Raw genomic sequence first — 255698 nt, 5'->3', positions numbered from 1 at the left:
GCGCTTCCCCGCTCCCCGAGCCTTCCTTCCGAGCCGATTGTTGATCCCGCAGTCTTGGCCGCGCTGGAAAAAAAAGGAGATTTCCTGCAATTGTTTCGCAGGGCTTTGCAAAAGTCCTTTCGCAGCACGATGCAAAATTTGCTGCCTATCAGCCCCCATCCCCAGCGCCGGGGCAAGGCTTGAGCCCCTTGGTTTCCCCTGTCAGAGCACAGGGCAATCAAGGCTCTGTGATTAATTACTGCCTGGCCAGAGGTGCCTCTCTGGCGACATCCATCCGCCATGGGGCAGAGTGTTCACCTTTCAGCCCTTTCCCACTGAAAAAACCCCCCTGAGCTTGATAGTAAAAGGTTTTAAAATCATAAAATTGGGGGAATTAGAAAGAAGTTAGACTTAGTGGGGCGCTGGAAAAATGGTAAAAATAGACTCTGAAATTATTAGGCCAGATCATGTGAAATTGCACCCGTGTAAGCAGTATATGATAAATGATATAATTGTTAGATGTGATGATTGTTTAGTAATTAAATATAATTATTGTTTAATTGTAGGAAGAATCATGAGAAACTATGTTAGAAGTTTGAGGGGGGCCACGAGGAGCCCAAGCTTGGATGAAATCTATGTATACAATAGAGCAATATAAGTTTAATAATTAACATGAAAGTTATAGAACGATAGAATGTAAAAACATGTTCATCCCGAAGCCATGTCGGGGTCAGATTTGTGTTTGTACCCCTGACACCCAGAGCTCTCTTTTCCAAATCTAAAGCACACTCTGGGCACTCCTGCATCCTCCCAACACCACGCTTGTGTCCCTGAGGTGCCTCCAGCTCTTCAATTAAAGCCCCTGCATAGAATCATTCTGTGATTTTGTGTTTCTGAACGCTGACAAGCTCACCCTGATACCGAGGTGGCATCAAGGGCAGCTTTGGTGTTTTTGTTATAACCCAACCCCTCCAAGCTGTGGGATGGATTTTCCCCATCCAGGCAGGATCCAACCTCTTATCCCGGTGGGGTGAGAGTGGAGGGGACACTCAGGAAGCCTCGGGGACCCCCATCCATCCCCGGCAAGGGGGGCTATTTACAGACCACAAATGGGATGGGGCTGCTGTGGAACGCGCCTCGAGCTGTTTTATTTTCCAGCATCACTCTCATTACATGGTTATGACAATGGGAAGATGCCACCAGCTCACATCTCAGGCAGCAGACTCAGAATTTAATGTTACAACTCACTTTATAAGTTTTTTGACCAATCACACAAAGCAAAAGCACATTGACAGTGGTTCTATACAACCACTATAAGCACAGGTACCTTTGGTTAAAACAATGCTGCTTATTTCCAATACAATACCTGCTTGTGAGCCTTAAAACACAACACACAGAGCTCCATTATTAAGCTTTAACCTTCCTAATATCTTGCTAGATAAACTTTCTGCAGCTTAGAGAGTTATTCTAGACAAGCGTTAATACACAGACCATTGTTCTATTTGTCTTTGCTTTTCTACAGTTTAAATAATTTTTCTGCTGACCTATCTCATGGCTGCTGCTTAGCTCTAATCACAGTTCTGCTGTCTCTAAGGCCTGCCTGCCTTTTGCAGCTTTCCCAAAATTCTCCAATTTTGTTGATTCCCACACCATCCATCCCCAGGCACCTGCGGCTCCCACACCGGCACCTCCCCGGAGCTCCCATCCCCACCGTGCGGTGAAATCAAAGCGGAGCGGAGTCCCGGCGCTGGAAATGCCGTGAAATGTCCCCGAGCCGGGCTCAGGATGTTGAACCACGCCGCTCATTTCCTGCCCAGCGAGCGGCCCCCGAGCCCACCCCAGCTCCGTGCCCAGAGGAGCCCGAGCGGCCGAGCCGAGAGGATCCCCCCGCTCCAGGCAGCCCCGCTCAGCCGCAGGTGAGGCAGCAGCGTCCCTGCTCCCTCGTGTCCCTTCTGTCCGTCTGTCCTCTCTCCTGTCCGTCTGTCCTCTCTCCCATCCCTCCGTCACTTCTCCTGTTTATCTGTCCCTCCTCTTGTCTGTCTGTCCCCTTTAACATCCATCTGTCCTCTCTCCCATCCGTCTGTCCCTTCTGTCGTTTGTCTGTCCCTGGTTCTGTCTGCCTGTCCTCCTGTCTGTCACCTCTCCTGTCCATCTGTCCCCTCTCCCATCCTTTCATCTCTTCTTCCCGTTTGTCTGTTCCTTCTGTCCGTTTGTCCCCTCCACCATCCGTCTGTCCCCTTTACCGTCCATTTGTCCCTTCTCCTGTCTGTCTGTCCCTGGTCCTGTCCGTCTGTCCCCTCTCCCGTCCATCTGTCCTGTCTCTCCTCACCCCCAGCAGCCTCTCAGGACCTGCAGGACAGAGAGAGGACGGGATGTCCAGAATCCCTTGGGACGGCATCTCCATCCTCCCCTGGCTTTGGGGCCGGTGGGTGCCAGCCTGGCTGGGTGCCACAGGGGTGACACTCATGGGTGACACCAGCTGTGGCTCATCTTGGCTTGCTAGGCTCCAAATGAAGCGGGAAGACCCCGCTGGGAGGGCGGAATCCCGCAGGATTCCCAAGGGAACGGCGGCTCCTGGGAACATTCGCAGCCTCTTTGCTGTGCTGGGATCGGGGCTCTCACTTGGGGCATTGGGAGGATGTTCAGGTCTGCATTTTCCCAGAAATGTGTAATTTTGTCACCTATTTGGATGTCCCAATGGCTCCTGGCAGGGTGAGGGTGGCTGATTAATGATCACGCCCCGAGAGCTGGGGTGGGAGCGGTGGCTTTCCTGCTGGAGCTGCCTCTGTGACAGTCACCAACACCTCTCTGTGTCCCAGGCCAGCCTCTGGGACAGGGGACAGCCACCACATGTGGTGACTGTCATTTGTGGCTGGAATTTATGTGAGGGAATCACCTGGGTGGACACAGCATCTTTTGAGGGTTGATGTAGGGAGTCACCGTGGGAGTAAAAATTGGGTTAGAAGCTCCCAGAAGGGTCTTTTTGAGCCCCACACAAGGGCTCTCAGCTCAGTGCTCTCCCTTTCCCTGCAGCCACCAGGATGGCCGAGGAGGTGACCACTGTCCCCATGGAGACACACACTGTGCCGAGTGAGTACAGCGACTACCACAACCTGTCCGAGCTGTTCTACCTCCTGAACCACACCTACACCTTCTGCGAGTTCAGCCTGGACGAGAACATCAAACGAGTCGTCCTCTTCATCCTCTACCTGGTCATCTTCGTGGTGGGCTTGGTGGAGAACCTCCTCGTCATCTGGGTCAACTGGCAGACACGGGGCACCAAGAACTTGGTCAACCTGTACATCATCAACATGGCCATCGCCGACCTGGGCGTGCTGCTGTCGCTGCCCATCTGGATGCTGGAGGTGATGCTGGATTACACCTGGCTCTGGGGCAGCTTCCTCTGCCGCTTCACCCACTACTTCTACTTCGCCAACATGTACGCCAGCATCTTCTTCCTCACCTGCCTGAGCGTGGATCGCTACGTGACCCTGACCAGCTCCTCTGTTTTCTGGCAGCGGCACCAGCACCGCGCGCGCCGCGCCGTCTGCGCCTGCTGCTGGCTCCTGGCCGCCGCCATCCCCGTGCTGGAGGTGGCCCACATGCAGCTGGTCAACACTGGGGAGCCCATCTGCATCTTCATGGCTCCTTTTGAGACGTACGACGAGTGGGCGCTGGCGGTCAGCTTGGCCACCACCACCGTCGGCTTCCTCATCCCCTTCCCCGTCATCGCGGCGTTCAACGTGCTGACGGCGCGCTTCATCCGGCGCGCCAAGCCCGAGAGCCGCAAGCACTGCCTGCTCATCTACGCCTACATCGGGGTTTTCCTGCTCAGCTGGCTGCCCTTCCACGTGGTGCTGACCCTGCTCACCCTCGAGGGCAACCACATCATCCTGCACTGCACCTTCGCCCACCTCCTCTACTTCTTCTACGACATCATCGACTGCTTCACGCTGCTGCACTGCGTCGTCAACCCCATCCTCTACAACTTCCTCAGCAAGAACTTCCGCAGCAAACTCATCTCCGCCGTGGTCAAGTACATCCCCAAGGACCACGGTGGCCAGAAGGGAGCTGGGAATTCCTCCTCCAGCACGCAGCACTCCATAGTCATCGCGAAGGACAACAGCCCTCCCAACTAATGAGGGTCAGACTCTCCATCCTGGTGGCTCCCTGGGGACAGTGGGATTTGTTTTCCTGCTGCTGAGGACATGATTTGCTTGGGCACCTCCCGTGCCAGGTTTGAGGAGAGCTGGGAGCTATGGACATCTTGCCCTGGAGCGCTGTTTTGTCCAACCTAAAGGAAGGATAAGAGAAAATTATATTCCCTGTTTGATAAGAACATTATATTCCCTTGCAATAATAAAGTTTGTTACTCCACTCAGTGTCTGACACAGCCCCGAGATCAGAGCCCCATCCTGTGCCCCCAAGCTGTGAGGTTGGGGTGCAGCATCTGCCCCACCAAGGGTGTTCCTGCACTCCCAAACTGCCCCTGACCCCCAGCCCTGGGCATGGCACTGCCTGGTTTGTGCCATCCTGAGTGGGAGAGGAGGAATTTGGAACTCAAACCTCCCCCCTTCGTGCCCAGCAACACCCAGAGCCTGATTTTTGAGAGATGAAGGCCAAGCAGCCCAAGGGGCTGAGCAGGGCACAGACCTGAAGGAGGAGAGGAACAATTTGGATTTGAGATCAGCCGCTCCTTCAGAGCAGTTTTGCAAACCCAGCTGTAAATTTTTTTACAAATTTTAAATTAGTGATGGCTAAACTGGGTTTTACTGGGAAAGGCTGCTCAGACTAACTTTGGGTCCCCCATCCCATTAACTCCTCTGGAGCATCCCCTGGAGGGTTTTTATGGCCACTGGGTAAATTCCTCAACCCCAACAAGCCCCAAAATCCCTTCCCCTCCCACCAAAGCCGCTGTGGGAGCACAGGGATGTGCAGAAATCCTCAGAGCTGGGTTTGTGCCGTGCAAGGAACTGGAGAATGCGGAGAAAGTTCATCCTTGTGTGGATGCTGATCTCAGTCACGTGCTGGGGTCAGGCCTTTGCTGGGGGAAGGTGACAGAGGGACCATAAATCTCCCAAAGGCCTTGAGCTGCTGGAGGAACTCTTGGTGGAAAAAAAAGCGAAGCATCAGCAGTTCTGGGGACAGAATGCTGGCTCAGGGCTGGGAGCAGGATGTCCCAGGAGAAGCCCATGACCAGGATGTGGGGTTATCACAAAGCTCTGCCACTTCCAGGGGTCCCTGATGGGGGAAAAAACCCGAAATTCCTCAGAATTCCTTCTGCAGGGATGTTCCTTTTTATCCCACTGGGAATAATCCAAATCCAGGCTCCAGCAGGGTCAGAATTCCCTGCTCAGGAATTCCCTGCTCTGTTCCTGTGACACCCCCAGGCTGAGATCTGCACCCACAGCTCCCCACCACCTTCATTCCCTCATCCCAAATCCCCCCCCTTGATCTTCCCTTTGTTAATTCCCTCCCATTCCCAATGAAGAAATGAATGATAAACCCAAAACCAGCCACTCACCAGGGCAAAAATACATTCAAGATATTTCAACGTGTAATATTTGGTATTTCACCTAATAAAGTTAATTTTAACTGTCTTAATTTCTCTGCACTTTTGTCCATAAACTTAAGGGTCAGAGTGGCCACCAATAAATTATTCCCACCTCCATGGGAAATTCTTCCTTGTGTCAAGGTGGAATTTCTTGTGGTTTCATTTATGGAACTGCTGCTCCTTGTCCTGTCACACCACAGAAAGTTTGGCACCATCCTCTTGGCACCCACTTGGAGATATTTTTATGGATTGATGAGATTCCCTTAAAAATGAGATATTTGTATGGATTGATGAGATATTTTTATGGATTGTTGAGATCCCCTCTCAAATGAGAAATCAGAGATATTTTTATGAATTTAAGAGATCCCCTCTGAGATATCTGAGGTATTTTTGTGGATTGATGAGATCCCCTCTCAAATGAGAAATTTCAGATATTTTTAGGGAATTGTTGAGATCCCCTCTGAGATATTTGAGATATTTTTATGGATTTACAAGATCCCCTCTCAAATGAGATATTTATATGGATACCTGAGATATTTTATGGATTGAGATCCCCTCTCAAATGAGAAATCTGAGATAGTTTTATAAATTGTTGAGATCCCCTCTGAGATATTTGAGATATTTTTATGGATTTACAAGATCGCCTCTCAAATGAGATATTTATATGGATATCTGAGACATTTTATGGATTGAGATCCCCTCTCAAATGAGAAATCTGAGATATTTTTATGGACAAGATCCCCCCTCAAATGAGATATTTATATGGATACCTGCTCCCCAGGCATTCCTGTGAGGAAAACACTTTATAAAAAAACCAGCTACAAGGGATCAATGTTTTCCATTTTATTATTCTAAATAAAAACCACACTTTGTGCTGAACAATGGAGTAGAAAAGAACCCGATGTACAACGATTTTAGACATCTACGATTCGGGGGAGGGCAGGGGGGGAAAAGTTTACAAAATATACAAAACTTTACAGCAAATAGATAGTAAACACTTAAATAGCAGGAGGTCAGTACCTACGATTAACTTAACAAAAAAAGGTTAGACAGCAAATTCAACTCTTGTTCTTTATTTATTTCTTTTCTTTCTTCTGCTCAATTTCTCTGCTGACAGACCTGGATCCACTGAGAACAGGGGGAAAAAAGTGAATTTTGTGTTTGGGGGTGGGAGTGATCACTGGAGATTTGGAGATTCTCCGTTTGAGGAAGGCTCCATGACCTGGATGCTGCTGCCAGAATTTCCCCCTCTCCTACCCCAGGGATCTGGTTTTAACCCAAAAAATTCCCTGGATTTGGGGTGTTCCAGGTGGGAATGATCTGGTTTTAACTCAAAAAATTCCCTGGATTTGGGGTGTTCCAGGTGGGAATGATCTGGTTTTAACCCAAAAAATTCCCTGGATTTGGGGTGTTCCAGGTGGGAATGATCTGGTTTTAACTCAAAAAATTCCCTGGATTTGGGGTGTTCCAGGTGGGAATGATCTGGTTTTAACCCAAAAACCCAGAAATTCCCTGGATCAGAACCAGCAGCAATGGGGGATTCCTGCTTTTCCCCACCAAAACCAGAATGAACTGGCTTTAACCCAAAAAATTCCCTGGATTTGGGGTGTTCCAGGTGGGAATGATCTGGTTTTAACCCAAAAAATTCCCTGGATTTGGGGTGTTCCAGGTGGGAATGATCTGGTTTTAACCCAAGAAATTCCCTGGATTTGGGGTGTTCCAGGTGGGAATGATCTGGTTTTAACCCAAAAACCCAGAAATTCCCTGGATCAGAACCAGCAGCAATGGGGGATTCCTGCTTTTCCCCCCCAAAAACAGAATGAACTGGTTTTAACCCAAAAAATTCCCTGGATTTGGGGTGTTCCAGGTGGGAATGATCTGTTTTTAACCCAAAAAATTCCCTGGATTTGGGGTGTTCCAGGTGGGAATGATCTGGTTTTAACCCAAAACCCCAGAAATTCCCTGCATCAGAACCAGCAGCAATGGGGGATTCCTGCTTTTCCCCCCCAAAAACAGAATGATCTGGTTTTAACCCAAAAAATTCCCTGGATTTGGGGTGTTCCAGGTGGGAATGATCAGGTTTTAACTCAAAACCCCAGAAATTCCCTGGATCAGAACCAGCAGCAATGGGGGATTCCTGCTTTTCCCCACCAAAAACAGAATGAACTGGTTTTAACCCAAAAAATTCCCTGGATTTGGGGTGTTCCAGGTGGGAATGATCTGTTTTTAACCCAAAAAATTCCCTGGATTTGGGGTGTTCCAGGTGGGAATGATCTGGTTTTAACCCAAAAACCCAGAAATTCCCTGGATCAGAACCAGCAGCAATGGGGGATTCCTGCTTTCCCCCTCCAGGCAGGAGCAAGGGCTGGCTGTGCCTGTTTGGGTGTAAAATCTTCACTTTTCGGTTCATGTGCACAAAAAGGCTTTTGCTTTTTCAGCAGGCCCTCCCTGAAGCTCAGCACGGCTTCTGGAACGTTCCAGGAGGGTCTCAAGGCTCTCCCAGCCTTCACAGCCACCTCCAGAGCAGCGCAGGTCGTGTCCACCCCCGTCCCTGTCCCCAGTTTGTCCCCAGCCGTGAGGGGGTGACTGGGTGACCCCCAATTGTCCCCCCCAGCCTCACCCACCCCACAATCCCACGACAGGAACCCAGAGAGCAGCTCAGAGGAGCCCACAGCAAAGCCCCACCACTGCCCCACAGCACCCCCCAAAATTCCCATTTCTCTTGTAAAACCTCAACACAGCTCCACAGTGACGCCAGGACCACGAGGCTGGAGTTCAAAACTCAAGAGCTGCAGCAACCCAGAGCTGAATTTGGCTCTGGTGCCTCCTTCCCACACTCCAAATCCAGGCTCCAGGCACCCTCCCCTGCTCCTGGAGGTAGCTCAGTACCACGGGAGGTACCACCCTCATTTTACAGATGAGGAAACTGAGGCAAAAGAGGTGAAGTGACTTGCCCAAGGCCATGGTGGAGCTGGGAGAGAGAAACCCTGGTGTGCTCTGAGCTCTCTGAGATGGCCCTTCCTGGGTGTCTGTCCCTTCCCTGTGTCCCTTCACAGCAGGGTGAGTTTCCAGGGTTTGTAAATCACTAGTTTAGTTTAGTTTTTTAGTTCTTTAGTTTTAGTTTTGTAACAGCAAAACTCGACAGAAGCGCAGGAGCTGATCCAGGCTGGAAAAAGCCCCGAGCACTTCTTTGTTTGTGAGGTAGAATTGAGGTACCCGAGGGCAATCCCAGCTTGGAAAGATCTGTTTGTTCCTTCCCCACCTCTGCCTCCCACAAAAAAAGCTGGATGACAACAGGGAGAAGCCAAGCCATGCCTTTCCCTGTGTTAACACTGTTGGCACCTCGCTGGGGTGGCCAGGAGAGACGCCAGGAGCGACCCCAGGAACGGGCAGGAGAGACCCCCAGGAATGGCCAGGAAACACCAAGGAATGGGCAGGAGAGACCCCAGGAATGGGCAGGAGAGACCCCCATGCTGAGGTGGACCTGACACAGGGCCAAGAGAGCCCCCCATGCCCAGGAGAGCCCCTCCATGTCCACGAGAGCCCCTCCATGTCCAGGGGAGCCCCTCCATGCCCAAGAGAGACCTCCAAACCCAGGAGAGCCCCTCCATGCCCACTCCATGCCCAGAGAAGCCTCTCCACACCCAGGGGAGCCTCTCCATGCCCAGGAGAGCTCCTCAAACCCAGGAGAGCCCCCCTATACCCAGGAAAGCCCCTCCATGCCCAGCAGAGCCCCCCACAGCCAGGGGAGCCCCTTCATACCCAGGGGAGCATCTCCACAGCCAGGAGAGCCTCCCACGCCCAGGAGAGCCCCTCCATGGCCCCCAACACCCAGGGGAGCCCCTCCACACCTAGGAGAGCTCCTCACACCCAGAAGAGCCCCTCCATGCCCACTCCATGCCCAGGGGAGCCCCCCAAACCCAGGGAAGCCCCCCCAGCAGTGCCCAGCCATCGCTGTGGCTCCCACTCCACGAACAAACAAACTCACACCACTCCAAGCACACGGGTTTGCCACAGGAACGCGTCCAGGGTGTGGGAGGAGAAGGGTCCTCCCTCCTCCTCCTCCTCCTCCTCCTCCTTCCAGGGAGTTAAGGCAACAGCTTCATCCTGACTCACCTGCCCAGGGCACTGCCAGGACAGTCCCGGCTCTCTGTGGCCACCACAAATCAGCCCAAAAGGAGCAGGGAGCTTCCTCCCCTCCCTCTCCGATCCTGCAGGAGATCTCCGTGCTCGCACAGCCACCTCTCCCTCTGCAGGGAGGTCCTGGGGCTCCTTCAGCTCCTCCTCTCCAAGGTCTCAGGGCACGGCAGAGCAAACAGGGCCTGGGGATGTGTGAATTCCCTGCTCCTGATCCCTCCTCGTTTGTGAATCTCCTGCTCCTTGATCCCTGCTGGGACCCCTCCTTGTTTACACACTCAGGTGCTTCCTGCTCCTCTCCCCAGAGCACACTTTGCTCCTCTCCTGGCAGTAGCAGCAGAGCACCAGGGATGCCCTGAATGTCTTTTTTTCTTTCCTTTTTTTTTTCTCTTTTTCTTTCTCTTTTGTTCCTTTCCTTTCGAGTCCAGCGCCTGCTGTGGCTCTTGTCCCTCTCCACTGAGGTCAGGTGTGAAAATCTTAGCAGCATCAGTTTGTGGACAAGCTTAGCCTGGTCAAGTGGGCTAAAAGGTTTAAAAAAAAAATTGAATCTAGGCTTAAAAACTAGTGAGAAATGCTAATAGCACAGATGGCCTCTAACAGGACCAGAGGTAAGTAAACACGACAGACTCCTTGAAACAGTGATGTACCTCACGTGCTGTTAATTTGTACAACTCCACCAATCTAAAAAGCCCTAGGAAGGCCCAAAAATAATAATTAAAAAAAAAAAAAATCAAACAAAAAGCAAAATTCCATCCATGATGCCTGACCATTAAATAAAACAAAACAACTTGCTTTTTTTTTTCCTTTCCTTTCCTTTTTCCTCCTCCATCTCTTCTTCCCCATCAGCTATCCGTGTTTTTCTCAGCCTCTTTGGAATGGATGATGTACATGAAAGTCTGCTCGATGGTGAAGTCGGGCGGGAGGCTGCCCTTGTGCACCCCTATGTGCTTGCTCATCAGGTTGAGCGTGGAGCTGTAGTGGCCACACACCGTGCAGCGATACATCAGGGCCCCCGAGTGCGTCCTCAGGTGACACTTGATGGTGGAACGCCCTCGGAAGAACTTGTGGCACACCTTGCACTGGTAGGGCTTCTCCCCGGTGTGGATGCGCCGGTGGTAGTTGAACTCGCTGGTGTGGGCAAACCTCTTGCCACAAACCTTGCAGCTGTACTTGCTGTTCCCCGGCTGGTTCTGCAGAGCCAGATCCTCGCTCAAAAACTCCTCAGGCAGCTTCCTCTTGGGCAGCCCCTGCGGCTGCAGGCGCTCCCCAAACCCTGCCCTGATGTCCAGGCTGCCCCCACACTTGTGCTGGCTGACGTGGTAGCGGTAAGCGGCTTCCAGCTTGAAGCTCTGGCTGCAGAAGTGGCACTGGAAAAGAGCCTCCTCCACGTGCTGGTGCACGGCCAGGTGCTTCTCCAGGAGCTGCCTGTCCACAAAGCTGCTGGCACACACAGAGCAGGAGAAGACAGAGATGCCCAGGTGGGACAGGGCGTGCCACAGCAGGCTGCAGAGGCTCAGGTGCCGCTGGTCGCACACGCCGCACGTTTGGCTCTTCAGGTTCACGTGCTCCAGCAGGTGGTTCCGCACCGTGTGGAAATCTTTGGCCAAGGGCTTCCCACAGGCAGCACAGGCCAGCTCAGGGCCGGGCCCTCCCCCAAAAACAGCCACCTTCCCCGGGAGGGGGTCACTGGGGTGGACGATGACGTTGTTGTCGAAGACCCCGTCCCGCCGGTGCAGCGTCAGCTGCCACTGCGTGAAGAACTTGGTCTCGCACATGTCGCAGGAGAAGAGGAAGATGCCAATGTGGGACAGCACGTGGGTCACCCTGGAGTTACGGTCCTGGAAATGGGTCTCACACACCTTGCAGTTCCCTGTGAGCAGGTCCACGTGGTCCCTGGCGTGCTGGCGGATCAGCTGGATGTTGGGTTCCAGAACCTTCTTGCACACCTGGCAGGGCATGGCCTTGCTGTCCCGGTTGTCGCTCTCAAAGGCCAGCTCCTCCTCGCTGTCATCACTGAGCTCAATCACCTCCTCAGACGGGACCAGCTCTTCTCCAGCATCCTCAAAATGCAGCTCGGCCTCCCCCAAATCCTCCAGCTGGAGCTCATCCATCTGCTCGAATCCCTGCTCTTTGGAGTGGTCGCTGTTGCTGGGGCAGGAATTGCTCCCCGTGGAGACATCCAGGGAGGGGTCAGTGGGGAAGAAGCCACCCTTGCTGTAGTCACCATTGCTCTGGGCCTTGAACTGAGGGCAGGAGCTGCCAGTGGTTTGTGCCACGACATTCCCGCCAGGCTGAGCCCCCAGACCCGTGACTGGAGTGAATTGTCCTGCATCACACTCCTGCTCTGTCTTGGGAGGCTGCTGTGGGTGCATCAGGGGAAGAGCCTGGCTGGCCTCACCCACAGCACTCCTCTCATCCTCTTTGTAGCTTCCCACCACGTCCCCGTGCAGGAGATAATTCCTCTCAGGGCCGAAATGCTCCACACCACCCCGGATGTCCCCCAAAGGGTGGCTCTGCTCCGAGGAGGTGCTGCTCAGCACCCCAGCCCTGCCTTCCCCCACTGACAGAGCAGGCTGCTTGGTGACGGCCGAGCTCTCCAGGTCAGGGAAGGTGGAGTGACAAGCCTGCAGCAGATCCTCCATGCCCAACCTCTCCGCCACCTCATAAATCACCCCCACGTTGATGAGGTCGGTGAAGAGCTCCGAGGTGTACACAAAGCTCAGGATCTTCTCAAAGTTGGCTGGCGTGATGAAATCCACCACGTAGGTCCTGGCAGCGTCCAGCCCAGTGTTGAGGAAGAGGTTCTGGAAGTAGCCAGCAGCACAGGCCAGCACGGCCTTGTGGGCAGCGAAGGAGCGGGAGCCCACCAGGATGGTGACGTCGCACATGGTCTCGGAGAGGCGGCACTTGTTGAGTTCCTTCAGCAGGTTGTTGGGGTGGTTGGTGCTGTGCAGCTTGATCCTCATGCCCATCTTAGCAGCTGCTTCAAGAGCCCTTTCTGCTGGTCAGCTCGGCCTTCACGCTTTCATCCGCGGCGGGAGCAGGAATTGGCAGGGCAAGGGGCTCTGCAGAGGGGAAATGTTAAAAAAATGTTATTTAACAATCAAAGCAATGTCATTCTGGTAATTTTGCACCCTTCTGAGGAGCCACAGAGCAGCTGCTGAGCTGGAGATGGACTAACCCTGTCCTGTCACCTCAGTTTGGGGAAGTAAAAGGCTGAATGTGCAAAGCAGCAAAGTCAAAATTAAAAGACTCTCAGAGGCAGCCTGAAGGTCCCACTGCTACAGGGGCAGGGACAGAGATCCTGCTGACCCTGAGACCAAACCAGAGCCTGTTCCTGACATCTCCCTCCTCCTGAGCTGGGGATGAGGCTCCTTTCCAAGGAGATGTCACTAAGGCTGGACCAGATTCAACTCCAGGTCTCCTCCAGCTGCAGCCACTTCATTCATTCACTTCAGATTCCACCTGGACCCACAAGGAGACTTCAGGCTCCCAGGTGGGACTCTCTGCATTCCAGCCTCTGGATTCCCCTGGGATGGATTCCCCAGGATGGATTCCCCTGGATGGATTCCCCTGGGATGGATTCCCCTGGGATGGATTCCCCAGGATGGATTCCCCTGGGATGGATTCCCCTGGATGGATTCCCCAGGATGGATTCCCCTGGATGGAATCCCCTGGATGGATTTCCCTGGGATGGATTCCCCTGGCTGGATTCCCCTGGATGGATTCCCCAGGATGGATTCCCCTGGATGGATTTCCCTGGGATGAATTCCCTTGGGATGGATTCCCCTGGGATGGATTCCCCTGGATGGATTTCCCTGGGATGAATTCCCTTGGGATGGATTCCCCTGGGATGGATTCCCCTGGGATGGATTCCCCTGGATGGATTCCCCTGGGATGGATTCCCCTGGGGTGGATTCCTCTGGATGGATTCCCCTGGGATGGATTCCCCAGGATGGATTCCCCTGGATGGATTTCCCTGGGATGGATTCTCCTGGGATGGATTCCCCTGGGATGGATTCCCCTGGATGGATTTCCCTGGGATGGATTCTCCTGGGATGGATTCCCCTGGGATTTCTTGGCAGCACCTCTCAGATTCCTCAGCTGCCACCACCACACCTGTCCCACAGCACCAACCATTCCTCCCAGCTTGTCCCGCTGCCTTTGTCCCTCTGTCCTGCTCACGGACACCCCACCAGCTCTTGGGATTTCACGAACTTACCCAGGCAACTCTATCCTTAATTCCCCTATTCCTAATTCCCTGCATTTTCCCCGTCCTGAGACAGGGAACAGCGAGCCCAGAAGGCAGCAAAGAGAGGGAGTTTGGAGGGGTTGGAGCTGCCTCTGCCCCAGCTCCGGGAAAACCCAAAACCCATCCCCGGGGATGGGAGGGATGCAGGAAACACCACCGGCAGCTGAGGAAGAGGATGAAGATGGAGAAGAAGGCTCTGGAAACGCTGCCCAGCCCCAAAAGCACCTGGGCAATTGGGGATCCCTGTGGAGGGGATGGGGCAGGAGGGGAAAGAACCGGAGGGAAGGGGGGAGCGGGAAGGGGGAATCCCGGAGCTGCTCCGGGAGAAACGGGAGGAGATGGAGGGGAGGGACAGCGGCGTCCCCGGTGGGCCCGGGGAGCGGGGCACGAAGGGACCCCGGAGGGAGCCACGAAAGGCGGCGGGAGGCCCCGGGGAGGGTCGGAGAGGGTCGGAGCGGGGCTGGCGCGGCTCGGGGGACCTGCGGGGGCCGGGGGTGGCGGGCGAGGGTCGCTCCTTACCCGCCCGGCGCCCCGCACCATCCCGGCCCGGCTCACACAAAGGCGCCGACCCGCCCCGCGCCCGCCCCGGCCCGCGCCGCCTTCCGGGAGCCGCCGCCGACAGCGCCCCCGTGCGGAGAGGAGGAACCGGAGCGGGGGCACCGGACGGACACACGGACACATGGACACGGGGAGGGACACACGGACACGGGGAGGGACACATAGACACGGGGAGGGACACATGGACATGAGGCGGGACACGCGGACACCGGACGGACACACGGACACGCACACGGACACACGGACACATGGACACATGGACACGGGGAGGGACACACGGACACGGGGAGGAGCACATGGACACGGGGAGGAACACTAGGACATGGACACGGGCACATGGACACGGGGAAGGACACACGGACATGGACACGGACACATGGACAGGGGGAAGGACACACGGACACGGGGCGGGACACAAGGGGACACACGGACACGGAGCGGGACACACGGACACGGGGAGGGACACATGGACACGGGGAGAGACACACGGACACACGGACAGGGGGAAGAACACACGGACACCGGTGTGGGACACACGGACACGGACGCAGGGTGGGACACATTGACAAGGACACGGGGCGGGACACACGGACACGGACACTGGTGTGGTATTTACACACTGGCACGGACAAGAAGGGACATGGAGACGGGCACGGGAAGGAACACGGACAGCGGCACGGACACACGGACACGGGAAGGGACACGGGCACGGGCACTTCTCCAGTTACGGGGGCTGCCGTGGGGAAGGGACAGGGCGCTGTAGCCCAAGAGCCCACGAACCCCGGCCCCGGTGGTCCCGTGGGCTCATCCCCGTGGGCTCATCCCCGTATCCCCATCCCCGCATCCCCATCCCGGCGGGTTCATTCCCGCATCCCCGTCCCCGCATCCCCGTCCCCCGGTCTGTCCCGAGCGGGTCCCGGAGGCGCAGCCAAGACACGGAGCCACATTTTGCGCGTGTCCCGCGCAGACACGGGTGGGTGTATAACGGGACACGTCCAGGTGTACACAGGTGCACGGACACGCGCGCGTGGGGCGGCACGGCCGCGCTCCCCACGGCTCCGTGGGCGCCGGGACGCTCCAGTCCCACCATCCCCGGGACACCGGGCACGGCCCCGTGCGGGGCTCGTTCCGCTTCTCACGCCGCCCGCAGCGGGGCCTCTCCGGGAGCGGGGGGTCCCGGGGAGCACCGAGGGGCCGGGCTGCCGTTCCCCCGCCCCGCCGCTCGTTTCCCCATGAGCCCCACGAAGAAATCGTGCATGTCTCCTGCGGAGAGACCGGCCGTCAGCGGCACCGGTACCGGCGCCGGCACCGACACCGGCACCGGGCGGGACTTACTCTTCTGCGGCGCCGCGGGGGGACCTGGAAAAGACCGAAATGGGTGAGTGAGCACCGGGCGGACCGACCCCCTCCCATCCGAGCCCTCCCGCCCCTCACCGGCGCCTTCCTCCCGCAGCAGCTCCAGAGCGGCGGCGGCGGCGGCGGCCCCGGGGCTGCCGCGGGGGCTCCACGGCAGCGGCTCTGGGCCGGGCATCCCCTGCGGGAATGAAGCAGGTGGGAAGGGGTCTGGGGGGTCCCGGGCATCCGGGATCCGCCCGTTGCTTCCCCCACCGACGGCCGTACCGGAGCGGGGCCCGGCGGGGCGGCGGGGGCGCGGCGGGCGAGGGCGAGCGGCAGCGCCAGGAGCAGCAGCACGGCCAGCACCGGTCGGTTCTTCATCCTCGGGGGGACACGGGGGCGGCGATCAGGGACGGAGCTTCCCGGGGCTGTCCCGAGCCGGTGACCCCTCGATGGGGAGGCCCGGGATGGGTCTGGAAGCGAAGCGGTCTCTGGGGAGGGAAAGAGACGGGAGACGGGGGGACCGGGGGCGGCGGGACCCCCTCTCCGGTGTGTGGAGGAGGGATCGCGCCGCTTCCCGGGATGCCGATGTCCCTTGGACCCCCGGGGGTGCGTTACAGGGTTTGGGGGGGTCGTTACGGGACGTGCGGGGGGACACGGCCCTGCTGTGGCCGCTCGTGTCCCCCCGCTCGTGGCCGTGGTGCCACCGTTGTGCGCTCGCACACGAGCCGTGCAACCGCGAGGGTGGGGCACGGACACGGCTCGGGCTCCGTCCTGCACGTTCACCCGGTCCCCTGACACGCTCCCTGGCACGCTGGCATCCCCTGGCACACTCCCTGATACGCTGGCATCCCCCGGCATGCTCCCTGGCACGCTGGCATCCCCTGACACGCATATGCTTGCCCACCGCTCGATTTGCTTCCAGAACCCCCCACCAAACCCTCACCAAATTCAAACAATACCCTCACCCCATCTCTCCCCCTTCCTGTGCCCACCCCAGCGCTCTCCCAACCTCCTCTTCCTCCTCCTGCCTTCCCCGAACCCCAGCGGGGTGAGCACAGGGCACAGGGACCCTCGGGAAGCCCCCAGGGTTGTGGGGGACACAGGGACACCGACCTGCCGGTGGAGTCGAGGGATGAGGGACCCTCGGAGAAGGGACCTCTCGAGGCGTGGTGATGGATGGCAGCGATGGTGGTGGGCAGCGATGGTGGGCTGCTCCCCCGGCCCGGGCTCAGCCGGGAGATGAAATACCGGGGCAGCAGCTGCTGCACGGCGCTAAATAAGGGGCTCTGCCCATGGCACGGCGTGGGTGGGCGAGAGGAGAGCTGCCAATGGGGGCCGGGGGGAGGTGGTACCCCCACCCTCCAGCTTCACGCCCACGCAGCACTCATGGCACACACAGAGTCACACAGCGGCACACGCGTGCCCACGCAGTGGTGGGGGTCAGCACACGGGCACCGTGCCCATGCAGGCACCCCAGAGTGAGGGGTCAGCACATGGGCACTGTGCCCATGTAGGAACCCCAAAATCAGGGGTCAGCACACGGGCACTGTGCCCACCCCAGATTGGGGGATCAGCACACGGGCACCGTGCCCACGCAGGGGTGGGGATCAGCACATGGGCACCGTGCCCACGCAGGGACCCCAAAATGGGGAGTCAGCACATGGGCACTGTACCCATGCAGGTACCCCAGAATAGGGGGTCAGCACACGGGCACCGTGCCCACCCTGGGGTGGGGGGTCAGCACATGGGCATCGTGCCCACCCCAGAGTGGGGGATCAGCACACGGGCACCGTGCCCACGCAGGCACCCCAGAATGGGGGGGTCAGCACACGAGCACCATGCTCACCCTGGGGTGGGGATCAGCACACGGGCACCATGCCCACCCCAGGATGGGTGTCAGCACACGGGCACCGTGCCCATACAGGTACCCCGAGGTGGGGGTCAGCACATGGGCACTGTGCCCATACAGGTACCCCAGAATTGGGGGTCAGCACACGGGCACCGTGCCCATACAGGTACCCCGAGGTGGGGGTCAGCACACGGGCACCGTGCCCATGCTGGGGTGGTGTTGGGATCGGCAGGAGAAACGCAGCACGCAATATGATTGATCAGGAAATCTCCAACTTTATTGATAGGTCCACATCTCTATATCCGTGTTAATGAGGCTCATACATATTGCAAAGGCGAGCTCACTATTGGTTAGTTATTTATCAGCCAACTACGCCTACTTCTGCATTCTTGCGGATGTTTTATTGAAACTTTTCTTCTTATTTCTGCCAAAGATGTTCTCCCCTATCCTGTTGTTGCACCAAGGGCACAACGTCCTTGCCTGTCATTGGACACTGACTGCTGACTCCTAAACTTGTCCCCTTCTAGCTTAAGACGTGACCTTTCTCAGCAAACCAACTGTCCACAAAGATCTCCACAGGGTGGAGGGCCAGCACATGGGCACCATGCCCATGCGGGCACCCCAGGGTGAGGGGTCAGCACATGGACACCGTGCCCACGCAGGAAACCCAAAATGGGGGGTCAGCACACGGGCACTGTGCCCACGCAGGAACCCCAGCCCCTCGTTGTGGGGGTCAGCAGATGGGACCATGGCCACCCTGGGGTGGGGAGTCAGCACATGGGCACCGTGCCCACCATGAGCATGCCCACGCAGCCCCCAGCCCCTCATTGTGGGGATGTCACCATGTGTCTGTTGGCACGTGTGGGGACACGCATGGAGGAGTGGTCTCGGTCAGATTCTGGGTGGTGCAGACAGGACTTGGGGGTCTCGGGTGTGAAAGGGGATTGGCCAGGCTCCCACACACGTGTTCATCTGCACACACGAGCACAGGTGTGCCCTCACACTCACACCCTGCCCCATTGCAGCACGCCCGGCCTGCCCACTCTCATGCCACGACGTGCCAAGCTGGAAGATGGGGAGGAAAATTTGGGGAAAAGCTGGAAAGAGGGAAGGACTGGGCCAAAAATGACATCCAAGGACTCCATCCTGAGCAACAGGCAGCGGTGACTGCTCCGGTAGCTGCGGCAGACCCTCGGGAAAACAACTCACGTGGCAACACAGCCCGGGGCAGGGCAGCATCTGCAGCGCCGGCAACGTTAATTAAATCGGAGCCTGGCCAGAGACGGCCTAATTAATTAATAACACCTACTTGTGAGATGCCAAGTGCGAAGCAGCTGTGAAGAGCCGCGCTGCCCCGGGCTTGTTTACGGCGAGGGGGAAGGTCCCTGGTGCTGGGACGTGACAGAGCGGGGGAGCCCTCGGTGCTGGGACACGGCCAGGCCACCAAAAGTGCCACCGCCGTGCACACGCACGTGCCCCGCCAACGTGCGGGAGCTGCTCCAGGGCCCACCTGGGAGCTGGTGCTGATGGTGACGTGACGGGGAGTTGGCAGCTCCCCGAGGTAACGCGGGTGATGTGTGGGGACAGGATAAAAACCCTCGTCAAGAGCTTGATGAGTGCAGGGGGGGAAAGGCAGAAAAGGGGGGGGAGACCCTGTCGTGAAGGATGTGGTGTTCTGCGGGCTGCAGGAGTGGTGGGAGACCTGAGGGTTCAGGGGGCTGGGGGGGGGGGTCCCATGGATCCTGGGGGGTTGAAGGACTGATGGAGGTCCTGAAGGACCTGGGGGCTGCAGGGCTGATGGGGTCCTGACGGTTCTGGGGGCTGGAGGACTGGAAGGGGGTCTGCAGGTCCTGGGACCTGTGAGGGTCCCATGGGTCCTGGGGGGTTGAAGGACTGATAGAGCTCCTGAAGGACCTGGGGCTTGCAGGGCTGATGGGGTCCTGAGCATTCTTGGGGCTGGGGGACTGGCAGGGGTTCTGCAGGTCCTGGGGCCTGTAGGGGCCTGCAGGTCCTGGGGTGTTGTAGGGCTGATGGAGCTCCTGAAGGATGTGGGGGCTGCAGGGCTGATGGGGTCCTGAGGGTTCTGGGGGCTGGAAGGGTCTCACAGATCCTGAGAGCTGCAGGATTGGTGGGGGTTCAGAGAGTCCTGGGGTCTTGATGGGGGTCCTAGGGAGTGCAGGATTGATGGAGAGCCCATGGATCCTGGGCTGCAGCATCGCTGGGGCTGTGCCATGATTTCCCTCTGTCCCATTCTCCATGTTCCTGGTCCCTAAATGCAGCTCCAGCACCAGCCCAGGCAAGGAGCCCCTGCATGGGTGTCCTGCAGCAGGGTGGGGGGACCCTGGGCAGGGGCACAGGGACATCCAGAGCAGGCAGGAGTATGACAGGGACCTCACATGCAGCCACCCACGGCTGCCAAGAAATTGCCTCTGAGGCAGCGCGAGCCTGTGAGCCACTTGATGGGAAAAGTGGCCACAATTTGGAGCCTCTCCAATCACCACAAGCTGAGCGCTGGCTGCAATCAGGAATCAGGAAAAGTCAAGAAAGCGGGAGGCCAGGATGAGGGGCTGCATCACCATGCAGGGCTGTGCCCCCCACAGCTTGGGCACTGTCCCCTGAGGTCCCACCCCAAAATGAGGTGACACCACCCTGGTACCGACACCTCAGCATCCTTTTAATGGGGTTGGAGCTGTGCCCGGGTGCTGCCAGCACTCACAGGGGTGGGGGATGACACAAGGGGGGTGTCAGGGGTGTCAGTGTGAGGGTGGGGGTCCTGTGAGGGTCCCTTCAGTACACCAGGACCTCCATCTTGTTGCTGCCCTTTTTCTTGCAGACAGGGCCGTTGGTGCTGGCCTTGGGGGACTCCACCACGGTGATGGACACGTCGCCCTTTGGGAAGCGGGTGGAGAACCTGGGAGGGGAGGAGTCAGGATGGAGAGGTGGGGGGGACACGCCCACACCCATCCCATCATTGCCCAATGAGCTGCCTTGGTTACACCCACTTCCTGCTGCAGCCAATCAGGTCACTCAACTGGTGCCCCACCCTTAGAGGCTCCACCCACCTCAATCCTACCCTGGGCACCGCCCTGTCCCACCCACAATAACCCCACCCATTGTAGCCCCACCCTCCAGTGCCCACACCCACATCAACCCCACCCTTCTGGTCCCACCCAAGTTAGCTCCACCCACCGAAGCCACGCCCTCTGTGCTCCCAGCCCTGTCCCACCCATTGTAGTCCTGCCCTTCAGACTTCACCCATTGTGACCACACCCACTGTAACCACGCCCACCAAAGCCCCGCCCACACCTGTCAGTGATGTGCAGGGGCAGCGCCTGCCCCGTGGTGGCCTCGACGGTCTGGTACAGGCGAGTCACCAGCTCGATGAGGTGGTCACTGACCAGCAGGAAGTCACCCTTGGCCCCCACTGTGGAGACCTGTGGGGCAAACGGGGTCAGCCCTGCTGGGGACCCCCTGAGCCCCCAGGACCCCCCTCCCCAGGTACCTCCTTGAGGTGCAGGGCCAGGAAGCCGTCGGAGAAGCGGGTGACGGAGACGCCGCGGATGTCACTGAGGCTGAGCACGGTCTTGGGCTGGGCGGCCTTGGGGTCAGCCAGGACCAGATGCTCGGTGGTGAGGAGCAGCAGGCGTGGGACTGTCTGTGGGTGGAGGTCAGTGTGGGCAGGTGGTCAGCATGGGCAGGGGGGTCAGCATGGGCAGGGGGTGAGTGTGGGCACGTGGTCAGTGTGGGCAGAGGGGTCAGCATGGGCAGGGGGTCAGAGTGGGCAGGGGGTGAACGTGGGCAGGGGGTCACCAAGAGCAGGGGCTGAACATGGGCAGGGGCTCAGCGTGGGCAGGGGTCAGCATGGGCAGGGGGGTCAGCATGGGCAGGGGGTCAGAGTAGGCAGGGGGGTCACCAAGAGCAGGTGGTCATTGTGGGCAGGGGGGTCAGCGTGGACAGGGGGTCAATGTGGGAAGGGGGTCACCAAGAGCAGGAGGTCAGCATGAGCAGGGGGTCACCAAGAGCAGGGGGTCAGCATGGGCAGGTGGTGGTCAGCATGGGTAGGTGGTCACCAAGAGCAGGTGGTCAGAGCTGGGGGTCAGTGTGGGCAGGGGATCATTGTGGACAGAGGGTCACCATGATCAGGGGGTCACCATGTTCAGGGGGTCAGCATGAGCAGATGGACAGCATGGGCAGGGTGTCAGGGTGGGCAGTGGGTCAGAGCAGGGGGTCACGGTGTCCCTGTGTGCCCTCCCACTGCTCAGAGCACGAACCCAAAGCAGCTCTCACCTTCCCACTGGCCCTGTTCACCTTCCTCACGCTGTCAGCCATCACCAGCTTGTCCTTGGCCACCGCGTGCAGCTTCTGGTACTTGGGGTTCTGCTTCAGCCCCAGGTACTCCCCGCGGAATGGCTGCTGCAGGCTGGGGACGAGGCCATCAGCACCGCTGCCCCGAGCCCCCCTGCACCCCCAGCCCCCTGCCCTGGCACCTTTTGGGGTAGAGAGTCTTCTTGTCCTTGAAGAGCTCGCTGGCGCAGAGCCTGGCCTGCAGCTGCGCCCGCCGCGACGCCGACAGCTGGTCCCGGTACTTCTTGCACTGCCGAGGGAAGGGGATGATTTGATGCCACCAAAAACCTCTCTCAGGTGAGCTGGCACACCCAAACCCCGCCTGGAATTCTCCCCATCTCCCACCTTCCAGTGGTAGAAGATGTTCTTCAGCTCCTGGTTGGTGTTATCCAGGAACCTGTAGGGCGCCGGGGGCCAGGTCCGGTCGGTGACCGACAGCGGTGGGAGGTTCTTTGCCAGCCCCACCAGGTACTTCTGCACCTGGGAGTGACAACGTGCCAGGGGTCAGGGCAGGGCAGGGGCATCCAGCAGGGCAGGGGGCTGGGTTGGCAGCGTGGTCCCCTCTGCCCCAGCCCCACTCACCAGGCGCCGGTAGATGAAGTTGGCCAGGCAGGTGCTGGCGCTGGAACGGAAATATTTCCTGTAGGTCTTGCGTGCCTGTGGGGACAGCGCCAGCGGTGAGGACACCAGGACATCACCACCAGCCCCACAAAGGGTGCCCCATGTCCCCCCTGTCGCCCACATTGCTCACATCTCCTATATCCCCCATGTCCCCCATGTCCTCCACACCCCCCATCCCTGTTTGGCCCCAGTGGAGAGGACAGAGTCTCCAGCCCGACAGGGTGGGCAGACAGACAGACGGCACGGACAGCAGGAGAGAGCGGCCTGAGGGCGCGTGGCCCTGTTACCTGGTACCCTCTCCAGTGAGCAGCGATGGTGGTGGCGGCCGCGTGGCGTCGGCACTGGGACTTCAGCTCCCGGAGGAGCCGGCGAGACTGCGGGGGTGAGAGCCCAGGGAGCCCCAGGGGGAGACACCAACACAGACATGGAGAGTGAGGGGGAGGCAGGAGAGAGGCAGGAGAGAAGGAGGAAAGACGGGGAGAGGAGATGAGGGTGAATCTGGTCCCACCGTGGGACGCACGGAGCTCCTGGTGCCACCGTGGGGCACGCAGAGCCCCTGTGCCCACCCACCCTGCTCCCCCACACCAGGCCAGCCCCGTGGTGGCCCTGGGGCTGCCCAGCTCTCACCTTCCAGCCCCGTGCATAAGCCTGGAGGATCAGTGCTGAACGTTTCATCTGCTTGTATCTGTTCTTTTGCTGTGGGGAAACAAGGGGGTGAGTGGGGTGAGCTTGGAGAGCCAGGAGGAGAGGGATGGGCAGGGGAAGCACGGCCAGAACCTGCCCTCTCCTCACCCTGTGGCCACGGAACCAGGCAGAGATGAGGATCTGGCTCTTGCGCATCAGCTGGTACTGGGTCCGGCACCGCCAGCCCCGGAACATCTTCTGGATGAGGGTGGCGAGCTCGGCCACGCGCTCCTGGCGCCTCCGCTCCAGGTCGAAGAGCTGGGCACAACCATGGGAAGCAGTGAGCAGCCCCAGGACCTCCCAGGATGAGTTTAGATCCCTCTGGACTCCCCCATTCCAAAACTCACAGTGCGTGGCGAGCGGATGAAGATTTTGGTGTGACCAAACGCCAGCTCCTCGGCGGGGAACTCCAGACCTGCCAGCAGCACCTCGGTCCCCTCCCTGCATCAGGGCATAGTTGGGGTTGGTGTTTTGTGGAGATAATCAAAACTCCACAACTTTTGTGGAAGTTGTAAAGCCGGCATGTTTATTACAGCGCTGGATGCGTGTGAGAATCATTCTCTTAAAATGACATGTCTACTTCTGGGAACTTCAGGCGTCCCTTTTTATCCCCCTCTCAAATACATATGCATACAATTTCACAATAGGTTCACGTCACAGACATCTTTTATGAAAAATCCTTTCCTTAGGATTTTTCCTCCTGAGAAGCTGAGAGGCCTCAGGAACAAAATGTAAACAATGGTTATCTGCTGCTGTGGAATGCAACAGGTGCATCTGTGATTGGTCTCATGTGGTTGTTTCTAATTAATGGCCAATCACAGCCCAGCTGGCTCGGACAGAGAGCCTGAGCCACAAACCTTTGTTATCATTCTTTGCTATTCTATCCTTAGCTAGCCTTCTGATGAAACCTTTCTTCTATTCTTCTAGTATAGCTTTAATGTAATATATATCATAAAATAATAAATCAAGCCTTCTGAAACATGGAGTCAGATCTTCGTCTCTTCCCTCATCTTAAGACCCCAGTGAACACCGTCACAGGTTCATACTTATTCATTTTTATGAATTTTGAAATTTTTTACAAATTTCACGTGACATTTGCTGCTAGTTCTTCTTTAGCAGAAAGAATTCTTAGGTCAGGTTGACCTGCTCTCAGAGCAGTCTCTGTCTCTCTCTGTCACCTTCTGCCTCCCTCCCCTCATCTCTGTCTTTCACTGAAGCAGTTTCTCTGAGCCTAGGTTTTTCCTGGCAGGCTCAATAGCTATGTTTTCCAACCACAGACTCAACTCAAAAATGTATATTTCACCTAAACCAAAATGGATTTCTACCCTGGAAAACTTCAACTCTGCCTCTCCTTGGCAGCCCCCAGACCCTCCCAGGGTGTGCCAGCCCCCTTACCTGTCCCCACGGTCCCAACGGGGCCACGTTTGGGCGTTGAGCATCTTGTAGCGCTGCAGGAAGGGCCCGTAGAGCTGGCGGAAGGCGTAGCCCGCGCGCCGCACCCGCACGTTCTCCAGCAGCCCCAGGTAGCGCACCTGGGCCAGCACCAGCTCCGGCGTGAACACCATGGCTGACTTGGTGTCGTTGGGTTTGATGCACCTGCAGAGCACAGTTGGTGGTTTGGGGGTGCCAGAGTCATCCCCAGGGGTCTCTTTGCCATTGTTGTATTTTCTGAAAAATCCCTTCGCCAGGATTTCTTCTGCTGGGAAGCTGAGAAGCCTCAGAGAAAAATGAAAACTGTAATTATCTGATTTGCTTCTCCTGCGTTTTGCTGCTCTGGAATTCCTTTGCCAGGGTTTCTTCTGCTGGGAAGCTGAGAAGCCTCAGAGAAAAATGAAAACAGTAATTATCTGATTTGCTTCTCCTGCGTTTTGCTGCTCTGAAATGTGGGTTGGAGATTGTTTACCAACTGGTCATTGTTTGATTAATTTCATGTAAGTTGTTTTTACTTAATGACCAATCACCATCAGCTGTGTCAGGACTCTGGAGAGTTATTTTCTGAAAAATCATATTTTCTGAAAAATCCCTTCACCAGGGTTTCTTCTCCTGGGAAGCTGAGAAGCCTCAGAGAAAAATTAAAACTGTAATTATCTGATTTGCTTCTCCTGTGTTTTGCTGCTCTGGAATGTGGTTTGGAGATTGTTTACCAACTGGTGATTGTCTGATTAATTTAATGTAAATTGTTTTTACTTAAGGACCAATCACAGCCAGCTGTGTTGGGACTCTGGAAGGAGTCATGAGTCAAGGAGTTTTTCATTAGTATCTTGTTAAACCTTCTGTCTGTATCCTTTCTCTATTCTTACAACTCAGAATTCTCAATGTCTGTGTCATATTCTCTCATTTTCTTTTAAAAATTACTCAAATATGAAGATTCAAAGTCAATGCAACCCTGACACTGACAGAGATACATTGATCAGCAGACAGAACATCAACCAGTGAGGACCCACTCCAAAATCTTAATAAAAATCTCATAAATATCTTTGCCTTCACAAATAGGGTCTAGGAAATTGTTGTACTGGTTGTCTTTGACTGTAGTGAATCAAGGATGATAAATACTACTAGTAGTACAATATAGTTTTAGCATAGCATAATATAATATAGTATAATATGATATAGTATGATATGATATGATATGATATGATATATAATATAATATAATATAATATAATATAATATAATATAATATAATATAATATAATATTCAGTGTATTCAGAAAATTTCACTGCCTCACTGGTCAGAGACCCCCCTGGCATATATATTATATATTATATATTATATATTATATATTATATATTATATATTATATATTATATATTACATTAATATAAAATAATAAATTAGCCTCCTAAGAACATGGAATCAAGTTCAACCACTCCTCCTCAATCTGGGAAACTCTGAAAACACCACAGGGGCTGGTACCTGATGTAGTTGGGGTTTTTGGAGTAGAGGTTCTTCATCAGCATCGCCACGGATGACTTGAACTGGAAGCCTGCAGTGGGGGGCAGCTTGAGGGAGACTTTTTGGGGGTCCCCCTCGGGGAAGAGCGAGCGCAGCAGAGCGTGCTGGGCTGCCCACATGGCCTGAGAGAGGTCACGGAAGAGGAGGTCGTTGTTCTTCTCGATGAAGCCTGTCACGTTGTAGGTCACCTGGGGAGGGCGGTGGGGTCAGCACCTGGGCAGGGAGGGGGGCATCTCCACCTGCTCCCAGTCCAGTGCACATCCTCCCACAGCTCCTGTGTGAGGCTGGGAAGGGGAACTGAGACACTGGGAAGAGGAGCAAGGTGCTGGGAAGAGAATTGGGGTGCTGAGAAGAGGATTGGGGTGCCTGGAAGAAGATTGGGGCACTGAGAAAAGGTCTGGGCTGCTGGGAAGAGAACCAGGGCACTGGGAAAAGATTTCGGGTGCTGGGAAGAGGATTGGAGCACTGAGAAAAGGTCTGGGATGCTGGGTAGAGGACCAGGGTCCTGGAAGGAGAACTGGAGCATTGTGAAGAGGACCAAGGTGCTGGGATGAGAATTGGGGTGCTGGGAAGAGGACTGGAGCACTGGGAAGAGCATCAGGGTTCTGGGATGAGGATCAGGGCACTGAGAAGAGGATCAGGATTCTGGGAAAAGCACCAGGGCTCTGGGATGAGGAGTGTGGCACTGGGAAGAGGATCAGGGTTCTGGAAGAGAATCAAGGTACAGGGAAGAGGATTGCGGTGCTGGGAAGAGGATCAGAGTTCTGGGAAGAGGATTGTCACACTGGGAAAAGAATCAGGGTCCTGAGAAGAGGATTGGAGTACTGGGAAGAGGATCAGGGCTCTGTGAAGAGGATAATGGTGCTGTGAAGAGGATCAGGGCTCTGGGAAGAGGAGTGTGGCACCAGGAAGAGGATCAGGCACAGCCAGACCTTGCCGGCGTAGTGGTGGATGCGGAAGCAGCGCGGCGGCAGGCTGGCGTCGGTGACACGCCGGGCGTTCTGCGTCTCCTTGCTCTCGTAGTGCTTGTGTGTGGCCAGAAGCTGGTTGAGTTTGGTGAGGAACGTGTCCTCGTTGACCACGCCGGGCCTCAGGCACTCCTCATCCAGCATGGCCAGGATCCCCGTGGTGTTCTGTGCGATGGGTGGTGTCACCATGATGGATGGTGTCACCCCAAACCAGCCCCAGTGAATCCCAGTTTGGGCTGTGGGAGGAGCTGGGGCCCCAAGATCCCAGCACTGGGTGGGCAACTCACATTCTCAATCAAGGTGTCACCCCAAACCCCACTGAATCCCAGTTTGGGCTGTGGGGGGATCAAGAACCCCAAAATCCCAGTACTGGGTGGGCAACTCACGTTCTCAATCAAGGTGTCACCCCAAACTAGCCCAAATTAATCCCAGTTTGGGGGATTAATTAAAATTTAATTAAATGTAATTAAATTTAATTATTTAAATTAAGCCAGCCCCAGTGGATCCCAGTTTGGGCTGTGGGAGGAGCTGGAACCCCAAGATCCCAGCACTGAGTGGACAACTTACATTTTCAATCAAGAATCCCAGTTTGGGCTGTGGTGGGAGCTGGAACCCCAAGATCTCAGCACTGGGTGGGCAACTCACGTTCTCAATCAAGGTGTCACCCCAAACCAGCCCAAATTAATCCCAGTTTGGGGGATTAATTTAAATTTAATTAAATTTAATAATTTTAATTAAACCAGCCCCAGAGGATCCCAGTTTGGGCTGTGGGAGGAGCTGGAACCTCAAGATCCCAGCACTGAGTGGACAACTCACGTTCTCAATCAAGTTGCAGATGATGCTGTTGTCAAAAAACTCCACTGGGGTCCACTGGATGCCCTGAGAGGAGATGTGGGTCAGACACAGGAATAACCAGACCCTGCCCCACGGATACCACAGCTGGTGTGGGGCAGGAACCGGATGTCCGGCCACGGGATTGAGGATCCCAAATCCCTTCCTGCCATTGAATGCGCTCTCAGCAGGGAGCAGGGAGAGGCAGGGAAGTGCAGCAGAGCCGTCTCCAGCACTTCCCCAACCCAGAGAGGCTGAATCTCCTTGGGGCCATGCTCTGGGAAGGGCTGGAGGTACCTCTCGCACATATTCCTCCTGCTCCTCCTTCAGCGTCATCAGGATGAAGATCTGCTGCAGCTTCTCGTTGCAGTAGTTGATGATGAACTGCTCAAAGCCGTTGTCCTGAGAGAGAAGGATCCTTTATGGCAGCTGCTTTCTGAGCTCCCATTCCTGCCCTGTGTCTCAAATGCTGTTCCCAAACCCCTGAATGGGGTTTGGTGCGTCCTTCACTCACCTGGAAGATCTCAAAGCCGTAAATGTCCAGGACGCCCATCACCTTCCTCTGCTTGTCCGACTTCACCTGGGGACACAATGAGGTGCTGAGCCCTGTGTGGGGAGGGTGTCCAAGCTCCTTCTGGGGCTCCAGGATCCTCTGGATCTCACCTGGATGCTGGCATTGATCCTCTTCACCAGCCAGTCAAAGAGGCGGCTGTAGATGTTCTTGGCCAGCGCATCCCGGCCGTAGTAACCCTGGGGAGAGGGGAGAGAGGTTGGTCCTGGCTCATGGTGGGCTGCCAGGCATCAGCCTGTTCTAAATGTATCATCCAATTTAATAATTAAGGGCATCTATTAAATTGTCAAAGTATAAATTTGGAAAAAGCCACAAGCAATCTCGACGCTGAGCCAGGCGATCAGGGTCTGAAAATGTAGAATTTTGGGGATTTAGAATGGGGGTTCAAGAGGCAAGATGGAGGAATCTGGGCATGTCCTGTCCTCCTTCTCCTTCTTCTTCTTGGCCTCCATCTTCTGCTGTGACGGTGGCACTTTTGGATCGGTTTAGAATAGAGAGAAACTGACATAGGCGATAGGTATTGGAAAATTATTGTAAATAAAGTACAGGTAGTTTTTAGGATAAAAAACTAACACCACCCCAAGGGCTGGAAACAATGACCAGCTTTGTGTGAGGAGTTACAAGCCACAAGAGTTTGAGTAGAATGACAGTGAATTAATCACGGGGTGAAAATGTAGAATTTTGGGGATTTAGAATGGGGGTTCAGGAGGCAAGATGGAGGAATCTGGGCTTCTCCTTCTTCTTCTTGGCCTCCATCTTCTGCTGTGATGTTGGCACTTTTAGATTGGTTTAGAGTAGAAGCTCAGTGTCTAAAATAGGTGATAGGTATTGGGAAGTAATTGTAAATATTGTACACGTAGTTTTTAGTATAAAAAGGTGGGCAGAGTGCCTCTCACTGTCTTGCTAAGCAAACCTCAGCTGGACAAAAGAAAGAATTTTATAAATGAGATATAATAAACAACCTTGAGACCAAGAAATGAAGAGCTCTGACTCCTTTGAGCACCGAGCTGGGAAAAGAGACTCTCTAACGTATTTTGGGGTAACCCCGACCAGCTAAAGCCCTGAGATATCACAAGCCCTACAACTGGGGGTGCTCCTGCTCACCTGGGGGACAGTGAGGGTGGTGAGCACCGTCTCATCCCGCGCCTTCACCGTGCGGGAGCACAACGCCCTCTCCAGCATGCCGGGCTCCAGCCCGATCAGCTCGCAGATCTCATGCAGCTCTGTGTGAGGACACGGCATTTCCCAGAGCTGAGGAGGGGCTGAGGGGGTCTCCCCGCCCCAATATTCCAATCCCTACCCCCCATCCCTACCCTGGGGCTCGCTGATGCTGCAGGCCTCCATCCCGCTGGCCTGGAAGCTGCTGCTCAGCTGCACGTTGCCCAGTTTGAGCACCACGGCCGTCACCTGCAGCAGCTCTGTCACCTCGGCGGGCGAGAAGCCGATGATCCTCATGGCATCCTGGGGATGGACACAAAGATCAGGGGATGGCGAGGTGTCCTAGGGTGATAGGATGCTTGTATCCCCATTTGTGTGTTCTGTTCATGGTGGATTTTATGTTCTGTGCCTTCACTCTTCAGAGTGAATGTTTTGGTTTTGGTTTTGTTATCAGCCTGCTGCCCACGGACAGGTGTCCTAGGGTAATGTTATGGTGCTTGTATCCCCATTCCTGTGTTCTGTTTATGCTGGATTTCATGTTTTGTGCCTTCAAGACTGGCTCTGAAGGGTGAATGTTTTGATTTGGTTTTGGTTTTGTTATCAGCCTGCTCCCCCACGGCTGGTGGGACACACACACAGGTGTCCTAGGGTGATGTTATGATGTCTGTATCCCCATCCCTGTGTTCTGTTTATGCTGGATTTTATGTTCTGTGCCTTCACTCTTCAGAGTGAATGTTTTGGTTTCGTTTTGCTATCACCTGCTCCCCCACGGCTGGTGGGACACAGAGACAGGGCAGTGCATGGTGCTGCTTTTGCTTTTTGCTTTGCTTTTCACTTTGCTCTTGCTTTTTGCTTCTGCTCATTCATTAGTTTAGCTAAGCAGTCCAAATTTATCCCTGGACTGTTTCTCCTTTCGCTTTTTTGGACCTACTCAAACCTGCTCTGGACTGGCACATTGGAAACACCGAGAGTTTGCACCTTGTGGCTGCAGCAGCTGCCCCAGCACTCGAGGGACTGATAACAGCGCAATCACCCCCAAGAGAGACTTTCTGAATTTGTCATCTTTTTCAGAGTGGTGTCATCTGGTGTCGTTCATTTTTGTGTGCTGGGGTGTGTTTTGCCTGTTAGATAAACAGGTTCTTTCCACTTCTCTCTAAGGAATCTTCTCCAAACTGGTTGGGCAGAGGGGACACGTGGGTTTGCTTTCTGGAGGGGCCCTTTTTGAAGGTTTTCTCCCAAATTTGCCCCAAACCAGCACAGATGGGCTCCAGGATTTTTTTGGGGGAGGTTCTATCTTCCCGTGGGTACCTGCATAGCGTGGAAGTTGGCTGCATCATCCATGCCAGGCAGGCTGGAGCCCTCCCGGTCCAGGTATCCGTAGTGCCCACAGTCCTGGCGCAGCTTCAGCTGCTCTGGTGGAGGGCAGAGGAGGTGGAAGTTCAGCCCTGGTCCTCCCCAGCCCCTGTTCCACCTCCAAATCCCCCACACTGTGGGTCTGGACCTACGGAGCAGCTGTGGTGAAGCCCCAGCCAGGAGCTGGTAGAAGATGTGGAAGTTCCTCTCGCCCTTCACGTGCCGGACGATGCGGGATTTCTCCAGCAGGTCTGCAGGGAGGGGTCAGGGTGGGTTAAATCATGTTGTGGCTTGGATAATGAGTAGACTAAACACTTGAATAGCTTAATAATTTATTATATAAATAATGTATTCCAAATATAAATAATTATAAATAAATAAAATTATATAATTATATAAATACATTACTTATTATCAATATATATCTATTATTATATAAATAATGTATTCCAAATATAAACAATTATAAACAATATATTATATAAATAATTGTATAAATTTATTCTTTATTATTTATTATATATTCATTATTATAGAAATAATGTATTCCAAATATAAATAATTATACCTTCAATTATAAATAATGTGTTCCACAAATTGTCTGAATTTTGCAAAGCTTCATACAGCCTTTTTTTGCAAGTCTACCTTTTGAAATTTGGTTTTAGTTCTACTCCTCTCTCAACAACATCTGTCTTATTCTATGGTATGCCTAAATCAGTATTTTTTATCTCAAGGTTTGTATAGAGATGACAGAACTTTCTGTCAGGTGTGGAGAATTTTCTGCAAAACAATTTCCCATGGGGTCAGTGTCACTGGGGTGTGTGGAGTGGAACCCCTTGGGATGGTTGGTGGGTACTCACAGTTGCTGATGACCCCTCCCAGGGGCTCTCCTTTGAAGTCGAACTCGATGTCCATGTACTTGCCCTGGGGGAAGGGGCTGGGTCAGGGAGGGGGGTGGTCCTGGTGGGACTGGAAGCTCCACTCCCCAGGTCCCCACATCCCCTCATTCCCACATTTGCATCCCCACATCCCTACATCCCCACATCTCCATCACCCCATCCCCATATCCCGACATCCCCTCATCCCCACATTCCCATCCCCATATCCCCCATCTCCATCCCCACATTCTGATCCCCACATTCTCCACACCCCCATCCCCATATCCCTCATATCCCCCCATCTCCACATTCCCATCCCCACACCCCCACATCCCCCACATCTCCACATCCCCATCCCCACATGTTCCCATCCTCCCATCCCCACATCCCCATCCCCACATCCCCCCATTCCCATTCCCATCCCCTCTGTTCTCCCAGCCCCACCAGAACCCACACAGCCCCAGCAGGGTCCAATCCCCCTCCCCAGCTCACTCACAAATCGGGAGGAGTTGTCATTCCGGACAGTTTTGGCGTTCCCAAAGGCTGCAGGAGAGCAGGGAGGTTACCATGTGCTCCAGTGGGACACCCCCAAGCCCTGGGACGCCCGAGGAGGAGCTCAGGATGTGCTGCACTCACCCTCCAGCACAGGGTTGGACTGCAGCAGCTGCTCCTTCACCTTGTTCACCTCCTCCCCTTTGCTGCTCACGGCCGCCACGTAGGACATCACCAGCTTGCTGGCCTCTGCCAGAGAGGGGTGGGGTGTGACAGCGGTCACAGGGGTTTGCAGGTGAGGGAAGAGACGAGAATGTTGGCTCCATGTTCAGAAGGCTTGATTTGTTATTTTATGATATATATATATATTACATGAAAACTATGCTAAAAAGAATAGAAGGAAAAGGTTCATCTCAGAATGCTAGCTAAGCTAAGAACAGAAAGGAATGAAAATAAAGGTCTGTGGCTCTGACAGAGAGAGAGAAGCAGCTCTGCTGTGACTGGTCACTAATTCCAAACATCCACACGAGACCAATCACAGATCCACCTGTTGCATCCCACAGCAGCAAATAATCAATGTTTACATTTTGCTTCTGAGGCCTCTCAGCAGGAAAAATCCTAAGAAATGATCTCCCCATATCCCCACACCCCCCATATCTCCATCCCCATCCCCTCTGTGCTCTACCCCCCACATCCCCCCCTCCTAAGGAAGGATTTTTCATAAAAAGATGTCTGCGACAGTGGGGGATATTGGGGTGGGCTGGTGGGTGCTGCTGTGCCTCTCTCAGTGCCCTGAGCCCCCTCTGCAGCCCTGGCTGTACCTGTCTTGCCAGCGCCGCTCTCGCCGGTGATGAGGATGCACTGATCCCTGTCCCGGTCCCGCAGCGAGCGATAGGCATCGTCAGCGATGGCGTAGCTGCGGACAAGAGGGGTTGGAAGGGGTTGGAACCACCTGGAAACGCCCCTGTTGTGGCTGTGGTGTTGCCCCAAATGGATTCTTTTGGGATTGCCCCGGAGTGATGCCCTTGGCACAGTGCAGGGGGCTGAGGGCACCACCAGCCGGCCCAGGCTCGCTCACATGTGGGGTTTCACGGCGAAGAAGCTGCAGTTGCGATATTCCTCCACCTTCTCCGGGGTGTAGATGGGCAGGGACTGGTACGGGTTCACTGAGATCACCACATTCCCAATGTAGGTCTGTGGGACAGCAGGGATGAAGGGCTGGGAGATCCTGGTGTTCCCCATCCCCATGTCAGATCCTTGTCTTCATCCCAGATCCTGCTCCCCATACCAGAACGTGCAGCCCTTCCACTCCCCATCCCAGACCCCACATCCTCTTCCCATCCCATATCCCATTCCCTACCCTAGATGCTGCAGCCCTGTCAATCCCCATCTCACACCCTATATTCCCTTCCCATCCCATACTCCATATTCCAATCCCCATCTCAGACCCCGCATCCTCTTCCCATCTCATACGTATATCCCATTCTCCATCCCCGACCCTGCACCCCCGCCAATCCCCATCCCAGACCCCATATCCTCTTCCCATCCCATATCCCACATCCCATTCCCCATCCCAGACCCTGCAGCCCTCCCAGTCTCCATCCCATTCCCCATATCCCACATCCCATTCCTCATCCCACATCCCATTCCCCATCCCAATCCCCATATCCCATACCTCATTCCCTATCCCAATCCCCATATCCCACTCCCCACCCCAGACCCTGCAGCCCTGCCAGTCCCCATCTCAGATCCCCATATCCTCTTCCCATCCCATACCCCAACCCCCGTCCCATAACCCATATCCCATTCCCCATCCCAGACCGTGCAGCTTTCCCAATCCCAATCCCCATCCCATATCCCATACCTCATCCCATATCCCATCCCAGACCCTGCACCCCTGCCAATCCCCATCCCAGACCCCATATCCTCTCCCCATCCCATATCCCATTCCCCATTCCAGACCCTTGCAGCCCTCCCAATCTCCACCCCACACCCCATACCCCATCCCATATCCCATTCCCCATCCCATACCCCAAACCCCATCCCCTATCCCATTCCCCATCTCACACCCTGCAGCCCTGCGAATCCCCATCCCATTCCCCACATCCCATATCCCATTCCCATCCCGTACCCCATATGTCATATCCCATCCCCCATACTCCAATCCCCATATCCCACACCCCACACCCCACTCCCACCCCAGCAGCCCCTGTCCCCCCCGGTCCCGCTGCCCACGTAGATGTCGCGCCGCCGGAATCGCTCCTGCAGCGTCTGGACCAGCGACTCCTCTGTCAGCGGGTCCAGCAGCACCAGATCCGCCACAGCCTCGGCGTCCAGCATCGAGGAGGAGCCTTCCATGGCCGGGCAGCTCCGGGGCAGCTGGGACACAGCACGGGGGATCGGGGGTTTGTACCCACAGACACGCAGCCCCTTCCCCAAAACGCTCCGCCAGCTCCTCAGCAGTGTCCGGGATCTTATCTGCTCCCCCCAGCCCCGGGGATGGGGGACAAGGCAGCCACACACCCACAAAAGGCTTGGGGGGCACCTTGCTGGGGTGTCCTGGTGCCCAGCAGCCCGTGGTGGGGCTGGGGGCAGCTGGGACACAGCACGGGGGATGGAGGATCTGCACCCACAGACACGCAGCCCCTTCCCCAAAACACCCCACCAGCTCCTCAGCTGGTCTCCCCAGCCCTGGGGATGGGGAACAAGGCAGCCACACACCCATGGGGGGCACCTTGCTGGGGTGTCCTGGTGCCCAGGAGCCCCCGAGGCAGCTGGGACACAGCACGGGGGATGGAGGATCTGCACCCACAGACACGCAGCCCCTTCCCCAAAATGTCCCGCAAGCTCCTCAGCTGGTCTCCCCAACCCCGGGGATGGGGGACAAGGCAGCCACACACCCACAAAAAGCATGGGGGGCACCTGGTGGGGTATCCCGGTGCCCAGGAGCCCGTGGTGGGGCTGGGGGCAGCCGGATGCTGGGGGGAAGCGGGACCCGGGCAGGAAACGCGGCCACCTGGCTCCTATTCTTGGGGCAGGATTATTAATTCAGCCTCCACTTCCGCCCTCCTTCCTGGCAGGGGGAAGCCGGCGTGGGGAGAGGAGCCCAAGCCCCCCGAGAGGCGACCCCCAGGAGCTGCTTCTCCCCATCTCTCACCTGTCTGTGACAGCGCAATCACGTTCCTGGGGTGACCTTCACCCCCAGTTTACAGCTGGGACGCAGGGCTGTAAACCCAGCCCCGCTTATCAATGCCCTGGGGAAAGTTCACAAATGAGGAGAAGGTGGGGAAAGATGAGGCAAAAAAAGGTGATGGAGGTGATCCCAACACCCTCTAGAGATGGCAAAACCCTTCAAGGGTCTCTGCTGGGTGAGACCCCAAAGTCAGCAGGGTGGGAACCAAAGAGGCCCTCCAAGCTCTAGGGCAGTGCTGGGCTCACCCTGAGGGTCCCAATGCCACCAGGTCCCCACTCCCCATGGGATGGGGGTTATGGGGTCAGGGTACCCCCATCCCGCTGAGGATTGGGGGGTTTGGGGGCCTCATCTGATGCCTGGGTCCCCAACTCACCTCCCGGTCGCAGAGCAGGAGCTGCTGGAGCGGCTTCAGCTGGGGCTGCCCCGGAACCGGCGGGGCTCAGCCCAGCCCAGCGCCCGGTGCTGGCCCCGGTCCGGCCCACGGAGGGGAGGGGGAGACCGCAGGGCCCTCCCCCAGAGCTCCCAGGTGGGGAAACTGAGGCACGAAGTGAGGATCAGCCTCAGGAGTGCTGCCGGCAGTCCCGGCTCGACCTTCCCCACCCGGCAGCTGAGAGCAGGAACAAGAAGGGAAAATCCTGGAGCCGAGCAAACAAAGGGAGCTTCCTCTGCTGGACTGAGGGAAACAGGGGCAAGGTACAGGGCAGGAGAAGCAGGAGCAGCTGGGGATGGAGAACCGGGAATGCTCAGGGCTGCTCCAAGGAGGACACCTGGCCCCAAGGAGGACACCTGGTCCCAACCAGGGAATGTGTCACCCAGCGGTTGTTGTGTCCCCACACACCATGCCCAGCAGAATGACCTCCCACAGGTCACAGCAGGACGAATAAATGAGGCTCAGGACATAAAAAATACATCTTTATGAAAAATATAATCAGTCATCCACCGCGCTGAGGCCGGGGGGATGAAGTAACAGAGTCCGCTCACACTTGAACAGGGAGGAAAGCACAGCAAGGGCTGGGGGAGCACACCTGGGACAGGGACAGACCTGGGACAGGGACAGACCCGGGACAGGGACAAACTGATGGCAGAAGCTCCAGGTGAGGTAGAAGCTGGAGCTGTGAGCAGGTGGGGGCAGCATTATTGCTTAGGAAGTTGCATAGACTGGGGTGTCCCCTCAAGCTTTGGGCTTTAGAGCTCCCCAGAGCTCTGGAACATCAGTGGGGTCACCCCAAGTCCCTGCCCACACCCATTTGGGAGAGGAGTAACAGAAGGGCAGTGAGGCAGGGAGGAAGCACATCCACACTCATCCTCAGCTCTGGCATGGAGAGAGGGGGCTGAGCACAGCTTCTACCCCAACACCACATCCAGGGGCACCAGCAGACCCTGAGGCTCCACAGCTCCATGGAGGAGTTTTTGGTTTCCACACGGGATTGAAGCCAAGGCAGAGAGGTGTGGCCCGACCAGCTGGAGCCCTCTGACACCTCTGAACCAGGAGGAGGAGGAGGACACTCCTCACCACGGCTCCAGGCAGGTGCTGAGCACGCAGGTACCAACAGGACAGGTCCAAAGTTCCTCTCGTGTGTGTCACCCTCAGGTACCTGCAGAGGAGATGGAGGGGAAGGTCCATCCCCACCCCAGAGAGGGGAAAGGGGCTCCTGCCCGCAGCTGTGGCACTGGGGGATGCAGCCAGATGAGCGCCCAGGTTTGGGAGGGGGTCCCTGCCCTGGGGGTGCCACCCTGGGGGCTCACAAACATCCAATGCCAAAGCTGGGCTGGGTCCAGGTGGCATCTTGGTGACTGGGGGGGCTTCCCATGTGTGTCACCTCCCTCCCAACACCCAGAGCTGTGCTGAGAGCAGCGTTCACACCTCAGGCAGGAGCTGCAGAGAGGTGAGACCCCTTTTATCCCTGTCAGAGGGGGGCTAGATCCCCACAAGGACCATTCCCATGGGGTCCAACCCCACAAGGACCATCCCACAGGGACCATCCCCACGGGGTCCAACCCCACGGGGTCCAATCCCACAAGAGTCATATCACCACAGGGTCCAACCCCACAAGGACCATCCCAAGGACCATCACCACAGGGACCATCGCCACAGGGTTCAACCCCACAAGGACCATCCCCACAAGGACAATTCTCATAAGGACCAGCCCCACCAGGACCATCCCCACAAGGACCAAACCCACCACGACCCAACCCCACAAGGACCATTCCTACAGGGTCCAACTCTACACCAACCAACCCCACAAGGACCATCCCCACAGGGATCATCCCCACAGGGTTGAACCGCACAGGGACCATCCCCACGGGGTCCCAGTCCACAGGGTCAAACCCCACAAGAACCATTCCCACAAGGTCCAAACCCACAAGAATCATTCCCACAGGGTCCATCCCCACAGGGACCACCCCCACAAGGACCATCTCCAAAGGGACCATCCCCACCAGATCCAACCCCATAAGGACCATCCCCACCATGCCTGGAGCAGCCCAAGTTCTGCTCCTCGGCCAGCTCAGTGCAGCTGACCTCACTGGACATCCACATGGTTGTGGAACAGGGAATCACTCTTGTGATTCCCACCAGAGGAGTCACTGATCTTTTCTTCCTCTTCATCCTCCTCATCATCATCATCCTCCTCAAAGAGCTCCTCGTCAATGGAGAGACTCTCCAGGCCGAACTCCCTCTCATGGGCCGACACCTCGTTGGGGGTGACGTGGGAAGCACCACCCACAAAGTCAGCAAACCTGGGAGAAACCATGGAGCAGCACGTTGGGCAGGTGTGTCCAGTGCCTCTGGAGAGGCCCTGACACAGGCAGGTGAAGCATTTTGCTGCTGGGACCCGATGTTATCCATCATTTCTTGTTTTCCACCTCCTGGTGTTATCCATCCTTTCCCCCTTTCCTGGTGTTATTCATCCTTTCCATCCCTGGTGTTATCCATCTTTTCCCCTTTTCCACCCCTGGTGTTATTTATCCATCCTTTCCCCCTTTTCCTGGTGTTATCCATCCTTTTTCCCTTTCTCCCTTTCCTGGTGTTATCCATCCTGGTATCATCCATCCTTTCCCCCTTCTCCTGGTATCATCCATCCTTTCCCCCTTCTCCTGGTATCATCCATCCTTCCCCCCCTCCAAAACCACAGATCTGTGTCCCTAAGGACAGAGGTGACAGCCCAGAGGGACACAGGGTGGCCACCCCAAGCTCACTCTCAGGGATGTCACCTTTTAGGGGACTGGATGCGGGACACCGTGGTCCAGGCAGAGAATTCAGGGCTCTTGCAGAAGCTCCTCAGCTCTGCCAGGGCCTTTCGGGTCTCCACCTCGCCCTGGAGCTGAAATTCCTCCTCTGTCAGCAGCCGAGGGGAGGTCGGGCCCAGCTTGGGGCTCTGCACCCTCCTGCCAGGGGGGAAACAGCAGTTAATGCCTGCTTGGGGGGGGTGGGAGCAGCTCCTGGGGCAGGATCCTGGGACAGAAAACCTGGGACAGGAAACCTGAGGCAGAAACTCTCAGGACAGAACATCTCAGGACAGAACTCCTGGGGCAGGAACTTTCAGGTCAAAACCTCTGGGGCAGGACCCCAGGACAGAACCCCTGGGGCAGAAACTCTCAGGACAGAACTTCTGGGCTGGGGCAGGAAACCTGGGGCAGAAACTCTCAGGTCAGAACCCCTGGGTTAGGACCACCTTCCAGGACATGATCTCTGGGACAGGAATTCTCAGGGCAGAATCCCAGGACAGAACCTTTGGGGCAGGAATTCTCAGGACAGAACCTCTGGGACAGGAACTCTGGGGCAGGAATTCTCAGGTCAAAACCTCTGGGGTAGGAACTCTCAGGTCAAAACCCTTGGGACAGGAATTCTCAGGACAAAACATCTGGGGCAGGACCCCAGGACAGAATCCCTGAGACAGGAACTCTCAAGTCAGAACCCCTGGGACAGGAATTCTCAGGAGAGAACCCTTGGGACAGGAACTCTCAGGACAGAACCCCTGAAACAGAAACCCTAGGGCAGAAATTCTCAGGTCAAAACCCTTGGGACAGGAATTCTCAGGACAAAACCTCTGGGGCAGGACCCCAGGACAGAATCCCTGGGACAGGAACTCTCAGGACAGAACCTCTGGGGCAGGACCACCCTCCCAGAGAAGGATTCCTGGAGCAGGAACTCAAAGGCAAGACCAGCAGCTGAGGCAGGACCAGCTCCCAGGGCAAGAACCTCTGGGTTGAGCCAGCTCCTGGTGCAGAACCAGCTCCTGGAACATGAATTCCTGGGGCAGAACCAGCTCCCAGGACAGGAATTCCTGGGACAGAACCAGCTCCTGGGGCAGAAACCCTGCGATAAAACCAGCTCCTGAGGCTGGACCAGCTCCTGGCACACAAATCCCTGGGGCAGAGCTAGCTCCCAGGACAGAAACAGCTCCTGGAACATGAATCCCTGGGACAGAATCAGCTCCTGAGGCTGGACTAGTTTCAGGAACATGAATCCTTGGGGCATCCCAAGATCTCAGCTCCTGGTACACAAATCCCTGGGGCAGGACCAGCTCCTAAGACAGGAATTCCTGGGACAGAACCAGCTCCTGGGGCAGGAACCCTGGGGCAGAACCAGCTCTTGGGGCAGAACCAGCTCCCAGGACAGAACCAGCTCCCCCTGAACACTGGGACAGAAGCAGCTCCTGAGGCTACACCACCTTCAGGAACACAAATCCCTGGGGCATCCCAAGCTCCCAGCTCCTCACCTGTAGGCAGCAAACGCCCACTGCAAGGGGTAATCCAGGTTCTTGGTGCAGACAGCCACCAGCACGAGGCCCAGGGCGATGGGGTGGATCTGGATGCCTGAGTAGATGAGCAGCAGCCCCAGGAGCTGCAGGGCCCAGGACAGGAGGTTGATGCTGCGCTCGTTCTCCAAGGGGCCGTACCTGTAGCACACGGCGAAGCTCAGGAGGCCGACAGAGAGCAGGTAACCTGTGGGGGAGCACAGGGATGGGGCTCTGTGAGGATGAGGAGGAAGCTGACACCACCAGCAGGGACAGGAAGGCTCAGCTTTGCTCCATGGTTCCACCAGGGGAAGTTCACCAGGTGAATCTCAGAGCTCCCACCTACCTAACAGGTACTGCCAGTAGGACTTGCAGATCTCCTGCAGGTTCTTGAAGATCAGCTGAAGCAGGTACAGGGAAAAGGACCAACCTCCAACCAGCAGGAAGTACACAGGGCTTTTCTGGAGGGAGCACAGGCAGGTTGTGGATACCTCCCTCAGGTGCTCTGTACCAAACCCAGTCCATCCCAGTACAGGTATGGAAAGGGCTATGAGGTCTCTGAGCCCCTCAAAACGTGACACCTACCTTGGGCATGACTTTGGACATCATGTAGACAAGGACAAGCAGAGAGGCCAACAAGCCAACACTAATCCCAGCTGAGTAGTAAAAGATTTGGCTCCTGCAATGATCACACAGGGAATCGATCTCAGCAGGTGTTTTATGGATATCTGTGCACAAACACCCCCAACCAGGAGCCACCAGGGAAAGGAGAGATCTCACCTGCTCAGTGTGTCCCCACAAAAAAACAACAGCAGGCCCAGGAAGAAAACAAGGAACAGCTTAGGATCAAAACCTGGAAAAAAATGAATGAAAAATATTAATCCCAGTGAAGAGGGGCACGGTGAGAAGCTCCCACCTACCACAGGGTGACAGGACAGGGATGGGACCTCCAAGTGCCCCAAATTCCTTCTGCACACCAAAATCCCTTTCTGAGGAAGGAACAGGTCTGTGGATCATCAATTGTTTGCAATTAATCTTGGTTGATTTGGGAGCATTGGAATTAAAGCATTAAGGACGTTGCTCTTTGCTTGTAGCTAAGGCTTAAAGAGTTCTGCAATAACCTTGTGAAATATAATTTTAGAATATTGATTGTATCCTTAAAACTATACATATATTTATATTTATTTTATATATAAACTGTATATATTTACGGAAAATATATTTATTTATTTATTTTATATATATATATATTTGGAATATATATAAAGGAAACATGCTTATCTCACACCTTAACAAAACAGAGAAAAACAGCTTGAGAAAGGAAGATGAACATCAATCAAGGATTTATAGTTTTGACCAAGGGAAGCTGGACATCACTGTTATGAGATTTATAGTCCTTGTAATTAAAAGTTGGACCCACATCTGGGGAGCTGGACCTCATCAGATGGGATTTGTCTTTATTCTTTTGGAAACCAGACCACCACCACCTGGGATACTCCTTTTGGGATACATCCTGAGAAAAACTAAATCACAACAGTGTGTAGAATTGCGATGTAAAAATTAGAATAGAAATTGCTGATGAGTAAAAATTGGAATAAAACTGCTGAGAAAGCTGATGAGTACCCCTATAAAGACCTGTAAGCCCCAACCATGGGTGTGCAGTTGGAGGGAAAACTTCTCCTACTGTACCCAGTGAGTATTGCTCATAATTTACCATATTAATTAATAAATTGATTGCTGCTCGAATATTGGCCCAATCAAGCTTCTCATTTCTAACAGAGGGGACGTACGTCGCGAGAGGGAGACGTTGTAGCTGGTGCCAGGCTCCAGCAGCTCGACCTTGAGGCAGGTTTTGTTGCTGTAGAGGTCCACATCGATGCTGGTGTCGTTGAGTTTGCCCCTCAGGAAGGAGAAGACCACGTTCCACAGGCTGAACTTCTCCAGCTCCTCCTCGCTGTCCACCTGGGTGACGCGGAGCATGCGGTCGCTGGTGACGCGGATCTGGGGGAGAGAGAGGGGAATGGGGGGGGTTGGACTGGAGAAATCAGAGTGGGTTCCTGCCCCAGGGGCTGGTTCTGGCCTGGGAGCTTGGGATGCCACAGGGATTCATGTTCCTGAAGGTGGTGCAGCCTCAAGAGGTGGTTCTGTCCCAGAGTTCCTGCCCCAGGAGCTGGTTCTGCCCTGGGAATTTGTGTGCCAGGAGATTGGTGCAGGCTCAGGAGCTGGTTTTGCTCCAGGAATTAATGTTCCTGAATCTAGTTCTGTCCTGGCAGCTTGGTCTGTCCCAGGGATTTATGTTCCAGAAGCTGGTCCAGCCTCAGGAGCTGGTTCTGCCCTGGGAGCTTGGTCTATTCTAGGAATTCCTGTCTCAGGAGCTGGTTCTGTCCAGGGTTCCTGTCCTGGGAACAGGTACTGCACCAGAGATTTCTGTACCAGGAGTTGGTCCAGCCTCAGGAACTGGTCCTGCCCCTGGGTTCCTGCTCCAGGAGCTGTTTCTGTCCTGGGAGCTGGTTCTGCCCCAGGGATTCATGTTTCAGAAGCTGGTTCTGTCCTGGGAGCTTGGTCTGCCTCAAGGATTCCTATCTTAGAAGTTGGTTCTGCCCCAAAGATTTATGTTCAGAGGTGAACTTATCACTCTCTACACTCCCTGAAAGGTGCCTGTGCTCAGGTGGGGTTGGACTCTCTCTCCAGGAACTGACAAAACCAGAGGACACAGTCTCAATCTGTGCAAAGGGAAATTCAGGTTGGATATCAGGAAAAAGTTTTTCATGGAAAGAGTGATAAATTCTGGAATGTTCTGCCTGGGGAGGTGGTGGAGTCACCATCCCTGGGTGTGTTTAACAAAGCCTGGATGTGGCACTGGGTGCCAGGGTGGAGTTGAGGTGTTTGGGCTGGGTTGGACTCAATGATCTTAAAGTTCTCTTCCAACCCAGTGATTCTGTGAAGGGATGGATGGATGGATGGATGGGGATGGATGGATGGGGATGGATGGATGGATGGATGGATGGATGGATGGATGGGCTGCAGCAAGGAGGACCTGCTGCCTCCTCCTCCTCCTGCTGCTGTCACCTGTGTCCTGGTCCAGACGTCGTTCCATCGCGGGGTGCGGGTGTTGGTGTAGCAGAAGCGCTGGGATTCCCAGTACCGGGAGTTGTGCCCGTCCTGGAGTGGGATCACGGCATCCTTGGGGCCTGGGGAGCACACACGGAGGGCTTCAGACCACAGGGAGGGGTTCAGACCCTGCCTCACCCACCCAACCCTTCCCCTCCCCGGGGATGCTCCCATTTCCCACATCCCCCACGGTTTTCCCGCTGTTTTCCTTAGAATTCACCCTCCGGTTCTTTTCCTGGATAATCCCATCTGGCTCGACTCCAAGCCCCAAAATTCGACCTCAGCGACCCAAACCCGACGGTGCCTCCGGTCCCTGAGGTGAGGCAGCTCCTGAACGGCACCGAATGCCCGATGGTACCGGGGGATCGGCACAGCCGGACGGGAAATCCCAGTCCCACCGGGCCGCACCGACCCCCTCAGCGCGGAGACGCCCAGAGAGTTCCCTGAGGGCACCGGGCCGCTCCCTTTGTCCCGCCATGCTGCCCCGGGAGCTGCCGCCGCCCCGCTCCCCACCATGACCCCCCGGTCCCCGCTCACCGGCGGCTCCCAGGGGCAGCAAGGGCAGGAACAGCAGCAGCAGCACGGGCAGTACCGGGAGCCGCCGCCGCCGTCCCGGAGCCGGTTTCATCCCTCCCGCCGCGGCTGCGCCGGACGCTTCCGCTTCCGCCGCCGTCCCGGGCCGGCCGCCGAGGAACGGCCACAGCCAATAGGAAGGGGGCTCGCCGGGCTTTGTTGTCGATTGACAGCTGATTTAATCTATCAAAATTCAGCGCTGATCTCGCTCCCGCCCCTCTGCTCCTACCGCGTTGATTGACAGTATTTTTAGCCTATCAGCAGTGCGCGTGCAGGAAGCAGCCATGTTCCCGCCCTTGGTTGCCACGGTGACCAACATGCCCGCCATTCACTCAACAGCCACGCCCCTCCCTAGTAACGGCTCTGACAGACACGCCCTTCAACCAATCAGAACTTCGGTACGCCAGGCCGCGCCCCATTAATTATATATCCCGTGTGATTGACAGCAGCCTCCGCCTATCAGGGCACGGCCTCGGGTTGTTTGTGTGAATGGGTCACGCGTGGGGGGCACGCAGGTCCCGCCCCTCGCTCCCCTCCCCATCCCCGGCAGCCGAATCTGCGGTCCCGGGTCCTGCCGGTCCCACCGGGATCGGGTCCCATTGACCCCACCGGTACCGGGTCCCACCGGGATCCCACTGACCCCACCGGCCCCGGGACCCCACGGCCCGCACGGGGCTCTGCCAGCGCGGGCGTGGCACGGTGGTCAACGGTGACCCGCATCCCACGGACCGGCTCGAGGTCTCCGGTTCGCCGCTCTGCCCGCACCGTCCGTGCCCCCCAGCCCTGGGGGGGGGGTGCCGCTCTCCGCGTGGGTCCGTCCCCTCCCCTCCACCGTGGGGCGGCGGCCGCCCGTGGGCGGGCAGCGGGGAGCGGGCTCGGGCGGCCCCCCCGCTCCCCCTCCGCGGGCCGTGGGCGGCGGAGCCGGGAAGCGGCGGGGCCGTGGGCGGAGGATGTGCGTCAGCCGGGGGCAGCGCCGGGGCTGGGAACGGCCCCGCCGCGCCGGACGCTTGCTCGTGGAAAAGGGAAAAATGGAGGAGGGGGGGCGTAATAGGGGGGGCGGTGGGGAGGGGGGTGAACCGGGAGGGTTGGGGCAGGACCCCCGCCATGGGCACCGTGCCCGTGCGGGATGCCCCGGCTGCTCCCCCGGTAGCTCCGGGGATGCGCCCCGGGCACCGGCACGGCCCCCCCAGGCCGGGCAGGATCGCGCGGGGGCGGCTCTGGCCCCACGCCAGGCGCCGGCCTCGGTATAAATAGCACTGAGCCACGCAGGGCCGGAGCGGGTGCGGGCCGTGGCATCCCCCCCCGTGCTCCCTCCCGCGGGAGGGACCCCGGTGCTGCGGGCGGGGGGCTCCAGCATCCCCCGAGCCCACCCGAGAATCTCCGTCCGCTCCCGTTATCGCTGCTCCCCCCGGAGCCCATCGGTGGCAGCGTGTGCGTGCCGGTGACACCGAGTGCCAGCCCTCCGGCACCGGGGGGCACTGCCGGGACAGCGGTGCCGGTACCCGGAGCATCCCCGCGCCCGCTCTCGTTGTCACCGACACCGGCGATGCTGCGAGCGGGGATTCGGGGCGTCCACGCCAACACCGAGCACCGCGCGTCCTTTCGGGGGCTTCTGCCTCTGCCACGGACCCCCCGTGCCACGCGTGTCCTGCCCGCTCCCTGCCGGGGCTGCGGGACCCCCGGTGCCGCCGTGCGGGGCGCCGCTCCCCTCCCGCTGCTCCGGTAACGGGGAGAGGGAAGAAGGGGGCCCGGAGCTGCCGCCCCCGCCGCTGCCCCCCCCCCCCGTTCCCCGCGCTCGGCGGGGGCGGCAGCCGCGGGATCCGCCCCCGGGGCCTCCCACGCGCGGCGCAGCCGGGGCCGCTGCTATTTCACGGTCCCGCCCGTGTGGGCGGCGCGCAGAGCGGCGCGGCGCGGCGGAGGGAGCGCGCCCGGCCCGGCCGCGGGACCCCCCGAGCAGCGGCACCCCCCGGACCCCCCGGTTAGAGCCGGCCCCGGAGCCCCCCCGCCCCTCCCCGGCCGCCCGGCGGGGCGGGCGGAGCGGACGGAGGCGGTTCCAGGCGGCGGTGAGCGAACGGGGGGGACGGCGGGGAGGGGATGGGGCGCAGGGGGGCACCGGGCAGGGCGGGAGTCCCGGTGGGACTGGGGGGAGCGGAGGGGGACGGGGCGGCGGGGGACACCGGGCAGGGCGGGGGGCAGCAGGGGTGGTAGCCACGGGGATCCGGGAGGGTCCGGGATGCACGGGGAGAGGATGGCACCCACCGGGGGCACCGGAGGGTACCGGGGGGGGTCGGGAGGCTCGGCAGCGGTAGCAGCACAGAGGGACGGGGGGATGGACAGTGGGGGTCACCGGGCAGAGCGGAGAGCCCGGGGAAGGGGTGACCACGGTGGGGCTGGGAGGAATGGGGGGGGATAAGGCACAGGGTGGGCTCGGGGCACCGGGCAGGTGCGGGGATGCTGTGAGAGGATGGCCCTGGTGGGACTGGGGCGGGGTCACCAGGGAAGGGTGGCCCTGGTGGGATCCAGGGGACCCACAGGGGAACAGGGCACGGCAGGGCAGGGGGATATTGGCCATGGAGGGATTGGTTCTGGCACTGGCACTGGAACATCACCCCTGGGTATGGGGGGCTGGGGGAAGCCCCCAGATGCGTGTCCTGCCCTGTGTGAGGACCCGGCATGGAGGGGATGCTGGCTGGGGTGGGCACAGACTGGGCACAGCCCAGGGTAGGGGTTGGGGTGAGGGTGACCCCACTCGTGTCTGTGCCACGTCCAGGGGCTGTGGCTGCAGGGACCATCCCAGTTTGGAGCACATGGGTGGGACTGGATGCCCTGTGGGGTTTAGGGACACTGGAACACACGGGAATGCTCCCTCTGCCCTGTACCAGGCCTAAGGGTGGGGAAGGGCTTTCTCCTGCATGTCCATCTGTCCGGTGGTGAGTCCGTCTGTTCTCTGTCCACCTCCACAGGCTCGTCATGGCCCTGCCCCGCACGCTGGGGGAGCTGCAGCTCTACCGGGTGCTGCAACGTGCCAACCTGCTGGGCTACTACGAGACCTTCATCCAGCAAGGGGGGGACGACGTGCAGCAGCTCTGCGAGGCGGGCGAGGAGGAGTTCCTGGAGATCATGGCGCTGGTGGGCATGGCCACCAAACCCCTCCACGTCCGCCGCCTCCAGAAGGCCCTGCGGGAGTGGGCCTCCAACCCAGGGCTCTTCAGCCAGCCCGTGTCGGCCGTCCCGGTCAGCAGCATCCCACTCTTCAAGCTCTCCGAGGCCGGTGGGCGCAAGGCACTCAGCAACGGGCACGCCAGCCCTGGAGAGGCAGCGGGCAAAGGGGGTGGCAGCGCCGGGACGCCCCCAGCCCGCAGCCCCACGGAGCCAGGGGAGAAGCTGTCGCCATCAGCAGCTCCACCGTGGCCGGGAAGGAGCACCCCCGAGTCGGAGGGTGGAGGGGATGAGGAGCCCGGGGGTCCCCCCTTCTCTCCGAGCGGGAGCAGCGGGGAGCAGGCGGTGGGCACGGAGCTGGAGCCGGAGTTGGCACGGACGGTGGTGGAGAGCGTGGAGAGGCTGCTGCAGAGCTGCCCTCGGGGTGGCGAGGCCGAGCTGAGGGCGCTGATGAAGCTCAACAAGAAGCTGGCCAAATCTGTGGGGCACATCTTCCAGCTGGAGGACGGGGACCGGCAGAAGGAGGAGGAGATCCGGCGGCACAGCGCGATCTACGGGCGCGGCGAGGCCCGGCGCCGTGAGGGCAAGCAGCTCACCCTGCACGAGGTGAGTGAGCTCCGTGCTTGGAGTTCTGCGATGCGCTGGCTTGGGACATGGGACAAGGAATGGGGTGGCTCTGGGGGTGTGGTGAGTGGGTGGGATTTGAGCTCTCCTCCCACGCCAGGCTGGAGCTGGCGCTGCCTTAGCCGAGGGTTGTGTGGGTGGTGCTGTCCCGTGGGTGCTGCCGTGTCCCTGTCCCCGCTCACGCATCGTTTCTGCCCCCAGCTCATCATCAATGAGGCGGCCGCCCAGTTCTGCCTGCGGGACAACTCGCTGCTGCTGCGGCGCGTCGAGCTCTTCTCGCTCTCACGGCAGGTGGCACGGGAGAGCACCTACCTGTCCTCGCTCAAGGTGGCCAGGTGAGCCCCAAACCCCACCCTTGTAGGCCTATGGGGGTCTGGTTGTCACCCCATTGCCCCCAGCACTTCTGGATGGGGCAGGACCCTGTGGCCCCCAGTTCCCCTTTGCCAGCGTGGGAGGTTTCTGCCTGACCTCGGAGCGTGGGACGTGGGGAGGATGGGAATGACGGGGATGCCAGGCGTGGGAAGGGATGCCAGGCAGCAAAGGGATGCCGCTGGGGATGCCCTATCTCCTGCCTCCATCCCCAAAGTCCCCTGCCCACCGTGCCAGCGCTGCCTTTTCCCTTTGCTCTCCAGCTGCTTCCCTCTTCTTCCCACCCCCAATTCCATCCGTGCCAGAACCCCACCTGCCTGGTGGCTCTGCTCACAGCCTTGCTGTGGCCACCCCCACGCCTGACACAGCCCCTTTCCACCCCCAGGGCCCATCCCGAGGACAGCGGCGCCGTGGTGGCCAAGCGGCTCAAGCAGGAGGTGGGTACAGGTGCAGGGGGAAGCAGCGTGTGCAGGTGTGCACACCTGTGACCGTGGGCGTGACGCTGCAACGTGCCCGGGGCTGCCCATGCCAGCGCCGTGGGTGTTGTGGGGTGGGTGGTGCAGGGGATCTCTGCTCACCTGTGTGCTCCTGGCAGGCTGGAGAGCAGAGCCGCCCTGAGCTCCTGGCACTGCCGGTGGGGCTGGAGCCGCCCGGCGCCGGGTACCGAGCCAGCTTGGAGGAGGACGCGGGCAGCATCTCCGGGGAGAGCCTCGATGGCCATTTACAGGGTGAGTCTGCGGTTTCTCCCTTTCTCTGGTGGTGCTCGGCCCCCTCTCCCCGCGCTGATTGTCGCCCCTCTCTCGGCAGCGGCGGGCGCTTGTCCCCGGCTGACCCCTCCGCCCGGCGCGGCCCCGGACGTGCCCCTCGGCCTCGCTCCCCACGGGCTCTGGAGCCGCCACATCCTCCAGCAGACGCTGATGGACGAGGGGCTGCGCCTGGCCCGCTTGGTCTCTCACGACCGCGTGGGGCGGCTCAGCCCCTGCCTGCCGGGGAAGCCCCCGGGACCAGGTGAGCCCCCCGAGGGGCCGGGGGGGCTTTGCCGCGGGCAGGGGTCAGGAGGGCACCGCTGCCTTGTGCTGTAGAATCGTGTCCTGACTTCATCTCCCGTGTTCTCCCCGCAGAGTTCGAGGACGGGTTGGCGGAACGGGGTCCTCCGGCCCCCCCAGACCCCCCTCGGGGCACCATCAAGGTGGAGCAGGAGACCAGCAGGCAGTGAGGCCCCCGTAGTCCCCCCGCCACCATTAACGAAGCAATAACGTGCTGGGGGACGGGTGCGGCGGCGCTCCGGGCCCCGGGGAGCTTGGGGACGGGAGGGGGGATCTCATCCACAACCCTCCCTGGCCCCCCTCCCGTCCCACAGCGACGCTCTGGTTACCTCAGCCGCGGCGGGATGCGAACTCCCCGCAGCAGCAATACCCTCATCCCGCCCGGCTCCGCTCTCCCAGGGCTGGGGAGCCCTCGATGGACTGGAGCCCACCCTGTAGAGCCCCGTGCTGACCGTTCCCCCCTCCCCATCACAGCTCGGGGACAGACGCGTCGCACTGTGCGCTCCCCCACGTCAGCGCTGCCGCCCACGCCGGGCACACGGTCCCCCCACACACACACCCGCACCCGCAGCGCCCACGCAGCAGCCGCCAGCCCCCTCCCCGCAGCACGTGCCAGCTCACTGTGCACCCCCCCAAGCCCTGCGACCCCTCCCCAGCACCGAATCGGCTGTAAATACCCCCCACACACCCACACCCCCGCACGCATCCCCCCCCCCCCCGCGCCCCGATACCTGCGTGTGCTTCCAGCATGGTCCCTGTTGTGCCGGGGGGTGCCACACGTGCCAGGGGGGTGGCACCCCCTCCCAGCACGATGCAGGCGGCTTTGATGGGCACTGGGGAGGTGCTGTTCCCCCCACCCCAAAACCCCTCCTTATCCCCCCTCCCATCCCTACAAACCCAGCCCCGGGGTTCCCATTCACACCCCCACCCCCCCGTTAGGACTGTGTGGTGTCTTTTTAGAGCATTAGCGACTCTTCCTTTGTACCGTGTACAGTAGATTATTTATTTTGTTATTTTGGAATAAAACTTTATTTTATGGCTTATCTTCCTACCCCCCTTGCTCCAGCCTGGAGGTGGGGAGGGGGAGTGACGAACAAAAAACCCCAAAGCAAGCGCTGACTGCGGGGGTGCGGGGAGGGTCGTGTCCCCCCCTTTCCATGGGGGTCCCGGTGTGTCCCCCCTCCTTTGCCGGGGGCACCGGGCTGGCACCTCCGCCCCGGCGCCGTTCGCGCTGCCGCCTCCCGCCCCCGCGGTGACTCATCCCGGCGGGCGTGGGCCGGGGGCACCGCGTGCGGCTACTGCCGGTGCCCCCCACGCAGGACGGGGCCCCCCTAAACCCGCAGCCCCTCACCCGCGGACCCCCGGGAGGGCGGCAGCAATGCACGGAGGTTGGGGGGGGGGACAGGGGTTACCCCAAATCCTCCCAACCCCGCCTTTCCCAGCTGGAGTTTTCACTCCTGCGGGAGTCGTAGCAAGTCCATGAACCCAGCAAGGCTGGGAGGGAGTTGAGGGGAGGGGGTCGCAGTCCGATGTCCCCCTCCCCTCACCAGGAGCCCCCTCACGCGTGTCCTGGCCGGATGCTGTCATCCCACCGTGCGTCCCCCAGCCCCCAGGAGGACAGGCTGGAATTGGGGTACACGCTGTGCTGCTGGAGGGGGGCAAAGGGGGGCAACGGGGACACCTCCAGGAGCTGCTCCAACTCTGAGGCTGATGGCTGATCCATGTTGGGCGACATCCTGGGGACAGAAGCAGCAGGGTGACGGGGTGGGGACTGGGAGGGGCTTCCCCCTGCTGCCCCCTCCCCGTGCTTACCACCGCGGAGGGCTCTGCAGCGACGCGTCCTCCATGAGCGGGAACGGGGGCAGCTCGGGCATGTCCACGTCCTGCGGCTCCGCTGAGGGACCCGCGGGCAGCAGCTGCGGGACCTCCCCGGGCAGGAACTGGTTGGGCATGAAGGGTCTGGGGTGGCAAAGAATGGGCTAGAAACTGTCCCCCAGGGCACTCACCAGCCCCAAGGTATTGGGGGGCACTGCTTGGTTTATGGGGGGCTGGTATGGGGCTCTGCCAGCTTGGCATTGGGTGGGGAGGGGGTAAAGGGGTGCACAGGGCATGGTGCCCCCCTTCCACCTGTGTGCCAGCTCTTACCCAGGGGTCCTGAAGGCAGGGTCCTGGCAGTGGGACAGCGAGGGAGGCGACAGCATCTGTGATGGGCTGTGGGGAGCAGGAGCACTCAGAGAGAGGGGAACACCCCTGAAATGTGCTGGGGGTGGTGGGGTGTCCCCCGTGCCCCCCACCCTGCCCTGCCCTGCTCCTACCTGTGGAAGGGGGGGGTCAGCCTGTCGGGCACCGTCATGATGCTGCTCTCAACCGAGGGGTAGCCCCCGGGCATGGGCTGGGGGCAGAATGGAGTGGGGGAGCTGCAGTGCACACACACAGAGGTTCAGATTGAGAGGGGGGCACTGCCACAGCCCCCACCCCACGCCCCGCAGCAGGGCACTCACCACATGGGGCCCAGCAGTGGCTGCAGATTCTCAGGGTGCAGCTCGTGCTGCAGCATGGGCAGGTTGAACATCTGGGCCTGGGGGGCCTCGGGGGGGGCCCCCATGGTGTTTGGAGGGTGCTGGTCCCTGCAAAAACACGTGGAGCCCATCAGCACTGCCAGGTCCAGGCTCAGGGGGGGCTCTGAAGGGGGGCATGTGCCAATGGGTGCTCAGGGGGGCTCTGAAGGGGACATGTGCCAGTGGGTGTGCAGGGGGGCTCTGAAGGGGGACATGTGCCAATGGGTGTTCAGGGGGGCTCTGAGGGGGGACATGTGCCAATGGGTGTTCAGGGGGGCTCTGAAGGGGGACATGTGCCACTGGGTGCTCAGGGGAGCTCTGAAGGGGGACATGTGCCAGTGGATGCTCAAAGGGGGCTCTGAAGGGGGACATGTGCCACTGGGTGCTCAAGGGGGGCTCTGAGGGGGGACATGTGCCAGGGGGGCTCTGAAGGGGACATGTGCCAGTGGGTGCTCGAGGGGAGGGTGGGAGGTGCACAGACATGCCCAGCACATCCTGAGGGCCCACAAGGGGCTCTTTGCCACCAGCACAGCTCTGTTTTCCCCAGTCAGGCATTTCCCCCTGCTGGCCGGGGGGGTCTGTGCAAACCCTGGCCCATATGCACACACCTCCAGCACAGAGATGGCCTCACACCCACCTTTCACTCTCCACAGTCATCTTGATGGCAGTGGAGACGTAGCCCCGGCCGTCCTTGCCTGTCTGCTCTTCTGCTCAGGGAGGAGAATCATCCATGAACCACCAACCCCACCATGCCCTGCCAACCATCTCTGCCAGCCCCAGCTGCCCCTGCGAGCCCTGGGGCCACCTGGGTGACACCCATAACCCTCCTCAGAGCATTGCTGGGGTGCAGAGTGTGTGTGACACCCTGAAGTTCATGGCAGAGGTGCAGACCACCAAGGGCTCCTCAAGGAGCACTACTTCTTCCTGGCCCAGAAGATGTTCAATGAAGAATAGCAGGTAGGTGAACAATTTTGTAATGTAGGGGTCTGAGACCATATACCTTGTAGGATAGATCATGATACGACCAGTGCAATGGGGAAGAAGGTAAGGGAGTAGAAGTCTTATTTTTAGGCTGATGGAGACTTTGAAGTTTATAATGAATTTTCATTCTCAGAAGGAGGTGAGAGGATGGGCCCCTGCAGCCCAGGGCCCATCCAGGCCCTCCTCACTCACGGTTGCAGTGACTCCCAAATGCCTGGTCCATAACCCCCTCAGAGCATTGCTGGGGTGCAGAGGGACACCCCAGGACTCACCCAAGCCCTCCCCACTCACTGTTGTCAAAGGCCTGGTCCATAACCTCCCTCACAGCATTACAGAGGGGCACCCCAGGGCCCATGCAGGCCCTCCTCACTCACTGTTGTACACCTGGTCCATAACTCCCCCTTCACAGCATTTCTGGGGTGCAGAGGGGGAGCCCAGGACCCATCCAGGCTCTCCCCACTCACTGTTGTAGTGACTCCCAAAGGCCTGGTCCATAACCCCCCCTCACAGCATTGCAGAGGAGCACCCCGGGCCCCATCCAGGCCCTCCCCACTCACTGTTGTAGTGACTCCCAAAGGCCTGGTCCTTGGGGATGTTGGGGTACAGGTTCCGGAGCTGCGCCAGGTCCCGGATGCGGTCGCCCAGGGAGCGGATGGACAGATCCTTGGCAGAGAAGGGCTGGATGTTTTCCACCTGGCTGGAGCCTGAGCGAGGGGAGACACGTCACTGCATTCCAGTGCTGGTTCCTGGAGCTGCCCACACCCCCTGGCAGTGAGGACCCCTCCCCTGCACAGCACCTGACCCCGGCTCACCGTCCTTGCCCCGCATGACGTAAGCGATGGTGACGCCCCCGATCTCGGAGTCGCTGAAGCGGAGCAGGAAGGTCCCATCTGGCTGCAGGCTCAGCAGCTTGCACACATACTGCTTGCTGATGAAGCCCATGATGAGCCTGGATGGGTGGGGAACAGGGATCAGGACCACCCATGGCAGTGGGGTGGGATCAGGACCCCCCCAAAGCTCAGCCCTGGGGCACCCACCTGTCCGACCAGTAACTTTTGAGGCATCTCTTGGTGAGGTCCAGGACTCCATCAAACCACTGCCAGAAGGTGAATCCTCGGCCAGGGAGGATCTCCTGAGGCAGAAAGAAGCCATGAGGCTCCCCATGGCCATGCTGGCCCCTGCCCACCTTGGCCATCCCTCCCAGTCACCTTGTTGAACTGGGCCCAGGAGACGTGGCGGCTCTGGAAGTCCTCAGGGCTGGCACTGTGGTCATTGAAGATCTTCTGGGCCAGGAAGAAGTAGTGCTCCTTGAGGAGCCCCTTGGTGGTCTGCACCTCTGCCATGAACTTCAGGTTCAGGGTGTCACACATCTTGTCCCAGGGCACCCGCTCGGCCACCACAAAGGGCACCCGGTCCTGCGGCCGGGCAGGGGGACATCAGGACAGGATGCCCACCATGTCCCACCCTGGGCTCCTGCTCCCACATGCACTGGTGGGAGTGCAAAGCCCAGTCAGCCCCAGGTTCCAGCTCCTTCCCTGCAGCTGGTGGCACTCACAATGTCAGAGAAGGCGTTGTCCCACAGCACGGTGGCTTTGGCGTTGTTGTCCTGGTTCCCGTGGACGATGACCACAATGGGCAGAGACAGGACCTGGGGGCACACAGTGACCCTGAGCCAGGCGTGGTGGCTGCCCTGGGATTGAACCAGCGTCCCACAGGGAAGGCTCAGCACATCCAACCCCATCCCATGGTACCTGGAGGTGGATGGAGATGTTGCTGGGGGTCAAGGTGACGTTGGTGCTGAAGAGGACGGCGCATTTCTCCTCCGTCACCGACTCTGAGCCTTTCCTCTCACAGCGCTTGATCTTCTTCAGCAGCTGGGGAGGGAGAGCTGAGCATCCCCAGCCTCAGGACCCCCAAAAACCCAATGCAGCCCCCAGTCCAGCCCCTAGCTGGTGGCACTTACCACGTTTTTGAAGTTGGCACAGCAGTTCCCGCTGGTGGGGTTGGTCTCCAGTGCCACCGTGTTGTGCAAGATCTCCCCCGTGCTCTCACTGGGTAGAGAAGGGGATTAGGGGGGGAATGGTGGTTGGGAAACCCTCTTTCCCCACACCCGCTGCTCACCTGAGGATGTTGCTGTAGTTGCTGAGCTCCAGCTCCCGTGCCTGCTTCTCTGTCACCATGTCAGCCCTCACCACGTAGGGCTTGGGCAGCGCCTTCAGCAGCCGCGGGCCCAGCAGGAACCGCACGCTCGCCTGGAACTTGGTCTGGGTCTTCAGCACCTGTGGGGGCTGCTTCTCCACCAGGAAGGAGCTGAGGGACAAAGGGACACCGTGGCACTTGGCACAGCCACCAGACCCACCTCAATCCCTGGCCACCACAGCCCCCAGGTGTTACCTCTTGACCAGGCTGGACAAGACCTCGTTGAAGCGCTCCAGGAGCCGGGGCAGCAGCTCAGGGCCCAGCTCTGTGCTCGCTGCCATCACCTGCTGCTGCAGCTGGAAGTAAACCTCGACCAGGTTCTCACACCTGGGGAAAGGGAGACACTCAGCACTTCATCCTCACTCACCTGGTGGTGGGAGCAGGTTGCTCAGGATCCCCCAGCTTTGCCCTGTTCCCCCTCACCTCTTCTGCAGCGGTGCCAGATTCTCCTCAAAGATGGCCCCATTCCCTGCCAGCTGCTGCTGTCTCTTCCAAATCTGGATCCTCTTCAGGACCTGCTGTTTGGCCGCCTCCAGCTCCTTCACAGCCTCCAGGATGAGGGTGGGCAGCTCCCTGGGAGCCATGGGGCTCTGCACAGCCCCATCCCGCCCTGGCCCCTCCTCCTGGAGCGCCTGGATCTCCCGGACTCGGTGCTGCAGCCGCTGCAGCCCCAGGCTGAACTTCAGCTCCTCCTGCCGCCGGTGGAAGCTGAGAGGCAGATGATGGTCCTGGGGCAGAGCAGAGACGGGTCAGGGGGGGTTGTGGGTGGCTCTGCACCTCGGGGTGCCCGGGAGGAGGGCAGGGGGCACCCACCCGTTTGAGCACGGCTGCCTTCTCGCCCTCCAGGACGGCTCTCACGACGGCCACCAGCCGCAGAGGGTCCCGGCAGAAGGTGCTCTGGGGAGGGGGACATAAATTGGGGGTGTCAGAGGGGACACAACACATGGCCCCTGCTCCTTGCCCCTTCCCACCCCACCCACAACACCTCAGCAAGGTAATTCAGGGGTTCTGTTACAACCACAGAGGTGATTTCCAGCTTTAAAACCACTTTAAATGGTGCACAGAATCATGGGATATCTGGAGTTGGAGGGAACATCAGGATCATCGGCTCCAACTCTATTTTTTTTTTTTTGGTATAAAAAGTAGAAGAATCAACTTCAAATAGAACAAAAAAAAAAAAAAAAATCCAAACTGAAAGGATTCCTGTGAGCATTTCCTCCAGCCTCCAGCCTGACACCTGGGGGAGACTCTCCCAGCTGCCCTGGGTGGATCAATGCTTTCCACTGACAAAAAACCAGGGAGAGGAATTCCCCTGCTGGCTCTGCCTCCCGTGTCCCCGTGCCAGCTCCTGCGGCCTTCACGCATTTCCCAAATTAGCAACTTCCCAAAACAGCAGCAGAAACACTATGGGGGAATGGCTGATGACGTGCTTGGTGGGTTCCTGTGCCGGTGGGAGCTCCAGTGTGGGGGTCTGGATGCAGCCCCGTGGGCTTTTCCAGGGAAAATCTGGAATTCAGGGGATGAGAAGCCCAAGTGTGGCACCCTGTGGTTGCCCATCCTGGGGGTCACCTGGTCACAGCAGCACCAAGAGCAGGGAACAGCCTGGTTGGGCATGGAGGAGTGAGGATTTGGTGTTCTGGGATGAGGGATGGAGGGAGGAGTGAACACAGGAGGGCTGCTCTGCGTCAGCCTTTTAAATAATAAAAAATCCCTAAGCTGAAACATCTGCTTGTTTCCTACAGCAAAAAAGCAACAAAGCAACAAAGCAACAAAATCTTGTTTTGAAAAGTCACCCTGTTCCCCAGAAGTTGTGACTAAAGCTGATCCCTTCCCAAATGTTGAATATTAAAAAGGTCTGTTACCAAAAAAAGAATTTTCAACCAGAATGGGGCTCTGGGAGTGAGCCCTGCTCAGCTGTGGTGCTCTGAGCTCCACTGGCCAGAGGAGATAAATCAGAGGGTTGTGAAAGAGACAGAGCAATTCCAACAGCCTTGATAAGAGAAAGAGCACCAAAAATGAAACCCAGAGCTCACGGCAGGAGGAAATGCAGACCCACAAAGCCTGGAGGAAGGAGAAATCAAACACTCGAGCAGAAAATGGGGAACATCTGCAGAGACAGCCCTCAGGTGCCAACAACTGGGGGCTGAGGGGCTCAAGGGGTCCCCACAGGACCATTTCAGGGAAGATGTGGCTGCAGAACCTCAGACAGCAAAAAAAATCCCAAAAACCCAATTGCTGAGTCTGTTCACTGCTCACAAGCCTGGAAAATTTTGTCACACAGGGACCATCCTTAGGCATTGAGCCCTTCCAGCATAAAATAACCAAGTTTTCCTGGGAGCTGGCTGCAATCCCAGCGTGGCCCAGCCCCAGGGTCCCTGCACACCTCAATGTTGCTGACTTGCTGCAGGATCTGGCACTGCTGCCCGTCGCTGCCAGCAGCGCTGCGGAGTTTGTCCAGCATGTCTGAGAGCATCCTGCTGGCCATGCTGGTACAGAAAGCATCTGAGCCATTGATGAACTCCCTGGAGAGGGGAAAAGTTGGGAGAATGGGCATGGATCCCACTTCTACACCTGTGTGATCCTCAAGTTCCAGGCAGGAAGGGTCCAGGGGGACTCACCAGGGTTGGTTCTCCAGCCACTCAGCCAGGAGACAGCGCAGGCTCCGGGGAAACTCCGTGGAGAAGCTGCTGAACTCCTCTGGTGGCATGTGGGACACGAGGTTCCACAGGGACATCGTGGAACAGTCACCTGCAGGCAGGAGAGGGGATGGGGACCACTTGAGCAGCCCCCAGCCAGCCCTTGAGGGTCAAGAGCTGCTGCTTGTCCCTCCACGTCTGAACCTGCTGCTCCACTGGGCTGGGGCTGCTGGGGAGGAGGAGGAGAAGGAGGAGGAGTGGGAAAGTTAATCCAAGATCAGCTGCTTGGGCAATGCTGGGCGGGCTGGCAGCCCACTTGTGCCTCAGTTTCCCGAATCTCTGGGGATTCCCTGCTCCTTTTGCCACAAGGATTTTCAAAGGGATGGGCAAGTGCTGTTGGATTTGGCATGGGAGAGCTGGAAGAGTGTGGAACTCCTGGGGAGTTGGAGAAGTGTGAATTTCCCCAAACTTGGTGAGGCTGTTCCACTGGGGTGACCCCAGTGAGGTGGCTTGGCTGTGCCCCAGAATTTCCTCAGGTGTCCCTCACAAGGAGGGCCCCTCACACTTGGTGGGCTCCAGAGATCAGGAAAAGCAAGAACAGAACTGGAATGAGGTGCTAGATTGGGAATTCCACTTGGAATGCCCAGGCTGGAGGCCCTCACACTCAGTGGGTCGCAGAGATCAAGAAAGCAAGAACAGAACTGGAATGAGGGAATTCCACCTGGAATGGCTGAGTTGGAGGCCCTCACACTCGGTGGGCTCCAGAGACCAGGAAAAACAAGAACACAACTGGAATGAGGGGTTTCATAGGGAATTCCACATGGAATGCCCGGGCTGGAGGCCCTCAGACTTGGTGGGCTCGAGAGATCAGGAAAAACAAGAACAGAACTGGAATGAGGGAATTCCACCCCAAGTGGCTGAGTTGGAGGCCCTCACACTCGGTGGGCTCCAGAGACCAGGAAAAGCAAGAGCAGAACTGGAATGAGGCATTACACAGGGAATTCCACCTGGAATGCCCGGGCTGGAGGCTCACGGCCCCACCGCACCCCAAGGTGGGCGTCGGAACCCCAACACTCCCAGCCCGTCCCCTCAGCACTGCCCGCGCCTCTTCCCGGCAGCTCCCGCCCTCGCTCCCGCCCCGCTCGCCCCCTCAGGCTCCGCCGCAGCGCCGCGGGCCCGCCCGGCCAGGGGGGTCTCCAGGCGCACACACACAAACACACACACACACCTCGCTGCCGGTTCCGCCGGCCCCGCCCGGGGCCAAGGCCCGATCCCGCGGCGGATCCCGCAGCGCCGGCGGCGTCTCACAGCCCAGCCGAGGGGCCGGGCAGCGGCGGGACCCCCGGGGCGGCGCGGGCCGGGCCCGCCGTGCCCTCAGGCGAAGGGGCGAGCGCGGAGCTGCGGGCACGGCTCGAGTCCCCCCGCGGGCAGCGCGTTGTTCCCCACGGGCCTGGGCCGCGCGGAGCCGCCGAAGGCGTAGGGCGGAGGTGGAGCTGAGAGACTCCGAGAAGCCTGCGAGGGGAAGGAAGCCGGCGTCACTGGGCAACGTCGCGGCCGGAGCAAACAAACGCCTGCGGCCTGCCCGGAGCCCTGAGGAGGGAGCAGCCCGGGGCTCGCCAGCCCTCACGGTGCCACCCCAGGAAGGCACCGGTCATGGTGGCTGCAGGTTGACGCCTTCCAGAAATGCTTTTGCTTTCGACTTCACGCTGCCCGGAGTAAACAGATTCCAAGGATTCACTGCAGGGCATGAGGTGACTCCCAGGGGTCAATGCCCGGTGGGAAACGCACACAGCAGTTCTGGGAATGCTGCTGGGCTTTTCCCCACAGTCCCAATGGGATTCTTGGCAGGAGGGGGAAAAACAGCCTCTCCTTTGCCACCCTCGAGGTTAATCCCCATGCTCCTTCCCCATTAAACCTGTATTTCTGCTCAGCCCTGGGAGGCAGCTGCTGGCTGGAAGCGCCAACCTGGAGCGTAAGCCTTAAGCCAGGCATGCCTGGATCTGCTGGGAGCCTGCAGGAGAAGCTGCTCTGCTCCCTCCTCCGCCCACAGCCCAGGAGGAGCTTGAGGCGGGGGATCTGCCTTGTCCCCTCCTGGCATCAATCACAGCAGCTCTTTCAGCCCAGGCGTGCTCTGAATCCTTCCAATCCCAATTTCCAGCTTTCCCTCTTCTGGTTTTCCCAATTCCCTCCTGGGGGCAACATCCCATGGGGACCCTCCTCCAAGGGAAACCGAGGTCGCAGCTGTGTTATAGCCGGGAAAACCGGCTCGACACGGGGCAGGACACAACACAACACCTGGGGAGAGGGAGACGCCGGCCCCCACCCTCTCCCCCTCCCCAAACCCTCTCCACGCAGCCACTTTCGCTTCCTCCTCCACCCAAGGGCTTTGCCTACCCGTGAGGCTGGGCGAGAAGGTGGCTCAGGAGGAGCCCAGGCTCGAAGGGGGTGCTCAGGGACCCCCAGAGTCTCAGAACGAGCTTTGTGCTGTCACTGCAACAGGAAACCTTGTTCCCAAGCTGGAAGTGCCGTAACACTCCCCGTCCTCTTCCCGGTCCCCGGGTGCTGCCGTACATCCCACGGATGTTACTCATTAACCACCAGCCCTTGCTGGCAGCCAACCTCAGCCCCCAATCCTCGGGCAGGCTGTGTTGGGGGGACAGGGATGGATCCCACCCCTGGCCATGTCCCCTCTGCGATGTCCCAGCCTGGATCTGTGATCTCCCAGCCCTCTGCACCCTCCTCACCCTGCGGGGGCACCTCAGAGCACCTTCCCTATCCTGCCCGCAAATTCCTCGAGGCTTTCTCGGATATTCCAAGGTTTTCCAAATGCTGTGAACACCCGGACTTCTCTCTGACTCTGTCCTCACCGGGAAGAACCCGAGGAACATTTCTGCCCCTCAGCGTGCCTCAGTTTCCCCAGAGTGCTGAGGACGCCACTGCTGCCAGCCGAGGCTGAGGCCAGAACACAGGACACGGTGGGACACTGGTGACAGTGCCACGAGGAGGACACCCACGTGTTGGGGGCATGAAATTTCCTCTGGTACTTAGGAAAAGGAGCGGGGCCTTCCCAGCCGACCCAGCCCAGGATGACTCACAGCTCCAGGAGCCCGGCCTGGATTTGGTGCCGCTCCCGTCCCAGGAACTCGCTGTCGAGGTCCATAAGTGGGAGAGGGGAAAGAAGGGATCTTCCTTTGCCCCATGCATGCCCTGTCCCCAAACAGTGCCCAGCCAGGAGAGTGGGGTGCCAGCAGAGCTGGGTGCCAGCAGAGCTGCATGCCATCCTCAGTAGGTGCTCCAGACTTCGGGTCGAGCTGGGCTGTGTTTCCACCTCGGTGGCCGATGCAGCCTCGGTGCCACCAGTCCCAGAGCCCCTTCCCCATCCCCATCCCATCCCCAAACACCCCAGTGAGGGCTGACAAGGGGGACCTCCCCCTTGTCACCTGTCGCACTGCCCACCCCCGGAGCAGGGAGGTGTCCTTGGACAGCCCCCCCAGCCCCGGGTATCCCCCACCCCTGGGATATCCCGTCCCACCCCAGCTCGGTGCCCCGAACCGGGAGGTGCCAAGCAGCGGCAGAGCTCCCGGTCCCGCCCGCCGTTACCTGGCGAGAGCAGCCGCGGGCGGGGGGCGGCCGCTCCGGCCGCTCCCCGCGGTCTCTCGTTCACTCCATAGCGGCGGCGGGCGCGGCCGGTCCCCGCTCCGCCGGGAAGCGCCGAGCGCAGGAAGAGGGAGGAGACGCGTGAGCGGATCGATGGGAGGGCACCGGGACCGGGACGAGTCCCGGCAGGACCTGGGATCCCCGCACGTCGCCACCGAGGGGCTGCGGCACCCACCGGCTCCGCGTCCGTCCCATATCAGCCCCCACCCACTCGTGACACCACTCTTGCCCCGTATCTCCCCATTCCTGTCCTCCTTATCAAGACCACGCTCTTACCCCAAATCCCACTCGTGACCCCCATGCAGCCCCCACACACCCACTGCTCGTACCCACGCGTGTCCCCCCGCCCCATCTGTGACACCCACTCCTGACCCTACTCCTGCTCTAATCAGGTCCCTCTTTGCCGCCCTTCCAAGCCCCCCGCCCACCCCCGTGGGTGCCCCCGGCCCATTCCCGCGGGTGTCCTGGTTCCGTGGCACCGCTGTTCCCGTGCGCACCGGGCCGTTGATCCCGGGGTGCACCTTCCCCGCACGGTTTGAACCCCGGTCCCCGTCTTGGGGTCCGTGCCCGTGGCTGGTCCCGCCTCTGCTGCGCCCTCCGGTACCGAACCGAACACGGGAGCGGGGACACTGAAAGGGGTGCTCGTTGCTTGGGGGGGATTTGGTTCTTCACGGGGGTACCTGGCCCGTCCCGGGGCGCTCTTCGGCCGCTCCGACCCCCGCGCCCACTGGAGCGGCGGGGGCAGCACGGGGCACGGCCGCCTCGGGGCCGCTAGGGGGCGCTGCCGCACCGCGGTGCTACCGGGGCGAACCGAGGGCGGCGGGGCCGGTGTTGCCGGGGCTGGGGATGCGGGACAGGGACTGGGGATGTGGGACCGTGGCTGGAGATGCGTTACCGGGACTGGGGATGCAGGACCGGGGCTGGGGATGTGAGACGGGGGGCGGGGATGCGGTACCGGGGCTGGGGATGCAGGACCGGGGGTAGAGATGCGGTACCGGGACCGGGGATGCGGTACCGGGGCTGGGGATGAAGTACCGGGGCTGGGGATGCGGTACCGTGGGTGGAGATGCGGTACCGGGGCTGGGGATGCGGTACCGGGACTGGGGATGCGGTACCAGGACTGGGGATGCTGTATCGGGGGTGGGGATGCGGGACCGGGGGTGGGGATGCGGTACCGGGGCTGGGGATGCGGTACCGGGGCTGGGGATGAAGTACCGGGGGTGGGGATGTGGTATCGGGACTGGGGATGCGATACCGGGGTTGGGACAGGGCTGTTCCTCCCGGCTCTTCCCGCCGTGGCGCCAGTGAACTCTCGGTGCTGCCATTCCCAGCATCAAACGCGCCCGGGAGTCCCGCGAGCGCGGCTTATCCACGGTGTACCGGAACATCCCGGGAGAGTGGAAACCCGTTCGGGACTGGGAAAGGGCTTCCCGGCCTCCCCACGCCCCCGTCCAGGACGGTCTCGAGTGGGGAGGGGGCTGTGGGAGAAATCAGAATCGCACCCGCTCCCCGGGTCCTGTGCGACGTTTGGGGGCTCTGGGGGGATGGGGGGCACAGAACCGGCCCCCAAAACCCCTCCAGCCCGCCGGGTTACACCGCGATTTTTGCCACCCCGACACTTCTGCCGGGGCGGCGTCCGGGGAACATCTGGACCTTCTCCCGAACATCTGGCGCCGCAGCAGCCTGAATCACCCTCTCCCCCCGCAGCTGCCTGAGCGGGGTGGGGCGGAGCGGGCGTGTGACATAATTAAAAAAACATATGACATCACGCGGAGGGGTCGCATGGTGCCCGATGACGGCGCCGGCACCGCTGCCCATCTCCCTCCCCGGCCCCGGGCCCTGGCAGGCAGCGGGGTATCCAGTGGATGACGTCACGGCTCTGCCTCTGACGTCACGGCTCTCAGTCAAAGCCGGAGTTGGGTGAGTGATGGCGGGACTTCCATGATGGGGGTCTGCTGTTCTGGACTCCCGATCCTGAGCCCTGCTCTTGTAGCCCCTGCAGGGGTGGCTGGGGGGACAGCGAGGGTCCTGTGCCCTGGGGGTTCGCCCCTGCCTTGGAGGGACAGTGAGGGTCCCACTGCTCTGGGGGGTGACAGGGGACCCCTGCTTTGGGGGGACAGCGAGGGTCCTGTGCCCTGGGGGTTCGCCCCTGCCTTGGAGGGACAGTGGGGGTCCCACTGCTCTGGGGGGTGACAGGGGACCCCTGCTTTGGGGGGACAGTGAGGGTCCTGTGCCCTGGGGGGTGATGGGGGACACTCCTGCCTTGGGGGGACAGTGAGGGTCCCCCCACTGCCCTTGGACATGGCAAGGATCCTGTGCCCTGGGGGGTGACAGGGACCCCCTGCCTTGCGGGGGACAGTGAGGGTCCCACTACTCTTGGACATGGCAAGGGTCCTGTGCCCTGGAGGGTGACAGCTCTGGGGGGTGACAGGGGACAGTGAGGGTCCCACTGCCTTTGGACATGGCGAGGGTCCTGCTGCCCTTGGGGGGACAGTGAGGGTCCCAAGGCCCTTGGGGTGCTGATGGTGTTGCTGTGCTGGGAGAATGGCGATGCTCCTGATGCCGTCGGGGATGGTGAAGGGCCCGGGACAGCGAAGGTCCTGCAGCCCTGAGAGGGTCCCGCTGCCCCTGAGGATGATGAGGGTCCTGCTGCCTCGTTCGTTTCTGACCCGCAGTCGGTACCGTGTGCCGGTAGAGGGGAGCTGGGCCTGCCCCGCACCTGGGGGCCACCACAGCAGGGCCGGGCCGGGCTCTGGAGCGGCATCGCGGGCCGGTACCGCGTGTGAACGGGACCCGCAGCGCTGTACCTGTACCTGTGTCACACCGGCCCCGGCCCCGGTGCCCTGCTCGTACCATACCGACACCGGCACCGGCACCGGCACCGGACCCCTTCCGGACCATACTGACACCGACAGTCCCACCGGATCTCTGCCCGTACCATACTGACACGGACACTCCTACCGGATCTCTGAACTTACCATACTGACATTGATACCGGCACCGGACCCCTGACACCGATACCGACACCTCTGCCTGTAAATATATTATTGACACCGGACCCTTGCCCGGACCGTACCGATACCAATACCGGTACCGGCACCGGACCGCTGCCCAGACCGATACCGGTACCGACACTGGACCCCTGGCCGGACCATACCGATACCAATACCGGTACCGACACCGGACCGCTGCCCGGATCATACCGATAGCAATACCGGTACCGACAGCGGACCCTGTCCCTGCCCACACCCACCGGGGGGCGCAGCCCCGGCCCCGCATGCGCATGCGCTTAGGACCCCCCCCCCCCCCAACGCCACGCGCGTGTCCCCCCCCCCCACCCCGTTCCCGTCCGCGGCGGCGGCGGCTCGAGCCCGGTGACGTCAGGCGGGCGGCGGCGCGCTCTCCATCTCCCCCCCCTCCCCAAAATCACCGTCCGTCCCTCCCTCCGCCGCGGCGGCGGCGCGCGCAGACCCCCCCGCCCCCCCATCCCCATCCCCCGCCGCCGCCGCCCCCCTGCCCCGCCGCCACCGCCACCGCCGCCACCGCCGCCGCCCAGCCCGGAGGGTCCGCCCGCCCCCCGGCCCGGCCCGGCCGCCGGCCCGCCCCCGCCCGCCCCCCGCGGATGTCGGTGCGCGGGCCCGGGACGCGCCGCCCCACGGGCAGCACGGCGTGAGGAGCCGCCGCTGCCGCCGCCGCCGCCGAGCCGCCGGCATGGGGCCGCTACTGGCCCTCGCCGGGAGCCTCCTGGCCCTGCTGGCCGCGCCCGCCGCCCGCGCCCTCGAAGGTGAGTCGGGGGGCGATACCGGCGGGGAGGGAGGGGGAGGCGCCGCCGCCGCTGTCGGGGGCGCGGGGAGGGGGCGGGGGGCGCCGCCGTGACAAAGCAGAGCGGGCGCAGCCCGGCCCCACCGCACCGTGGGGACACCGGAGGGACCGGGGGGCAGCGGGGAGCTGCGGGCCGGGCTGGGGAGGCGCGTCCTCCCCGCTCCCCTCCGCAGCGCACCGTGCGCCCCCCGCTCCGTTCCCCCCGCAGCCGCGGGGGCCGCTCGCTGGCGCTCCCCGTTTTCTCCTCTTTACCCGTTCCCCTGGCTCCCACCCGCCCTCCATCCCATTTTCCTCTGGAATCCAAAGTTTTCCCCGCAGCCAAGCGGGAAAGTTGGAGCTCAGCACCGCTGCGGGAGCCGGGACTGGGGGTCCCGGTGTCCCGGGGGATGACCGGGTCCCGAGTCCCAGCGGTCCCGGGGGTGCCCGTGACAGCCCGGCCTCGCCCCACGCTCCCCCTCTTGCATAACCGGGGCTGCTTCTCGCCGAGCCGCGACGCCCGGCTGCGGAGTTCGGCTGTGACCGGGCCTGGTGGCATTGGGAATGTGTTTATCCAGCCAACCGGGGCTGTCCGTCCCCCCATCCGTGTGTCCGTTTGTCCAGCCTCCCCCCCCCCCCCCATCCGTCCATCCAGCTCCTTGCCAAACCGCTCGTTCCCAAGCCATGCACGTCGCGTTCCCGGCCCTTATTGATCTATTCAGTAAATACTTGAGCTCGTCAGCTCCATGGCCGGGCTGGGAATGTGCGAGGGGCCGCTCTTGGCAGCGCCCGTGCTCCGTGCTGGCAGCGGCTCCAGCCGGGAACCGGCGGCCGTGGCGAAGTTCTCGCAACGCTTGGGCGCTCCGGGGCTGTTTTTCCCTTCAAAAGCGGCGAAATTGGGGCAGTTTTCGCTTTCCTGTGACGGATTCCCCCCTGTCCTCACGGGAATGGCCTGGTGAAATGAGAGGCCGGGATGATGGATGAACGAGAGGGGGTTGTTTTTTGGTTTAGGGGGAGGTTTTTCTGTCCCGTTCCTTTGCCCACCTCGGAGCAAAGCTGGAGAAGGGATTTGGTGTCGTGGCAGTGGCAGCATCTGACCCGTTGTGTCCGAGGGATGGAGAAGGAAGAGGAGGAGGAGGAGGAGGTTTGGGCAAATGCCAGATCCCTGCCCCAGATTCATGTCTGGGGCTGCAGGAGGCCGGAGCCTGTGGTTTCCATCCTCCAGCCCTTCCTCACCCTATTGAGGAGTGTTGGACACTTGATCTGTGTCCCTTGCAGGGAGGTGACAACAGCAGAGCAGCTCAGGGCACCCTTCACCCCCCCTCGGTGGCACCTGCGGGGCTGATTGAGCCCGACGATCCGGGCAGTGCAGGTGGCCAAGAGCCGAGCCCTCTGGGGTCAGCTCTCCGGGGACACGAGGTGTCGGTGGCCCTCGGAGGTGGCTCGGAGCAGCCGGCGGATCCAGAAGTTGGTGGGGGCGGAAGGGAGGCAGCGCTCATTGCATAAGCTGCGTTGCCTTTGGAAACCAGGCTGCGGGAAGATGATGAGCTGGAAGGGAAGTTCTTCCATCCTCTCCTCCAAAACCAGGAGCTGGAGTGGGGCAGAGGACGCTCCATCCTCCCTGGTGCATGTCCCCCCTCCTCCTCAGGGGCTCCTTTTTGGGGATCTGATAGGGTCAGGGTGCTGTCCCACCACCTTGGGGTGCTGGGAGCTCTGTGAGGCTGTGGGTGGGGAGGAGGTGGAGGCGTGTGGTGGATGTGGAGGCACCACAAGCACGTGGTTGGGTCGGTTAGGAGCCAGAATGTGCCACCAAGGTGCCACCTGAGCTGGTGCCTCGACCCTGGTGGTCCTGGCTGGGCTCTGGCTTCCCACAGTGGGGCCCTGGGAGAGGCCAGGAGGTCATTTGGAGCAGGGTGCAGGTCCTCATCCTTGTCTGGAGAATGAATTCCTCACACTCAAAACCTCTGTTTGCAGCTCTGGGAGCTCTTTGCTTTTTGCTGGAGGAGAAGAGGACAAAGTCCAGCCGTGGGGCGGGAGGAAGCTTTTCCATGGGGAACAAAGGGCACTGGTGTGCAACTGCCAGTCTTGCCCAGTCCTCTGCCATTTACTGGGGTGCTGTGGGGCACCCCAGAGCCCCAGGAGTGGAGTGAGGGCAGGCAGGGATCACCCTGTTCCTGTTTTGGAAATACCTGTGGTTGAGGATGGCTGGGGTGTTTTGGTGCAGCACTTCCCTCTTGCCACCTTGGTGGTCTGGCACGTCCCCCTGTGCGTCCCTGCGTGCCCATGTGTGTTCCCGGGTGTCCCCACCTGTGTTCCCAGGTGTTTTCCCGTGTGTTTTTCCATGTGTGTGTGTGTGTGCACACGTGTGGGTGTGCACACGCTGCTTCCCTCAGCGTGCAGGGACACGCCCGGAGCTGCTTTGGGTTCAGTGGAGGTGAACAGTGGAGGTTTGAGGTGCTGGGAGGAGAAGGAGCTGCTGGAGGGGGGTTCCTCCATGCAGTGTCCAGAGGGGTGTCCATCATTCCTGTGTAGAACATTGTAGCATCCCATTTTTATTTTTTAGAGCATCCCAGCAGGACAATTGTGCTTCCAGCAGCCCTGTGGGGCTCTGTCCTCGTGTGAAAGGTGTCCAATGAGAGGTCTGACCACTGACCTCTGGCTCCAAGTGCTCCTTGTCCCTGCTGGGGCATCTCTGGAGCATCCCTGGCAGCGGTGCTCCAGGGATGAAGCTTTGAGGTGCTTTGGGGTGAAGCCCAGGTGTTGCCTCCTCGCTGTTTCTGAAGCTCCTGAGGCTCAGTGGGTGCTGTGGGAGTGTCCATCATTCCTGTACGGAGCATTGTAGCATCCCATATTTATTTTTTAGAGCATTCCAGTAGGACAGTTGTGCTTCCAGCAGCTCTGTGGGGCTCTATCCTCGTGTGGAAGGTGTCCAGTGAAAGGTCTGACCACTGACCTGTGGCTCCAAGTGCTCCCTGTCCCTGATGGTGGAGCATCCCTGGCAGTGGTGCCAGCTTTGGGGTGAAACCCAGGAATTTCTGAAGCTCCTGAGGCTCAGTGGGGGCTGTGGAGGTGTCCATCCTTCCTGTGTGGAGCATTGTAGCATCCCATTTTTATGTTTTAGCGCATCCCAGCAGGACAATTGTGCTTCCAGCAGCTCTGTGGGGCTCTATCCTTGTGTGAAAGGTGTTGGGGAGTCACATTTTGGGAGTCCAGTAAGCGAACTGACCACTGACCTCTGGTTCCAAGTGCTCCCTGTCCCTGATGGTGGAGCATCCCTGGCAGTGGTGCCAGCTTTGGGGTGAAACCCAGGGATTTCTGAAGCTCCTGAGGCTCAGTGGGCGCTGTGGGGGTGGGAGCAGCTGTGGCAGCCCCCTCTCCTTCGGTGTCTCAGCCCCACCACTCTCTCCTCGTGTTCTCTCCCTGCTGCTTCCATGTGCTCCGGGGGAGCCTGAGAACCGGCAAGGAGCGGGGGCTGCTCCAGCTGGTGATGAAAACTGGGTAAAAACTGGGTTTTAACCAGTGGTAAAAACTGGGGAGAAAAACCATGCAGGTCCTCACTGTGCCTTCAAGGCCCTGGTTTCTGGAGCATCTTCCTCAGATGTTGTTCTATGGTTCTTCTTTGCCCCCAGCCCATGCTTGACCTATGGTCAAGCTTTTCCTCCAGTGCTAAAAACTGGTTAAAAACTGTGTTTTAACCAGTGTTATAAACCAGTTTGGGATGATGGGGAGCAAAACCATCCAGGTCCTCCCTGTGCCTTCGAGGCCCTGGTTTCTGGAGGAGCTGCCTCCAGATGTTCTGTGGTTCTTCTCTTTGCCCCAAGCCCATTCTTGACCCGTGGTCAAGCTTTTCCTCCAGTGTTAAAAACTGGGTAAAAACTGGGTTTTAAACCAGTGTTAAAAACTGGGGAGCAAAACCATCCAGGTCCTCCCTGTGCCTTCAAGGCCCTGGTTTCTGGAGCATCCTCCTCAGGTGATGTTCTGTGGTTCCTCTTTGCCCCCAGCCCGTGGTTGTCCAGTGGGGCTGTCCAGACTCTGCTCTGCTGCATTTCCCTCTCCTCTCCTCTCAGGAACAGCAGGATTGGAGTGGAAAATCAGAGCCAAATGAAGGGAAAAGCTGTGTAAAGCAGCTGCTGGGTGGGGTCCTGAAAACAGCCCTGGAGTCAGCTGAGGGGACGGGGTGGTGGCAGGAGAAGCTTTGAGGAGAGAGGCTTGGCTCCCAAAATCCATCCTCCCACTGCTTGGGATGAGGGTGTTTGGGCAAGGACCATCACTCCTTCCCCCTCCAGGAGGGCATGGGGGGACCTGGCTGTCCCTCAAGGCTGTGACAACATCCAGGTCACCTCCCAGTCCTCACTGAGGTGGGGAGGGTGGTGGAGGGTGGCCAGGAACCCTTTGGGGAGAAACTGGGAGCACTGGTGGCATATATAGAGTGGCAGGGTGAGAATAATGGGCACTGGGGTCTGTGCCAGCACTCTGCTGCCCCGTGGCTGCCCAGTGAGGCTCATCCTGGTCCAGCAGCACTGATGAGGAGGGGTCTGCTCTGGCTGTCAGGTGGATCCTGCTGCTGAGGCTTTTCCATTATCTCAGGAGCACCGGGATGGTGTCCACAGTGGGGTTTGTGTGCCTTGGGAGCTGTGCCTGTGTCTGCGACCTCTCCAGAGCACCCCAGGGATTTTGGCCCATCTGTCCTGTGAGGCTCATCCTGGTGCAGCAGCACTGATGAGGAGGGATCTGCTCTGGCTGTCAGGTGGATCCTGAGGACTTCCCACCATCTCAGGAGCACTGGGATGCTCCAAAAGGAATGGGACAGCTCATGGGGATGGTGTCCCCAGCAGGGTTTGGCAGCCCAGTGTGTCGCTTGAGGCTCATCCTGGCCCAGCATCCCTGGTGAGGAGGGATCTGCTCTGGCTTTCAGGTGGATGCTGCTCCTGAGGACTTCCCACCGTCTCAGGAGCACTGGGAATGGGACAGGTCATGGGGATGGTGTCCCCAGCGGGATTTGGCTGCCCTGGGAGCTGTGCCTGTGTCTGTGACCCCCAGAGCACCGCAGGGATTTTGGCTGTGCCTTCAGGAGCTGTCCCAAGCCCTTGGATGGAGTTTTGCAGGCAGTACGTGGTTCTCCAGCGTCCTTTGACCAGCCGGGGTTTGCATGGGAGGCGCTTCCCGAAATCACAGCCAGGGCCGGGCCCTGGGGGCCCCGGAGTGCCCGGGAGAGGGGAGGACACACAGGATGTGCCACATCCTGCTGACTCAGCAGGGCCATCAGCCCGCGGCTTTGTCATGGGGCGGGAGGTTCCTCTTCCAGGCTGGGGATGATTTCAGTTCCCAGATCCACTCCAAGCACTTTCCTAGAGCAGATAAATCCTTTTTTGTGCCCTCCCCGACCTCCTAGACCTGAACTTCTCTCTGTGAGAGTTCCTGGCAAGCCCTGAGTCCTCTCCCAGCTCACCCCAACCACCCATGGGGCTCCACTGGGGTGAATCCAGTGGTTCCAGAGTTGGGAAGGGGCTCCTTGGGGTGAGTGCTGACCCCAGGAGTGGCACCTGAGAGCAGCAGATGCATCAGCCTCTGTCCTTCCCACAGTCCTGCCTTTGCCACTGAAATCATCCTCACTCCTCTTCCAGGCCTGGGGATAATTTCAGTTCCCAGATCCACTCCAAGGACTTTCCTGGAGCTGATAAATCCTTTCTTGTGCCTCCCAGAATCCTCTCCCAGCTCACCCCAACCAGCCATGGGGCTCCACTGGGGTGAATGCAATGGTTCCAGATTTGGGAAGGGGCTCCTTGGAGTGGGTGCTCACCCCAGGAGTGACACCTGAGAGCAGCAGATGCATCAGCCTGTGTCCTTTTCACAGTCCTGCCTTTGCCACTGAATGATTTCAGTTCCCAGATCCACTCCAAGCATTTTCCTGGAGCAGATAAATCCTTTCTTGTGCCCCCGGACCTCCCAGCCCTGATGGGATCTGAAGCAAGAGCTGCTTGCCAAGCCCTGAGTCCTCTCCCAGCTCACCCCAAACACCCATGGGGCTCCACTGGGATGAATCCAATGGTCCCAGATTTGGGAAGGGGCTCCTTGGAGTGGGTGCTCACCCCAGGAGTGACACCTGAGAGCAGCAGATGCATCAGCCTGTGTCCTTTTCACAGTCCTGCCTTTGCCACTGAATGATTTCAGTTCCCAGATCCACTCCAAGCATTTTCCTGGAGCAGATAAATCCTTTCTTGTGCCCTCCAGACCTCCCAGCCCTGATGGGATCTGAACCTCTCTCTGTGAGAGTTCCTGCCAAGCCCAGAGTCCTCTCCCAGCTCACCCATGGGATGAATCCAGTGGTCCCAGATTTGGGAAGGGGCTCCTTGGGGTGGGTGCTGAGCCCAGGAGTGGCAGCTGAGAACAGCAGATGCATCAGCCTCTTTCCTTTTCACAGTCCTGCCTTTGTCACTGAATGATTTCAGTTCCCAGATCCACTACAAGCACTTTCCTAGAGCAGATAAATCCTTTCTTGTGCCTCCCAGAGTCCTCTCCCAGCTCACCCCAACCACCCATGGGGCTCCACTGGGGTGAATGCAGTGGTCCCAGATTTGGGAAGGGGCTCCTTGGGGTGGGTGCTGACCCCAGGAGAGGCACCTGAGAGCAGCAGGTACATCAACCTCTTTCCTTCTCACAATCCTGCCTTTGCCAGGCTGACAGGACCCTCCTTGTGCTTGGCATGAATTTTATCTCCATCACCTCCCAGAGAGCTTGTCCAGCTGTGTTCCCTCTCCAGGAACTTGGCCTTGGTGCCTTTCAGAGTGCCCAGGGACTTTTTCATCCATCCCTGCCATCCTCAGGCTCTCCCATCTCCCCCAGCTGCAGTTTGGATGCTTCCCCCCCCTCTCCTTGAGGTTTTGCAATCCACCTCGAGCTATTTACAGCCCAGGTTTTGCTGCTGACTGAACTTTCCAGCCCTTTTTTCCTGGCCAGCCTGACCTGCCGGCTGCGGCCGCACCAAATATTTTCAGCATTTTCTAACTCGGCTCAAACTCGTTGTTTTCTTTATTTTTGAAGGAAAAACACAGGCTGGGCCGTCAGGGTTGGCCTGGATGTTGTTCCATCGTGAGAGGTTGAGTTCCTCAACGTGGTCTGGCCGTTTTTAGGGCTAAATTTAGACTCCAGTGTCCTTCCTGAGGCAGGGAAGGGAGAGCTGCAGTCATGCAGATGCTGTGCAGGATCACAGACAGTCCCAGCACCTCTCCTGGGCTTGGCAGCAGAATTCTTGGATAAATGACCTTGCTGGCAGCTCTGAGCTCCTCCAGTGGGACTGTGCTTGCGTTGCCACCGAGGGGAGGGATGGGAAGAGCATCCCTGGCTCCAGGAAGGTGAGAGCAGCTCTGTGGTGTCCAAAACGTGTGGATTGGGGCAGCAGTGGGAATTGTGGATGTCTGGGAGGGAGGCTAATTGAGTTGGAAGTTGCATCTTTAATTGAGTGGACTAATTAGGCTTTTGCCAGATGGTGTTGCTGCAAATGAGAGCACGGTGAGGATGGGCAGGTGTTGGGGGTCACATCCTGGGGACAGGAAAATATGGGGGGGGTCTCATCCTGAGGATGGGCAGGTGTTGGGGGTCTCATTCTGAGGATGGGCAGATATTGGGGGTCACATCCTAGAGACAGGCAGAGATTGGGGGGGAGTCTCATCCTAAGGATGGGCAGGTGTTGGGAGGCACATCCTGGGGACAGGCAGATATTGGGGGTCTCATCCTGAGGATGGGCAGGTGTTGAGGGTCTCATGCTAAGGATGGGCAGGTGTTGGGGGTCACATCCTAAGGATGGGCAGATACTGGGGGAACTCATCCTGAGGATGGGCAGGTAATGGGGGTCTCATCCTGGGGACAAGAAGGTATTGGGGGGGATCTCATCCTGGGGGCAGGCAGATATCGGGAGGGGTCTCATCCTGAGGATGGGGAGATATTGGAGGGTCTCATCCTGAGGATGAGCAGGTGCTGGGGGTCACCTCCTAAGGATGGGCAGATATTGAGGGGTCTCATCCTGAGGATGGGCAGGTGCTGGGGGTCTCATCCTGAGGATGTGCAGGTAATGGGGGTCTCATCCTGAGGATGTGCAGGTAATGGGGGTCTCATCCTGAGGATGGGCAGGTGTTGGGGGTCTCATCCTGAGGATGGGCAGGTGCTGGGGGTCCCCTCCCTCTGCTTCCCTGTGCCCTGCATGCTGGTGATTTTCTCAAAACTGGAATGTTGTGGCCTAAAGGGTGGCACAGGGACACAAATCCTCAGCCCTGGGGAGCACCAGGATGCCCCTGTGCCCACCCTGCCCCTCTGGTGTGCCAGTGTGTGCCCACCCAATCCAGCTCCTACTGATGCCACTCATCTTTCCTGTCCCCTGCTGCCAGTGTCACCACCCCTGGGCTCTCCCTGGCTCTGTCCATGCCAGGAGAGCAGCTCCAGATGATTTGTGTCACTTGAGGGGGGCACAGACACCCCAAACCATGATCCAGCTGATCCTCTCTAATATCATCCTAATCATTAAGAAGCTATGAACCATCTTTAGCATTTTAAACTAAAGAAAAAGGGCTTCCCTCGTCCTTAATGCCTCAACTAAACCCTAGCCCTGATTTTTTATCATGCTCACTTCATGACTTTAATTATCCAACCCAAACTTCTGTATCAATTTTTATTTTTATTTTTATTTTTAATTTTAATTTTTATTTTTACTTTTATTTTTATTTTCATTTTTTATTTTTATTTTAAATTTTAATTTTAATTTTAATTTTTATTCTATTTTATTTTTATTCTATTTTAATTTTAATTTTAATTTTAATTTTATTTTTATTTTTATTTTATTTTATAATTATATATTATTATTATATCAATTATTATATATAATAATAATAATAATAATAATAATAATAATAATAATTATTATTATTCCTATCAATAAATGTGAATGGTCCCATCGGTGGTCCCATCCTCTCCAGGCACCGGGAGCTGCTCCCAACCCAAGGAAAAAGCTGTGAAACATTTCCTCCCGGCGGGTATCGTGGTGCTTTTTTATTGTTTGCAAAAGGAAGCACTTGGCTTTAATACTTCCCGCTCCAGCCGCCTTCCCCGCGCTCTGGGCGGCTGCTCCGGGGCACCGGGCGTGGAACGGGGGCGGTGCCGCCTCCGCCCCGCTCCGCTCCGGTCCGGCCGCGCATCCTTGGGTCGGTGCCCGCGGCCGCGGCTCCGCTTCCTGCCGCAGCCCCGGCCCTTCCAGATGGGTTCGCTCAGCCTCCCCTCTGCCGGCCTGCAGCGCGTTTCCCCCCGGGAAAAGTGAATTTGGAGATGGTTTAGTCACCGGTGCTGTGCTCTCCTCCCCATCCCTATGCTCTTCCAGCTGTATAAAATCCTAAATTTTCTTTCCCTGTAACTTACAGAGGTGAAGCCTTTCCTTCTCCTCTGCAGGCCTGCAGCGCGTTTTCCCCCGGGAAAAGTGAATTTGGAGCTTGGTTTGGTCACCAGTGCTGTGCTCTCCTCCCCGGCTGCTCTGATGCCCGTCTCTACTGTATAAAATCTTAAATTTTCTTTCCTTGCAACTTTCAGAGGTTAAAGCCAGTGAAGCCTCTCCTCTGCTGGCCTGCAGAGTGTTTTCCCCAGGGAAAAGTGAATTTGGAGCTTGGTTTAGTCACCAGTGCTGTGCTCTCCTCCCCAGCTGCTCTGGTGCCCATCCCTACGTTCTTTCAGCTGTTTAAAATCCTAAATTTTCTTTCTCTGCAACTTACAGGGGTTAAAACCAGTGAAACCTCTCCTCTGCTGGCCTGCAGGGTGTTTTCCTCTGGGAAAAGTGAATTTGGAGCCTGGTTTAGTCACTAGTGCTGTGCTCTCCTCCCTGCCTTCTCTGATGCCCATCCATACACCCTTTCAGCTGTTTAAAATCCTAAATTTTCTTTCCATGATCCAGCTGAACCTCTTTGAGCATCTTCTGAGGGGTGACAGTGCTCTGGCTGGGGTGGGACCCCCATGTGCACTGCAATGGGAGATGCTGAGGTCCCAAAGTGGACCCAGGTCATCAGGGGACATCAGGAGGTTTGGAACAGGTCTGGATCTCCATCTCCTCATGCCTTGATGTTCTCCAGCCTCTCAGAGCATCTCCTGAGGGGTGACCTTGCCCTGCTTGGGATGGATCTTTCCCACTGGTCCTGTTCCACACATTCCCCCATTATTGCCCACCTGGACACTCCCCGTGGCGAGGGACACCCATGGATTGGGAGCCACAGTGAGGAGCCACAGGTGTGACCACCCCAAGGATCCCAAATCCACCCCAAGGATCTCAAATCCACCCCGAGGATCTCAAATCCACCCCAAGGATCCCAAATCCACCCCAAGGATCCCAAATCCCATGGATTGGGAGCCACAGTGAGAAACCACAGGTGTGGCCACCCCAAGGATCTCAAATTCATCCCAAGGATCCCAAATCCACCCCAAGGATCCCAAATCCACCCCGAGGATCCCAAATCCCATGGATTGAGAGCCACAGTGAGGAGCCACAGGTGTGGCCACCCCAAGGATGCCAAATCCACCCCGAGGATCCCAAATCCACCCCAAGGATCCCAAATCCACCCCGAGGATCCCAAATCCCATGGATTGAGAGCCACAGTGAGGAGCCACAGGTGTGGCCACCCCAAGGATGCCAAATCCACCCCGAGGATCCCAAATCTACCCTGAGGATCCCAAATCCACCCCAAGGATCCCAAATCCCAGCTGGATCATCCCTGGCTCCATTCACACGGAGCAGGTGGAGCCGAATCCAGAGCAGCTCCCCGTTCTGCTTGGGAATAAAAGTCCCTTTATGCCGGAATAATTAGTGTACTCAGAGCATGCTAATTATTCTGGGATAAAAGTGACTTTTATTCCAGCAGAGTGTCCTCTCAAAGGGCCCTTTCTGCCCGCTCCCAGGGCACAATAGCTGCTCTGCTCCGTTTCCCCATCCCAGACAAAGTCCTTATTTGCGGAGGCAGCGAAATTGAGTTGACTAATGAATTAAGGCCAATGGTTCTGGCCGTGCTCCAAGCCTTTGAAAGCCTTGGCGAGCTGATGCCCGGCCTGCTGGGAGGAAGCACAGACCCTCCTGCCCCACCAAGCCCCTGGCAGCCTCCTCTCCTCTCCCCATCCTCCCTCCCTTCCAGCTGCTGGGATGAAATGCCTATTAATCTATGCTGTGGAATTGCTTTATTCCAGGGCTCTGGAGGGAGCCTTATCAGCTCCAGCCACAGGCCATAAATAACCACGGCGGATCCTGTTTGGGTTCCCAACTCTGCCCAGGGTATAAACATCCCTCTGCTATTGCTGGGATTAAGGCTCCCAGGTAGGGGAGGTGGGGTCCCCTTTTTTCCTTCCTCCCCATCCATCCTCTGAGGAAGGAAAAAAGGGCACACAGGGCACCCTGGCAGGGATTGAACCCCATCCAACTGCACTCAGGGGATTTAGGCACCTTTTTCCTGGCTGTAAATGGTTTTTTCTTCCCCTTTTTTTCTCCCCCACCTCGCATTTTTTTCCCATTTAAATGGCAGATAAGCTGCAAAAAGAATAATACTCAAAAAATGGGATTCTCCCTTGAATCCCCTTTGGCTGTGGGGTTGAAGCTGCCCCTCCCCGCCAGAGTCTGGATGATCCAGCTCTTTTTTTCTTTCTTTTTTTCTTTCTTTTTTTCTTTCTTTTTTTCTTTCTTTTTTTCTTTCTTTTTTTCTTTCTTTTTTTCCTTTTTTTCCTTTTTTTTTCTTTTTTCTTGTTTTCTTTTTTTTCCCCTTTTTTCTCTCTTTTTCTTTTTTCTTTCTTTTCTTTTTTATCTTTTATCTTTTTTCTTTTTTCCTTTTTTCCTTTTTTCTTTTTTCTTTTTTTCTTCTTTATCTTTTTTCTTTTTTCTTTTTTTCTCTTTTTTCCTTTTTTTCTTTTTTCTTATTTTCTTCTTTCCTTTTTTCTTTTTTCTTTTTTCTTTTTCCTTTTTCCTTTTTTCTTTTTCCTTTTTTCTTTTTTCCTTTTTCCTTTTTTCTTTTTTCCTTTTTTCCTTTTTTTTTTCTTTTTCCTTTTTCCTTTTTCCTTTTTCCTTTTTTCTTTTTACTTTTTTCTTTTTTCCTTTTATATTTATTTCTTATTTTTTTATTTTTTTAATCTTATCTTTATTTCTCATTTATTTCTTTTATTTTTTCTTTTTATTTCTTTTATTATTATCCCCATTTCTGGCAATGCCAGAGCTTTCCTTTCATCCAGCTCCATCTCCTTCCATTTTTCAGCTCGTTCTGCTGCGGACTGGGGCTGGAGGCGGGGATCGCTCCAGCACGGCTCCTGAATTTGGTTTAAAATGCAAATCTTTCCTTTATTCCTTTTTTTTTTCTTTTTAATGGATTTCATCTGAAGGCGGCGGAGCTGCTGGAGCCCGGGGAGCGGGGAGGGGAAGGGGCTGGGCGGGATGGGGAGGGGGCAGCGCATTCCTCGCACATTTCCTGATGGAAATCGCCTCCCCCCGGATGCGTTTGAAGTCAGGTGATGCAGGACGCAGCCCTGCGAGCCGCAATGTGCTTTTTATATCATTTTGATATCATTTTGATATCATTTTGATATGATTTTTAATCCCCCTTCCCCCTCCTCGGGGATGCTGTGGGCAGCTCCTGCCTCCATCTCCTGCCTCCCTCGGGATGCGCTCGCCCGTCCTTCCTCCTCCTCCTCCTCCTCCTCCTCCTCCTCCTCCTCCTCCTCCTCCCTGTCCCCCCCCCCACATCCTCGCTCTGTTTCTTTGTCTGGGTGTGGAGGCAGGTCCTGGATGATGGGAATTCCATCCCAGTGCCCGCGCTGGGGACCCTGGAGCTGTCACCTCTTGCTTGTCCCCAAGGGGGGACATTGGGATGGCATGTCCCCATCCCAGTGCAGGGATCCAGTGACTCCCAATCCGTGATTGTCCCTTGGGTGTCCCTTGCCATGGAAATGTCCACGTGGGCAAAATGGGAGGATTTGTGAAACAGGATGAGTGGGAAAGGGACAGGGATGTGCTGGTGGGATGTGGGGATGAGCAGAGGGTGCTGGGCTCATCCTGCCTGTCCCTCTGGAGTGTGACCAGGGGGATGACAGCCCTGCCTGTCCCTCTGGGGTGTGACAGGGGGTGACAGCCCTGCCTGTCCCTCTGGGGTGTGACCAGGGGGATGACAGCCCTGCCTGTCCCTCTGGGGTGTGACAGGGGAGCTGGGGACCCTGGAGTTGTTACCTCTTGCTTGTCCCCAAAGAGGAACATTGGGATGGCATCTCCATGGGGTACCCAGTGCAGGGATCCCGTGGCTCCCAATCCATGTCCCATGGGTGTCAATCCATGGGTGTCCCTTGCCGTGGGGAATATCCAGGTGGGCAAAAATGGGAGAATCTGGAATGGGACCAGTGGGAAAGAGCCAGGGATGTGCTGGTGGGATGTGGGGATGAGCAGAGGGTGGTGAGCTCATCCTGCCTGTCCCTCTGGGGTGTGAAAGAGGAGCTGGAGACCCTGGAGTTGTCACCTCTTGCTTGACCCCAAAGGGGGACATTGGGATGGCATCTCCCCATCCCAGTGCAAGGATCCAGTGGCTCCTAATCCATGTCCCATGGGTGTCAATCCATGGGTGTCCCTTGCCATAGGGAGTGTCCAGGTGGGCAAAAATGGGAGAATTTGTGGAACAGGATGAGTGGGAAAGAGCCAGGGATGTGCTGGTGGGATTTAGGGATGAGCAGAGGGTGCTGGGCTCATCCTGCCTGTCCCTCTGGGATATGACAGGGGGATGACAGCCCTGCCTGTCCCTCTGGGGTGTGACAGGGCTGCTGGGGACCCTGGAGCTGTCACCTCTTGCTTGACCCCAAAGAGGGACATTGGGATGGCATCTCCCCATCCCAGTGCAGGGATCCAGTGGCTCCCAGTCCATGGGTGTCCCTTGCCATGGGGAGTGTCCAGGTGGGCAAAAATGGGAGAATGTATGGAACAGGATGAGTGGGAAAGAATGATGGTGGGGTTTGGTTCTGCTTGGATTTGTTGTTGCCTCCTTGGGGGTTCCAGAAAGGGGCAGAATCAGAGTGAACCCTGTCCAGGGCCCATCAGAGCCCCCACATCCAGAGCCTGTCCCATCCCAACACCTCTGGCACAGCAGAGCCAGGTTTTCCTTCTCCAAATAATTTTTTTTTTGTTTGTTTGAGGAAGGTGAATGCCTCGTGATTCCATAGTCCGACTGGAAGGGGAAAAAGGAGGGGAAAAACCGTATTTTAAAGTCAATATTTACTCAGCAATGGGCTGTCCCCATCCCCCAGCTCCACCACATACCTGTGGGAATGGCCAGGAGCCCTGAGGTCCTGGAAGCTCCAGAGCAGGGATCTGGTTTGAATCTTCCCCTTTCCGAGGGGGGCCGGATGGAAGAATGGCAAAAATGCATTTGAACTGTTTTGGGATGGTGTGCTTAAATGCAAAACAAACAGCTGAGCCTTTCCTTTTCCCTTTCCCCCCTGGAAAAATGTGCCTCAAACCTGAGGGTTTGGTATTTTAAATGTCTCTATTACTTAGTTCAGCTTTTGGGAGGCGGAAAATTTGCTGGGTTTGGGGATTGAGGATCAGCCTGGAGCTCCAGCAGCCCAGGGAACTCCAGGACCCTGGAAGTTCTGAAAACACAAAAAAAAAGGAAACAAATCCTGTTTTTCTCTGTAGTTTGGGGACAAAGGTTGGATGATGTGGGGGAGAGAAATGAAGCCTCAAGTGGTTTTGGTGGGTTTTGTGATTGACTTTGTGTCTTGGGTGACTCCAAGACACCCTGGAAAAATGTGCCTCAAACCTGAGGGTTTGGTATTTTAAATGTCTCTATTACTTAGTTCAGCTTTTGGGAGGTGGAAAATTTGCTGGGTTTGGGGTTTGAGGATCAGCCTGGAGCTCCAGCAGCCCAGGGAACTCCAGGACCCTGGAAGTTCTGAAAACACAAAAAAAACAGCACAAATCCTGGTTTAAAACACAAAAAAAGGGAACAAATCCTGGTTTTTTTCTGTAGTCTGGGGACAAAGGTTGGACGATGTGGGGGAGAGAAATGAAGCCTCAAGTGTCTGATGTGGTTTTGGTGGATTTTGTGGTTGACTTTGTGTCTTGGGTGACTCCAAGGTTTTTTGTGTCACAAATTCCAAGCTGGGAAGGTCCCACGGGGGCTCAGCTCTGATTGGGAAGAGTGGCCATGAATTGAGACCCTTTAATTTCTCCACTTTTCCTTTTTTGCAACTTTCTTTGGGTGTATTTATTTCCCCACTGTCCCCTCATCTTTTGGCCCTTTTTTTGGGGGTAGGCTCTTTTTTGAAATCCTTTTATTTCTCCTTTTTTCCTCTCCCTTTTTTGACCACATTTTAGTTCAATTTTTTCTCCTTTCGGACCTTCCTTTGGGTATTTATTTTCCCCTCATCTTTTGACCCTTTTTTTGGGGGACCTCTTTTATTTTGTACCTCTTTGGGGGCCCTTTTCTTACCTGCCGTTTTTGAGACCCTTTGATTTCTCCACTTTTCCTATCCCTTTTTTTTCATGGCCACATTTTAGTGCCATTTTTTCTGCTTTTGGACCCCACCGTCCCCCTCATCTTTTTGGGGTAGGGGCTTTTTTGAGACCCTTTTATTTCTCCATATTCCATGTCCCTTTTTTGGCCACATTTTAGTATAATTCCTTCTACTTTCAGACCCTCCTTTGGGTGCATTTATTTTCCCATCATATTTTGGCCCTTTTTTTGGGGTAGGGCCTTTTTTGAGACCCTTTTATTTCTCCACTTTTCCTATCCATTTTTATTTTTTTGGCCACGTTTTAATGCCATTTTTTCTGCTTTCAGACCCTCCTTTGGGTGTGTTTATTTCCCCTTCATCTCTCACCTATTTTGACGAACTTCTGCCGTGCTTTTAGCGCAGTTTTGTCCCTTTCAAGTCCCCTTTTGAGCCGGGGTCTCTCTCCTCTGGCTGCCAAGGCAGGGACGTGTCCCTGCAGCTGCCCCAGCCCCGCTCTGAGCCGCCCATTGTGTGTGATGAAGGCTCCTTTATTCCCCATCCCCGCTGCTGAAGGGAGTTTTGGCTCTGGGAGAGGGATGCATGAACACAGACACCTTCTCTGATTGTCCACCTGGCACTGAGGGTGTTGTACCCGCTGGGAACACGCTGTGCCAGGGCAGGGAGTGAGCAGGGAATGCTGAGGAGCCTCGGGAGTGATCGCCTTCCATCTTTTCCTTGCTCTGAGCTGTGGTTCCTGTGGCTCTTCCCATGGTGGGAATGGTGGAGGGGATGAGTTTGGGTGGGAATGGTGGAAGAGATGGGTTTGGGTGCCCTGTGGTGGTGAGGAGCTCTCTGGGGTCATTCTGCATGGATCAGCTCCTGTCTGGAAGGGCAGGTGTCCTCAGGATGACCTTCTGCTCCAGGAATGGTGTGGCCAGCAGGACCAGGAGGTCATTGTGCCCCTGAACTCAACACTGGTCAGGCTGCACCTGAGTCGTGGTGGCCGTGCCAGAGCCATGGTGCTTCTGGCTCTTCCCATTGTTTGGAATAGGTTTGGGTGGGTTTGGATGGATTTGGGTGGCCCTGTGGTGGTGAGGAGCTCTCTGGGGTCATCCTGCATGGACGGAAGGGCAGGTGTCCTCAGGATGGTGTCAGTGCTTGGAAGGAATCTCAGGTGTTCCTACTCTGGTCCTGGAGCTGGGGATGCTCAGCATGGAGGTGCTGGTGCTGAGTGGTGGCTCCTTCCAGCATCTCTGCTCCAGGAATGGTGGAAGGAATCATCCAGCAAGACCAGGGAGGTCATCCTGCTGCTGAACTCAACACTGGTGAGGGCTGGACTTGATGATCTTAAAATTCTCTTCCAACCTGGTCATTCTGTGAATTCTGGGAATTTTGGGTATTCCCAGGACAGACAGAGGTGGTGGAGTCACCGTCCCTGGGTGTGTTTAACAAAGCCTGGATGTGGCACTGGGTGCCAGGGTTTGGTTGGGTTGGATTGGACTGGGGTTGTACTCAATGATCTTAAAGTTCTCTTCCAACCCAGTGATTCTGTGATTCTGTGAATTCTGTGATTGCTGTCCCCAGTACAAAACAAGCTCCTGTTTTCCCATCCCACAAACAACCACTTGGCAATGGGTTCCCGTGGATTTGCCCTCCTTTAGCTCTGCCTGCTCCTTTGGGAAGTGAAACCTGTGGGTTGCAGTGGCTGCCACAGCCACAGGTCACGCTGTGGCTGCTGCAGACCTGGGAGGATGAGGAGGAGCAGGAAATCCAAGAGAGTCTCAGCTCTTTGCTGTGGTTCTTTTAATGAATCCTGTGGCTGGGAGATGGAGGTGTCAGATGAGCTCTGTGTGAAGGGAGGGTGGAAGGGCTGGATTTGGAGCAGAGGATTTTGTCCTTGAGCTTGGTGGGAGGATGAGGAAAGGGGACGGGGAAGGTGGAGGAGAAGGCCAAGTTTTCTTAATGAATCCTGCCCTGGATGTGCCTGTGGCTGGGAGATGGAGGCACAGATGAGCTCGGTGTGAAGAGAGGGTGGAAGGGCTGGATTTGGAGCAGGGGATCCTGTCCCTGAGCTTGGTGGGAGGATAGGAAAAGGTGGACAGGGAAGGTGGAGGGGAAGGCCAAGATTTCTTAATGAATAATGAATGATGAGACTCTTGGATGAGTCTGTGGCTGGGAGATGGAGGCATCAGATGAGCTCTGTGTGAAGAGGGGGTGGAAGGGCTGGATTTGGAGAAGAGAATCCTGTCCCTGAGCCTGGTGGGAGGATGAGGAAAGGTGGACAGGCTCAGGCTGGGCCTAGGGAAGGTGGAGGGGAAGGCCAAGTTTTCTTAATGAATCCTGCCTTGGATGTTCCTGTGCTGGGTGATGGAGGTGTCAGATGAGCTCTGTGCGAAGAGAGGGTGGAAGGGCTGGATTTGGAGCCAAGATGGATCCTCTGATCCTGTCCCTGAGCCTGGTGGGAGGAAAGGGAAAGGTGGACGGGCTCAGGCTGGGCCTAGGGAAGGTGGAGGAGAAGGCCAAGTTTTCTTAATGAATCCTGCCCTGGTTGTGCCTGTGGCTGCGAGATTGAGGTGTCAGATGAGCTCTGTGTGAAGATGGGGTGGAAGGGCTGGATTTGGAGCAGAGGATCCTTTCCCTGAGCTTGGTGGGAGGAAAAGGAAAGGTGGCAGGACAGGCTTGGGAAGGTGGAGGGGAAGGCCAGGGATGCTCCATCCATTTTAATCTGTCCAGTCTCCATCTTGGCAGAGCCGAGCAGCAGCTCCCACGCCGCCGGTGAGGAAGGGAGGAAAGGAGGCAGGAGAAGCAGGTTGGCAGGAGGAGCCACGCTCCCAGCACAGCAAACAGCATCACGCAAAGCCCTGAGGGTCGTGACAGGGTGGGAAGTGTCCTCCCACCCTTCAGGGATGGGGTTGGGATTAGGGACAGCATCATCCTCATCCTCTCCCCTCTCAGTCTCCTGTGCTCCACAGGAGCAGCCCCGTGGCAGGAGGAGGATGCAGGCACAGATCACAGATCACAGATCCCCCCCTTTCCCGGGCTGAGCAGGAAGTGAAGTGGATCCTGGGAGAGGGGAATTTGGCAGGAGAGCGGGGATGCCACGAGATGAATGTTTCGGGAATTGCGTGCGTGGCTGCCTTTGCTTGAACAAGGGCTCACAGTTGTGTTGGGTTTGCAAGAGCTCCGGCCACCCCCAGGGCTGGGGCTGGACAGTGATGGCACCCCCCCATTGCTGTCTGTGACCCCCATTTCAGTGACCCCCCCCCCCCCGGGCTGTGACCCCCCCACCATGGCTGTGACCCCCTCCAATGGCAGTGACCCTCCCGTGGTTCAGTGACTCCCACTTCAGTGACCGACCCCATTATGGCCTCTCCTTTTGGGAGGGTGCAATGTCCCCCCTCATGGCAGTGATCCCCATGGCTGTGACTCCCATGGCAGTGACCCCCCCCCCCCCCATTTCAGTGACCCCTATTTCAGTGCCCCCCCCCATTTCAGTGACCCCTATTTCAGTGCCCCCCATTTCAGTGACTCCCCATTACAGCCTCTCCTTTTGAGAGGGTGCCATGTCCCCTCCTATTTCAGTGACCCCCATTTCAGCCCATGTTTGGGGGGTGCAATGACCGCTCCCATTTCAGTGACCCCCCCCCCATGGCTGTGACCCCCATTTTAGCCCATATTTGGGGGATGCAATGATCCCCCCATGTCATTGCCCCCCATTTCAATGACCCCTGATTGCAGCCGATGTTTGGGGGTTGCAATGACCCCCCCCAAGGTACGGGCAGGAGCCTCTTCCCAGCCTTTTCCCCTCCCCAAACTCTGGATTTTGGCTTTTCCTGCTGTTTTTCCCTCTGTCCCTTTTCCCTGTCCCATGAAGGATGTGGGGTCAGCCTTCCCTGGGGTCCATCCATGGGATGGATGGATCCCCATCCCGCTGCTGTCCTCATGATTTAAAAAACCATTACTTTTTAATTTGTTCTCATTTGGCTTCTCTTGTTTTTTGCCCTGCTTTTTCTCTTGCCTAGCACAGAAAACGAAGCGCCTCTGGCTCCCAGGAGCTAATTCATCCAAGTTAAATGATCTTTAAAATCTGCGAGTGCATCACAGCGCTCGACTCCTGTTTTCTCCCGGTGTAATTAATGCTCCAGCTTAAATTTCCTCCTTTCCTTAGGGGCAAGCTTGATGGATCCGGTGCCGGGCTCAAACTTCTGCCAAGCCATAGGAAAGAAATCATCCCCTCAAAATAAAAAAACCCCAAACCAATCTTGGCCTTTAATTGAAATTTGATTTTTTTTTTTGAAACAACTTGTCCTTGGGAAGAAAACTGATGTTGTTTATTATCCTTATTTCTTTTTTTTTCATCCAGCACCGAAGACTTGTAGCCCCAAACAGTTTGCATGCAAAGATCAGATCACGTGCATATCTAAGGGCTGGCGCTGTGACGGGGAGAAGGATTGTCCCGATGGCTCGGATGAATCTCCCGAGATATGTATGTATGCCTTCCTCTTCCTCTTCCTCTTCCTCTTCCTCTTCCTCTTCCTCTTCCTCTGGGTTTGTTCCATCTCTCCATGGGTGTTACAGGACTCCAGGCAGATGTTGCGCAATGTTCTACCTCAGCTTGCCTTGCAGCCCCTTGGGTGGGAGGTGTCCATTCCGTCCATCCGTCCGTCCATCCACCCATCACTCATCCATCCATCCATCCATGATCCATCCATGATCCATCCATCCATGATCCATCTATGATCCATCCATCATCCCTCCATCCATCCATCCATCCATCCATCCATCCCTCCATCCATCCATCCATCCATCCCTCCCTCCCTCTCTCCCTCCATCCCTCCATCATCCATCCATCCCTCCATCCATCCCTCCATCCATCCATCCATCCATCCATCCATGCATCCATCCATCCATCCATCCATCCATCCATCCATCCATCCGTCCATCCCTCCATCATCCATCCATCCATCCATCCATCCATCCATCCATCTGTCCGTCCATCCATCCATCCATCCATCCATCCATCCATTCCTCCATCCATCCGTCCATCTGTCCGTCCATGGCTCCATCCCAGCCGCCTGGGAACAGGGGATCACTCATTATTTTTATTTCCATCAAAATGAATGTGCACCAGGAAGGAAGAGTCAGCAGCAGTGTCACCCTCATCCTCAGCACTTTGGCATTCCTGGGCACGGGGAATGAGGGAAGGAGATCCCTGGAAGTCCCAGGGATCAGCTGGCCAGGGGACATCGCTGTCCCAGATGGGGTTTGGGATTGGGATGCTGGGTTGGGCTCACTGGTGGGCTCAGCTCTGGAGATGCTCCCTCAGATGGGGTGGTGGAGTCACTCTGGGAGGAAACCCAGAACTGGGATGGGTTAGGTGAGGTGTGGGGTGGGAATTGAGGGGTGTCTGTAGAGGGGTCACAGCTGTGGTGACACCAGGGATGGTGGCTGTGCCAGTCCTGCTGTGCCTGGAGCTCTGCTGTGGCCAGGCTGGAGCAAAGAACCACCCATCCCCATGTCCCACGTGGACACAGCCACCACGGGGCCCAGCAGAATCTCCTTGTCCCCCATCCCAGCTCTCCCACCCAGATTCCCACTTCACGCTCTGGATGGGGTCATGGAATCTCTCTGGGAGGAAACAGAGAACTTGGATGGTTTATGTGAGGTTTTGGGGTGGGAATTGGGGGGTGTCTGCAGAGGGGTCTCAGCTGTGGTGACACCAAGGATGGCAGCTGCACCAGTCCCTCTGTGTTGGGATCTCTGCTGTGGCCAGGCTGGAGCAAAGAACCACCCGTCCCCATGTCCCACATGGACACAGCCACCACAGAACCCAGCAGAATCTCCTTGTCCCCCATCCCAGATTCCCCCTTCACTATTTGCTTGGCGGAACCATCTCCTCCAGAGCAGCTCCTGGTTCGGCTCCGCGTTTGTTTATTCCTTAAGGCAAAAATGATGCAACGGCCCCTCCGTGGGAGGGATGGGGGGCTGGGATGGGCTGCCTGCCTCCAGTCAATCAGCAGCCCTGGAAAATTACAGCAGGAGGACTCAGAGGCTGGAAGAAATCCGTCCTGATTGTCGTGTTCTGCTCGCTGCGTGCGTCTGTGCTCCATCCACGGGGACAGGTGACGGCAGCACGGACCCCTTGGATGCTCTTCCCTCTCCATCTTCTTCCTCTCTTCCCTGGGAGCAGCCTCTGGTGCTGTGGATGAACCCTCTGTGAGGGGGTCATGGATGTTGGAGGACTCTTGGGTTTGGTTCAAGCCCCCTGAGGGTTCATCCCTGGAGGACACAGGACCCCTGATGCCCCTGTGCCCTCCTGGCACTTCCAGCATGGGGAATTTGGAGCCTCTGTGAGGCACAGACCAAAGCCTGGCATCTCCTCTGTCCTTACCACCATGTATGGGACTGGGTTTTGGGTTTGGTTCAAGCCCCCTGAGGGCTCATCCTTGGAGGACATGGGACCCCTGATGCCCCTGTGCCCCTTGGAACATCCTTGGCACTTCCAGGATGGGGAATTTGGAGCCTCTGAGACACAGACCACAGCCTGGCATCTCTTCTTTCTGAGTCTTGGGTTTGGTCCAAGCCCCCTGAGGGCTCATCCTTGGAGGACACAGGACCCCTGATGCCCCTGTGCCCCTTGGAACATCTTTGGCACTTCCAGGACAGGGAATTTGGAGCCTCTGTGAGACACAGACCACAGCTGGCATCTCCTCTCTCCTCACCACGTGTGGGACTGGCTCTGTGTATTTTATCACCACCACAGACCCCAAACTCTGGAATCTTTCAGTTCTTCAGGAGCAGTTCCATGCCCAGCTGATCTCTGGAGGGGCTGTACTTTCCTCAGTGGCTCTGCCCACCTCCCCCAGTTCCCACTTCTAGACACTGTGAGAGTGTCAGGGTGATGCTGTGTCCCCCAGGACATGGAGATTGGGGTGCCAGGGCACATCTGTGTGCCCAGGGCGTGAGTGGAGCCTCCCTGCTCCTGCCCAGGCTCATTCCCAACCTGTCAGCCCCTTTTATCTCCAGGATTGCCAGGCCAGCTTTTCTCACACCACTTCCAGCAGCCTCTCATCTCCCTTATCTCCCTGGCAAGGGAGAAAAATGACTTTTATTACTCTCATTTTTTACTTTTATTACTCATTTAATCTGTGTTTGAGCCGGGCTGCGAGCGCTGCTCCTGCTCAGGCTCCGGAGCCCAGCGTTGTTCGCGTTCTCCTGTTGGAGTTCTTGAAATTCTGTCAGGCACGTGCCAGCTTTTTCTCCCTGGGGAATCCTTCAGGTATTCCCTGGCTTTGCTCAGGTCCCTTTTCCTTTGAAGTATTCCCTGGTTTTGCTCAGGTCCCTTGCTTGTTTGGTGTGAGTGGCTCTCACACTGTTCTTGCACCATCAGATTTTTGCTCCACAGAGCTTTCCTGAGACTTGGACAGGAGCCTCCATCCTGTTGGAGATCAAAGATGAGGGGCTCTGAGGGAGGAATTTGTTGTGCCTGCTTGGTCCATCCATTGATCTGAGGGTTCAGGATGCCTTGGATCCCTGCTGGATCTGCTCTTGGCATGGTCCTGATGAGCTCTGAAGTGACCCAGAGGCACCACCAGGACCCTCAGTGCTTCCATCCCTGTCCATCCTGATGGCACAAGTGTGACCATCCCACCCCTGCTCCTCCAGCTCTTCCCTCATTGTATTTTCCACCCCATCTGCATCACCCTGGGCTGTTGCCAAATCAACTGCAGCAGGAGGAAGAATTGCTTTTTTTTCTATCCTTTTTTATTTTTTCCTGAGTGGTTTTTTGAGGTTAAACATTCCTATCTAATTCAGCTCCTTGGGGTGTACCACAAGCTTGTCACATGGAATAAATTGGCTCATTTATTAGCACCAACACGGTGAAAAGCAAACAAAGTGGCTTGTGGATTAATCCTGGCCCTGTTTGGGATAAGTGCTTTGATCCAGGCTCTTTGCAGGGAATAATGGACACGGCAGAGCAGTTCTGACTGATGAATTGGGCTCTTCACTCCAGCCCCTCCATTCTTCTGGTCCATATATTGATGTTACTTAATTAACCCATAATTTGCAATTACTGTGGGCCTAACCCTCTAAATTTTATTTATTAAAAAATAAATCTGTGCAGTAAGAAATTCTCCCAGGAATCATCTGCTGGATGCTCTGGGACTGGAAAACAGGGAAAGATCAAATCCCTGCTGGCTGTGACAGAGCCTGAACATCCTGAGGATCCCATCACCCCAGGGCCAGGCCAGTTTGCTCACTGGGATCATACTGGGATGTGTTTGAGACTCAGAGGAGAGATTTGGCATCTAGAACCTGTTAAATTGTTAAATTCCCATTATCCAGGCACCCCTTGAGCTGGAATGGGGGTCACTGCCCAGGATGGACAGAGGGAAGTTTTGGCTGGGATGGATTGAGGATCCTGCTCAGTTTGGGGGGGAAGGTGTCACAAACTCTGGATTTTGTGGTTCCCTCCCCACAGCCCCCTGTGCTCCCAAGGGCTTTTATCCCCTCTTTAGCCCAGAGATCATGGTGGGATTACACCCAGTGTCCCTCAGAGGTGTGGGTTGAGGTTGTACCCTGGGATGTGTTTGAGTCTCAGGGCAGAGATCTGGCTTCTAGAACCTGTTAAATTGTTAAATTCCCATTTTCCAGGCACCCGTTGAGCTGAAATTGGTGTCACTGCCCAGGATGGACAGAGGGAAGTTTTGGCTGGGATGGATTGGGGATCCTGCTCAATGTGAGGGGAAAGGGATCACAAATCCTGGGCACTGTGATCCCCAGCCCCCTGTGCTTCCAAGGGCTTTTATCCCCTCCTTTAGCCCAAGGATAGATGGATGATGGTGGGATCACACCCAGTGTCCCTCAGAGGTGTGGGATGAGGATGTACCCTGGAGGATCACCCCAGTGCCAGGCCAGTCTGCTAATTGGGAGCATACTGGGATGTGTTAGAGACTCAGTGCATGTAGAACCTGTTAAATTGTTAAATTCCCATTTTCCAGGCACCCCTTGAGCTGAAATTGGTGTCACTGCCCAGGATGGACACAGGGAAGTTTTGGCTGGGATGGATTGAGGATCCTACTCAGTTTGGGGGGAAAGTGTCACAAACTTTGGGCTTTCCCACAGCCCCCTGTGTTTCCAAGGGCTTTTCTCCCCTCCTTTAGCCCAGGAATCACCCCCAGTGTCCCTCAGAGATGTGATGTGAGGATGAACCAGCACACAGAGCTCTGTGTGTGGTGTCACATTCCTCTCCAAGGAGAGCTGGAGCTTATTTAGGGCAAACTCTGCTCTTGGAGCTCCTGGTGAAGGTGACTGGGCTAAAATGGGACCGTGCCTGGACACTTTGTGTGCTGTGGAAATAGCACCAAAATAACTCTGTGGATCTCCTCTTCTCACTGCTTTTGGGGGCCCGGGGGGATCCTCAGAGCTATTTCTGCCAGCCCTGCTGAGGGGAGGGTGAGGAGGCACAAGCAGCCCCTGGAAAATGGGATTTCAGTGTTTTGGCTGGGCAGAGATGTGTTGGTAGTTCAGCCCTGAAATGTGGATTTGGGGCAGGGAGAGGGGTCAGGATTTGCAGGGCTCATTGTCACCCCTGCAGCCACCTCCAGCTTGGACATTGCAGGAGCTTTTCCTGGGGTTTCAGGCCGTTCATGGATTTATGGTGTGTTTGTTGTTTGTCTCCATGCCTTGCTTCTTTTCAGAGTAGCTTAAAAATAAAACCTGCCCTCCTTTGTAATTTTTCCAGTTAATAATGAAGATTAAATCTCCTTGTGCTGGGCTCAGAGGGGCCCCCACATGCCACAGTCTTGGAACAAGGAGAGAGTTGGCACCCAGAGAGCCACAATCCCTGTGCTGACCCCTGTGCCCTTTGGTGCCCTGCAGGTCCCCAGAGCAAAGTGTCACGGTGCCAACCCAACGAGCACAACTGCCTGGGCACAGAGCTGTGCATCCACATGAGCAAACTCTGCAACGGCCTCCACGACTGCTTCGACGGCTCCGACGAGGGCCCGCACTGCAGGGGTAGGTTTGGGGGGCCCAGGAAAGGGGGGTTCCCCAATGGGGTACCCCATAACAGGGGAGGAGTTTTGGGATGGGGTTCCTGTTTTGGGATGAGGTTCCTGTTTTTTCCTCTTGAATATGAGCCCCACCACACTCGGCTGTCATGGTTTGATGCTGGCTCAATAGCAATGCATCCATAAAAATATATTTTTCTCAAATGAGGGCTGTGAGATGTGACCAGGTTTGGGGGGCACACAATCCCAGGAAAAGGGGGGCTGCCACATGGGGTACTCCCCAACAGGGTAGGAGTTCCTGTTTTAGGATGAGGTTCCTGTTTTCTCCTTTGGAGTGTGAGCCCCACCACACTCAGCTCAGCACAGTCTGTCATGGTTTGATGCTGGCTCAATACCAATGCAGCCATAAAAATATATTTTTTCTAAATGAGTGCTCTGAGATGTGACCAGAAACAGAGGTTTGAGGGTCCCAGGAAAAGGGGGGCTGTCCCAATGAGGGAGGATTGATGAGGTTCCTGTTTTCTCCTCTTAAATGTGAGCCCCACCACATTCAGCTGTCACGGTTTGATGCTGTCTCAGTACCAGTGCACCCATGAAAATCTATTTTCTCAAATGACTGCTGTGAGATGTGACCAGGTTTGGGGGTCCCACAATCCCAGGAAAAGGGGGGCTGCCCCTTGGGGTACTCCCCAACAGGGTAGGAGTTCCTGTTTTAGGATGAGGTTCCTGTTTTCTCCTCTTAAATGTGAGCCCCACCACACTCAGGTTTGATGCTGGCTCAATAGCAATGCAGCCATAAAAATCTATTTTTCTCAAATGAGTGCTGTGAGATAACCCTAAATCTAACCCTAACCCTAACCTTAACCCTAGTCCTAAATTTAACCCTAATCCTAACCCAACCAGAAACAGAGGTTTGGGGGTCCCACAGTCCCAGGAAAGGGGGGCTGACCACTGGGATACTCCCCAACAGGGCTGGAGTTCCTGTTTTGGGATGAGGTTCCTGTTTTCTCCTCTTGAATGTGAGCCCCACCACACTCAGCACAGCACAGTCTGTCATGGTTTCATGCTGGCTCAATACCAATGCAGCCATAAAAATATATTTTTTCTCAAATGAGTGCTGCGAGATAACCCTAACCCTAACCCTAAATCTAAGCCTAAGCCTAATCCTCACCCTAAACCTAACCCAACCAGAAACAGAGATTTGGGGGTCCCACAGGCCCAGGAAAGGGGGCTGCCCCAATGGGTAGAAGTGATGAGGTTCCTGTTTTCTCCTCTTAAATGTGAGCCCCGCCACACTCAGCACAGCACAGTCCATCATGGTTTGATGCTGACTCAATACCAATACAGCCATGAAAATATATTTTTTCTCAAATGAGTGCTGTGAGAGAACCCTAAATCTAACCCTAATCCTAACCCTAACCTTAACCTTAACCCTAACCCAACCAGAAGCAGAGGTTTGGGGGTCCCAGGAATGGGGGGCTGCCCCAATAGAATAGGAATGATGAGGTTCCTGTTTTCTCCTGTTGAATTTCAACCCCACCACACTCAGCTCAGCACAGCCACAGATCCAGAGATTATCCAGAGCCGCTTGGAAGTGAATGCCCATCATTCCTGAGCCTGCAGCCATGAAATAGCTGCATTGTCTCCTGGGCTTAAAAGCTCCAGCCCTGGGGTTCTGGTCCAGATAAGAGATACCACTGTGGGGTTTTTTTCCCTAATTTCCAGGAGCTTTGTCCCCTGCTCCTGGCCTGTCCCTGTGGCTAATCCTGCTGGAAAACTCCCTAAACCAGCGTGCTGCTGTGCAGATTAATCGCTCAGCAATGTGTGTCCTGGCCTGACCTTGTGTTCCAGAGCCTCTCTGCTCCCCAGCCCTTCTGTTCCTGCTGGGGGGCTCCTGTGCTGCTCCACCAAGACCCCTGACCCCAAAGGGCTGCTCCCTGTTGGGACCCAGCTCCTTTCCACTGCCTGGATCCCATGGGAGCAGCTCCTGCAGCTGTGCTTGAGCTGAGAATGAATATTTCAGTGAGAGCTCTTGTTGCTGAAGTGGGATCTGATTTTCCTGAGCCACGTGAGCCATGCTGGGGCAGCTGCTCAGGGCTTTGGGCACCTGGTGCTCGCAGGTTTGGGCACGCTGGGGCTGCCAGCCCTCGGTGGGGCTTGAGCTGGGTGCTGAGTGCCCCCTGCCCGCAGCTGGTGCCACCCCAGGGAGGCATTTCCTGCATTTCCTGCATTTCCTGCATTTCCTGCATTTCCTGGCAGCTGCTTGCGAGTCCCAGCCTGCCACTGCCCCACGTGTGGGCAGGTGAGCTGTCACCTCGAGCTGTGACCCCAAGTGATCACCTTGAGCTGTCACCCCAAAACATGACCTCAAGCCATCACCCCAAGCTGTCACCGCGAGCTGTCACTTTGACCTGTCACCCTAAGTGATCACCTTGAGCTGTCACCTTGAGCTGTCACCTTGAGCTGTCACCTCAAGCTGTCAGTCACCCTGAGTTGTCACCCCAAGCCATCACCCCAAGCCATCACCCCAAGTGTCACCTCAAGCTGTCACCCCAAGCCATCACCCCAAGCTGTCACCCCAATCATCTGGAGCTGTCACCCAAAGCTGTCACCTCGAGCTGTCACCTCGAGCTGTCACCCTGAAACATGACCCCAAGCCATCACCCCAAGCTGTCACCCCAAGTGATCACCTTGAGCTGTCACCTCGAGCTGTCACCCCAAACAATCACCCTGAGCTGTCACCCCAAGACATGACCTCAAGCCATCACTCCGAGCCATCACCCCAAGCTGTCACCTTGAGCTGTCACCCCAAGCCATCACCCCAAGCTGTGACCCTGAGCCATGACCCCAAATTGTCACCCCAACCCCTGCTCCCTGTTAGGTGTTCCTGGTTGGGTTAGGTAATCCTGATGGGGTTAGGTGATCCTCATGGGGTTGGGTGTTCCTGATGGGGTTGGGGTGTTCCTGATGGAGTCTGGTGATCCTGATGGAGTCTGGTGATCCTGCTCACCCAACCCTTGATCCTGGTGTCCATCCTGGGTGAAATCCTCTCTCTTCCATCCCTGTAGAGCAACTGGCCAACTGCTCAGCTCTGAGCTGCCAGCACCACTGTGCCCCAACGTTGTTGGGTGGGAGAAATGTGAAATTTCTCAGCAAATCCTGATGGGGTTGGGTGTTCCTGATGGGGTCTGGTGATCCTGATGGGGTTAGGTGTTCCTGATGGAGTCTGGTGATCCTAATGGGGTCTGATGATCCTGCTCACCCAACCCTTGATCTTTGGTGTCCATTCCGGGTGAAATCCTCTCTCCTCCATCCCTGTAGAACAACTGGCCAACTGCTCAGCCCTGGGCTGCCAGCACCACTGTGCCCCAACGCTGTCCGGCCCCGTGTGCTACTGCAACCACTCCTTCCAGCTGGCTGAGGACAGGAGGAGCTGCAGAGGTGGGGCTGGGCTGGGTGGGAAAGGGGATGGGGAGAGCTGGGGGCAGCATGGAGCAGGTGGGATGCGATTGATGGGATGGGATAGGATTTATGGGATGGATGGGATTTGTGGGATGGGATAGGATTTATGGGATAGATGGGATTTATGGGATGGGATAGGATTTATGGGATTGATGGGATTGATGGGGGGATGGATGGGGTGGATGGGATGGGATGGAATGGGATGGGATGGGATGAGATGGGATTTATGGAATGGGATTGATGGGATTGATGGGATGGGATAGGATTTAGGGGATTTATAGTATTGATGGGATTTATGGGATGGAGGGGATGGGATGGATTGGATGGGATAGGATTTATGGGATGGGATTGATGGGATTGATGGGATGGGATAGGATTTAGGGGATTTATGGGATTGATGGGATTTATGGGATTGATGAGATAGAATTTATGGGATGGGGTGGGATTTATGGGACTGATGGAATGGGATAGGATTTATGAGATGGGATTTGTGGGATTGGATTTATGGGATGGGATCTATGGGATGGGATGGGATCCATGGAATGGGATTTATGGGATGGGATCCATGGGATGGGATGGGATTGATGGGATGGGATCCATGAGATAGGATGGGATGGGGTGGGATTTATGGGATTTATGGAATGGGATCCATGGGATGGGATTCCCTGGCAGGCTGCTGTGAGGGTCCCTTTGGCTCAGGCATCACTCCCTCCTCTCCAGCTCCACCTTGGGCAAACTGTGAGGCTTCATTTCCTCTTCAAGCAGCAAAAGAAGGTTTTTCCTGGTCCAAACCTTGTTTTTTTTTCCTGTCTCTCCCAGACTTTGATGAATGCACTGTGTATGGGACCTGCAGCCAGACATGCACCAACACAGAGGGCTCCTACACCTGCAGCTGTGTCGAGGGCTATCTCCTGCAGCCAGACAACAGATCCTGCAAGGCCAAGAACGGTGAGAACCTCAGCAGGGAGAACTTCAGGTGGTGCTTCAGGGCAGCTCTGCACACCACGACCCCCTGAATTCTCCACATTGGGCTCTTCCCTGGGCTTACATCCACAGGATTGAGCTGTGCCCTGACCCTGCTGTCCCCTCCTTGTCCCCAGAGCCCGTGGATCGCCCTCCTGTGCTGCTCATTGCCAACTCCCAGAACATCCTGGCCACGTACCTGAGCGGGGCCCCCGTGCCCAACATCACCCCCACCAGCGCCAAGCAGACCACGGCCATGGACTTCAACTACGTGGAGGACACGGTCTGCTGGGTCCACGTGGGTGACAGCGCCTCCCAGACCATCCTCAAGTGTGCCAAGATCCCCAACCTGAAGGGCTTTGTGGAGGAAAGGTCCATCAACATCTCCCTGAGCCTGCACCGTGAGTGTCTGTTCCTTGTTCTGCTCCCCCATCCCCAATTCCCAGGCCATGGTGGGTGGAACTGGGAAGGAACTTCCCACAGGTCATTCCCTTTCCTTTTTTTATTATTTCTATCAAATTTAGTAATTTCTTGGTGTGCAGATATGAGGAGAAATGATACAGAAAGGAGTGGAGCAAGTTTTGGGATGGCAGCTCTTGCTTCCTTTGGTCCCACCCCATAAAAACGACCAAATCCCGCCCCAAAAAGTGACCAAGAGCAAACTCTCAACCCAGAGGTGCCTCTGTGGGTGCCGCTGAGTCGTGGTGTGAGTGGCTGGCGGCATTTCCTTCTGCTGGTGGCTCTGTGGCCAGAACAAATATGGTGACAGCTCCGTGTCTAGTTTGGGTTTGCTGCTCCCAGCTCTGCAGTCAGGATGGGAGGGAGAGTTACTGGTTGGGATTTTGGTGCTCTCTGAGGGGTCCCAGTGGGCTTCCAGCACCTTCCATGGATGCACAGAGCAGTGAGTGCCACAGCTGGGATGTGGGACACCATTGCTGTCACTGCTTTTATCCTTTGCCCAAATAATTTGGGGTGGAATTGGGGGATCTGGAGCTTGCAGTGGGTGTCTGTCAGGTTTTTGCTTCTCCTGGGGGTGTCCTTTGCCTCCTGAAAATGGGGAGGCTTCCAGGGGGAAGAGGGATCCCCTTACCTCACCCACTGGGCCGTTGGGTGGGCAAATTGGGATGGAACAGATTTCTGCAAAGGAGTGAAGGTCCTGGGTGGATCTCAGAGCTGAGAGGGATTCTCTGCTGAGGGCAGTGGGATTTGAGCTGGGGTCCTGGGGATCCTGGGGGTCCTGGGAGTTCTGGGGGTCCTGGGGATCCTGAGGGTCCCAGGGGAAACTGGGGGTTCTGGGGGTCCTGAGGGTCCTGGGGGTTTTGGGGATCCTGGGGGATCCTGAGGGTTCTGAGAGTCCCAGGGGTCCTTGAGGTTCTGGAGGTCCCAGGAGTTCTGGGGGTCCTGGGAGGTCCTGGAGGTCCTGAGGGTCCTGAGGACCCTGGGAGTCCTGGGGATTCTGGGGGTCCTGGAGATTCTGGGGGTCTTGGGACTCCTGAGGATCCTGGGAAACCTGGGGGTCCTGAGGATCCTGGGGGTTCTGGGGGTCCTGGGGATCTTTTGGATCCTGGGAGTCCTGGGGATCTTGAGGGTCCTGGGGATCTTGGGGGTTCTGGGGGTCCTGGAGGTCCCAGGAGTCGTGGGGGTCATGAGGGTCTTGGGATCCTGGGGGTCCCTGGGGTCCTGTGAGTTCTGGGGGTCCTGGGAGACTGGGGGTGCTGAGGATCCTGGATGTCCTGGGGGTTCTCAGGGTCCTGAGGATCCTGGGGGTTCTGGAGATCCTGGAAGTCCTGAAGATCCTGGGGGTCCTGGGCATCCAGGAGGTTCTGGGGATCCTGAGGGTCCTGAGGACCTTTTGGATCCTGGGTGTCCTGGGGGTTCTGGGGATCCTGAGGGTCCCAGGAGTCCCGAGGGTCCTGGGGATCCTGGAGGTCCTGAGGGACCTGGGGGTCCTGAGTGTTCTGATGATCCTGTGGGCCCTGGGGTTCTCAGGGTCCTGGAGGTCCCAGGAGTCCTGGGGGTCCTGAGGGTCTTGGGGGTCCTGAGGATCCTGGGGGTTCTGGGGATTCTGGGGTTTCTAGGAGTCCTGGGGTCCTGAAGATCCTGAGGGTCCTGGGGGTTCTGGGGCTTCTAGGAATCCTGGGGGTCCTGGGGGTCCCGACTCTGTGTGTGGCAGGGCAGGGCAGGCTGTGGCCGCTGCTCAGGGTGTGTGTGCACAGTTAATTTCAGCTCACCCTGTGTATTTTTAGGGCTGGGTGTATTTTTAGGGTGAGGCCTCGCCCTTTGCTCTCCCCAGGCCGTAGATAACGTGGAGTTGAGCAGGACAGGGCTCAGCTTCCTGCTTCCCTTCTGGGATTTTGGGGTTTCCCTGGGATTTTTGGGGTTTCCTTGGGATTTTTGGGGTTTCCTTGGGATTTTTGGGGTGTCCCTGGGATTTTGGGGTGTCCCTGGAATTTAGGGGGGGGTCTCTTTAGGCGCCTCTGGTTCATCACAAAGGAAGTGAGGAGTGAATTCCCCCAATGCCGCTGGTGTGGGGATGAGGAGATAATGTCACTCTCCTGCAGGACACTGCGAATCCAATTAGTGCTTTCCCTCTTTATTTCCTTCTTTATGGCATTATCTGCTCCCAGCAGGAACGGGGACCTCCCTGGCGCCTGCTGCTAATGGGGTTTGAGCTGCAAACCCCTCTGATGGGGGGAGATTGATGCTGAGGGGCTGCAGAGCAGCAGGGGGAGACCCTGGGATGAGGCTCCCCTGCCTCCCTGTCCTGCAGCGATTTCTGTCACTTGTGCCACGGGAGATGTGTTAAATGAGGGCTGTTAACAGCCCTTGGCACGACCCGGTGTCCTCAGAGCTTTATTGTTCCCCTCGGTCTTTACGCTCCCGAAGCTTTTTGCTCTCCTCAGGGCTTCCTGCAGCGCCTCCCCCTCGGCTCCCACCTCGCTGCCCCTGGATATTTGTCACAGGCACTGATTTTTTCACTTGATCTGAGCTGGCTGCTTCCCTGCCCCCAGGTCTTTTTTCTGGGATGCACTAAAAAATCAGAGGCTGGTGAATCCTTCCATCCATTTATCTTACAAAAAAATTCCTGGTTTGTGTTGGAATTTTCTGTTACAAAAATTCCCATTTTGAGTTGGAATTGGATAATTTTGCTCCACTGTCAGTTGGGCTGGGGGGTCTGGCCACTCCCAGGTCTTTTTTCAGGGACACACTAAAAAATCAGGGCCTGATGAAGCTTTCCATCCATTTCTCCTACAAAAATTTCTGGTTTTTGCTGGAATTGGATCATTTTTCTCCACCATCAGTTGGGGTGGAGGGTCTCAGGGCTTGGTACCAATGGCCAGCACAGGTGGGATGATGTGGGGAGGGGTCCAGCCTGTCCCTGCCTCCACAGGGACCATCCTGGGTGCTCAGTGTCCCTCAGTGCTCACCCCCATGATGAGAATGAAGCATGGGAAGGGCTTGTCCTTCCTGCCAGCACTGAATTGCAACAAGAGGAACTTGTCTTATCCTTCCTCCCATCCTGCTGTCCCTCTCCTCCTCTCCCTGTGGCAATCCTGCAGTGTTCCATGCCTGGCAGAATCAAGGGCAGAGGCTCAGGCTGCACCAGGATGGCACAGGGGCGTTCATCTGAGCCCCTAAACCCCTCTGGGATGGGGCAAGGGGACACTTGGGGACCTGTCACAGCTCCCCTCGGACCCTCAGTGCTCCGTGGCAGCTCCTTGACCTCCGGGGACTTTGTGATCCCGTGGGATTTCTCAAGCAGATTCCAACCTCCACGTGTTCCCCCCAGACAATGTCCTTGTTTGTTTGCACTTGGGCTTCCAAGGAATTTCTGAGCCAAACAGAGCACTAAAAAATAATAATTAAAATCTGTTGCTGCTGCTTCTCATGTCATGGCCAGAACTCTCTGCTCTCCCCCAGCTCTCCAAGCTTATCCTGCTGGCCTTGTCCTCCAATCCTGGGGTTGTTTTACAGGGATCGCATCCTTGAGCAATCCTGGCAGGGAAGCAGCTGTGCTGGGGGATTTGTGCCTCCTTCCATGAGATTCATGTCCCCAGAGGTGACACCAGGAGGTGGGGACACCTCTTAGGGCTGTCCTTGTGATGCCACCTTTAGCTGGCAGGGGGCCGGGGCTGTGCTGGTCACCTCTGGGTCCCCAAGCTGGTATTGATGACAGAGGTGTTAAATCTCTGAGGGATTTGTGCTTCCTTCCATCAGATTCGTGTCCCTGTTCCCCCAGAGGTGACACCAGGAGGTGGAAACACCTCTCTAGACTGTCCTTAGGGTGCCACCTTTGGCTGGCAGCAGGCCAGGGCTGTGCTGGTCACCTCTGGGTCCCCGTGGTGGCATTGACAGAGGGATTTGTGCCTCCTTCCATCAGATTCATGTCCTTGTCCCCCTAGAGGTGACACCAGGAGGTGGGGACACCTGTCTGCATTGTCCTTGTGATGCCACCTTTGGCTGGCAGCAGGCCAGGGCTGTGCTGTCACCTCTGGGTCCCCATGGCAGTGGTGACAGAGGTGTTAAATCCTCGTCTCCGGTGCTCTGTGATCGGGTGACACTCAGGGCAAGGCAGGAGCCCTTTGCTTGCACTGTGGAAAAATACTGGGGAACACGTGCCAGGAGTGAGAGCTCTGGGCTTGTCCCTGGCTCTTGGGGTGGCTGCCCTGTCCCTGCCCTTCCCCTCCCCTTATCCTGCTCTTTCAGTTTCTTTTCCCCCTTTTTCTTTTTCCCCTTTTCTGTGGATTTTTTGCGTGGTCAGAACTGGGAGGGTCTGATCAGCAGCTGAGCTTGGTGATGCCAGGGAATGCAGTGATTGTGGCTGGAGCTGGCACTGCCCCATCCCAGCGCTGGTGCTGCTCCTTCCCAGTCCCAGTGCCACCCTCCCAGTCCCAGTGCCACCCTCCCAGTCCCAGTGCCACCCTCCCAGTCCCATCTCTGCCCTCCCAGTCCCAGTGCCACCCTCTCAGTCGAGCTCTGCTCCTTCCCAGTCCCAAACTGCTGTCCTGTCCCAAAACTGCTCCTTCCCAGTCCCAGTGCCACTCTCCCAGTCTCAGCATAGTTCTCCCAGTCCAGCTCTGCTCCTTCCCAGTCCCATCTCTGTTCTCCCAGTCTCCTTCCCAGTCCCATCCCTGCTCCTTTCCAGTCCCAGCACTGTTCTACCAGTCCAGCTCTGCTCCTTCCCAATCCAGCATTGCTTTCCCAGTTCCAGCACTGCTCTCCCAGTCCCAGCACTGTTCTACCAGTCCAGCTCTGCTCCTTCCCAATCCAGCATTGCTTTCCCAGTCCCAGCACTGCTTTCCCAGTCCCGTCTCTGTTCTCCCAGTTCATCACTGGTTTCCCAATCCAGCACTGCTCTCCCACTCCCAGCTCTGTTCCTCTCCCAGTCCCAGCTTTGCTCCTTCCCAGTCCCAGTGCCACCCTCCCAGTCCCAGCATTGCTCCTTCCCAGTCCAGCACTGCTCTCCCAGTCCCATCTCTGTTCTCCCAGTCCCAGCTCTGCTCCTTTCCAGTCTCAGCATCGTTCTGTCACTCCAACACTGCTCCTTCCCAGTCCCAGCACTGGTTTCCCAGTCCAGCACTGGTTTCCCAGTCCCATCTCTGCTCTCCCAGTCCAGCACTGTTCTCTCACTCCAGCACTGCTCCTTCCCAGTCCAACACTCCTCTCCCAGTCCAGCGCTGCTCCTTCCCAGTCCCAGCACTGGTTTCTCAGTCCAGCACTGGTTTCCCAGTCCCAGCTCTGTTCTCCCAGTCCAGCTCTGCTCCTCCCCAGCAGGAGCAGTCACCAATTCTGCAGGAATTTCCCTCAGCAGGCTCCTTGCAGGGCTGCTGGGGAAAGGCTACAGAGGTGCCACGATTTATTATTTCTCAATTTAAGCTTTGTTGTTTTCCTTTCTAAAACAAACCCTCGGGAAGGAGTTTGAAATATCAGGACATTTGATCCTGAGTGCATTCTAAACCCCAAACACCAACAATCTGGCCAGCATTAAAATCCCTTCCTGGGCAGCATCAATCCCAAGCTGCCCAGCTCTGGGGGTGTTTTCATTGACTCCATTTCAGTGTCACTGGGAATGGGCTGTCCCCGTGCCAGCAGGCAGGGAGAGGAGCTGGGACAGATTGATTTCAGGGCCTGCAGAGGAATCCAAGTACATTTCTTCCCCCACTTTGCATGGAAAGCTATTTTTCTTCCTTGCTGCCTCATCCTGGCCAAGAAAGAGGCTCCGACGTGAACTCACTTGGCAGGAGAGGGGGATGATTGGTAACTTCATCTCGTGGTTCCTTTCTGTTGGTTTCTTTTCTTCTTTTTTAACTGTTTGTGGCTGTTCTTGGTGCAGTGAGGAAGGAAAGTGGGAGATGGGGGAGAGAAGGGGATGGGAGAGAAGGGGATAAATGGGGCAGGGGATAAATGTGAGCAGGACATGGAGGGGAGAAGGGATAGCGGAGCAGGGGTTAGGGGAGAGAAGGGGATAAATGGGAGCAGGGGATAAATGGGACCAGGGGATAGATAGGAACAGGATATGGTGGGGAGAAGGGATAGGGGAGAGCAGGGGATGGGGCAAATCAGGGGATAAATGGGAGCAAGGGATGAATGGAATCAGGAGATAAATGGGAAAGGGGATAAATGGGATGGGGCATAAATGGAGCAGGGGAGAGCAGGAGAAAAATGGGAACAGGACATCGAAGGGAGAAGGGATAGGGGAGAGCAGGGCATAAATGGGAGCAGGGGATAAATGGGACCAGGATATGGAGGAGAGCAGGGGATAAATTGGGAGCAGAGGATAAATGGGAGCAAGGGAAAAATGGGAGCAGGATATGGAGGGAAGAAGGGAATGGGGGAAATCAGGAGATAGGGGAGATCAGGGGATGGGGGAAATCAGGGAATAGGGGAGAGCAGAGGATAAATGGGACCAGAGGATAAATGGGACCAGGGGATAGATGGGAGCAGGGGATAAATGGGACCAGGACATGAAGGGAAGCAGGGGATAAATGGGAGCAGAACATGGAGGGGAGAAGGAATAGGGGAGAGCAAGGACCAGGATGGATGGGAGCAGGGAATGGGATGGGTGGGAGAAGGGGATAGAGGGGAGCAGGGACCACATGGGAAAGCAGGGATTGGGTGGGAGCAGGAGATGAAGGCAAGCAGGAGCTGGAGGGAGCAGAGGATGAGGAGAACAGGGGATGAAGGACACAGGGACTGTCTGGAGCCGTGCACTCACACCAGCTCATTGTGTGGCATGATGGTGATTTTAATCAGTCTCTTAACAAAGATCTGACACTCAGGACCCCACTGTGCTCTTCCCAGCATCTCTGACTCCCCTTTTCTGCTGTTTCCCCTTGTAGGGAACAGAAATAAATCCCCCAAAGGGGCTGAGAGCCCCTGAAACCCCCCCCGGCTGTGGTGGCAGGGCTGAGCTGCCTTCCCACATTGCTGGGGACAAAAGGGTGACACGAATGTCCTGAGTCATCAGTGCCCAGGTTTGATTTCCCATGGACAGGAGCGTGTCTGTCCCAGCACACATCTGTCTGTGTGTCCCAGCACATCTGTCTATGTGTCCCAGCACATCTGTCTGTGTGTCCCAGCACACGTCTGCGTGTCCATCCGCACTGCAGGAGCCCCTTGGGACCCTTCCTGGCCCCATTTCTGCTTTCTCCTCCCCCCCACAGATCCCCCCAGTGCCGGGTTCCCATCGAGCCTGTGTCTCTCTCCTCTCACCCAGAAGGAAGCCAAGTGCCCCCCGTGCCGCCCCCTCAGCCTCTGTGGAACATTTGTGCCCACGGAATGGGCTCATTAAGGCAGAGTAATTAGCAGTCCCTTGGCTGCCCTCCACAGCTCATTCCATTCCCTGTTCCTGCTCTTCCCCACCTCCTGTGCCTCAGCCAGGCTCTGCGGGGATGCTGTGGGGTTGAGCCAGGACATGGGGAGGAGGGGAAGTTTGGGGTGTCCCCATTTTGGGGGAGCAGAGATGGTGTCAGTGAGGAGCTGGAGAGGTTTCTGGTGATCCCTTGGACATGGGAGATGCAGTCATGGTGCTGTACCAGAGCAGAACATGGCCTGAAGAGGAGGCAAATTTGGGGTGTCCTCACCCTGTGGAGCAGAGATGGTGTCAGTGGCTGCTTGGACATGGTTCCCGTACAGATACAGCCATGGTGCTGCACCAGAATGGAGAAGAGGAGGCAATTCTGGGGTGTCCCCACTCTGGGGAGCAGAGAGGGTGTCAGTGAGGAGCTGGAGAGGTTCTGGTGATCCCTTGGACATGGGAGATGCAGCCATGGAGCAGAACATGGCCTGAAGAGGAAGGAAGTTTGGGGTGTCCCCAATATGGGGAGCAGAGATGGTGTCAGAGAGGGACTGGAGAGGTTTCTGGTGATCCCGTGGACATGGTTCCCCTGCAGATACAGCCATGGTGCTGCATGGAGCAGAGCACAGCCTGAAGAGGAGGCAATTTTGGGGTGTTCCCACTTAGGAGATGGTGTCAGAGGGGCTGGAGATGTTCTGGTGATCTCTTGGACATGGGAGATGCAGCCATGGTGCTGCACCAGAGCAGAACATGGCCTGAAGAGGAGGGAACGTCTGGGGTGTCCCCATTTTGGGGAGCAGAGATGGTGTCAGTGAGGGGTTTGGGAGGTTCTGGTGATCCCTTGGATGTGGTTCCCCTTCAGATGCAGCCATGGTGCTGCACCAGAATGGAGAAGAGGAGGCAGTTTTGGGGTGTCCCCACTCTGGGGAGCAGAGATGGTGTCAGAGAGGGACTGGAGAGGTTCTGGTGATGCCTTGGTTCCCCTTCAGTGGTGCTGCACTGGGGTTCCAAGGCACAGACAGCCCATGGACTGGGTGTCCCAGTGCTCCCTGGAGCAGGGCATTGCTCCATCCTGTCCCCAAGGCTGGGATGTCCCTCTGAGGGGGCTGTGTCACCACCCTGGGGAGCAGAGATGGTGTCAGAGAGGTGCTGGAGATGTTCTGGTGATCCCTTGGTTCCCCTTCAGTGGGGAACAGACAGCCCATGGACCTATGGAGCAGGGCAGTGCTCCGGCCTGTCCCCAAGGCTGGGATGTCCCTCTGAGGGGGCTCTGTCACCCCCTGAGGCACATTTGGCTGGCTCAGGTCGGGCGTGAGCTCTCGCACAGCCCCAGGGCTCCATCCCGGCACCGACTCAGACATCCTGGCCCAGGTCCACCAGCTTCCACCCAGCGGTTCCTCCTCGCACAGAAACATCTCAGCAGAAAGGGAGGGGGGTGAATTTATTTATTTTTGAGCCTGCTTTGCTGAGGCAACCAGGCTGACGTGACGGCTGTGGTGGTGCTGGTGGCAGCCTCTCCTCCTTCCTGCCCTGCTCGGACACACAAGGACTTGGCTGTTCCTGGGAGCAAAGGGGGGACCCTCAGAGTGTCTGTCCGTCCCTCCGTCCGGCGCCCTCGGGGGCGGGAGTTTGTCTTTGTGCTCGTCCTGTTAACATACTTCTAATTAAGGAAAATTGTCCCCAGGAGCGGTGTTTATCCAGGCCGGTCACAGAGACGGGTTTGTTCTCCAAGCGAGAGGATGTCTGTGGAGGGGGGAAAAAGAGAGACAGAAATTCCTCCAGATTATGGCATTATGTAAATGTATCAAACGGATCATTCCCTATAAAAAAAAAAAAAAAAGGAAAGTAGGAAACCGATGGATTTCAGCAGCCCTGGGGATTGCATTCCTGACGAGCCTCCGCCGGCGTTTCAGAGCCGAAATATTCGGCGACTTTTCCAAGATGTTTTTCCTTCCAGGCCGTGTGCCCTGAGCGCCTGGGGGGGCTCTTGGGGCCACCCCCCAGCCCTCCCAGGCTTCTTTTCTTGCTGGGTGGCAATTTGGCCACAGTTCCTGCTTGCCCTTTGTGCCCAGAGCAGGGGACGTGGTGTTTGCTGCTCTCCGTGGGATGTGGTGTGGATGGGAACCATGGATTCCATGGTTTGTGTCAAGGCTGGTTGACCCTGGGGAAGCAAGAACCAGCTGTTTATAGGACTTGAATATTCTTTATTTATTCGTTATTTCTTTATTATTCTTTGTTTTTTTATTATTCCTTATTTATTCTTTATTGTTCGTTATTTCTTTATATTCGTTATTTAAATATTATTCGTTTGTGTCAAGGCTGGTTGACCCTGGGGAAGCAAGAACCAGCTGTTTATAGGACTTAAATATTCTTTATTTATTCTTTATTTCTTTATTATTCTTTATTTCTTTATTATTCATCATTTATTCTTTATTATTCGTTATTTCAATATTATTCATTTGTGTCAAGTCTGCTTGACCCTGGGGAAGCAAGAACCAGCTGTTTATAGGACTTAAATATTCTTTCTTTATTTTTTATTTCTTTATTATTCTTTTTTTATTATTTGTTATTTATTCTTTATTATTCATTATTTATTCTTTATTATTCATTATTTCTTTATTATTCATTATTATTCGTTATTATTCATTATTTATTATTCATTATTCTTATTCGTTATTTAAATATTATTTTTTTGTGTCAAGGCTGGTTGACCCTGGGGAAGCAAGAACCAGCTGTTTATAGGACTTTGATATTCTTTATTTATTTTTTATTTCTTTATTATTCTTTATTTTTTTATTATTCGTTATTTATTCTTTATTGTTCGTTATTTCTTTATTATTCATTATTATTCTTTATTATTCATTATTTATTCTTCGTTACTCTTATTCGTTATTTAAATTTTATTCATTTGTGTCAAGGCTGGTTGACCCTGGGGAAGCAAGAACCAGCTGTTTATAGGACTTTGATATTCTTTATTTATTTATTTATTTATTTATTTATTTATTATTCGTTATTTATTCTTTATTATTAATTATTTATTATTCATTATTTAAATATTCTTTATTATTCGTTATTTTTTTATTCATTATTTCTTTATTATTCCTTATTTATTATTCGTTATTTAAATATTTTCCGTTTGTGTCAAGGCTGGTTGACCCTGGGGAAGCAAGAACCAGCTGTTTATAGGACTTTAATATTCTTCATTTATTCTTTATTTCTTTATTTATTCTTTATTTCTCTTTATTTCTCTTTATTTCTTTATTATTCTTTATTTAAAGTCAGATGTTGGCTTTAAACACTCCATCTCTGTTCTCTGTCCCTTGTGCTGGGCCAAGGGGGAAAATGCTCCTGAGCAGAATGGGAACAAGGATTTGGTGTCAGAGCTCCGTGCCCAGGGATGTTTTTGGCTGCTTCAAGCAGAGCTGGGACCTCTCCTGCCCCACATCCCTGTCCTGCACTCCTGGAAATGCTCCCTTGAGGAATAGCATGGAAGTGGAATTTCTCCCAGGCTTGGAATCATGGGATTACTAAAGTTGGAAAATCCCCTAAGATCCTTGAGTCCAACCATTAACCCAGAGCTGCCAGGTCATTGCTGAACTGTGTCCCCAAGTGCCACATCCACGATGTTTCTGGCTGCTTCAAGTTTCTCCCAGACTTAGATTCATGGAATTATTGAGGCTGGAAAAGCCCTTTAAGACCCATCAACCCAGGCCTGCCAGGTCATCACCAAAATGTGTCCCCAAGTGCCACATCCACACATTTCAGGAGTAATTTCTTCATGGAAAGAGTTGGAATTTCTTCATGGAAAGGGTTGTCAGGCATTGGAAGGGGTTTTTAGGGAGGGTGCCCATCCCTGGAGGTGTCTGAGGAACATCTGGATGTGGCACTCAGGGATGGACTCTATGGTCCTGGAGGGTTTTTCCAACCTCAGGGATTCTGGATTTCAGAATTTTTTGCTGTTTTGATTTTTCCTGAGCTTGTTGAACCTCTATGGGTACAGAGAGGTTTCTCCTTTTCCTTGCTCAGCCTGGAGGAGCTGCTGGGTGGCTTCATCCCCCTCGCAGCTCTTGGTGTCCCTGGTGGTCCTGGAGGGTTTTTCCAACCTCAGGGACTCTGGAATTCAGAGATTGAGAAGTTGGAAAAGCCCTCTGAGACCCTCAAGTCCAACCATTAACCCAGAGCTGCCAGATTGTCACTAAAATGTGTCCCCAAGTGCCACATCCACACATTTCAGGAGGAATTTCTTCATGGAAAGGCATTGAGAGGGAGGTGGTGGAGTGCCCATCCCTGGAGATGTCTGAGGAACATCTGCATGTGGCACTCAGGGATCGGTCACAGCTTGGACCCGATGGTCCTGGAGGGTTTTTCCACCTCAGGGATTCCAAAATTCAGGGAAATTTTGCTGTTTTGATTTTTTCCTGAGCTTTTTGAACCTCTGTGGACACAGAGGGGTTTCTCCTTTTCCTTGCTCGGCCTGGAGGAGCTGCTGGGTGGCTTCATCCCCCTCGCAGCTGTTTGAGGACTGTCGAAATCCCTGCGTTTAATCCGAGGGAAGATTTTGTGTGTGTTTCCTTCCTCCTCCTGTCAGGCCACAATTGATGTGTTTGCAGACTGCACAGCAACTGATTCATGCAGAGCAAAGTTATTTGCTGGCTCAGCAAAGCTCCTTCCCCAAAAAAACAAAAAAACCAAACCCACAGCCCTGCAGTGCCTCGCTGGGAGTGGGGTAAATCCAGTTGAGGGAGGGAGAATTTGGGGCTGCAGCTCCAGTGGGAAATGTGGGAATTGTTTCAAGGAGATCTTTGGGTGGGATTGTCCCACCTGGAGCTCTGGGATCCCAGAAGGAGGAGGAGGTCAGGGTTGGAGGGTTGGAACCAGGCTGGGAGAGATGGGGGTGAGAAGGGTCCAGGGAAGGCTCAGAGCCTCTTCCAGTAGCTGAAGAGGCTCCAGAAGATCTGGAGCTTAAAAGGGTCCAGGGAGAGCTCAAAGCTTCTTCCAGTGCTTGAAGAGGTTCCAGGAGAGCTGGAGAGGGAGGCTCCAGAAGAGCTGGAGCTTAGAAGGGTCCAGGGAAAGTTCAGGGCTTCTTCCAGTGCCTAAAGAGGCTCCAGAAGAGCTGGAGAGGGAGGATCCAGAAGATCTGGAGCTTAAAAGGGTCCCGGGAAAACTCGGAGCTTCTTCCAGTGCCTAAAGAGGCTCCAGAAAAGCTGGAGAGGGAGGCTCCAGAAGATCTGGAGCTGAGAAGGGTCCAGGGAAAGTTCAGGGCTGCTTCCAGTGCCTGAAGAGGCTCCAGGAGAGCTGGAGAGAGAGGATACAGAAGATCTGGAGCTGAGAAGGCTCCAGGGAAGGTTCAGGGCTTCTTCTTGTACCTGAAGAGGCTCCAGAAAAGCTGGAGCTGATAAGGGTCCAGGGACAGCTCAGAGCTTCTTCCAGCACCTGAAAAGGCTCCAGAAGAGCTGGAGAGAGAAGATACAGAAGAGCTGGAGCTGAGAAGGCTCCAGGGAGAGCTCAGAGCTTTTTCCGGTGCCTGAAGAGGCTCCAGGAGAGCTGGAGACAAGGGTTTGGAGTGACAGGACACAGAGAATGGTTCCCCACTGACACAGAGTGTGGTTAGGTGGGATTTTAGGAAGAAATTCCTCCCCTGGATCCCTGGAAGTGCCCAAGGCCAGGTTGGATGGAGCATGGAACACCTGGAGACAGTGGAAGGTGTCTCAAGTGGGACTGAGATGATCTTTTGACCCAAACCAGTCTGGGATTCTCAGAAAAGGGAAAATCCAAGCTCAGTGTGACCGGGTTTTGTGGCAGGGACCTCAGGAACAGCTTGGTGGGGATCAGGGAGAGCTCAGAGCCTCTTCCAGTGCCTGAAGAGGCTCCAGGAGAGCTGGGGACAAGGGCTTGGAGTGACAGGACACAGGGAATGGCTTCCCACTGACACAGAGTGGGTTTAGGTGAAATTTTGCAGATTTTGGGAAGAAATTTTGGAGATTTGGGGAAGAAATTCCTCTCTGTGAGGGTGGGGATGCCCCTGGAAGTGTCCAAGGCCAGGTTGGATGGAGCTTGGAGCAACCTGGAAGGTGTCTCAAGTGAGACTGAGATGATCTTTTGACCCAAACCAGTCTGAGATTCTGTGAAAAGGGGAAAATCCCAGCCCAGTGTGACAGGGTTTTGTGGCAGGGACCTCAGGAACAGCTCAGTGGGGCTCACTCAGGCCCTGGAGGGTGTGAAACCAGGAAACATCTGTGAGCGTGGCTTTTGGGGTTTCCTGAAGCCGCCAACCCGCCCGTGTTGAGCAATTTTAATGAAGTTCCCTCATCCTCCATCCTCCCCCCCTCTAAATGGGGCTGCTGGCCTGGACCCCATCCCTGTCCCCGTCCCTGTGAGGGTTTTTTGGCTGCCTGTCCCAGGAAGAGCCTTGGAAAGCTGAAAAAGCTGAAATTTCCCTGCTCTCTGCCCCCACCAGCTCCTTTCCAAAGGCTCCCAAATAAATAAATCTTGGGAAATGAGCTCGGCTCGTGTCGCAATCGCCGGGGTTGAGCAAGGAGAGGGATTTGTTCCAAATTGGGAATTTTTTTTTGGGGGGGAGAGAGGCACCCAAAGGGGGTTTTGGGAGGGAAGGGGGTGGTGGGATTCTCTGGAAATCATCTATGACCCCTCCAGGGGACAGGGTCAGCCCTGCTGGTCCCCTCAGATGGGTTCAAAGGTGTTTTTATGGCCATGGGTGGTTGTGGCACCATCCCTGGGCATCCATTTTGGAAGGGGGACACAGAGGGAGAGTCCCCCCCTCTCCAAAAATTGAGAAGGAGGGAGGTTAAAGTGTCTGCAAGCCAATGCCAGGGGTTAAAAATAGCTGTTTTCTAAATTAGCTCCCAGCAGAAGTTCGAGAGGAAATCCAGGTTTAGCTGAGGCTACAAGAAAGAGGCTGAAAATAATAATAATAATAATAATAATAATTGTAATAATAATGAAAATAACAACAGTGGTATAATTAAAAATAAAAAGTGATTCCTGCGAAGGAGAGGGGAGGATGGGGAGCAGGGAGAGATGGAAAACAAAAGCCTTTGAGGAGGGTAATGCTTTCCAGCTGCAAAAATAAAGCCTGGGAGAGGAGCAAGTGCTTGCATCACCCTCAGCCCTGAGCTGCCCTGCTTGGAGCTGGGGCTCATCTGGAGCCCCCCAGCTGGACCAGGACCTGGGTTGGGGCAGGATGGGTGTGAGAGAAATGTGGGGCTGGAATTCTGTGCCTTGTTTTGGGTGTTTGAGTGTTGGGCTGGGGCTCATCTGGAGCCCCCCAGCTGGACCAGGACCCTCTTTTCCCCCGGATGGGTGTGAGGGGAACATGGGGTTGGAATTCTGTGCCTTGTTTTGGCTTTTTTCCTCTTTGAGCATTGGGATTGGGCTCATCTGGATGCCCCCAGCTGGACCAGGACCCTCTTTTCCCCTGGCTTGGGGCAGGGAATTCTGTGATGGAAAACGTGGAATTCTGTGCCTTGTTTTGGGTGTTTTTCCTCTTTAAGTGTTTGACTGGGGTTCATCTGGAGCCCCCCAGCTGGACCAGGACCCTCTTTTCCCCTGGATTGGGACAGGGAATTCTGTGAGGGGAACATGGGGCTGCAATTCTGTGCCTTGTTTTGCCTTTTTTCCTTTTTGAGTGTTGGGATTGGGCTGATCTGGAGACCCCCAGCTGGACCAGGACCCTCCTTTCCCCTGCATGAATATGAGGGGGGTGTGGGGCTGCAATTCTGTGCCTTGTTTTGGGTGTTTCCCTCTTTGAGTGTCGGGCTGGACTCAGCCCCACCTCGGAGGGAGAGGTGGCAAAGGGGCTCTGGGATGGGTTGGACCCCTCAAAGAGCAGAATTTAGGGGTCAGAGCCATGCTGGGGGCCCCCTGAGCCGTTCTGCCAACGCTCCCCATCCGCCCCTGCTTGGATCTCTCCTCTGGTCCTGTGACTCTGACTCAGCCACGCAGGCGCCAGCCAAGCTCTGCTTTTTTTGGGGAATTCTTGCACATCCCTTTTGCTCGAGCGTTCCTCGCCCCAGCAGGGCCCTGCCACCCCCTCCCCACGTCACAGGGGGGTTTGGGGGTGCTGCTGGTGACAGCAGAGCTCTGTCTCAGGGGCACAGTGCGGCCTTTGGTACCCCAATGTGCATTTTTAGGTGGTTTTCATCCCAAACCCCTCTTGCCCCAGGACCTGGGGGGTCCTGGTTGGAGCAGGAGCCCCCCCAAACCGTGTGCCAGCCCTGGCACGTTGGGAGCCCTGCACCAGGCTTGGTTTGGGGTTGATTGTCATTCCTTGTTTTGGGCTGTTTCCGCTTGATTTTACATCCCTTTGCTGAAGTGTTTCTCGCCCCAGCACTGCTCTGCCACCCCCTCCCCATCCCCAGTGTTCCTGTAGGGTGACCCCCCCATGTCACAGCGGGGTTTGGGGAGCAGGGAAAGGCTGTGGCTGCTCCTGGTGACATCAGGACTCTGTCTTGGGGGCAGAACTTGTCACCCCAGTGCGCATTTTTAGGTGGTTTTCATCCCAAACCCCTCTTGCCCCAGGACCTGGGGGGTCCTGCTTGGAGCAGGAGCCCCCCCAAACCCTGTGCCAGCCCTGGCACGCTGTGAGCCCTGTTTGGGGTTGATTCCTTGTTTTTGGCTGTTCCCACTTGATTTTACATCCCTTTGCTCGAGTGTTCCTCGCCAGAACAGCCCCCCATCCTCAGGACCCTGCCACCCCAAGTTTTCACCCCAAATCCCTCTTGCCCCAGGAGCAGGAGCCCCCTGAGCCCTGTGCCAGCCCTGGCACGTTGGGCAGCACTTTGGGAGCCCTGTTTGGGGTTGATTCTCATTCCTTGGCTCGGGCTGTCCCCACTTGTTTTTACGAGCTGCCTCTCGCAGCCTCGCCCTTCCTGAGGAGGGTGAGGTCAACGTCCCCATCCCTGTCCCCATCCCTGTCCCCATCCCTGTCCCCTGGGCCTCAAAATGAGCTGGCTGAGCTGGCCTGGCTCGCTCAGGGATGGGGATTGGGGTTTGTGCACCCCAAACTCTCTCTGTGTGCTCAATCCCAGCCCGGCTGTGTGGATGGAGAGCCCCGGGATCGAGGGTGGGGTGGGGGCATTGCAAAATCTCCTGGCTTGGTTCGTGTTTTCCCTGCTGTGTTGGTTAATAATTCAGTGCTGTCTGGCCCTGCTCCACCAGGGCTGTCTGGGTCTCACTGACCTTGGGGTCCTGAGGATGAGGGGCTGTTCTGACCCATCCTTGATCCTTTGGGGCTGTCTGGGTCCTGCTGACCTTGGGGTCCTGAGGATGGGGGGCTGTTCTGGATTATCTTTGCTCATCTGGGGCTGCCCAGGTCCTGCTGGCCTTGGGGTGCTGAGGATGGGAGATCATTGTGCCCTATCCCTGCTCTTCCAGGGCTCTCTGAGTCCTCCTGATCTTGGTGTCCTGAGGATGGGGAGCTGTTCTGGCCCATTCTTGCTCATCTGGGGCTGTCCAGGTCCTGCTGACCTTGGGATATTGGGATTTGGGGGTCATTGTGCCCCATTCTTACTCCTCTGCGGTGTCCAGGTCCTGCTGGCCTTGGGGTACTGGGACTGGGGGGTTTCTGTGCCCCATCTCTGCTCTCCCAGGGCTCTCTGAGTCCTCCTGATCTTGGGGTTCTGAGGATGGGGGGGCTGTTCTGGCCCATCCCTGCTCTTCTTTGGCTGTCCAGGTCCTGCTGCCCTTGAGATGCTGGGACTGGGGGGTCATTGTGCCCCATCTCTGCTCTTTCACGGCTGTTTGGGTCTTGCTGACCTTGGGGTGCTGGGGCTGGGGGGCTGTTCTACCCCATCCCTGCTCCTTCCTCCAGGCCTCTGAGTCCCTCTGACCTCTGGGTCCTTCTGCCCAGGGCTGCTGTGCCCCATCCCTGCTGTGCTCCATCCCTGCTGTGCCCCATCCCTGCTCCTCCAGGGCTCTCCAGATCCTCTTAGCCTCAGGATGCTGGGACTGGGGGGTCGCTGTTCCCCATCCCTGCTCTTCCAGGGCTCTCTGAGTCCTCCTGATCTTGGGGTCCTGGAGCTGGGGGGTCGTCGTGCCCCATCCCTGCTGTGCCCCATCGCTGCTGTGCCCCATCCCTTCTCTGCCCTGTCCATTCTCACTGTGGTGCTGCATTGATGGAGGTGCAGGGTCTGGGGGTGCACCAAACCAAAGGACAGCTCTCCAAACCCCTTGGCATCTCTGGGAGCAGCAGCCCCTCAGCCTGGCCTCTGTCCTGGCAGGCTCAGGAGGGGCTGAGCAGCTGAGCCCTGGCCAGGCAGGAATTCAGGCGCGTTGGGCTGATCGGATTTAACTGGTTTAATTAAACACTCGCTGGCTTTCACTGGTTTAATTAAATGCTCACATGCTGCCTGCCAGGTGCTGCCTCTCACCTGCCCCAGCCCCCAGGGTGTCCCTGCAGCTCTGGATTAGCTCTGCTCCCGCCTTGCCCAGCGGGTTCTGCCCTCGGTGCCACCTGTGCCACCCGTGGGGCTGCTGGAGCCCCTTCCCTGCTGCCCACTCCCTTCTGCAGCAGGGACTGGCAGAGCTTCCCCTGCCCCACTGGGATTCTTGAGGGATGGATTCCCAATGTTTTTCTGCAGGGTGAATTCCCAGTATTCCTACAGGGTGAATTCCCAGTGTTTCTGAGGGATGAATTCCTAGGGTTTCTGCAGGATGAATTCCCAGGATTTCTGCAGGGTGAATTTCCGGGGTTTCTGAGAGATGAATTCCCAGTGTTGCTGCAGGGTGAATTCCCAGGGTTTCTGCAGGGATGATTTCCCAATATTCCTGCAGGATGAATTCCCAGTATTTCTACAGGGTAAAGTCCCAGTGTTCCTACAGGGTGAATTCCCAATATTCCTTCAGGATGAATTCACAGTTTTCCTGCAGGATGAATTCCCAAGATTTCAGCAGGAGAAATTCCAGTGTTTCTGAGGGATGACTTCCCCGTGTTGCTGCAGGAAAAATTCCCAATGTTTCTGCAGGAAAAATTCCCAATATTCCTTCAGGGTGAATTCCCAGTGTTCCTGCAGGATGAATTCCTAGGGTTTCTGCAGGAAAAATTCCCAATATTCCTGTGGGATGAATTCCCAGTGTTGCTGCAGGGTGAATTCCTAATATTCCTTCAGGGTGAATTCCCAGTGTTTCTGAGGGATGATTTCCCAGTGTTCCTGCAGGAAAAATTCCCAATTTTCCTGAGTGATGAATTCCCAGTGTTTCTGTAGGATGAATTCCCAGTGTTCCTGAGGCATGAATTCCCAGTGTTTCTGCAGGGTGAATTCCCAATATTCCTGTGGGATGAATTCCCAGTGTTTCTATGGGATGAATTCCCAGTGTTTCTGTAGGATGAATTCCCAGTGTTCCTGAGGCATGAATTCCCAATATTTCTTCAGGATAAATTCCCAGTGTTCCTACAGGGTGAATTCCCAGTGTTGCTGCAGGAAAAATTCCCAATATTCCTGTGGGATGAATTCCCAGTGTTGCTGCAGGATGAATTCCCAGTATTCCTGTGCGATGAATTCCTAGGGTTTCTGTGGGATGAATTCTTAGGGTTTCTTCAGGATGAATTCCCAGTGTTGCTGCATGGTGAATTCCCAATGTTTCTGAGGGATGATTTCCCAGTATTTCTGCAGGATGAATTCCCAATATTCCTGCAGGGTGAATTTCCAGTGTTCCTGCTATGTGAATTCCCATTATTCCTGTGGGATGAATTCCCAGTGTTTCTGCAGGGTGAATTCCCATTATTCCTGTGGGATGAATTCCCAGTGTTGCTGCAGGGTGAATTCCTAATATTCCTTCAGGGTGAATTCCCAGTGTTTCTGCTGGGATGATTTCCCAATGTTCCTGCAGGATAAATTCCCAATATTTCTGTGGGATGAAATCCCTATATTCCTGTGGGATGAATTCCCAGTGTTTCTGCAGCATGCTCTCCTGGTTGTGTGTGATGTTTCTGGCTTGTCTGGGGGCAACATTTCTCCCTTGGGAGCAGAAGATGGGCTACCATGGGTGCCATGGGTGCCCTGTGGGTGCTCTGGGTGCCCTGTGGGTGCCATGGGTGCTGTGGGTGCCCTGTGGCTCCACACAGGGTGACCAGGGCAGATCCTTGCTGTGGGTGCAGCTCCCAGTGCATTCATGGCTCCCATGGGTTCATTCCTTGGCCATGCTGGGGTTTGTGACCCTGGGGGGCTCCTGGCTCTGTCCCTCCCTGCCTCACCCCCCTTTCTCTCCCTGTCCTGGCCCAGATGTGGAGCAGATGGCCATCGACTGGCTCACGGGCAACTTCTACTTCGTGGATGACATCGACGACCGGATCTTCGTGTGCAACAAGAACGGGGACACCTGTGTCACCCTGCTGGACCTGGAGCTCTACAACCCCAAGGGAATCGCGCTGGACCCGGCCATGGGGTGAGTCCTGGCAGTTCACCACCCTTGGGGACAGCTGGGGACCCTCTGGGGTTGGGGGAATTTCCTGTGCTTTGTTGAGTCCTCCCTGCAGGGACATTTGCCACCCAGCCTGCCCTGGCAGCAGCTGAATCCTGTGGGACACACCTGGCCCAGCTCAGGAGAAGCTTCTGCTTCCAGCTTTGCCCCAGAATGTAGGAGCTGGAGTGGTTTTTGGGAGCTGGAGTGGTTTTTAGGAGCTCAGACCTGTGGGACACACCTGGCCCAGCTCAGGAGAAGCTGCTGTTTCCAGCTTTGCTCCAGATTTTGGGACTTGGAGTGGTTTTTGGGAGCTGGAGTGGTTTTTGGGACCTGGAGTGACTCCATGCACAGCCAGAGCAGCTCCCTTGTGTCTGTGTGTCCATCCAAGACATGGGCACAGCTTTGCTCCAGATTTTGGGAGCTAGAGTGGTTTTTGGGACCTGGAATGGTTTTTGGGTCCTCCCTGCAGGGACATTTCCCACCCAGCCTGGCCTGGGCACAGCTTTGCCTCAGATTTTGGGGAGCTGGAGTGGTTTTAGGAGCTGGAGTGGTTTTTGGGACCTGGAGTGGCTCTGTGCACAGCCAGAGCAGCTCCCTTGTGTCTGTGTCTCTGTCCAAGACATGGGCACAGCTTTGCCCCAGATTTTGGGACCTGCAGTGGTTTTCGGGAGCTGGAATGGCTCCATACACACCCAGAGCAGCTCCCTGGTGTCTGTGTGTCCAGCCCCTGCCTCCTGCACAGCCCTGAGGATGAGGATGCCAGGATGCTGAATCATGGGGGCAGCTCAGGGCACCCCTGGCAGCTGCCAGCCCCTGGGAGCTGCTGTGGCAGAAAAACCACTAAAGAGGAAAATTCCCCTCCTTGCCAGCTGATGGGCACTTCCCTCCTGGCTCAGGGTGGAAAGAGCTGGTGTTATTGAGCAGAAAATCAGGAGTATTTCATATAAACAAACAAATACCTCAGAGAATCCTGGAGAGAGCTCCAGGGCTGGTGCAGACAAGCCCCAGAGGTGGCTGAGTTGAGTTCCTTGGGCTTAACACAACGCCAAATGTGCCTGTGGACGTCTTCCAGTGACACCAACACATCTGAAGCTCCTGAGAGCTCTGTGCCATCCCCATGGGCATCTGTCAGAACCCAGAAAATTCCTTTGGATGCCCTGGAGGGCTCCAGCCCAAGCTCAGAGACCTTGGCACAGAGCCCAAGACCCCTGTGCCCTTGGAAAAAATAATTACCAACCTTTATGTGAAGGATTACAAGTCAAGGAAGTTTAAGTAGAATAATAGTTAGTTTGTCACGGGGTGAAAAATCGATTTTTGGGTTTTTAGAATGGAGGTTCAGGAGGCAAGATGGAAGAATCTAAGTGTGTCCAGTCTTTGTCCTTCTTCTTCTTGGCCTCCATCTTCTGCTGTGATGGTGGCACTTTGGGATTGGTTTAGAGTAGAAACAAACTATCTGACATAGGTGATAGGTATTGGAAAGTAATTGTAAATATTGTACACCTAGTTTTTAGTATAAAAAACTAACGCCACCCCAAGGGCTGGAAACAATGACCAGCTTTGTGTGAGGAGTTACAAGACACAAGAGTTTGAGTAGAATGACAGTGAATTAATCACAGGGTGAAAATGTAGAATTTTGGGATTTAGAATGGGGGTTCAAAAGGCAAGATGGAGAAATATGGGCATGTCCTGTCCTTGTTCTTGGCCTCCATCTTCTGCTGTGATGTTGGCACTTTTGGATTGGTTTAGAGTAGAAGCTCACTGTCTAACACAGGTGATAGGTATTGGGAAGTTATTGTAAATAATGTAATGTAGTTTTGAGTATAAAAAGATAACACCAGTGTGCCTCAACCCAACCTGCTGGACAGAGCTTGGTGGTTCAGAGAAAGAATTTTATAGATAAGAAACAAGAATAGAAGAGTTCTGACTCCTTCTTCACCTAAGAAAAGAGAGTTTTTAATGCATCTCAAAGTCACTCTGACCAGCTAGAGATCCCAAAAGGCATCCACACATCCAAATCCTGCCCCTCCCAAAGCTCACCCTGGCTCTGGGTTTGGCTCTTGTCTCACAGCAAGGTGTTCTTCACCGACTACGGGCAGATCCCCAAGGTGGAACGAGAGTAGAAGCTCAGTGTCTAACATAGGTGATAGGTACTCAGAAGTTAATGTAAATAATGTACACATAGTTTTTAGTATAAAAAGATGACACCCAACCTGCTGGACAGAGCTCGATGGGTCAGAGAAAGAATTTTATAGATAAGAAACCATAAACAAGCTTGAGAACAAGAATAGAAGAGTCCTGACTCCTTCTTCAACCGCTGGGCTAAGAAATGAGATTTTCTAATGCATCTTGGGGTCACTCTGACCACAGAGACTCGGAGAGTCATCCACACATCCAAATCCTCCCCCTCCCAAAGCTCACCCTGGCTCTGGGTTTGGCTCTTGTCTCACAGCAAGGTGTTCTTCACCGACTACGGGCAGATCCCCAAGGTGGAGCGCTGCGACATGGACGGGCAGAACCGCACCAAGCTGGTGGACAGCAAGATCGTCTTCCCCCACGGCATCACCCTGGACCTGGTGAACCGCCTGGTCTACTGGGCTGATGCCTACCTGGACTACATCGAGGTGGTGGACTACGAGGGCAAGAACAGGCACACCATCATCCAGGGCATCCTGGTGAGTGGGATTGGGGGAGAGGGAGCCAAGCTTGGGTGCTGCTGGTCTGCAGCTGGGACCTTAGAGGTCCAGCAAGGAAAGTGCTGAGCACTGAGCGTGGTCCTGCCAAGGATGGTCTTGATGGGCAAGACCACACTGATGGTCAGTGATGGACAAGAGCTATCGGGTGGGATGGACATCATTGATGGTCAATGACGGACGAAAGCTGTTGGGTGGGATGACCATCACTGAGGGCCAGTGATGCACAAAATGCCATCACTGAGGTGGGATGGACATCACTGATGGTCAGTGATGGGCAAGAGCTATTGGGTGGGATGACCATCACTGATGGTCAGTGATGGATGAGAGCCATCAGATATGATGACCATCACTGATGGTCAGTGATGGACAGGAGCCCTCAGATGGGATGTCCATTACTGATGGCCAGTGATAGATGAGAGCCATCGGGTAGGATGGACATCACTGATGGTCAGTGATGGATGAGAGCCATCGGGTAGGACGGACATCACTGATGGCCAGTGATGGATGAGAGCCATCGGGTAGGATGGACATCACTGATGGCCAATGATGGATGAGAGCCATCGGGTAGGATGGACATCACTGATGGCCAGTGATGGATGAGAGCCATCGGGTAGGATGGACATCACTGATGGCCAATGATGGATGAGAGCCATCGGCTAGGATGGACATCACTGATGGTCAGTGGTGGAGAAGAGCTATCAGATGGAGTGGGTATCGCTGATGGCCAGTGATGGACAGGAGCCCTCAGATGGGATGTCCATTACTGATGACCAGTGATGGATGAGAGCCATCAGGTGAGATGGGCATCACTGATGGCCAATGATGGACAAGAGCCATCAGGTGGGATGGCCATCACTGATGGCCAGTAATGGACAAGAACCATCAGGTGGAATTGGGGGTTTTGTGTGTCCTGGAGCCTGGCTCTCACAACTCAACTCCTAAATCCCTTGTGGCTCTCACAACTCCTAAATCCCTTATGGACTCACCTGGTACCTTCCAGATCAAACACCTGTACGGCCTAACTGTCTTTGAGAACTACCTGTACTCCACCAACTCCTAAATCCCCTGTGGCTCTCACAACTTCTGAATCACTTGTGTCTCTCACGACTCCTATATCACCTGTGGCTCTCACAACTCTTAAATCACCTGTGACTCTCACAACTCTTCAGTCCCTTGTGGCTCTCACAACTCCTAAATCCCTCATGGCTCTCACAACTCCTAAATCCCTTATGGACTCACCTGATACCTTCCAGATCGAGCACCTGTACGGCCTGACTGTCTTTGAGAACTACCTGTACGCCACCAACTCGGACAACGCCAACGCGCAGCAGAAAACCAGCGTGATCCGCGTCAACCGCTTCAACAGCACCGAGTACCAGGTGGTGACACGGGTGGACAAGGGTGGAGCCCTGCACATCTACCACCAGCGGCGCCAGCCCACAGGTGGGACCCTCACTTTGGAGCAGCAGCTCCCTGGTTGCTCTGCCAGGGGTTTGGGTGGGGTTTTAGGAGGAATTTTATTCATGGGAAGGGTGGTCGGGGATTGGGAGCTGCTGTTTCTGGTGGTGTGCGAGGATTGGGTGGGTGTGGTTGGGTTGATAAGGTGGGGATTGGTCACAGGTTGGACTCAGTGATATTGGAGGTCTTTTCTGACCTCAAGGATTTTGGGATTCCTGCTTCTTGGGGTCTTGGTGGCTGCTGAACAGCCACCTTCTGGGGTGCCCCCTTTTCCTGCTAGAGCTGTGTCTCCTCCAATGAGAGCTGCTCCATGTGGTTGATGGATCCTGGAGATTACAGAGATGTGGGATCTTAAAATACAAATGTGGCATCTTAAAATATTGATGCTCCCTCACCACCGTCTCTGGTGGTGTGCAAGGATTGGGTGGATGTGGTTGGGTTGATAAATTGGGGATTGGTGACAGGTTGGACTCAGTGATATTGGAGGTCTTTTCTGACCTCCTTTTCTGGGATTCCTGCTCCCCAGAACATCCTGGGGTACCCCTTTTTTCCTGCTAGAGCTGTGTCTTTTCCCGTGAGAACTGCTCCAGGTGGTTGATGGATCCTGGAGATTACAGAGATGTGGGATCTTAAAATGCAAATGTGGCATCTTAAAATATTGATGCTCCCTCACCACCGTCTCTGGTGGTGTGCAAGGATTGGGTGGATGTGGAACTCAGTGCTCTGGTTGGTTTGATAAGGTGGGGATTGGTGACAGGTTGGACTCAGTGATATTGGAGGTCTTTTCTGACCTCAGGGATTTTGGGATTCCTGCTCCCCAGAACATCCTGGGGTACCCCTCTTTTCCTGCTAGAGCTTGTGTCTCTTCCCATGAGAGCTGCTCCACATGGTTGATGGATCATGGAGATTACAGACACGTGGGAGCAAATGTGACATTTTAAAATATTGATGCTCCCTCTTACTCTCTGTCCCCACTGCCAGCACGTTCACCCTGGTGCTCCCAAGCACTGAAGGAATTCCAAGGAGCTGAAAGGCTCCAGTGCTTCACCAACCCCTCCCTGCATCCATGCATCCATCCATCCCTGCCTGTTCCACCCCCAGCACCTTCCTGCAGTTAATCAATTTACTCCTTATAAATCCTCTTAGTGTCTGCAGCCTGCTCGGCTTTTTCCAGAATATAAAATTAATCAGGAGATTTCTGAGCAGGGTTAGGAGTGTGATTAAGGGGCTCTGTGGCTGTCCCCACTCCCAGGGCTTGTCCCACTGGTGCAGCAGGATGGGGCAGTGTGTCCACGTGGCTGTGGTGCTGTGCTGGGACATGCTGGCTTCTCCTCAGGGATTCTTCCCATGGGAAAGTCCTTTCCCATCTCTGTGCTGTGCTCAGCCTTTCCTTGACTGCCTGGGAGCTCCTGGGAGGAATGAACCCCCTTAGAGCCCATGAGAGCATCCCCATGTCCCTGTGGTTGCAGCCCTGTCCCCACTGTATCCCTGTCCCCTCTGTGTCCCTGTCCCCTCTGTGTCTGTGTCCCCCACTGTGAGAATCCACAAAATCAGAGGGTTTTGGGGAAAGCTGCAAAAGGCAGGCCTCAGATACAGCAGAACTGTGATTAGAGCTAAGCAGCAGCCATGAGATAGGTCAGCAGAAAAATTATTTAAAAAGTAGAAAAGCAAAGACAAATAGAACAATGGTCTGTGTATTAATGCTTGTTTAGAATAACTCTTTAAGCTACAGAAAGTTTATCTAGCAAGATATTAGGAAATTTGAAGCTTAATAATGGAGCTCTGTGTGTTGTGTTTTAAGGCTTACAAGCAGGTATTGTATTGGAAATAAGCAAGCATTGTTTTAACCAAAGGTACCTGTGCTTATAGTGACTAGATAGAACTACTGTCAGTGTGGTTTTGCTTTGGGTGATTGGTCAAAAAACTTATAAAGTGAGTTGTAACATTAAATTCTGGTTCTGCTGCCTGAGATGTGAGCTGGTGACATCTTCCCATTGTCATAACCATGTAATGAGAGTGATGCTGGAAAATAAAACAGCTCGAGGCGCGTTCCACAGCAGCCCCATCCTGTTTGTGATTTGTACAGAGACCCCTGGCCAGCGATACCCCACATGCTGCCTGTCCCCCCTGTGTCTCTCTCCCCCCAGTGTCTCTGTCCCCCACGTGCTCCCTGTCCCCTCTGTATCCCTGTCCCCCCTGTGTCCCTGTCTCCCACATGCTCCCTGTCTCCCACGTACTCCCTGTCCCCCCAGTGTCTCTGTCCCCCAGGTGCTCCCTGTCCCCCCAGTGTCCCCAGCAGCTGCAGCCCCTCTCTGTGTTGCAGTGAGGAGCCATGCCTGCGAGCCAGACCAGTTTGGGAAGCCAGGAGGCTGCTCTGACATCTGCCTGCTGGGGAACAGCCACAAGAGCCGGACCTGCCGCTGCCGTTCCGGGTTCAGCCTGGGCAGCGACGGGAAATCCTGCAAAAGTGAGTGCTGGCTTTCCTGGGGGGGTCTTTGGGGTGAGAGGCTGGAGAGAAAGGCTCTGCATGCCCTGCTGTGACCCCACCACAGCCCCAGTGCCACCTGGCACCCCCATGGCACTGCTGTCTCTCCACAGAGCCCGAGCACGAGCTGTTCCTGGTGTACGGGAAGGGACGTCCTGGCATCATCCGGGGCATGGACATGGGTGCCAAGGTGCCCGATGAGCACATGATCCCCATCGAGAACCTGATGAACCCCAGGGCTCTGGACTTCCATGCTGAGACTGGCTTCATCTACTTTGCTGACACCACCAGCTACCTCATAGGGCGCCAGAAGATCGATGGCACGGAGAGGGAGACAATCCTGAAGGATGGTGAGTGGCCAAGGGGCCTGGCCTTGCAGAAAGGATAATAAAATGATTATCATAATAATAATTTAATAGTAATAATAATAATTGTAATAGTTATATATAATAACAATTTATAGTAATTATAAATAATATGTAGTAATTAAAATAAAATAAAATAGATTAAATTATAGTAATTTATTTATATATTAATTTATATATTTATATATAATAATAATTTAATAGTAATAATAATAGTAATAGTAATTTATATATATATAAATGTATATATATCATGTAAATGATCATAATTTATATTAATTATAAATAATATATAGTAATAACAATAACAATAAAAATCAAATAAAGAAATTATAGTAATATATAAATTATATATATTTATATATATAATTAATAGTAATAATAATAGTAATAATAATAGTTGTAGTAATAATATAATATTATCATATAGAATATATATCATATAGTATATATATAATATATAATCATATTATCATATAACATTGTCATAATAATATAATAATTTAATAGTAGTAATAATGATAATAATTGTATAATAATATAATATTATCATATAGAATATATATAATACATATAATAATATTATCATATATTAACATAATAATGATACTATTATATGATAATATGATTATATATATATTATATAATATTATCATAATAATAATCACCTGTCTGAGATACAAGGAGCTTAATGCCCAGAATATTCAAACATCCATTAGCTCAGGATGATCCCACTTGACATGTCTACAGTCCAAATTTTCAGTATATTTAGCATTTCATAAAATTTTAGCTGACTTTCCATAAAATTTTAGCAGATTTTCCATAAAATTTTCTCTGTTCAAAGAGCAGCTCTAGCAAACTTCCTCATGGGGCTGGGTGTCCATCATCCCCCTCAATTTGGGTCAGGATTGGGCACCTTTGGGGCTGTTCCTTCCACTTTTCACCTCCTGCCTGGTGACAAACCCATTCAATTTTCCCCCTAAAAGGCATCCACAATGTGGAGGGCATTGCTGTGGACTGGATGGGGAACAACCTGTACTGGACAGATGATGGCCCCAAGAAGACCATCAGTGTGGCACGGCTGGAAAAGGCTGCCCAGACGAGGAAGACTCTGATCGAGGGAAAGATGACGCACCCCCGTGCCATCGTGGTGGACCCCCTGAATGGGTGAGGGTGCCTGGGTGGGCTGGGCTGTCTGGTGGGGCCACAGGGACGTGGTTGGGTCTTGTCACGAGCTGTGGTGGCCAGGTCAAGTCTCAGCTTGATGTCCATGGCAGGTGGATGTACTGGACAGACTGGGAGGAGGATCCCAAGGACAGCAAGAGGGGCAAGATCGAGAGGGCTTGGATGGATGGATCCAACAGAAACATCTTCATCACCTCCAAGACTGTTCTGTGGCCCAACGGGCTGAGCCTGGACATCCCAGCCAAGATCCTCTACTGGGTGGATGCGTTCTACGACCGCATTGAGATGGTTTATCTCAATGGCACTGATAGGAAGGTGAGTGGGGTCTGGGACAGTGATCACCCACAGCACTGGGGAGCTGAACTGTGACCTCTCTGCTCTCCACTTCCATCACCTTGTTCCTGTCCTGAATACCCATCCCAGGTAACAGAGCCTCTCTGCTTGCTCCTCCCATCACCCTGTCCCTGTCCCTGTGCCTGTCCCTATTCCCGTCCTTGTCCCTGTCCCTATCCCTGAGTGCCCATCTCAGCTAACGGAGCCTCTCTGCTCTCCCCTCCCATCTCCCTGTCTCTGTCCCTGTCCCATCACCCTGTCCATGTCCCTGTCCCTGATCACCCTGTCCCTATCCCTGTCCCTGAGTGTCCATCCCAGCTGATAGAGCCTCTCTGCTCTCCCCTCCCATCACTCTGTCCCTGTCCCTGTCCCTATTCCTGTCCCTGTCCCTGATCACCCTGTCCCTGACTCTATCCCTGTCCCCGTCCCTGTCCCTGTCCTCTATCCCTATCCCTGTCCCCGTTCTTGATCATCCTGTCCCTGTCCCTGATCACCCTGTCCCTGACTCTGTCCTTTTTCCTGTCCCTGTCCCTATCCCTGTCCCTGATCACCCTGTCCTTGTCCCTGTCCCTGAGTGCCCATCCCATGTAAAAGGTCCTCTCTGCTCTCTCTTTCCATCACCCTATCCCTGTCCCTGATCACCCTGTCCCTGATCAGCCTGTCCCTGTTGCTGTCCCTGAGTGCCCATTCTATCTGACAGAGCCTCTCTGCTCTCCCATCACCCTATCACTGTCCCTATCCCTGATCACCTAACATCCCCTCTCCTCCTCCCCGCACGCACAGATCGTGTATGAGGGCCCGGAGCTGAACCACGCCTTCGGGCTGTGCCACTACAGCAATTTTCTGTTCTGGACCGAGTACCGCAGCGGCAGCATCTACCGCCTGGAGCAGGCCTCCAAGGCCGTGAGCCTGCTGCGCAACGAGCGCCCGCCCATCTTCGAGATCCGCATGTACGACGCCCAGCAGCAGCAAGGTGAGAGCCCACCAGGGGCTGGGGGAGAGGCTGAGCTTCCTAAGCAGCCCCCACACCTCTTTTTGTTGCCTTTTAGCCGTCCCCATGCTCCTTGTTTTCCATTCCTGTTGTTCATTCCCTGCCCTTCCAGCTTTCCCTCTTTTTGCCACCCTAATTCCATCAGGCTCTGTATCCCTGGTGTTTCCAGCTGCCTTCCAGCTGTGACTGCTGTTGAGGGAGTCCAGGGGGGCTGGGGGAGAGGCTGAGTTTCCCAAGCAGCCCCCCCACCTCTTTTTGTTGCCTTTTAGCCGTCCCCATGCTCCTTGTTTTTCTTTCCTCTTCATTCCCTGCCCTTCCATCTTCTTCCCACCCTGATTCCATCAGGCTCTGTGTCCCCGTGGCCTCACCTGGTGTTTCCAGCTGCCTTCCAGCTGTGGCTGCTGTTGAGGGTTTTGGGGGCTAGTCTGAGCTTCCCCCCACCTCTTTTTGTTTTTTTTTAGCTGTCCCCATGCCTGTCCCCCAGGCTCTGTGTCACCTGAGGGGTCCCTGTGGCCTCACCTGGTGTTTCCAGCTGCCTTCCAGCTGTGACTGTCCCCCGGGGCTGGGGGCTCCCAGCACCCCAGTGGGTCTGCAGGGCACCCTGGGCACTGAAATGCCACCTCCTCACCCTTTCCCTCCACAGTGGGCTCCAACAAATGCCGTGTCAACAACGGGGGCTGCAGCAGCCTGTGCCTGGCCACCCCGCGGGGCCGTCAGTGCGCCTGTGCCGAGGACCAGATCCTGGGGCCGGACTCTGTCACCTGCCAGGGTAGGCTGGGACCCTTTTGGAGGCTCTCCCCATGGGATGCTGCACTTGATCACTTGGTTAAAATCCTGCCTGTGCTTTCCTGTTGGCAGCCAATCCATCCTACATCCCGCCGCCGCAGTGCCAGCCCGGGGAGTTCGCCTGCAAGAACAACCGCTGCATCCAGGAGCGCTGGAAATGTGATGGGGACAATGACTGCCTGGACAACAGTGACGAGGCCCCCGAGCTCTGCCGTGGGTGATCCCTCCTGGGCGGTGGGATTTGGGCTCCTCCAGATGTGGAGGAAGTGGTTGGGAAAGGGTTGAGCAGCCAGGAATCCTCTGTCACCTCTCCGACTCCTTTGGGGCAGTGGTGACCCTGACCCTGTCCCTGTCCCTGTGCCATCCATGCCCTCCTTTGGGGCAGCACTGATCCCTGTCCATGCCCTCCTTTGGGGCAGCACTGACCCCTGTCCATGCCCTCCTTTGGGGCAGTGCTGACCTTGTCCCTGTCTCTGTCCCTGTGCCATCCATGCCCTCCTTGGGGGCAGCACAGGAGAGTTGGTTGAGATTCTGATGCCAAGTTTGAGCCTCCAGCCCTTTTCTGCCCCAGTTTTCTCTTTGTTGGAGGGATGGGGTGGGATGAGGATGGTCCTGAGTGTGATTTCCCCCCACAGACCAGCACACCTGCCCCTCAGACCGCTTCAAGTGCAAGAACAACCGCTGCATCCCCAACCGCTGGCTCTGCGACGGGGACAACGACTGTGGCAACAATGAGGACGAGTCCAACTCCACCTGCTCAGGTGAGGACCCTGCCTTGCCCTCAGGGAACCTCAGGAGAGCCCGTGCTGAGCCACAACCTGAGGTTTTGCAGTCTCATATGTGCCCACACACCTCGGCTTTGCACCTGGGAGCCCAGGGGGTTGTTCCCCACCTTCCCCTGATAAAACAAGGTACAATGAACCATTAACACTCCATCTGTCCCTCCTGGCCAGCCCGGACCTGCTCCCCCAACCAGTTCTCCTGCGCCAGTGGCCGCTGCATCCCCCTCTCCTGGACCTGTGACCTGGATGATGACTGTGGGGACCGCTCTGACGAGTCTGCCTCGTGTGGTGAGCTGGGACTGGGAGCTGGCTTGGTTTGGAAAGACAGGAGTCTGCTAAGGAAGGCAGGAGCCTCCCATGAAATGGAGAATGTAAACCCTCCCCACCCCTGCAATAGCAATAAATATATTTATAGCAATAATACATAAAAATATATTTATTGTTATAAATTATAAATGAAGGGGCTCTTGGGCAAAAAATATGGGAGTAAATAACAGTTCTTTAATAGGGAAGAAAATAAAAGGATAACATAAACAATGCAGTAACTAAAAACAACACTGACAGAGTCAGAACCCAACCTGACACCCTGTGGGTCAGGGTGTTGGCGGCAGTCCCATTGGAATTGTGGCTGCAGCCCTCCTGCAGTGTCAGGGGTGGTTCTGCTGGAGCAGGGATCCTGTAGAGAAGGATTTATTCTTCCTCTGAAGATCCAGTGGAAGAAGAGGCAGCTGCTGCTCTTCTGGGAAATCCAGTGGAGAAGCTGTGCTGGTGTCTCAAAACCTCTGGATTATATCTGGGTAGCAATGTTTGAAATCTCAGATTATATCCAGGCAGGAATGTTTGAAATCTCAGATTGTATCCAGGTAGGAATGCTTGAAATCTCAGATTATATCTGGGTAGGAATGTTTGAAATCTCAGATTGTATCCAGGTAGGAATGTTTGAAATCTCAGATTGTATCCAGGTAGAAGTGTTTGAAAGCTCAGATTGTATCCAGGTAGGAATGTTTGAAATCCCAGATTGTATCCAGGCAGGAATGCTTGGCTCCTCCCTCTGGGCTCACATCTCCCAATGGGATGCTGTGGTTCTTATCAGCTATGCACTGACATTCAATAGCTGTTATCAGCAGATGTCTCCCCAGAGGGAGGTGTGATTGTGAGCACTCAAAGAGAGAGATAAGGCAAACTGCCCACAAAAAATAATCTGCAATAAGGCAAACTTGACAAAAGATAATCTGCCCTACAGATGGTAATAGAAAACGTATTGCATTGCAACCTGGACGAGGAGCCCTGGGGGTGCTCCCAGGGCTGTGAGGAGGGTTGGGGTGCCCTGATGTGTGTTGGGGTGTGCTGATGGTGCCTCTCCCTCCCTTGCAGCCTACCCGACCTGCTTCCCCCTGACACAGTTCACCTGCAACAACGGGCGCTGCATCAACATCAACTGGCGCTGTGACAACGGTGAGGACCCGGCCCTGGCGTGTCCCCAGAGGGATGGCGAGACCTGAGCAGGGGGTGCTGCCTGGCAGGGACCCCATTTGGGCAATTTGAGCCAATTCTCAGCACGTGCTGAAGGCAGACCCCAAGGGGAGTGGGCATGAGCCAAAACTGAGCCCATCCTGCAGCCCCCAGCCCTGTATTTCCCTTGGCTGTGCTGGAATAACCTGGCAGGGATTGTTCCAGACCTTGGCATCCTTTGCAAGGTTTCCAAAACCTTGTCCTGGTGTTGGAACAAAGTGTGACATGGCTGAGTCAGGTCCTGTAGCCTCAGGGAAGGCAGGAGAACTCTTCCAGCCAGCTCCCATCTGCCCTTGGATCTTTCCAGGGCCAAACTTGGGACAGAGGGTTTGCCCCAAGGTTGATTTCCTTTCCCAGCCCCATGGCTGTGCTGGGGCAGCAGGAATAGCCTGGCAGGGATTGTTCCAGACCTTGGCATCCTTTGTAAGGTTTCCAAAACCCTGGGTGTGTTTTGGGGGCACCAGGGACTGGGAGCAGCCCCCCAAATGTGCTGGGGCAGGGAGAGCTGGGGGAATAACTTGGCAGGGATTGTTCCAGACCTTGGCATCCTTTGTAGGTTTCCAAAACCCTGCCCTGGTGCTGGAGCAAAGTGTGGCATGGCTAAAGCTGCTAGCAGGGCTCAGGCAGGTCCTGTAGCCTCAGGGAAGGCAGCAGAGCTCTTCCAGCCAGCTCCCATCTACCCTTGGATGTTTCCAGGGCCAAACTTGGGACAGAGGGTTTGCCCCAAGGTTGATTTCCTTTCCCAGCCCCATGGCTGTGGTGGGGCAGCAGGAATAGCCTGGCAGGGATTGTTCCAGACCTTGGCATCCTTTGCAAGGTTTCCAAAACCTTGCCCTGGTGCTGGAATAAACTGTGGCATGGTCAGAGCTGCTGGTGGGGCTGAGCCAGGTCATGCAGCCCCAGGGAAGGCAGGAGAGCTCTCCCAGCCAGCTCCCATCTACCCTTGGATGTTTCCAGAGCCAGACCTGGGACAGAGGGTTTGCCCCAAGGTTGATTTTTATTTCCCACAAGTTTATATCAATTTTTGAGCCCTTCTGTGCCTTGTTGGGAATAATTTAAATCTTCAGAGCAGGGGGATAGAGTGGTGCCTGGCTGAGCAGAGCTGGGACTGCAGGACTGGGGCAGGAGCTACAGCACCATGAGGGTACCCCAACCCTGGCTGCCCCCCACTCCCCCTGCACCCTCTGCTGCTTCTGGTCTCCCCTCCCAAGCTCTGTGTGTCCCCTGTCCGTGTCCCAGTGTCTCTGTGCCACCCTCTGTGTTTGTCACCTGTGCTGTGTTGTGTTTGTCACCGTGCCCACGCTCCTGTCTGGTGGTTCTGTGTTTCAGAAAAAGATTGTGGGGATGGCTCTGACGAAAAGAACTGTCCAAAGCCTACCGGTTAGTGCATAGATCAACATGCACCAGAACCTCCCACCTGAGCCCCCCTGAGCCCCCAGACCTGTCCCTCCAGGGGGCTGTGAGCCCTGGGGGTGCTGGACACTGGCAATGCCCCCCTGTCCTCTCTGGCAATGCCCCCTGTCCCTCTGGCAATGCTCCTGTGCCTCTGGTAATGCCCCTGTGCCTCTGGTGATGCCCCTGGCGCCTCTGGCAATGCTCCAGGTAACTCTGGCAATGCCCCTGATGCCTCTGGCAATGCCCCCTGTGCCTCTGGTGATGTCTCCCAGCTCTCCAGCAATGCCCTCTGTGCCTCTGGCGATGCCCCTGTGCCTCTGGTGATGCCCCTGGTGCCTCTGGCAATGTCCCTCAGTTCTCCAGCAATGTCACCTATGCAGGAGCTGAGCTGCTGGAGAGGCCACATGGCAGCTGGCAGTGCTATTGTCCCCATCAGTGCCATCATCCCCATCAATGCCATCATCCCCATCAGTACCAATATCCCCATCAGTGCCATTGTCCCTATCAATGTCATTTTCCCCATCAGTGCCATCATCCCTATCAGTGCCATTGTCCCCATCAGTGCCAATATCTCCATCAGTGCCAATATCCCCATCAGTGCTACTGTCCCTATCAGTGCCACCATCCCCATCAGTGCCACCATCCTCATGCCCATCCTGAGGCACCAGGAGGCAAATCCCCTTGCCCAGTCTCAGGTGGGGCACCCACAGTGGATCCCTGTGGTGGTGCCCACCCCATGCCCCCTGTGCCAGGCAGGCAGAGGGGCTGCATTGCCAGTGTCCAGCTACCCTCAGACCAACCCCCCTCAAACAGCAGGCATGGGGGTCTCCTCCAGACAATCCAAACCCCCCAATTGGCTGTCCCAGCACCCCCAAAGGAGCTCCCATCCCCAGAGTGGAGCCCAAGCCCCCCCAGGTTCATGGCTGATCTATGCAGTTTCTGTGTTCCATTTTCTCTGTGTGCTGCTGGAGCTGTGGGGTGGGAGGGCTGGGGGGTCTCCAGCCCTTGGTGGGGGTCCCACCACCACCACTGATGAGGGGCTGCTGTCACCCCACGTCCCCTCTGTGGCGTGGCCTGTCCTGTCCCCCCCCATTGTTCTGGGGGTCTTTGCTGTCCTCCCTCCTTCCATCCCTGTCCTGGCCGGGCTCCTGCTGACCCCCTGGCCACCCCAATTCCCTCTGCAGACAACGACTGTGGGGACAACAGTGACGAGGCTGGCTGCAGCCACTCCTGCTCCAGCAACCAGTTCAAATGCAACAGCGGCCGCTGCATCCCCGTGCACTGGACCTGTGATGGGGACAACGACTGTGGGGACTACAGCGACGAGACCCACGCCAACTGCACCAACCAGGGTGAGCCCCAGCACGTGGGAGAGACCCCCAAGCACAGCCATTGCCAAAATGAAGGGGATTCTGCAGCTTTCTCTGTACCCAGATCCCCCTCCTGCTTCTAGGCAGGGAATTCTGCAGCTTTCTGTGCCCACACTCAGTGCTCAGATGCCCTTCCTGCCCAAAATTCATGGAATTCTGCGGCCTTCTCTGTGCCCAGATCCCCCTCCTGCTTCTAGGCAGGGAATTCTGCAGCTTTTTCTGGCCACATTCAGTGCCCAGATCCCCATCCTGACACTCTGGGTGCATCCAGCTGTTTTAGTGCCTGGTCCTTGCCCTGTCCTGGAGCCACGGATCCTCCTCCTGTGTCTCTGGGTGCCTCCAGCTGTTTTCCTGCTAGCTGAATGCCTGGTCCCCATTCAGTCCTGGAGCCCCAGATCCCCATCCTGTGTCTCGGGGTGCATCTAGCTGTTTCCCTGCTGGCTGACTGGTCCTGCTGCTGGTCCTTGCCCAGTCCCGTAGCCCCAGATCCCCATCCTGACACTCTGGGTGCCTCCAGATATTTCCTTGCTGTCTGAGTTCCGGGTCCTTGCCCAGTCCTGTAGCCCCAGATCCCCATCCTGACACTCTGGCTGCCTCCAGCTGTTTCCCTGCTGTCTGAGTGCCTGGTCCCCATTCACTCCTGGAGCCCCAGATCCCACTCCTGTGCCTGTGGGTGCTTCCAGCTGTTTTCCTGCTGGTTGGGTGCCTGGTCCTTGCCCAGTCCTGGAGCCCCAGATCCCCATCCTGTGCTTCCAGCTGTTTCCCTGCTGTCTGAGTGCCTGGTCCCCATTCACTCCTGAACCCCCAGAACCCCCCTCCTAACGTTCTGGGTGCCTCCAGTTATTTCCCTGCTGGCTGAGTGCCTGGTCCCCATTCACTCCTGGATCCCCAGATCCCCATCCTGACACTCTGGGTGCATCCAGCTGTTTCCCTGCTGGCTGAGTGGTCCTGCTGCTGGTCCCCACCCAGTCCTGGAGCCCCCCAGCTCCACGGGGTGCAGGCAGTGAGCTGAGCCCTCCCCACAGCCACACGCCCACCCGGGGGCTGCCACACGGACGAGTTCCAGTGCCGGCTGGACGGGCTGTGCATCCCCATGCGATGGCGCTGTGACGGTGACACGGACTGCATGGACTCCAGCGACGAGAAGAACTGCGAGGGGGTCACCCACGTCTGCGACCCCAACGTCAAATTCGGCTGCAAGGATTCAGGTGAGAGCAGGGGGGAAAGGGGATCCCAGCTGGGGCTGGTGGGATAATGCAGAAACACAAACAGCCAACCAGTGAATCGTGATCCTGATGGATGGTGTCATCTTCAGATCCTTTCTGCTCTTCTCTGAGGAATGGGACACACTTTGGTGGGCTGGGGACAAAGGAGGAGGGACACCAGTTCAGGGGATGGCCTTCTGAGCCCCCAGGCCCTCCCTGACCTGTCCTATCCAACTTTTGGGGAGCCCTGAGCTACTCAAACACCCTCATGTCCCTCCCTGGTCTGTCTAACCTGTCTGTCCGTCCATCTGTCCGTCCCTGGGTTCACTGACCTGTCTGTCCCTGGGCTGACCAATCTGTCTGTCCATCTATCTCTCCCTGGGCTGAATGACCTGTCTGTCCATCCCTGGGCTCACTGACCTGTCTGCCTGTCTGCCTGTTCCTTCCTAGACTGACCAATCTGTCTGTCCATCCCTGGGCTGACTGACCTGTCTGTCTGTCCCTCCCTGGGCTGACTGACCTGTCTGCCTGTCCCTGGACTGACCAGTCTGTCCATCCCTGGGCTGACTGACTTGCTTGTCTGCCTGGAATAACTGGTTCTGCTCTGCTCCCTTCCCACTCTCTCCCTTTCAGCCCGGTGCATCAGCAAGGCCTGGGTCTGTGACGGTGACAGTGACTGTGAGGACAACTCAGACGAGGAGAACTGCGAGTCCCTGGTGTGCAAACCCCCCTCCCACACCTGTGCCAACAACACCTCCATCTGCCTGCCCCCCGAGAAGCTCTGCGACGGCTCCGACGACTGCGGCGACGGCTCCGACGAGGGCGAGCTCTGCGGTGAGCCCAGGGCCAGACGTGGGGACGCTTGGTGACCCGAGAGTGGCACCAGGAGGTGACAACCGTGTCCTGTCCCCACAGATCAGTGCTCCCTCAACAACGGAGGCTGCAGCCACAACTGCACGGTGGCACCTGGAGAGGGCATCGTGTGCTCCTGTCCCCTGGGCATGGAGCTGGGTGCTGACAACAAGACCTGCCAGATCCAGAGCTACTGTGCCAAGCACCTCAAGTGCAGCCAGAAGTGCGAGCAGGACAAGTACAATGTCAAGTGTTCCTGCTACGAGGGATGGATGCTGGAGCCTGATGGAGAGAGCTGCAGAAGCCTGGGCAAGTTCTCATTGTGTGCTGGAGGGCAGAGCTCCAAGGGGAGCCAAAGCTGAGCCCATCCTGCAGCCCCCAGCCCCATATTTCCCTTGGCTGTGCTGGGGCAGGGAGAGCTGCAGGAATAACCTGGGATTGTTCCAGACCTGCAGCCCCCAGCCCCATATTTCCATTGGCTGTGCAGGGGCAGCAGGAATAACATGGCAGGGATTGTTCCAGACCTTGGCATCCTAACCCAAAACCCTGGGTGTGTTTTGGGGGTCACCAGGGACTGGGAGCAGCCCCCCAAATGTGCTGGGGCAGGGAGAGCTGGGGGAATAGCCTGGCAGGGATTGTTCCAGACCTTGGCATAGTTTGCAAGGTTTCCAAAACCCTGGGTGTGTTTTGGGAGGCACCAGGGACTGGTAGAAGCCCCCCAGCTGCCTCGGGGGTTGTGCTGATGGATGTGGCTGGGTGATGGTGGGATTTGTGCTGACAAGGACTGAGTGCACTGTCCCCTGCCTTGTTTCTGACCCTTCCCTGCTTCCCCCAGACCCTTTTAAGCTGTTCATCATCTTCTGCAACTGCAGTGGGTTGGAGGAATGTGCTGGGGCAGGGAGAGCTGGGGGAATAGCCTGGCAGGGATTATTCCAGACCTTGGGCATCCTTTGCAAGGTTTCCAACACCCTGGGTGTGTTTTGGGGGGCGCCAGGGACTGGGAGCAGCCCTCAGCTGCCTCAGGAGGAGTTTGTCCTCTCATGGAGCTGAAGATTGTGCTGATGGCCGTGGCTGCATGATGATGGGTTTTGTGCTGTGTGTTTTGGGGGGCACCAGGAACTGGGAGCAGCCCCCCAAATGTGCTGGGGCAGGGAGAGCTGGGGGAATAGCCTGGCAGGGGATTGTTCCAGACCTTGGCATCATTTTCAAGGTTTCCAAAACCCTGGGTGTGTTTTGGGGGGCACCAGGGACTGGAGCAGTCCCCCAGCTACCTTGGGGGGTTTGTTGTCTCATTGAGCTGGGGGTTGTGCTGACTGATGGTGGGATTTGTGCTGACAAGGACTGAGTGCACTGTCCCCTGCCTTGTTTCTGACCCTTCCCTGCTTCTTCCAGACCCTTTTAAGCCGTTCATCATCTTCTCCAACCGCCACGAGATCCGGCGCATCGACCTGCACCGAGGGGATTACAGCGTGCTGGTGCCCGGGCTGCGCAACACCATCGCCCTGGACTTCCACCTCAACCAGAGCTCCCTGTACTGGACTGACGTGGTGGAGGACAAAATCTACAGGGGAAAGCTGCTGGAGAACGGGGGTGAGGAGCCCTGGGTTGGAGGAGCTGGGGGTTGGAGGTGTGGGGTCAGTGATTTCGTGGCGTGCGATGCAGCAGCTGATAGTGATATCACTGATAGTGGTATCAGCCCTTGGCCCTGATAGTGATCTTGTTCTGCTCTCATTATGCAGTAGTTAATTAGTATTCCCAGCACTTCCCTGCTGGTAATTGCAGCCCAGCAGCTGGGCACAGAGAGGACGCCCTCCCCAGCAGTGCTGCTCCCACAGGAGCCCAGTGGCAGGAGTAGGGATGGGGGGCTGAGCCCTTTGGGGTCAGGATTATGGATAGGGAGTGCTGAGCCCTTTGGGGTCTGACCATGGATGGATGCTGAGCCCTTTGGGGTGTGGGACATGGATGGGGACTGAGCTCTTTGGGGCCTGGGACATGGATGGATGCTGAGCCCTTTGAGGAGCTTTGAGGTCTGGACTATGGATGGGTGCTGAGTTCTTTGGGGCTTGGAACATGGATGGGGGCTGAGCTCTTTGGGGTCTGGACTATGGATGGGGGCTGCGCCCTTTGGGGTCTGGAACATGGATGGGGGCTGAGCTCTTTGGGGTCAGGATTATGGATGGGAGTGCTGAGCTCTTTGGGGTCTGATAATGGATAAGGTGTGCTGAGCCCTTTGGGGTTTGGACTGTGGATGGATGCTGAGCCCTTTAGGGTCTGGATTAAGGATAGAAGGTGCTGATCTCTTTTGTATCTGACCATAGATAGGGAGTGCTGAGCCCTTTGGGGTCTGGACTACAGATTAGGAGTGCTGAGCTCTTTGGGGTCTGGGATATGGATTGGGGGTGCTGAGCTCTTTAGGATCTGACAGTGGATAGGGTGTGCTGAGCTCTTTGGGGTTTGGACCATGCACAGGGGTGGTTCAGGCCCTGTTTGGGGAGGACACATGCCCTCACAATCAACCCCAGCTGAGCTGGTTGGAGCTGCTGGGGATACAGGGGTGGTGGTTCTGTGTGGGCTGGGGAAGTGGCACCACACTGAGCCCTCACCTTGTGCTCCACAGCCCTGACCAGCTTTGAGGTGGTCATACAGTACGGCCTGGCCACCCCTGAGGGGCTGGCCGTGGACTGGATCGCTGGCAACATCTACTGGGTGGAGAGCAACCTGGACCAGATCGAGGTGGCCAAGCTGGATGGCACCATGAGGACCACGCTGCTGGCCGGGGACATCGAGCACCCTCGCGCCATCGCCCTGGACCCTCGCTACGGGTGAGCCAGGAGGGGACAGCGCCCGCCAGGATATTGGAATTAAATACCAATATAGCCAGATGGAACGTGCCTGGGCTCCTCTGGCCATGGCTGCTTGACCAAAGGTGGCAGCTGTGGTGGTTTCACCTCAGAGACACCTTTTGGCTGGCTGGATATTGCAGCAAAAGTGAGAGTGCCGCCTCAGGGGTCTCTTCCCTGGTTGATCCATCCCCAGGATCGAGCTGCCCCACGTTGGGTGCCAATATAATGGAATTAAATACCAATATAGCCAGATGGAACATGCCTGGGCTTATCCAGCCCTTGCTGCTTGACCAAAGGCAGCAGCTGTGGTGGTTTCACCTCAGAAACACTTTTGGCCAGCTGCGTGTGTGGTGTTTCACCCCAGAGACACTTTTGGCCAGCTGGATATTGCAGCTGGGTGCCTGGGACAAGTCCAGGCTTGCAGGAGCTCAGGTTTACCTCTACTGGAGAAGCTTTAAGGCCATGGTGAAGGAAAGGAATCGGTTCTGACGGAGGGTTTGGATCCAGAGCTTTATTCTGACCCGCAGACCTCTGAATGCAGCAACAGCTCCAACAGAACTCCCTGACCCTGTGGTTGCTGTTCCTTTTAACCCTGGGGAGAGGGGCAGGGAAGGGGTAGGGAGCCACCAGACAGGTACAGGAGGGGAGGGACAAAGGGACAGAGGACACCTGGCTGGCCCAATGTCCCCCAGGGCTAAGAGGCATCTTTTGAACTTCACCAATCACTCCACCCCTTTCTGGAATGCCAAGTTTGACAGACAGCACTCAGCAGGGGCAAGGGAGGGGAAGGGAAAGGTGATTAGCACACCTGGGGGAAGAGCGGGGATGGACAGGGTATTACATCACACCGCAACACCCGGACACCTGTGGATCGTGTGGGGGATGAGGCCATGGGCTGCTGTCCTTGCTCACAGCCTCCTCTCCTGGCAGGATCCTGTTCTGGACAGACTGGGACGCCAGCCTGCCCCGCATCGAGGCCGCCTCCATGAGCGGCGAGGGCCGACGCACCATCCACAAGGAGACGGGCTCGGGGGGATGGCCCAACGGGCTCACTGTGGACTACCTGGAGAAGAGGATCCTCTGGATCGATGCTAGGTAGGGCCAGGGCACCTCAGTGTCCCTCCCAGTCTGGATCTTCATCTGGTTCCAGTGTTGTGCTGGGCTGGGAGAGAGAAGCCTTCACATTGTGGGGCTTCTCTTCTGGATCTGACCATAGATGAGGGGTGCTGAGCCATTTAGGGTCTGACCATGGATAGGGGGTGCTGAGCTCTTTGAGGTCTGACCATGGATAGGGGGTGCTGAGCTCTTTGGGGTCTGACCATGGATAGGGTGTGCTGAGCTCTTTAGGGTCAGGATTATGGATAGGGGGTGCTGAGTTCTTTGGGGTGCTGACCATAGATGGGAGGTGTTTGTGTCTCCAGCATGTGCCAGCCCTGGCTCTGGATGTTCTCTTCTGTGGATCCTGGTGTAAATCAGCAGGATTAGACCTTGGACCCTGCTGGTTGTTGCTGTTGGGTTCAAGACCCCGTGGTGCCCCCTCCTCACCTCCCTCACCCTCATCTCCCCCCGGCACAGGTCGGATGCCATCTACTCAGCCCTGTATGATGGCACAGGGCACATCGAGGTGCTGAGGGGACACGAGTACCTGTCCCACCCCTTTGCTGTCACCCTCTATGGCGGGGAGGTCTACTGGACCGACTGGCGCACCAACACCTTGGCCAAGGCCAACAAGTGGACAGGGCACAACGTGACCGTGGTGCAGAGGACCAACACTCAGCCCTTTGACCTGCAGGTGTATCACCCCTCCCGGCAGCCCCTGGGTGAGTGCAGGGGAGGACAGGGTGGGGGGACAACAGGGGGTGGCACTGGTGCTTGCTCTAAGCACACTAACCCTTGGATGGGCTTAGACCAAGTGCCAGGTGGATGCTGCTCTCATCCTTGTGGTTGCCACTTTGCCCCATCAGGTGATGCTTGATGGGGCAGGCAGGGTCTGGGGTGGCTGCAGCTCTTGGGGGCTCCTGGGTGGGTATCCCCAAGGCTGGGATGTCGCTGAGTGCTGTCCCCTTTGCAGCTCCTAATCCCTGTGAAGCCAATGGGGGAAAAGGGCCGTGTTCCCACCTCTGCCTCATCAACTACAACCGCACCCTGTCCTGTGCCTGCCCCCACCTCATGAAGCTGGACAAGGACAACACCACCTGCTATGGTAGGGATCTGCTTGGAGAGCTGGTTGGGAGGATGAGGGGGTGCTCTGGAGCTGAGATCCCACCTCTGCCCTTCTTATTCCAGAATTTAAGAAGTTCCTGCTGTACGCACGGCAGATGGAGATCCGGGGCGTGGACATTGACAACCCCTACTACAACTACATCATCTCCTTCACCGTGCCTGACATTGACAACGTCACCGTGGTGGACTACGATGCCCTGGAGCAGCGCATTTACTGGTCAGATGTCCGCACCCAGACCATCAAGAGAGCCTTCATCAACGGCACCGGCGTGGAGACCGTCGTGTCTGCAGGTTGGTGTGGAGGGAGATGGGATCCTCCAAAGCCTTCAGCTCCTTGGGATTTGCCCTTCCTCTTCATCTGAGCATCATTCCAGCCCTGACGAGCTCCCATCTTCATTCCCTTGCAGACCTGCCCAACGCTCACGGCCTCTCCGTGGATTGGGTTTCCAGAAATCTCTTCTGGACCAGCTACGATGCCAACAAGAAACAGATCAACGTGGCCAGGCTGGATGGCTCTTTCAAGAACGCCGTGATCCAAGGGCTGGACAAACCTCACTGCCTGGTGGTGCACCCACTCCGGGGGTGAGTATAAGTGTGCACCCACCAGTGTGTGCCAATCCAGGTGTGCACAGGGCTTTGGCTCCCTCCTGGGTAGGGACAAGGGGCTATGGGGCTGCCCAGGCTGTGCCACGAGCAGGTGAGGGGCTCTGCAAGGCTGGAAGGGTGCAGGGGGCTGCTGGCACCATGGCCCCTCACCCACTGTCCCCTCACCTTGCAGGAAGCTCTACTGGACAGATGGGGACAACATCAGTGTGGCCAACATGGATGGCAGCAACCGCACGCTGCTGTTCACCAACCAGAAGGGACCTGTTGGTATGGACCCCCCCATAGCCCCCAGGATCCCCCACCTCGCCTTGCTGTCCTACAGAGCCTCAAGTTCCCACTCTGGCTCCTTGGGGAGGTGGCAGCTGTCCTGTGCTGGGTCACCATGACCTCAGCTGCCTGCTCTCTCCATGGATCCCATCCCATGGATCCCATCCCATTCCATCCCATTCCATGGATCCCATTGATTCCATCCCATTGATCCTATCAATCTCATTGATCCCATCCCATTGATCCTATCTCATAGATCCCATCCCATTGATCACATCGATCCTGTTGATCCTATTGATCCCATTGATAGCATCCCATTGATCCCATCTTATCCCATCCCATCCCATCGATCCTATGGATCCTATCCCATGGATCCTGTTGATCTTGCTGATCCCATTCCATTGATCCCATCAATCCCATCCCATTGATCCCATTGATCCCATTGATCCCATTGATCCCATCAATCCCATGGACCCCATCCCATCCCATCCCATCTCATGGATCCTATCCCATCCCACCTCCTGATCTGTCGCGGTCCCTGCGTGCCACCAGCCCGGTGACATTCCCATCCTTTCCAGGCCTGGCCATCGACTACCCGGAGAGCAAACTGTACTGGATCAGCTCTGGCAACGGCACCATCAACAGGTGTGACCTGGATGGCAGCAACCTGGAGGTGATCGAGTCCCTGAGGAGCCAGCTGAGCAAGGCCACCGCCCTGGCCATCATGGGTGAGGGGGGACACCATTCCCTGTCTCCTGCTCCTTCCCAAACCCTCCTGCCCACCACAGTGTGCCACATGCTCCTGCTTTGTCCCCACCACCACAGGGGACAAGCTGTGGTGGGCTGACCAGGCCTCGGAGAGAATGGGCACCTGCAACAAGAAGGACGGCACGGAGGTGACGGTGCTGCGCAACAGCACCACGCTGGTGATGCACATGAAGGTGTACGATGAGAGCATCCAGCAAGGTCAGTGTGGGCTCCTGGGGCAGAAATCCCATGCAGAGACCCCCGAGCAGCTGCTCAGCCCCTCTGTCGTGGCTCTATCCCTTGGAGCCCCCTTGGCAGCTGGCCCAAGCCTTGCCCTTTCACTTGTGCCAAGCCTGTGCTGGCTGCTCTCTCCATCCCGTCCCATCCCATCCCATCCCATGGATCCCATCCCATCCCATCCCATCCCTTGGGTCCCATCCCATCCCATCCCTGGCTGGTGCAGGGCACTCACACCTCGTGTGGGTGCTGCCCCAGCTGTCCCAGCCCTGGTGGGTGCCCCCTGTAGCCCCTCACCCCCTTTTCTGTGCCACAGCTGGGACCAACCCCTGCAGCCAGAACAACGGCGACTGCTCGCAGCTGTGCCTGCCCACCTCGGAGAGCTCCCGCTCCTGCATGTGCACTGCAGGCTACAGCCTCAAGAGTGGGCAGCAGTCCTGTGAAGGTGTGTGCTTGTCCCTGTCCCCTCCCTGAGTCACCCCTTGGCCACCCCAACCATGCCTGTGGCCATCTGAGTTGGTGGCCCCTTGTTCTGGCTGCTCATGGGCTCCTCCCCAATGCTCTGTGTCCATCACTGCAGGGCACCAGAGGGACACTGGGGGGCTTGGTGGGCTCAGGTGGCATCAAGACCCCTTGCATGGGCTGTCCCTGATGAGTGTGGGGCCACTGGTGGAGGGGATTGGGACAGGACAGTCTCAAGCTATGTCAGGGAAGGTATAGATTGGATATTAGGAGGAAATTTATCACCAAAAGAATAATAAAGTACTGGAATGCTCTTCCCAGGGAGGTGGCAGAATCACCATCTCTGGATGTGTTTAAAAAAAGGCTGGACATGGCACTTGGTGCTATAGTTGAGGTGTTAGGGCATAGGTTGGACTTGATGATCTTAGAGGTCTCTTCCAACCTCATGATTCTGTGATTCTGTGGTTTATTCTGTGATTCTGTGATTCTGTGATTCTGGGATTGATTCTGTGATTCTGTGATTCATTCTGTGATTCATTCTGTGATTCTGTGTTCTGTGATTGATTCTGTGATTCTGTGATTGATTCTGTGATTGATTCTGTGATTGATTCTGTGATTAATTCTGTGATTGATTCTGTGATTCTGTGATTGATTCTGTGATCCTGTGACCCTCCCAGGGAGAGGTGACACCCTGGCTGTGGGCAGCAGGTTGGGCACACTGGGAGCAGAGCCAGGCACATCCCTCACTCTGCAGATCTCCCATGCCCACTTTGTTCTGTGCCATCCCCTCGGGCACTGCCAGGGCCTCTCTCTCAAAGGCTGTTTGTGTGCAAAATGTTCTGGGTGGTTTCGGGGGGGTTTGGCAGAGCTCTGCACCATCTGGGTCAGGGCAGGGGCTGAATAACAAGTGCTGCCCTGACCCAGATGAGCTGTGGAGCCTTTGCCAAGGGGGTGGGGGTGGTGGGTGGTGGGAAAGGGGTTCACTTGTGCCCCCCTGGAGCAGGGCAGGACCAGGATTGTGCCAGGGTTGCAGCCCCCAGTGTTGCTGCGTCTGCAGAACGCTGCCAAGCTCATGCTCCTCTCCTGTCACAATTTCCCATGGTGGAGGGACAGCCTGTGGGTTTTGGGGTGTGTCTGACTGTCCCTACACCTGTGCTGCAGGTGTTGGCTCCTTCCTGCTGTACTCAGTGCACGAGGGGATCCGGGGCATCCCCCTGGACCCCAATGACAAGTCGGACGCTCTGGTGCCGGTGTCGGGAACTTCCCTGGCTGTGGGAATCGACTTCCATGCAGGTGATGCAGGGCTGGGGACAGGACAGGGGGGCTGGGGACAGAACAGGGGATGGGGGGCATGAGGGGGACATCACCATCACCCTTTTGGCACCCTGGAATGCCCCCTTGGCAGCGCCACGTGAGGGAGAATTTCAGGGCTCCAGGGTGGAGGTTTTTACCATTCTGGAGTGACCAGAGGTGGTCACTGACTTGTCCACTCCTCCCTCCTTGTCCCTCTCTCAGAGAATGACACGATTTACTGGGTGGACATGGGCCTGAGCACCATCAGTCGAGCCAAGAGGGACCAGACGTGGCGTGAGGATGTGGTGACCAACGGCATTGGCCGCGTGGAGGGCATTGCTGTGGACTGGATTGCAGGTGGGATGGGGCTCTGGGGACAGGGCCAGGGGGGACAGTGGGGCTTGTGTGGGGGCTCACCATCCCCTCTTGCAGGAAACATCTACTGGACGGACCAGGGCTTTGATGTCATTGAGGTGGCCAGGCTGAATGGGTCCTTCCGATACGTGGTCATCTCACAGGGGCTGGACAAGCCGCGGGCCATCACAGTCCATCCAGAGAAGGGGTGAGATGCTGCCCCAAAGAGGGGCATCACCTGTGGGGTGGGCACAGGGTGAGACCACCAGCACCTCCAGCAGAGCCGTATGTGTGCACACAGCAGGGAAGGACTCGCTACACCAAGGAGTCCAAACCTTGGATTTAATCCTCTTTTCACTGATGAGCTGAACTCCCTGGGGGCCCCTTGGGACCTGGTGGGTGTCAGAACCTCAGAAAATCCAAGTGGAGCATCCTTAGTGGATTCAGCTTTGGGCAGAGCCCCAGGGAGAGCAGAGGAGTTTGGATGTGGGGAGGGATGGAGATGCAGAGCATGTGATGTCTGTGGGTGTGCAGGGTCTGGATTGAAACCCAGTGTGGGGGATGAATGGGGTGGTGTCTGTCCTTTACTCAAAGGTCCAATGCTGCTCGTGGTGACAAACCTGTGGTGACATCCCTGCTGTCCCCTCAGGTACCTGTTCTGGACAGAGTGGGGGCAGTACCCCCGCATCGAGCGCTCGCGCCTGGACGGCACTGAGAGGATGGTGCTGGTCAATGTCAGCATCAGCTGGCCCAACGGCATCTCTGTGGACTACGAGGTACAGTTGGCACCTGGGAGGATGGCACCAGTCCCCAGGGTCCCTGGATGGTCCCTGGATGGTCCCTGAATGGTTCTGTGGCCATGTCCTGCTGCTGGGGACATGCTTGCCCGCCTTGGGCCTCCAGGGTCTCAGGAGGGTTTTCCAAGGTGCTCTGAACCCCAGGACATCCTGCCAGAGGTGCAGAGGGTGGTGCTGCCCCCACACCAACTGGGATGTTGTCTCACCCCTGCAGGATGGGAAGTTGTACTGGTGTGATGCCCGGACAGACAAAATCGAGCGGATTGACCTGGAAACGGGTGAGAACAGAGAGGTTGTCCTGTCCAGCAACAACATGGACATGTTCTCCGTGTCAGTCTTTGAGGAATACATTTACTGGAGTGATAGGTGAGGTGCCAAAGGGGCTGGGGGCTCTGTGGAGGATGGGGGGAGCTGGTGGGAAGGTGGGGAAGGGTCCTTGGTGACCGTGTTCTCCTTCAGGACCCACGCCAACGGCTCCATCAAAAGAGGAAACAAGGACAACGCCACCGAGTCGGTGTCCCTGAGGACTGGGATTGGTGTGCAGCTCAAGGACATCAAAGTCTTCAACCGGGCCCGGCAGAAGGGTAGGTCTGAGCATGGGGGGCAGATCTTCATGTGGGGAATAGGGTTGGGATTACTCCATCCCCATTGGAGTTGTGTTGCACTGTGGTTTGAGCCCGTTCCTTCCTCCATGGTTTGAGCCTGTTCCGTCCTCCAGAAGTGCTGAGCACTGAAAGTGCCTGACAGAGTCAGAACCCAACCTGACACCCTGTGGGTTGGGGTTTTGGCAGCAGTCCCATTTGAAATGTGGCTGCAGCCCTCCTGCAGTGTCAGGGGTCGTTCTGTTGGAGCAAGGGGGTCCTGTACAGAAGGATTTATTCTTCCTCTGAAGATCCAGTGGAAGAAAAGGCAACTGCTGCTCCTCTGGGGAAAGCAGTGGAGAAGCTGTGCTGGTGTCTCAAAACCTCTGGATTATATCTGGGTAGGAATGTTTGAAATCTCAGATTGTATCCAGGTAGGAATGTTTGAAATCTCGGCTTGTATCCAGGTAGGAATGTTTGAAAGCTCAGATTATATCCAGGTAGGAATGTGTGAAATCTCAGACTATATCTGGGTAGGAATGTTTGAAATCTCAGATTGTATCCAGGTAGGAATGCTTGGCTCCTCCCCCTGTGCGAAGCATCTCACAATGAGAAGCTGTAGCTCTTATCAGCCATGCAGTGACATTCAGTAGCTGTTATCAGCTGATGTCCTCTCTTGAGGGAGGTGTGAATGTGGTCACTCAAAGAGAGAGATAAAGCACACTGCTCACTTGACAAAAGATAATCTGCCATACAGATGGTAATTGAAAACAACTTGCATTGCAATCTTCAACAGGGTAAGAGGACAAAGTTCTCATTACAATGCATTAAATCTTCTTTTGTGTTGAATATTCTGATTTTCACTAACCAATCTAGTACAAGATACAAATCCTATAGCATTTACATACAGCCTATAAGAATCATTGCATTATCATATTGTGTTACATTTTAAACCCTAAAAATTACTCTTTGGACTCCTTCTGCTAAGCCTAAAAACTCCTCTTTGGAGTAGTTTTAAACTCTAAAATCTCCTCTTTGGACCCTTCTGCCAATCTAGCAGGGTCTGCTCTGACTCTTGGAGCTGTCTGCAAGCACAGGGTGTTGTTCCATCAAAAGGGGATCACCTTCAGCCAGCCACACCATTGTTTTCCAGTTGTTCAGTAGCTAAAGTATCTCAAAGCTTGCTTTCACTTTCAATCTCACTTATAGCTTATAGTTTCCATATTCTCACAACCTTTTGCCAGACAATCCTATTTATAAGGCTTTCTTGTTTCATCTCCCCCAACGTCCTCACCTTGTCTGTCTGTGTATCTGTCTGTGTGTCTGTCTGTCTGTGATCCCCCTGGCTCACCTAAACCTGCTTTCATTTAAATCTCGCTTATGGCTTCCATATTCTCACAACCTTTTGCCAGACAATCCTATTTATAAGCCTTTCTTGTTTCACCTTCCCCAACATCCTCACCTGTCTGTCTGTGTGCCTGTCCATCCACGATCCTCCCTGGCTCACCTAAACCTGCTTTCATTTCAATTTCGCTTACAGCTTCCATATTCTCACAACCTTTTGCCAGACAATCCTATTTATGAGGCTTTCCTGTTTCACCTTGCCCAACATCCAGGCACCAACGTCTGTGCCCAGAACAACGGGGGCTGCCAGCAGCTGTGCCTGTTCCGCGGCGGCGGGCAGAGGACGTGCGCCTGCGCCCACGGGATGCTCTCCGAGGACGGTGTCAGCTGCCGCGACTACGACGGGTACCTGCTCTACTCGGAGCGCACCATCCTCAAGAGCATCCACCTGTCGGATGAGAACAACCTCAACGCGCCCATCAAGCCCTTCGAGGACGCCGAGCACATGAAGAATGTCATCGCTTTGGCCTTCGATTATCGCTACGGCTCCAAGGGCAGCAACCGCATCTTCTACAGCGACATCCACTTCGGGAACATCCAGCAGATCAATGACGATGGCACGGGGCGCAAGACCATCGTGGAGAGTGAGTGGCAGGGGGTTCTCAATTGGGATATTACCAATATTGCTGGACAGGACGTACCTTGGCTTGTCTGGCCCGTGGTGCTGAACCAAGTAGCAGCAACTGTGGTGTTTTCACCCCAGAGACACTTTTGGCCAGCTAGATCTGTGGTGTTTTCACACCAGAGACACTTGGATGTGTGGTGTTTTCACCCCAGAGACATTTTTGGCCAGCTGGATGTGTGGTGTTTCACCCCACAGACACTTTGGACCAGCTGGATCACCCCAGAGACACTTTTGGCTGGCTGGGTGTGTGGTGTTTCATCCCAGTTAGCTGGCTGGATGTGTCGTGTTTTCACCCCAGAGAAACTTTTGGCTGGCTGGATCACCCCAGAGACACTTTTAGCCAGCTTGAAATATGGTGTTTCACACATAGACACTTTTGGCTCTCTGGGTGTGTGGTGTTTTGCCCCAGAGACACCTTTTTAAAACACTTTTTTTTTTACTTTATACTGTAAAAATTAAATACTTTTTTAGTTGTACACCATGCTCAGGGCTGGCTGTGACCTTTTCTGTCCCCACAGACGTGGGCTCAGTGGAGGGACTGGCCTACCACCGTGGCTGGGACACCCTGTACTGGACCAGCTACACCACGTCCACCATCACCCGGCACACGGTGGACCAGAGCAGGCTGGGGGCCTTCGAGAGGGAGACTGTGATCACCATGTCAGGGGATGACCACCCCCGGGCCTTCGTGCTGGACGAGTGCCAGAAGTGAGTGACCACTGAGGGTCCAGCCAGCATCCCCAGGGATCCTCATGGTAGTGGGGAGGGAGCTCTGGATCCCAGCACAGGACTCCCAGGGAGGAAGGACCCTGTAGCCCCCTCCCCATAAATAGCTTCAGAACCCCTGTGCCATCCCCATCCATGGGTTGCAGCACCCTCATTCACCCCCTTCCCACTGGTTTTAGTGGGAATGTTGTCCCATGCATCCACCAGCCATGGAGGGATGGGCTGAGCCAACCTGGATGAGGCTGAGCTGGAGCTCCAAAGGTGTTTTGTGTCCCTCTCAGATCCCTTATCCCATCCCCATCCAAAGAATGCCACATTTCCCAGTTGGCTGCAGCACCTTCCCACTCGTTTTATGTCCCATGCATCCCCCAGTTCCTGGAAGCCCCCCAGCCATGGAGGGATGGCCTGGATGTGGCTGAGCTGGGGCTCCAAACGTGTTTTGTGTCCCCCCCAGACCCGCTATCCCATCCTCATCCATGGGGTGCAGCAGCCTCATTCACCCCCATCCCACTCGTTTTATGTGGGAATGTTGTCCCATTTATCCCTGGAAGCCCCCAGCCGTGGAGGGATGGGCTGAGCAGGCCTGGACGTGGCTGAGCTGGTGCTCCAAAGGTGTTTTGTGTCCCTCCCCTCCCAGCCTGATGTTCTGGACCAACTGGAACGAGCAGCACCCCAGCATCATGCGGGCCACCCTCTCCGGCGCCAACGTCCTCATCATCATCGACCAGGACATACGGACGCCCAACGGGTTGGCCATCGACCACAAGGCTGAGAAGATTTACTTCTCTGATGCCACCCTGGACAAGATTGAGCGCTGTGAATATGATGGCTCTCATCGCCACGTGAGTCTTAGGACAGGGAGATGGGGAGGAGGGTGTCCAAAATGGGGCTGGAGTGTGGGCAGAGGGAAGCAGAGATGTTCCTGGGGCTGGGGAGGTCACTCTATGTTTGGAGGGCTCTGGGGCTGCACCCCAAAGTGGGTTCCTCCTGCTCCCACTTGGGCTGTGTCCCTGAGAAGTGATGACTTGGCTTCAGGCTGCATCAGAGGAGGTTCAGGTTGGACACAAGAAGTAATTTCTAAATGTTGGAAGGGGCTGCCCTGGTTGGTGGTAGAGTCACCATCCCTGTAGGTGTCCAAGGAACTGCTGGACTGAGGCAGGGAGCCCAGGTTGGACATGAGAAGGAATTTCTAAACGTTGTAAGGGGCTGCCCTGGTTGGTGGTGGAGTCACCATCCCTGGAGGTGTCCTAGGAACTGCTGGACTGAGCCTCAGGCAGTTACTGTGCCCTGTAACTGTGGCACTGAGTGCTCTGGAGAGGGTTAGTCACAAGTTGAACTTGATCTTGGGAGATCTTTTCCAACCTCAAGGTTTCTGTGAAGTGTGCAAGAACAGGTTGGATGGAGCTTGGAGCATCTCTGGAAGGTGTATCAACCCATGTGGGAACGAGATGAGTTTGAAGAGATGACTTTACCCTTTCCAACCCAACTCATGCCACGACTCTGCGCCTGGCAGGTGATCCTGAAGTCGGAGCCCGTGCACCCCTTTGGCCTGGCCGTGTATGGGGATTACATCTTCTGGACAGACTGGGTGCGCCGGGCCGTGCAGCGCGCCAACAAGTACGTGGGCACCGACATGAAGCTGCTCAGAGTGGACATCCCCCAGCAGCCCATGGGCATCATCGCCGTGGCCAACGACACCGACAGCTGTGAGCACCCTCTGGGGTCCCTGCAGGGTCCCTGAGCTCTGCTCCTCAGCCTGGCAGCAGGGTTAGGGAAGGGGAACCCATCCCAATGTCCTTCATGGTCCTTTGGGAATCCATCCCACCGTCCTTCATGGTCTTTTGAGAACCTATCCTATTGTCCTTCCTGGCTCTTCAGGAATCCGTCCCACCATCCTTCAATGGTTCTGTGGGAACCCATCTCTCTGTCCATTCTGGCCTTTTGGGAATCCATCCCCTCATCCTTCCTAGCCCTTTTGGAATCATCCCATTGTCCTTCCCAGCTTGTTGTTGCCCCCTCATGACTCTCACACCAGAGTTGTCCATCCCCAAACCCAGTGCAGGCTGAAGACAAAGAGGATTTGCCCTGTTCCCGCTTTTCCTTGTAAAATCTGGGGAGACCAGGTTCCTCCAGCCCCCTACACCCTCCATAGCCCCATGGGAAGACCCTGGGGAGGGATCCTACCGCAGGGAGGAGGAGGAGCAGGGTCTGCTGGGTCCATCCCTGGTGTGACCAGTGTCCCTCTGTCCTAGGTGAGCTGTCCCCATGCCGGGTGAACAACGGTGGCTGCCAGGACCTGTGCCTGCTCACCCCCAAGGGCCACGTCAACTGCTCCTGCCGCGGGGAGCGCGTCCTGCAGGAGGATTTCACCTGCAAAGGTGAGGGTGGTGGGACAGAATGAGGAGAGGAAGGGGTGAGGCTGATCTCAGCCTGGCAGAGCTGACATTTGCAGTGCTCTTTCCAGCTGTGAATTCCACCTGCAACGTGCACGAGGAGTTTGAGTGCGGGAATGGAGAATGCATCGACTTCAGCCGCACCTGCGACGGCGTCGTGAACTGCAAGGACAAGTCGGACGAGAAGCAGTCCTACTGCAGTAAGGTTCCTCCTCTTGCTGCCTTGCTCACCCACACACCTTGGCAGAAAATGTGCTTGTGTTAGAAGAGCAGGAGCTGGGAGTGCCAGCAAGGCACAGTGCAGGGAGGAGGTGAGAGGTGATCCCAGGTAGATCCCTCCTTTGTGAGGAAGAAGATACCAACTGTGGCACCAAACTAAACCAAATCCCTCTGCATGAGGGAATAGGTTCCCTGATCTTTGTCTGTGGTTTCTTCCGCTGCTGGAAGCTCCCCAAGGATCTGAGAGGGAATAGGTTCCCTGATCCTTCTCTGTGGTTTCTTCCCGTGCTGGAAGCTCCCAAAGGATCTAATACCTCGGGGGTACTTGCCCTCCTCCTCCTCACCTTCTTGTCTTCCTCCTCCTCCTCTTCCTCCCTGGCAGGCAGCCATAAGTGCAAGAAGAAATAGGTTCTCTAATCCTTCTCTGTTGTTTCTCCCCCTGCTTTAAGCTCCCCAAGGATCTAATACCCTCGGGGGTGCTTGCCCTCCTACTCCTCCTCACCTTCTCCTCTTCCTCCTCCTCCTCTTTCTCCCTGGCAGGCAACTCTAAGTGCAAGAAGGGATAGGTTCCCTAATCCGTCTCTGTGATTTCTTCCCTTGCTGGAAGCTCCCTGAGGATCTGAGAGGGAATAGATTCCCTGATCCTTCTCTGTGGTTTTTTTCCCTGCTAGAAGCTCCCTGAGGATCTGAGACCCTCAGAGGTGCTTGCTCTCCTTCTCCTCTTCTTCCTCACCCTCTTCCTCCCTGGCAGGCAGCTGCAAGTGCAAGAAGGGATAGGTTCCCTAATCCTTCTGCACAAAGGAATAGGTTCCCTGTTGGTTCTTTGTGGTTTCTTCCCCTGCTGGAAGCTCCCAAATATCTGATACCCTCAGGGGTGCTTGCCCTCCTTCTCCTCACCTTCTCCTCTTCCTCCTCCTCCTCTTCCTCCCCGGCAGGCAGCCGCAAGTGCAAGAAGGGCTTCCTGCACTGCATGAACGGGCGCTGCGTCGCCAGCCGCTACTGGTGCGACGGCGTGGACAACTGCGGGGACAACTCGGACGAGGTGCCCTGCAACAGTGAGTGTCTGCCTGGCCCCCAGCCAGCCCCTGGCAGCTGCTTGGGACAGGGACAGCAGCTTCAGGCAGGAGTTACTGTCAGCTTGACAGGAGCAGAGCAGAGCCAGGGCTTAACGGAGAGTCAAGGTCAAGCTTGCGCTGGTTTGTAAAGCTCGCGGTGACAGCTGAGAGGAAAAACTCCTGGGTATGGGCGTGCAGCACTCAGAGCTTCCCAGAGAGAGGGGTTTGACAGCCAGGGGTGTAATGTCTCTGGTCCTCATGGCTCCCAGGCATTCCCTTGGGGGCTGCAGGGTGGGATTGCTCAGTTCCAAAGTGACAGGGGCAGTCAGGAGCTTCTCAGAGTCCTGTTCAGCTCTGGTTGTACCAGGCAGGATCTGCTTGGTTCCAAACTGACAGGGGCAGTCAGGAGCTCCTCAAAGTCCTGTCCAGCTCTGGTTGTGCCAGGGAGAGGGGCTCAGGCAGGGTCAGCTCTGTGACCGTGTTCACAGGGGTCCTTGAGTGAGGGAAGAGACCGAGGATCTGACTCCATGTTTCAGAAGGCTTGATTTATTATTTTATGATATATATTACATTAAAACTATACTAAAAGAATAGAAGAAAAGGTTTCATCAGAAGGCTAGCTAAGAATAGAATAGCAAAGAATGATAACAAAGGCTTCTGTCTCGGACAGAGAGTCCAAGCCAGCTGACTGTGATTGGCCATTAACTAGAAACAACTCTATGAGACCAATCACAGATGCACCTGTTTCATTCCACAGCAGCAGATAATCATTGTTTATATTTTGTTCCTGAGGCCTCTCAGCTTCTCAGGAGGAAAAATCCTAAGGAAAGGATTTTTCATTAAAGTTGTCTGTGACACTGCTCTGTTCCAAAGTGACAGGGGCAGTCAGGAGCTCCTCAGAGTCCTGTCCAGCTCTGCTTGTGCCAGGGAGAGCGTGAGCCAGGCAGGGTCTGGGGGCACTCTGAGCATCCCAGAGCTGTGTGGGCATTAGGGAGGTGTGGATGTGCATATGGAGACCCTCCCTCATGGATTATGGGGGTTTTTCCCCCCTGGCAGAGACCAGCTGTGCTGCCACCGAATTCCGCTGCCGGGACGGGACCTGCATCGGCAATTCCAGCCGCTGCAACCAGTTCATCGACTGCGAGGATGCATCTGATGAGATGAACTGCAGTGAGTGCCCAGCTGCTGCCACCTCCTCAGCTCTGGGGATGCTCCTGCTCTCGGGGCTGGCAGCAGGGAGCTGGGATTTGGGATTTGGGGTTTGGGGTTTGCGATGGGTTGGGGAAGGAGGAAGGTCCCAGCCCACCCCTTCACCCCCTCTGTGCCATGCTCAGCACCCCAAAACCTGATGGATCCCTGCAGTTCTGGGCATGTGTGGGGCATATCTGGGGGTGTGTGGGGCACATCTGGGGGTTTGTGGGGTGTGGGGGGCTCTAGCAGCAGGGCAGGGTCTAGTGCCACATGGTGGAGCCAGACCAGGGGGCTTCTGCCTTGGTTCCTGCTGTGTCACCAGAGCTCCTTCTGTGATTCCTCTCAGCTGCCACCGACTGCAGCAGCTACTTCAAGCTGGGGGTGAAGGGCACCACGTTCCAGAAGTGTGAGCACACGTCGCTGTGCTATGCCCCCAGCTGGGTGTGTGACGGTGCCAACGACTGCGGCGATTTCTCCGACGAGCGCAACTGCCCCGGTGAGAGCAGGAGGGCACAGGGGGCTCTGGGGGGCAGGGATGCCCCTTTGGGGTCTGCTTGGGCTGTGGAGGTTCTGTTTGCCCACTGGGACTGTTGTTCTCCTGCATAGATGGTGCTGGAGGGAGCTGGGACCTCAGGGGGATTTTGGGGAGGAATCCTTCATTTCTGGGCTGGGAGGAAGGCAGGACGTGGCTGTGCTGTCGTCCTCACTGATGTTTCCATCACAAAGTAGGTGGGAGGAAGCCCAAATGTCCATCCAACTACTTTGCCTGCCCGAGTGGGAGGTGCATCCCCATGACCTGGACCTGTGACAAGGAGGATGACTGCGAGAACGGCGAGGATGAGGCGCAGTGCAGTGAGCGGCAGGGTGGGGACACTCAGGGTTTGGGCTGGGGCACGGGGCGGTGCTGCAGGGTGGGCAGGACCCTCTTCTCTCCCTGACATCCATTTGCCAAGGACAGACCCAAGATTCTTCCCCCTTTGTGGTTTTACTCCACACTTTTGTGCTTTTAGCTGTGACCAGTGTAAATGTCCTCGTGTGCTGGTTTGCTCAGCACATGCACAAATGTCTGTGGCCCTTTTGAATGGGACCAGTTATGGCTCCCTTCAGCTGCACTTTTAGTTCTAACCTCCTGGAACAAGCCCCAAACAGAGCTCAGGAGCTGGGGATCTTCCTCAGGTCCACACCAGCGAGTCCCACACCATCCCTATGGGACCACAACACCACAACACCCCCTGCTCTCCTGGAACCAGCTGGCCCAGCCTGGCCATGCTCTGCTGATGTCTCCTCCCTTTATCACCTCCCTCTGACCTCCATCTCCTCCTCTTCTCCTCCCCCAGACAAGTTCTGCTACCCCGTGCAGTTCGAGTGCAACAACCACCGCTGCATCTCCAAGCTCTGGGTGTGTGATGGGGCTGATGACTGTGGGGATGGCTCTGATGAGGACATTCGCTGCCGTGAGTCTGCTCCAGCCCTTCTTCCCCATCTCCATCCCTTCCTACTCCCATCTCCATGTTCCTACATCCGTGTTCCTGCCTCTGCCCATCCCTTCTCCCACCTGTGGTCTCACTGAGCTCTGTATCTGCTGGGGCTCCACCAGTGGGGTGATGGGGCTCCATCCTTATTGGAATTAATACCAATATAGCCAGATGGAACATGCCTGGGCTCCTCTGGCACTTGCTGCTTGACCAAAGGTGGCAGCTGTGGTGGTTTCACCTCAGAAACACCTTTTGGCTGGCTGGATATTGCAGCAAAAGTGAGGGTGCCACCTCAGGGGTCTCTTCCCTGACTGATCCATCCCCAGGATGGAGCTGTCGCACGTTGGGCACCAAAATATTGGAATTAAATACCAATATAGCTGGATGGAACATGCCTGGGTTTGTCCAGCCCTTGCTGCTTGACCAAAGTTGGCAGCTGTGGTGGTTTCACCCCAGAGACACCTTTGGCCAGCTGGATATTGCAGCTGGCTGCTTGGGACAAGTCCAGGCGTGCAGGAGCTCAGGTTTACCTCTGCTGGAGAAGCTTTAAGGCAGTGGTGAAGGAAAGGAGTCGGTTCTGCTGGAGGGTTTGGATCCAGAGCTTTATTCTGGCCCACAGGCCTCTGAATGCAGCAACAGCTCCAACAGAACTCCCTGACCCCGTGGTTGCTGTGCCTTTTAACCCTGGGGAGAGGGGCAGGGAAGGGGTAGGGAGCCACCAACCAGGTAAGGGGGTGGACAAGGGACACCTGGCTGGCCCAATGTCCCCCAGGGCTAAGAGGCATCTTTTGAACTTCACCAATCACTCCACACCCTTCTGGAATGCCAAGATTGACAGACAGCACTCAGCAAGGGGAAGGGAGAGGTTAAAACAGGCTGTTACATCACACCACAACACATCCTGCCCTTTCCTTCCCCAGGACTCACCACCTGCAGCTCAGGATCCTTCCAGTGCCCTGGCACCTACGTGTGCGTGCCGGAGCGCTGGCTGTGTGACGGCGACAAGGACTGTGCTGACGGGGCTGATGAGACCCTCGCTGCTGGCTGCTGTGAGTGCCTGGGGGCTGGGGCAGGCTGGGGGCTGCCAGGGGCTGGTGGTGACAGTGCCCCTTTGCAGTGTACAACAACACCTGTGACGAGAGGGAGTTCATGTGTGGGAACCGGCAGTGCATCCCCAAGCACTTTGTCTGCGACCACGACGACGACTGCGGTGATGGCTCCGATGAGTCCCCGGAATGTGGTGGGTGTTTGTGGGACCCTGGGTGGGGACTGGCCCTGCTGGGTCCTCATGGGCTTTGGGACAGTGCCCTGGGAGGGGTTTCATCACCCCAGAGGGGTTTGGTGTGAGTGTGGTGAGAGGGAACCCAGAGAGGCAGCAGAAAGGGGTTGTGAGTGGAGGGCAGCGGCCCAGCCCTGACACAGAGGTCCAGACCCACAGAGAGATCCAAACCCACCCAGAGATCGAAACCCCACTGGGTTCCAAACTCACTGAGAGATCCAAACCCACCGAGATCCAAATCCACAGAGAGATCCAGACCCACTGAGAAGTCCAAAACCACTGAGAGGTCCAAACCCACAGGGATATCCAGACCCACAGGGAGATCCAAACCCACACAGAGAGATCCAGACCCATACAGAAATCCAAACCCACAGGGAGATCCAAACCCACTGAGAGATCCAGACCCACAGAGGGATCCAAGCCCACACAGAGATCCAAACCCACACAGAGATTTAAACCCACTGAGAGATCCAAACCCACAGAGATTCAAACCCCAGAGAGATCCAAACCCACACAGGGTGATCCAAACACACACAGAGATCCAAACCCACAAAGAGATCCAAACCCACAGAGATTCAAACCCCAGAGGGTTCCAAACCCACAGAGAGATTCAAGCCCACAGAGATTCAAACCCACAGAGAGTTCCAAACCCACCCAGGGTTCCAAACCCACAGAGAGATCCAAACCGACAGAGAGATCCAAACCCACCCTGAGAGATCCAAACCCACAGAAAGATCCAAACCCCAGAGAGATCCAAACCCACAGAGACATCCAAACCCACCCAGAGATCCAAACCCACAGAGAGTTCCATGTGTGTGCGGGGCAGCCCTGTCCCACGCCAGCTGCTCTGTGCTGTCCCCATCACTCCCAGCAGCTCAGGAAGGTTTGGCTCTATGGTTCCACTCTCTGAGCATCCCCACAGTGGCTCTGGGAGCCCCAGGAGGGTGGGCTGCTGGCTGAGCCCCCCACCCTCCCCCAGAATATCCCACCTGTGGCCCCCACGAGTTCCGCTGCCAGAACGGCCGCTGCCTCAGCAACCGGCAGTGGGAGTGCGACGGCGAGTTCGACTGCCACGACCACTCGGATGAGGCACCCAAAAACCCACGCTGCAGCAGCCCAGGTACCTGTGGGGTCATGCTGGGGTCCTGGGGGGGATAATGGAATCCCAGCACTGATCATTGCCACGTCCTCTCTGCAGAGAACAAGTGCAACGACTCCTTCTTCCTGTGCAAGAACGGGAATTGCATCTCCGAGGCGCTGCTGTGCGACAACAACAACGACTGCGCCGACGGCTCCGACGAGCTCAACTGCTTCATCAACGAGTGCCTCAACAAGAAGCTGAGTGGCTGCTCCCAGGAGTGTGAGGACCTCAAGATTGGGTACAAGGTAGGGGGACACGGGGTGGTGTAGGAACGACGGGGGTTTGCACGGTCGGGATGGATGGAGATGAGAGATCTCTGAAGCCAGGGCGTGGAACTTGGGGTTTATTGCAAAGGGCCAAGTGCAGGGAGCTGCTGGGAGCTGCCAGGCACAGCTCAGAGCAGGCCTGAGAGAGGGAGAGAGAGGTAAAGAGAGTGGTAAAGAGGATGAGAGAGCGAGGTTCCCGTTACAATACAATAAATCATCTTCTGTGTTGAATATTCTGATTCTCGCTAACCAATCTAGTACAATACACAAATCCTATAGCATTTCCATACAGCCTATAAGAATCACTACGTTACCATACTGTGTTACATTTTAAACCCTAAAAACTCCTCTTTGGGCCTCTTCTGCCAAGCTAGCAGGGTCTGCTCTGCCCCTTGGAGCTGTCTGCAAGCAGAGGGTGTTGTTCCATCAAAAGGGGATTACCTTCAGCTGGCCACACCGTTGTTTTCCAGTTGTTCAGTAACTGAGGGATCTCAAAGCTTGCTTTCATTTCAATCTCGCTGATAGTTTCTATATTCTCAAAATCTTTTGCCAGGCAATCATATTTATAAGGCTTTCCTGTTTCATCTTCCGCAACGGGGGGGGGGGGGGGGGGGGGGGGGTTGGCTGCAGAGATTGTGGAATTACAGAATGCCCTGAGTTGGAAGGGACCCACAAAGTCCAATTCCTCCTCCTGCACAGGAGATCTCACAGTCTCACTCTGTGCCTGAGAGTTGTCCAAATGCTCCTGGGGCTGTGCCAGCCAGCAGTGTCTGGGGGAAGAACCTTTTCCTGATATCCAGCCTAAACCTCCCCTGGCACAGCTCCTGCTATTCCCTCTCCTCCTCCTCCTCCTCCTCTTCCTCCTTCGTGGGTTGTGTCTGTCCTGTACCAGGAGATTTCAGCAATCTCACTCTGTGCCTGAGAGTTGTCCAAATTCTCCTGGGGCTGTTCCAGCCAGCAGTGCCTGACCACCCTCTGGGGTGAAGAACCTTTTCTGTCTGACCACCCTCTGGGGGAAGAACCTTTTCCTGATATTCAGCCTAAACCTCCCCTGGCACAGCTCCTGCTGTTCCCTCTCCTCCTCCTCCTCCTCCTCTGCGGGTTGTGTCTGTCCTGTGCCAGCTGGGCCAGGGACGTGACACTGGCCCTTCAAGCACTGTTTGTGCATCTCAGCTGTCCTTGCTGACTCCGCATGTCCCATGGTGACACTTGTCACCTCCCAGCACCTGCCACCTCCTCCCCTGGAGGTGTCTGACAGCTCCGGGTTGCTCCTGCAGTGCAGATGCCGTCCCGGATTCCGGCTGAAGGACGACGGGAAGACGTGCATCGACATCGACGAGTGCTCCACCACCTACCCCTGCAGCCAGAAGTGCATCAACACCCTGGGCAGCTACAAGTGCCTCTGCACTGAGGGCTACAAGCTCAGACCTGACAACCCCACCAGCTGCAAGGCTGTCACAGGTGAGAGCCAGGTGTGGGCGCAGAGCTCAGGGTGTTCCTGGTGACCGTGGGGATGCTCCTGGTGCTGGAGATGGAGGGTGAATGGCTGCCCCCAGCTCATGAGGGAGGGGTGGCAGGTCTGCAGGGTTCTGCCCACGTCCCAGCAGTGCTCCCCTTGTGCCACTTTTCTCCCCTCTTTCCCTGTGCAGATGAAGAGCCTTTCCTCATCTTCGCCAACCGCTACTATCTGAGGAAGCTCAACCTGGATGGCTCCAACTACACTCTGCTCAAGCAGGTGAGGGATGAGTGGGAGCAGGAGGCACAGCAGCCTCATGTGGAGCGGATTTGGGGATGGAGCAAGCCCTGAGGAGCTGCCCGCTGGAGGAGTTTTGGCTTTTGGCTTCTCAGGGGAATGGCAGATCCATCTAAATGTCAGGAGGTCACTGTGAGCAAGGAGCAGGCAGCGAGGCTGTGGGCTTTATAAAACCCCCCAGAGCCCATGGCAGCCACTGAAGCTGCTGCAACCCTTCTCCCTCCCTGCTCTCCAGGGGCTGAACAACGCCGTGGCTCTGGATTTCGACTACAGGGAGCAGATGATCTACTGGACAGATGTCACCACGCAGGGCAGCATGATCCGCCGCATGCACATCAACGGCAGCAACGTCCAGGTGGGGACTGGGGGAATCCACAGAATTACAGGGAAAATCAGAGGGTTTTGGGGAAAGCTGCAAAAGGCAGGCCTCAGAGACAGCAGAACTGTGAGCAGAGCTAAAGCATGAGATAGGTCAGCAGAAAAATTATTTAAACTGTAGAAAAGCAAAAGCAAATAGAACAATGGTCTGTGTATTAACGCTTGTCTGAATAGCTCTCTAAGCTGCAGAAAGTTTATCTAGCAAGATATTAGGAAAGTTAAAGCTTAATAATGGAGCTCTGTATGTTGTGCTTTAAGGCTCACAAGCAGGTATTGTATTGGAAATAAGCAGCATTGTTTTAACCAAAGGTACCTGTGCTTATAGTGGTTGGATAGAGCTGCTGTCAATGTGCTTTTGCTTTGTGTGATTGGTCAAGAAGCTTATAAAGTAAGTTATATCATTAAATAATTAAATAAATTAAAATAATTAAAATAACTAAATAATTTTTAAAAATTAAAACATTAAATAATTAAAAAATTAAATAACAAGGAAGGTTGGGGGAAGAGTTATGGAGTTGTCAAAGAGGGGGGATTTATTGATACAAATGACAGAAGTTTGGGTTGGATAATTAAAGAGAAAGTGAGTCATGAAGTGAGCATGATAAAAAATCAGGGGCTGGCGTTTAGTTGAGGAATACCATTAAGGAGGGGAGGAGCCCTCTTTCTGTAGCTTAAAAGGCAAATGCTGGTTCATAGCTTCTTAATGATTAGGATGATATTAGAGAGGATCAGCTTTTGAATGGAATGATTTGGAGGAGAAGGGATCTTAAAGATCATTCAGTTTCACTCCCCTGATGTGGGCAGGGACGTCTTCCACTATCCCAGGTTGCTCCAAGCCCCATCCAGCCTGGCCTTGGACACTTCCAGGGATCTGGAGCAGCCACAGCTTCTCTGGCCAACCTCTGCCAGGACCTCCCCACCCTCACAGGGAGGAATTTCTTCCCAATATCCCATCTAAACCTGAGAGCGTAGTGATGAAGAAGATCTGGGCTGGGGAGTGGGGATGCTATAACCACTGAGACATCAAGGTTTGGTTCTCTCTGCTCATCCTCATCACCTCTGACTCCTCCTGGCTGGTTCATAGCTTCTTAATGATTAGGATGATATTAGAGAGGAACAGCTTTTAAATTGAATTATTTGGGACAGAAGGGATCTTCGGTTCATCCAGTTTCACTCCCCTGATGTGGGCAGGGACGTCTTCCACTATCCCAGGTTGCTCCAAGCCCTATCCAACCTGGTTTTGGACACTTCCAGGGATTTGGGGCAGCCACAGCTTCTCTGGACAACCTCTGCCAGGACTCTCACAGGGAGAAATTTCTTCCCAATATCCCATCTAAACCTGAGAGGGTAGTGATGAAGAAGATCTGGGCTGGGGAGTGGGGATGCTATAACCACTGAGACATCAAGGTTTGGTTCTTTCTGCTCATCCCCATCACCTCTGACTCCTCCTGGCAGGTCCTTCACCGCACTGGGCTCAGCAATCCTGACGGGCTGGCCGTGGACTGGGTGGGAGGAAACCTCTACTGGTGTGACAAGGGCCGGGACACCATCGAGGTGTCCAAGCTCAACGGGGCCTACCGCACCGTGCTGGTCAACTCGGGGCTGCGCGAGCCGCGCGCGCTCGTGGTGGATGTGCAGAACGGGTGAGAGCCTGGGGGACTGGGGCTGCTGCTCTGGGCTGGGCTGGGAAAGGGGCTGGGGGCATCTGGCTGCTGTCACAGAGGTTGGGAGATGGGATGAAGCCTTCCCTCTTGGCCACTGAGACACCTGGATGGTTTTCCCTACCCTGTGCCTGTTCATCACAGAGTCATGGGGTGGTTTGGGATGGAAGGAGCCTTAAAGACCATCTTGTTCCACCCCGTTGCTGTAGGCAGTCACCTTCCACTATGCCAGGTTGCTCCATGCCCTGTGGTCATCTTGCTGTAGTTCCAGAGGTTGGGAGATGGGATCAAACCTTCCCTCTTGGCCACTGGGACACTGGGATGTTTTGCTTTTCCCCCTGCTATGGCCATGCAGCTCCGTTTATCACAGAGTCGTGGATGGAAGGGACCTTAAGGACCATCGTGTTCCATGCCCTGGGGTTTGGGGAAAGGGGCTGTGATCATCTTGCTCCTGTCCCAGAGGTTGGGAGATGGGATCAAGCCTTCCCTCTTGGCCTCTGGGTTGGTTTTCCCTACCCTGTGCCTGTGCACCTCCGTTTATCACAGAGTCATGGATGGAATGGACCTTAAAGACCATCCTGTTCCACCCCACTATCCCAGGTTGCTCCTTGCCCTGTGGTCATCTTGCTGTAGTCTCAGAGGTCGGGAGATGGGATCAAGCCTTCCCTCTTGGCCACTGGGATGCTTTTCCCTGCTCTGTGCCTGTGTACTTCCATTTGTCACAGAGTCATGGATGGAAGGGACCTTAAAGACCATCCTGTTCCACCCCACTGCTGTGGGCAGTCACCTTCCTGTATCCCAGGTTGCTCCATGCTCTGTGGTCATCTGGCTGTAGTCCCAGAGGTTGGGAGATGGGATGAAGCTTTTCCTCTTGGCCACTGGGACACCTGGATGCTTTTATCTACCCTGTGCCTGTGTGCCACCATTTATCACAGAGTCATGGAGTGGTTTGGAGTGGAAAGGATCTTAAAGACCATCTTGTTCCACCTCATTGCTGTGGGCAGTCACCTTCCACTATCCCAGGTTGCTCCAAGTGCCATCCAGCCTTGGACACTTCCAGGAATAGGGCAACCACAACTTCTCTGGGCATCCCATGCCAGAGCCTCCCCACCCTCAGAGGGAGAAATTTTTGTGGTTTCCAACTCAGCATCTCCCTGCTCTTGTGTTTCACCCCCAGCTACCTCTACTGGACAGACTGGGGTGACCACTCTCTGTGTACCCTGTGCCTGTGTACCACCATTTATCACAGAGCCATGGGGTGGTTTGGGATGGAAGGGACCTTAAAGACCATCTTGTTCCACCCCACTGCTGTGGGCAGTCACTATCCAGGTTGCTCTTGGATTCCACTATCCCAGGTTGCTCCTGGATTGCACTATCCCAGGTTGCCCCAAGCCCCATCCAACCTTGGACACTTCCAGGAATGGGGCAGCCACAGCTTCTCTGGACATCCTGTGCCAGGGATTCTCACAGTGAGGAATTCCTGTGGTTTCCAGCTCACCATCTCTTGTGTTTCACCCCCAGCTACCTCTACTGGACAGACTGGGGTGACCACTCTCTGATCGGGAAGATCGGCATGGACGGCACCAACCGCAGCGTCATCGTGGACACCAAGATCACCTGGCCCAACGGGCTCACCCTGGACTACATCAACAGCAGGATCTACTGGGCTGATGCTCGTGAGGATTACATCGAGTTTGCCAGCCTGGATGGCTCCAACAGGCACACGGGTGAGAGCTCCATGGGTGCCAGCACAGCCAGGCTCTGGGCCAGGTGTTGGAGCCAGGACTGTTGGGGACAGTCCCCAGCTCTGGCCACTCCTCTGTGTCCATGCTGCTTCTTTATGGGAGGGGAACGTGGCACAGCCCTTCTTTGAGTGCCTGCTCCTGAGCTCCATGGGTGTCAGCACAGCCAGGCTCTGGGCCAGGTGTTGGAGTGGGAGCTGTTGGGGACAGTGCCCAGCTCTGGCCACTCCTCTGTGTCCATGGTGCTTCTTTATGGGAAGGGAACATGGCACAGCACCTCACTGAGTGCCTGCTCCTGAGCTCCGTGGGTGCCAGCACACCTTGGAATGGTCCAGCTCTGGGTCAGGTGTTGGAGCCAGCGCTGTTGGGGACAGTGCCCAGCTCTGGCCACTCCTCTGTGTCCATGCTGCTTCCTTTTGGGAGGGGAACGTGGCTCAGCCCCTCTCTGAGTGCCTGCTCCTGAGCTCCATGGGTGCCAGGACACCTTGGGAAGGTGCAGGCACTGGGAGCCAGCACTGTTGGGGACAGTCCCCAGCTCTGGCCACTCCTCTGTGTCCGTGCTGCTTCTTTGTGAAAGGGGAACATGGCACAGCCCCTCTCTGAGCACCCATTCCCCTCTCAGTGCTGAGCCAGGACATCCCTCACATCTTCGCGCTCACCCTCTTCGAGGATTTCATCTACTGGACTGACTGGGAGACCAAATCCATCAACCGAGCCCACAAAACAACAGGAGCCAACAAGACCCTGCTGATCAGCACCTTGCACAGGCCCATGGACATCCACATCTACCACCCCTACCGCCAGCCTGACGGTGAGCAACGTGGGAAAGGGATTTGTAGAGAATTCTCCAAGCCTGACAAAAAGCTCACGCTGTGTGCAAACCTTGAGATAAGAAATGCTGGCTTGGAAATGCCATGGAATGGGACAGAGAGAGAGAAATGGAAGTAGAAACAAGTTGCAAAGGGTGGCCTTGTAAATAAGACTGGATACTTTGGAGAAATAGAAGTACAAATTCTTGCAAATAAGACTGGATACTTTGGAGAAATAGAAGTTTAAATTCTCATTTTCATTTCTCACGGAGCACAGCTTGGGGGTGCTGGGGAACCACCCCAGGAAAGGGATGTGGGGGGATGCCAGGTTGGGCAGGGGGAGCAGGAGCAGGGTGACAAGGGTCTTGCCACCCTGAGGGTCCCCAGCTTGGTCTGACTTGCTGTTGTCACCCTGCTCTCCCCAGTTCCCAACCACCCCTGCAAGACCAACAACGGCGGCTGCAGCAACCTCTGTCTGCTCTCCCCGGGCGGGGGGCACAAATGTGCCTGTCCCACCAACTTCTACCTGGGCAGTGATGGCAAAACCTGCGTGTCCAACTGCACTGCCAGCCAGGTAAGCTCCTGCCTGCCTGTCCCTGCCTGTCCTTTCCTGTCCTTTCCTGTCCCCACCTGTCCCTGCCTGTCTGGATATTCCCCATGCCCGTGTCCCTCCTGCCATGATCTCCCTGGTGTTGTTTGGGTGCAGGCAGCACCTCCCTCCTGTGGCACTTCATGTTTGAAGTGGAGCCAGAGACCCTCCAGCTCTGGAATGTTCTTTTACCCCTCTCCTCAAACCCCAAGGGCTGGGTGGGGTTAGGGCTTTGCTCTGGGTCAGGATTTGGGAATGCCCAGAGGGGATGGGACAGGATCAGTGCCCTTGGCTCAGCTCAGTGGGATGAAATCTTTTGGGGTCCCCTCTCCCCATCCTGAACTCCATCAGTTTGTCCTGAAATCCATGAGCTCCTCTCTCCTTCAGTTTGTCTGCAAGAACGACAAGTGCATCCCTTTCTGGTGGAAATGCGACACCGAGGACGACTGCGGGGACCGGTCGGACGAGCCGGAGGATTGCCGTGAGTGCCAGGGGGTGACACAGCCCCAGAGCGTCCCAGGATGTGCAGGGTGGCTGTTGGGACAGCCCTGTGGAGGGGAGGGTCAGTCACAACAGGATTCAGGGAGCAGCGGGACACATCTGTCCCGTGGAGCAGTGCCCAAGCCCAGAATTGGATGCTGAGTCCAGAGAGTGTCCAGATGACACCAGAGGGGTGGAACAGGGGTTTGAGGTTGAGATGTGCCCTCAAAATGTCCCTCAGAGCAAACCTGTGGCCCTGTGTTGCCCCACAGCTGAGTTCAAGTGCAGGCCAGGGCAGTTCCAGTGCTCCACAGGGATCTGCACCAACCCTGCCTTCATCTGCGACGGTGACAACGACTGCCAGGACAACTCGGATGAGGCCAACTGTGGTAGGTCCCTGTGTCCCCCTGTGACCCTCCACAGCATGGAGATGCTGCCTGTCACCCCCTTGATAGGTTTTAAAATCATAAAATTCGGGGAATTAGAAAGAAGCTGGACTTAGTGGGGCCCTGGAAAATGTTAAAAAGAGACACTGAAAATATTAGGCTTTGTGTTTGCCAGATGATGTGAAATTGCACCTGGGTAAGCAGTATATGATAAATGATATAATTGTTAGATGTGATTATTGTTTAGTAATTAAATATATTTATTGTTAATTGTGAGAAGAATCATGAGAAACTTAGAAGTTTGAGGGGGACCATGAGGAGCCCATGCTTGGATGAAATCTATGTATACAATAGAGCAATATAAGTTTAATAATTAACATGAAAGTTATATAATGATAGAATATAAAAACATGTTCATCCCGAAGCCATGTCGGGGTCAGATTTGTGTTTGTACCCCTGACACCCAGAGCTCTCTTTTCGAAATCTAAAGCACACTCTGGGCACTCCTGCATCCTCCCAACACCACGCTTGTGTCCCTGAGGTGCCTCCAGCTCTTCAGTTAAAGCCCCTGCATAGAATCATTCTCGTGATTATGTGTTTCTGAACGCTGACACCCTGATTGTCACCTTGTCCCCAGACATCCACGTCTGCCTGCCCAGCCAGTTCAAGTGCACCAACACCAACCGCTGCATCCCCGGCATCTTCCGCTGCAACGGGCAGGACAACTGTGGGGACGGAGAGGATGAGAAGGATTGTCGTGAGTGGGGGGCTCTGGGGGTCATCTGGGAGCTGCTGTGGGTCAGATTGAGGGGTTCAGCTCTGTGTCTTGGGGTGTTTGTCTCCCTGGGTTGTGCCAGGGCTTTCTCCATACCCCTGGTCTCTGCAGACCCTCTGTTGCTGTCACCCCTACTGCTGTTTCCTAGTGGGAAGGAAATGAATTAAATCTTCAAGTCCCTTGAAGTGGATTTGGGGTGATCCTGTAGCCCAGCTGTGGGATCTGGTGGCCTCTGCCCTGTTTCCTAGTGGGAATTAAATCTTTAAATCCCTTGGAGTGGATTTGGGCTGAAGGATCTGGTGGCCTCTGCCCTGTTTCCTAGTGGGAATGAAGTTTTAAATCCCTTGAAATGGATTTGGGCTGAGCTTGTTGCCCAGTTGAGGGACCTGGTGGCCTCTGCCCTATTTCCTACTGGGAATGAAATGAATTAAATCTTTAAATCCTGTGAAGTGGTTTTGGGCTGAGCCTGTTGCCCAGCTGAGGGATCTGGTGGCCTCTGCCCTGTTTCCTAGTGGGAATGAAATAAATTAAATCTTTAAGTCCCTTGAAGTGGATTAGGCTGAGGGATCTGGTGGCCTCTACCCTTTTTCCTAGTGGGAATGAAATCTTTAAATCCTTTGAAGTGGATTTGGGCTGAGCCCGTTGCCCAGCTGAGGGATCTGGTGGCCTCTGCCCTGTCCCCTCACAGCTTGGAGTCTTCTGGAGCCATTTTAAGGCTCTGCTCCATCTCCACTGAGCCCCTTGTGATCCCTGGAGCACCCACACACCTCCCAACCCCACAGCTGGTTTTTGGGGAAGGGAATGGCTGGCCCTGCCTGCCCTGCTGCCTTTCCTGACCCCCCTTTCTCCCTGCTGCAGCCGAGGTGACCTGTGCCCCCAACCAGTTCCAGTGTGCCATCACCAAGCGCTGCATCCCGCGGGTCTGGGTGTGTGACCGTGACAACGACTGCGTGGACGGCTCTGATGAACCTGCTAACTGCAGTAAGGCACCTGTGTGTGGGGAGGGGGCTCTGCCCGGTGTGAAATGCCCACACCGGGCACCTCTGTGTGCTGGAGGGGTGGCAGGTCCCTGCTCAGTCTCTTCTCGGTCCCTACTTGGTCCCTGCTCTGTTTCTGCTCAGTTCTACCCCAGTTCCTGCTCAGTCCCACCTCAGTTTCTGCTCAGTTTTACCCCAATCCCTGCTCAGTCCCTGCTCAATTCCTGCTCAGTTCCTGCTCAGTTCTACCCCAATCCCTGCTCAGTCCCTGCCCAGTTCCTGCTCAATTCTAACTCAATTCCTGCTCAGTTCCTGCTCACTCCCTGCTCAGTCCCTGTGGGCCATGGCTGATGCTGTTGCTGTCTCTGTCCTGGGTTCCTCCTCCCCTGACATCTCCCTGGAGAACTCCTTGAAAAGGAGGAGGATCCGCCCCATCTCCAGTCTGTCCATCATCCCTGCAGAGAGCAGCACAGTGCTGAGCAGCGCTGACCCTGCCCTGTGTCCCTTTGTCCCCTGCAGCCCAGATGACCTGTGGTGTGGACGAGTTCCGCTGCAAGGACTCGGGCAGGTGCATCCCTGCACGCTGGAAATGTGACGGGGAGGACGACTGTGGGGATGGATCTGATGAGCCCAAGGAGGAATGCGGTGAGTGGAGGCCTTGGGGACAAGCCAGTGTCATTTGTGTCCCTTTTCCTGAGGGACAGGCTGGCCTGGAGCTGGCTGGCTCCTCTGGGGTGGCCCAGGAGCTCCAGCTGCTCCTTTTTGGAGTGGTGTGGGCAGGGTTGGGTCAGAGGGAGGTGCAGGGTAGTGCTGACCCTTGTCCTGGTCCCTGTCCCTGTCCTGTCCCTCCCCATGTTCAGGGCCCTGCTGACACCTGTCCCTGTCCCATCCATCCCCTCCTTGGGGCAGTGCTGACCCCTGTCCCATCCCTTCCATCGTGTGGAGCACTGCTGATTTATGTCCCTCCCCATGTTCAGGGCAGTGCTGACCCCTTTCCTGGTCCCTGTCCCTGTCCCTGTCCTGTCCCTCCCCATGTTCAGGGCAGTGCTGACACCTGTCCCTGTCTCATCCTCCTGTCACAGGGCAGTGCTGACCTCTGTCCTTGTCCCATTCCTGCCCTCATTTGGAGCAGTGCTAATCCCATCCCTGTCCCATTGTGCGGGGCAGTGCTGACCCCTGTCCCCGTGCCATCCATGTCCCTGTGCCATCCATGCCCTCCTTTGGGACACTGCTGACCCCTCTCCATGCCTCCCTTTGGGGCAGTGCTGACCCTGTCCCTGTCCTTGCTGTCCCCCCAGCAGCTCTGACCTGTCCCTGTCCCATCCATGCCCCCCTTTGGGGCAGCCCTGCCTGTCCCTGTCCCTGCTGTCCCCCTAGCAGCCCTGACCCATCCCTGTCCCCCCAGACAAGTGCACCTGTGAGCCGTATCAGTTCTCTGACCTATTTCCTGTCCCTGTCCCTGTCCCTGTCCCTGTCCCTGACGTGTCCCTGACCTGTCCCTGTCCCTATCCGTGACCCTGTCCCTGACATGTCCCTGTCCCCACTGTCCCCAGACGAGCGCACGTGCGAGCCGTACCAGTTCCGCTGCAAGAACAACCGCTGCGTGCCGGGCCGCTGGCAGTGCGACTACGACAACGACTGCGGGGACAACTCCGACGAGGAGAGCTGCAGTACGTGCCACCCCTCGGTCCCTGCTGTCCCCAGGGGGGAGCACTGCCCAGGGGACAGGTTTGGGCCACCCCAGCCAGGACAGGGCTGTCCCTGTGCCATCCATGCCCTCCTTTGGGTCAGTGCTGACCCTGTCCCTGTCCCTGACCCTATCCCTGTGCCATCCATGGGGGCAGTGCTGTCCCTGTGCCATCCATGCCCTCCTTTGGGGCAAAAATGTCCCTGTCCCTTTTCCTGTGCCATCTATGCCCTCCTTTGGGGCAATGGTGACCCTGTCCTTGCCACTGTCCCTGTGCCATCCATGCCCTCCTTTGGGACAGTGGTGACCCTGTCCTTGTCCCTGTGCCATCCATGCCCTCCTTTGGGACAGTTCTGTCCCTGTGCCATCCATGCCCTCCTTTGGGGCAGTGCTGACCCTGTCCCTGTCCCTGTCCCATCCATGCCCTCCTTTGGAGCACCACTGACCCTGTCCCTGTACCAATGAGACACCCCAAAGGTGACAAGTGACACTCAAGGGGTGACCCCAACACCCTCCCTGCAGGAGCGTGGGTGGCCCAGCAGAGTCACCCGAGGCCGCCTTGTCCTGCTTTGCCACCAAGCATTACCCCCTGTGTCACCCCCTGCCTGGCAGTGCCACTTGAGATGGCGGTGGGGACACACAGAGGGGTCCAGGCTGCCCATGGGATGGCACCAGGGTCTGCAGGTTGATCCTGTCCCACCCCACAGCACCCAGAGGGTTCAGACTCCCTGTGAGATGGCACCAGGGTCTGCTGCCAGACCCACCCCACAGCACCTAGAAGGTTTCCAGTCTGCCCATGACGGCACCAGGGTCTGCTGCTTGATCCTGTCCCACCCCACAGCACCCAGAGGGGTTCAGGGTACCCATGGGATGGCACCAGGGTCTGCTGCCCATCCCTTTCCCACCCCACAGCACTCAGAGGGATTCAGGGTACCTGTGAGATGGCACCAGGCTTTGCTGCTTGATCCTGTCCCACCCCACAGCACCCAGAGGGGTCCAGTCTGCCCAGGGTCTGCTGCCAGCCCCTCTCCCATCCCTCAGTGCCCACTGGGTCTCTCTGATCTTCCTGCAGCTCTTCAGGGTGCAGCTTTTGTTTTTTCTTTTCTGTTGATTTCCCGTCGTGTTTTTTGAGTTTTGTGCCATTTCACCTCATCTTATGTTTTTCTCCATTTCCACACTGTCGTTATGGGGCGCTCAGAGGTAGGTTCCTGCCAAAATCTTTTAATTCCGTGTTACAGTCTCTCTCTAAAACCCAATGAAGACAATAATTTCTAGGTGGGACTGGACAATCCAGGTGGATTTATTGAGCATCAGCACTAGCATCTCCATCCATGGAACTGGGGAGGGTCTGACCCTGCTGCTCTGCAGGGCTCTGCATGGCTTGGATTTGGCTCCAAACCCCATCCCCACCTCTCCCTGCTCCCGTCTTCCTCACAGTTCTGTGCCATGAATGGGGGGTCCCCTGTGCCCCAATACCCCTATAGGGGGGCTATAAGGAGGGGAAGGGTCCCAAAAGCCACCCCAGGTGGGCGGCTGTGCCAGGTGCCATCCTGCTGGATGTGGCACGGGCTGTGCCAGTGAGCTGTGAGCTGTGCCCATGCCCTGTGAGGGGGCACAGGGGTGAGGCTGGGCACTGCCAGGGCACTGCTGCAGTTCCTCCTGCAGCTGGGGTGGGCAGCAGTGGGGCTGGTGCTGCCCTGTGGAGAGGAGTGACCTCAGTGACCACAGTGTCCCCCAAAACCCCCACAGGGAGTGGTGTGGGAAGGGTTTGGGAGTTGATACCAGCTGTGCTCCTCTGGTAGCTCTGCCTGTATCCCCTGTCCCCAATGCAACCGGCCATGTGTCCGTGTCACCCTGTGCCCCCCCAGCTGCTGACCAGGGACACCCCCTGCCCTCACAGGCTGTCCTCACACTCTGTGCTCTGTCCCCAGCACCCTGACAGCCAGGCTGTGTGGCCACAGTGTCCCCCAAAACCTCCACAGGGCCACAGTGTCCCCCAAAATCTCCACAAGGAGTGGTGGGAGTTGGTACCAGCTGTGCCCCTCTGTGAGCTCCCACAGCTCTGCCTGTACCTCCTGTCCCCAGTGTCCCTGTCACCCTGTGACACCCCCTGCCCCTCAGGCTGTCCCCATGCTCAGGGCACCCTCTGTGCTCTGTCCCCAGCACCCAGGCCCTGCTCTGAGAGCGAGTTCTCCTGTGCCAACGGCCGCTGCATCGCGGGCAGGTGGAAATGCGACGGCGACCACGACTGCGCCGACGGCTCTGACGAGGTGCGAGCAGGATGGGGACACAAAACGTCCCTTCTGCCCCTGCCCTGGGGCTGTGGCAACAGCACAGGGGCCTGCCATGCACACTGTGTCCCTTGCTTGTCCCCTGCAGAAAGACTGCACCCCTCGCTGCGAGTTTGACCAGTTCAAGTGCAAGAACGGGCACTGCATCCCCATGCGCTGGCGCTGCGACGCCGACGCCGACTGCATGGATGGCAGCGACGAGGAGAACTGTGGCACAGGGGGTAATGGCACTGCTGGGTGTCCCCTGGGGCTGCTGGTGTCCCCCAGTCCCTGCCCTGGTGTCACTGCGTCCCTGCTATGGGTGGGAGTGCTGCTCTGTGTGTGTGTCCCAATCTGGAGCGTGCACGGACATGGAAATGCCTCAGCTCTGGGGACCCCCTGTGCATGTGGGAAATTGGAATTGCAGCCCCAGGGTGGGGGTTTGGCAGGAGGGAAGCATGAGATGACGTGTCCCCTCTTGCAGTGACATGTCCCGTCTTGCACTGATGTGTCCCCTGTTGTTCTGCCATGTCCCCCTTACACTGACACATCCCCTCTTGCACTGACACGTCCCCTCTTGCACTGACATTTTCCCCCTTGCTCTGATATGTCCCCCTTGCCCTGACACATCCCCTGTTGCACTGACACATCACCCCCTTGCACTGACATGTCCCCTGCTGCACTGACATGTCCCCCTTGCTCTGTCACAGTCCGCACATGTCCCCTGGACGAGTTCCAGTGCAACAACACCCTGTGCAAGCCCCTGGCCTGGAAGTGTGACGGGGAGGACGATTGTGGGGACAACTCAGACGAGAATCCCGAGGAGTGCTGTGAGTGACACTGCCCCTGTCCCCAAGCCCCATAGCCCAGGATGGGGGGACACTCCTGGAGTCTGAGCACCAGAGGGGAACCAGAGGGGGACTAGAGGGGGACCAGAGGGTCTGGGGGGGACCTCTGGGGGGTGGCTGGTGCAGGTGAGGGGTTGGAGGTTGTGACTGTGTTCACAGGGGTCTGAAGATGAGGGAAGAGATAGGATTTGACTCTTTGTTTCAGAAAGCTTGATTTATTATTTTAATATTATCAATAATAATTTGAATAATATTATTATTTATAATTTTATTTATAATATAAAATATATTTATAATATAGTAGATTTAGAAGATATATTTTAATATATCATTATTAATAATTTTAATATTATAATTGTTATATTGTTTATAATATATTAAATATTTCTAATATAATATATAATATATTCATAATACAGTTTGATATATTATTTTTAATTTCATAATTATACTTAATATATTTATAATTTAATTTATAATTAATTTTATCTTAATTTAATTTATAATTAATTTTAATATATTATTTTAAATAAATTTAATATTATTTAATATATATTATATTATATTATATTATATTATATTATATTATATTATATTATATTATATCAATAGAATTATATATTATTTTATTATATTATATATGTACATATATATATTATATACTATATTATATTAAAACTATACTAAAAGACTAGAATAAAGGATTTCATCAGAAGGTTAGCTAAGAATAGAAAAAGAAATAATGATAACAAAAGCTTCTGTCTGGGACAGAGAGTCTGAGCCAGCTCACTGTGATTGGCCATTAATTAGAAGCAACTCTGAGACCAATCACAGATGCACCTGTTGCATTCCACAGCAGCAGATAATCAATGTTTACATTTTATTCTTGAGGCTTCTTGGCTTCTTAGGAGAAAAAATCCTAAGTAAAGGATTTTTCATCAAAGATGACTGTGTCAGGGGGTGACTCTGATTGAGGGGCTGGTGATGAGGAGGGAGGACTGACATGTTCCCTCAGAGTCTTAGGAGAAAAAATCCTAAGGAAAGGATTTTTTATAAACCATATCTGTGTCAGGAGGTGACTCTGATTGAGGGGCTGGTGATGGGGAGTGGGCTGGGTGAGGAGAGGGCTCACAGCAGCCAGATTGTCTCTGCTTCAGTCTCTTTGCTTCAGCCTCCGGAGCCCTCTGGGCCGCGTGGGACAGCCCTTAGCGGAGAGCTGAGAGGGGGCAGAGGCCGAGCAGCAGCTCGTGTGACATGTGTGACAGCCTGGCTCCGGCGTCTCCTTTCACCGTCACCGTTTGTTTCTGTTTGCTGGTGCAGTGAAATTCCAGTGTCCCCCCAACAGACCGTTCCGCTGCAAGAACGACCGCGTGTGTCTGTGGATCGGTCGGCAGTGCGACGGGATCGACAACTGTGGAGACAACACGGATGAGAAGGACTGCGGTGAGTGAGGGGGCCTGATCCTGCTCCCTCAGCTCTGCCATTGCAGCTCTGAAATGCTGCTCAGGTCCAAAGAGTGCTGCTGGAGCAGTGAGGAGATGGGGGCAGGACACCGGTGACATCTGTTGCCATTTGCGCTGCCCGACTCCTTGGTATGCAGCAGGTGTCATGGCTTTCACAGCACATCAGGACATGGAAACTATGATATTCAGGGAGAAGGCATGAAACTGGAAGCCTGGGACAGAAATGTCTCCAAAAGGTGCTGTTTGAGCAGTGGGGAGAAGGGGACAGGACGCCAGTGACATCTGCTGCCATTTGTGCTCCTTGGTGTGCTCTCCTGGCCACAGGAGGTGTCATGGCTTTCACAGCACATGGAAACTGTAATATATATTCAGAGAGGAGGCATGAAGCTGGAAGCCTGGAAGAGAACATGTCCAAAGGGTGCTGCTTGAGCAGTGGGGAGATGGGGGCAGGACACCAGTGACATCTGCTGCCATTTGTGCTCCTTGGTGTGCTCTCCTGGCCACAGGAGGTGTCATGGCTTTCACAGCACATCAGGAGATGGAAACGGTGGTACATATTCAGAGAGAAGGCATGAAACTGGAAGCCTGGGAGAGAAACAGGTCCAAAGGGTGCTGCTTGAGCAGTGGAGAGATGGGGGCAGGATGCCAGTGACATCTGCTGCCCTTTGTGCTGCCCGTCTCCTTGGTGTGCTCTCCTGGCCACAGAAGGGGTCATGGCTTTCCCAGCACATCAGGACATGGAAACTGTGAGACATATTCATGGAGAAGGCATGAAACTGGCAGCCTGGGAGAGAAGCAGAAGTATGGCAGGCATTGTGGTTTTCTGAGCCTCACAGACCTAAGCCTGCCTGACTAAACTGCCTGGAGGTCACTGTGGCCCTTGGGATGGTCCTCCCAGACCCCAGGGTTCAGCTCAGGTGTTGGGGTTGGCTTTTCCTCCCAAAATCAGGTGTTGGGGTTGGCTTTTGGTCTTTTCTCCCAAAATCAGGTGTTGGGTTTGGCTTTGCCCAGTCTTTCTCCCAAAAACAGGTGTTGGGGCTGGGTTTTGGTCTTTCCTACCAAAATCAGGGTGTGGACGCAGGGTCCCAAGTCCCTGCCTGCCCCCAGAGGGTCCCATGGACATGGGGGTCACATCTGCTGTCCCTCACCCTCAGAGTCCCCCACGGCCAAGCCCAAGAGCTGCAGCCAGGACAAGAACGAGTTCCTGTGTGGGAACAAGAAGTGCATCAGCGCCAACCTCCGCTGCAACTTCTTCGATGACTGTGGAGATGGCTCTGATGAGGAATCCTGCTCCCACGGTGGGTGGGAGAGCTGGGGGGCATGGTGGGGACTGGGGGGGACTTGCTGTGGCACGCCTGTGACACATGTGTCCCACCACAGAGCACAAGTCATATGACTGCAAGACCAACACCACCATGTGTGGGGACGAGGCCCACTGCGTCCAGTCCCAGTCCACCTCCTACTGCACCTGCCGTAGAGGCTTCCAGAAGGTTCCAGACAAGAATTTTTGCCAAGGTATGCTGCTGGAGAGGCCTCAGGATTGGGCTGTGGGGTTTGGTTTTTATCAGTGAGGTGTGATTTCACAGGTGGGATGAGGCCCATGGTGTCCAATACCGCCATGTTGGGGACGAGGCCCACTGTGTCCAACACCGCCATGTGTGGGGATGATCAGCACCACCATGTGTGGGCATGAGGCCCACTGTGTCCAACACCACCATGTTGTGGATGAGGCCCAATGTGGCCAACACCACCCTGTGTGGGAATGAGGCCCACTGTGTCCAACCCCCATGTTGGGGATGAGGCCAGACTGTGTCCAGTCCCAGTCCACCTCCTACTGCACATGCTGTAGAGGCTTCCAGAAGGTTCCAGACAAGAATTTTTGCCAAGGTACTTCCTGCTGCTGCTGGAGAGGCCTCAGGATCGGGCTGTGAATTCTGTTTTTTAGCAGTGAGATGTGATTTCACGGCTGGGATGGGGTGGGGTGGCAAGGATGGTGTCCTTGGGGTCTGTGAGGGCAGTTTTTTGTTCTTCCCCTGATTCCACCTCCCCCTGCCCAGACATCAACGAGTGCCTGCGCTTTGGGACCTGTTCCCAGCTCTGCAACAACACCAAGGGCTCCCACGTCTGCAGCTGCGCCAAGAACTTCATGAAGACGGACAACATGTGCAAGGCAGAAGGTCAGGAGGGAACAGGGACTCACGTGGGTTCTGTGTGTGCCCAGGAGCCCTCCAGAGCTCCTGTGGGAATCCTTTGCTCTTCCCTCCAATCCATTGAGTCCCACAGACCCCAGAGAGACTCCACAGAGACCTCACAGACCCCACAGAGACCCCACAGAGACCCCACAGATCCCATTGAGTCCCAGAGATCCGACAGAGACCCCACAGACCCACGGGGATCCCACAGAAACCCCACAGACCCCACAGAGACCCCACAGACCCATGGGGACCCCAAAGAGACCCCACAGATCCCATTGAATCCCAAAGACCCCACAGAGACCTCACAGACCCCACAGAGACCCCACAGACCCAAATGAAATGCAGCTCTGTCAATCCTCCACCTCCTCCTCCTCTTCCTCTTCAGGTTCCGAACACCAGATCCTCTACATGCAGATGACAAGATCAGGAGATCCCCATTCCTGGCTGAGCCCCTCTTCCCTGTCAACCCATGCCAACCTCTCCTCTTCCTCTTCAGGTTCTGAGCACCAGATCCTCTACATCGCGGACGACAACAAGATCAGGAGCATGTACCCCTTCAACCCCAACTCAGCCTACGAGCCGGCCTTCCAGGGCGACGAGAACGTGCGCATCGACGCCATGGACATCTACGTCAAGGGCAACAAGATCTACTGGACCAATTGGCACACGGGCAGGATCTCCTACCGCGAGCTGCCCGCCTCCTCGTCCGCCTCCACCGCCTCCAACCGCAACCGGCGCCAGATCGACGGCGGCGTCACCCACCTGAACGTGAGCGAGCTCTGCCAGGGCACGGAGGGATGGGCTGGTGGTTTCCTCTCTCCTCTCACTGTCCCCACTCTGCCCTATTGGAATTAAATACCAATAGAGCCGGATGGGACGTGCCTGGGTTCATCTGGCCCTTGCTGCTTGACCAGAGGCAGCAGCTGTGGTGGTTTCACCTCAGGGATGTCTTCCCAGACTGATCCATCCCCAGGATGGAGCTGCCCCACATTGGGCGCCATTATATTGGAATTAAATACCAATATAGGCGGATGGAATGTGCCTTGCCTGATCTGGCCCTTGCTGCTTGACCAAAGGCAGCAGCTGTGGTGGTTTCACCTCAGAGACACCTTTGGCTAGCTGGATATTGCAGCAAAAGTGAGGGTGCCACCTCAGGGGTGTCTTCCCTGACTGATCCATCCCCAGGATCGATCTGCCCCATGTTGGGCACCAAGATATTGGAATTAAATACCAATATATCTAGATGGAACATGCCTGGGCTTGTCTGGCTCTTGCTGCTTGACCAAACGTGGCAGCTGTGGTGGTTTCACCTCGGGGGTCTCTTCCCTGACTGATCCATCCCCAGGATTGAGCTGCCTCACATTGGGTGCCAGGATATTGGAATTAAATACCAATATAGCCGGATGGAACATGCCTGGGCTTGTCTGGCTCTTGCTGCTTGACCAAGGGTGGCAGCTGTGGTGGTTTCACCCCAGAGACACCTTTGGCTGGCTGGATATTGCAGCTGGGTGCTTGGGACAAGTCCAGGCTTGCAGGAGCTCAGGTTTACCTCTGGTGGAGAAGCTTTAAGGCCATGGTGAAGGAAAGGAGTCGGTTCTGCTGGAGGGTTTGGATCCAGAGCTTTATTCTGGCCCACAGGCCTCTGAATGCAGCAACTGCTCCAACAGAACTTCCTGACCCCGTGGTTGCTGTGCCTTTTAACCCCAGGGAGAGGGGGAGGGAAGGGGTAGGGAGCCACCAACCAGGTAAGAGGGGGGAAGTCTCGGGACAAATGACACCTGGATGGCCCAATGTCCCCCCACCAGGGCTGAGAGGCCTCTTTTGAACTTTGCCAATCACACAACGCCCTTTCTGGAATGCCAAGATTGACAGACAGCACTCAGCAGGCACAAGGGAGGGGAAGGGAGAGGTTGTTGGCTGGGGAAAGAACCAGCATGACTGAGACAGGCTGTTCCATCACACCGCAACACTGCCCCACACAGATCTCAGGGCTGAAGATGCCAAGGGGAATCGCCATCGATTGGGTGGCCGGGAACATCTACTGGACGGACTCGGGGCGGGACGTGATCGAGGTGGCGCAGATGAAGGGCGAGAACCGCAAGACGCTGATCTCGGGGATGATTGACGAGCCCCACGCCATCGTGGTGGACCCACTGAGGGGGTGAGGGACTTCCCATCCCTCACAGCACTCCCCTCACCACCCATGTGTCACAGGGTCACTCTCTGTGTCTTCTCAAGTTGTCTGGTGACTCCAGGATGCCATGGGGATGGTGTGGGAGGGTTTCTCCTCCCTGGTCATTGGGCTGTCCTGTTCCCCTGGGACTTCCCATCCCTCTGTCCAACCCTTACCACACTCTCTTCATCACCCATGTGTCCCAGTGTCACACTCTGTGTCTTCTCGAGTTGCCTGGTGACTCCAGGATGCCATGGGGATGGTATGGGAGGGTTTCTCCTCCCTGGTCATTGGGCTGTCCTGTTCCTCTGGGATTGACCTGCCTGTGTCCTTACAGAACCATGTACTGGTCAGATTGGGGCAATCACCCCAAGATCGAGACAGCTGCCATGGATGGGACTCTGCGGGAGACCCTGGTGCAGGACAACATCCAGTGGCCAACAGGTGAGAGAGACAGGTGACAGGAGGGGGGACAAAAGCCATGATGGGGACACGTTTAACCACGTGTGTTGGGGAGGGTTGTCCTGGGAGCTCAGAGCCCCATGGCAGAAGGGTGTAGGGCAAGTGGGGGTGCTGCTCTGTGGGTCAGCTGCTCAGGAGGGGCTTGAGGGCTCACTGAGGGCTGTGTCCCCCCAGGTCTGGCCGTGGATTACCACAATGAGAGGCTGTACTGGGCCGATGCCAAGCTCTCCGTCATCGGCAGCATCCGCCTCAACGGCACCGACCCCGTGGTGGCCATCGACAACAAGAAGGGTAAGGGGTGTCCCATGGGCGTCCCTGGCCTCAGAACCCACCCCAAATCCCCAAATCCCCAAATTCCTGCCTCCACATGTCTTCTGCTGGCTTCCCCAGGGCTGAGCCACCCGTTCAGCATCGACATCTTTGAGGACTACATCTACGGCGTCACCTACATCAACAACCGCATCTTCAAGATCCACAAGTTCGGGCACAAACCCGTCACCAACCTGACCTCCGGCCTCAACCACGCCACCGACGTGGTGCTCTACCACCAGTACAAGCAGCCAGAGGGTGGGTGAGGGCCTGGGACCCCCACCCTGCTCCTGGGGTGGTGGGGAGGTGCCAGGGGGTGATACCCGGTGTGAGGTGCCAGAGGGTGAGGGAGGTATTGGCAGGGATTGGGAAGAGGGGACTCAGACCCCCAAGTTCTTACCCAAGGTAGGGGTATCTGGGTGGGCAGGGGGTTGCTGAGGTGGATTTGGGGAGTCCAACTGGCCAGGTGGTGACCTCAGGGCATGGATGGGACACCACAGAGCTGTGGAGAGGAATGTCCTAGAGGAGCAAGAAGAGTTGTGGGTCACCATGCTGTCACCACCCTGCTGTCCTCACCATCTGTGCCCTCTCCTCCTACATTGAGTTTGAGGGGACTCAACCCCCAAATTCCTGCCCAAATTGAGGATGTCTGGGTGGGCAGAGCTGGGGGTTGGTGAAGTGGTTTTGGAGAGTCCAACTGGCCAGGTGGCGACCTCAGGACCTCAGAGCATGGATGGGGCAGCACAGAGCTGTGGAGGGAAATGTCCTAGAGGAGCAAGAAGGGCTATGGGTCACCACCTTGCTGTCCTCACCATCTGTGCCCTCTCCTCCTGCAGTGACCAACCCTTGTGACCGTAAGAAGTGCGAGTGGCTCTGCCTGCTCAGCCCCAGTGGCCCCGTGTGCACCTGCCCCAATGGCAAACGCCTGGACAATGGCACCTGCGTGGTTGTCCCCTCGCCCACCGTGTCCCCTGTAGGTAGGTGACACCAGAGAAGGTGAGGATGAGGATGAGGATGAGGAGGGAGGTTGGGTCCTGCCAGCGCAGCCCTGCTCGCTTCCATCCCCTCCGTACCTCTGTGCATTTATATTTATATTTATATTTATATTTAGGTATATTTATATCTATATCTATATCTGTATCTATATCTATATCTATATCTATATCTATGTCATCTATATCTTATTTGTATTTATATTTATTTATGTTTATATTTATGTCTATAAATTTATATCCATATTTGTATCTGTATCTGTATATCTATATCTATGTCTTATTTATATTTATTTATATCTATATCTATATCTATATCCTTATATTTATATTTATATTTATATTTATATTTATATTTAACCCCACCACACTACTTAAGAGAACTAATGCGCCATCACTTTCTAACACAACACATATAACATTCACCTGAATATTCACCAAAAACCAAGCATAAAGCACACATTTTTTATATTTTTCACATTTTTCACCCCTCCCTGGCAGTGCCCACCACCGACACGTGTGACCTGGAGTGCCTGAACGGTGGCAGCTGCTTCCTGAACGCCCGCAAGCAGGCAAAGTGTCGATGCCAACCCCACTACAGCGGGGACAGGTGCCAGATCAACCAGTGCTCAGGCTTCTGCCAGAACGGGGGCACCTGCGCTGCCTCCCCCTCAGGTGAGCCAGGGGGTCACGGACGAACAGACACGCAGACAGACGGGTGGAGTGATGGGGGAGATGAAACAGGAAAGCCTTGTAAATATGATTGTCTGGAGAAAGATTGTGAGAATATGGAAATTATAAGCGAGATTGAAATGAAAGCAAGTGTAGGTGAGCCAGGTTGGATCACGGACAGACAGACACACAGACAGACACACACACAGACAGGTGAGGATGTTGGGGAAAATGAAACAGAAAGCCTTATAAATAGGATTGCCTGGCAAAAGATTGTGAGAATATGGAAACTATAAGTGAGATTGAAGTGAAAGCAAGTTTAGGTGAGCTGGGAGGGTCACAGACAGACACACAGACAGACAGACAGACAGACAGGTGAAGTGTTGGGGAAGATGAAACAGGAAAGCCTCATAAACAGGATTGCCTGGCAGAAGATTTTGGGAATAGTTAAACTATAAGTCAGTTTGAAATGAAAGCAAGTTTAGGTGAACCAGGGGGGTCACAGACAGACAGACACACAGACAGAGACACAGAGAGGTGGGGATGTTGGGGAAGATCTGGCAAAAGATTTTGAGAATATGGAAACTATAAGTGAGATTGAAATGAAAGCAAGTTTAGGTGAGCCAGGGGGGGATCACAGACAGGCAGACACACAGACAGACAGGTGAAGTGTTGGGGAAGATGAAACAGGAAAGCCTTGCAAATATGATTGCCTGGCAAAAGATTTTGAGAATATGGAAAATATAAGCAAGATTGAAATGAAAGCAAGTTTATACTTGCTTGGCAGAAGGGGCCCAAAGAGGTGTTTTTAGGGTTTAAAATGTAGCACAGTGTGGTAATGTAGTGATTCTTATAGGCTGTATGGAAATGCTGTAGGATTTGTATCTTGTACTAGATTGGTTAGTGAGAATTAGAATATTCAACATAGAAGAAGATTTATTGTGTTGGAATGGGAACCTCGCTCTCTTACACTCTTACCCTCTCATCCTCTCTCCCCATCTTCTCTCTCAGTCCTGCTCTGAGCTGTGCCTGGCAGCTCCAGGCAGCTCCCTGCACTTGGCCCTTTGCAATAAACCCCAAGTTCCATGACCACAAGAAGATTTATTGTATTATAACAGGAACCTCGTCCTCTTTTACTCTCTCTTTACCCTCTTTACTCTTCCTCACTCTCTCATCTCTTTACCACGCTCTTGCCTTCTCTCTCTCTACCTCTTCTCTCAGTCCTGCTCTGAGCTGTCCCTGGCAGCTCCCAGCAGCTCCCTGCACTTGTCCCTTTGCAGTAAACCCCAAATTCCGCTCCCTGGCTTCAGAGATCTCTGTGTCCATCTGTCCTGACCACTCTTACAGTGGAGCTAACTCCTTGAGCCTGCACCAAGCTGTGCCTGGCGGCTCCCAGCAGCTCCCTGCACTTGGCCCTTTGCAATAAACCCCAAATTCCACAACAAAAAGATTTTTAACGGGAACATCACTCTCTCATCCTCTTTACCTCTCTCTTTACCTCTCTCTCCCTCTTTGAGCCAGTTCTGAGCTGTGCCTGGCAGCTCCCAGCAGCTCCCTGCCCTTGGCCCTTTGCAATAAACCCCAAATTCCACACCCTGGCGTCAGAGATCTCTCGTGTCCGTCTGTCCTGACCCTCCTTCAGTGGATCTAACGTGTTTTTTGTCCCCAGGAATGCCGACCTGCCGCTGCCCCACGGGTTTCACGGGCCCCAGGTGTAACCAGCAGGTGTGCTCGGGTTACTGCCAGCACAACGGCAGCTGCAGCGTCAACCAGGGCAACCAGCCCAGCTGCCGCTGCCCGCCCTCCTTCATCGGGGACCGCTGCCAGTACCGTGAGTGGCACTGCTGGGACACGGCTGGGACAGCGGGGGGGACGTCAGGGGGGTGGGTGGCACTCATTTGGGGGTGTCTGGGGACAGTTTGGGTGTTAAAAGGGTGGGTGTCACTCATTTGGGGATATCTGGGGATAGCAATGTTGGAAAGAGTGTTGGAAGGATTGGTGTTCCTTACCTGGGGACATCTGGGGACAACAATTGGGATGTTAAAAGGATGGGTGTCACTCATTTGGGGATGTCTGGGGACAATTTGGGTGTTAAAAGGACGAGTGTCACTCATTTGGGGACATCTGGGGACAGCAATAGGGGGTGTTGGGAGGATGGGTGTCCTTCATTTAGGGATGTCTAGGGCCAGAAATGGGGACATTAAAAGGATGGGTGTGCCTCACCTGTCTGGGGACAGTAGTGGAGGGTGTTGGGAAGATGGGTGTCACTCACCTGGGGGTGTCTGGGGACAATAATGGGGGAATTGGGATGATGGGTGTCACTCATTTGGGGACATTGGGGGACAACAATGAGGACATTAAAAGGATGGGAGTCACATATCTGTGTGGGGACAGCAGTGGGGATGTTGGGAGGATGGGTGTCACTCACTCCAGGATGTCTGGGGACAACAATGGGGGCATTAAAAGGATGGGTGACACTCATTTGGGGACATCTGAGGACAGCAGTGTTGGAAGGGGTGTTGGAAGGATGGGTGTCACTCATCTATGGATGTCTGGGGACAGTAATGGGGGAGTTGGGAAGATGGGTGTCCCTCATTTGGGGGTGTCTGGGGACAACAATGGGGATGTTAAAAGGATGGGAGTCACTTGTCTGTGTGGGGACAGCAGTGGGAGGATTGGGAGGATGGGTGTCCCTCATTTGGAGGTGTTTGGGGACAGAAATGGGGGAGTCGGGAGGGTGGGTGGCACTCACCTGAGGACATCTGGGGACAGCAGTGTTGGAAGGTGTGTTGGAAGGATGGGTGTCCCTCATTGGGGACATCTGGGGACAGTAATGGCATCATGAAAAGGATGGGAGTCACTCACCTGTCTGGGGACAGCAGTGGGGATGTTGGGAGGATGGGTGTCACTCATTTGAGGGTGTCTGGGGACAATTTGAATGTTAAAAGGATGGGTGTCCCTCATTTGGGAATGTCTGGGGACAGACCTCTGGGGACAGTCCCAGAGTGTTGAGCTGCCAACCCTCTTTTGTGTTGTTCCCACCCTCTATGTCCCCTCTGGTGACAACGCCAAAGGATTGGGCTCCCATCTCCCCCTCATTTGTGGGAATCCCTGGGAGCAGCCCCCATGGGATTGGATTTCCAGCTCCCCCTCTTTGCTGGGATGCTCTGTGGGTCTGGCTGCTCCTCCACGGGACACTGGGACCACCAGGTGCCCACCCTGACCCCCTTGTCCCCCCCAGGACAATGCTTTGATTACTGCGAGAACGACGGTGTGTGCCAGATGACAGCCACCGGTGCCAAGCAGTGCCGCTGCCCCCCTCAGTTCGAGGGTGCCCAGTGCCAGGAGAACAAGTGCTCCCGCTGCCAGGAGGGCAAGTGCAGCATCAACAAGCAGAGTGGAGAGGTTTCCTGCATGTAGGTGTCGGGAATGTGGGGCTGGAGGGGGGAAAATGGGGTGGTGGGCACAGGGAAAAGCAGAAAAACCTTGGTAGGGATGGCCAGAGCTGGGTGGGTAACTCAGGGTGGATAAATCTGCGAGGATGAGGAGGAGGTGGATGTGTCTCAGTGTGTCCCCCAGAGCCCATTCTGGTGTCCCAGGGGTGGGATGAGCCCAGAGCTGAGTCCTGAGGGGCTGAGGGGGCACAGAACATCCCAGGGATGGCACAGAACACTCGGTGATGGCACAGAACATCCCAGGGATGGCACAGAACACCCAGAGGAGGGCACAGGGCATCTGGGGGTACCCATGGCATTGACCCCCTGTGCCCCCCCAGCTGCCCCGATGGCAAGATCGCCCCGAGCTGCCTGACCTGTGACAACTTCTGCCTGCACGGCGGCACCTGCTCCATCAGCGACAAGAGCCAGCTGCCAGAGTGCCAGTAAGAGACGAGGGGGAGCTTTGAGGGGGGCTCAGAGGGGCCGTGCGTCCCTCCGGACGTCACTGACACCCCCCCGATGTGTGTCCCCGCCCCGGCCCCACCCCAGCTGTCCCTCCCTCCCGCCCTGCATGGCCCTGCCCCGCTAACCCCGCTGCTCTCCCTGCTGCTCTCCCCCAGGTGCCCGGCGGGCAGGACGGGCCCGCGCTGCGAGGAGATGGTGCTGGGCGAGCAGCAGAGCGGCCGTGAGTGGGGGGCAACGGGGGGCACCCCCCTTCCATGCCACACAACACTGAGGGGGGTTAATGGGGGATAGGAAAAGTGGGGGCAATGGGGGGCACCCCTGTTCCGTGCCATGCCACACAACACTGAGGGGGGTTAATGGGGGATAGGTTTAACTGGGGGGCACTGGGGGACATCCCCGTTCCATGCCATGCCACACATAGGGGGTTTAATGGGGGCTAGGATAAGTGGGGGGCACTGGGGGACACCCCCGTTCCATGCCGCGCCACACACAGGGGGGTTAATGGGGGATAAGTTAAGTGGGGGACAGTGGGCGGCACCCCCTTTCATGCCACACAACACTGAGGGGGGTTAATGGGGGATAGGAAAAGTGGGGGCAATGGGGGGCACCCTGGTTCCGTGCCATGCCACACACAGGGGGTATAATGGGGGATAGGATAAGTGGGGGGCACTGGGGGACACCCCCCTTCCATGCCACACAACACTGAGGGGGGTTAATGGGGGATAGGTTAAGTGGGGGGCACTGGGGGACATCCCCGTTCCATGCTATGCCACACACAGGGGGATTTTTGGGCTGTTTTTTGGGGGGCAGTTTGTTGATGGGCAGGTTAATTTGGGGGCAGTGTGTGACCCGCCCCCCCTTCCATCCCACACCACACCCAAGGGGTTTTTTGGGCACTTTTTTGGGGGGCAGGTTAAGTGGGGGACAGTGTGCAACCCCCCATTTCACACCACACTGAGGGGTTTTTTTGGGGGGCAGGTTAATTTGGGGGCAGTGTGTGACCCCCCTCCTTCCATCCCACACCACACACAGGGGGTTTAATGGGGGATAGGTTAAGTGGGGGGCAGTGGAGGACACCCCCGTTCCGTGCCATGCCACAGAGGGGGTTTTTGGGCTGGTTTTTGGGGGGCAGGTTTAAGTGGGGGCAGTGGGGGACACCCCCCTTCCATGCCACACCACGCACAGGGGGGTTGCTGGGCAGATTTTTGTGGGGAAGGTTAGTTTGGGGGCAGTGTGTGACCCCATTCCATCCCACACCACCCTAAAGGGGTTTTTGGGGGGCAGATTAACTGGGGGGCAGTGGTTGACCCCCCTTTCACACCACTTCCAGGGGGTTTTTGGGGGGCAGGTTAATTTGGGGGCAGTGTGTGACCCCCCCTTCCATGCCACACTGAGGGTTTTTTGGGGGGGGATAGATTAATTTGGGGGCAGTGTGTGACCTCCCTTTCACACCACACCCAGGGGATTTTTTGGGGGGCAGGTTAATTTGGGCGCACTGTGTGACCCCTGTTTCCATCCCACACCACACTGAGGTGTTTTTTGGGGGGCAGGTTAATTTGGGAGCACTCTGTGACCCCTGTTTCCATCCCAAACCACACCCAGGCTTTTTTTGGGGCGTATTTTTGGGAGATAGGTTAATTTGGGGGCAGTGTGTGACCCTCCCCCTTCCATCCCACATCACACCCAGGTGGTTTATTAGGGGTCAGATTAATTGGGGGTGACCCCCCTTAATAGTGGGTGGCCCCCCTTCCATGCCACAGCACACTGAGGGGGTTTTTTGGAGGATAGTTAATTAGGGAACAATGTGTGACCCCCCTTCCATCCCACCCCACACTAAGGGGGTTTCTTGGACAGTTTTGGGGGGACAGGTTAATTTGGGGTCAGTGGGTAACCCCTGTTTCCATCCCACACCACACCCATAGGTTTTTTGGGGGATATAGATTAATTTGAGGGCACTGTGTGACCCCATTTCCATCCCACACCACACCCAGGAGTTTGTTGGGCAGTTTTTTGGGGGATACAAGTTAATTTAGGGGCAGTGGGTGACCCTCCTTCCATCCCACACCACACCCAGGGGGTTTTTTGGGGGGCAGGTTAATTTAGGGGCACTATGTGACCCCCTTTCACCCTACACCGCTCCCATGGGTTTTTTGGGGGATATAGATTAATTTGGGGGCATTGTGTGACCCCCTTTCACCGCACACCACACCCATGGGTGTATTGCTGATCCCTTTTTGCCCCTGAGCACCTCCTGCCCTCCATCCTGTGGTGAAAGGGGGGACAGTCCCACCCCAAACTGCCCCCCATGTCCCCAGGGCTCTGACCGTTCCGTGCCTTCCTCCCTCAGGAACCGCCTCCATCGTCATCCCCATCCTGCTGCTCCTCATCCTCCTCACCGTGGTGGCTTTCGTGTGGTACAAATGGAGAATTAAAGGGTGAGTGATGCCATGGACAGGGACAGGAGCTCCCCGAGGGTTTGGGGACACTCTGGGGGGTGTCACTGACCCTGTGCCCCCTCCCCATCAGTGCCAAGGGCTTCCAGCACCAGAGGATGACCAACGGTGCCATGAACGTGGAGATTGGGAACCCCACGTACAAAATGTACGAGGGGGAGCCCGACGACGACGTGGGGGAGCTGCTGGATGCTGACTTTGCCCTGGACCCCGACAAGGTGAGGGGGGCTGGGGGGTCTGCAGGGTCCTGCCCAAAGTGCTGGGGTGGGGCTTTGAGGGGTCACAAAGTCTTTGGGGACACTGAAGGATCTCAAAGGTTTTGGGGTCTCTGAGAGGTTGCAAAGGCTTTGGAGGGATCACAAAGGTTTTGGGGCTGAGGGGCTCTGAGGGGTCTCCAAAGGTTTTGGGGTCTCTGAGGGGTTTCAAAGGTTTTGGAGTTGGGGGGCTCTGAGGGGTCTGGAAGGTTTTGGGGTTGGGGGATCAGACGGGTCTCAGATTTTGGGGCTGGGGGGCTCTGAGGATTCTGAAAGGTTTGGGGGTCTCTGAGGGGTCACAAAGGTTTTGAGACTGGGGGTCTCTGAGGGATCTCAAAGCTGGGGGGCTCTGAGGGGTCTCAGATTTTGGGGCTGGGGGGCTCTGAGGGGTCTCAAAGGTTGTGGGGTTTCTGAGGGGGCACAAAGGCTTTGGGGTCTCTAAGGTTACAAAGATTTTGAGGTTGGGGGGTCTCAAAGGTTTTGGGGTCTCTGAGGGGGACAAGGGTTTGGGGTTGGGGGGCTCTGAGGGGGCACAAGGGTTTGGAGTTGGGGGGGCTCTGAGGGATCTCAGATTTTGGGGCTGGGGGACATTGGATGTTCACAAAGGTTTTGGGGCTGGGGAGCTGTGAAGGGTCACAAAGTTTTTGGGTTGGGGGATCAGACGGGTCTCAGATTTTGGGGCTGGGGGGCTCTGAGGATTCTGAAAGGTTTGGGGGTCTCTGAGGGGTCACAAAGGTTTTGAGACTGGGGGTCTCTGAGGGATCTCAAAGCTGGGGGGCTCTGAGGGGTCTCAGATTTTGGGGCTGGGGAGCTCTGAGGGATCTCAAAGCCTTTGGGGTTAGGGAGCTGTGAAGGGTCTCAAACATTTTGGATTGGGGGGCTCTAAGGGATCTCAGATTTTAGGGCTGGGGTCTCTGAGGGGCCACAAAGCTTTTGGGGCAGGCAGAGCCAGCAGAGCTGCCCCTTGTCCCTTGAGTAGGTCCCATCTACTGGGGGCTCTCACCGAGTGACCCCAGCGTGGGGACCACCCCCAGAAATGGCATTTCTGGGCAGGGCGGGGGGGGATGTTTGGATATCTGTGCCCCCTCCCACCTTCTTTTCCCCCCCCTTTTTTTTGCAGCCCACCAACTTCACCAACCCTGTGTACGCCACGCTCTACATGGGCGCCCACAACAGCCGCAACTCCCTGGCCAGCACGGACGAGAAACGGGAGCTGCTGGCCCGGGGGGGGGACGACGACCTGGCAGACCCCCTGGCATAGATGGGGGGGCACGAGGGGGCCGGGGGGGGGGGGCCACGAGCCGCTGTATAAATGTACAAATGAAGGATTATTACTTTTCTATGTGAGCAGTATTATTACCTGTATATTTCCCCCCTCTCCCCCCACTCTTGGTTTCAGGCCAGACCCGGCTTTTGGGTTTTTGGTTTTTTTTTTTGGTTTATTTGAAATTTCTTTACATTTGGTTTATTTGAAATCTCTCCCCCCTCCCCATTTTTCCCCTCCTCAAACACATCGGGGCTGGGGTTTGGGGGGACACTTGGGGGTCATTGCTGGGGAGGGGGCACAGCTTGGGGGGAGGCACAGGAGGGTCCCACATGCTCCCAAACCCCCCCTAAGTGCAGAGCTCCCCTCCCCAGGGACCCCCATTTGATTCCCCCACCTCAATTTGCTGCTCCCTTGTCCTGCAGCTCCTCCCCAGCCCCTCATTCTCCTCCCTCCCATTTTTCCCCCATTTTCCCCCTCCATCCCCTCTTTTCTTCCCATTTTCCCCTTCCCCTTTTTTCCTTCCGCCCCCCCCAATTTTCCCCTCCTTCCCCTCTTTTCCTTCCCCAATTTTCCAATTTTCCCCTCCCTCCTCTCTTTTCCTTCCCCCTCCCCAATTTTCCAGTTTTCCCTTTTTTTCCTTCCTCCCTCCTTTCCCAATTTTCCTCTCCCTCCCCTCTTTTCCTTCCCCTCTCCCTCCCCAGTTTTCCAATTTTCCCCAATTTTCCAATTTTCCTTCCACCCTTTCTCCTTCCCCAATTTTCCAATTTTCCTTCCACCCTTTCTCCCCAGTTTTCCCATTTTCCCCTCCCTCTCTCTGCTTCCCTTTCCCCTGACTGTTACAGGGGTCAGGATGAAGCCCCCAGCCCCACTGAGCTGTGGGATGGGGGGGGTCCCCAACCCCTCACCCCCCTCCTCTCTCCTGCTCTCCAACATGCACATTTTTTAACAGGAAAAATAATAAAAAACCCCAAAAAATGCAAAAAAAAATCCCTGGAAATGACCTAGCTTTTATAGTAGAAATAAAGAAATAAACGCATGTGGGGGGGGCGGGGGGGGGGACACCCCATCCTTTTATTGGGGGGAAATGTTTTAATAATTTTTGCTGGATTACTTTACAACTAAACAAAACAGATATTGTTATAAATAAAATTTTTAAAAAGTGAAGCGTGGGCTGATGGTTGGAGAGGGGGTAAGAGGGTGGAGGGGGAAGTTTTGGGGATGTGGAATGGGAAAATGGGGATGGGGAGAGGGGAAAGGGGAATTGGGAGAAGGGAATGGAGAATGGGGAACTGGGGATGGGGAGAAGGGAGTGGGGAAGGGAGAATGGGGAATGCGGGGATGGGGAATGGGAACGGGAATGGGGAATGGGGAGGGGAATGGGGAACAGGGAAGGGAAATGGGGAACTGGGAATGGGGGATGGGGAATGGGGAGGGGAATGGGGAAATGGGAATGGGGAACCGGCGGCGCGCGCGGTCCCGGGAGCCGCCACCAGGTGGCGACACCGCCATCGAGAACGGATTGTTGGGGGCAGCGCGCGCGTCCGGGTGTCCCCCCCAGTGTGACCCCCCCCATGTCCCCCCATGTGTTCCCTTCCGTGTCACCCTCTGTAGGCCCCAATGGATCTCCCCCCATAAGTGCACCCTGAGTATCCCCTATGTCCCCCACTGAATACCCCATGTCCCCCATTGTCCCCCGTGTCCCCTGAGCATCCCCCATGTCCACCCAGTGTGTCCCCCATGTCGCCCATTGTCCCTCATGTCCCCTGAGTGTCCCCTGTGTCCCCTCACTGTATCCCCCATGTCCCTTGAGTATCCCCCATGTCCCCTCTGTGTCCCCCGTGTCCCCTGAGCGTCCCCCATGTCCCCCATGTCCCCTGTCTCCCATGTCCCCCCTTTGTGCCCCCAATGTCCCCCATTGTCCTCCGTATCTCTGAGTATCCCCCGTGTCCTCCATTGTGTCCCCCGTGTCCTCTCAGTGTCCCCCATTGTGTCCCCCGTGTCCTGTCAGTGTCCCCCGTCTCCACTGTCCCCCACGTCCCCCCTCTGTGTCTTCCATGTCCCCATTGTCTCCCACGTCCCCTGAGCATCCTCAATGTCCCCTGAGTGTCCCCCCATATCCCTCCATTGTGTCTCCCATGTCCCTTCTCTGTGTCCCCCATGTCCCCTGAGCATCCCCCATGTCCACCCAGTGTCCCCCATGTTCCCATTGTGTCCCCCCTCTGTATCCCCCATGTCCCCCATTGTCTTCCATGTCCCTCCATTGTGTCCCCCATGTCCCCCCCATTGTCCCCCATTGTGTCTCCCATGTACCCTGATTAGCACCCCCATGTCCCCCCATTTTCCCCTCCCCCGTGTCCCCTTCCCTGTGCCCCCTATACCTGGGGGTGCCCCTGGCACCCTCCCGCCCTGCCACAACCACAGAGGCGACCAGAACAGCACCAAGTGAGTGGGGGGCTCACTTGGACCCCCCCTTTACCCCCAGGGACCCGTGGGCTCGTACCCACCCGTGGGGGGGGGGGGGCTCATCCTGCAGGATTGGGGGGCTCAGAGCATCTCCAGCACCCTCCCCAAGTCCCAGGCGCTGTGAGGGACCCCCATGGCCACGGCAGCTCCTGGTGCCCCCCGGGGGTCTCTCCTCGCCCCCTCCCCATCATCATCACCATCATCACCATCATCATCATCACCATCACCCCCCGGCCCCCCGCAGCCGCCGCCTTTGAGCCCCCCCAGCCCCGCGCCGGGTGCCGCCGGCCTCAGATCTATTTCAATCGAGGCTCTTTGTTCATTTATCGGCCCTTAAATCTCCTCCCGAGGTTTTTCCTCCCTTTCCCCTCTCCCCCCCACCCCCCCCCCCATCCTTCACCAAATCCTTTTTATCTTTTCCCTTCGATATTTTCTATTTTTCACCCTTTTTCCCCGTTCATCCCCCCCCCCCCCCCCCTCGCCTGTTTCTGCCCCTCCTGTGGGATGCTAAAGTGGGGAGGGGGCTCTGGAAGGGCCCGGGGTGGGTGAGAACATCGGGGAGCATCGGGACCCCCAAGAGGGGGAGTTTTCCTGGTGATTTGGGGGGGTCCCGAGGGGTTCGGGTACCCCCAAAGCCCCTCCAGGCTTTGATCACCCTAACCTTGGGCACGGGTGGGATTGGAGGGCATGGGAGGGGGCACGGAGACCCCTGAAATGCGGGAATTTGGGGGTCAGGGAGGATCGGGGGTCGCTCCTCTGACCCCCACATGCTCAGGTCCCCCATGAGGGGAGTTTGGGGGGGTCCCGAGGGGTTTGGGTACCCCCGGAGCCCCTCCAGGCTTTGGTCACCCCAACCTTGGGCATGGGTGGGATTGTAGGGGATGGGAGGGGGATACAGAGATCCCTGAAATGCGGGAATTGGGGGGTACAGGGGGGGAATTGGGGGCTCAGGGAGGATCGGGGGCTCTGGGGTCTCACACCCACCGAGGCGGCAGCAGCAGGGATGGGAGCCTTAGAGGGGTTCCCCCTCAATTGGGGGTCCCTCCTCTGACCCCCACCTACCCAGGACCCCCATGAGGGTGCTCCGGGGCTGGCTGGGACCCCCGTGATGGCAGCGGCAGCTCCGGACCCCGCGCTCCTCGTGGTTCTCCTCTCTCTCCTCCGGCTCCTTCTCCCTCATTCCTCGCCCTCTCCTTTCCCTTTTCCCGGTTTTTCCTTTCATAATTCCATCTCCGCGCGTCCACGCGGTTCTGCAGTGCCCCCCACCACCCCCGAGTGCCCCCCGAACCCCCCAAATGTCCCCAAACCCCCCGAGTGTCCCCAAACCCCCCGAGTGTCCCCAGCCCCGCCGATCCCCGCGATAATCACAGCGATAACAGCAATTAACGATCAATTAACGATCAATTAATGGCGGGGGGGGGCCAAAACCCCTCTTGGTGGGGGGTGTGGACCCCTGGGACCCCTCGGAGCCGGGGCAGGAGCACACGCGTGTCCGTGTGCATTCGCGTGTCCGTGTGCACACGCATGTCCATGTGCACACGCGTGTCCGTGTGCACACACGTGTCCGTGCAGGTGACACAGGTGGGGGGTGCAGGATAAGGGACCCCCCCTCCCCGGGGTGTGGCGGGGTCTGGGGGGTCCCCGCGGTGTCCCCGTCCCTTCCTGAGGAAATTTTGGGGGGGTCAAGAACCGCCGGTGTCCCCAGAGGGGTTCGGGGTCTCCGGGAAATGGGGCGGGGGTCGCAGCACCGGGAGGGTCCCGGGGGGAGCATTTGGGGGAGCAGGACGGGGGGGGCACCCCGAGGTGCTGGATCGGGGGGCAGGATGGGGTCCGGAGGATGCTGGAGAGAGGGGCAGGAGCGGGGGGTCCTGGGGGTCTCTGGGAAAGGGGGGGCAGGATCGGGGGCACCCCAAAGTGATGGAGAACGGGAGGGGGGGACCGGGGGTACATCAAGGTGATGGACAAGGGGGGGGGGCACAGCTGGGGGTACCCCCAGGTGATGAAAAAGAAGGGTGGGGGGAACCGGGGACACCCCGAGGTGAGGGAGAAGGGGGATCGGAGGCACCCCAAAGTGATGGAGAAGAGGGGGACACAGCTGGGGCTACCTCAAGGTGATGGAGAAAAGGGGGGGCAGGATCGGGGGTACCCCAAAGTGATTGAGAAGAGCTGGGGGGGACCAGGGGGACCCCGAGATGATGGAAAAGAGCTGGGAGGGCAGGACCAGGGGCACCCCAAAGTAATGGAAAAGGGGGGGGGGGCAAAACTGGAGGTGCAGGGGGGGAATTGGGGGGGGGCAGAACCGGCGACACCCCGAGGTGATGGAGAAGAGTTGGGGGGGAACTGGAGGTACCCCAAAGTGATGGAGAAGAAGGGGGGGCACAGCTGGGGGGACCTCGAGAAAAGAGGGGGCAGGATCGAGGGCACCCCGAGATAATGGGGAAGAGCTGGGGGGGACCAGGGGCACCGGGGGGTGATGAAGAAGAGCTGACGGAGGATGAGGGGTACCCCAAAATGATGGAAAAGAGCTGGGGGGGGGGGGGAACCAGGGGCACCTCAACGTGATGGAGAAGAAGGCGGGGGGCACATCTGGGGGCACCCCGAAGTGATAGAGAAGAGTTGGGGGGGCACCACGGCCACCCCGAGGTGATGGAGAAATGGGGGGGTGGGGACCAGGGGTACCCCGAGATGATGGAGAACAGCTGGGGTCGGGGGGGGGGGGGGGGTCAGAGGCACCCCGAGGTGATGAAGAAGAGGATGAGGGGGCAGGAGCAGCGACACCCCAGGATGCTGAAGGAAGCGGGGGGGGCGCACCGGGAGCACCCCGAGGTGATGGAGAAGAGGAGGGGGCGCACCCCAAAATGCGGAGGGGGGGGGTCGTGAGCACCCCGAGCTCTCCCCTCGCCCTGTCCCCGCTCTTCGCCGGAGCCTCCGCTGCTCACGGGGCCGGTTCGGGGTCCCGGAGCCGCCCCCCCCTCCCGGTTCCCCCCCCGTCCCCGCCGCCGGTCGGGATTGGCGGCGCCGCCGAGGCACCGCCCGGCCCCGCAAGTCTCCAACTTTCTTCCAGCCGCCCCTCATCATCATCACCATCATCATCACCACCAGCAGCGGGGCCGCCGGTTCTCCCGGAGCCCCGCGATGCTCCGCCGCCGCCTGCCCCTGCTCGGGCCCGGGCTGCTGCTGCTGCAGGTACCGGGGGGGCTCGGGACCACCGGGACCACCCGGGGGGTGCGCGGTTACCGGGAAATTTGGGGGGGTCGTGCATTATTGGGGGGTGCAGGAGAAATCCGGGGGGTCCTGGTGCAGGGGGGGGGGTCGTGCAGATTTTTGGGGGGGTGTCATGAATTAGGGGGGTCGTGCATTATTGGGGGGTCCGGTTTCGGGGGGGTTTCGTGCGCTGGGGGGGCTCTGACAGTCACGGAAAGAACGGAGGTTTGGGGGGTGTCATGAATTGGGGGGGTCCATGCAGCTATTGGGGGATGCAGGAGAAATCCGGGGGGTCCTGACGAAGGGGACGCCGTGCTGATTTTTGGGGGGGGTCGTGCAGATTTAGGGGTCCGGTTTTGGGGGGGTTTCGTGCATTGAGGGGGCTCTGACAATCACGAAAAGAACGGAGGTTTGGGGGGGTCATACGTGAGTTTGGGGGGGGGTCCAGCAGGCACTGATGGGGGGGGGTCTATGTGAGAGTTTTATGGGGGGCCCTGCCCCCCCCAGCCCAAGTTGTGGTGTTGGGGGGGGGGGTCCCGTGGTTGGTGAAGCCCCCCAAGATTTGTTTTCCTTTCCCCCCCCCCCCATTGCAGAGGCGCCGTCTGGCAGGTGTGGGGGGGGGGGGGGGGCAGCGAGACGGAACCGGGGGGGGGCGGCCACGGATTTGGGGGGGGGTCGGGGGGGCTTGGGGGACCCCCCTTGTCCCGCACCTGCAGCACACCTGGAATGGGAGGGAGAACAAGGGGACCCCCCCCCCCCATAGTGTTGGGGAGTGAGGGGGGGGTCTCCATGCAGGATTTGGGGGAGTCCCCATGCAGGATTTGGGGGGGTCCCCAAGCAGGGTTTGGGGGGGTCCCCAAACACGATTTCGGGGGGTCCCCAGCTGTTCTCTGCCGTGAACCCCAAAATCACCTGCGGAGGTGACGCCTCATCCCTGTCCCGTCTCCTGCACCGATTTTGGGGGGGGCTTCTCCCACCTCACCCAGAGCCCCCCCAAGCATGGGGAGGACACACGGGGGTCTGGACAGGCCTGGGGGTTTTGGGGGACCCCCCTTTTGCTGCTCGGTGGGCTGCAGCCGCAGAGACCCCCCCCAATAATGTCCTCCCAACCCCCAAAGCGTGTCCCCCCCATTGGAACCCCTCGGTGGTCAGGAGGGGGGGGGTTGGATGGAGCCCCCCCCCCCCAGGTTACCCAGAGGGAGGGAGGGAGGGGGGGTCGCGCTCATCACCCAGCGGATCTGATTTCCTGACACTCCATTTTTACTTTCTGTGTTTCATGAATAAAATCAAACGAGTCAATTCCCTCTCGGGAATTGGATGCACATCAGGGACCCCCCTCCTCCCTTTCCTTCACCCTCCTCCTCCTCCTCTCTGCGCCACCCAAGGCAAAGGCTCCTGTAACTTGTCCATCCGTCCGTCCGTCCGTCTGTCTGTGGAGTGTGGGGGCGGCTCTGCGTGACCCCCCCTCCCTCCTTTCCCCGTGTCCATCCATTGCGGAGCATCTGGCGCTGCTGGAGCTGGTTCAAGATAAATGGGTTTGTTTTGATCGAATCCGGAGCGGGGCGCTGCCCCGGCCCCCCCCTCCATCCCCTCCCTGCCCCACCCACCCACACGGGCAGCGGGGATGGGGAGGGGGCTCCGAGCTGGGGAGGGGGCACGGATGTGGTTTGGGGCATGGCGTGGGCGTGAGGGGGGCAGGAACATCCAGGGAGATGCTCTGAGCCATTTGGGGCGGGGGTCCAGAACCCCCCTGATCCATTTGGGGTGGGGGTCCAGAGCCAGCCTGACCCATTCGGGGTGAGGGTCCAGGACCCCCCTGACCCATTTGAGGTGGGGATCCAGAACCGCCCCCCCTCGCTTGCCAGGGGTCCGGGGGGTTCGGGCTCTGCCCAGCCCGGTGCCCACCGGGTGCCAGGTGGGAGCACCGGAGCCGTTGCTGCCCCTCGGCTCTGCGGGACTGTCGGGGAGAAACTTTCCTGGGGTCTTTTGGGGGTCTGGAGGGGGCTGGATTGGTGGGGGGGACCCCAGGATGTGGGGACCCCCAAGCTGTGGGACGTCAGGGTATGGGGACGCCCGGGTGTGGGACCCTGGAGTTTTGGGGACCTCCAAAGTGTGGGACCCCCGGGTGTGAGGACTCCCGAGGTGTGGGATCCCCAATGTGTGAGACCCTCGGTGTGTGGGACCCCCGAGATGTGGGGACCCTCAGGATGTGAGGAACCCCAAAGTGTGGGACCCCCAAGGTGTGAGAACCCCAGGACGTGGAGACCCTCAGGATGTGAGACCTCTGAGTTGTGGGGACCCCCAAAGTGTGGGGACCCTCAGGGTGTGAGACTCCCAAGGTGTATGAGACCCCCAGGTTGTTGGACCCTCGAGCTGTGGGACCCCCAAAGTGTGGAACCCCCGAGTTGTGGGGACCCCCAGGGTCTGAGACCCCTGAGGTGTGGGACCCCCAATATGTGAGACCCCCAGGGTGTGGGACCCCCAGGACCCTCCGCTGTGCCTCGGGGTCGTTCTCTGAGCATCCCCGGGGCTTCCTGCCGGGCCGGTGCCACCCTGGGTGCCCCTGGCACGGGGGTGACACCACCGTGGGTGCCCCTGGCATGGGGTGACCGCACCCAGGCCTGGGCAAGACTCAGCAGAAGAGGAATTGGGCAAAACTGGGTAAGATTGGGCAAAACCAGCAGGATGGAGCCGCGGGTGGGATGGCTGAGTGCCACAGCAGGAGGGGCACAGCGATGTCTGTCTGTCCGTCTATCTGTCTGTCCTTCCTCACCCCGCTCCATGCCAGGACGTGCCTTGGCCACATCCCCGTGCCTCAGTTTCCCTCCTTCCTGGCACGTTCTGCGAACACCTGAGCGTTCCTGGCAGTTTTTCCTTCCCAAATTAACCCTTTGCGGGCCAATCCGGCTGTCTGTGAACACCTGAGTGTCGCTGGCGGCTTTTCCTTCCCAAATTAACCCTTTGCAGCTTTTCCTCCCCGGATTAACCCTTTGCAGGCAAATCCTGCCGTGCGGGTGGCCCGCGATGCCAGACTCATCCACTTTGTCCCTCGCTGTCACCCCGGAGGTGCCACCTGGGTTTGTGACAGATGGTTTTGCTCTCGGGCAGCTGCTGCCAGCCCTTTCCACACAAGGACACCCCAATTCCGCCTCCCCAGCTCCTGTTTTTGGGGAGAATTCACCCGAAATTCGGGCTCAGAAGTGTGCAAGATATTTGGGGTCAGAGGAGGGAGGATTTGGAGTTTTTGTGGGGTCGGGGGTCCCTGGGGGTGCTGAGGTCCCGGTGCCTGCGGGACTGGGATGGGCTCCGTGCATCCCCCGGTACCGGATGGGCCCCGTGCACCCCCGGTACCGTTCCTGTGCCCACCGGGCCGGGATGGGCTCCGTGCATCCCCCGGCACCGGGATGGGCCCAGTGCATTCCCCAGTACCGAGATGGGCTCCGTGCATGCCCCGGTACCGAGATGGGGCCCCTGCACCACCGGTACCGTTCCTGTGCCCACCGGGCCGGGATGGGCTCCGTGCAACCCCCGGTACCGTTCCCGCAGCTCCCCGGTACCGGGATGGGCTCTGTGCATGTCCCTGTACCGGGATGAGCCCCCTGCACCCCCGGTACCGGGATGGGCTCCGTGCATCCCCCGGTACCGGGACGAGCCCCCTCCACCCCCGGTACCGTTCCCGCAGCTCCCTGGTACCGGGATGGGTTCTGTGCATGCCCCGGTACCGGGATGGGTTCTGTTCATGCCCCGGTACCGGGATGGGCTCTGTGCATGTCCCTGTACCGGGATGAGCCCCCTGCACCCCCGGTACCGGGATGGGCTCTGTGCACCCCCCGGTACCGGGATGAGCCCCCTCCACCCCCGGTACCGTCGCCGCAGCTCCCCCGGTACCGTGGCCGCCGTTGCGGCGGGTGCTGTGTGTGTGCTCAGCATGGCTGAGCTAATCTATCGCCAAACAAACACGCAGTGTTATTCCGAAAGAAGGTTTCCAAGCGACTCATTTCCCTTTTTTTAATAACTCTTCCCTCTGGTGCCCTTTGCACCCCAAGCTGGGAGATTCAATAAGGCTGGAGCCTGGAGCGTGGCTGGCGCAGCCTCGGCGAGGGGGGGGGAGCAGAGAATGGGGAAGGGGGGGGGCACCCCTGGGTGCCCCCCAGCCAAACCCACCCACCCTGCCCTCCCCGGTGCCGATCTGGTTGGCTTTTATTGCTTTTTCCTATTTTTAATTGCGATTTTTCCTCTGGGGATTGGCAGAGGTGGCCGGGATGGGGAGGGGGGGGGGGGGCAGCACAGCTGAGCCCCCACCGCTAATCACTAATCACCAATCACACCCTTGCCAATTAACACTCCCGCGTTAATGACTTCGCCCGCTCTTTCTGCATCCTCTCAAGGAGCCCCCCGCCGCCGGTGACCCCAAATTGGGGGGGGTGACACCGAGCTGAGCCCCCTCCCCAGCCCCCCCCCAGGCTGGCCCAGCTCCAGGCTCGCCGCGGTGCCTGGCTCGGCTTTGGAGGGAAATGGCCCAGGAAAGATGAAGCTTCCTGTGCCGCCGCTTGGATTGCTGCTGGAGGAATAATCACAGCCCCGTGCCCCCCCCATTCCCTCCCTCCCCTCCCTCCTTGCTTTTTTTTTAACCCTGTTGCAAAAGGAAAGTCATTGTGGAGGAACAGAGCAGGGATGGGAATCGATCCCAAATCAATCCCAAATTAATCCTAAATCAACCCCAAATCAATACCAAATAATCCATAATCAATCCCGAATCAATCCCAAATAATCCCAAATCAGTTCCAAATGAATTCTAAATGAATCCCAAATGAATCCCAAATCAACCCCAAATCAATCCCAAATCAACCCCAAATCAATCCCAAATCCATCCCGAATCAATCCCAAATCCATCCCAAATAATCCCAAACCAATTCCAAACCAATTCCAAATCAATCCCAAATCAATCCCAAAAAATCCCAAATCACTTCCTAATCAGTCCCAAATCAATCCCAAATCAATTCCAAATGAATTCCAAATCAATCCCAAATCAACCCCAAATCCATCCCGAATCCATCCCAAATCCATCCCGAATCCATCCCAAATCATGCCAAATCAACCCCAAATCATCCCAAATCAACCCCAAATCCATTCCCAATCCCCCGTGCGACCCAGGGTTGGTGTCACACCGGGGGTGACCCTCTCACTGTCCCCATTGTCCCCCCGGGGTCTGCAGCAAAACCTCACCTGGCACCTGCGAGAGGAAAACCGGGCTGAAAATCCAACCCTGGGGGGCACCAAAGGGGCACCAAGGGGGTGCCAGGGGGGTCCCAGGGGGCTTTAGGGACCGTCTGTCCCCTGCTCCTGGTGGCAGCCACCACCTGATTGGGGTCACCCTCCTTGTGACCCCCCCCAGCACTCTTGGGGGTCTCCTGGAGGGTTGTAATCAAAATCCACTGTAGGGTGAAAACGGGGCTGAATCCAGCCCTGGGGGGAACCAGGGGGTCCCAGGAGGGTCCCAGGGGGTGCCAGAGGGGTCCCAGGGGGTGCCAGGGGGTGTCAGGGGGTCCCAGGGGGTGCAGGGACATTCTGTCCCCTGCTCTTTGTGGGTCTCTTGGAGGGTTTTAATCAAAATTTATTTTGGGGACTTTGCTGGTGCCCCCCAATTCCTGAGGGCGACAGATCCCAGCTGGCACTGGGGATGCCAGGATGGCCTGCAGGTGCCACCCAGGGGACAACCTGGCATTTCCCCCCTCTCTGGTGACCTTCTCAGTGGCCCTGCCTCGTGCAGGGAGGTTGTGGGGGGGCTGGGATTGGGATTTATGATCCCTCCTGATACGATCTTATAAAATTTCCCGGGCACACTGGAAATTACATTTCCATAGCTCGGGAGCAGCGATCGCGGCGAGCGCCAGTACCTGCCACTTTTATGGCTGCATTTATTGCAATAATAAAGTGAAACGGGGAGGGAAGGGCTGGGGGGTGCCCGGGGGGGAGCAGGAGGTGGGGGATGAGCTGATGAGGGTTTGGGGTGCCCCAGATTTGGGGGGGATTCAGGTGAAGCTGCTGCCTATACGCTGGGGTACAGGGATCTTGTTCGGATGGGGGGAAACTGAGGCAGGAGCATCCTGAGGGACATCCTGGAGGTGTGGGAGTGACATGGAACCCATCCCTGCTGGCTGTTTGTCCCCACACAAAGGAGTGCGCCCCTGTCCCCCCAGTTTTGGGGGGACTGGGGTGGAACTGCTGCCTCTCTGCTGGGGTAGAGGAATCTTGTTCTGCTGCGGGGAAACTGAGGCAGGAGCATCGTGAGGGGCATCCCTGGTGCTGGAGGTGTGAGAGTGACATGAACCTGTCCCTGCTGGCTGTTTGTCCCCACACCATCCCTGTGAGCTGCCCGTGTCCCCCCAGTTTTGGGTGGACTCAGGTGAAGCTGCTGCCTCATCTGGTGAAAAGCTGCAAGAGAGGCAGATAAATCTTGTTCTGCTGCAGGGAAACTGAGGCAGGAGCATCCTGGCGGGCTTTCCTGGAGCTGGAGGTGTGGAACCCATCCCTGCTGGCTCTACTCCCTTGTACCCACACCATCCCCATGAGTTCTCTGTGTCCCCCCGATTTTGGGGGGACTGGGGTGAAGCTGCTGCCTCTGTGCTGAAAAGCTGGGGGAGAGGTGGAGAAACCTGTTCTGCTGGGGGGAAACTGAGGCAGGAGCATCCTGGGGGGCATCCCTGGTGCTGGAGATGTGGACCCTAACTGTACTCCCTTGTCCCCACACCATCCCTGTGAGCTCCCTGTGTCCCCCCGATTTTGGGGGGATTCAGGTGAAGCTGCTGCCTCTGTGCTGGGGTAGAGGAATCTTGTTCTGCTGGGGGAAACTGAGGCAGGAACATCCCTAGTGGTGGAGATGTGGGAGGGATGTGGGACCTGGCTGTTTGTCCCCACACACCATCCCTGTGAGATCCCTATGTCCCCTCGATTTTTGGGGTGCCTGGGGTGGAACCCATCCCTGCTGGCTGTTTGTCCCCACACAAAGGAGTGCAACCCTGTCCCCCCGATTTTGGGATGATTCAGGTGAAGCTGCTGCCTCTGTGCTGAAGAGCTGGGTCTGCTGGAGGGAAACTGAGCCCGGAGCATCCTGGGGGGGCATCCCTTTGCAATAAACCCCAAGTTTTATTTTATAAAACCCCAAGGAGATGTGGGAGTGACGCAGAACCCATCCCTGCTCTCTGTTTGTCCCCAACACCATCCCCATGAGCTGCTCCTGTCCCCCCGATTTTGGGGTGCCTGGGGTGAAGCTGCTGCTTCATCTGCTGAAGAGCTGGAAGAGGGTAGAGAAATCTTGTTCTAATGGAGGGAAACTGAGGCAGGAGCATCCTGAGGGTCATCCCTGGTGCTGGAGACTTGGGAGTGATGTGGGACCTGGCTGTACCCCCTTGTCCCCACACACCATCCCTGTGAGATCCCTGTGTCCCCCCGATTTTGGGGGAAATCAGGTGAAACTGCTGCCTCATCTGCTGAAGATCTGGTTCTGCTGGAGGGAAACTGAGGCAGGAGCATCCTGGGGGTCATCCCTGGTGCTGGAGATGTGGAACCCATCCCTGCTGGCTGTTTGTCCCCACACCATCCCCATGAGCTCCCTGTGTCCCCCCGATTTTGGGTGGACTCAGGTGAAACTGCTGCTTCATCTGCTGCAAGAGGGTAGAGGAATTTTGTTCTGCTGGAGGGAAACTGAGGCAGGAGCATCCTGGGGGCCATCCCTGTCACTGGAGATGTGGAACCCATCCCTGCTGGCTGTTTGTCCCCCCACCATCCCCGTGAGCTTCCCCTGTCCACACATCCTCCTCAGTGGGGTGACCATGTGGACCACCCACCCCACTGACCCCCACAAGGATCTGGGTCCCCCCAAAACCCAACCAAGGCTGTTCCAGGCCTGTTTTTCATCTCAGGGAGCTGCTGGGTGACAAACACCCACCGTCCCCATCCCTGCCACCCCCGTGTCCCCTCTCTGCTCCCCTCCCTCTCCGTTTATCTCCTGTTTTCCCATTCATTCCCTTTTCTCCTCCAGCCCAATGACTCACACAAGCCCCGAATCCTTTGCCTGCTGCCGTCTCCTCCCTTCTATTATATTTTTTTCCTTTTGCTCTTAACAGCACTTTTCCCTTTTTTTCACCCGTGGGGGGAGAAACTCGCCTTGTACATTTATTATTTTTTTTTTCCTCCCAGCTCCTACCTCACCGTGAAGCCCTTAAAAGTAATAAATAAATAAAACAACGGCTGAGGAAAAGAAAAAGGCAGGAAACGAGTGACAGGGAAAAGGAACCAAAACGAAAAAAGAAAGAAGGAGGAGGAGGGAGAGAAAAAAAAAGAAAAAAAGTCCTGCTCGGGCTATGAAATATTTATTAGCCAGCGCGTGCCGAGCCCGTTAATAAAGCTGCAACATTTGCATATTTTTTTTTTATTTCTGTCAGTGAGGAGAGAGGTGAATATTTGGGGGGTGAGGGCGCAGCTGATCCAGAGCTGATTGCTCCCTGGCACCCTGAGGGTTCTGGGTCTGCTCCAGGTGACACCAGGGCTTGGGAACATTGGTGTCACCGGGAGTGGGATGCCAGCATGGGGCTGGAAGGACCCTGTGGTGTGTTTGGGGGGTTTTGGTGGATTTGGTGAGTTTGGTGGATTTGGTGGATTTGGTGGATTTGGTGGATTAGGTTGGATTTGGTGGATTTGGTGGGTTTGGTTGGGTTTTAGTTGGATTTTGGTGAATTTGGTGGGTTTGGAGGATTTGGGTGGGTTTGGAGGATTTGACGAAATTGGTGGATTTCGTGGGTTTGGTGAACTTGGTGATTTTGGTTGGGTTTGGTTGGATTTGGTTGGGTTTCGTTGGGTTTGGTTGGATTTGGTTGGGTTTCGTTGGGTTTGGTGGGTTTGGTTGGACTTGGTGGATTTGGTGGATTTAGTTGGATTTGGTGAATTTTGTGGGTTTGGTGGGTTCGGTTGGATTTGGTGAATTTGGAGGGTTTGGTTGGGTATCATGGATTAGGTGGATTTAGTTTGGTTTGGTGATTTTGATGAATTAGGTGGATTTGGCTGAGCTCATACAGACTCTCCTCTGGCTGAGGAGCTGCTGGTGCCAGATTCACCTGTCCCGATGCCGGAGCGCCCATACCAGTGCTGGGGTGCCCTTGTCAGTGCTGGGGATGCCCATCCCAATATTGGGGTACCCCTTCTTTGTGCTGGGGGTGCCCATTCTGGCGCTGGGATGCCCATCCTAGTGTTTGGGGTGCCCATCCCGGTGTTGGAGGTGCCCATCCCGGTGTTGAGGTGCCCATCTCAATGTTGAGGTGCCCCTTCCCAGTGCTGGGGGTGCCCTGGCCAATATTGGGGTGCTGGGGTTGCCTATTCTGGTGTTAGGGGTGCCCATCTTGGTGTTTGGGGTGCCCATCCCAATGTTGAAGTTGCCTGTTCTGGTGTTTGGGGTGCCCTGGTCAATGTTGGCATATCCCTTCTCTGTGTGTGTCACCATATGCGTGTCACCATGTGCATGTCACTGTATGTGTGTCACCATGTGTGTGTCCTCTTCTGTGTGTCACCATGTGTGTGTCACCACGCATGTCACTGCGTGTGTGTCACTGCTTGTGTGTCACTGTGCATGTGTGTGTCGCCATGTGTATGTCACCACGTGTGTGTCACCGCGTGTGTCACCGCGTGTGTCACTGTGTGTCACCATATGTGTGTCACCACAGGTATGTCACCACGTGCATGTCACTGTATGTGTGTCACCATGTGTATGTCCTCTTCTGTGTGTCACCATGTGTGTGTCACCGTGTGTGTGTCACCACGTGTGTGTCACCGCGTGTGTCACTGTGTGCATGTCACTGTGTGTCACCATATGTGTGTCACCACATGTATGTCACTGTGTGTGTCACTGTGTGTGTGTCACTGTGCATGCATGTGTCACCATGTGTATGTCACCACGTGTGTGTCACCACGTGTGTCACTGCGTGCATGTCACTGTGTGTCACCATGTGTGTGTCACCACATGTATGTCACCATGTGCATGTCACTCTATGTGTGTCACCGTGTGTGTCCTCTTCTGTGTGTCACCGTGTGTGTCACCACGCTTGTGCACACACAGCTGCTCTCAGGGCCCTGCAGGACATGCACAGGTGCCCATGCACCCCCACCCGCTCTTGCAGCACTGCATGCATTCCACAGCACCCGCTGCCATCCGCCGCATGGCCCGGGCACACACTTGGCCTGGGCACACCCCTGTGCCACCCATGGGCACACACACACCCAGACCCTCGGGAACAGCCACCCTGCAGCCCTCGGTGCTCCCTCTGTAGGACTGTCAGGGGCGGGATGGTCAGGACAGACGGACACGAGAGATCTCTGAAACCAGGGCGTGGAACCTGGGGTTTATTGCAAAGGGCCAAGTGCAGGGAGCTGCTGGGAGCTGCCAGGCACAGCTGGAGCAGGAGTGAGAGGAGAGAGGGGGAGAGAGGATGAGAGGCTGAGAGCAATAACGGAGTAAAAAGGTAAGAGAGTGAAAGGGTAAGAGCGTAAGATTCCCGTTCCAATACAATAAATCTTCTTTTTTGTGTTGAAAATTCTGATTCTCACTAACCAATCTAGTACAAGATACAAATCCTACAGCATTTCCATCCAGCCTATAGGGATCATTACATTCCCATACTGTGCTACATTTTAAACCCTAAAATCTCCTCTTTGGGCCCCTTCTGCCAAGCCTAAAAACTCCTCTTTGGAAACCCTAAAAACTCCTCTTTGGAGTAGTTTTAAACCCTAAAAACTCCTCTTTGGAAACTCTGAAAACTACTCCATATTCTCAAAATCTCTTGCCAGACAATCATATTTATAAGTCTTTCCTGTTCCATCTCCCCCATCATCTTCACCTGTCTGCCCATCCTGGCTCACCTAAACTTGCTTTCATTTCCATCTTGCTTAGAGTTTCCATATTCTCAAAATCAGTCATATTTATAAGACTTTCCTGTTCCATCTTCCCCATCATCCTCACCTGTCTGTGTGTCTGTCTGGGTGTCTATCTGTCTGTGACCCCCCTGGCTGCTTTCATTTCAATCTCACTTACATAATTTCCATAATCTCACCATCCTTTTCCAGACAATCATGTTTACAAGTCTTTCCCTTTCCATCTCCCCCATCATCCTCACCTGTCTGTCTGTGTGTCTGTCTGTCTGTCTGTCTGTGATCCCCCTGGTTGCTTTCATTTCAATCTCACTTATATAATTTCCATAATCTCACAAATCTTTCCCCAGACAATCATGTTTACAAGTCCTTCCCGTTCCATCTCCCGCACCATCCTCACCCTGCCGGCCACGCCTGGGCTCTCCGGGCGGCTCCCGCAGCCCCGCGGAGCCGCAGCGGCAGCGCCGGGAGATGAATGGGAGCTGTCACAGGCACCTTGTTTGCCGCTAACCTTTGGAAATGCCACGGCGCCCCCGGGCCGAGGCTGCCGGGGGGAGCGGCCCCGCCGGGATTGTCGCTCTGCGCCTCCAATTAATCTCCCGGTGCTAACGAAGGAGCCGGGTGACAGGGAGGGGATGAGCCCGAGGCCGTGGGGAGAGAGGGGGAACCACGAGGAGGGAGAGGGGGAGGATGACAGTGGGTGGGGATAGGAGGGGACAGGGATGGGGACAGGGTGGGGACGGGGAGAAAGGGGATGGGACAGGGTGATGGTAATGGGGACATGATGATGGTAATGATGGGGACAGGGATAGGGACAGGATGGGGACAGGGGATGGGGACGGCTGGGAGAGGGATGGGGACAGGGTGGGGACAGGGATAGGGACAGGGATAGGGACAGGATGGGGACAGGGTGGTGGTAATAATGGGGACAGGGTAGGGACAGAAACAGGCTGGTGGTATTATGGGGACAGGGTGATGGTAATAATGGGGACATGATGGTGGCAATAATGGAGACAGGGATGGGGACAGGATGGGGACAGGGATGGGGATAGGGTGAGAAAGGGGATGGGGACAGGATGGGGACAGCGTGGTGGTCATAATGGGGACAGGGTGGGAAAGGGAATGGGGACAGAATAGGAAAGGAGATGGGGACAGGGTGGGGACAAGATGGCAATAGGGATGGGGACAGGCTGGTGGTAATAGTGAGGACAGGCTGGTGTTATTAATGGGGGCAATGTAGTGGTAATAATGGGGACAGGGTGGTGTTATTAATGGGGACAGGGTGGCAGTAGGCATGGGGACAGGGATGGGGACAGGATGGGAAAGGGGATGGGGACAGGGATAGGGACAGGGTGGGGACAGGAGGGGAAAGAGTATGAGGACAAGAGGGGAACAGGATGGGGACAGGATGGCAGGAGGGATGGGACAGGGGATGGGGACAGGATAGGAACAGGGTGGTGGTCATAATGGGGACAGGGCGGTGGTGGGGACAGGAACAGAGTGGCAGTATTAATGGGGACAGGATCGGAAAGGGGATGGGGACAGGCTGGAGGTAGCATTTGGGACAGGGTGGTAGCAATAATGGGGACAAGGTGGTGGTAGGGACAGGAACAAATTGGTGATATTAATAGGGACAGCCTTGTGGTATTAATGGGGACAGGATGGAAAAGGGGATGGGGACAGGGATGGGGACAGGATGGTGGTAGGGACAGGAAGAGACTGGTGGCATTAATGGGGACAGAGTGGGAAAGGGGATGGGAATGCAGATGGGGACAGGGACAGGGTGGGAAAGGGGATGGGGACAGGATGGGGACAGGGTGGTGGCATTAATGGGGACAGGATGGTGTTATAAATGAGGGCAATGTGGTATTATTAATGGGGACAGGATGGGAAAAGGGATGGGGATGGGTGGGGACAGAGTGGCAGGAGGGATGGGGACAGGGTGGTCGTATTAATGGGGACAGGGTGGTGGCAATAATGGAGACAACATGGTGATAGGGATGGGGACAGGGTGGTGGTATTAATAGGGACAAAGCAGTGATAATAATGGGGACAGGATGGTGGCATTAATGGGGACAGGCTGATGGTATGAATGGGAACAGGATGGTGTTAAAGACAGAAAGAGGCTGACGGTGGGCATGGAGACAGACTGGCCATGGGGACAGTCACAGGCTGGCTGTAGGAATGGAAACAGGTTGGCAGCAGAGCTGGGGACAAGCCTGGCACAGGGACAGGTGTTGGTGGCAATGAGGCCTTGGCTGGGGCTGTCGTGGTGCTCTGCTCCCCCCAGTGCTGCTGGGGCTGCTCTGCCATCACTCCCAGCCCCTCTCTCGGGTGCTGGAGCTCATCCCAACCCATCCAAGCCCCCTGAACCCCCCTTTGCTGCTCCCCTCCCCTCCACCAAGGTGACCGAGGCTCTCGGGGGAGCAGCTGACGGCGCCCGGCCCCGGCAGCAAATGGGATGTGAGTGGCCATCAGCGCCGGGCCTGACAAACCAAATTGATGCCGAAGGCACCGAGAGCCTTCCCCGGTCCCTGTGCAGCCGCCTCCGGCCCTTCCCGCAGCCCTGCCCGCTCCGGGGGCGCCACGCGGGGCCTGCGGACACACGGGGGGTGGAGAGCAGCTAAAGCACGGAACGATGCTGGGGGATGAGGATGAGGATTAGGATGGGGTGAGGAGGGAGGTGAGGATGGAAATGAGGGTGAGAATGAGGAGGGGGGCAAGGAGACGGGTGAGGATGAGGAGAGGATGAAAATGAGAATGAGGATGAGGATGAGGAGGGGGGTGAGGAGGGGAGTGAGGATGAAGATGAGGGTGAGAATGAGGAGGGGGGCAAGGAGGTGGGTGAGGATGAGGATGAGGTTGAGGAGGGGGTGAGGATGAGGATGAGGATGAGGATGAGGATGAGGATGAGGATGAGGATGAGGAGGGGGTGAGGAGGGGGGTGAGGATGAGCAGGGGGGTGAGGAGGAGATGAGGATGAGGACGGCAATGAGGAGGGGAGGTGAGGATGAAGATGAGGAGGGGGTGAGGACGAGGATGAGGAGGAGGATGAGGATGAGCAGGGAGTGAAGATGAGGAGGGGAGCGAGGATGAGGATGAGGATGAGGATGAGGATGAGGATGAGGATGAGGATTAGGATGAGGATGAGCAGGGGGTGACGATGAGGATGGGGGTGAGGATGAGGATGGCAGTGAAGATGAAGATGAGGGGGAGAGGATGAGGATGAGGATGAGGATGAGCAGGGGGTGAGGATGAGGAGGGGGATGAGGATGAGGATGAGAATGAGAATGAGGATGAGGAGGGCGGGTGAGGAAGGGAGCTGTGTAAATGCAGCCGTGCGTGTGACAGTGAAAAACAACATCTCAGGTAACCTGTGCGGCAGCAGAGCCGCTCACTGGCCAACGCTGAGAACAGAGCGGGAGGGGGGCGGCATTGAGACCCCCCAAAGCATGTCCAGGAGGGCACCGAGACCCCCCCCAAGGCGTGTCCAGGGGCACCGAGACCCCCCCGAGGCGTGTCCAGGAGGTTTAGGGACACTGGGGACAGGGATGGGGACAGGGTAATGGTAATAACGGAGACAGGATGGGCAAGGGGATGTGTCCAGGAGTTTCAGGGCCACTGAGACCCCCCCGAGGTGTGTCCAGGAGGTTTAGAGCACTGGGGACAGGGTGGGGACAGCGATGGGGACAGGGAGGGAAAGGGGATGGCGACAGGGATGGGGACAGCGATGGGAACAGGATGATGGTAATAACGGGGACAGGATGGGAAAGGGGATGTGCATAGGAGGGCACTGAGACCCCCCCCAAGCCATGTCCAGGAGGTTCAGGGGAACTGAGAACCCCCCCCCAAGATGTGTCCAGGCAGTTCTGGGGCACTGGGGACAGGGTGGGAGAGGGGATGGGGACAGGATGGGGACAGGGTGATGCTAATAACGGGGACAGGATGGGAAAGGGGATGTGTCCAGGCGGTTCAGGAGCACTGAGACCCCCCCAAGGCGTGTCCAGGAGGTTCAGGAGCACGTCCACCCCCCGACAGGAGGCACCGAGCAGGAACGCGAACATGAATATTTAACGCGAGGTGTTCCGCACCTGCCCTGAATGCCGACAGGGGGGTGACCTTGGCTCCCCCAAACCTCCCCGTCCCCGCTCCCCCCGCCCGCTCCGAGCCCCCCCGGCCCAGCAGGGCTCGGCGGGGGCTGCGGGGGTCCCCCCGCGCTGCCGGTGCCGCGATCGATCGCTCCGGGCTGCAGCGCTGCTCTGCAATTCCCTTTCATCCCCCGGCAGCTCCTGCGCAGGGGTTGGGGGGATTGGGGGGGTGCCAGGCTGGCCCCGAGACCGCGGGGGTTTGGGCACCTCTGTTCCTGCGGGGATGGGGGGGGGGGGTTTGGTCTGTCTGTGCCCCCCCAGCCCCTGGATCTGTCGCACAACGAGTGTCTGTCTGTCCGTCTGTCCCTCTCTGCTCCACTGCCTACCCATCCCTGTCCCATCCCTGTCCCTCCCTGTCCCATTCCTGTCCCATTCCTGTCCCTTCCTGCCCTTCCCTGTCCCTCCCTGTCCCTTCCCGTCCCCTCCCTGTCCTTCCCTGTCCCCTCTAGTCCCTCCCTGTCCCTCCCTTCCCTTCCCTGTCCCATTCCTGTCCCGTTCCTGTCCCGTTCCTGTCCCGACCCTGTCCCCTTCTGTCCCTTCCCTGCCATTCCCATCACAGCCTCTTCCAACCCAATCCCATCACGCCGCACAGGGGGGACTGGAAAAGGGAAACTGAGGCAGGGGAGGAAGGGCAGAGGCACCTGCGGCACTGCCGGGGACCGGCCTTGGCTGCCAGCCCTGGCTGAGATGGAAATTCAGAGCTCAGAAACTTCCAGAAACCCTTCCCGGAGGTGGGGGCTCAGCAGGATGAGCTGGGAACCCCAGATTTGGGGGGCTCGCAGTGGGGTGTGAGGGGTCCCAGCCCCGATGGGTGCAGAGATGGGGTGCAGACCCCACCCCTCTCAGCTTGGGGGGTTCCCCCTCTCGCTCTCCCCTCGTTATCATCTCCCCATCGCGGTCCTGCCCCTCCCTCTCCGGCTGGCTGAGGGCGCCCGGCTTTGAAGCTGCGTTGAAAAATAGATAAGGGAGAGGCAGAGCCGAGCCGGGAGAGAGCCGGGGGGAGCGGGGGGATGGCCGGGATGGGGGTGTGGGGATGGAGCTGAGCTGCGGCTCGGCAGCACCCCCCGAGGGGCTGAGACACCCCAAATGGGCTGGGAGACCCCAAAGGAGCTGAGAGACCCCAAATGGGCTGAGACACCCCAAAGGGGCTGAGAGACCCCAAGGGGGCTGAGAGACCCCAAGGGGGCTGAGAGACCCCAAATGGGCTGAAAGACCCCAAATGGGCTGGGAGACCCCAAATGGGCTGGGAGACCCCAAAGGGGCTGAAAGACCCCAAGGGGCTGGGAGACCCCAAATGGGCTGAGAGATCCCAAAGGGGCTGAGAGACCCCAAATGGGCTGAGAGACCCCAAATGGGCTGGGACACCCCAAAGGGGCTGAGAGACCCCAAATGGGCTGGGAGACCCCAAATGGGCTGAAAGACCCCCCAAAAGGGCTGAAAGACCCCAAATGGGCTGAAAGACCCCAAATCCCCTTCCCACGGACGTGATGCCAGGGTTCCTCTCTCAGGGCAGGTTTAGGAGCTCAGCCTGGCACAGATCTGGGGACGCAGGAATGCTCTGCACCATCCCCTGCCCCCCCCCCCCCCCCCCCGATGGGCTGAGAGACCCCAAATGGGCTGAGAGACCCCAAATCCCCTTCCCACGGACGTGGCGGGGCTGTGATGCAGCACAAGCAGAGCAGATTTAGGAGCTCAGCCTGGCACAGCCAGAGCAGATTTAGAGGTTCAGCCTGGCACAGTTTGGTGGGCGGGGGGGGGGGGGGTCCCAGGGATGCTCTGCAGCACCCCCCGAGGGGTTGAAACACCCCAAAAGGGCTGAAAGACCCCAAATCCCCTTCCCACGGACATGATGCCACGGTTCCTCTCTCAGAGCAGATTTAGGGGCTCAACCTGGCACAGATCTGGGGGTGCAGCGATGGAGGCTGAGCTGCAGCTCCGCACCACCCCAAATGGGCTGAAAGACCCCAAATCCCCTTCCCAGGGACGTGGTGGGGCTGCATGTCCTGCTCAGGGTTCCTCTCTCAGAGCAGATTTAGAGGCTCAGCCTGGCACAATCAGAGCAGATTTAGGAGCCCATCCTGGCACAGCCAGAGCAGATTTGGGAGCCCATCCTGGCACAGCCAGAGCAGATTTGGGAGCCCATCCTGGCACAACCAGAGCAGATTTAGAGGCTCAGTCTGGCACAACCAGAGCAGATTTAGGAGCCCATCCTGGCACAGCCAGAGCAGATTTAGGAGCCCATCCTGGCACAACCAGAGCAGATTTAGAGGCTCAGCCTGGCACAATCAGAGCAGATTTAGGAGCCCATCCTGGCACAACCAGAGCAGATTTAGGAGCCCATCCTGGCACAGCCAGAGCAGGTTTAAGGGCTCAGCCTGGCACAACCAGAGCAGATTTAGGAGCCCATCCTGGCACAACCAGAGCAGATTTAGGAGCCCATCCTGGCACAGCCAGAGCAGGTTTAAGGGCTCAGCCTGGCACAACCAGAGCAGATTTGGGAGCCCATCCTGGCACAGCCAGAGCAGGTTTAAGGGCTCAGCCTGACACAGCCAGAGCAGATTTAGGAACCCTGGCACAGCTTGGGGGGGGTCCCAGGGATGGGTCAGATGGAGCCTCTTCACTCTTAATTCTTCTCCAAGGAAAAATCCACTCTAACGAAGGGAATTTAGGGCAATTGAAAGAAGGTGCAAGCTCCTTTGAAAAAATAAAATAATCTCTGTTTTAGAGGCGTCCTCCTCCTCCTTTAAAAAAGAAAATAATCTTTATTGTAGATCCTTTAAAAATAAAATAATCTCGAATAAAATAATTTCTTTTATAAATTATTTTATTTTATAAAATTAATATTTTATTATATTCTTTTATTATATTTATTTTGATTCTATTTTTTAAAATTAATATCAAAATTAATCTTTCATTTCATAAAATTTAAAAAATTATTTTAGAGCCATCCTGCTCCTCCTTTAAAAAATCAAATTATTTCTTTTATAAATTAATATTTTTATTTTATAAAATCAATATTTTTATTATATAATTTTATTTTATTTTTATATAATCTTTATTTATTTATTTATAATATATTTATTTTATTCTATTATATTTTAAATTATATTTTAATATATTTTTAATATTTATATATTATATATTTTATTATATTTAAATGGATATTAAAATTAATATTTTATTTTATAAAATCTATATTTTATTATATAATTTGTATTATATTTATTTCGATGATATTTTAAAATTTGTATTAAATTAATATTTTATTTTATAAAAAATTATATTTTTATTATATAATTTCTATTATATTTATTTTGATGATATTTTAAAAATTAATATTAAAATTAATATTTTATTTTATAAAATAAAAAAATATTTTAGAGCCATGATGCCAGCATCACCCCCAGCAATGTCAGGAGCCATTCCGTGATCATACCTCGATTTTCCAGCCCCTCCAGCCCCTCCAGCTGGTGCCCGTGCCCATCTCCCCCTCCCCGCTCCCCCTGCGGGGCTCCAGGTGACCCCGAGCAGCTCCGGGTGACAGTGATTGACGAGCCCGGGGCTGCCGCGGCAGCTGGCAGGGCACGAGGGCACGGCGGGCACCCCGCGAGGATGAGGAGGGGGCACCGGGGTGAGGGACAGGGGTGGGGGCCCGGGCTGGGGCTGGCAGCTGGATCTGAGCGCTGGTGGCAGTGCCAGGGACAGGGGAGGGGATGGTGCGGTGCCAGCCCAGCTGGTGCAGGAGGGAGAGGATGAGCAGGGAGGAGGAAGGAGGGTGAGGAGGGAGGAGGAAGGAGGGTGAGGAGGGGGGCTCTAGGTAGAAGGATGAGGAGGGTGCAGACAGAGGGATGAGGAGGGGGCTGTATGCAGGAGAATGAGGAGGGTGCAGGAAGGAGGATGAGGAGGGTGAAGGCCCCTGATGAGGAGGTAAGAGGTGGGAGAGGAGGAGGAGGGAGAAGGAGGAAGGAGGATGAGGAGGGTGAAGGCCCCTGATGAGGAGGTAAGAGGTGGGAGAGGAGGAGGAAGGAGAAGGAGGAAGGAGGATGAGGAGGGTGCAGGAAAGAGGATGAGCACGGTGCATGCAGGAGGATGAGCAGGGTTCAGGCAGGAGGATGAGGAGGGTGCAGGTGGGAGGAAGAGGATGGGGGCACGAGGGCACGGCGGGCACCCCGCGAGGATGAGGAGAGGGCACCGAGCTGGGGCAGGCAGCTGGATCTGAGCGCTGGTGGCAGTGCCAGGGACAGGGGGGGAACTCGGAGATGGAGCCTCTGGTCCCAGCCCAGCTGGTGCAGGGGGGGAGGATGAGGAGGGAGGAGGTGGGAGAGGATGAGGAGGCTGCAGGAAGGAGGGTGAGGAGGGGGCTGTAGGTAGGAGGATGAAGAGGGTGCAGGCAGGAGGATGAGGAGGGTTCAGGTGGGAGGAAGAGGAGGGAGAAGTAGGTAAGAGGATGGAGAGGATGCAGGGGATGAGGAGGGAGGGGGTGGGAGAGGATGAGGAGGGTGCAGACAGAGGGGTGAGGAGGGTTCAGGTGAGACGATGAGGATGGAGAAGTAGGTAAGAGGATGAGGAGGGGTAGGCAGAGGCATGAGGAAGGGGCTGTCGGTAGGAGGATAAGGAGGGTTCAGGTGAGAGGAAGAGGAGGGAGGAGTAGGTAGGAGGATGAGGAGGGTGCAGGAAGGAGGAGGAGGAGGGTGCAGGAGAGAGGATGAGGATGGAAGAGAGGAAGGAGGAGGAGAAGGGAGAGTAGGGAGAGGACAAGGAGGATGCAGGAAGGAGGATGAGGAGGGTGCAGGCAGAGGGATGAGGAAGGGGCTGTAGGTAGGAGGATGAGGAGGGTTCAGGTAGGAGGATGAGGAGGGAGGAGCAGGTAGAGGATGAGGAGGGTGCAGCAGAGTGACGAGGAGGGTTCAGGTGGGAGGATGAGGAAGGTGCAGGCAGGAGATGAGGAGGGTGCAGACAGAGGGATGAGGAAGGGGCTGTGGGTAGGAGGATGAGGAGGGTGCGTGCAGGAGGATGAGGAAGGTGGAGGCAGAAGGATCAGGAGGGTTCAGGTGGGAGGAAGAGGAGGGAGGAGCAGGTAGAGGAGAGGAAGGTGCTGTATGCAGGAGGATGAGGAGGGTGCAGGAGAGGATGAGGAGGGTGCAGGAGAGGATGAGGAGGATGAGGCAGAGTGACGAGGAAGGCGCTGCAGGTAGGAGGATGAGGAGGGTTCAGACAGAAGGACGAGGAAGGGGCTGTAGGCAGAAGATGAGGAAGGAGGAGCAGGTGGAGGATGAGGAGGGCGCAGGCAGAGGGATGAGCAGGGTGTGTGCAGGAGGATGAGGAGGGTTCAGGTGGGAGGATGAGGAGGGTGCAGGCAGAGGGATGAGCAGGGTGCGTGCAGGAGGATGAGGAGGGTTCAGGTGGGAGGATGAGGAGGGTGCAGGAAGGACGATGAGGAGGGGGCTGTAGGTAGGAGGATGAGCAGGGTGCATGCAGGAGGATGAGGAGGGAGAAGCAGGGAGAGGATGAGGAGGGCACAGGCAGAGTGAGGAAGGCCACCAGCACATCTCACGCCCTCTCCCCTCTCCCCAGACCGTGTGTGCCGGCGGCCACCTCCCCAAAGCCCTGGGCTACCTGGAGATGGGCACCTCAGCCCTCCTCAAGGACGTGCCCTACGGCGCCCTGAACCCCCCAGCGCTCAACCCCGGGCACCTGATCCCGGCAGAGCCCCCCAGGGTGGGCACGGGGGTCCCGGCTGGCACCTCCCACAGCCCCTGGCACTGGCAGAAGAACCAAACATCCCTGGAAGCCCCGAACCCCCGCGCCCACCGCAAGCCCAGCCTCAAATCCAGCCGCGCCAAGAAGATTTTCGGCTGGGGCGATTTCTACTTCAACATCAAAACGCTCAAGTTCAGCCTCCTGGTGACGGGCAAGATCGTCGACCACATCAACGGCACCTTCAGCGTTTACTTCAGACACAACTCCTCCAGCCTGGGCAACGTCTCCGTCAGCATCGTGCCGCCCTCCAAGGCCGTGGGCTTCGAGGTGGTGGTGCCAGCCCTGCCAGGGCCGGCTCTGCGTGCCCAGCAGAGCACCCTGCCCGAGGGGCGCCCGGCCAAGGCGCTCAACTGCCACGTGGAGTACGAGAAAACCAACAGGGCCAGGAAGAACAAGCCGTGCCTCTACGATCCCTCCAAGGTTTGCTTCACCGAGCACACGCAGAGCCACGCGGCCTGGCTCTGCTCCAAGCCCTTCAAGGTCATCTGCATCTTCATCTCCTTCCTCAGCATCGACTACAAGCTGGTGCAGAAGGTCTGTCCCGACTACAACTTCCAGCAGGATAACCCCTATTTTGGCTGATGGCATCAGGGCAGGAGGGGTTTTGGTGGCGCTTTGGTGTCACTTCAGGGTCCCTGTCACACCCACAGGAGCCTCCTCTTCATCACTCTAACCTTCAAGGTCATCTGCATCCTCATCTCCTTCCTTGACTACAAGCTGGTGCAGAAGGTCTGTCCCGACTACAACCAAAATCCTTCTTTTGGTTGATGGCAGTGGGGCAGTGGATTTGGTAGCAATTGGGGGTCTCCTCTTCATCACGGCGACCTTCAAGGTCTTCTGTGTCTTCATCTCCTTCCTCAGCATCAATGCTGCAGAAGGTCTGTCCCGACTACAACTTCCAGCAGGAAAACCCCTATTTTGGCTGATGGCAGCGGGACAGACGGGGTTTGGGGTTCCCTGTCACCCCCACAGGAGCCTCCTCTCCTCCTCTTCATCACTGTGACCTTCAGGGTCATCTGCATCTTCATCTCCTTCCTCAGCATCAATTACAAGCTGGTGCAGAAGGTCTGTCCTGACTAAAACTTCCAGCAGGAAAATCCTTATTTTGGCTGATGGCAGTGGGGCAGGGTTTTGGTGGCACCCACAGGAGCCTTTTCTCCTCCTCTTCATCACTGTGACCTTCAAGGTCTTCTGCATCTTCATCTTCCTCAGCATCGATGGTGCAGAAGGTCTGTCCTGACTACAACTTCCAGCAGGAAAATCCCAATTTTGGTTGATGGCAGCGGGAACAGGGCCGGATTTGGTGGCACCCACAGGAGCCTCCTCTTCACCACTGTGACCTTCAGGGTCATCGGCATCTTCATCTCCTTCCTCAGCATCGATTACAAGCTGGTGCAGAAGGTCTGTCCCAACTACAACTTCCAGCAGGAAAACTCCCATTTTCAGCAAGAAAATCCCAATTTTGGCTGATGGCAGCAGGACAGGGGGGGTTTGGTGGCACTTTGGTGGCACTTGGCACCTCGTCACCCCCACTGCAGCCTCCTCTTCATCACTCCAAGCCCTTCAAGGCCATCTGCATCTTCATCTCCTTCCTCAGCATCGACTACAAGCTGGTGCAGAAGGTTACAACTTCCAGCAAGAAAATCCCTATTTTGGCTGACGGCAGCGGGGCAGGGGGGTTTGGTGGCATTTGGGGGTCCCTGTCACCCCCTCTGCAGCCTCCTCTTCATCACTCCATGCTGGGTTGTGGGACAGTTGGTGCTGGGGGTCCTGGACCCCACCCAAAGCTGTTCCATCATTGGGGCTCAGTTGGGGCCGGGGTTTGTGGGGTCCACCCAGAAATGACATCCCAGCCCTGCAGCACAATGGGGTACAGGCAGTTCTGGGGGTCCCACCCACCCACTGGGACCCCATAATTGGGGTACACCTGTTTTGGGGGTCCCCCATTGAGACCCCAGCACTGCAGCCCCCTATTCTAGGGTACACCTTTTTTTTTGGGTCCCCTCCAATCCTGAGACCCCCATCCCTGGCGTACATCTGTTTTTGGGGGGCCCCTCCATCCCCTGAGACCCCATAATTGGGGTACACCTGTTCTGGGGGTCCCCTGTTGAGACCCATCATTGGGGTACATCTGCTTTTGGAGATCCCCCATTGACACCCATCACTGCAGCCCCCCATTCTGGGGTACACCTTTTTTTGGGGGTCCCTTCCACCCCAGAGACCCCATCATTGGGGTACACCTGCTCTGAGGGTCCCCATTGAGCCCCCATCCCTGGGGTACACCTTTTTTGGGGGGTCCCCTCCACCCCTGAGACCCCATCATTGGGGTACACCTTGTTTTGGGGTCCCCCATTGAAACCTATCATTGGGGTACATCTGTTTTTGGGGATCCTCCATTGAGACCCCAGCACTGCAGCCCCCTGTTCTGGGGTACCCCTTGTTTTGGGGGTCTCTTCCACCCCAGAGACCCCATAATTGGGGTGCACATTTTTTTGGGGTCCCCCATTGAGACCCCATCATTGGGGTACACCTTGTTTTGGGGTCCCCTCTATGCCCGGAGATCCCATAATTGGGATACACTTGTTTTTGGGGATCCCCCATTGAGACCCCATCACTGCAGCCCCACATACCTGGGGTACCCCTGTTCTGGGGGTCCTCTCCATCCCTTGAGACCCCATAATTGGGGTACAGGCAGTTCTGGGGGTCCCCTCCACTTCCTGAGACCCATCACTGCAGCCCCCCATTCTGGGGTACACCTTTTTTTGGGGGGGGCCCCTTCCACCCCCTTAAACCCCATAATAGGGGTACGCCTGTCCTGGAGGTCCCACCCACTCACTGAGACCCCATCAGTGCAGCCCCCTATTCTGGGGTACACCTCTTTTTGGGGGTCCCCTCCATCCCCTGAGACCCATAACTAGTGTACAGCCAGTTCTGGGGGTCCTCACTGAGACCCCAGCACTGCACCCCCCCCATCATTGGGGTACATCTGATTTTGGGGGTCCCCCATTGAGACCCCTCCACCTCCTGAGACCCCATCATTGGGGTACATCTGTTCTGGGGGTCACCCATTGAGACCCCAGCACTGCAGCCCCTCATTCTGGGGTACCCCCGTTTTTGAGGTCCCCCACCCCAGAGACCCCATCATTGGGGTACACCTTGTTTTGGGGTCCCCCATTGAGACCTATCATTGGGGTACAACTGGTTTCGGGGATCCTCCATTGAGACCCCAGCACTGCAGCCCCCTGTTCTGGGGTACACCTTGTTTTGGGGGTCTCTTCCACCCCAGAGACCCCACCATTGGAGTACACATTTTTTTTGGGGTCCCCCATTGAGACCCCATCATTGGGGTACACCTGTTTTTGGGGGTCCCAGCCCCTTCCCCCACCGACACCCCATCATTGCAACACTGGGAATCCCGGACCCCCAAAACCCCTTGAGACCCCTCCCTTCACCCCCCAAAACCCCTTGAGACCCCCCCCAAAACCCCCCAAAACTCCACCTCTGCCCCCCCCCTCATTGGGTACAACTGGTGCTGGGGGTCCCGACCCCCCCCCCCCCCAAACCACTGAGACCCCTCCCCACCCATCGAGACCCCCCCAAATGCAGCTGGGGGGATCCCCCCATGCTTGGGGGGCACTGGGGGGCGATGCCAGCTTTGGGGGGGCACAGGGGGGGCACATGTGGGTGCTTTTGGGGGGGGGTCTCAGTCCTTGTGCCCCCTCCTCTCGGGGGCTTCTTCTGCATCTTTTTGGGGTTTTTGGGGTTTTTTTTGTAAAGAAAATGAAAATGGAAAAAAAGTGGAAAATAAAGAAAAAAAAAGGCTGGGAAAATAAAAAAGGAGTTTGTTGGTCCTGCCATGAATGGGGGTGGGGGAGAGCGAGGAGGGGGGACCCCAAAATTCGGGGTGGGGGACCCTAAAATTAAGGATGGGAATGCAAGAATGGGGGACCCCAAAATTAGGGATGGGGTGTGTGAGGATCCCAAAATTAGGGATGAGGGTGCAGGGACCCCAAAATTAGGGGTGGAGATGAAAGGAACCCAAAATTCGGGATGGGGACCCCAAAATTGGGGAAGGGAGGTGCAAGGATGGGGACCCTAAAATTGGGGATGGAGGTGGAAGGACCCCAAAATTGGGGATGGGGGGTAAAAGGACCCCAAAATTAAGGATGGGGGGCGCAAAATCCCAAAATTAGGAATGGAGGTGCAAGGATGGGGGACCCCAAAATTAGGGATGGGGGGTGCAAGGATGGGGGACCCCAAAATTAGGGATATGGGGGTGGAATGTTGAGGGACCCCAAAATTAGGGATAGGGGGGTGGAAAGAAGGGGGACCCCAGAATTAGGATGGGGGTGCATGGATGGGGAGTCCCAAAATTACGGATGGGGGTGCAGGGATTGGGGGCCAAAATTCGGGATGGGGGACCCCAAAATTAGGGATAGGGAAGGTGGAAGGATGGGGGACCCCAAAATTAGGGATGGGGGAGTGCAGGGATAGGGGATCAAAATTAAGAATGGGGAACCCCAATATTAGGGATGGAGGACCCCAAAATTAAGGATGGGGGGTGCAAGGACGGGGGACCCCAAAATTTGGGATGGAGGACCCCAAAATTAAGGGTGGGGGACCCCAAAATTCGGGATGGGGGGTGCAAGGACCCCAAAATTCGGGATGGGGAGTGCAGAGATCGGGGCCCAAAATTCGGGATGGGGACCCCAAAATTGGGGATGGGGGTGCAGGGACCCCAAAATTAGGGATAGGGACCCCAAAATTTGGGATGGAGGAGCAGGGACCCCAAAATTGGGGATTGGGGGAGTGCAAAGATGGGGGACCCCAAAATTCGGGGGTGGGGGTGCAGGTACCGGGCTGACCCCGGTTTTGGGGGGGTGGGGGAGGTCTCTCCCCTCCCCTTTCCCGTCGGCCCCCGCGGCCCCGGTGGCTCCGCCCTCCCGGCAGCGCGCGCGTGGGGGCGGGGCCAGGAGGGGGCCGGGACCGGGACCGGGACCGGGAACCGGGACCCGGCCGGACCCACGTGCGGCGCTGGGCGAGATGTGGCCGCTCCGGCTGGGCACGGTGAGAACGGGAACGGGACCGGGCCGGGGTGCGGGGGGGGGTCCGGTTACCGGGATGGATCCCGGTAATGATCCCCGGTAAGAATCCCTGGTTCCCGGTAAGGGTTCCCGGTAAAGATCCCCGGTAAGGGTTCACGGTAATGGTCCCGAGTGACGATCCCCAGTTCCCGGTAAGGATCCCGGTAAGGATCCCCAGTTCCCGGTAAGGATCCCCGGTTCCCGGTAAGGATCTCGGTAATAATCCCCGGTAATGATCCCCGGTTCCCGGTAAGGGTTCCCGATAATGATCCCCGGTTCCCGGTAAGGATCCCCGGTGAGGATCCCCAGTAATGAACCCCAGTTCCCGGGAAGGATCCCCGGGATAGGATCCCCGGTTCCCGGTTCGGATCCCCGGTTCCCGCATCCCCCGGTGGCTCCCGCTGCACAGAAAGTCCCGGTGACCGGAGGGAGTGTCCCGGACCCCAAACGGGTCCTGGGTCCCGTTCCCGGTGGCTCCCGGTGCTCACAGGGGTCCCGGTACTCGGCGGGACAGTCCCGGTATCCGGTACACGGTTGGGGGACACGCACCGGGGGCTCCCGGTGCACGGGCAGCCCAGACCCCAAACAGGTCCCATTCCCGATGGCTCCCGGTGCTCACAGGGGTCCCAGTCCCCGGTGTGGGGGGGTCCCGCTCCCCGTTACCGGCGGGGGTTGTCGCGGTACCCCCGTTCCCCCTCAGTGTCCCCCTTCGTTCCGGAGGGGTCTCAATTCCATCCCGCTCCTCTTCCTCCCCTCTGAGCACCGGGACCCCCATCCCGGTAACGGGACCCCCCCCCCATCCCGGTACCGGGACCCTCATCCCGGTACCGTGTGCTGCCCCCCCATAACCCGGCCCGGTCCCCCCCCCGCTCCCTCACGGACTTTGTGTCGGTCCCAAAGTCCCCGGGGCCGGTCCCGGCCCCGCCACCCCCGGCCTTGGCCCCTGCCCGGTGCCCGCGGCCCCGCGGGTGATGCAATGGGGCGGCCGCGGTTACATCACCCGGGAACCGGGGGCACCGCGGGTGGGCACGGGGGGATCCACAACAAGGGGGGGTCCCGAGCACCGGGGGGCACCGGGGGGGGGATCCCCCCACCGGCACAACGAGAGGGGGTTCCCCATGTGCCTTGTGGGGTCCTTGGGGTCCCCATGTGCCCCCTGGGGTCCCCCTAGTGCCCTGTGTGGAGCTTGGGGGGTCCCCATGCACCCTGTGGGGTCCTTGGGGTCCCTGTAGGGTCCTTGGGGTCCTCGTGGACTCCTTGGGGTCCCCATGCACCTTGTGTGGAGCCTGTGGGGGTCCCCATGTGCCCCCTGGGGTCCTTGTGGTCCTTGTGTGCCCCTTGGGGTCCCCATGCACCCTGTGTGGATCTTAGGGGGGTCCCCATGTGCCCCAAAGTGTCATTGGGGTCCCCATGGGCTCCTTGGGGTTCCCATGGGCCTTGTAGGGTCCCTGTGGTCCCTATGTGCCCCTTGGGGTCCCCATGCACCCTGTGTGGAGCCTGGGGGGGTCCCCGTGCCCCCATGGGTTCCTTGGGGTCCCCATCTGCCCCATGTGCCCCCTCCCCATTCCCATTTTCAGACCCTGCAGCACTGGGGGGCCCGAGTGGGTCACACCTTGTCCCCCTCCCCATTTCCGTGCAGGGCTGGGGGTCCCAGGGGGTCTCACACCTTGTGTCCCCCTCCCCATTTCCATTCTGGGGGGCTCCAGGGGGTCTCACACCTTGTCCCCCTCCCCATTTTCAGACCCTGCAGCCCCGGGGGTCCCAAGGGGTCTCTCACCGTGTCCCCCTCCCCATTTGCAGACCCTGCAGCGCTGGGGGTCCCGGCTGGGCACGGGCACCCTGCGGGCACAGCACGGAGCCGCCGCCGCCGCTGCCCCCGGGCACTGCCCGGGCTGGACGGGCCAGGAGAGCCTGGCCCAGAGCGACCCCGAGCTCTGGAGCCTCCTGCAGAAGGAGAAGGATCGGCAGTGCCGGGGACTGGAGCTCATCGCGTCCGAGGTGGGGCTGGGGGCGTGGGGAGGGGTGGGGTCAGGTTTGGGGGGCTTGGGCAGGGATGGGGTTGGGGCTGGAGGGGTTGGGAAGGGTTTGGGTTGGGTTTGGTTTGGTTTGGTTTTGGAGGCTTGGGAAGGGGTGAAGGTGGGACTTGGGGGGGTTGGGAAGGGGTGGGGTTGGGATTTTGGGGGATTGGGAAGGGTTGGGGTGGGGTTGGGGGGTTGGGAAGGGGTGGGGTTGGGCCTGGGGTACCTCCTGTTTAGGGGGGTTTGGCTGCTCTGATTCCCATCCCTGTCCCAGTCCCCACTGGGGGGATCCTGGTGCCCCTGTTCTCCCCCTGTGTGCCCCTTCCCCGACCTCCATCATCCCTGGGGGTCCCAGTTCCATCCCATCCTCCTCCTCACCCCTGGCTGATCACCAGGACCTCCATCCTGGTGTTGTGTGTCCCCCCCGACCCCCCTGTCCATCCCAAAGTCCTCAGGGCTGTGACAGCCACCACCACCAGCCTTGGTCCCTCCACAGGGTGGGCTCAGGCTTGGGGTACCCCCTGTTTTTGGGGTTTGGCTGCTCTGATTCCCATCCCTGTCCCCACTGGGAGGGTCCCAGTGCCCCCTGTGTGCCCCTTCCTCCACCCTCCATCATCCCTGGGGGTCTCAATTCCATCCCATCCTCCTGCTCACCCCCATCCTGGTGTTGTGTGTCCCCCCTGTCCATCCCAAAGTCTCCAGCCTTGGTCCCTGCCCATAGGGTGGGCTCATACTTGGGGTACCCCCTGTTTTTGGGGGTTTGCCTGCTCTAATTCCCATCCATTTTTCCCCCCCCAGAATTTCTGCAGCCGGGCAGCTCTGGAGGCCCTGGGCTCCTGCCTGAACAACAAATACTCAGAGGGGTATCCTGGGAAGAGGTAAAGTGGGGGGTGGGCTTGGGGGGCACTGGGGTTCAGGAGACACCCAGGGATGGGCTGGGGGCTCCTGGTGATGCCTTGTGTGGGCTGCCCTAGAACAGAGCTAAGGAATAAATGGGGATTTATTAAGAGGCCTCAACAGATCCACCTTGGGCAAAGAGGAGTTTCCAGAAAATATCACAGTGACCCCCTGGTGTCCCCAGGAACTATGGGGGTGCCAAGGTGGTGGATCAGATCACTCCTGTGGGGTCAGGCTGGCAGTGGGTATTGCAATATTACCAATATTGCTGGACAGGGCGTGCCTGAGCTTGTCTGGCCCTTGGTGCTGAACCAAAAGGCAGCAACTGTGGTGATTTCACCCCAAAAGCACTTTTGGCTGGCTAGATGCTGCAGCTGAGCCCTTGGAGACGAGTCCAGGCGTGCAGGAGCTCAGGTTTACTATGGTGGAGAAGCTTTAAGTTGATGATGAAGAAAAGGAGTCGGTTCTGATGGAGGGTTTGGATCCAGAGCTTTATTCCGGCCCACTCTGAATGCAGCAACAGCTCCAACAGAACTCCCCGACCCCGTGGTTGCTGTTCCTTTAACCCCGGGGAGAGGGGAGGGAAGGGGCAGGGAGCCACCAGCCAGGTACAGGAGGGGAGGGACAAAGGGACAAAGGACACCTGGATGGCCCAATGTCCTCCAGGGGTAGAGGCCATCCTTTGAATCTGCCAATTCTGGAATGCCAGGACTGACAGACAGTGCTGGGAGGGGAAAGGAGAGGTGTCTGACACACCTGGCAGGGAATGATCAGGGGAGGGACCCGAGGTTCTGAGGTAAACCCTGAAATCACAACGCAACAAGTGGGGACCCCCTGGTGACCCCCTGGTGTCCCCATGTACCACGGGGGTGCTGAGGTGGTGGATCAGGTCACTCCTATAGCGTCAGGGCGGCACTGGGGACCCCCTGGTGACCCCCTGGTGTCCCTGTGCTGTCCCCAGGCACTATGGGGGTGCCGACGTGGTGGATCAGGTCACTCCAATGGGGTCAGGGTGGCCCTGGTGACCCCTGGTGTCCCTGTGCTGTCCCCAGGCACTATGGGGGAGCCAGGGTGATGGATCAAGTCACTCCTATGGGGTGAGGCTGGCGCTGGTGACCCTGTGCTGTCCCCAGGTACTATGGTGGTGCCAAGGTGGTCCCATGGATCAGGTCACTCCTATGGGGCTGGGGCTGGCACTGGGGACCCCCTGGTGACCCCAGGTACCATGGGGGTGCCGAGGTGATGGATCAGATCACTCCTATAGGGTCAGAATGGCGCTGGGGACCCCTGGTGACCCCCTGGTGTCCCCAGGTACTATGGGGTTGCCGAGGTGGTGAATCAGGGTCACTCCCATGGGGTCAGGGTGGCCCTGGTGACCCTGTGGTGTCCCCAGGCACTATGGGGATGCCAAGGTGGTCCCATGGATCAGGTCACTCCTATGGGGTCAGAATGGCACTGGGGACCCCTTGGTGACCCCTGGTGTCCCTGTCCTGTCCCCAGGCACTATGGTGGTGCCAAGGTGGTCCTATGGATCAGATCACTCCCATGGGGTCAGGGTGGCAATGGTGACCCTGTGCTGTCCCCAGGTACTACGGGGGTGCCGAGGTGGTGGACCAGATCGAGCTGCTGTGCGAGCAGAGGGCTCTGGAGGCATTTGACCTGGACCCTGCACGCTGGGGCGTCAATGTCCAGCCCTACTCGGGCTCCCCGGCCAACCTGGCGGCCTACACGGCCCTGCTGCAGCCCCACGAGCGCCTGATGGGGCTGGACCTGCCCGACGGGGGACAGTAAGGGGGGATTTGGGGGGTTTTGGGGTTGGAGGATTGGGATTTGGGGTTTGGGGAAGTGGACTTGCCCAATGGGGGCCAGTGCGTAGGGAATTGGGGGGTTTTGGGTTTGGGGGGATTGAGGATTGGGAGTTGGGGGATTGGGAATTGGGGATTGGGGGATTCGGGAACTGGGGGAATGGACCTGCCCAATGGGGGCCAGTATGTGGGGGATTGGGAATTGGGGGATTGAGGATTGGGGGATTGGGGAATTGGGGGAATTGGGATGTAGGACCAGTACATGGGGAACTGGCAATTGGGGGAATTGAGAATGGGGAATTGGGGAAATTGAGAACTGGGGATTTGGGGATTGGGAATTGGGGAATTGGACCTGCCCGATGGGGGCCAGTGTGTAGGAACTGGGGGGTTTGGGGATTGGGAGTTGGGAATTGGGGGAATGGGGGATTGGGGAATTGAGGATTGGGGGTTTGGGGATTGGGGGTTTGGGGATAGGGGAATTAGAAATTGGGGGAATTGGGATGTACATGGGGAGCTGGGAATTGGGGAACTGGGGAATTGGGGGGAGTTGGGAATTGAGGGAACATCTTCCCAGGGCCTACCCTAATATTTTCCCAGGCCCAGCCTTTCTTTCCAACTGCCCTGAATATCCCATTATTTTCCCCCCATTTTCCCCCCATTTCCCCCCATTTTTCTGCATTTCCCCCCCATTTTTTCCCCACATTATCCCCATTTCATCCGCATTTTTCCCCATGTTATCCCCATTTTATCCCATGATTTTATCCCCAATTTTATTTTTTTTCCCCTCCATTTATTTTATCCCCATTCCCTTCCCAGCCTCACCCACGGTTACATGACGGACACCAAGCGGATCTCGGCCACCTCCATCTTCTTCGAGTCCATGCCCTACAAGCTGGATGTGAGCTGGGGGCAGGGAGGGGCTGGGGGGAGCCCAGGGTGTCACCAGGGTGACCTGTCTGTCTGTCTGTCTGTCCCTGGGCTGACTGACCTGTCTGTATGTCTGTCCATCCCCGGACTGACTAACCTGTCTGTCTCTCCCTGGGCTGACTGACCTGTCTGTCTGTCCTTGGGCTGACTGATCTGTCTGTCTGTTTGTCTGTCCATGGACTGACTGACCTCTCTGTCTGTCCATGGACTGACTGACCTCTCTGTCTGTCCTTGGACTGACCAATCTGTCTGTCTGTCCATCCCTTCACTGACTGACCTGTTTGCCTGTTCCTTGACTGACCAATGTGTGTGTCTGTCTGTCGCTGTACTGACTGACCTGTCTGTCTGTCTGTCTGTCTGTGTATCCCAGAACTGACTGACCAATGTGTCTGTCTGTCCTTGGGCTCTGACTGACCCGTCTGTCCCTCCCTGGTCTGTCTGACCTGTCTGTCCATCCCTGGGCTGACTGACCTGTCTGTCTGACCTGTCTGTCTGTCTGTCCTTGGACTGACTGACCTGTCCATCCCTGGTCTCTCTGACCTGTCTGTCCCTCCCTCGTCCGTCTGACCTGTCTGTCCGTCCGTCTGTCCGTCCCAGCCCACCACAGGCCTCATTGACTATGCCCAGCTGGAGGTGACGGCGCGTCTGTTCCGTCCCCGCCTGATCATCGCGGGCACCAGCGCCTACGCCCGCCTCATCGACTACGCCCGCATCAGGAGGGTGAGGAGGGGTCCTGGGGGGGCTCTGGGGGTCTCAGGAGGGTCCTGTGGGGCTCAGGAGGGTCCTGGGGGGCTCAGGGGGGCTTTGGGGACAGCAGGTGACCCTGGTGGGTGTCCCCAGGTGAGTGTCCCCAATGGGTGTCCCTGGTGGGTGTCTCCCGCCTCATCGACTGCACCCACATCAGGAGGGTGAGGGGGGGTCCTGGGGGCTCTGGGGACAGCAGGTGACCCCCGTGGGTGTCCCTGGTCAGTGTCCCCAGGGTGTCCCCAGGTGGGTGACCCCGGTGGGTGTCACAGGTGGGTGTCCCCCACTTCATTGACTATGCCTGCATCAGGGGGGCTCTGGGGGGCTCTGGGGGTCCTGGGGGACTCAGGAGGGCTCTGGGGACAGCAGGTGACCCTGGTGGGTGTCCCCAGGGTGTCCCCAGGTGGGTGACCCCGGTGGGTGTCCCCAGGTAGGTCCCCCACCTCATCAACTACACCCGCATCAGGAGGATAAGGGGGGGTCCTGGGGGGCTCTGGGGGTCCTGGGAGGTCCTAGGGGTCTCTGGGGACAGCAGGTGACCCCCGTGGGTGTCCCCCCCAGGTGTGTGACGAGGTCAAGGCCTACCTGCTGGCAGACATGGCCCACATCAGCGGGCTGGTGGCCGCCAAGGTGATCCCGTCCCCCTTCGAGCACGCGGACGTCGTCACCAGCACCACGCACAAGACGCTGCGGGGGGCCAGGTGGGACCCCCGGGACCCCCATGGGAGGGGGTGGGACCCTGAGAGCCCCTTGGGGGGCTGGGAATCAGGGAGATCCTCGGGGGGCTGGGAATGAGGGATTCAGGGAGCCCCTTTGGGGCTGGGAATGAGGGACCACCATGGGAATTGAGGAGCGTCATGGGGGGCTGGGACTGAAGGAGCCATTTGGGGGGCTGGGAATGAGGGACCCCCTTGTGGGTCTGGGACCTATGAGCCCCTTGGGGGGCTGGGAATGAGGGACCCCCTTGGGGGACTCAGGGATTCAGGGAGCCCCTGAGGGGCCGGGACTGAAGGAGCCCCTTGGGGAGCTGGGACTGGGGGATTCAGGGAGCCCCTTGGGGGGCTGAGACCCCAAAGAGCCCCAGGGAGCTCCAGGTGCACCCCAAGGGGACCCCAAGGTGCTCCAGGCTGGGACCCTGTGACCCCCTTGGGGGGCTGGGACTGAAGGACCCCCTTGGGGGGCTGGGACTCTGGGAGCTTTTTGGGGGTCTGGGACCCTGTGAGCCCCTTGAAGGGCTGGGATCCCAGGAGCTTCTTGAGGGGTTGGGAATGAGGGAGCCCCTTGGGGATCTGGGACCCCAGGGAGCCCCAGCTGCACCCCAAGGGGACCCCAAAGTGCCTCAGGCTGGGACCCTGTGAGCCTCTTGTGGGGCTGGCAATGAGGGACCCCCTTGGGGGGCTGGGAATGAAAGAGCCTCAGTGAGGGGCTGGGAATGAGGGACCTTCTTGGGGGGCTGGGACCCCAAAGAGCCCCAGGGAGCCCCGGGTGCACCCTAAGGGGACCCCAAAATGCCCCAGGCTGGGACCCTGTGACCCCCTTGGGGGTCAGGGACTCAGGGACCCCCTTGGGGGGCAGAGATTCAGGGACCACCATGGGGGTCTGGGGCTCAGGGAGCCCTTTGTGGGGCTGGGACCCCATGAGCTCCTTGTGGGGCTGGGAATGAGGGAACCCCTTTGGGGGGCTGGGGCTCAGGGAGTCCCTTGGGGGGCTGGGAATGTGGGATCCCCCTTGGGGGTGGGGAATGAAGGAGCTTCTTGGGGGGCTGTGAGCCCTTTGGGGGCTGGGAATGAGGGGCCCCCTTATGGGGCTGGGACTGAAGGAGCCCCTTGGGGGGCTGGGACCCAGGGACCCCCTTGTGGGGCTGAGACCCTGTGAGCTCTTTGGGGGGCTGGGAATGAAAGAGCCCCAGTGAGGGGCTGGGACCCAAGGACCCCCTCTGGGGGGCTGCGACTGAGGGACCCCCATGGGGGTTTGGGATCCTGTGAGCCCCTTGGTGGTCTGGGAATGAAGGAGCCCCCAGAATGTCCCCCCAGGCAGCGGAGGTGACAGTGTCCCCTTGCCACCAGGTCAGGGCTGATCTTCTACCGCAAGGGCGTGCGCTCCGTGGACAAGAAGACGGGCAAGGAGACGCTCTACGACCTGGAGGACAGGATCAACTTCTCCGTGTTCCCCTCGCTGCAGGGGGGACCCCACAACCACGCCATCGCTGCCGTGGCCGTGGCCCTCAAGCAGGTCTGGGCTGGGGAGGGGGTGTCCTGTGTGCCCCTTGTGCCGTGGGGTGGGGTGTTGGGGTGTCCCCGCTCTGCTGTAGGCTGTCCTGTGCCCCCCCTGTCCTGTTGGGGTGTCCCCTGTGCTGTGGGGTGTCCCCTGTAGTTATGGGGTGTCCCCTCTCTTCTATGGGGTGTCGCCCTGTGCTATGGGCTGACCCCCCTGCCCTGATGGGGTGTCCCCCCTGTGCTGTGGGGTGTCCCCAGGCTGATGGGGTGTCCCCCCCCACGATGGGGTGTTGGGGTGTCCCCCTGTCCTGATGGGGTGTCCCCCCTGTGCTATGGAGTATTGGGGTGTCCCCCTTGTGCTATGGGGTGTCCTGTGTGTCCCCCCGTGCTGTGGGGTGTCCCATGTGCCCCCCTTGTGCTATGGGGTGTCCCCCCTGGGGTGTTGGGGTGTCCCCTGTGGTATGGGGTGTCCCCAGTGCTATGGGGTGTCCCCTGGTCTGATGGGGTGTTGGGGTGTTCCCTGTGCTATGGGGTGTCACCTGTGCTGTGGGGTGGTCCCGCATGTGCTGTGGGGTGTTGGGGTGTCTATGGGGTGTCCCCAGTGCTATGGGGTGTCCCCCTGTGCTATGAGGTTTCTCCTGTGCTATGGGGTGTCCCCCATGCTGATGGGGTGTTGGGGTGTCCCCTGTGCTATGGGGTGTGCCCCCTGTGTCCCCCTGTGCTATTGGGTGTCCCCATGCTGATGGGGTGTCTCCTGTCCTATGGGGTGTTGGGGTGTCCCCCCTATCCTGTAGGGGTGTCCCCTGTCCTATTGGGGTGTCCCCTGTGCTATGGGGTGTCCCCTGTCCTATTGGGGTGTCCCCACGCCAGTGGTGTCCCCTGTTCTGTTGGGGTTTTGAGGTCCCCCCATGGTGACGGTGTCCCTGTCCCCAGGCCAGCTCCCCGGCCTTCAGGCAGTACTGCCAGCAGGTGCTGAGGAACGCCAAGGCCATGGCACAGGCACTGCTGCAGAGAGGGTACACCCTGGTGTCAGGTGAGTCTGTCTGTCCGTCTGTCTGTCTGTCTGTCTGTCTGTCCCAGATACACCCTGGTGTCAGGTGAGTCTGTCTGTCTGTCTGTCTGTCTGTCTGTCTGTCCCAGATACACCCTGGGGTCAGGTGAGTCTGTCTGTCTGTCTGTCTGTCTGTCCATCCCAGGTACACCCTGGTGTCAGGTGAGTCTGTCTGTCTGTGTGTCTGTCTGTCTGTCCCAGATACACCCTGGGGTCAGGTGAGTCTGTCTGTCTGTCTGTCTGTCTGTCTGTCCCAGATACACCCTGGGGTCAGGTGAGTCTGTCTGTCTGTCTGTCTGTCTGTCTGTCCCAGATACACCCTGGGGTCAGGTGAGTCTGTCTGTCTGTCTGTCTGTCTGTCTGTCCCAGATACACCCTGGTGTCAGGTGAGTCTGTCTGTCCGTCTGTCTGTCTGTCTGTCTGTCTGTCCCAGATACACCCTGGTGTCAGGTGAGTCTGTCTGTCTGTCTGTCTGTCTGTCTGTCTGTCCCAGATACACCCTGGGGTCAGGTGAGTCTGTCTGTCTGTCTGTCTGTCTGTCCATCCCAGGTACACCCTGGTGTCAGGTGAGTCTGTCTGTCTGTGTGTCTGTCTGTCTGTCCCAGATACACCCTGGTGTCAGGTGAGTCTGTCTGTCTGTCTGTCTGTCTGTCCCAGATACACCCTGGGGTCAGGTGAGTCTGTCTGTGTGTCTGTCTGTCTGTCTGTCCCAGATACACCCTGGGGTCAGGTGAGTCTGTCTGTCTGTCTGTCTGTCTGTCTGTCCCAGATACACCCTGGGGTCAGGTGAGTCTGTCTGTCTGTGTGTCTGTCTGTCTGTCTGTCCCAGATACACCCTGGGGTCAGGTGAGTCTGTCTGTGTGTCTGTCTGTCTGTCCATCCCAGGTACACCCTGGTGTCAGGTGAGTCTGTCTGTCTGTCTGTCTGTCTGTCTGTCCCAGATACACCCTGGTGTCAGGTGAGTCTGTCTGTCTGTCCCAGATACACCCTGGTGTCAGGTGAGTCTGGCTGTCTGTCTGTCCTGCTGGTGCACCCTGGGGTCAGGTGAGGCTCTGACCCCACAGTTTTGGGGACCAGGTACACCCTGGTGTCAGTTTTGGGGTCAAGGTACACCCTGGTGCTCCAGTCCTGCTGTTTTTGGGGTCAAAGAGGGAGGAGCCATAGTGGGGATGAGATACACCCAGGTGTCAGGTGATGCTCTCACCCCACAGTTTTGGGGACAGGGTACACCTTGGTGTCAGTTTTGGGGACAAGGTGCTCCAGTCCTGGTGCTCCAGTCCTGCTGGTTTTGGGGACAAGTAGAGGTGAGCTGTGGTGGGGACAAGGGACACCCTGGTGTCAGTTTTGGGGTCACGGTACACCCTGGTGTCAGGTGAGGCTCTGTCCTGCTGGTTTTGGGGACAAGGAGGGATGAGCCATGGTGGGGACAAGGTATACCCTGGTGTCAGGTAATGCTCTGACCCCACAGTTTTGGGGACAAGGGACACTCTGGTGCTCCAGTCCTGCTGTTTTTGGGGTCAGGGAGGGGTGAGCCATGGTGGGGGACAAGAGTGACCCATGGCTGGGGACAAGGCTGAGCCATGGCTGGGGACAAGGCTGAGCCATGGCTGGGGACAAGAGTGACCCATGGCTGGGGACAAGGCTGAGCCATGGTGGGGCCGAGTGGCTCTGCCCAGTCTCAGGCCAGCAGGAGGACTGGGGGGCAGAGAAGTGAGGCTGAGCCAGAACCACCAGCGCACACCAGGCCCTGCAGAGGGGTCTGGGGGCGCTCAGGGACCCCTCGCTGTGACAGTGGTCACAGGAGTCTTTGGATGAGGGAAGAGACGTAGATCTGACTCCATGTTTCAGAAGGCTTGATCTATTATTTTATGATATATATTATATTACATTAAAACTATAGTAAAAGAATAGAAGGAAAAGTTTCATCTCAGAATGCTAGCTAAGCTGAGAATAGAAAGGAATGAAAATAAAGGTCTGTGGCTCGGACAGAGAGAGAGAACCAGCTCTGCCGTGACTGGTCACTAATTCCAAACATCCACACGAGACCAATCACAGCTCCCCCTGTTGCATCCCACAGCAGCAGATAACCATTGCTTACATTTTGTTCCTGAGGCCTCTCAGCTTCTCAGGAAGAACTAAATCCTAAGAAAGGATTTTCATGAAAAGACGTGCGTGACCCCTCACCCCTCTCTTCCCTCCCCAGGGGGCACCGACAACCACCTGGTGCTGGTGGACCTGCGGCCCAAGGGCATGGACGGGGCGCGGGCAGAGCGGGTGCTGGAGCTCGTGTCCATCACGGCCAACAAGAACACGTGCCCAGGGGACAGGAGTGCCCTGACCCCTGGGGGGCTGCGCCTGGGTGAGGGACAGACCCTGCCCTGCTGCTTCTGCCCTCTCTGAGGGGGAATTTGGGGGTGGATTTGGGTGGGAAAGGGGGGCAGGGACTCAGGGGGAGAATTTGGGGAGCCCTTGGGGAGGTGCGGTGAGGGGTTTGGGGGCCACGGAGCTGCCTGGGGAGCTGGGAATAAGGAAACCCCTTGGGGAGCTGGGAATGAAGGAGCCCCACCCTGCCCAGGGGCCTGGGGGGCCTCACCCCACAGCAGCCCCACTGCCTCGCCCCTCTCTGAGTGGGAATTTGGGGGTAGGTTTGGGTGGGAAAGGGGGCAGGGACTCAGGGGGAGAATTTGGGGAGCCCTTTGGGAGGTGCAGTGAGGGGTTTGGGGGCCTGGGAGCTGCTTGTGGGGCTGGGAATGAGGAAACCCCTTGGGGGGCCTGGGGGGCTTAATCCCTGCTGGTTCTGCCCTCTCTGAGTGGGAATTTGGGGGTGGGTTTGGGTGGGGAAGGGGCTGGTCTTCATGGGGAGAATTTGGGGAGCCCTTGGGGAGGTGCAGTGAAGGGTTTGGGGCCAGGGAGCTTCTTGTGGGGCTGGGAATGAGGGATCCTCTTGTGGGGCTGGAAATGAGGGAGCCCCACCCTGCCCAGGTGGTTCTGCCCTCTCTGAGTGGGAATTTGGGGGTGGGTTTGGGTGGGAAAGGGGCAGGGACTCAGGGGGAGGAGAATCTGGGGACCTCTTGGACCTCTTGGTCCCAAATTTGGGGAGCCCCAGTGAGGGGTTTGGGGCCTGGGAGCTTCTTGGGGGGCCTCACCCCTGATGCTTCTCCCTTGTCTGGGTGGGAATTTGGGGATGGGTTTGGGTGGGAAAGGGGGCAGGATCTTGTGGGGAGAAGAATTTGGGACATCTTGGTCCTCAAATTTGGGGAGCCCCAGTGAGGGGTCTGGGGGCAGGAGCTTCTTGGGGGGCTGGGAATGAGGGAGATTCTTGGGGGTCTGGGGTTCAGTGACCTCCGTGAGGATCTGTGACTGAGGGACCTCCATGGGGGTCTGGGACTGAGGGAGCCCCTTGTGGGGCTGGTGCCCCTGCAGTGCTGCTGTCCCTGATGGGCTCTGTCCCTGATGTCCCCGCTGTCCCCAGGTGCTCCTGCCCTGACCTCCCGCCAGTTCCGTGAGGAGGATTTCCAGAAGGTCGTGGAGTTCATTGATGAGGGCATCGCCCTGGCCTTGGATGTCAAGAGCAAAACCAGTGAGCCATTTCCCCCCCAGTTTCCCTCCATTTCCCCCATTCATCCAATTACCCCCCATTTCCCCTCAATTTTCCCCCAATTTCCCCCCCGTTTTCCCCATTTATCCCCATTCCTTCCTATTCTCCCCATTTCCCCCCAATTTCCCCCAGTTTCTCCCAATTTCCCCCCATTTATTTCCCCCATTTATTTTCCCCCATTTATTTCCCCCACTTATTTCCCCCCATTTCCCCCATTTATTTCCTCCCATTTCCCCCAATTTTTCCCCATTTCCACCCCATTTCTCTTCATTTCCCCCAATTTATTTCCCCCAATTTATTTCCCCCATTTATTTCCCCCCATTTCCTTCTATTTCTTTCCCCCCATTTTTTGCCCCCATTTGTTTCCCCCCATTTCCCCCAATTTCCCCCCAGTTTTTCCTCGTTTTCCTCCTATTTCCCCTCCATTTCCCCCCCATTTTCCCCCTATTCCTTTCCCCCCATTCCTTCCCCCCCATTTATTTCCCCCCATTTCTTTCCATTTCTTCCCCCCCCATTTCTTCCCCCCCATTTCTTTCCCCCCATTTTCCCCATTTCTCCCATTTCCCCCCCATCCCCTCACCCCACCCCGATGCCAGCCATGCTGTGGGTACCTGTGGCATGTCTGGATCTGCCCTGGTGCTCACCTGTGCCCTCCCCACGCCAGGTAAGCTCCAGGATTTCAGGAATTTCCTGCTCCAGGACGCGGCGACGCAGCAGCGCCTGCAGGAGCTGCGCCAGCGCGTGGAGACCTTCGCCCGTGCCTTCCCCATGCCCGGCTTCAGCGACCACTGAGGGGGCACGGCCCTGCTGCCAGCCTAGGGACGCTGGGGAGGGGGCACCGAGACCCTCAGAGCCACCCCTGCCTGTCCTCTTGTCCCTCATTGTCACCCTTGGGTGCTGCATCCCTGGGATGGGGACGCATCCTTCTGTCAGTGTTAGAGTACAGAGACCCCCCCCAAGTCCTGCATTTGGGTGGGGGGCACTGCTTGCTGCAGCCTCATCTTGCACTTTTCTATGGGGAGGGGTCGCTAATAAAAGTGGGGGCAGAGATTTGGAGCTGTGCTGGGTATTGGGGAAGGGTCCCCCAAGTGCCAGGAGCCACCAGGGTCCTGTTGAGACCTCCATGCCCGCCCTCAGCGACCACTGAGGGGGGCACGGCCCTGCTGCCAGCCTGGGGGCGCTGGGGAGGGGGCACTGAGACCCTCAGAGCCACCCCTGCCTGTCCTCTTGTCCCCCGTTGTCACCTTTGTGTGCCGTGTCCTTGGGCACCCATCCCACTCTCAGTGTTAGGGGACAGAGACCCCCCCAAATCCTGCATTTGGATGGGGGGCACTGCTTGCTGCAGCCTCACCTTGCACTTTTCTATGGGGAGGGGTCGCTAATAAAAGTGGGGGCAGAGATTTGGAGGTGTTTGGGCCGTGCTGGATGTTGGGGAGGGGTCCCTCAGGCTCTCGTGCCTCAGTTTCCTCATGCTGGTGCTGCCCCCGTGGGCTCTGAGGGCAGGGGGATGTTGGGGAGGGGTCCATAGAACCCCTCAGCGAGGCTCTGGTGCCTCAGTTTCCCCATCCTGAGGGCAGGGGGTGATGCTGAGCCTTGGAACATTTGGGGTACAGTGGGGGGACAGCCTGGGATCCCTCCCTTCCCCTTTTCCTGTTGTCCAACTGGGTTCTGTCCCCTGTCCCGGCTGTCTGGGCTCTGTCACGGGCTATGTCCCCTGTCCCGGCTCTGTCCCGTGTCCCGGTTCTGTCCCGTGTCCCAGGCTCTGTCCCGGCTCTGTCCCGTGTCTGTCCCGTGTTCCGGGCTCTGTCCCGTGTCACGTCCCCCAGAGGGTCCCGCCCGTCCCTCCCCATGTCTGTCCCATGTCCCGGGCTCTATCCCGGTTCTGTCCCGTGTCCCGGGCTCTATCCCGTGTCTGTCCCATATCCCGTGTCTGTCCCGTGTCCCGGGCTCTGTCCCGGTTCTGTCCGGGCTTTGTCCCGTGTCCTGGTCTCTGTCCCGTGTCTGTCCCGTGTCCCGGGCTCTATCCCGGCTCTGTCCCGTGTCTCGGGCTCTGTCCCGTGTCTGTCCCGTGTCTGTCCCGTGTCCTGGTCTCTGTCCCGTGTCTGTCCCGTGTCCCGGGCTCTATCCCGGCTCTGTCCCGTGTCCCGGGCTCTGTCCCGTGTCTGTCCCGTGTCCCGGGCTCTGTCCCGTGTCACGCCCCCCCGCGGGTCCCGCCCGTCCCCCCCGTGTCTCTCTGACCCCCCTCCCCTCCCATCCCTTTCCCTCCCCAGAGGGGCCGCGAGGGGACCCCGGGCCGTGGGAGCGGAACCGGCCCCGGGGGCTCGGGGGCTTTGCGGGGTTTGTGCTGCTGCCAGGGCTGTGAGCGTCCCCCGGGGGGGTCACACAAACACCCCCGTGCTCAGGCTCTGGGAAAACAGAAAACATCCGGAGATGTCCCCCCAAGGCTCTGGGAAAACCTAAAAGATCCAGTTTGCTGCCTCCAAGTTCTGGGAAACCATAAAAGATTCAGTTAGCTGCTCCTAGGAACTGGGAAACCCTAAAGGATCCAGTTTGCTGCTCCCAGGTTCTGGGAAACCTCAAAGGAGCCAGTGCTATCCCCTCTCAGTTCTGGGAAACCATAAAAGATTCAATTTGCTGCTCCTAGGAACTGGGAAACCCTAAAGGATCCAGTTCGCTGCCCCTTCCCACCCCAGGCTCTGGAAAATCATAAAGGATTCAGTTTGCTTCCCACCCAGGTTTTGGGAAACCCCGAAGGATCCAAAGCTGTCCCCAAGTTCTGGGAAACCATAAAGGATCCAATTTGCTGCTCCCAGGCTCCCCCAGGCCCCGTGATTCCATGAAGGATCCCATTTTCTGCTTCCCCCCCTCTGGAAAACCCTAAATGATCCAATTTGCTGACCCGAAGCTCTGGAAAACCTCAAAGGATCCAGTTTGCTGCTCCCAGGTTCTGGGAAACGCCCAAGGAGCCAGTGCTATCCCCTCTCAGTTCTGGGAAACCATAAAAGATCCAGTTTGCTGCTCCAAGGAACTGGGAAACCCTAAAAGATCCAGTTTGCTGTCCCCAAACTCTGGGAAACCATAAAGGAACCAGTTCTGTCCCCCCAGGTTCTGGGAAACCCTAAAGGATCCAGTGCTGTCCCCGCTTCAAGATTTTGGGGGAAACCCTAAATGATGCAGTTTGCTGCTCTCAGGCTTTGGGAAACCCCGAAGGATCCAGTGCTGTCCCTAAGTTCTGGGAAACCCTAAAGGATCCAGTGCTGTCCCTAAGTTCTGGGAAACCCTAAAGGATTCAGGTTGCTGCCCCCAAAGTCCGGGAAACCCTAAAGGATCCAATTTGCTGCTCCCTTCCAGGTTTTGGGAAACCCTAAAGGACCCAGTTTGCTGTCCCTTCCCAGGCTCTGAGAAACCCCAAAGGATCCAATTTGCTGCCCCCAAACTCTGGGAAACCATAAAGGATCCGGTGATGTCCCCCCATCCACCCCAGGCTCTGGAAAACCATAAAAAATCAAGTCTGCTGCCCCTAACTTCCATAAAGGATCCAGTGCTGTCCCCCCAAGTTTTGGGAAACCCTGAAGGATCCAGTTTGGTGCCCCTGGGCTCTGGGAAACCATAAAGGATTCCGTTTACTGCCCCCACTTTGGGAAACCCCAAAGGATCCGGTTTGCTGCTCCTAGATTCTGGGAAAACGCAAAGGACCCCGTGCTCTCCCACCTCAGGTCCTGCAAAACCATAAAAGATCCAGTTTGCTGCCCCCAAACTCTGGGAACCCTAAAGGATCCAATTTGCTGCTCCCAGGATTTGGGAAACCCCAAAGGACCCCCCCTTTGCTGCCCCCCACCCCACAATTCATCCCCGTGCTCGGTTCAGTGCAGGAGCTGAGGGTGAGGGGGCACCCCCAGGGCTGGGCTTTATTGCGGGTGGGGGACAGGACCTCGGGGTTTGGGGGGACTGAGGAAGCTTTGGGGGGCTCTGGGGGGTTTTGGGAGCTTGGGGGGGCTTTGGGGATTTTGGGGGGGGGGGGTTTTGGGGGCCTTTTGTGGGGTCTTTGTGGGGCTCCTCCTGCAGCCCAGCCGGTCCCAGCGCTGCCTCAGAAGCTCGGCCGCTCCTTCTTGAGGTTCTTGTAGTCGGTGGAAACTGCCAGAAACTGCGGGAGAGAGGGGGTCAGGGGGGTCACTGCAGCACCCCAGTGTCACACGGACCCCCCAGAGTCTCTGCAGCCTGGCCTTGGTGTCACCCAGTGCCCCCTCCCCAAATTCGAGCACAAACATGAGGAAAACTCCCATGTTTTACCTTAAAAGTGCCCTAAAAGTGGCTGAATCCCCCTCACCCCACACACTGCCAACCTCCTGGGAAACCCTAAAGTGTCCCCCCGGTGTCACTGCAGCCTGTACAGGTGTCACTCAGTGCCCCCTCCCCAAATTTGAGTATTTGGGGGGGGGGGGAGGTCTCTGCTCCAGGGATGATCCATCCCCCTTTCCCTTTCCTGAAGAAAACTCAGTGTTTTACCCTAAAAGTGCCCTAAAAATTGCTCCCTTACCCCAAAATGGCCTCTGGGAAACCCTGAAGTGTCCCCCCAGTGTCACTGCAGCCTTGGGGTCTTGGTGGCCTTGGTGCCCCTTCCCCAAATCTGAGCACAAACATTTTGGGGTCTCTGCTTCAGGGCTGATTTCCCTTTCCTAAATATTTTACCCTAAATGTGCCCTAAAAGTGGCTAAATCCCCCTCAAAATTGCATCTGGGAAACCCTAAAGTGTCCCCACGGTGTCACTGCAGCCTTGGTGGCCTTGGTGCCCCCTCCCCAAATCTGAGCACAAACATTTTGGGGGTCTCTGCTCCAGGACTGATCCCCCTTTCCCTTTCCTGAATATTTTACCCTAAAAGTGGCTCCTTCCCCCACATTGCCACCTGGGAAACCCTAAAATGTCCCCATAGCGTCACTGCAGTCCCCCCAGTGTTATCCAGTGCCCCCTCCCCAAATTTAAGCACAAATATTTGGGGCGTTCTACCCCAGGGCTGTTCCCCCTTTCCCTTTCCTGAAGAAAACACAGTTTTACCCTAAAAGTAAATGCCCTAAAAATGGCTCCCTCCCCCAAAATTGCCTCTGGAAAACCCTGAAGTGTCCCCTCAGTGTCACTGCAGCCTGGCCTTGGTGTCACTCAATGCCCCCTCCCCAAATTTCAGCACAAGCATGAGGAAAACTCAGTGTTTTACCCTAAAAATGCCCTAAAAATTCCTCCCCCCCAACACTCCCAGCCCTCCCAGTCCACCCAGTGCTCACTTTGTACTGGTCTGTGGGGCTCAGCTTGTTCCAGGGCTCCGGATTGTTCTTCCTGTCCCAGCTGCGAGGGGGTGACACGGGGGGGACATCAACACCTGGATGGATTGGGGGGAGAGACCCCCCCAAAACGCCCCCAGCCCCACCAGCACCGCCCCCCACCCCATGGGACCCCCCAAAAGCGCCCCCAGTCCCGTCCCAGTTCTCCTTGGAGCCAAACTGGTCCCGTCCTGTGCTGTCCCTGAGGGGCTGGGGGACCGTGGGAGGGGTCCCTGGGGACAGCAGCTCCTGTTGCCCCCCTTTTCCGTCCTTCCCCCGCCTTTTTTCCATTTCCCACCCCCTTTTTTTCCATCTCTCCATCCCCTTCCTGTTCTGCTGCTGCTGCCAAGAGCAGAATTTTCCATCTGGGAATTTTTTGTGTGTGGATTTCCCACCCTGGAGCTGGGTCTGAGCATGGGCTGAGCCCCACGATGTGCTCTGGGGGTGTGGGGTGACCCCCAGGTGTGCCCCAGATATGCCCAGGGCACCTCAAAGCATACCTGGCATTGGGGCTGGTCAGTGCCAACCTCACAAGGTTCATCCTGGGCACCTCTGGCCCCGCATTTGCCCACTCTGGGGGTGTGGGGTGTGCCCCAGGTGTGCCCAGATGTGCCCCAGGTGTGCCTAGGGCACCTCAAAGTGTACCTGGCATTTGGGCTGTGCAGTTCCAGCCACACTGGGCACCTCTGGCCCCACATTTCCTCACTCCGGTGACCCCCAGGTGTGCCCCAGGTGTGCCCCAGGTGTGCCAAGCTGCACCTGTCATTGGGGCTGTGCAGTGCCAACCTCACCAGGTTCATTCTGGGCAGCTCTGGCCCCACATTTCCCCACTCTGGGAGTGTGGGGTGACCCCCAGGTGTGCCCCAGGTGTGCCCAGCCATACCTGACATTTGGGCTGTGGCAGTGCCAGCCACTGGGCACCTCTGGCCCCCACTCTGGCAGTGTGGGGTGACCCCCAAGTGTGCCCAGGGATGCCCAGGTGTGCCCAGATGTACCCCAGGTGTGCTCAGGGGTGCCCAGGTGACCCCCAGCTGTGCACCAGGTGACCCCCAGGTGTGCCCAGCCACACCTGACATTGGGGCTGTACAGTGCCAGCCTCACCAGGTTCATTCTGGGCACCTCTGGCCCCCACTCTGGCAGTGTGGGGTGACCCCCAAGTGTGCCCAGGTGTGCCCAGGTGTGTCCCAGGTGTTCCCCAAGTGTGCCCAGCTGTGCCCCAGCTGTGCCAACCCATACCTGACATCAGGGCTGTACAATGCCAACCTCACCAGGTACAGCACCGCACTGCCCAGCCCCACGCTGATGAAGCCAATGAGAGGAATGAGCTGCAAAAAAAAGCAGAAAAAAAATGAAAAAAATAAAAAAAAAAAAAAAAAAAAGAGAAAGAGAATTGAAAAATGCCCCAATGAAATGAATATTTATCAGGCAGAGCGAAGGCAGAGCTGACACCCGCGAGATTTACTGGGGAGAGGTGGCCCAGGAGTGCCGAGCTCCAGCTGGAGCTGTCAGCCCGAGTGACGGAATGGAAGCGGCGAGAGGAAAAATCGCCTCGTGTGGAGAGGAATTGGGTAGGAATGAGAAATTGGCTCCCTCAGCCTCGGGCTGCCCAGGGCTGGCTCTGCTGAGGAGATGGGGGAGGAATTCCTGGTGATCCCAGTGAATCCCAGTGCTCCCAGTCAGGGCTGAGCTGCAGTTTGTGGGTCCTTCCTGAAGGATTTGGGGCTGAACCCCCCCATTCCCAGTGCTCCCAGTGCTCCTGGTCAGAGCAAACCCCAGTTTATGGATCTTCCCTAAAGGATTTGGTGCTGAACACCTCATTTCCAGCATTCCCAGTGCTCCCAGTGCTCCCAGTCAGGGCTGAGCTGCAGTTTGTGGGTCCTTCCTGAAGGATTTTGGGCTGGGGATCCCATTTTCAGCATTCCCAGTGCCCCTGGTCAGAGCAAACCTCGGTTTGAGGCTAAAACCCTAAAGGATTTGGTCCTGAACAGCCCATTCCCAGTGCTCCCAGTGCTCCCAGTCAGAGCAAACTCCAGTTTGTGACTCCTCCCTGAAGGATTTGGGGCTGGGGACCCCATTCCCAGTGCTCCCAGTTCTCCTGGTCAGAGCAAACCCCAGTTTATGGTTTTTCCCTGAAGGATTTGGTGTTGGGGACACTATTTCCAGCATTCCCAGTGCTCCCAGTGACTCCAGTCAGGGCTGAGCCTCGGTTTGTGGCTCGTCCCTGGAGGATTTGGGGCTGGGGATCATATTTCCAGCATTCCCAGTGCTCCCAGTGCTCCTGGTCAGAGTGAACTCCTATTTATGGTTCTTCCCTGAAGGATTTGGGGTTGAACACCCCATTTCGAGCATTCCCAGTGCTCCCAGTCAGGACTGAGCCCCAGTTTGTGGCTCCTCCCTAAAGGATTTGGGGCTGGGGGGGATCCGGGGGGGTCTGGGTGCATCTGCCAGTCCCCGTGAGGGATTTGGGGTGCACAAAGAAGATCCCAAATTGACCAGGGTCAGTTTTTGTGGTGCCGTCCGTCTGTCTGTCCGCATCCACCCCACTCGGGCTCCACCGCTGGCACCTGCGCCTTGGCAGTCTCTAATTGTCCTGCCTCTAATTACTGCCAGGCGTTAATTACCCAGACGGCGGCGGCAGCAGATGGCGAGAGAGCCCCGGATCGGCTCCGGGAGCTGCGGCAACTCCCGGTGCCAGGGATGGTGCCAGGGGTGATCCAGGGGTGGTGCCATTGTGCCAGGATGGTGCCAGGGATGGTGCCAGGGGTGGTGCCATTGTGCCAGGATGGTGCCAGGATGGTGAGAGGTGCCCTGTGGCCAGTGCAGGTGTGGTGCCAAGGATGGTGCCAGCATCCAGCATTCCAGCCTGGTTTGGGCACTGCTGGACGGGAACTGGGCCATACTGGGAGCACTGGGAATGCTCGAAATGGGGTCCCCAAGACCGAATCTTATAGGGAGGAACCACAAATCGAGGCTCAGCCCTGAGCAGGGCCATACTGGGAGCACTGGGAGCACTGGGAATGGGGTGTTCAGCCCCAAATCTTTCAGGGAAGAACCATAAACTGGGGTTTGCTCTGACTGAGAACACTGGGAGCACTGGAAATGCTCAAAATGGGGACCCCAGGACCAAATCCTTCACGGAAGAACCATAATTAGGGGTTTGCTCTGACTGGGAGCACTGGGAACGCTGGAAATGGGGGGTTCAGCCTCAAATCCGTTATGGAAGAATCATAAACTGGGTTTGCTCTGACTGGGAGCGCTGGGAATGGGGTCCCCAGCCCCAAATCCTTTAGGAAGGAGCCATAAATTGGGGCTCAGCCCTGACTGGAGTCACTGGGAGCACTGGGAATGGAAATTGGGTTCTCAGCCCCAAATCCTTTGGGGAAGAACCATAAATAGGAGTCCACTCTGACCAGGGGTACTGGGAGCACTGGGAATGCTGGAAATGGAGTGTTCAGCCCCAAATGCTTCAGGGAAAAACCATAAACTGGGTTTGCTCTGACTGGAAGCACTGGGAGCACTGGGAACGCTGGAAATGGGGTGTTGAGCTCCAAATCCTTCAGGAAGGAGCCACAAACCGAGGTTCAGCCCTGACTGGGAGCACTGGGAATACTGGAAATCGGGACCCCAGCCCCAAATCCTCTAGTGAGGAACCCCAAACCGGGAGCTGCCGTTGCCCTCCCGGTGTGATCCCCTTGGGGAAACTGAGGCACGGAGCATTCCGGGGGCATTTTCCGCCATCCGAGGCCGCAGCGGCAGCGGCAGCGCCGCCGTTCCCGGCACTTCGCGGCTCCTCCCCGGGGCCCCGCGCTGGCTCCGCTCTCGTTCCGCTCCCCCCCGCGCTGATTTCGGGGAGGTCAAAACCTCCTCGGATCGGCCGCGATTGAGGGCGGGACACCGGGGACAGGGGGAGAGCGGGGAGAGAGGAGGGGATGGAGGGGATGGAGGGGATGGAGAGGATGGAGAGGAGGGGATGGAGGGGATGGAGGGGATGGAGAGGAGGGGATGGAGGGGATGGAGAGGAGGGGATGGAGGGGATGGAGGGGATGGAGAGGAGGGGATGGAGAGGATGGAGCCGAGGAGAGGAGGGGATGGAGAGGAGGGGATGGAGGGGATGGAGAGGAGGGGATGGAGGGGATGGAGGGGATGGAGAGGAGGGGATGGAGGGGATGGAGCGGGGATGGAGGGGATGGAGGGGATGGAGCGGGGAGAGAGGATTCAGTGCTGCACCCCCCATTTCCAGCGTTCCCAGTGCTCCCAGTGACCCCAGCCAGAGCAAACCTCGGTTTATGGTTCTTCCCTGAAGGGGGGAAGGGATGGAGACGAGGAGCGAGGGGGCACGGGGAGGGGATGGAGAGGGGGAGAGGAGGGGATAGAGTCCATCCCAGTAAAAGGATCAGAAGATCCCAGCGTGTCCCAGTCCATCCCAGTAAAAGGAACAGTGTCCCAGTCCTTCCCAGTAACAGGAATAGAAGCTCCCAGTATAAGGAATAGAAGCTCCCAGTCCATCCCAGTAAAAGGAACAGAAGCTCCCAGTCCATCCCAGTATAAGAAACAGAAGCTCCCAGTCCATCCCAGTAAAAGGAACAGAAGCTCCCAGCGTGTTCCAGAGGGCTGGGGGCTCCCTGGAAGGAGGAAAATGGGGAGGAAGAAGAGGCTGAGGAAGGTCCCAGAGCAGCAGGAATGGGGCTGGGGGGGTCCCTGAGAGGAGGAGGATGAGGATGATGAGGGGGCCCTCGAGGAAGGCTGAGGAGGATGAGGGGTTCCCTGGGAGGAGGATGAGGAGGATGATGATGATGAGGGGGCCCTAGAGGAAGGCTGAGGAGGATGATGATGATGAGGGTTCCCTGGAGGAAGGCTGATGACGATGAGGATGATGAGGGGCCCTGGAGGAGGATGAGGATGAAGATGATGAGGGGCCCTGGAGGAAGGATGAGGACGATGAGGAGGATGAGGACGATGAGGAGGACGAGGAGGAAGGCTGACTCACCCCGGGGTGCCGTTTGATGTGGCGGGAGAAGATCCCCCCGCTCAGGGGACCCTTCATGGCCACGCTGGGATCGCTGCGGCCGCTGCCGAGCTCCGAGCGAGGCTGGGCCGGGCTGGGCAGGACGGGAGGGACGGGAGGGGACACCCAGGGGACAGGGGAGGGACAGGAGGGGACACCCAGGGGACAGGGGAGGGACAGGAGGGGACACCCAGAATGTCACGGTTTGACGGATAAAGTCGTGGCAAGCTTGGTACTGATGCACTTGGAACCCATTCATGCCAGACAAAATGTTAATTATTTTATCATTTACTAGGAACTAATATTTAAATTTCGTTTTAAGCGGGTTTTTTTTAATCTTGACATTTTTATTTTTTTATTGAATAATTAAATTATTTTTTAATCAAATCATTAATTTGATTTAAAATAATTAAATTATTTGAATTAAAAAAACACATTATCCAAATCACTCGTCATCAATACACTTTCAATTAACCTTCCTCTATATTTCCTAATATCAAAAACAATAACCAACCATCATCACTCCATAACCAACCCCAAACATGGAATTAACCCCAGAACTACTCCCCAAAAAACCAAACAAAAATACAAACCATAATCATAAATCATCAACCATCCACCCACCAAATTAAATTTTACGTTTTTGTAGCTTATTTAAAACACGAGACCCCGGGGACAGGGCCGGGAGGGGAGGGAGAGGAAGGCTGGACACCAAATCCAGCTCCCACCGATCCTTCTGGCCTCAATCCCGATGTCTGGGGGGGCTGGGGAGCGACCCCCAGTGTGCCCACCCATGTGAGGGGGACAGGGGAGACCCTCACCCCAAAATCCAGGAATTATGGGGATGGTCTGGGTAGATCACTATAAAATTCAGGGGTCTGTGGGGAATCTAAGGGTCTGGGGAGGACCCTCACCCCAAAATCCAGGAGTTATGGGGAGGGTCTGGGTAGAACTTCACTGCAAAATTTAGGGGTCTGGGGGGATTCTAAGGGTCTAAGTGGGACCCTCATCCCAAAATTCAGGGGTCCAGGGGAACCCAGATATCTGGGAGGGGTCTGGGTGGGACCCTCACCCCAAAATACAAAGGTAGATCTGGGTGGGACAAGGGGGGCCATGAGCAAAAATATTAGAGATCAAGGGAGGTGCCAGGAGCCTGGGGGGGCACCCCGAGGGTCTGGGGGGACCCTCACCCCAAAATCCGGGAGTTATGGGGAGAGTTCTGGGTAGAACTTGACTACAAAATTGAGGGATGCAAGGGGGCACCCAGGGGTGTGAGGGGACCCTCACCCCAAATGGGGCAGGTCTGGGGGTCTGGGTAGATCTTGACTACAAAATTCAGAGATTCAAGGGGGCACCCCAAGGTATGGGGGGACCCTCAACCCAAAATCCAGGAGTAATGGGGAGGGTCTGGGGGTCTCGACAGACTTTCACTCCAAAGGGATCCAAGGGGACGCACAAGGGTCTGGGGGACCCTCACCCCAAAATGGGAGGGTGTAGGGGTCTGGGTAGACCTTGACTACAAAATTTAGGGATCAGGGGGCACCCAAAGGTCTGGGGGGACCCTCACCCCAAAATCCAGGAGTTATGGGGAGGCTTCTGGATAGACCTTCACAAAATTCAGGGATCCAGGGGGCACCTTGAGGGTCTGGAAGGGATCCTCACCCCAAACTGGGAGAGTCTGGGGGTCTGGGTAGACCTTGACTACAAAATTCAGGGGTCTGGGGGGCACCCAGGGGTCTGGGTGGGGACCCTCACCCCAAAATCCAGGAGTTATGGGGAGAGTTCTGGGTAGAACTTGACAACAAAATTTAGGGATCCAGGGGGGTACCCAGGGGTCTGGGGGGACCCTCACCCCAAAATCCAGGATTTTAAGGGAGGAGCTGGGGGTCTGGGTTGATCTTGACTACAAAATTCAGAGATTTAAGGGGGCACCCAAAGGTATGGGGGGACCCTCATCCCAAAATCCAGGAGTTATGGGGAGGGTCTGGGTAGAATTTCACTACAAAATTCAGGGATCCAAAGGTATGGGGGGACCCTCACCCCCAAAATTGAGGAGTTATGGGAAGGGGCTGGGTAGATCTTCACCCCAAAATTCAGCGGTCTGGAAGGAACTCAGGTGTACAGAATGAAGGGACAGAAGGTGGGGCCAGGGGTCTGGGGGGACCCTCACCCCAAATGGGGCAGGTCTGGGGGTCTGGATAGACCTTGACTACAAAATTCATGGATCGGGGGGGCGGGGGGGCGCCCAGGGAGTGTCAGGAATGAGGGGGGTCGGGAATGAGGGGGGGTCGGGAATGAGGGGGGGTCGGGAATAAAGGGGGGTCGGGAATGAGGGGGGTCGGGAATGAGGGGGGTTGGGAATAAAGGGGGGTCGGGAATAAAGGGGGGTCGGGAATGAGGGGGGTCGGGAATAAAGAGGGGTCGGGAATAAAGAGGGGTCGGGAATGAGGGGGGTCGGGAATGAGGGGGGTCGGGAATAAAGGGGGGTCAGGAATGAGGGGGGTCGGGAATGAGGGGAGTCGGGGATGAGGGGGGTCGGGAATGAGGGGGGTTGGGAATAAAGGGAGGTCGGGAATAAAGAGGGGTCGGGAATGAGGGGGGTCGGGAATGAGGTGGGGTCGGGAATGAGGGGGGTCGGGAATAAAGGGGGGTTCGGGAATGAGGGGGGTCGGGAATAAAGGTGGGGTTTTGCTCTGGCAGCCGCAGCACCGCCGGGTTATTTCACAAGCGCTCCGCAAATATTATTCAAGATGAAGGAGAATCACGGCTGCCGCTGCCGGCAGCGAGCCGGGCGTCCGTCGCTGGAATTTATCACCGGGAATTGGGGGCCCCCCCGCGCTCCCCCCGCGGCACGGAGCCGTGATGAAGTGCTTCATTAATGGGAGATGCTGCGCCTCGGCACCGACGTGCCCGCACCTGAGCGCTCGCTGCTGCCTGCGAGGGGCTCGGCCTCCCCTCCCCGAGGCTGTGCGGGGCTGCAGGATCGCTCCTGAGTCATAAATACAGGGGGGAATTCATAGAGGCCCCCCCTGGATCCACAGAGCCCCCCCGGATCCATAAATCCAATGGGAAAAATCCACAGAGCCCCCCCAGATCCATAAATCCAATGGGAAAGATCCACAGAACCCCCCTTGATCCATAAATCCAATGGGAAAAATTCACAGAGCCCCCCTGAATCCATAAATTCATCAGGAAAAATCCATAGAGCCCCCCCCCCCCCAGATCCATAAATCCAATGGATTAAATCTACAGAGCCCCCCTGGATCCTTAAATTCAATGGGAAAGATCCACAGAACCCCCCTTGATCCATAAATCCAATGAGAAAAATTCACAGAGCCCCCCTGGATCCTTAAATCCAATGGGAAAAATTCACAGAGTGCCCCCCCTGGATCCACAGAGCCCCCCTGAATCCATAAATTCATCAGGAAAAATCCGTAGAGCCCCCCCCCCCCACCAGATCCATAAATCCAATGGATTAAATCTACAGAGCCCCCCTGGATCCCTAAATTCAATGGGAAAGATCCACAGAACCCCCTCAGGTCCCTCCAGATCCATAAATCCAATGGAAAAATCCCCCCCTGGATCCCTCCTGATTCACAAATCCAATGGGAAAAATCCACAGAGCCCCTCCCCCCCCCGATCCACAGAGCCTCCCTGGATCCATAAATCCAATGGGAAACATCCACAGAACCCCCCCAGATCCATAAATCCAATGGGAAAAATTCACAGAGCCCCCCTCCGTCTGCATCCACAGAGCGCCTCCCTGGATCCATAAATCCGTCAGGAAAAATCCATAGAGCCCCGCCTGGATTCACAAATCCAATGGGAAAAGTCCACAGAGCCCCCCCGGATTCCATTCTGATCCATACAGAAAATGGATTAAATCCACAGAGCCCCCCTGGATCTACAAATCCAGTGGATCAATTCTCCACAGAGCCACCCCTGGGTTCATCCAGCTCTTCCCACAAATCCAATGGGAAAAGTCCAAAATGCCCCCCCGTAGATCCACAAATCCAATGGGAAAAAATCCACAGAGCCCCCTCAGGTCCCTCCAGATCCATAAATGCAATGGAAAAAATCCCCCCTGGATCCCTCCTGATTCACAAATCCAAGGGGAAAAATTCACAGAGCCCCCCCTGGATTCACAAATCCAAGGGGAAAACTTCACAGAGCCTCCCTACGGATTCCATTCCGATCCACACAGAAAATGGATTAAATCTAGAGAGCCCAGAAATCCCTCCTGATTCACAAATCCAAGAGGAAAAATTCACAGAGCCCCCCCCCCCCAGATCTCTCCAGATTCACAAATCCAATGGATCAATTCCACAGAGCCCCGCCCAGATCCATAAATCCAATGGGAAAAAAATCACAGAGCCCCCCCCTGGATCCCCCCAGATCCACAAATCCAGCGGGAAAAGTTCACAGAGCCCTCCAGATCCGCACAACCCTTGGGTCAAGTTCCTGCCCTTCCAAACCCCTCCTGATCCCCATGGAACGACTCCAAGTCCCCCCGGTCCCCATCCCAGCCCCACCCATCCCATGGGACAAGGTGGAAGTTCAGAGCTGCTCCAGATCTTCCAGATCCGTAAAACCCTTGGGTGAAGCTCCAGCTCCTCCAGACATTTTTTTCAATCCACAAAACCTTTGGGTGAAATTCCAGCTCCTCCAAACCCCTCTGGATCCCCATGGAACGACTCCAAGTCCCCTCTGACCCCATCCCAGCCCCACACATCCCATGGGACGAGGCCATAACTCCTCCCAGAGCCCTCCCAACCCTACAACTGTAGGGAATCCAACAAGCCCAGGGAATCCTTCAATCCCAGGGAATCCAACAATCCCGGGGAATCCAACAATCCAAGGGAATCCTACAATTGTAGGGAATCCAACAATCCCGGGGAATCCAACAATCCGAGGGAATCCTACAATTGTAGGGAATCCAACAACCCCAGGGAATCCTTCAATCCCAGGGAATCCAACAATCCCGGGGAATCCAACAATCCAAGGGAATCCTACAAATTGTAGGGAATTCTACAACCCCATGGAATCCTACAACCCCTCCAGCCCCTCCCAGCTGTGCCCCCCAAATTTTGGGGGACCCCCTCCCCCCCCCCCCCCCCCCCCCCCCGTGTGACCCTCTCTGATTTTGGCCCCTTCCCCTGGATCCAGCTCCCTCCAGAGCCGGAATTCCCGGGGGATTTTGGCTTGGCACGATGGAAACCCCATAAAAAATTCATCCCGAGGAAAACAAACAAACAAGAAATGAAGAGCCGGGAATTAAATGGAGAATTAACGGGGAATTAACGGGTAATTAACGGGATGGGTTAATTGTGTAACCTCACTGGATGCGCTCCGGGATGAGCCCTGGAGCGATCCCGAGGGACACCGATGGGAGTCACACCGCAGCACTATCGCGACATGTCGCGATTTGCACTGGGGAGCAGCCGCGGCCCTGCTAGCGTGATGTCACAGCTTTCCCAGTGACGTCATCGATACCCGTGACGTCACGCCTCCCTCCTCGCTCCTGTCCCCATCGCGACACTGCCCCTATCGCGACAGGGCCCCGATGGCGCCCAGCCAGGCCCGGCAGCATCCATCACCATCGGGCTGGCAGCGGCACTGAGGAGTCATTAGCGGCCTAATTGCGCTCATTAATCACCGAGAGAGGGAGCGGCACCGGGAGAGCCCCGAGCCGAGGCACGGCCGCGGGGGGACCCCGGATCCGGACAGCCCCAAACCCTGACACCCCCAAACATTGACACCCCCGGACCTTGATACCCCCAAACCCTGACACCCCCAGATCCGGACACCCCCAAACATTGACACCCTGGATCCAGAAACCCCAGACCTTGATAAACTCTGACACCCCCAGATCCGAACACCCCCAGACCTCGAAACCCCCAGACCTGGATAGCCCCAAGCCCTGACACCCCCCAAACCCTGACACCCCCAGATCCGGACAACCCCAGACCCCAAATTCCCCGGACCTTGACACCCCCCAAACACTGATACCCCTGGACCCTGAAACCCACGAACCTTGATACCCCAAACCCTGACACCCCCGGATCCGGACACCTCCGGACCTTGACACCCCCCCAAACATTGACACCCCCAGACCCCTGATACCCCCAAACTTTGACACCCCCAAACCCTGGCACGTCCAGACCATTGTTCCCCCAAACCCCAGACATCCCCAGTGTTGCTGCAAAAGCCTCCCCCCGCTGCCGAGGGGGTTTTGGGGATCTGGGGATGCTCTTGGGGAGCTTGGGGTGCTCCTGGGGAGCCAGGGAGGATTCTGGGGAGCTGAGGTTGATCCTGACGAGTTTGGGGTGATTTTGGGGAGTTGTGGGTGATTCTGGAGAGTTGGGGGTGCTCCTGGGGAGCTGGAAGTGATTGTGGGGAGTTGTGGGCAATCCTGGGGAGCTGGGGGTGGTCCTGGAGAGCTGGGGAAGATCCTGGGGAGCTGGGGGTGGTCTTGGGAAGTTGGTGGGGGTGATCCTGGGGATTTTGGGATGATCCTGGGGATCTGGGGGTGCTCCTGAGGAATTGGGGGTGCTCTTGGGGATCTGGGGGGGCCCTCCTGGGGAACCGAGGGGTTCAGCTCAGCCGTGGCACTGAAGCCGTTCCTGGCGCTGACCCCACAATGCCCCAGCCCGCGCTATCGATTCTCCTTCCCATCATTGCGCTCAGCCGTGTCCCTGCCGGGGCCGCGGGGTCCCCGCCCGCGCCATCAATAACCGGGGCAGTACCGGGGCAGTAACCGGGCCAGTAACCGGGCCAGTAACCGGGGCAGTACCGGGGCTGTAACCGGGGCTGTAACCGGGGCAGTAACCGGGGCAGTACCGGGGCTGTAACCGGGGCAGTAACCGGGCCAGTAACCGGGGCAGTACCGGGGCTGTAACCGGGGCAGTAACCGGGGCAGTACCGGGGCAGTAACCGGGGCTGTAACCGAGGCAGTACCCGGGGCTTTAACCGGGGGCTTTAACCGGGGCTGTAACCGGGGCAGTACCGGGGCTGTAACCAGGGCTGTAACCGGGGCTGGGGCTGAGCCGCGATTTCATCAACACAACGGCCCCGTCCTTTCCTTCCTCTGCCGCCAACACACCGGGCGCTGAGAGCACACGGCTGGGACACGGCAACACAGAGCTGGCGCATGGCAGGGACAGGGACGCACACGGCTGGGACAGGGATACACATGGCACACAAATACACATGGCAGGGACACAAATACACACGGCTGGGACATGGATAAACATGGCAGGGACATGGGAGGGACAGGGATACACATGACAGGGACACACGGCTGGCATGTGGCTGGGACACATGGCTGGGACATGGGAGAGACACAGACACATGGCTGGGACAGGGATACACAGAGCTGGGACACAGCTGGGACATGGACACACATGGCAGGGGACATGGCTGGGGCACACAGCTGGGACATGGCAGGGACATGGACACGCGCACACACACATCTGGGACACAGACACACGCGTGGCTGGGACGTGGATGGGACACACACACACCCCTCCCTGGGACACGCACACACACCTAGGACATGCACGAACACATCGGACACACCCGCACACGGTGAGACACCTGCACGCGTTCAGACACGCGTGCACACGCACACCTGCGTCAGACACACGGACAGGTAGGACACACGGACGGCACGGACACCCCTTGTGCAGGGCGGAGTCCCGGCCCGGTTCCTCCCGGTCCCTCCCGGGCCAGCGGGAGGCCTGCGGTGCCCTCTGGTGGCGGCGGCGGGGCTCGGCCCGGGGGCGCCGTGCGGGCATCGGGAAGGGGCAGAGGGGGCGCGGCTGGGCCCTGCACTCCGCAGAACCCGAATCCTTCCCTTCTTCTCCTTCTCCTTCTTCTCCTTCTTCTCCTTCTCCTTTTCTCCTCCTTCCCTCTCCTTTCCCTCCTTCCCCTTCCCTTCTCCTTCCCCTTCTCCTTCTTCTCCTTTTCCTCCTTCTCTTCCCCTTCTCCTTTTCTTCTCCCCTTTTCTTCTCCTTCTCCTTCTCCTTCCTTCTCCTCCTCCTTCCCCTTTCTCCTTCTCCTTCTTTTTCTCCTTCCTCTTCTCCCTCTCCTTCCTTTCTCCATCTCCTTCTCCTCCTCTTCCCCTTCTCCTTCCCTTTCTCCTCCTTCTCCTCCTTCCCCTTCTCCTTTTCCTCCTTCCTTTCTCCATCTCCTTCCCCTTCTCCATTTCCTTCTCCTCCTTTTCCTCCTTCTCTTCTCCTTCTCCTTCCCTCCTCCTCCTTCTCCCCCCCTTTCCTCCTTCTCCTTCTCTTCTCCTTCTCCTCCTTCTCCTTCTGCTCCTTCTCCTTCTCTTCTCCTCCTTTTCCTCCTTCCCCTTCCCCTTTCTCCTTCCTCCTTCTCCTTCCCCTCCTTCTTTCTCCTCCTTTTCCTTCTGCTCCTTCTCCTTCAATCCATCTCTTTATTCTCTTCCTGGCACAGGAACGAGGAACTTCCAGCAGCCACAGCCCCCCCCTCCACGACCACTCTGATCCCACTCAGACCCCCAGCACCAGGGCAGGGACCCCAGAACCAAAGTGTCTCCCCCTGTCCCCATGTCACCCCCCATCGCATCTTGGGGACACCACGAGCAGATTTGGGGGGTTCCCATCTCCCACATCCTCTGCAGCCCCCCCGTTTCGCCCTGCCCAGCCCCGCTGACTGATTCCAGAGCCTCCAAAATCAATTCCCATCCCCGCCAGGACACGCCGAGAAGGCAACAAATCACAAATCACAAATCACGGCGGCGGCGGCGGCGGCTCCGCAGCCCCAGCGCCTCATTTTTCTTCCTGAACTCCATAATAAGAAATCAATGGCAGACGCTGAGCTCCCGGTGCAGCTCCCTCGGGATGGGCAGCACCGTGTCCTCCACCAGCCTCAAATCCCGGATTCCCCCACCCCCCTAATCCCGGGTTCAACCACCCCCAAATTCTGAATTCTCCCACCTCCAAATCTCGGATTCCCCATCCCCAAATTTCGGATTTCCCCACCCCCCAAATCCTGGCTTCCCCCACCCCCAAATCTGGGGTTCCTCCACCCCCAAATTCCAGATTCTCCCAGCCCCAAATCCTGGTTCTCCCACCCCCAAATCCTGAATTCCCCCATCCCCAAATTCTGGATTTCCCCACCCCTAAATCCTGGGTTCCCTCATCCCCAAATCCCAGATTCCCCCACCCCCAAATCCTGGATTCCTGCAGCCCCAAATTCCCGAGCTCCCCATCACCAAATCCCAGATTCCCTCACCTCCAAATCCCAGGTTCGCCCACCCCCCCAAATCCCGGATTCCCCAGCCTCAAATTCCAGGTTCTCCCAGCCCCAAATCCTGGGTTCCCCCACCCCCAAATTCCGGGTTCCCCCAGCCCAGGGTTGGATCTGGGGTACAGGTGGAATCCAGGAAGAGCTGGATCCAAGAGCTGGGTGGAATACAGGGGCAGGTGGGCTCCAGAGGATGGGTTGGATCCAAGGGCAGGTGGCTCCCTCCAGGAGATGGTTTGGATCTGGGGTACAGATGGGATTCAGGAAGAGCTGGATCCAAGGGGTGAGTGGAATCCAGGAGTTCAGGTGGGAACCAGGGCATGGGTCGGACCCAGGGGATGGTTGGAATCCAGGGGGAAAGATGGATCCAAGAGGTGAGCAGGATCCAGAGAACAGGTGGGATCCATGGAGAGGGTTGGGTTTGGGGTACAGGTGGATCCAGGGGATGGTTTAGATCCAGGACCAGGTGTCTCCAGGGGATGGTTTAGATCCAGGACCAGGTGTCTCCAGGGGATGGTTTGGATCCAGGACCAGGTGTCTCCATGGAGAGGTTTGCATCCAAGGCCAGGTGTCCCCAGGGATGGTTTGGATCCAGGACCAGGTGTCTCCACTGAGAGGTTTGCATCCAAGGCCAGGTGTCTCCATGGAGAGGTTTGGATCCAGGACCAGGTGTCTCCATGGAGAGGTTTGGATCCAGGACCAGGTGTCTCCATGGAGAGGTTTGCATCCAAGGCCAGGTGTCCCCAGGCATCCCGCAGGCTCCGTTGCGGGCGGGGGGGAGCCCCGGGGCCGCTGTCAGGCGGCAGCAGCAGCTGCGGAGGCTCCGGGCTGGGATCGCTGCTCCAATTAGCCGCAATCGCGCTTCCCCCGCCGCGCCTGACACCGAAAATCCGAAATAATTACCCGGCAGCGGCGACAGGCGAGGCGGGAGCGGCTCCCGCTTAATTGAGTGTTTACAGCCTGGAAACAGCCCCCAAACAGGCAAAACCCCCCCTCAGGCAGGGAAAAACAGCTTCATCCCCCTCCTCATCCTCACAGCGCTCACCTGGGGGTCACGGGAAGGGAAAGGAAAAGGAAAAGGAAAAGGAAAAGGAAAAGGAAAAGGAAAAGGAAAAGGAAAAGGAAAAGACAGGGCAGGGGCGGCCCCGGGTGGGGATGGGGCAGCGGGGGGACACGGACAGATGTGACCGGAGCGGCCAGATGTGCCCCGAGATGGGGATGGGACAGGGGGACACGGACAGGGGTGACCAGAGGTGATGATGGGGCAAAGTGACCCCAAACCCTGAAGTGGGACCCCCCCAAACTGACCCCACACTGGGACCCCAAACCAACCCCAAACTACACAGTGACACCAAAACCCCTAAAGTGACCCCAAAACCTCAAACCCAAACCCCAAACTGACCCCAAAACCCCCAAATTAGGACCCACAAACTGCCTCCAAACCACACACAGGGACCCCAGACTGGGACCCTTAAAAACCCCAAAGTGACCCCAAAAACCCCAAAGTAGGACCCCCAAAACCCCACATAGGAACCCCACACCCCAAAAAGTAACCCCAAAATAGGCCCCCAAACCCCACACTGGGACCCCAAAACCCCCAAAGTGACCCCAAACTGGGATCCCCCAAACCCCACTCTGAGACTCCCCAAAACACCAAAGTGACCCCAAAAACCCCAAACTGGGATCCCTCAAAACCCCAAAGTGATCCCACACTGGGATCCCCCAATACCCCACACAGAGACCCCAAAACCCCACACTGGATCCCCCAAAACCCCAAAATTACCCCAAACCCCACACAGGCACCCCAAACCCCACTCTGAGACCCCAAACTGACCCCAAACCCCCCAAGTGACCCCAAACTCTGCCCGTTCCTGCCGTGCCCGAATCTTTAATTCCAACAAAGCCGAGCCGGGTTCATTTGCATTTCCGTATGCAAATGAGCGCTAATTAGGATGGATTGAGTTCACCTCGCGGGGGCTGCGGGGACACGGGCGCTGCCCCAGCCGGGCTTTGGGGCTTTGGGGGCTCCCTAAAGGATTTGGGGCGTGGATCCCGCGGATGGGGGGGACAGGAGCGGGGAGGGGGGCGTGGGTGGGTTCAGGTGCTTTGGGCACCCCCAGGACCCCCCAGGTGTCCCCAAGAGTCATTGGGGGGGACAGCACGGACGGATCCAGGTGCTCTGAGCACCCCCAAGGACAGGGGGGGCTGCCCTCAAAACCCCAAAACCCCACCATGACCACAAAACCGTGAAGTGTCCCCAAAACAGCAAACTCAAACCCCCGAACTGACCCCAAACCCCACACTGGGACCCCAAACCTCACAGTGACCTCAAAACTCCTAAAGTGACCCCAAAACTCCACACATAGACCCCAAACCAATCCCAAACTACACAGTGATCCCAAAACCCCTAAAGTGACCCCAAAACAGCAAACCCAAACCCCCAAACCGACCCCAAACCCCACAGTGACCTCAAAACCCCTAAAGTGACCCCAAAACTCCACACATAGACCCCAAACCAATCCCAAACTACACAGTGACACCAAACCCCTAAAGTGACCCCAAAACAGCAAACCCAAACCCCCAAACCGACCCCAAACCCAAACTGGACCCCAAACCCCACACTGGGACCCCCAAAACCCCACACTGGAACCCCCCAAAACCCCACACATGGACCCCAAAACCACCCTCTGAGACCCCAAACCCCAGGTGTCCCCCCAGGAGTCACTGAGGGGACAGCAGGGGCGGATCCGGGTGCTCTGTGCACCCCCAGGATCCGTGAGGGGATTGTGGGGGGCTCTGAGGAGCTGAGGGAGATTGGGGGAATCTGGGAGGGCTTTGGGGGGCTCTGAGGAGCTGAGGAGGAACTGGGGAGGTCTTTGAGGAGCTGAGGGGGGCTCTGAGGAGCCGGAGGGGGGACTGGGGGGATCTGTGAGGGGATTGCGGGGGACTCTGAGGAGCCGGAGAGGAATTGGGGGGGTCTTTGAGGGGTTGTGAGGGGACTGGGGAGCTCTGGGAGGAGCTGGGGGAGGACTGGGGGGATCTGTGAGGGGATTGCGGGGGGCTCTGAGGAGCCGGAGGGGGATTTTGGAGGTGTCATTGAGTGGCTGTGGGGGGCTCTGAGGAGCTGAGGGGGGGGGGATTGGAGGGGCTTTGAGGTGCTGGGGGGGGATTGTGGGGGGTCTTTGTGGGGTTGTGGGAGGCTCTGAGGAGCTGAGGGGGAATTGGGGGGGGATCTGTGAGGATCTGTGGGGGTCTCTGGGTCTCTGAGGATTCTCGGGGGGTCTCTGAGGATCCGTGGGGTCTCTGAGGATCCGTGGGGTCTCTAACCGTTCTCGGGGGGTCTCTGAGCATTTTCGAGGGTCTCTGACCATTGTCGGGGGTCTCTGACCATTCTCGGGAGCTCTGAGCATTCTCGGGGGTCTCTGACCATTCTTGGGGGTCTCTGACCATTCTCGGTGGGTCTCTGACCATTTTTGGGGGGCTGTGGGGATTCTCGGGGGGCTCTGACCATTCTCGGGAGCTCTGAGGATCCGGGGGTGCTCTGACCATTCTCGGGGGGTGTCTGAGCATTTTCGAGGGTCTCTGACCATTCTCGGGGGTCTCTGACCATTCTCGGGGGGCTCTGTGGATTCTCGGGGTGCCCTGACCATTCTCGGGGGTCTCTGAGGATCCGTGGGGTCTCTGACCATTCTCGGGGGTCTCTGACCATTCTCGGGGGGCTCTGTGGATTCTCGGGGTGCCCTGACCATTCTCGGAGGTCTCTGAGGATCCGTGGGGTCTCTGACCATTCTCGGGGGTCTCTGACCATTCTCGGGGGTCTCTGAGGATCCGTGGGGTCTCTGACCATTCTCGGGGGTCTCTGAGGATCCGGGGGTGCTCTGACCATTCTCGGAGGTCTCTGAGGATCCGTGGGGTCTCTGACCATTCTCGGGGGTCTCTGACCATTCTCGGGGGGCTCTGTGGATTCTCGGGGTGCCCTGACCATTCTCGGGGGTCTCTCCCGCCCTCGCTGTCTCTCCGCCCCCCCCGGCGGTGCCGATCCGCCCGCGGCTGCGGCTGCTGCTCCCTCATTAAATCGCCCTTAACGAGCTCGGAGCCGCGGGGCCCGGCAGGCGCGGGGTCGTTAGGGCTGACAGGGACCTGTCACCGCGACGGGAGGGACATCGGTGTCCCCAGACACGGGGGGCGCACGGCTGGGTCCCCCCACATCCCCCACAGCAGCACCCCCGAGGTTAAAGGGGGAGGGATGGGAGCTGGGGAGGGGTCTGGGGGGGTCTGGGGGGTCCCGGCAGCGCTGGGGAAGGGGAAGAGGAAGAGGAAGAGGAAGGAGAGGAGGGGAGGAACTGAAGGGAAAGGGGGGAAATGGAGAGGGTGGGGGGCAGGAGCGCAGCCGAGGCTCGGACCCAGCTCGGAGACCCTCGGGCAGGAGCGGGGGAGGAGGATGAGGAGCAGAACCCCCCAATTCCCCCAAAAAGAGGATGAAGAGAAGATCCCACCCTTCTCAAGCCCCTCGGGAGGAAGATGAGGAGCAGAACCCCCCCATTCCCTGCTCCCGTCCTTCAGGAGGAGGATGAGGACAGGATCCCCCCCCCAGGCCCTCAGGAAGGGGATGAGGAGAGGATCCCACCCCTCTCCAGCCCCTCAGGAAGGGGATGAAGAGCAGAACGCCCCCATTCCCTCAGGAAGAGGATGAGGAGGGGATCCCACCCTTCCTCACCCCCTGAGGAAGGTCATGCAGAGCAGACCCCCCCATTCCCTCACCAACCCCTCAGGGTGAGGAGAGAATCCCACCCCTCCCCATCCCCTCAGGAAGGAGCAGAATCCCCCCACTCTCTCTCCAGCCCCTCAGGAAGAGGATGAGGATGAGGAGAGGCTCTGACCCTCTCACACTCCCTCGTGAAGGCGTTGAAGATCAGAACGCCCCCATTCCCTCTCCAGACCCCTCAGGAAGGTGATGAAGAGCAGAACCCCCCATTCCCTCAGGATGAGGATCCATCCCCTCTCCACCCCCTCAGGAAGAGGAAGAAGAGCAGACCCCTCCATTCCCCTCCAGCCCCACAGGAGGAGGATGAGGAGAGGCTCTGACCCCTCCCCACCCCCTGAGGAAGGTGATGAAGAGCAGACCCCCTCTACACCCTCAGAAAGAGGATGAGGAGAGGATCCCATCCCCTCAGGAAGGTGATGAAGAGCAGAACCCCCCATTCCCTCGCCAGCCCCTCAGGATGAGGATGAGGAGAGGCTCTGACCCCCCCACACCCCCTCAGGAAGGTGATGAAGATCAGAACCCCCCCAATCCCTCAAAAAGAGGAAGAGGAGAGAATCCCATCCCTCCCCATTCCCTCAGGATGATGATGAGGAGAGGACCCCATCCCTTTCCAGCCCCTCAGGATGAGGATGAGGAGAGGCTCTGACCCCTCCCCACCCCCTCGTGAAGGCGATGAAGAGTAGATCCTCCAATTCCCTCAGGATGAGGATGAGGAGGGGATCCCATCCCTCCCCATTCCCTCAGGATGAGGATGAGGAGAGGCTCTGACCCCCCCACACCCCCTCAGGAAGGCGATGAAGAGCAGAACCCCCCCATTCCCTCAGGATGAGGATGAGAAGGGGATCCCATCCCTTTCCAGCCCCTCAGGATGAGGATGAGGATGAGGATGAGGATGAGGATGAGGATGAGGATGAGGAGAGGCTCTGACCCCTCCCCACCCCCTCAGGAAGGCGATGAAGATCAGACCCCCCCCTCCCATCCCAGCCCCCCCTCCGGGACCCCCCTTCGCTCCCCGGGGCGCGTTTAATCGGGGCCGGGGCAGTTATGGGATAAATCCATGAATATGGAAATTGCGTTTATGCTGATTTACGGCCGGGGGGGCACAGGGGGGAGCTCAGGCGGTT

At 56.8% G+C, this 255698-nt stretch overlaps 10 protein-coding genes across 14 annotated transcripts; 5 read left to right on the top strand and 5 right to left on the bottom strand.

The window, feature by feature from the left end:
• The first annotated feature begins 2857 nt into the window (after positions 1–2857).
• GPR182 (G protein-coupled receptor 182) lies at positions 2858–4118 on the top strand. Its single transcript, XM_054294218.1, has one exon. The coding sequence runs from the start codon at positions 3021–3023 to the stop codon at positions 4116–4118; it is 1098 nt and encodes a 365-aa protein (XP_054150193.1). The 5' UTR covers positions 2858–3020.
• Positions 4119–9257: 5139 nt separating this feature from the next.
• Positions 9258–14496, bottom strand: ZBTB39 (zinc finger and BTB domain containing 39). Its single transcript, XM_054294209.1, has 2 exons — positions 14442–14496; positions 9258–12735 (listed from the first exon to the last, which is right to left on the bottom strand). Exon 2 carries the CDS (start codon positions 12640–12642, stop codon positions 10513–10515), a length of 2130 nt encoding a protein of 709 aa, XP_054150184.1. The 5' UTR covers positions 12643–12735; positions 14442–14496; the 3' UTR covers positions 9258–10512.
• A 5958-nt stretch (positions 14497–20454) lies between these two features.
• Positions 20455–34881, bottom strand: MYO1A (myosin IA). 2 transcript variants are annotated; one of them, XM_054294210.1, is made up of 28 exons: positions 34759–34881; positions 33602–33717; positions 33345–33439; positions 32668–32772; positions 32528–32574; positions 32014–32077; positions 31306–31404; positions 31109–31212; positions 29956–30103; positions 29747–29865; positions 28735–28821; positions 28586–28651; positions 28369–28473; positions 28057–28119; positions 27205–27405; positions 26234–26460; positions 24712–24912; positions 23664–23757; positions 23425–23574; positions 23260–23328; positions 22920–23006; positions 22594–22668; positions 22357–22491; positions 22155–22261; positions 21955–22087; positions 21170–21322; positions 20974–21101; positions 20455–20578 (listed from the first exon to the last, which is right to left on the bottom strand). In XM_054294210.1, exons 1-28 carry the CDS (start codon positions 34879–34881, stop codon positions 20455–20457), a joined length of 3225 nt encoding a protein of 1074 aa, XP_054150185.1. The 2 variants fall into 2 exon arrangements, with proteins under 2 accessions (XP_054150185.1, XP_054150186.1); XM_054294211.1 differs by lacking the exon at positions 22920–23006.
• Positions 34882–36661: 1780 nt separating this feature from the next.
• NEMP1 (nuclear envelope integral membrane protein 1) lies at positions 36662–44266 on the bottom strand. The gene is made up of 10 exons (XM_054294215.1): positions 44104–44266; positions 43525–43646; positions 42246–42456; positions 41236–41308; positions 41041–41134; positions 40802–40916; positions 40438–40663; positions 38930–39103; positions 38238–38455; positions 36662–37311 (listed from the first exon to the last, which is right to left on the bottom strand). Exons 1-9 carry the CDS (start codon positions 44192–44194, stop codon positions 38239–38241), a joined length of 1323 nt encoding a protein of 440 aa, XP_054150190.1. The 5' UTR covers positions 44195–44266; the 3' UTR covers positions 36662–37311; position 38238.
• A 1893-nt stretch (positions 44267–46159) lies between these two features.
• On the top strand, positions 46160–50009 carry NAB2 (NGFI-A binding protein 2). Of its 2 annotated transcripts, XM_054294213.1 has the most exons (7): positions 46160–46202; positions 47103–47904; positions 48124–48257; positions 48677–48728; positions 48887–49019; positions 49099–49299; positions 49413–50009. In XM_054294213.1, exons 2-7 carry the CDS (start codon positions 47110–47112, stop codon positions 49505–49507), a joined length of 1410 nt encoding a protein of 469 aa, XP_054150188.1. In that variant the 5' UTR covers positions 46160–46202; positions 47103–47109; the 3' UTR covers positions 49508–50009. The 2 variants fall into 2 exon arrangements, with proteins under 2 accessions (XP_054150188.1, XP_054150189.1); XM_054294214.1 differs by lacking the exons at positions 46160–46202; positions 49099–49299 and having other exon boundaries at positions 46659–47904.
• A 764-nt stretch (positions 50010–50773) lies between these two features.
• STAT6 (signal transducer and activator of transcription 6) lies at positions 50774–57809 on the bottom strand. The gene is made up of 19 exons (XM_054294212.1): positions 57694–57809; positions 57459–57597; positions 55889–55972; positions 55499–55803; positions 55271–55402; positions 54998–55186; positions 54840–54927; positions 54628–54750; positions 54432–54524; positions 54085–54291; positions 53914–54008; positions 53689–53825; positions 53434–53580; positions 52533–52602; positions 51839–51964; positions 51653–51754; positions 51483–51548; positions 51150–51296; positions 50774–51073 (listed from the first exon to the last, which is right to left on the bottom strand). Exons 1-19 carry the CDS (start codon positions 57807–57809, stop codon positions 50896–50898), a joined length of 2544 nt encoding a protein of 847 aa, XP_054150187.1. The 3' UTR covers positions 50774–50895.
• A 7261-nt stretch (positions 57810–65070) lies between these two features.
• LRP1 (LDL receptor related protein 1) lies at positions 65071–185383 on the top strand. The gene is made up of 89 exons (XM_054294216.1): positions 65071–65152; positions 85004–85126; positions 90523–90660; positions 93975–94094; positions 94935–95063; positions 95216–95479; positions 115116–115278; positions 117746–117968; positions 119243–119432; positions 121771–121914; positions 122046–122282; positions 123284–123464; positions 123575–123797; positions 124599–124788; positions 125450–125575; positions 125665–125805; positions 126228–126353; positions 126546–126662; positions 127749–127829; positions 130466–130633; positions 131677–131859; positions 132490–132690; positions 132772–133017; positions 134101–134298; positions 135326–135530; positions 136482–136646; positions 137127–137371; positions 137623–137754; positions 137838–138065; positions 138182–138356; positions 138553–138647; positions 139226–139375; positions 139473–139613; positions 139948–140076; positions 141255–141386; positions 141609–141743; positions 141819–141948; positions 142390–142516; positions 142752–142903; positions 142997–143121; positions 144735–145106; positions 145666–145855; positions 146511–146715; positions 147387–147579; positions 148126–148251; positions 148338–148466; positions 149421–149540; positions 150597–150710; positions 151078–151227; positions 151461–151583; positions 152069–152185; positions 153127–153255; positions 153324–153446; positions 154465–154605; positions 154684–154871; positions 156170–156353; positions 156542–156627; positions 156881–157000; positions 158479–158666; positions 160206–160411; positions 161049–161237; positions 161661–161809; positions 162212–162305; positions 162577–162693; positions 163328–163447; positions 164324–164446; positions 164962–165087; positions 165996–166112; positions 168293–168399; positions 168509–168641; positions 169110–169229; positions 170568–170690; positions 171865–172008; positions 172091–172225; positions 172768–172887; positions 173402–173673; positions 174888–175066; positions 175416–175522; positions 175715–175831; positions 175931–176107; positions 176686–176826; positions 177343–177516; positions 179183–179344; positions 180755–180929; positions 181289–181393; positions 181571–181635; positions 183763–183850; positions 183942–184086; positions 185243–185383. Exons 1-89 carry the CDS (start codon positions 65080–65082, stop codon positions 185381–185383), a joined length of 13620 nt encoding a protein of 4539 aa, XP_054150191.1. The 5' UTR covers positions 65071–65079.
• Positions 185384–190980: 5597 nt separating this feature from the next.
• Positions 190981–212463, top strand: NXPH4 (neurexophilin 4). Its single transcript, XM_054294187.1, has 2 exons — positions 190981–191038; positions 211696–212463. The coding sequence occupies exons 1-2, from the start codon at positions 190988–190990 to the stop codon at positions 212461–212463; spliced, it is 819 nt and encodes a 272-aa protein (XP_054150162.1). The 5' UTR covers positions 190981–190987.
• A 4386-nt stretch (positions 212464–216849) lies between these two features.
• SHMT2 (serine hydroxymethyltransferase 2) lies at positions 216850–231088 on the top strand. 3 transcript variants are annotated; one of them, XM_054294174.1, is made up of 13 exons: positions 216850–216948; positions 218766–218963; positions 219782–219861; positions 221467–221667; positions 222502–222583; positions 223210–223332; positions 223918–224057; positions 225423–225588; positions 226506–226588; positions 227605–227621; positions 228827–228982; positions 230096–230203; positions 230886–231088. In XM_054294174.1, exons 1-13 carry the CDS (start codon positions 216925–216927, stop codon positions 231011–231013), a joined length of 1506 nt encoding a protein of 501 aa, XP_054150149.1. In that variant the 5' UTR covers positions 216850–216924; the 3' UTR covers positions 231014–231088. The 3 variants fall into 3 exon arrangements, with proteins under 3 accessions (XP_054150149.1, XP_054150150.1, XP_054150146.1); XM_054294175.1 differs by lacking the exon at positions 227605–227621 and adding an exon at positions 227229–227245; XM_054294171.1 differs by lacking the exon at positions 227605–227621 and having other exon boundaries at positions 226506–226605.
• A 3208-nt stretch (positions 231089–234296) lies between these two features.
• On the bottom strand, positions 234297–240593 carry NDUFA4L2 (NDUFA4 mitochondrial complex associated like 2). Its single transcript, XM_054294196.1, has 4 exons — positions 240522–240593; positions 236771–236859; positions 235499–235559; positions 234297–234365 (listed from the first exon to the last, which is right to left on the bottom strand). Exons 1-4 carry the CDS (start codon positions 240576–240578, stop codon positions 234309–234311), a joined length of 264 nt encoding a protein of 87 aa, XP_054150171.1. The 5' UTR covers positions 240579–240593; the 3' UTR covers positions 234297–234308.
• Positions 240594–255698: the final 15105 nt, after the last annotated feature.

Source organism: Melozone crissalis, unplaced genomic scaffold (assembly GCF_028551555.1).
Source record: "Melozone crissalis strain CALT ecotype California unplaced genomic scaffold, PUWL_Pcris_2 ptg000222l_1, whole genome shotgun sequence".
Classification (NCBI taxonomy): Eukaryota; Metazoa; Chordata; class Aves; order Passeriformes; family Passerellidae; genus Melozone; species Melozone crissalis.
The sequence above is the reverse complement of the archived record's forward strand: the minus strand, read 5'-3'. Positions and strand labels throughout refer to the sequence as shown.

Excerpts from the sequence above, each read along its gene's own strand:
- ZBTB39 (XM_054294209.1), bottom strand. The coding sequence starts at position 12,642 with ATGGGCATGAGGATCAAGCTGCACAGCACCAACCACCCCAACAACCTG.
- STAT6 (XM_054294212.1), bottom strand. The coding sequence starts at position 57,809 with ATGTCCCTGTGGAACCTCGTGTCCCACATGCCACCAGAGGAGTTCAGC. Across the intron at positions 55,804-55,888 it reads AGGCAGCCGTGCTCAAACGG|GACCATCATCTGCCTCTCAG; the intron begins GTGGGTGCCCCC and ends GCTCTGCCCCAG. Across the intron at positions 51,755-51,838 it reads CCACTGCTGGGCCCCATGTG|CTCCCCCACTCCATTCTGCC; the intron begins GTGAGTGCCCTG and ends TGTGCACTGCAG.
- MYO1A (XM_054294210.1), bottom strand. The coding sequence starts at position 34,881 with ATGGAAGGCTCCTCCTCGATGCTGGACGCCGAGGCTGTGGCGGATCTG. Across the intron at positions 29,866-29,955 it reads CAGCATCAGCGAGCCCCAGG|AGCTGCATGAGATCTGCGAG; the intron begins GTAGGGATGGGG and ends GTCCTCACACAG. Across the intron at positions 21,323-21,954 it reads TGAACAGGGCCAGTGGGAAG|ACAGTCCCACGCCTGCTGCT; the intron begins GTGAGAGCTGCT and ends CTCCACCCACAG.
- GPR182 (XM_054294218.1), top strand. The coding sequence starts at position 3,021 with ATGGCCGAGGAGGTGACCACTGTCCCCATGGAGACACACACTGTGCCG.
- NAB2 (XM_054294213.1), top strand. The coding sequence starts at position 47,110 with ATGGCCCTGCCCCGCACGCTGGGGGAGCTGCAGCTCTACCGGGTGCTG. Across the intron at positions 47,905-48,123 it reads AGCAGCTCACCCTGCACGAG|CTCATCATCAATGAGGCGGC; the intron begins GTGAGTGAGCTC and ends TTCTGCCCCCAG. Across the intron at positions 48,729-48,886 it reads CCAAGCGGCTCAAGCAGGAG|GCTGGAGAGCAGAGCCGCCC; the intron begins GTGGGTACAGGT and ends TGCTCCTGGCAG.
- LRP1 (XM_054294216.1), top strand. The coding sequence starts at position 65,080 with ATGGGGCCGCTACTGGCCCTCGCCGGGAGCCTCCTGGCCCTGCTGGCC. Across the intron at positions 125,576-125,664 it reads GGACTCTGTCACCTGCCAGG|CCAATCCATCCTACATCCCG; the intron begins GTAGGCTGGGAC and ends TCCTGTTGGCAG. Across the intron at positions 137,755-137,837 it reads GGACAACACCACCTGCTATG|AATTTAAGAAGTTCCTGCTG; the intron begins GTAGGGATCTGC and ends TTCTTATTCCAG.
- NEMP1 (XM_054294215.1), bottom strand. The coding sequence starts at position 44,194 with ATGAAACCGGCTCCGGGACGGCGGCGGCGGCTCCCGGTACTGCCCGTG. Across the intron at positions 42,457-43,524 it reads ACGTCTGGACCAGGACACAG|ATCCGCGTCACCAGCGACCG; the intron begins GTGACAGCAGCA and ends TCTCTCCCCCAG. Across the intron at positions 40,917-41,040 it reads TGTCCAAAGTCATGCCCAAG|AAAAGCCCTGTGTACTTCCT; the intron begins GTAGGTGTCACG and ends TGCTCCCTCCAG.
- NXPH4 (XM_054294187.1), top strand. The coding sequence starts at position 190,988 with ATGCTCCGCCGCCGCCTGCCCCTGCTCGGGCCCGGGCTGCTGCTGCTG. Across the intron at positions 191,039-211,695 it reads CCGGGCTGCTGCTGCTGCAG|ACCGTGTGTGCCGGCGGCCA; the intron begins GTACCGGGGGGG and ends CCCTCTCCCCAG.
- NDUFA4L2 (XM_054294196.1), bottom strand. The coding sequence starts at position 240,578 with ATGAAGGGTCCCCTGAGCGGGGGGATCTTCTCCCGCCACATCAAACGG. Across the intron at positions 236,860-240,521 it reads ACATCAAACGGCACCCCGGG|CTCATTCCTCTCATTGGCTT; the intron begins GTGAGTCAGCCT and ends TTTTTTTTGCAG. Across the intron at positions 234,366-235,498 it reads GCCCCACAGACCAGTACAAA|TTTCTGGCAGTTTCCACCGA; the intron begins GTGAGCACTGGG and ends TCTCTCCCGCAG.
- SHMT2 (XM_054294174.1), top strand. The coding sequence starts at position 216,925 with ATGTGGCCGCTCCGGCTGGGCACG. Across the intron at positions 218,964-219,781 it reads TGGAGCTCATCGCGTCCGAG|AATTTCTGCAGCCGGGCAGC; the intron begins GTGGGGCTGGGG and ends TTCCCCCCCCAG. Across the intron at positions 222,584-223,209 it reads CCATGCCCTACAAGCTGGAT|CCCACCACAGGCCTCATTGA; the intron begins GTGAGCTGGGGG and ends TGTCCGTCCCAG.